Source organism: Ceratotherium simum, chromosome 5 (genome assembly GCF_057802395.1).
Source record: "Ceratotherium simum simum isolate JZ-2026a chromosome 5, ASM5780239v1, whole genome shotgun sequence".
In the NCBI taxonomy this organism is placed as follows: Eukaryota; Metazoa; Chordata; class Mammalia; order Perissodactyla; family Rhinocerotidae; genus Ceratotherium; species Ceratotherium simum.
In genome coordinates, this window is record NC_141904.1 from 14,958,262 (window position 1) to 15,226,505 (window position 268,244).

The 268,244-nt window shown below is 42.2% G+C and overlaps 5 protein-coding genes and 1 long non-coding RNA gene across 20 annotated transcripts; 4 read left to right on the forward strand and 2 right to left on the reverse strand.

Moving 5' to 3' along the window:
* Positions 1–2,758: 2,758 nt before the first annotated feature.
* Positions 2,759–28,663, forward strand: NME9 (NME/NM23 family member 9). 2 transcript variants are annotated; one of them, XM_087430521.1, is made up of 12 exons: positions 2,759–2,808; positions 3,259–3,295; positions 8,703–8,760; positions 13,292–13,395; positions 17,145–17,216; positions 18,951–19,067; positions 20,620–20,695; positions 23,134–23,216; positions 23,517–23,609; positions 24,592–24,746; positions 26,298–26,434; positions 28,363–28,663. In XM_087430521.1, exons 2-12 carry the CDS (start codon positions 3,263–3,265, stop codon positions 28,425–28,427), a joined length of 993 nt encoding a protein of 330 aa, XP_087286647.1. In that variant the 5' UTR covers positions 2,759–2,808; positions 3,259–3,262; the 3' UTR covers positions 28,428–28,663. The 2 variants fall into 2 exon arrangements, with proteins under 2 accessions (XP_087286647.1, XP_087286646.1); XM_087430520.1 differs by lacking the exons at positions 2,759–2,808; positions 8,703–8,760 and having other exon boundaries at positions 3,073–3,295.
* On the reverse strand, positions 20,725–30,831 carry LOC147916975 (uncharacterized). Its single transcript, XR_015552165.1, has 4 exons — positions 29,275–30,831; positions 26,955–27,062; positions 23,237–23,301; positions 20,725–21,346 (listed from the first exon to the last, which is right to left on the reverse strand). It is a non-coding gene; the product is annotated as an uncharacterized LOC147916975 (long non-coding RNA).
* A 1,282-nt stretch (positions 30,832–32,113) lies between these two features.
* ARMC8 (armadillo repeat containing 8) lies at positions 32,114–135,409 on the reverse strand. 13 transcript variants are annotated; one of them, XM_087430508.1, is made up of 24 exons: positions 135,129–135,408; positions 113,076–113,152; positions 96,360–96,431; positions 94,546–94,688; positions 94,344–94,441; positions 90,640–90,732; positions 85,279–85,359; positions 83,231–83,306; positions 83,044–83,134; positions 81,358–81,418; positions 78,632–78,832; positions 75,271–75,366; positions 57,615–57,697; positions 57,224–57,305; positions 53,551–53,637; positions 51,169–51,222; positions 50,970–51,062; positions 50,723–50,839; positions 48,261–48,410; positions 47,170–47,265; positions 42,247–42,342; positions 38,021–38,093; positions 36,503–36,596; positions 32,114–33,865 (listed from the first exon to the last, which is right to left on the reverse strand). In XM_087430508.1, exons 1-24 carry the CDS (start codon positions 135,171–135,173, stop codon positions 33,832–33,834), a joined length of 2,193 nt encoding a protein of 730 aa, XP_087286634.1. In that variant the 5' UTR covers positions 135,174–135,408; the 3' UTR covers positions 32,114–33,831. The 13 variants fall into 13 exon arrangements, with proteins under 13 accessions (XP_087286634.1, XP_087286643.1, XP_087286635.1 ...); XM_087430517.1 differs by lacking the exon at positions 113,076–113,152; XM_087430509.1 differs by lacking the exon at positions 51,169–51,222.
* A 10,615-nt stretch (positions 135,410–146,024) lies between these two features.
* On the forward strand, positions 146,025–156,382 carry DBR1 (debranching RNA lariats 1). Its single transcript, XM_004419329.3, has 8 exons — positions 146,025–146,353; positions 146,981–147,105; positions 149,156–149,236; positions 151,064–151,149; positions 152,704–152,928; positions 154,606–154,686; positions 154,947–155,092; positions 155,497–156,382. The coding sequence occupies exons 1-8, from the start codon at positions 146,157–146,159 to the stop codon at positions 156,188–156,190; spliced, it is 1,635 nt and encodes a 544-aa protein (XP_004419386.2). The 5' UTR covers positions 146,025–146,156; the 3' UTR covers positions 156,191–156,382.
* A 13,033-nt stretch (positions 156,383–169,415) lies between these two features.
* Positions 169,416–179,447, forward strand: A4GNT (alpha-1,4-N-acetylglucosaminyltransferase). Its single transcript, XM_004419331.3, has 2 exons — positions 169,416–169,823; positions 178,833–179,447. Exons 1-2 carry the CDS (start codon positions 169,416–169,418, stop codon positions 179,445–179,447), a joined length of 1,023 nt encoding a protein of 340 aa, XP_004419388.2.
* Positions 179,448–185,738: 6,291 nt separating this feature from the next.
* DZIP1L (DAZ interacting zinc finger protein 1 like) lies at positions 185,739–233,078 on the forward strand. 2 transcript variants are annotated; one of them, XM_087430523.1, is made up of 17 exons: positions 185,739–185,967; positions 188,244–188,386; positions 193,932–194,513; positions 198,038–198,134; positions 201,111–201,232; positions 201,929–202,090; positions 204,902–205,030; positions 211,807–211,869; positions 213,087–213,227; positions 215,534–215,564; positions 216,737–216,790; positions 219,406–219,539; positions 220,723–220,915; positions 228,412–228,628; positions 229,063–229,250; positions 230,354–230,493; positions 232,120–233,078. In XM_087430523.1, exons 3-17 carry the CDS (start codon positions 194,013–194,015, stop codon positions 232,279–232,281), a joined length of 2,334 nt encoding a protein of 777 aa, XP_087286649.1. In that variant the 5' UTR covers positions 185,739–185,967; positions 188,244–188,386; positions 193,932–194,012; the 3' UTR covers positions 232,282–233,078. The 2 variants fall into 2 exon arrangements, with proteins under 2 accessions (XP_087286649.1, XP_087286648.1); XM_087430522.1 differs by having other exon boundaries at positions 188,244–188,321.
* Positions 233,079–268,244: the final 35,166 nt, after the last annotated feature.

Sequence of the window (268,244 nt, forward strand, 5' to 3'; positions counted from 1 at the left end):
ACAGGTGTAAAGTGGGGATATCCCAGGCAAACCGGGGCATGTGTTTCCCCTAAATTTGTTTCTGAGATTCAGCCTGGCCCAGATACGACTACGTTTTTTAGTGGGGATCATGTGGTGAGAAATCTAACCCTTTCAAAAAGAATAGAGTATGGTTCAGTGTGCTGGCAGAAGGAGTTTAGTATCTGATTTGAATTTTATTTTGTGAACAAGTCCTAAGGGAGATTTCAAACAGTTCAAGAGCTTGAGTAACCACCACCCTGCGGCAACAAACATCGCTTGCATCTTGCGGATCCAGCTTGCGATGCTTTGTCTTAGAGACACCACTGTACGGATGCGCCACAGTCTAATCCTTCCTTCACCTATTGAAGGACGTCTTGGCTGCTTCCAGTTTTGGTGAACAAAGCTGCTATAAACATTTACATGCAGGTTTTTGTGCACAGGTAAGTTTTCAAATCAGTTGGGTAAACACGTAGGAGCACGATTGCTGGATTGTATGGTAAGACTATGTTTAGCTTTGTAAAAAACTGCCCGACTGTCTTCCAAAATGGCTGTATCATTTTGCATTCCCACTAGCAATAAATGAGAGTGTCTGTTGCTCTGTATCTTCATCAGCATTTAACATTGTCAGCTTTTTTGGATTTTAGCCATTCTAAAAGGTGTGTAGAAGTATCTCATTGTTTTAATTTGTAATTCCCTAACGGCAAATGAGGTTGAACATCCTTTCATTTGCTTACTTCCCATCTGTAGATCTTCTTTGGTGAGGTACCTGTTCAGATCTTTTGCCCATTTTTTAACTGTGTTGTTTGTTTTCTTACTGTTGAGTTTTGTATATTTTGGATACAAGTCCTTCATCAGATGTGTGTTTTGCCAATAGTTTCTCCCAGTCTGTGGCTTGTCTTTGCATTCTCTTAACAGTCTTTTGCAAAACACAAGTTTTTAATTTTAATAAAGTCCAACTTATAAATTTTTTCTTTCATGGATCATGCTTTTGGTGCTGTGTCTAAAAAGTCATTGCCAAATCCAAGATCACCTAGATTTTCTCCTATGTTTCCTTATAAAAGTTTTATAGTTTCTCATTTTACATTTGTGTTTATGATCCACTTTGAATTAATTTTTGTGAAAGGTGTAAGATCTGCGTTCAGAGTCATTTTTTTCTTTTTTTGCAAATGGATGTCCAATTATTCCAGTATCATTTTTTGAAAAGACGATCCTTTCTCCATTGACTTTCCTTTGCCCTTTTGTCAAAGATCAATTTTGTACATTTGTATAGGTCTATTTCTATTTCTAGACTCTATTCTGTTCCATTGATCTATGTTTCTATTCTTTCACTATGATATCATGCTATTTTGCTTATTGCAGCTTTATAGTAAGTTCTAAAGTCCAATAGTGTCAGTTCTCCAACTTTGTTATTTTTCTTCAAGATTGTATTGGCTATTCTGGGTCTCTTACCTTTTCATATAAACTCTAGAATCAGTTTGTTGATATCCACAAAATAGCATGCTGGGATTTTGATTGGAATTGTGTTTAATCTATAGATCACATTGGGAAGAAATGACATCTTAACAATATTGGTTCTTCCTATCCACAGACATGGAATATCTCTCCATTTATTTAAATCCTTTCAATTTCTCTCATCAGCTGTTATTGATTTCTAGTTTAATTCCATTTTGATCTGAGAACATACTCTATGATTTCTATTCTTTTAAATTTGTTAAGGTGTGTTTTAAGACCTGGAATGTGGTCTATCTTGGTGAATGTTTCATGTGAACTTGAGAAGAATCTGTATTCTGCTGTTGTTGGATGAAGTATTGTATCAATGTCAATTAGATCAAGTTGATTGATGTTGTTCAGTTCAACTATATGCTTGCTCATTATCTGCCTGCTGGATCTGTTCACTACTAAAAAAGTGGTGTTGAAGTCTTCAGGTATAATAGTGGTTTATTTATTTTTCTTGTAGTTCTATCAGTTTTTGCCTCATGTATTTTGATGTTCTTAGGTGCATACAAATTAATATTAATTATTATTATTTTATTTATAATTAATAACATAGTTATTGTTATGTTTTCATGGAGAACTGACCCCTTTAGCACTATGTAATGCCCTCTCTTTATCCCTGATAGATTTCCTTGTTCTGAAGTCTTCTTTGCCTGAATTAATATAGCTACTCCAGCTTTTTTTGGTTAGTGTTAGCATGGCATAGCTTTCTCCACCCCTTTTAATTTATCTATGTCTTTATATTTAAAGTGGATTTCTTGTAGACAACAGATGGTTGGGCCTTATTTTTTTATCCACTGACAATCTCTGTCTTTTAATTGGTGTGGACTACTCATACCATGTTTGTAACTGTTTTCTATTTATTCCACTTCATTTTCATACCTAAATTTTGAATTTGTAATTTTGTATTCTTTGTCTTAAAGGGAACCCTTCAGATCCCTCAAAACCTGGAGCTACTGCTGCTTGGCATGCATTAAGTAACGGTAGAAAAGCTGCACGCTAGCCCTGGCGGGGAAGGAGGGGTGCAGGGACTCGGGGACGCAATTGTACAGTACAAGGATGCACCAGGTCTTTGCTTTGCGGGGCCAAATCCCCCAGACACTGACAAACGCTTCAGCCAATGAGAGCGTTCCTACGGTCCAATTCTGACTCAAGGGGCGGGACTCCCTCCTGCCTATCTGCTGGGCCCAGAGTGGGCGTGGTTTACGTGTACGTTTGTTTATTACCTGGCCAACTTGGCGCAGTCCTGTGTTGCCATGACGACCGTGGCTGGGTCACCGCAGACTCTGCTGGAAACTCTCGCAGCGCGTTGAGGTCCGTGCACCTGTGGAGAGATCGTTTGTGGTGGCTCAGTTTCCCAGGAATACACTGGAACTGTAGGGATAGCAGGGTTCTGTGGCCTTTTTCCGCCCGAATTCCTCGGCGGGCGCTCCGATGCCTGCCGGGCTGCATCGCCTCCCGCCCCCACTCGAGCCTCTGCGCGCCCCCCTTGGCCGGTTCCGGGGCGGGGAAGGGGCTTCGCAAATCCGCAGAAAACCCGCCCCTCGAGCCAGGAGCCCGCGGGCTGCAGGCACTACTTCCCTCAGGGGGTGTTCATTTTGCATCAGTGCGTTTATTTGCTGCCACTTGTAAGCACCTTCAAGGGGCGAGGCGCTTTGTCTGAAGGAGGCTCTTGGCTTGCTGATGCGCGCAGCGGTTTGTCGCGAGGCTGCGGCCGGGGAAGCATCCGAGCCTGCGGTAACAGGGCTTCTGTCTTTTTTGCAGAGCCATGGGCAGCAAGAAGAAAGAAATTGCCCTGCAGGTAAGCCTCTAGGGGCGCTTACTTCCTGCACTTGGTTGGGGTTGGGGGACGAGGAGGATGGTGCGGAACGGGAAGTGCGGTATAAAAGTGATATTCTGTTTGCCAGCAGTATACGACAAACGGTGTTCTCAAACTTGAACGTCGTACCTTCCGTCTTAAAGGAAAAAACTTATCTGGGACCCCTAGTGATGACAAATTTTTTGTGCACTTAAATATAAACAAACTTAAAATTGGGTATAAGCTCTTTATGCTTATAGTGCTTATGCAACCATAAAACCCAAACATGAATTAAATAAAACTACAAAACCAAGAAAATATGAATCAATATAATTCGATGTGACATATTTTTTGTTGAAATGTAATCGCCACTTGTTGCAAGAATCTGATATAGGTTCTTTTGAGTTTGGGCCTGCAGTCTGTAGCTGAGTGCTCTCCAGAGACCCAGTTCTCCCACCACTGCTCTCTTCAATCAGTCGCTTATTCAGAGTAGATTTCGATATTTTGTGTACTGCACATTCTTTATAGAGAGTGCCTTACTTAATTTGTGCCTGGGACAAGTGAATCTGTAAGCCAGTGTCTCTGCTCTTTTTTTTCTAGTCCTGGACAATAAGTAGTGGGTGATTTTAACATAATGGTAAAAACATGCAGGCATGGCTGGAATTGGGAGAGAGGGCTTCATCATAAGGAGATCATCTGATGATCTGTAATATGGGTACATTTTAAAGCAAACCTTAAAATGTCTCAGAGTCAACTTGGGCCATCAGGATAAATGCTCAGGCCACAGGCACCTCCTGGAGAATAGAGCAGCAGCCGTCCTGAGACACCTGATTCCTCTTGCATTGTCCTCGTGGCACCAGCAATTTGTATGTGAATCTCCAAAGCCTTGTGATTTAAAAAAGGGAGAAAGCAATGTCTGTCTAAGGATAGCCTTTACTGGGAGGGGGTGAACGGGGAAGGGATGAGCTTTGGACTAGAAGTCTGAAGACCTGATGTAGTTCTTGACTATTCTCTTGGCCAGCTCTGGGACTTTGTATAAATCATGTAACCTCTCTGGGCTATAGCTTGTCCATCTGTAGAATGAGGAGGTTGGCTGAGTTATCCCTGAGAGCCTGCCAGCATTGATGTTCCAGCACTCCAGAGTTATGAAACGTCATATGTCTATATTCTGTCTGTAAATACATTCTAAGCACCCAGTCCTACCACTTATTGCTGTGTGAACGAGTTCCTCAACCTCTCTGAGCCTCCACACCCTTTATGTAAACAGGAGGGATAACACATAACTTACAGAGGTGTTGTGACGAGACTCTAGACACTTCCAAGATGGTCTGAGTGCTGACTGTGGTGGCTCTAAGATTTTTGCCCCATATGATTATCTTTTCATGTGTCTATGCCCAAATCCCCTTTGGGGGCAATAACATTTTTTAGCAATTTTTTAAAATGTGTAATCGCCAGAGCTCCATGTTCAATGTGGTACTCCAAGTGCGTGCTCCCATTTGCTGAGGGGGATGGAGAGTTGGTGTGCACTGAGGCATCTGTGTAAGCCTTGCCTCTCCACCAGGTCAACTCCTTGACAGCAGTGCTCTAGGGTCTGCCAAGCCAGGAACCCTGTCCTGTCTCTGGGTAAGACTATGTAGGATCTTCTGTGACTGAGACGGAAGTCGCAGGACATCAAGAGACAGACTGGTCAAAAGTGCCACAGATTCCCCATTCATTCCCTACCAAATGTACAGCTTAGTGAAGTCCAGATATTTCCCGTACTGTTCTGCTCCTGCCCTGCTCCTAGGAGTGAGATTCTTCAACTGCCCCACTGCTAATGTGGTTCACTCCACGACAGGGGAGCACCACAGAGAGCTGCCACTGACTGACAGCTGCGCCTCTGAAAGTAACTGTTATGAGAGAGAGGGTGGAGTGGGGCTCTTCTGAACCCTCTGTCACTTTCCTCAGGACTAGACTTGTGGGCCCAGGATGATGTCAGTCCAGCTCTCTTACCTCATTTAAGGCATCAAGAAGACGACTTTTCTGTTTTTTCTTCTTTTTTTCATAGAAACAAAAAAGTATGGAAGCATAATTTCTTTAGAAAGATGAGTTTTTAATAGAGGATTTGCAGATGTTACATGTTTCTAGCCCGTAAAGGGACAAAGACTCTAGCATACCTGTACTAAGAATGAGTGGTAATTGTCATGGTCTTTTAATTTATATAGTTTCAAGGTAGCTCCCCACAAAAACTTATTAATTACAAAGGGAAAGAGAATAATTTCACAGTCCAGAAGCCTGACAGACCACCTTAATCAAGTGATGAAAGTGAACATCATCAGTAATGGGGCAGATCAAAATTGTGTCACCTGAAAGGATCCAGTGAGAGGAACATTCTTCTAATTCTCTGACACTCCAGCCAGTTCCAACCAATCCAGCCAGTTCCAACCCATTCCAGCCAGTTCCAACCAATCCAGCCAGTTCCAACCAATCCAGCCAGTTCCAACCAATCCAACCAGTTCCAACCAATTCCAGCCAGTTCCAACCAATTCCAACCAGTTCCAACCAATCCAACCAATTCCAACCAGTTCAACCAGTTCCAACCAATTCTAACCAGTTCAACCAGTTGCAACCAATTCCAACCAGTTCCAACCAATCCAACCAATTCCAACCAGTTCAACCAGTTCCAACCAATTCCAACCAATCCAACCAGTTCCAACCAATTCCAACCAATCCAACCAGTTCTGACCAATCCAAAGATGCACAGCCTGAATCTAATCAGGAGGAAACATGAAACATACCCAAACTGAGGGACGTTCTACAAAATAACTCTCTTATAGTCTTCAAAAGTGTCAAGGTCATAAAAATCAAAGAAAGACTGAAGAACTGTTCCAGACTAAAGCGACCAAAGAGACTTGACAAATTCAGCACCTGGTTCCAATTAGATCTTTTGCTATTTAGGATGTTACTGGGATAACTGGTGAAACTTGAATGGGGTCTGAGGATGATAGTCATAATACTTAAGTGTTTATTTCCTGATTTTGATAGTTGTATCATGGTTATGTATGATAATGTATTCAGGGATAATGGAATATCAGGTTGGTCATTTACCTTCAAATAATTCAAGAAAAAGTTCTTTGTACTGTACTTGCAAATTTTTGGTAAGTTTGAAACTGTTTCAAAAAACATTATACAAAAATGTACATTATTAATAATGTACTGTGTAGAATATAATATATATTGCTCCTTGAATTTCATTTCTGACGTAAACCAGAATACTTCTTAGATAAGAGAAAAATGTGAAGAGATGACAATAAATTCAACTGTGAATTATTTCTGATATGGATGTTCGGATATATGTAACAAAAGATGTGCAAAACGTATACACTGAAAACTACAAAACATTGCTGAGAAAATTAAGGAAGATTTAATAAATGATGAGAAACTTCATGTTCATGGACTGGAAGACTCAATGTTGTTAAGATTTCAATTTTGTCCCAAATTGATCCATAGATTCAGTGCAATCCCAATTAAAGTCTCTGCAGGAGTTTTTGCAGAAATTGACAAGCCGGTTCTAAAATGTATGTGGAGATGCAAAGGACCTAGAAGAGCCAAAAGAATCTTGAAAAAGAAGAACAAATATGGAAACCTCACACTGCCTGATTCCAAGACTTATTATAAAGCTACGGTAATCAAAATAGCATGGTACTGGCATAAGAACAGACAAATAGGTCAATGAAACGGAATAGAATCCAAAATAAACCCAAACTTATTCCATCAATTGGTTTTCAACAAGGGTGCCAAAGCAATTTAATGGCAAAATAAATCTTTTCAACAAATTTTGCAGAAACAACTGTACCTCTACATGGAAAAAAAAAAATTAACCCCATGGGGCCGGCCTGGTGGCGCAAGCGGTTAAGTGCACGCGCTCTACTGCTGTGGCCCAGGGTTCGCTGGTTGGGATCCCGGGTGTGCACCAATGCACTGGTTGGCAAGCCATGCTGCCATATAAAGTAGAGGAAGATGGGCACGGATGTTAGCCCAGGGCCAGCCTTCCTCAGCAGAAAAAGGAGGAGGATTGGCAGATGTTAGCACAGGGCTGATCTCCTCACAGAAAAAAAAAAAAAAAAATTAACCCTAATCCTTCCTTCACAATATAGACAAAAATTAATTTCAGATGGCTTGCAGACTTAAATTAAATTAAAGCACATTAAATACTGCTCAACACCACTAGTCATCAGGGAAATGAAATTAAAGCCACAGTGAGATACCACTACATTACCATTAGTGTGGCTAGAATTTAAAAGACTGACATCACTAAATGTGGGTGAGAACCTGTGAGCAACCAGAACTCTTATACTTTGCTGATGGAAGTTTAAAATGGTACAACCACTTTAGGAAAAGCACTGGCAGTTTCTTATTAAATTGAACATACATATACCCCCTGTCCCAGCAATTCCACTCCTAGGTATTTACTTACTGAAGACAAATGAAAACATGAATACAAAAAGATTTAATAAGAATATTCATAATCTTTATTTATAGCCCCAAACCGGAAGTAACCCAAATATCTATCAAGCAAATTATGATATCGTCATACAATGGAATATGCTCAGGAATAAAAATGGACAAACTACTGACACACAACTACACAGAGGAATCCCAGAAGTACGCTGAGGGAAAGAAGCCAGCACAAAAGAATACATGCTGTAGTATTTCATTTATAGGAAGTTTTAAAATAGGCAAAATGAATCTATCATGACAGAAAGATCAGTGTTTACCTGGGGTGAGGAGTGGGAAGTGACTGGAAGGAGACATAGGGGAACTTTCTGGGGTGATGGAAATGTTCTGTAGTGTGATAGGGGTGTGTATGCTTTTGTCAAAACTCAATGAACTGTAACACTTTAGTTGTGTGTATTTCACTGGACATAAATTATATCTCAATAAAACATAAAAAGACAAAAAAGAATGAATACCTCTCTGTACATAAATATAGATAAATGTCAAAACTTAATGTTGAGTGAAAACTCAAATTGCAAGAAGATATCTATAGTATGATATTATTTATGTACATTTTATGGACACAAAACAACTGTATATATTGTTTTTGGACAAGTAACAAGTAAAAATTGTTATTTTTTTAAACGATAGATTTTCTTAGGATAGTGGCTATTCCTGGGGATGGAGGCAGGAGGAGAGAGAAGGAGAAAAGACGATTGGGGACAGAGGCCAGCTGGAGCTGTGTTTGTAACTACTTCACTGAGAGAAAGAGCGAGAGAGAGAGAGAGAGCGAGAGCGAGAGCGAGAGCGAGAGAGAGAGAGAGAGAGAGAGAGAGAGAGAGAGAGAGAGAGAGAGAGATCTGGAGCAAACACATCAGCTTGTTTCCCCATTGGTGCCCTCGGTAACACAGCGTTTGTTCCTCTTTGATGTTAGGTCAACATCAGCACCCAGGAGCTTTGGGAGGAAATGCTCAGTTCCAAAGGACTAACTGGTAATATAAGATAATTTTTTAGATTCATCCTTTTCAAAATTGCTAAATGACACATTAAACCATGAAGAGAAAAGCTGCAATGGGCACAATTTCCTATAACCTTGAGTTTCATGAATGAAGAAGCAGGCGATTTCCCTGTGTGTGTGTGTACGTATACATATATCTGGCTTGAACATGTTGGTCAACTCAGTTCAGGCAACCAGTCAGTGCTGTCGGATAACAGGGTTTCCTTGTTTCAGAGCTGGCTGTCTTCCTCAGGCGTTGTTTGGTGTTAAGGAACGGAAACCTCTGCTAATGACCTGAGGCACAAAAGGGGATGGAGTGGAAGGAATACAGGGGTCTCTTGGAAGTCAGGGGCTGGAAGGAGAGCCAGGCAACCCAAGGGCAGGGAAGCAGGGGCTGCACAGCCATGAGGAAACAGCACAGCCACTGGCCCTGGGCCTCCTCCCCTCCTTGTGTCAGTTATCGATTGCTGGGCAACAATTTACCCCGAAACTTAGTGGTTTGAAACGACAAACATTTACTATCCCACAGTTTCTGTGGGTCCGGAATCCAGGTATTGCTTAGCTGGGCGCCTCTGGCTTGGGGTCTCTCACCAGGCTGCAGTTAAGGAGTCAGGGAATGTCAAGGCTCAACCAGAATCAAATTTGCTTCCAAGCTCAGTCATGGGGCTTTGGCAGATCTTAGAAGGTCACTTCCAAGTTGATTCATGTGGCTATTTGTGGGACTCAGGTCTTTGCTGGCTGTTGGCCAGAGACATCAGTTTCCCCATAAGGTTACTTACAACATGGTAACTTTCTTCCCTCAGAGCAGGACGAGAGGGAAGGAGGGAGAGAGAGACAGAGAGAGAGAGAGGAAAGTCGTGGTCTTTTGTAACCTAACCTCAAGAGTGACATCCCATTCGTTACAAGCCAGTCACTAGGTCCAGCCTGCGCTCCAGAGCAGGGGGTCACACAGAGGCATAACTCCCAGGAGGCAGGACTCAGTGGCCCATCTTAGAGACTGTCTGCCACACCCCGCTCCCCTGCTGTTCCTTTCTCTTCTTCATTTACTCTAGATATCTCTGGGCTCTGTTTCTCTCTGTGTGTCTGCTCAAGTCTTCTCCCTATAAATACACCTGCTCCATCAGCTTGTATCTGCTCTTATCTCTCTGCATCACCCCCCCCCAACCCAAGGACTTCAGCTTTCAAACCCCCTCCCCCTTCCCTCCCTCGTGACTCAGTTTGTCTTTCCAGCTCTTCACCCACTGTTCCCTGAGGTGTGTCCTCAGCTCCAAATTGTTTCCTGAACATGCCACAAGTTTTCCTTCTTCACTTTTATCCGTGTTGTTCCTACTACCTGGAATATCATGGCCCCATCATGACCTGTAGAAATCGTCCTCATTCCCAGGCCCACCTCTAAAACAGCCTCCTTGCATGAAGTCTTTCCTGAACCTCTGCGTGGTCACTTCCCCCTGGGAGTCTCTAGGGCATTTGGGGTGGGACTCTGTCTCGACGCCCCCAGCACACGCCCAGCTTGGTGTGGCCCCTGTGTGGGTGAGCACCCACCCTCATGCATTTCCCCCTAAACTCTCAACACAGGGGCATTGTCTTTTTCATCTCCTTCTGTAGCAGACTTGTCCAGGCCTGGGTGCTAATTAAATGTGGTCACATTGACCCAGTAGTGTGGGGGTAAGTCTTGCCCCCCTCTACTACTTGAGGGATTACAAAGCTTTTTTGATGGTGCCAAGTCTTAACTCTTCTGTCTTGTCTGTGCAACGGGAACATGACTTCAGGGCAAAACAACCATGAATTCTATTTCTTTAACAACAGTAAGAAAACTACCCCCTCATCACTTGTGAGAATGTGCCATGTCCGGACACCCGATGTGACCCTGGCTAACATCTGTCGAGTGTGGATCCTGTCAAGCCCTTCTCTAAGCCATGCAAGGGAATCGTGTTGACTGAAGGCTGCAGGGGCTCGTCTGCCCCTTCTCATCAGGCAGTCTCGAGGAAGATATGCTCTTTCTTCTTTCTAGAGCCAGCAGAAATTTGCTTCCCAAGTCAACCACCATCTTGGAAGTCTTGCCTTCTGCTGGCTCATTTCCCTCTGCCTTCAAACAGGCAAAAGTCTATTCAGATTTACACACACATACTACCTGCAGCTTTTGATTTTCTCTGCCATTTCTCTCCTTCCAGACGTCTTTTCTGTTTTGCTTCCTGTCTTTCAGAGTCAAACTCTTCGGAGTCCTCTCCAGTCCCCACCCCTCATAACCTTGTGAAGTGTGCCCTCATCCCCACCACTCCTCGGAGCGCCAGGGAGCGCAAGAGGAGGTGGGAAGCTGATACAAAAGACTGGGCTGAACTATCAATGCAAATCCTGCATAGAGATTGGTAGCTAACTGGGCCCCCAAGTCTTTCCCCCTGGGGCTTGAACCTGCTCTCCTTGGTGGGCCTGGATACAGGGTCCTCTAAGTCTTCAAGGACTTTTTCCTGGCTTGACCCAAATGCCCTTCTCCCTTAACTGTGAAGCTGTTGTCCTTGAAGAAGCCCAGATCTTTATCCTCCACCTGATGCTGTGGCCCAAACCCCTCTCTCCTGGCCCTGCTGGTGTCTGGTTGCCTTTGGGACCACTCGCCTTAGATTCTCTGGTTGGTCTGGAGACCCAGCGTCTAGAGTCTAGTTCACTTTTCTCCCTCCCCAAACGCTCTCTCCCTGCCCCCACCCAGTTCTTTCTCTCTGCCAGGCTCCAAGGTGGAGTCCTTTTCACACCCACACGACTTTCCTCCCCAGTCTCTCCACTTCCTTTTCAAAGTCTCATGGATTCGTCTGTTCCTTCCCTCCCATTGACACTGCCACCCCCGTGTCTGGCTTCCTCATCCCTCCCACACCCAGCTTGGCTCTCACTTTCTCTTTGCAAAACTATGCTGCTTGGCTGAACTAACCAGGACTCCTGCATTTGTGCATCCTGCTTCTTTCCTGGAGGAGTTGAAAGAGCATGGGCTAGGGCTTCAGACAAACCTGGGTTCAAAACTTGGTTCCACTGCTTGAGAATTTTTATTCTTTTACCTTGGGTGGGTTGCTCCACCTCTTTGAACTTCAGCTTCGTCATCTCTATAGTAGGATAATGATCTACCCAAAATACCCATCTCACTGGGTTTTTTGAGAGAAAAGCAAAGAGCAGATGCTCTCTTGCAGCTCAGTCAATATCAGCTCCCTCTCCTCTCTAAAACTTGCTGTGAGTGCTCATGGCCCATTAGATCAGGATGGAACTCCATAAACCCACATTCCACACTCCTCCAGGGATCTCTGCCACCACTGCCCACAGCCCAACCGCAGGCAGGTCTGGGCCAGCATGTGCGGTAGCCCCTAAACCTTACCCCGACCGGTGCCTGGCTGCCCGTGCTTCCACCATGGCCTCCCTCTCTGCCCATCCAAGCCTGGCATTTTCCAAAATGCCCAGTGTAAGTCACCCCTCCACTGGGACACCTTCCTTCCCTGATTAGTACAGTACAGTGTTAATACGGTGCTGCCAGAGTCTACGTTAATTTGAATAATGATAATTTATATCGTTTTATTAATAGTTCTCACATGATGTGAAAATCTTGAAATGTGAATCTTCAAAAAGTGAAATCACAAATTGCATGCTATGAAAATTGGCAGGCCTGATAGTTTATAAACAGTGTCCACACTATCTCCCCATGACCCCGTGACCCTGCCACTCCTGCTGCTGAACAGCAGTGCCCACCTGTGTGGATTAGGCATGAACTTGGTGAGCGCTGAGGTCTTTTTGAAGACATCCTTCCTCTAAAATGTGACCTCCGGGATACCACAGTCTAGCACTTGCTGCGTCTTCGTGATGGGGCTGGCGGGTCCCCCGCGGATCTGGTGCTCTTGTGCTGGCCCAGCTTGCTTACAGGGCTCGAGGTCCAGTGCAGTCTGATGAGAGGGTTCCCTCACGCCTGGCCTGCACACTCCACACACTGGGCCCAGAGAAGAAAAAGGTATCCAAGTTCCCACCTTCGTCTCTATCAGCTTCACTTCCCAGGAGAACAATGTAGAGTTTATAAAGTAAATAAAACTCTCCTTTACCCAAAGCGAGTAGCTTTTAATTCGACAGGGAAAAGGTCAAATCTGTGTTTATTATCAAAGTAGCTAAGAGTTGACTGTACACTGGCGGGTCACCTACAGTGACTTCTTCCTTTTAGAACAGTTTCAGTCCAATTCAAATATTTATCGAGGGCCACTCTGTGCTGGGCCTGATGCTGAATGTGCCTGAAAATTCCCTAAGGCAAAGGATCCATGTTAAGACAATGATTTTTCACCCTACTTACTTCATTGTGTTTAGAATTCAGAACACTGAGTTCATAAGAATGAGGGAGAGCTGGGTTTGCGTGCTTGCTCACACTCCTAGGCGACAATAAATCCCTTTAACCGTTAAGTGCCCCTGCAGACAGACGTCCTCCAGAGGGGGTGAGAATGTGCAGGTGTAAATTCTGCCTGACGTGGGTAGTGCTGGTGCCCACAGAACGGTCCCGCTTCTTGTCCACACAGTGGTCGACGTCTATCAAGGCTGGTGTGGCCCCTGCAAACCCGTGGTGAGCCTCTTCCAGAAGATGAGGATCGAGGCTGGCCCGGACCTTCTGCATTTTGCATTAGTAAGATCCTCTTTCACCAGCATGTCACACAACATTGTAAAAAATTAAAAATTTAAAAATAGGAACAGGAAGTGTGAGCTGCCTTTTCCACATCATTGAAAAGGCATCAGCTGTGGATATTTTGGTTGCTGTCAGTCATGACACTTTATAGTTTCTCAGAGATGAAGATTCCGACCCCAGCCCCACCTCCCTACCAGTCACTCGGCGAGGGCAGTCTCCTGACGCCGTGTTCGGGGAAGGAATCCGTGTCCCTCTAACGCGGATGCTCCTTCGTGGCTCATGAACACTGTGAACTCTGAAGTTTCACTTTCGGAGCCCAGGGTTTCAAGATTTCTATCCTCTGCTCCCTAAAGGGGAACTTTTTTTTTTTTTGTGAGGAAGAATAGCCCTGAGCTAACATCCGTGCCAATCCTTCCTCTTTTTGCTGAGGAAGACTGGCCCTGGGCTAACATCCGTGCCCACCTTCCTCCCCTTTATATGAGACACCGCCACAGCATGGCCTGACAAGTGGTGCCTCGCTGGGCGCCCGGGATCTGAACCCGGGCCGCCAGCAGCAGAGCACACGCACTTAACCTCTACGCCATGGGGCCGGCCCCTAAAGGGGAACTTTTAGCAAACATTTACTTGGACTAATGTATGGAAATGGGAATAAATTCCGGAGAAGTGTGCAAGAGACATTCGAGATGCTGCATGGGTTTGAGGTTCATAGGCAGTGAACACAGGAGAAAATATACCTTATGCTAGTTTCTAGAGAAGTTTGCCTTCAAGCACTGTGCACTTCCTCCCTCGGGAGCCAGTGCTGACGCTTCTGTAGCGTGCGGAGGAAGTGCCCGACGGGGACTCGCTGTGTCCACGGACAGACGGGGTTTACTAGACACTGAAGGCAGAGTGTGAGGCCCTTCCACCTCTGTCATCACCAGTCGTGCAGCGGGAGGGCGCTGGACAGTGGAGCTCCCGTGTCCGGGAGCAGGAGCTGGGTGGGGAGCAGGAGAAACCGTCATTTCCTCCTTATTTTATTCTTTTTTTTAGCAATTTTTTTTTTTTTTTTGTGAGGAGATCAGCCCTGTGCTAACACCTGCCAATCCTCCTTTTTTTTTTTTTTTTTGCTGAGGAAGACTGGCCCTGGGCTAACATCCGTGCCCACCTTCCTCCCCTTTATATGAGACACCGCCACAGCATGGCCTGACAAGTGGTGCCTCGCTGGGCGCCCGGGATCCGAACCCGGGCCGCCAGCAGCAGAGCACACGCACTTAACCTCTACGCCATGGGGCCGGCCCCTAAAGGGGAACTTTTAGCAAACATTTACTTGGACTAATGTATGGAAATGGGAATAAATTCCGGAGAAGTGTGCAAGAGACATTCGAGATGCTGCATGGGTTTGAGGTTCATAGGCAGTGAACACAGGAGAAAATATACCTTATGCTAGTTTCTAGAGAAGTTTGCCTTCAAGCACTGTGCACTTCCTCCCTCGGGAGCCAGTGCTGACGCTTCTGTAGCGTGCGGAGGAAGTGCCCGACGGGGACTCGCTGTGTCCACGGACAGACGGGGTTTACTAGACACTGAAGGCAGAGTGTGAGGCCCTTCCACCTCTGTCATCACCAGTCGTGCAGCGGGAGGGCGCTGGACAGTGGAGCTCCCGTGTCCGGGAGCAGGAGCTGGGTGGGGAGCAGGAGAAACCGTCATTTCCTCCTTATTTTATTCTTTTTTTAGCAATTTTTTTTTTTTTTTTGTGAGGAGATCAGCCCTGTGCTAACACCTGCCAATCCTCCTTTTTTTTTTTTTTTTTGCTGAGGAAGACTGGCCCTGGGCTAACATCCGTGCCCACCTTCCTCCCCTTTATATGAGACACCGCCACAGCATGGCCTGACAAGTGGTGCCTCGCTGGGCGCCCGGGATCCGAACCCGGGCCGCCAGCAGCAGAGCACACGCACTTAACCTCTACGCCATGGGGCCGGCCCCTAAAGGGGAACTTTTAGCAAACATTTACTTGGACTAATGTATGGAAATGGGAATAAATTCCGGAGAAGTGTGCAAGAGACATTCGAGATGCTGCATGGGTTTGAGGTTCATAGGCAGTGAACACAGGAGAAAATATACCTTATGCTAGTTTCTAGAGAAGTTTGCCTTCAAGCACTGTGCACTTCCTCCCTCGGGAGCCAGTGCTGACGCTTCTGTAGCGTGCGGAGGAAGTGCCCGACGGGGACTCGCTGTGTCCACGGACAGACGGGGTTTACTAGACACTGAAGGCAGAGTGTGAGGCCCTTCCACCTCTGTCATCACCAGTCGTGCAGCGGGAGGGCGCTGGACAGTGGAGCTCCCGTGTCCGGGAGCAGGAGCTGGGTGGGGAGCAGGAGAAACCGTCATTTCCTCCTTATTTTATTCTTTTTTTTAGCAATTTTTTTTTTTTTTTTTGTGAGGAGATCAGCCCTGTGCTAACACCTGCCAATCCTCCTTTTTTTTTTTTTTTTTGCTGAGGAAGACTGGCCCTGGGCTAACATCCGTGCCCACCTTCCTCCCCTTTATATGAGACACCGCCACAGCATGGCCTGACAAGTGGTGCCTCGCTGGGCGCCCGGGATCCGAACCCGGCCCGCCAGCAGCAGAGCCCACGCACTTAACCTCTACGCCATGGGGCCGGCCCCTAAAGGGGAACTTTTAGCAAACATTTACTTGGACTAATGTATGGAAATGGGAATAAATTCCGGAGAAGTGTGCAAGAGACATTCGAGATGCTGCATGGGTTTGAGGTTCATAGGCAGTGAACACAGGAGAAAATATACCTTATGCTAGTTTCTAGAGAAGTTTGCCTTCAAGCACTGTGCACTTCCTCCCTCGGGAGCCAGTGCTGACGCTTCTGTAGCGTGCGGAGGAAGTGCCCGACGGGGACTCGCTGTGTCCACGGACAGACGGGGTTTACTAGACACTGAAGGCAGAGTGTGAGGCCCTTCCACCTCTGTCATCACCAGTCGTGCAGCGGGAGGGCGCTGGACAGTGGAGCTCCCGTGTCCGGGAGCAGGAGCTGGGTGGGGAGCAGGAGAAACCGTCATTTCCTCCTTATTTTATTCTTTTTTTTAGCAATTTTTTTTTTTTTTTGTGAGGAGATCAGCCCTGTGCTAACACCTGCCAATCCTCCTTTTTTTTTTTTTTTTGCTGAGGAAGACTGGCCCTGGGCTAACATCTGTGCCCATCTTCCTCCACTTTATATGGGACGCTGCCACAGCATGGCCCACCAAGCATGGTGTGCACCCGGGATCCGAACCGGCGAACCCCGGGCCGCCGCAGCAGAGCGCACGCACTTTACCGCCTGCGCCACCGGGCCGGCCCCCTTATTTTATTCTTAAAAAAGTACACCATCAACAATTTTTATCAATATGTTGCCAGGACAGTTGTTAAGATTCTGATGAAAAGACATTAGAAAGAGCAGCATGAGAGCAAGCTGGGGCCACACCTGGGAGGGGAGTCACTCTGTGTGTTGTGTGGTGTGTGTGTGTGTATGTGTGGTCTGTGTGTGTAGATGTAGTATGTGTATTGTGTGGTGTGTGTATGTGTGTGGGGTGTGTGTGGGGGTGTGTGTGTGTGCATGTGTGTGGATGTAGTATGTGTGTGAGTGATATGTATGTGTGTGGTGTGTATATGTATGTGTGTGGTGTGTGTGTGTGTGTGTGGATTGCCCTGTGTGGTTCTTCCACCGTCATGCCGGCACAGGCCCGCTGTGCCCCAGGGTCCTGCTGACAGCTTGTTTTCTCCAGGCAGAGGCAGACTGTCTTGATGTCCTCGAAAAATACCGAGGGAGGTGTGAGCCGACCTTTCTGTTTTATGCAGTAAGTACAGTTTCAGAACCAGAACTATCCAATGGTTGCAAATCATTCGAGTTCAGATAGATGCGTCTCACTGGTATTAGTCCTCAGCGGGAGTCACCATGAGGCCTCACTGATCCAAACATGATGCTGTTTTCTCCTGGACTATATTTATTATTTTGGCTAAATTTGACAGATTTCCTTAAGTCACGGTGCTGCAGGCCCCTGACTGGGCTGGTGGCCCGAGGGCACGGCTCGCTGGCGGGGCGTGGGGGGTGGAGTGAGGGTGGGGGGGGTGGGGGGGGCGGGGGGTTGGGGAGACACAGCTCCTATGGTCACTCTGGGCTCCAGCAGCCTTCCTGACCGGCTGGAGTCACTCAAATGCTCCTTCTGGCTTACGAGTGCTCTGGACTCTCAGAGCACAGAGTTTCAAGATTTCTATCCTCTGCCCCATAGAGGGGAACTTCCAGCAAACATGAATGCTCCTTTATGGGGTAGACAGGCTCTGCATTCACAGTTACTTATTCATAAAATGTGAAGACATGTTTACAGAAAGTCAGAAATGAGAGGGACTATTGATGAAAGCCAAGTGGTCCAGCGTTTTGAAAAGATAATTTGGATGTCTTTGGGTGTGACATCCACGGGCACGCCCCTGAGGGACCATTATCTCATCCCTGGCTTCCTAGGTTTATCACCTGCCAGGCCCTGAAGGCAATTGATTGATATACAAATCCTGACTGGGTCCAACCCCCTCATCTACAGTCAGGGAAGCTAGGATCTACCCACCCAGGCCAGAGTTGTTTAGTTTGGAAACCTTCTGGCCCCTGCCCTCAGCACTGCAAGTATAATAAATTGGAAGCTTACGGTGAAACTATGTGAGCTTTTGGCTGTTAGCAGGAAGACTGAAGTTAGATGATGAAACGTGGTGGGGGAGGGAGGGAGAAGTAGGAAGGAGCCGAGATGAATGTGCCCCCCCCCCAGCCAAACCGACAGGGGAGCTCAGTTGCAGAAATGGGATCATCACCACAGTGGTTTGCTTGCTTGAGCCCGTAGTGATTAAAGCATACATCATAATCGGCTGTGTGGGAACATGGGCCAAGCCAGCAGGCTCCACCACACTCCTCATCCTTTGGGGCTTCACTGTGGGGCGGGATGGAAATGGAGGAGGACCATGGGAACTTCCATGAGTGATATGTGTTGAGAAAGTTAAAGCAGGAAACTCAGGTCAGCAGGACATGAACACCACCTCCACTTGAAGCCTTCCCTGACCACCCCAGATGGAGTTGATTCTTGCCCCAATTCAAGTATCCCTATTAAAACAATGGTCTTATTCTATTCTAATTGTTTCCTTGACATGACCACCTCTCTCCCCACTCACTCCCCATCCATTGAGGGCACGATTAGGTCTTTTTGTGATTGGTGTTTATATTCTCTGCCTCTGTCTCAGTGCTTGGCCTAAGAAGTGCTCAATAGACGTCTGCTGAATGAGCCCTTTATTGGCCACAATTAGTCCCTCACAAGCTAGCCTGCGCTGTTCCTCCCTTAACTAACTCCCATTGCCCTGAAGGAAGTTTAGACAGGAGGGCATGGGGCAGAAGGTAGAGAAGTGGCTGGAGGCTGTGAGCCTGAGGTGGTGGACCTTGACCTTGGGCACACTCCTAAACAAAGCTCTCGAACACTCTCGCTGTCTCTTGAAAGATTAATATCTGTGAAGAGGGTTTCATGTGGTTTGACCAGTACATTTGTACCGTATTCTAGGGAGGAGAACTGGTGGCTGTGGTTAGAGGAGCAAATGCCCCCCTGCTGCAGAAGACCATCCTAGACCAGCTGGAGGCCGAAAAGGAGGTGCTGGCAGAGGGCAGAGAACGGAAGGTGGTGAGGAGGTCACTTCTACAAGCAGCAAACCCACAAGTGTCCCCTCCCCTTGTCCCACCCATTTTCCTGGCGCTGTCCATGGGAAGCGTCATTAAATGCCCACCCCTGGGCCGGCCCTGTGGCTTGGTGGTTAAGTGCGCGCGCTGCGATGCTGGAGGCCCGGGTTCTGATCCCGGGCGTGCATCGAGGCACCACTTCTCCGTCCATCCTGAGGCCGAGTCCCACATACAGCAACTAGAAGGATGTGCAGCTATGACATACAACTATCTACTGGGGCTTTGGGGGGAAAAAAAAAATGCCCACCCCTTCTTGACAGTCCTGCTGAGGGCTCTGGGGAGGGCACACTGTCGACTATGACATGTATGCATTTTGAAGCCTTCTTTTTAAAAGTCATCCCCTTCATCCAGAGTACGTCAACTTCTTTTACCCATTTCTTTTTCATTCCCCACTTCAACTCTTTTTTTTTTTTTTTTAATTTTTTATTTATTTCCCCCCCCAAAGCCCCAGTAGATAGTTGTATGTCATAGTTGCACATCCTTCTAGTTGCTGCATGTGGGACGTGGCCTCAGCGTGGCCAGGGAAGCGGTGTGTCGGTGCGCGCCCGGGATCCGAACCCGGGCCGCCAGCAGCAGAGCACACGCACATAACCGCTAAGCCACAGGGCCGGCCCCCCACTTCAACTCTTAACAGGGGTTTCTGGAACCCTGACAGTGAATTCTGAAATGGAAAAAAAGGTAGGGAATCGAGTGGTGGGTAGGAGGAGTGAGCCTCAGGATGAAATCCCTCGCGGTGACCCACCCTCACCTCACCTTCCTGAGGTTTTACCTGTGGATCACAGGGGCTTCATTTCTTTAAGCTCTGTCATTACCAGGAGCAATAGGATCAGTATAGCCTGTGATTTTCATAAATTATTTCCATGATAACATAGACTGCAAGTTTTTCATAAATAATTGGCTGCCTTTGAAAACTGACACACCGTAGGTAGAGAGAGGTACTTCCTGGTGCTCTGAGCATCTGCCAGACGAGCCTTAACATTGTTCAAGTTTGAAACGTTCCAAATAGTGAACCCTATTTTTATAGAATGGATTAGACTCAAATCATATTTTTTTCCCAGAAAACTCGCAATTTTCCCCCAAGAAAGAAAATCATAAATGCTCGTGCCTCCTCCAGGGAACATGATCTCTCTCTGTACTACCTCCCTGCCCTGGGTAGCCAATCGCTTAATATTTACTTGCATTTCAATTCCTCCTTTGTCTTCTTGCCAGCTCTCTATTTCGTCTTTCTCTTTCCTTAGTTTTGACTTGATGTTTGTGAAAACAGGTGGAATCTAAACCTCAAGATCAGTGTGGATTTCCTTGTCTTCAAATGCTCTCACCCCACCGTCAGCCAACCACTAAAAAGGATCTCGTAAAGTTTCCAAGACTGATAATCTTGACTTTTTTTTCCCTCTGTATTTTGGACCTTCACCTTTTTGGCTTCTGCAGGTTTTTGAAGGTCTTGTGGTAACTAGAAAGTAGCTAACTACTTTCTGTTCATGACCAATTTGCACTAGATTAAAGACGAGGCTCTTTCTGATGAAGATGAACGTTTTTCTCATGAAAAGGACAACGGTGAAGAAGAGGACGTGGGTGAGTACAGAACCCACAAACAAGGGAAAAAGGCAAAGCAGACTCAGATTTGATGGATTTTTCAAAAAAAATATGAGTAATGAGTTTATTGAACAATCTGAACTCTGAGAAGATTAGTCATAAAACATCGTGTCTCCGATCACCTGACTTCAAACTACTGTGTCAATTCTCCCTTCTGCCCTTTAATGGCATCTTGGGCACCTTCCACAGCTTTCTGATCAGGTTTAGATATCACAAGTGTGGCTTTCATGGCAATTACCAGGCATTAGAGAAAGCTCCCTCTAATAAAATGGAGGGTGGTGGTACTAATAACGGAGAGTAATGATGCTGCTGTTTCCTTAGGTCTTATTTGAGCTGAACAGCTCAAGTTTCTGTTTTCACCTTTTTTCTGAAGTGTCAGAAAGTCAGGTGTACTGAACACCTTCCCTCCCCCAGCCCTGCCTCCTCGTCCCGGGAGTCCCCAAGCATCACTCCCTCTGGGGCATCACAGTTCTTCCTGAACCTTTAATGTGACAACAACTTGATCTGACAGTGCGCAGAGAAGCCAGAAGTTAGAAAGGCTGTTGCTGGGAAGGTGCTTTTTTTTTTGGAAGGTGCTCTTGATGGTGGCTGAGGCAACAGGGGAAACCAGGATGAAGTTCAGGAACCGAGCTGGAAAGAGAAGGAAGATTTTTATTACTGCGTGAAGCAGGAAGCTGTTTAGTGGCGTGTGGATAATGAGGACCGTTAGAGGTGGATTCTAACGAGGAAAGGCTCAGTTCAGGAGAGCAAGGAAACTTCAAGTGTGAAAAGAAGGCAGTGATTTGGCTTCTGCAGGAAGCAATTTTTGCCTCCTTTTTGGGTTCTCTCTTTCTTCCCTCCCCATTATTTCCTCTCAAATCAAGTCTCTCCACACAGAAAACAACGCAAAGCCTGCCTTGCCCTTAGCCTTCCTCTCCTCCACGGCCGAGCTTCCTGAACTTCGTCCACACTCGTGGGGCCACCCCTCACCTTCTGCTCCTGCCCCCACCTGCTGTGTCTGGCCTCTGTGCCTGCTCCTCCCTGAACGGGTGCTCACGGGGGCACCAGAGACCTTCTTGGTGCCAAACCCACCAGGCAGGTTCCAATCATATCCTGTGGCATCCTTCTGTGGACCTGGATGATGTTCATGTCTTCCTTCTCAAAACCCTCTTCTCTTCGGCTTCCGGAGATGTCACAACCTTTCTCGTTTTCCTTCTACGTCTCTGGCCTCTCCTCAGCCTCCTCTTCATCGCCTTCTTTTCTTCTGCTCCCCTTTCAAGCCGGAGTTCTCCCGGCCCCTGCTCTGGCCTCTTCTCTTCTCCCTCTACACCTCTAGGTGATCTCATTAACTGGTCAATTTGTAACGGAATCTACCGTAAGAGTCCCTTAAAGTCTATGTGTACCTAGGACGTTAGAAATAGTACTCACAGAAAAACGAACAGATTTGTTGCTGAAAATGATTCACACCTTTGCAGTACACGTTTTTGAGATTTTTGGAGTAAGAAGCCCTCCTTAAATGCAGACATTGTCGTGTTTCATTGCAACACAACAGATGTAAAAGCTGAGAGCAGGAAATAGGCTATGGGGAATACAGGGTCTGTGCAGAGCGTAGGTAGCTCCCCAAGGCCAAGTTCGTACGAACAGGACTACAACAGGCATGGGCTCCCGGACTGGTCACAGGGCTTCCTGCAGCGTCTGCGGGCCTGAGCAGTGGGCTACGATCACGTGGTGCCTCCCTCATCGCCACTGCTGATTGGACCTGTGGACACTGGCCAATGAGCGGACTGGGCAGTGAGCTGTGACTGGTGCCTTGGCTCCAAACAATGAGCTGGCCAGGCCGGTCTTCTCTCAGGAAAGTCTGGACTGAGACAGGGAAGATGGAAGCTGCACTTTGGTGTACATGTTGGCACTGAAAAGTCACGGAGACTCAGGGCCTGGGGCAGCCATTCGTGGCCACGTGCCAGGAAAGTTAAAAAGAAGCATTGGTGAAGGAGCCAGTACCGTGAGAGATCACAGTAGACTGTGGGGAGAGGCCAAGAATCACAAGAGGGTGACAGGAAGGGACAGGAGTGGCCAGGCCTGCACTGCCTCTGCTCCAGCTCTCCCCCATCCAGGTGACTCTTTCAGCTGCCTCTGGGTTTCTGCTCCTGAGTAGTCTTTGATCTCCTCCTCCATCTCTCTTCTCCTCCCACTCCTTCCCTCCACTCCCTCCCTCCCAGGTTTGTGTCCCTTGCATGTCTCTGTCCTTTGCAGCCAGGTTGAGGTGGAGGTCTGCAGCCAGACCCAGGCATCCACTAGAGTCCAGGTCTGCAGGGGCACAGCTAGGAGGCCAGGAGAGGGAACCCCGGAGGGGAGCCGTGTGCAGAGGCTGTATGGTCCCTGCAGGGGGCTCCTGAGAGCCTCAAGATGTCTGACAGCACCACCCTCACTGATTGCAGTTTCAGCAGAGAAGACCTGCACCTTGGCAATCATTAAACCGGATGCAGTGGTCCACGGAAAGACTGATGAGATTATTATGAAGGTAAGAGAGACAACACTTACCCTTCAGACTGTCCTCATGTCTTCCCTGGTGGAAAGACAGGCGTGGGGCATCATGCAGCAGTGTCCTAGTGGGAAAAGAAGGCTTCTAAGGATTTGTAACCAAAATTCCATGTAAGTAAATTAAAAAATTTAAATCTAATTGGGAAGGATGCCGTGAAGATGAGGGTCTCCACAGCTCTTAATGTTGCCTTTTCCTTTATCTTTTATTTTTCAACTAAGTTAAATGTGAATTTGGGCTTGGTTTACCCTTTCAGAATATGCATATATATGTATCCTACAGATCCAGGAGGCCGGCTTTGACATTTTAACAAACGAAGAGAGAACTGTGACAGAGGCAGAAATGCGCCTTTTCTACCAACACAGAGCTGGAGAGGTCAGCTCGTTTGCTTCCATATGTCCAACACACTCTCATTTCTTTCTCTCTTTCCAACAACCTGTTTATAGATTGACATTAGTTTGGGAGAAAATAGAATATTATGAAGAACAAGAAAATGAACAGGAAGTGGGTCATGAGTTTGCTTTCAGAAAAATGATTATGGGCTGTAGCAGGTAAAAGCTCTTTGGTTGCAAGGAAGAGATTTTGACTCTAACTTAAGTAATGAAATAAGGAATTTATTGGAAGGATACTCCATAACTTCCAGAATTGAAGAAAGAGAGTTGAAGGAGTTGAACAAGAAGGTCTTGGGAGAAGAGGAACGGAGGCAGGTGTAGGGATCTCAGGAGCAAAACCTCGAGGACAGCCACTTTAGGTGCTGCTGTTGGATAAGTCGGATGCAACCACTCGCCATTTGCTTTTGCTTGTGACCCACCTACTTGGGAGGGAGGGTCTGGTTGACCGAGCTTGGGTCAGAGCCCTACCTCTCAGGTGAGGGGTGTGAGTGTCGAGGTTGGGGGGTGATAGGCATCATTGTCAGGCTAGGATCAAGTGAAATGGGGAAGGGCTGCTCCCCAAAGGGAAACCAGAGTGCTGCTATGTGAAGCAGGGGGAAGGGTTGCCAGGCCCTGCAAAAATGAAGTCTCAGCTGCATCCCACCCTGTGGTTATCCAGCATCCACATGACTTCCATACATGGAAGTATGCCCCACCTAACTTATTATAATCTCACATTCAACCCCAAATGGATCACCTCAAAGTCTCATCTTCCCGCCTTTGACTTATATCTGGGTTCTCCGGGTGTGGTTGGGCACCTGCTCCCCCGGGGCCCTCCATGGCATCCCCGAGACCTCCACGGGCATGCTGGCTGGTGGCAAGGCTGCTCACTGACCCCCTCCCATCCTGTGTGGGGATGGGTCCGCTGACCCTCTGCAGGCCCCATGGCCCCTGCCCTGGGTCACTTGTTTCCCTCCCTGTGCTAGGAGGCATTTGAGAAGCTGGTACATCACATGTGCAGTGGACCAAGCCACCTCCTGATCCTCTCCAGGACTGAGGGTGCTGAGGACGTGGTCACTGCCTGGCGAACCCTCATAGGGCCCTGTGACCCTGACGTGGCAAGGAAGGAGCAGCCTGACAGGTGACGTCACCAGCTGTGGGCCTTTCATCCACTTCAAAACCTGCATCCAAAGAAGCTGAGAGCCCTGCTCGATGTTCAGCCCAGAATCATGGGTAACACAGAAGGCTCTCTGACAGCCATGAAGCCCCTCTGTGTTATATATTTGGGGAGACCCTGACCTCTTTGTTATTTATGTGAGGAGCAAGACACAGTGGGTTTGGCATTGGCGGGGCCAGGCTAAATATGCACAGGGCCAAGGCGCAGCCCAGGGCAGCCTAGTGTGGCGTGCAGGACAGGGTGCTCAGACCTCACCCTCTGATCCAGTCCCCAGCCATTTGCTGAGTGCCGCCTGTGATCTGCCTCCTTGCTGCCTCCTCCCCTTCTCTGCCCTCTTCTGAAGGCTGCTGCTGGATCCAGGCCTCACTGTTCTTCTCTCTGCAGCCAGAGGGTACCACAGTGTGGTCCCAGAACCACCTGCACCATGCATCCAGGAAATACAGATTCCAGAGCCCCACCCAGGCCTGCCAAGTCAGAGACTCTGGGAAGGGCACAGGAATCTGCATTGTAGACTTGACCCCCCTCCACTCCTACTCCCCACCCAGGGTGTCCTGAGGCCTGCTAGGGTCTGAGCACCCTGTTCTGCACACCACACTAGGCTGCCCTGGTCTGCTCCTTGGCCCTGTGCATATTTAGCCTGGCCCCGCCAATGCCAAACCCACTGTGTCTTGCCTTTGAAGCTGGCAGAGGCCCAGCCAACAGGAAAGAAATTCACAAGAGACTAAGTCACTGCAGTTGCACCTGTAGTTGTAGGGGGCCGGGAACATGCATACATGAGGCCACCTGGGCCAGTGAAAGGCAGCTCAGGGTTCAGATCTCAGGTCAGCGCATACTGAGGCGAGTCCCTTCTCTGAGCCTCCGTTCTCGTCTGTCAAGTGGGGATACGAGCACCTGTCATGGGAGGCCGTGAGTGCCGTGGCTAAGAGCACAGACTTCAGAATCTCTTTTCTTCCTCTCACTAACTGCGTGGCTTTGGGCCATGCTTTAATCCCTCTGTGTCTCCACATCCTCATCTGAAAAATGGCTACTATAATAGGGCCTGCCTCCGACGTTGATGCGAGGGTCACATAAGTATATATACATGAAGCACTTAGAACAGTGCTTGTCACACTAGCACTGAAGTCCTAGCAACTTTAGTATTATCTCCTGGGGTTCCTGGGGGATTACTGCACAAACCTGTGTCGAGCCGTTCCCCAGGCAGTGATATCACCCAACGGCAGCCCCTGCGTGTCCACCGTGCCTCCTGCATAGTTAAACTGGGGTCATGACAGAGCCTCCCTCACAGGGCTGTGGCGCAAATGAAGCACCCGGAAACGTGCCCAGAACACTGCCCTGACAGACTGGATGTCAGCTACGGTTCTCCTTGCTGTGGTTCTTGGCATTTTCAACAGACAGAGAGCCAGCTCACAGAAAGGCAGGGGGCTGAACGGTAGCTGGTGACCAGGTTGCCAGAGAGCAAAACGTTTCTTTTCAAATGAAACAACTGTTTCTTGTACATTTTGCCAATGTTCCCAGTCTCCGCGCTCAGTATGGCACAGAAATGCCCTTCAATGCGGTCCACGGAAGCCGGGACGGAGACGACGCCAGCCGAGAGCTGGCATTGCTCTTCCCCAGTTTTAAGTTTTCACACGAAGTTCCGGAAGCCCCTCCGGGTAAGTCACCCAGGCAGACTTGGTCTTTATTAAATCTGCAGTGAGCATGTGGGGGGCGGATGATAACTGTGGTGACCAAGTCTTCAGTCTAACAAGGTCCTGTGGGGAACACAGGGGCTATTACATAACTTCAGTTGCAGTCCCGATCTGTTTCCATAGAGTAACAGTGTTGCTTTTAATATCTCATTACATTTTTTGCTCCATTCTTACTTTGGAGCCATATTTTTGTTGCAAAGTTACTTTGCATTTTTCTGTGGAAACCTCTGGGAAATTTAACTAACTTTCTGTAAGCCTACCTCAAAGCCAGCTGGAGGCCAGATGTCACCCCTCACTTCCTCTGTGCTCTGCACGGCCCACGCTAAGCCCTTGGTGAGGTGACTGAGAAGCAGAGGGACACAGAAGGGCCCTCTGCCTGGAGGCTGACTCTCGCATCAGCCCCCACAGTTTGGGAAAAGCATGCTGGGTCATCACCTCCACACCGGGGTGAGAAACCCAAGGGGTCCAGAGTGCACTGACTCACCCCGTTCCACAAGCGGAAGAACTCGGCCTGGCCCGGCTGCTCCTGTCGCCAAGCTGCTGTCTCTGGTTTGAGCCTGAGGTGAGGTGGAGAGGCCAGGGGCTGAATATCCTGGGAAGAGCAAAGGACGTGAGGGTGGGATTCTTGGGAGAAGGCTACGTGCAGATCTGAAATGGTCATAACCTATGTGTGCCTAAATGTTTAGTTTTCAACCAATGTATTCACCTAAATGTTGATACATTCAGGGTCTCCTCAAGATCTGAATGCCGCCAAGTAAGAACAGGTGGTCCGAGGGCGAGGGAAGGGAGGACGGGAGCTGGCCCGTGCTGGCCCTCGTCTAATCCTCGCCGCTGCCCACTGCCAGCTGAGACAAGCTGAGAGCGCAATGAAGTTGAGGGAGTTGAGAACATCAGGGAAGTGTGGCTCTATGTGGATCCAAGGGACCCAAGTTTACGCATCCGAGTGCGTGTTGTGGTTCTTCAAAGCCATCCCCCTGCCGGGAGGAACTCTCACTCTGGTGATGGCGGCACTGCGAGGGCAGCTTTCCTCTGGGGACCTGCCCCCAGAGAGAGCCCACGATGCGTGTCCTTATGTGTCCAGGGCCATGGGACATCTTCATCCTTTTGGGGGTGATTGGAAACAAGGAGGTATGGCTCAGGGCCACGTCTGGGGAAGACAGTGAAGCGGCTGAGGAATCCTCCTTGGGTACTGGGGACAGTGTTGGGAGAGCTGAGCCTGACTTTTTGGCCTCAGGTGATAATGGGCTAAGGAGACAATTCCAGAAGGGTCTGAGTCCAGACCACATCCCGGGAATAAGTGCACAGCCTCCTGCAGGCATGACCTTGAAGCAGCCTCGTTGGGGTGCTGATGTTCTGACCATTTGTTTGATGTGTCGTGTCTTCTCAGTTGTCAGGAGCAGAGCGTGCTTTCAATGTACCCAGCACTTTTTCTGCTAAGGGGCAGGGGTCAGGGCACTGGAGACAGACAATCCTGGCTCAACTCTTTACCAGCCCAGTAGCCTTGGGAAAGTTAAAGTTACTCACCCTTTTTAGGCCTCAGTTTCCTCATCTGTGAAGTGGACATAAGGATAGACCCATGATAGCCCATAATCATCATCTTCCTCATAGGGCTGTTGTGAAGATGAGAGGAGACAAAGGAGGTGTTCCCAGCCTGGTGCCTGACACTTATTAAGTGCTCCATGAATGTCACCCTTTTCTCATTCTTTAATTCCTGGTCCCTCACACACATATTAGGACCTCTCTTTGCTGTCCCTTCCACCCTGACCCTTCACTTCATCATCTGTGAGGCAATTAGATCCCCTTTTCCTGTTTCTTTGTGGATTTTGCATGGGACAGACGACTGGGACAGGGCCGGGTCTCAGCAGTCCTCCAGAACATCTGTCGTCCCACAGGCCACGAGGCTGAAGGAGCGGTGGGCCCTGCTGAGGCGTGCTGCTGCCCTGAGGACGTGGACTGATTGACCAGGCGGGCTGCTCTGCCGGGGCCGGGACTGAGGTGAGGCTACGAGACGGAATGTCAGTGCACTCGTGTCTGCCGAATGTCAGTGCACTCGTGTCTGCCGCACAGGAGGAAACCTCCAGAACCGGAACTTACTCTTTAAGCACCGATACTTTTTTGGCTTAGCTATCTTTCATGAACAATAATAATAACAGTATGTACTTTCCTGCCTTATTAAACAGTATACAGAACATATCCTTTTTTTCTGCTATCTCTGGGATTTTACAAAATAAATAGACATCAGTTATCGCCCTCCGCTGTGATATGGTGCCATCCCAGGGGATACTGAGTTATACAGGACAGTGTTTCCCCAATAATAAATCTACTTAAGGGATTAAACAATCTTAGAGCTGAACTTGGTAACTATGAACTTGAAAAGAGTGCAACAAGACTGGACATGACACTTCCAGGCATATCGACGTGGAGGCAGACATAAGCCGGCTTTATGTCTTCACGCTGCCGACCCCAGCCAGGGGGACAGTCCTGTAACGCTGCCAGCCTTGCCATCTGTTGTTTTCCAAGGATCAGGACACGTTCAAAAAGCAATACTTGGGGTTTCATGTGGACCCAGGGTTCATCTGATTTTCTTGATGCTCCCTTTCCCTGTTTCTTTGGTTTCTGATTCTGGCTAAAGCCTAATTTTAAAACCTGAGAGCTCCTAGGAGCCAAGTTGCCTCCAGCTTTCACTCAATTGCCTGGTTTAGTCGTCCCTCCATCGTTGTGCCCTTGAGAGATACAGGAGGTTTTCAGTAAAAAGTAACTTATTACCCCTATGGATATTAACATGCACAGCCACCCTCTCTTACCAGTTTGCTCTTCACTTTATTTGTAAATTCACTAAGCCCAGGCATACTCTTTCCTGAGGAAAAGGCTGTGTTCTTCTACATCATGAGGCAAGTGTCAGCCATTTCCTTCTTATTTGCTGGTTTTCTCCAGAGGACTTCGCTCCTATGACTTGAAGAAGTTCTTTACAGGGGCAGTTAGCTCCTGGAAGACTGCTCTTGCGGGGCGTGTTCCTCTTTCTGCGAGCCTATAGCATAAGGCACTCTGTGCTGGCCCTGGGGATAGAAGGATGAGTCAGGCTGTGTGAAGGCGGGGACCAAGGCCTGTGACACCGGGTGGGTGCCTGTGTTTCCCATGACTTTGTGGCATCTCTGGATGGAAACACACAGCCCATTGCGCTCGTCAGCATGTGTATAGGCCCCCGTGAGCAACAATGTGCTCAACGGAGCCCTCCCTGACAGGATCTGTCAGAAGTTGAATCCACCGTGGGGCTGTGCTCTTCCCTTTGTGAGTGGGCTCAAGAGCAGGACTCAATTGGTCTGTGCCCACCTCAGCACTGGCAGATGCCTCAGAGGAGCACTAGGGCCCTACGCCTGGTCTTCCATACCACAGGTGCTGTGTGGCTCTGAATGAGCTACTTGGGGGTGCACCCAGCTGACAGATCTCCCCAGAAGCTGGGAAGCCAAGGATCTTCCATCACTGGAGAGATGACAGATGAGTAATGGAGTGACAAGGGCCTCTGAAAGCAGGGGAGAGAGGTGGGGAGTAGGTGAGGGAACTGGGCCTGTGGGGCGAGATGTGTGTTGGTGTCTGTGACGATCTTTAAGTCTTCCCAGGAAGTAGCCAGGAGTGGCAGGGCTGGGAGGTGGGAAGCAGGAGGGGCACTGGGTGACAGGGCTAGAGTGGGAGGGGTGGTGACACAGCCCCTTCTTCCAGTACATGGTAGGGTATTTCTTGTCTCAGAGTCCAGAGGTTCATGACAGAAGGAATGGAGGGGGGTGGGGTGCTGGAAAGAAGGCTCCTGAGAGTGGCTAAAATGTCAGTCTATTCTTTGAGGATAGAACTCCTTGGCAGAGACCCTGGACCTGGCTTCCTACAACAGAAGAAAACCCGGGACTGCAGGATGGGTGCCATTTTGGGCGTTGAAGCCTCTCAGCTCCTGGGTGTGAGTGCCTGACAGCGTGGAGGGCAGGCCAGCCCCATGGAGTGAAGGAGGCTGGCTCCTTCCTAAGGACTGGCTCTGGCCCTCCTCTCAGCAGAGGGCTGACTGCCTGGCAGAGCCAAGGCCAGGAGCCTGGGGCTGCAGAGCTAGAGGGTGGAAAGGCAGCTCAGTAGGTCACGATGTGGCCCTTGAGGGGGCTTCCCTCAGCTTTCTCAGAAGCCAGGTCATGGACCAAAACTTCCCTCACGCTGGGAACTGACACGTGCTTCTCTGCCCAGCAATGAGGAAAAGTCAGTGCAAAGGGGCAAGACTGGGGCAGGCGTTGGTGTTGGGACCTCTCTCTGGCGGCTCTCCATCAGGATCTGGGGTCACTCCCCCTTTCCTCTCCTCCTTTCTCAGGCCTCACTTCCAAGTTTCCCCTATGGCAGCGGAATTCCCTCCCCTGCCAACCACCCCACCATCCTCCCCCCATGCTCTGGGGCAGGTGTCCTTGGCTTCCTCTCTGTTTCTACATTTTCGAGATGGGGAAGGGAAGGCCACACACAGTAAGTAGGAGAAGAGCACCCGTGCATCCTTGCCGAGGGAGGGCAGCTGCTTGTGTGCTGTGAGGCGGGGCTTTAGGCAGTCCTCTCCTCTTCCCCTTACGAAGCCACACCTCCTCTGGGAGCTAACTGGATGGAGGGGGTGGACACAACTCTGGGCGGGGGGTCCTGTGGTTGGGAGTGGCCACTTGTAAGGGGTCTACTAGCCTTCAGGAGGCCAGGAAGAAAGGGGTCCCCATACTGCTGCAGATGCTCCTGGAAGCCGGAGTAAGCCTAGGGCACTTGCCCCCACCTGAAATGCAGAATTGCTTCCCGGTTTCTCATTTACCAAGAATCACAGGTTCCAAAAGGCAGTATACGTTACCTTCTAATGTTTCCTAATGTTCTAGACATTTGGAAAACAGACTCCTTTTTAGAAGTTGCCATGATTTTTCTTGGCTTTTATTAGCACGTGTTAAAATCTTGTTATCCAAACACTACCAGAAGAACATGTATTGTTCTGCATAAAGTGCTTAAGGAAAAAAATGCAACTTATTAAATTGGACATTCTTTTCTAGTTTATAAATTTGGGGTTACAATCAGGGCACACAAAGGAGAAGCAGAACGCAGTATTAGAGCGAGCGAGAAGCTGAGTTCAGAACTTGGGTGGAGACACAAGGCCATGTCCCATCCCCCCACCTCCTGCTGACTGAACACTGCACCTGCCTAAAGCAGCAAACAGCTTTGTTGAATAAATACACTTCCCTTCACTCAAATCACAGAAGTTAATTATAGTAAAGCACTTGTTCTTTACAGCCAAGGCAAGATTTATCCACAAAGTTCAAGGGTGCAAGTGTTACTTCACTGGGCCTTCAGCCTTCTAATGCTACCTGGGTTCAAGATTGTCTCAGCAATTCATTATTGGTTTCTTTATAGTCACCTGGTACTTTTAAATACCAAGTCTATAGTGTTTTATGTTACGAATGCCAACGAAGGATATTGTCTCAGTACTAGAAATGTAAATGAGTGGGCCTGAATAAGGCTTTATTCCCAGTAAACTACATTTCCCTTAAACTGGCTTGCTCACATTAGCACTCTGATAGCTGCACGAAACCCAAGTCCCTGATGTGACAGATTTTTAAGTCGGTGATGTTCTGAAAAAATAACAACTTGGAAATCTCTGCGTTTGAATCTTGGGTGGTCATGTTGAGAACAGGAAAAATTGCATTAAATACATTTTAAAACATTCATTTGCAATCAAACACATGTAAATCTTCCAGGGAAGGTGCAGGTTGGTGACGGGGCGGTTGACGCAAGCAGCCCCATCAGGAGGGGCTGGTGGGCGTGGGACCCTGTCGGTGGCACACACTCACGGCAAGCCTCTGGGCCGCAGATCTCGCTTCCTGGCCACAGTGCCTTTGACCTTTGAGCAAAGGGAACAGGAAGGCTGGTTCTACATTCAGTCAAGAGCAACCTCTGTTGAGTTCACCTTGAAGCTGACCCAGAAGTTGGAGCAGGCACCAAGCTAAGGGCTGCAGAAGGGCCAAGCAGTACTCCTGGGAGAAGTCATCTTCGGTCCTCCTGGGGACAGTGCCTTTCCCTCTCTCAAACGTCAGTGCTTTTGGCTTCACGCAGGAAAAGATCTTAGCCGCATCTCTCGGTTTCATTTTACAAAAGCATGCTGAAGAGCAGTCCTGAATGACTCAGATGGAATTTGCTGCGTATAGCTAAGAGAAAAACAGCTTTCTAAACTATTCTGTTGTTTGCTTCTTTCTACAGACAGGCCTGTAGAACGTTCTTTAGTTTCACAGTGATATACGCTGTTTCAGGAAGCACAAGGTGATCGACTTTGTTTCCAGGAAGTGATGACCGACTTTAGTTGGAACATGAAGTTCCATGACTGGTTCTAAATCCTGCCAGATACTGCTACACCAGTGACAGGATTCAGGGCAGCCGCAGGCTCTCGGTGCTCTGTTCCTGTCAAGGGTAGCCCACCGGAGTCATGGCTGGGCTTTCTCTATCAGTAGTTATATTTCCCTTTGATGTTTCAAAAAACCTATGGTGAATCTGTCGCCTCACTCCACTCCACCCCGTCCATCGGACTTGGAAGCCTGAGAGCTTATTGAATTAGCTGAAAAGAGGCTCTGTACCTGCTGATATTGACGGCAGTAAGATGCTAGCTTACTATTTTGCGCAGCACCATATATCGTGCCTGTTATTCAGGCCAACTATAGCCAACCTTTTCTTTTTCTTTTTTTGTTTTTTTTATAAAGAAAATCTATGTAAGTTGAGGTTCAGAAATGCATATATTTTTTACTTACAAATATTCATCTGACCAAAATTCAACATAACTTTTGTGGAACACTTAACAATTGTTTTGTTTTTAAAATAACATTTCATTCAAACTGTATATAATTCAGTAAAGTTTTTTATACAGCAAGCAATGCTTAAACCCTGGAAAATCTGTAGAAAAGAGATTTTCACACAAAATAAAAGAAAAATTTGAGGTATCCCTCACACACACACACCCCCATTCATTCTGACCCATGTGCACACACACACTTGTGTGTGCACAGACACATTCATTCTCACTCACAAAGTGGCTGCAGCATAGGCAAAAAATTGTAGGTCCAAAGGAAAATGACTGATTGTTCTAATAAAGAGTCCAGGTAGCTCAGAAAAAAATCAAACAAAACACAATAGTCCTTTGAGGAAATTACTACCTCAAAAAAATGTTCTCAAGATGAATTTGAGACCTAAGCCTACCAAATTGCTTTTGCAAAACAGCTCCCTGCAGTCCAAGGTGACTTGTGCAAATAGAAGGAATCAAATGAGGCTAGTTCCTGTACTTCCTTTAACAAGGACGGGGATGCTCGCAGGTGCCCAGGGCGCTCCCGTCACGCCAGGTACTGCTGCAGTGCCTTCTTTGCCCTGAAATCACAAAGTTCCTGTTAGCCATCGTCTCAGTGGGCAGCCGTTACTCGGGAATTTGTCTTCTCTAACCCACTGGATGGCAAGGTTCAGGGAGGCTCGGGCCCTGCTCTGTGCGCTCCAGTCTGGCACAGCCCGTCACTCAAGGACAGTTACCAAGTGCCTCTTCCCTTTAGTGGAGCAGACAAGCAAGCTGCCAGCCATGACCCAGTGTGGTATGTTCTATGGGCGCTTTGGGAGCACAGAAGGGGTCCCCGGCAAAGCCTTGGGAGTAGGGTGCAGAACGGATTAGGCAAGGCTTTTTGGAGGAGGTGACAACCTGATCTGAGTTTTGAAAGATGAATGGCCGTTGTCCAGGCATTCTCTTCTCTTGCTTTCAGGACACCTTATGTGCCTGGGTCTCTGCCTGCCTTGCTGATTGTTCTTTCTGCTCCTTTGCTGGATCTTTCTCATCTTCCCCTAAACATTGGAGGGCCTCAGAGCTTGGTCCTTAGCCCTCCTCTCTTCTCCCCTCTCTCTTCTTCTCCCTACATAACTTCATCCAGCTCCATGGCTTTATATACCATCCAAGTTTACAACCTCAGCCCCACTCTCCCAAGTCCTCTGGATATCTAATAGGCATCTGCAAGTTGGCACACCCAAACAAGGACTCTGATTCTCCCTACCCCAACCCCCTTCTCTTGTATTCCTCACCCTCTTGGTAAATGGCAACCTCCCACCCAGTCACTCCGGTTAAAACTCTAGGCAGTTTCCTTTCCTCTCTTTAACGTCCTACATCGAATCCTTGAGCAAATGCTGTTGGCTCTACCTTTAGATTAAATCCTGAATCCGACCACTTCTCCATATTGTACCACTACCACCCCTCAACTCTTTCCTCCATGGCTGCAATGCCTTTAACTGGCCTCCCTGCTTCCATCCTTGCCCTCCTGCAGACAGTTCTCTACACAGCCACCAGGGTAATCTGTCAAAATTCAAATCAGATGTCTCTTCTGCTCAAAACTCGCCCATGACTTCCTATTAACTTCTAAATAAAATCCAAATTCCTTACTATGGCCTGCAAGGCTTTTCACTTGCTCCCCGCCACCTCCCTGAGGCCACTTCTTATCACTCACCCCCCCCCCCCCGTTTATTTTCCTCCAGCCCCACTGGTCTTCCTGCTGTCTCTTGAAGATGCCAAGCTCAGTCCTGCCTCAGGGCCTTGAATTCACTGTCCCCTCTGCCTGGAATACTCTTCCTCTAAACATCTGCCTAGCAGATTCGCTCACTTCATCCAGGTCTTTGATCAATGTCACATCCTCAGAGAGGCCTTTACTGACTAACCTATAGGAAAAGAAACTTGCTTACTCTCCACTCCCTCACCTTGCTTTATTTTTCTTCAGAGTACCTCTCATTACCTGCTCTCCTATTACACATTCATTTGCTTATTGTCTATCTTCTGTACTAGAATTTAAGTTCCACGAGAGCAATGAGGTCATCAATTTTATTCACCAATATATCGCCAATGCTTAAAACAGTGCTTGATAGAGGTTAGTACTAAAAAATATATCTCTTGGGGGGCTGGCCCAACTGCATAGCAGTTAAGTTCATGTGCTCCGCTTTGGCAGCCTGGGGTTGGCAGGTTCGGGTCCTGGGCATGGACCCACGCACCGCTTGTCAAGCCACGCTGTGGTGGCGTCCCATATAAAATAGAGGAAGATGGGCGCAGATGTTAGCTCAGGGCCAATCTTCCTCAGCAAAAACAGGAGGACTGGGATCGGATGTTAGCTCAGGGCTGATCTTCCTCACCAAAAAAAATATATACACATATATATATCTGTTGAATGAATGGGGACTGAGAGGAGAGGGGCCTAGGATAGCAAATCAGAACAGAATGTGTAAAGGCAAGAAGGTGTGATAAGAGGGCAGATGTGGCTGGAGTTTAGGGTGGGAATGGGGGTGTAAGGGAGCTTGGGGGATGAGACAGGCAGAGCCAAGCCAGAAAGCGCTTCTGAGCCATGAAGCCAGCCACGCTGAAGAGTCTGGAGAATGAAAGAGTTGGTATTCCCTGCTGCTGTTATTGTTATGCACAGAAGTGAGCTGGAAAGGGAAGGCTGTGTTGTAAGGGAGTGTTCATACCTAGGAAAAGCATTTTTGGCTATTTTGAGGTTAGAGGGTTCTCTGATGATGACTCGTGCCTCTCGCAGTAAATAGTGAGCTCTTTGAGGACAGGATTCCTTAGTGGTTACTGCTGTATCCCCAGCAGCGAGGCCAGGCTGGCACAAGACAGGCACCCAGTGAGGTTTTAAGCTAATGAATGTTTTTATTGGCCTTCCTTTCTGCTTTCCAAAAGGCCACATGCATTTCTATTCTAATGATCAAGGTGATATAAGGGAGTGGCCTCTAGATCCTGTCAGATACCCACTAAGATGGACCAGGCTCATGTTCATTCAGAGTAAAATGAGAATCTTTAATAATTTGCTAATTATTAGTTTATCTCTTACTCAAATGTCACATAGTTGGCTCACAGAAAATTAAAAAAGGAATCCAAGAATCTAAAAAAATTTTAGGTTCGGCCATGTGAATTACAAAGCAATTCTAACCCTTTCATAAAAGAATCCAATGTACCCCAGAGCAAGGCCCTTTTACTTTGATACTCACTTCTCAGAAAGGTTTAAATCTGGTGATTGACTCAGTTTGTGTAGAATGTCTACGATGCCCATGTCTCGTAATTTATCCTGGCGTTCTTGTGAACCTAAGAGGTGAAAGCTAATGGTTACTGGGAACACGACCCAGGCAGTTGCTCTCCCTGATGACAATCAACAATCTAGAGCCCCCCACTGTCCTTCCCTCCCCACTCCTTCCATCCCAGCCATCATGCACTCTCCCTGAATGTAGTTGGATCCTGTCATGCTTGGATTCTGCAACAGCATTTAACAGGTCTCTCTGCCTCATGACTCTCCTTCCTGTAGTCCATCCTGGGTTCTGCTCCTGGATTAATTTCTCCGTAGACTATAGGGTCAAGGTCAGATTCTTCAGCCTGGCACAAGGCACTCTGCCGTCAGGCCTCAGCTTCATCACTTCTTTCTGGACATACCAAACCAGGCTCTTCCTACTCCAAATAGGTCTTGTTTTCCCCCTTCTATTCTCTTCCACCCTCCTCTGACCTCCCAGCACCTCCTGCTGCCTCTTGGTTAGCATGTGGCAGTTCCAACTCCATACCCCCCTGTTCTGTCTTCCAAGTAGACTAGGACCTCTGTGAGGTGGCTTTGTTTTCCTGGCATCTGGATGGTCCTTGGTCTCTAGGCCTGTATGTTGAATCCAGTTTCTCCTCCTTCCACTTTGTTCTGAACACAGCTGCTGAGTAGAGTAATCCTCTTGGAGTCTTTCCACCCCACTGAAGAGCTACGGTGACTCACTCATGCACTGACCTCATCTAGACCCAGTGAACCAGAATCTCCAGGGGTGGAGACCAGAAATCTGCATTTTAAAAAGTTCCACAAGTGATTTTTATGTCGCCAACCCAGCATTGAGACCCACTGCTCTCCTGCATCTGTGTGCTACCTTGGCTATACAGTGGAATCACCTGGGAAGTTTTAAAAACTACTTAAGCCTGGAGCCCACCCCCAGAGATTCTGATTTAATTGGTCTGGTGCAAAATTCCCCAGCAGATTCTAATATGCAGCCAAGGTGGAGAATCTCTGATCCATAGAGGCCTCCTGACAGACTGACTGCTTCACCAGTCGCAGTGTATTTCTCATTTTTCACCAATGCATCCTCTTCTTCATTAAGCTTATCTGCCTTTAGTCCTTATATGTGCTTCCTCTGCACACAATGAAAGGCCTATCCTTCCACCTACTCTCACCTCTCGTCTTCTTCAACGGCTTCTCACCATCCTCCTCCTCCGCTCTCTCAAGGGCAAGAACTGTCACTTCTCTAAGGTCTCCTCCACCCTCATCCTTAGTAATCTGGTACCGTGTGGACTCCAAGGTGGAGGCTCAGTGTTAACTGTCCAGCTAACTCAGGCTGGTCCCACTGATTCTCACACCAAGGCGACTCTGCAGGTGCCTGGGGCCCAGTGAGCAGTGCCTTCACCCAGGATCTCAGGTACCTGCTGCCCTCTCTGTGCAAGACTTTCTTCCCATAATTTTCTTCAGAACAAATCTCACCATCTCTTACCTTCCTCTTCATTCCTTATGAGGTTTAATATACAACACGTAGCGGCAAGTTGCAGTTTGACATGTGAATGACCCTATTGTTGCAGAAAAGGAAAAAAAATGGAGGTAATCTCATTTGAAATTATTTTTTGTGACATACCATAGGCTATCCTAATCGCCTAAAAGTTTGAAGCAGGGGCCTCAAACTCAAATGTCTTGAGGGGCCACAAAGTTAATACTAATGGGTGAATGGGTTGGGTTAAAGACAACAAGGGAGGGTGGTTAAGTCTGGCAAACTGGGGACTGAAGCTTTGCCAAAAGACATTTACATTCCAATTTTAGAGACCCTCTGGGGCCATAGGCGTAGTTTGCAATTCATCATTCCACCCATGCACATAGAAACACTGGCATGTGACAATTCTATGCTTCTGACTTGGGCTATGCTTTATCTACACTGGGAAACTTTGAGGTCACTAGCAGCCAATAACTGGATGGATGTGCATTTGGTATTTATCTCTTCAGCTATTGATTATCTGATTCAAATTACTGTTATTTCTATAGAAACATCCCCCAAAACTTGACTGAGTCTCGACTTGATTTATCTTGACTATCTCTACTATTGTTAAGGAGCCTCCTGTTCTTATGAAACACAATTCTTATTTATTTTTTTGTTTAAGTTGGATCATTTATCCCTATAGGGTGCTTTCTCCTAAATGAAAGAAGACCCAGTGGTAAAACAATCTTTACAGATGGTTTTCCTATTGATCAAAACAAACAAACAAACAAAAAGTCCCTAGAATATTTAAATGATTTATGTAAACCTGAGAAAATACCAGTGGTATGATATGCTCAATGGTTTCTTAAAGGCTAGGACAGACTTATCTTGCCACGTAGGACTATATCTCAACTAAGCAGAGGCAAAGAAATGGATGTGGCTTCCTCCATTAGAATTCTATGGTGGGTGATTCTTTTTTCCTTCTACCTGCCAAGACGTTTTAAGAGATGTCCAGTTTGGGCTCTATTAAGACAAAACAAAGCAAAACTTTTCTGCTCCCAGCCTCGGGCCATCAATGAGTATTTGTTGAATAAATGAACTTGTATACAATACAACAATAAGCATCTACTATGCATAAGTTCATTCAATAAATATTTTTTGAGGAAACAACTGCTGTGGTAGAGAAAACTGGAGGGTGGAAACCTAATTTAGGTGGAATGCACAGAAAAGATCTCTTTGAAGGAGGCAACATTTAAGCAGAGACTTAAAGAACAGGAAGGTGCCATTGTGCAAAGAGCTAGGGGCTAGGGGTCCTGAGAGGGAGGAAAAGTTTCTGGAAAGATCTGAGGTAAGAAGAAGCTGTATGGCTCAGTGTATACTGAGAAGGAAAAGTGGAGTAACATTAGTTCAGAGAAGTAGGCATGGCTCAGTAGGCACTGTGGGCCCTTTTAGGCCAAGTAAGGACTTTGGATTTCATACTGAGTTGGTAGGAAGCCCCTGAAGGATTTAAGCAGTGGAGGGACAAGATCTGATTTGCATGTTTAAAAGATCACCCAGGCTGACAGTGCAGGGGTGTCTAGGCAGCTGTTATGGTCAATCAGGCAGGAGATGCCATGGCTTGGATTAGGGTGAGGGCACTGGTGACACAAAGAAGCAAACGGAATTCACATCAGCTTTGGAGGCAGGGCTAACACGACTTGATGATAAACTGGATTAATGAGGTGAAAGAGCTGGAGAAATCAAAACTGACTCCCAGGTTTGAGCAACTGGGTAGATGGCAGAGGCACTATACTGAGACAGGCAAACCCAGGAGAGGAGAAATTTAGGTTTAGGGGAGACATTTAAGAACTCATTTTTAAATATCAACTTCAAGAGGCTTCAGATGGCCACATGGAGATGTTGAGTAGGCAGGAGGACATAGGAGTCCAGAGTTCAGAAGAGAGGTCTAGGTTGGAGGTATACATTTGGAAGTTATCAGCATAGAGATGATAGTAAAAGCCACAGGAGTGGATGAGACTCCCCTAAACCAGTGGTTCTCAACTCTGGCTGTATACATAAGAACCATCCGGGGAACTATAAAAAATCCTGATGCCCAGGCTACCCCCCAGACCTATTAAATCAGAATCTTGGGAGGAAGAGGACAAGGTAACAGCCTTTGAAAGCTCCCTAGGAGACTCACTGTGCAACAAAGCTTGCAAAGCACCGATCTCAGGAAGGCATGTAGGAGAGAACAGAAGAGGGTCCTGGGCTAAGCAGGGAAGTATGGTGTCATGGAAACCAAGGGAAAGGAATGTTTCCAAGAGGAAGAAATGGTCAGCTGTGTTGAAGTCTGCTGTAAGTGAGGTAAGATGAGGAAAGAAAACTATCCTTTGGATTTGGCATCATGGAGGTCACTGGTGGCCTTAACCAGAAGAGTTTCAGTAGAGTGATGGGGTGGAGGCTAGATGAAGTGTGTTAAAGAGTGAATTTAGAGGTGAAGAACAAGATAGCATGTGCAGAAGATGCTTTTAAGAAGTCTGGCTTTGAATAGCAGCAGAGAAATAGGTATACCTTGAAGGATATGTGACGTCAAGAGAAACTTGTAAAAGATTAGACATACTATGTGGATCTGGCACTGGAAAGGTAAGGGGGTTCCTGGTTGAAGCAGCAAGGTTGAAGCAGCAATTCAACAAATATTTATTGAGCACATACTAAGGGCTGGCACTGTACAAGGTGATGGATATATAATTGGATATATTATATTGGATGGATACAAAACTGATATAGTCCTTGTCCTCATGGAGCTTATAGTCGGTAGGCAGACAAAAAAACTATATTTGAGCTAACTGTTCTAATAGGAAGGGAATGCAGTAAGAAAGAATAACCCACACAGATAAGAGCCCATGAGGAAGTGTCAGTTGAGCTGAGATCTGAAAGGTGAGAAGGCACACCATGAAGAGGTGCAGAGAAAGCGTTCCAGGCAGAGGGGCTAGCATGTGTGAAGGTCCCGAGGCAGGAAAGAACATGCACGGCCTTCTCGAGGACCTGAGAGAGGTCAGCGTAGTGAATGAAGGGAAGAGGAAATGAGATGAGCTGGGGACATAGATGACTCGGGTCATGCAAGACTTCACAGGCACTGTAAGGGGGTATGGATTTTATTCAAGGTGTAACAGGGAGCCACTGAAGGATTTTTGCTTCTGTTCTCTTAATAAAACAAAAAGGGAGGTCACCACTAAGCATGATGAGGGAGAAGAGGTGAGGTCTAAAGAAGGAGAAGGTAAGAACCTACACTTGTGGAGAATGGAGGCCCCAGCTCCCTGGAGAAGCAAAGGAGGGTCCCAGGCAGTGCTGAGGGCCCACCTGAGTTCTGTAAATGTGAATTTAATATGAAACCAGTCAGCCTGGTTCTGTGCCTTTCTCTACATTTGTCAACTCTGACGTGCAGGCAAAGAGAAGACAGTTCATATGTGGTTAGGGTTTTGCTAGAAGACATTGACAGAGTGAAAAGAGGAGGGATGTTTGATATCCAGATTTTGGCAATGGGCAGTTTTGGTGATAAGATCCAGGGTATCGTTGTGGCTGAGGTGTTCGGAAGTAGGTGGCAGATTGTGTTTGAAAGCAAATAGGTCAAAGAACAGGTGCCAGAGAACTCAAGGGTTCATCCACATGGAACTGAAGACTTGAGAGGGAAGACAGGGGTTGGGGGGTGCTGAGTGAAGGCCAAGAGCCCAAGTCTTCACTGAACAGGAGGGAGGAAATCAGGAGATGACAAGGGTGGGGAGTGGGGTGGCAGGTGGTAATGCTGCCAAACTGCACAAGCCTCAAGGACTTGGTGTTTCTTTTTCTTCAGAATGGAAGAGAGTTCCTTGAATCTGTTACAGAGTAGTCTCTTCGTTCATTCATTCATTCATTCATTCATTTTTTTTTTGAGGAAGATCAGCCCTGAGCTAAATTCCGATTCCAATCCTCTTCTTTTTTCGCTGAGGAAGATTGGCCCTGGGCTAACATCCGTGCCCATCTTCCTTTACTTTATATGGGACGCCGCCACAGCATGGCCTGACAAGTGGTGCGTCGGTGTGCGCCCGGGATCCGAACCTGCAAACCCCAGGCTGCCGAAGCAGAGCGCGTGCACTTACCCGCTTTGCGCCACCGGGCCAACCCCTAGTCTCTTCTTTTTTTAATCTCTGCACGATTTGTTTTGAACTAACAATGCCACAGTCCTTGCCTTCTAATGTGTGGCTAGTGTAGAGCAGTGAAAGGGGACAAAGGCCTACCATGTAGTACTTGATTTTCTGCAGGATGTCATCATTGGTCATAATGAGTTCTTTTGCCGTTGTCCCATCTGCTATGTTGGCTAGGACACACAGTGTCTGGAAAAGAACAAAGGCCAGCTATCAGGAACGCTCTGAAGTCCCCAGACTCAAGCTCGCTCAAGAACTTGGGCAATTTCCACCTGAAGTGCATGGATTCTCACAGCTTCCACTATGAATGCCTTGATTTTTCACCTCCTGGCCTCATTGCCAACAAAAATACCCATGCTTAAGGAAAGTCTACCTTAGGCAAAAAAGAACCCAAACGTTTTAGTGGTTTCTTTCTGGGCATAAGCCATAGCTGGGCAAGGGCAGCAATGTCTTATAGTTCATGCTATCACATAAATCAAAGGGAAAACATAATTTATTATCATTTTCTTGAAAACTCCATTTCTAAGAGAAGCTCTTGTTACTAACCCACAAGGTTTCTTTAAAGTGGTGGTCTCTTTGGGGGAAGCTTCACAGGTGTTGCAACTCCCCTCCCTCCCCCTCCAAATGCTACTTGCTCCCAAGCTCATGACCTTCTGGGTGAAGGCCTGGACCCTATCCACCAGCTACACTAGCCATGTGCAGTTAGGACCTCTTGACTTTTGTGAACCCTATTAGAGCAACACAAAGGGAAGGAAAATGTGTGAAGGAGCTTAGTTAAGCTTGGCCTAATGTGGGGATTGGAGGCAGCCTGTACCAGCTGGCAGGACAGCACATCTTGCAAACAATCACCACATTGGTACTGAAGGAAGAGACTGTTCTTGTCAGCTGTTACATTCTCAGAGCCAGACCAGCAGGAGGCAAGAATTAAGGTAATGGTGGAAGGACCGTCTAGGGACACTAAGCCAGTGCCAGCCTGAGCAATTCAACAAATGCTTCCTGAGCACCTATAATGTGCATGCACTCCACAGGGCATCAGGGTGAGACAAGGAGTTAAGATACACTCTCTGACTTTGAAGCCGTCACAAAGTCATGTTTCACTGTGGTGTGACTGAGGTAAAAACAGAGAACCGAGAAAGCATGAAGTAAGCTCACCTGTTCCAACCAGCAAGGGTGAGGGAAAGCTTCCTGGAGGAAGTGACACTGAGTCCTGGTGCATCACTCAGAGAAAGTGATGAGAGGTGGGAATGGGGTCTAAATTCAGATAATTTTCTCCAAGTTGAACCTTTCTCTTTGCTAGACTTAAGCTAATTAAGCCTGCAGGTTATAGCTACTTGAGACTGCTTTCTCACTATGGCCCAAACCCTCAGATATCTTAAAGGGTATGTGGTCTTATTTCTCCTAGATTAACAGACTGTGGTAACTAGATTATTAGGGAGTGAGTCCTGAGGTTTGAACCAAAAACAGCTGCCTCTGGGGTATAGGAGAATGGAAAATGCAATTTCTAATCCAAGGCCTGAGCAGGCACTGGGGGACTATTTATTCCATGGCACTTAAATCATGACAAGGAGACCTTGATATGTCCCAGAAGTGGGAAAGAGATGATCTGGGGAAGATGTCAGATTTCAAAGTGATCTGGTCCATGGGGAGCCTGTCAGAAGTCTTGGCAGGTACAATGCCCTTGAATTTCTCAGGACTGAGGGCACAGTAGGGGGGATAAACAGGTTTTGACCCTAATCAAGGATAAGAATTTAAAAGGCTTCATGACTGAGGCATTCCTGGGAAAAGGAGGAAATGACTAACACTGTTAGACTCACCTAGGGAAGAACTACCCCTCTTTTACCCACTAAGACAGAATATAATGGGGGATTTCAGGAAATATTCCTCAGAATAGACTAGGTCAGCAAGACAGGCAAGTGACTCTCATCCTCAGGCTTGTACAGCATGGCAGAGGGAGCTACAGTTCTGCCTGAAAGCCCACACAACCCTACTGTAAATATTCCTATGGAGACAAGAAGCAAAATCTTAAAGAGATCAATTAGTTCTTGGGCCAAGTCAATCTAACATATGAGCTAGGGAGCAGAGATAAAAGCTACACACACACACACACTCTCATGTGAACAACTGGACATCAGTGAGATAGAGTAGGGATTGGCAAATTATGGCCTGTGGGCCAAATCCAACCCACTGCCTGTTTTGGTAAAGTCTTATTGGAAGACAGCCACATCTCCCTCCTTACATATTGTCTATAGCTGCTTTCAGGCTAGATCAGCACAGTTGAGTAGTTGCTACAGAGACTGTAGAGGCTGCAAAACTTAGAACACCTCTCTTGCCCTTTGCAGAAACAGTTTGCCAACCCCTGAAATAGAGAATAGAAAAATAATACGGGGGGGAAAAAAAAAATCAATGAAACCAAAAGCTGCTTCTTTGAGAAAATCAGTAAAATTGATAAACCTCTAGACAGACTGATTGGGAAAAAAGGAATTACCAATATAAAGAACAAAAGAGAGGACGCTGCAAAAAATACTACAGATTTTAAAAAGAGATTATGAACAATTCTATGTTAATAAATACAAAAATGTAGATGAAATGGACAAATTTCTAGAAAGACTAAAATACTAAAGCTCACTCAAGAAGAAATAGATATACATACTGTTATAAACCAATGTTACCACAATAAAAAAAAAAAAGAAGAAATAGATAACCTGAATAGTCCTATTGCTATAAAAGAAATTGAATTTGTAGCTAAATACCTTTCCACAAAAGAAATACCAAGTCCAGACGGCTTCACTGGTACATTCTACCAAAATTGAAGAAAGAAAGAATGCCAATTCTTCACAAATTCTTGCAGAAAATTGAAGAAGAGGGAACACTTCCACCTCATTCCCTGAGGCAAGTATTACCCCAATATCAAAACCACACAAAGACATCACAAGAAAACCATATATCGACCTCTCTCATGAATACAGATGTGAAACATTCCTTACCAAATTTCAGTAAAGTGAATCCAACAACACATGTAGAGGATAATACATAACGACATTTTAATATGGCATATCTCCATTTATTTAGGTCTTGGATTTCTTTCATTATCAGTGTTTTGTAGTTTTCAGCATACAGATCCTACACATGTTTTGTGAGATTTATACGTATTTCATTTTTTCTGAGCCACTGTAAATGGTACTGTTTGTAAAATCTCAATTTCTACTTGTTCATGCTAGTATAGAAAAATACAATTGATTTTTCTATCTTGTGGCCTTGGTTAACTCATTGATTAGTTCTAGCTTTTTTGATGAGTCTATTCTCTACTTAGACATTCATGTTGTCTGGGAATAGTTTTATTTCTCCCTTTCCAATCTGTATGCCTTTTATTTCTTTTTCTTGCCTTACTGCACTTGTTAGCAATTCTAGTACGATGTTGAATAGAAGAGGTAAGAATGGACATACTTGTCTTGTTCCCGATCTAAGGACGGTGATAGATATGTTCCCTAACTTGATCATGGTGATTGTTTCATGGTATAAGCATATGTCAATTTATCATTGTATACTCTAAATATATGCAGCTTATTGTATGTCAACACACATCAATAAAAAAGAAAGAAAAGAAAAAAGAATTTATCAAATGCATTTGAGAAGAACCAAACTTCCAGCTAATAAGCAGACAGTTTAAGCCTCCCTATTGTCACCTACTTCTGGACCATCACCAAAATCTGTATGAGACAGGTACCATTTGTGTCCTGCCAAAACACATTATTGCAGTTGGTCTTTTCTTTTGCCCTCATCCAGATCTTGCTTCACCTTTCTACCTTGCTTCATTTTTCAAGTTCATGGAAATCTACCTAGGTGAGCTGTCTTTATAGACAAAATTCATTCCTATGCTCTCCAGGTAGAATAGTTTATTTTGAACAATATGTCTTCTTCATTGTTGTATCCAGTAATGAATCTCATTCAACCTAATTTCAGTGATGCCTATGAGATTATAGTTTTTTTGTGTTAAATTTTTGTTCATCAAAAAACATAGTTGTTTATTATGAATTTTAAGAGAACTCACCTAAAAAGTCCATCTTAAAACCACTTTGTCAAATCTGTCACCTTTTTTGCTCACAAATTCAATTACAGCTCCTAAGTCCTACCACTCTTACTTCATGACCTGTTCTTCTGAAGCCTGCTGAATTGCTCTAACTCAGGAGCACAGAGGATGAGGAGCATGGGCCCTGTAGTTAGACTCTGGGTCTAACTCTCCACTGATGACCTTGGGCAAGTTTCTTCCATACATATAAGTGTACAACACAATGAATTTTGACATTGAATACACCCATGTAGCCAACATCTATGTCAAAAAGTTGAACATACAATTACCTCAGATCTTGTGTTAAAAATTTAAGTTTGCAGGTGACCTTTCTTTTTATGACAAAATATAATAGACACTATGTTAAAAATCCTATAATAAGCCCCAGGAAATATAGAAAAGTAATTCCCAAACTGTCAATATGATGAATGCATAGCCTCTGTATTTTTCTGCCCACCCTAAACTTGCCCTATCAAAACACAACAGAAGTAGGGTATGGGATAGGAAGAAAGAACAGGAATGCATAAGAGTAAAGAAACAATAAATGTCTCCAGCACAAGAGATTATTTTATTAGGGAGTTGCAGTAATCTGAGTTCAGAGCGTGGTGATAAAGATGGCTAGAAATAGTGAGTCCTGGAGAAAGGTTTCACTCTAGAACGATCAAAGGTGGCTGTCCCTGTAGAGACAGGGGCAGTGTATACAGTGCCTGACACAGAGGGTGAAACTATAGTCTCTGGTCATGTTTTCTTCTATTCTAGGAGGAAGAATTCTTGAAGAGAGTTTAAGGGGTGGTGGAGGATCTTTCTCCTCAGACTTTTCTTGTCTCTATAGCACCTCCCATCTCGGCACCCTGTCTTTTGCAGATGTGAATATTTCAGGAGACTCCTAACCAGGATCTTTCTTGGGACTCACACTCAGAAGATATTCCTCAAAAAAAGGGAACACATACCTGCTCTTTGACCTCAATGTTATGCTCCCCTTCCAGGATAAGGGTGACGGCTTGCATAATTTGCTTTCCATGAGTACTCATTATTTTATCTATATGCTGCAAAACAATGGAAAATCCGCAATTATCATCTGGGGAACAAAGAAAAAGACCACAGGAAAGAACAGAAGGCTTCTAAAAGTTAAACAATATAACACACAACTGCTTCAAAGAGAACACCAGAGCACACAGAACTAGATACCAAAGAACAGTGTTTATTATATTATGAAGCTGCATTTTACCTTAAAAAAATTTTTTTTTTGGATGACTTGAAGATGAAGAGAGCATAGACCCGGCCTGATAGAATACAGAATTGTAATCACTGGGGATCCTCAAGGCCAAAGATATTAAAGAGAAAGGAAGCATAAAAAATGGATGGGGGATGCAGGGAAGCCATAGACATGGAAAATATGGTGCATATTTACTATTTTAGGGCACAAATGTGCAAAGACTCAAAAAACAAGTGAGGCAGAGAGAAGGGGACCACCCATGTTTCTTCATCTACCTGAAGGCCACTAACACTGCTGCTCAGGGAACATTAGCGAACAATGAGAGGGGCCCCACAGCAAGGCTCAGCCTCTCTTGCTCTGACATAAACCCACTGTTCTCCACACTGACATCTTCAGAGGTCAGTCCAGTAATTGTGGGCAGGGAGGTGTCTATGGAAGGGCACTGAGAAGGATTCTCTAAAGGGAAAGAAGCAGAGGCCCCAGAGATAAGGGATTTAGGCAGATGAGAAAACCCAACCTGGCCAGCAAACCAGGTAAGAATAAAGTAACCAATCAAGGCAGGTTCACATCCATCGTGGAGGACACAGAAGGAGACAGGACAGGCAGTGCAGGAGTGGAGGGTCAGGTGGCTACATGGTGAAGCAGCTCCCAGAACACCTACGAAGGTGATAGGTCTAGATATCAACCCCTTGCTTCTTCTATGAAGGAGCAGTGTCGGAATCACACTTGGGGGCAGATGTCGATGAGAGCAGAGAGGGAGTCTTGCATGTTTTGCAATGCATGTGCAGGGGCAGCTAATCTGGAAACCTGCGTGATTTTACTTACAGGCTGAGTAGAGAGGAGATTTCTAAGAAGTCCCAATGTCTTCATCAGCACATTCAAATCTGAATCTGATAATAACCGGAATAGCTGTTCAGTACTCAAGCTTCGTAAAATATCTGCTTTTATTTTTTGTTCAGCCTGAAATGCCATATTCTGAAAGGATTAAAGAAGTTTCAAGAATCATTGGCTTTATTAAATTATATAATAGTAACTCTGATAATTTTCAAAGTACAAACAGAATCTGCAGAATATCCTTAAGTATAAGTCACATTATTTTTCTGATTCCTGTTCATCACTAATAATTCTGTCTGTCAAGAGAAAAATAACTGCCACTCCTATACATACTCCTTTACAAGGAATATGACCACTTCTTGACATGGACATTTGACTGTCTCAAGATTTTTCAAATAAGTACGAAATCCACTATTACTTTTGAGAATGTCCTTGTGATGATTATCAAGTTGCCTTCTGTGCACTGTAATAACAAAATGACTATTAACAACTATATTATGCCATGCATTTTGAGAATGACTTAAAAGTACTCCATTATTATGGATGAAAATAAGTAGCGGGTTTTGTTAACTTTACTGGCATGAAACACCTGTTGTGTTCACAGTACTATGCTAGGGTGTTGATAGGGATGGTCCATATCATACAGGAAGCTCTCCGGGGGGTAGGAGGTGTAGCCAAGCTACTGGCAATCCCAGAAGGCCAGTAGCTATTTTGCTCTTTTTTCTCCTTTCTAGACACTTTATGGATTACCCCACCTTAACCCAAAGTTATAATGACACGTCTGAAGGGAAAAAAAGCACAGCAAATTCCAAATAACTCATAAATCAACTTTTGGTACAAAAATCTCTTATAAACTAGAGACTTAATTATAATATATGGTTATTGCCCTCCAGGCAATTATTAATTAAGGAGCTAAGACATATGAAAGATCAAGTTACCTAATGACGCACGGTGGCACAGAAGAGCTAAGAGTACTGGGCTGGGTGTCAAGAGACCCAGGCCAAAGATGACTCCAAGGTTTTATATTTTGTGGATAGAGAACATAGCAGCTGGTAATACAGAGATTGATGAGAATAAGACAGTTAATATGGATTTGAGGAGTGGGATAAGTTCAATTTTCAACATTAAAACTATACTATTGGGCCGGCCCCATGGCTTAGCGGTTAAGTGCGCGCGCTCCGCTACTGGCAGCCCGGGTTCGGATCCTGGGCGTGCACCGACACACCGCTTCTCCGGCCATGCTGAGGCCGCATCCCACATACAGCAACTAGAAGGATGTGCAGCTATGACATACAACTACCTACTGCGGCTTTGGGGGGAAAAAGGAGGAGGATTGGCAATAGATGTTAGCTCAGAGCCGGTCTTCCTCAGCAAAAAGAGGAGGATTAGCATGGACGTTAGCTCAGGGCTGATTTTCCTCACACACACACAAAAAACCTGTACTATATATTGAGAGCTCAGGGAGCTCTCAAATGAAGTCCCACAGGCTGTTTAAGTGACAGACCTGGGAAACAGGAAAGTTATATCTGGATATGTATTTGAAAGTAACCTCTTCTATAGGGGGAGTTGAAACCATGAGTGTAGATGAAGTCCCCGAAACTGAAGTGCAGAGGGAATTAGAAACCGGGAACCGAAACTTGGGGGAATATTCCCTGAGAATGGGGTGGCAAAGGAGGTTAGGTAGAAACCGAGGTAAAACGAAATCAAGTACTGGGAAAGAGTTTCAAGAAAGAGAGGTGCTAAAAGCTGGTGCAAAGTTAAGGAGAAAAATAACTGTGAAACTACTGGATTCAATGCTTTCTTAGAAGATCATTACTTCTATCCCCAAGTTTGTGTGAAAGAGAGCAGATGCAGCATGGAACAGGGAGAAGAGTATGGGCTTGGGACAGGCTCAGAACCCACTTCCATCGCTTCTTCACTGTGAGGCCTTGGATGGTTCATTTACCCTCCCTGAGTCCCAGTTTCCCAACTGTAAGGTGGGTATACATATCAATATAACTTAAAATAAGAATTAGAGATAACAAATATAAAACATCTAACTTAGCATCTGGTACACAGTAATTAAATTGTAACTACAATAATTATGTTTAAAAAACCAATGTAGGATTACTCTATTTTCATTTTCAATAAATCTTAAGGAAAAATGGTTCTGACTTCACAATTATGAAGTTTTAGAATTTAGATTATTATACATTATTTACTAGAAACTGTTAAAAATTATTAAGCATTTATACACCAATTCTGTTACCTTGGGCAAGTTATTTAATCACTCTGTGCCTTAGTTTACTCATCTGCAAAATACGAATACTCCCTAGCTTATTCCACAAGGTTGTTACAAAGAGCAAAGGAGACACGCAAGTACTCTGTCAAGTACGTAGCTCTATACAGTTACCAGCACATTCATGATGAGTAAAATTTGTTTTCCCAAAATTAGGTAAGTCAAATTTCCATACCTGTCCACTTTTGTTAATAATAAATAGGAGAACTGAGGCACACAATGGCCAAGCAACTTGCTTATGTTCGAATCCGAAAGTTGAACAGAATCTTCTAGGTCCTAGGTCATTAGAAAACTAGGCCAAATAGTAAGAATTTTTAAAAGAAAATTCCAGAAATTTCAAATAATACATTTTCTAATTTTAACTTTGATAATAGCTCTATTTGCTTTGTAAATGATAACATATATAAAAGACTGAAACATACCATTAAAGCCCAAATTCCATTCACTCGTAAAGCGGGATTTTCACTTTGGGTTAATCCACAAAGTAGCTCTACAGCTCCTGATTCTAAAATTGGCTGTCATGGGAAAGGAAAAAAACCCACAGCTTTAATGTCAGGTTTGTAAACTAAATGTGTATATATACCCTGGCACTCTGCCTATGATTTTTTTTCCCACTCTTACCCAATTCCAAGCAACTTTCACAAAGCAGGGAGTGAGGCGGCCATGAAAATCATCCTGAGAAGGGCAAGGACAATTATTCTCTCACAAATCCCAAAAATAAAATAATCCCTATCATTTCCTTTTTCTCTGTAGTCCTGAAAGACTCAGGAGATCTCCTCAGTGTCTGTACATGTCACACAGAGCCTTCTGACCCCATTATCTAGTTCCACGCTCTCATTCTCACCATCCTCTGAGACTCCGACACTCTCTGCTTATGCTGCGACTGTGAAGCAACAGGGCTGGTTTACAATGGAACTTAGGTAACCTAACTATTCTCCTTCCAAATTGTCCATCTTATTCCAAAAATGCTGTAGTTTATTCATCTTTTAGAAATACCTTCAGGACTACTTATCAACCATACAAGCAAAGTAGCCTTGTACTTTTATAGTCCTGCCACATTTTACACCTAAAATAGCATACTTCAGCCTTACCACTTACTTTCTTTATGATACTTGGCTGAAAATGGGTTTTGATAACTTCTAAAAAATTCAAACCTTAGAGGACAGATTTACCATTACCAATGAATGCTGAAAAGGCCATCTGTCAAGTGGATTCAAGAAATGTCTTAAGCAATTCAGATTCACATACCAAGAAAAAAATGGCAGTGCCTTTCAAGACCACATTTTCAAAGAAGGGTACACCTTCTTTTACTTGTACAAATTGTGGTATTTTCTTTTTTTAACTTTTTATTTTGAAATAAGTTCAAACTTACAAAGCAACAAGAATAACACAAGGAACTTCCATATGCTCTTTTCCCAGATTTATCAATTTTTAACATTTTGTCATATTTGTTTTATCATTATCTCTCTCATTCTATATACCCATATCCACATTATTTATCTTTTCTGAACCATTTGAAAGTAGAATGCCCCTTTACCCTTAATACTTCACACCAATGTGCATTTCCTAAGAACAAGGATATTCTCTTAGATAACCACAGAACAGTTACCAAATTCAGAAAAGCTAACATTAAAAATATTTTTAATGACTCTATAGCCCATATTTCCACTTTGTCAACTGGCCCAATAATGCTTTTATAGCATTTCCTTCCCTTCCAGTTCAAGATCCAGTTTATTATTTATTTTTATTGAGATATACTTGACATATAACATTATTTTAGTTTCAGGTGTAAAACATGATTTGATATCTGTATATATTGCAAAATGATCACCAAAATGAGTCAACATCCATCACCACACAAGTTATAATTGTTTTTCTTCCTGTGATGAGAACTTCTAAGATCTACTCTCTTAGCGACTTTCAAATATACAACACAGTATTATTAATTAGTCCAGTTTATTTTTAATACAAAAAATCAATGGTATTAATGATCCTATGCCTGAGCTTATCTACCTTACTTCCTAACTGGACCCTAAATACTCTGAAGGCAGAGCTGAGGCATCACAACAGCTGTTCAGGAGATTAATGGTGTTGCCCTGACTGCACAGATCGTCATGAGACCGAGACCGCATTCCCCCCCAGGGTACAGGAGAACAGAGGAAAGCTCCGGAATCCTATCTCGAATCCTATCTCGCCTTTGTCTTCCTTCAGAATAACTACCAGTCTTTCCCCTTTTGTTCCAAGATTTTTGCTTGTTGAATAACTCTGAATCCCCACCTTGTTATTAACACCTTCCTAATTACCATTCAGAAGCCTGCAGGTGTTACAATGCAGAAAAGAAATTCAACAAAAATGGGACGACCGAATGCACGACAAAGGACGGGGTCTAAACCTCAGTTCATGACTGGGCAGACCAGAGATATTTTAACATGATAAAATTAACTCTCTAAGGCTTCCCCCTCCTTTACTAAAGTTTATTTTAGTTTTCCCTATTATAAAAACAACACATGCTCAAATAATTTATAAGATGCATAAAATAAGGGAAAAAATATCTCCACATTTAACCCTTCTCCAAACAACTACCATTAACACTAAACATTAAAAAGATTATTTTCGGATGCCAACAGTTATCTCCTTGAAATGACTCATAATCCTGGTTTACAAAATTGAGTTTTAATTTATTCTTTAGTAAACAGAGTTTGAAAATAGTCTATTACCTGTGTAATTATTTCTTACATTTGCAGTTGCAGGCAGTTTAGAGTGACTGTAAGCTGTGATCTTTTAAATAATTGGAACATGCCAGGAGAATAAAAGGGATAATAGGAAAAGATAACCATGGTTAAAAATGATTTATTTTGCCGCCCCCATCCCCTACCCTTTCAAACAATTCAGAAGTAGTTTTTAAACCCAATCGTCAAATTTCAGTGTCAACTACTATGAAAATTATTTGGCTGAGCTCTTAGTAGACTAGGCAAAGTCTAGGAAGAGAAAATCAATACTAACCTCTTTGCTTGGAGAAAAATCAAGAAGAAGATTACATAGCATGGAAGATGCTACTACTAGGATTTCATCTGGTGCATTTTGTAAAACCTATGGAATTGAAAACAGGGACACTATTAATGGTTTGGAAACGTGGAGGTGAGATCATAAGAATAAATGAGAAAAAAACAATTTATCTTTCAACCTGATTTCTCCTACTGGAGAGATGGCTAGGAAAGACCACTTGATACTGTGTCAACCTTTACCTAGTGCTATAACTATGACTGACTAAGGCACTCACATCTCTCTTCCTGGAGAAACTATAGCCCTGCTGCCAGGATGGGGGTTGCTGCATGGAAAAGAAGAAAGACACAAGTCAGGGAGGGGGTGCTCTATGTGAAAGTGTGAAGACCATGGGACTGCTTTGGGGCAAGTTAGTTCATTCTACTCCATCAAATCAGGCCAAGTATGAAACCAGAGAATTGCCCTAGGGTGTGAGCCTTTCTGATGTGTCTTTGAAAGACTGTTTGACCAGGAGCATGGATGGATCAAGCTACTGCACAGGCAGGGTAATGTGGTGAACTGGTTCTCAGAACTGGAATCACCCAGCTCTGGTTCCAACCCTCTCTCCTCCATTTCTAGATGTGTGCACTTGAGCACATTTCTTAACCTCTTTGAGCCTTCGAATTGAGGGATTAAGGAAAACAACACTTCCTTGATAGGACTATTCAGGATTAAATGTGATATAATAATAAGGGAAGCAGCATAGCATGGAAGTTAAGAATACAGACTGCCTGAGTGCAAATTTCAGCTCAACCACTAAACAGGTATACGAATTCCTCAGCTGAAAAAATAGGGATAATAATAGTACCTGCTTCATAGGTTATTGTGAGAATATATGAAAAGATTTTAGAATAGTAACCGGCACAAAGTAATGACTATATAAGTGAGGCTTTTAAAAAGGCAATTTATTATGATAATTGCTGTTATCAGGCACATAGTAGGTATACAGTAAACTAACTGCCACGGACTCCCACTGAACTCAGAAGAGGGCATGCTGAGAAATGTTAGTCCCCATTAGCTATTATCAGAACCCGTTCTTTCTAGATTGTAAGAGAGAAAGCTTCACAAACATTACTCCTTATACGCAATAACCACTTTAACTAAATCCTTTGCATTTGGGATCAGATCAGGATCAAGCTTATGATCCCAAAAAGAGTCCTAGGAGCTCTAGTTATGCAAATTAGAAAGGAATAATCACACACAAAAAATTTAGGGAGTTAAATATATTATCTGCTTTTTTCAGCTAAATCAAGTCTGAAGTTCTCAAGTTAAGAATAAATAAGAATTACAAAATAGAAGCAGTTCTCCTAAGACACTATGTTTTAACTCTCCCGTGAGTTATTAGCTAGCTGATAAAGATCAAATCTCATCCATTATGCACGCTGATCTCTCTGTCTGCCACAATCCATCTAAGACCCTCTTCACCCTCCCCTTGCCTTGCCCTTCCTATATCTCTCAGCTGCACCCCCTACCCATGCTTTAAGGCTGTCCCATTCCAGAAGCCTCCTTGGAGCCCTTCCAGTCAGAAGTCTTCTATCCTCCTCTGAGTACCCACAGCCATTGTTTATGACATCTCTTAAGACAGTTATTACTCTCCATACTACTCAAATTCTATGTGCAGCCATGCCAATCTCTTTTTCTCTTAACATATTTAAGCTTCTTGAAGGAATAATCTGTATATTTACGGTCTAATTTATCCTGGCCTGTTTCAACCAAATGGTATTGCACAAAATGGGCTCAATGAATGTTTGTGAAATAAGAGAAATAATCATTTTCCAAAATTATACTACTTTAGAATCACTGGTTGAAATAAGTGAGTACCTAGGAAGGCTTTAAAAAGTTGCTTTGTTTGATATGATTCATTTTTTTAAATATATTTATTGTTTTATAGAGATTAATGTGCTTTTCGTCAAGTTTTATTTTCAAATTAGATGACAAAATGATAAACAAAAACAGAAGAGATTCTATGAAATTCTTAAGCATTTACTCAGTGTAGTGTAAGATATAATGGGAAATTCAGAAGTTGACATCTAACAGTGACCAAATTTCACCAATAAGAACAAAAAATAATCACAAATAAAATTTGTAACTAAAATCAAATGGCTACTCTTCCGTGGTTTGCTAACCAACAGTTAAAAACATGAAAGTTAGAAAACAGAAAAGCAAAAGGGGAAAAATCAATAGATATGCAAACAGTCTTTGAACTAAGAGGAACCTAAAATGATCGGAAAGAAATCATTGGTTGACTTCCAAGCTTTTAAAACTATACTTTAAATATGCAACAAAGTAGTAGCTTCATAGTAATTATACCCACATGTGCCCAAGTGCACAAAATTCTAGACTGCTCACCAAGCCTCTTCCCAGGTAGAACTAGTTAGAAACCACATGTTGCTCCATTTCTGATTCATAAGATAAAGGGGTACTGAGCTGAGCAATCAGAAAAATGGCTCCAGAGGAAATATTTGTAAGTTATTTTGGGAAACGGGAGCACTTTAAAAAAATCTTGAATGGACCGAATCAATAAATCAAGATTAAGATGCTATGAAAAAGGTACAATCTAAGAGCAAGAAAGACTGACAACAGTAAAATCTCTTGACTGAAGAGAGCACTGGTCCAACTCTTCCACCCGGCTCTCCTACCCCATCCCTCACTACAGTCTTGAAGGCATCTCACGCTTCCCACACATACATGTTTCTGTCCATGCTGTTCTTTTTTATTTATTTTATTGCGGTAACATTGGTTTATAACATTGTATTAATTTCAGGTGTACATCATACTTCTATTTCTGCATAGATTACATCATGTTCACCACCCAAAGACTAATTACAATCCATCACCACACATATGTGCCTAATCATCCCTTTCGCCCTCTTCCCTTCCCCCTTTGCCCATGCTGTTCTTATCTCTGCAAAATCCTCCTGCCTTCCTTTTGCCTTCAAAGCCTACTCCATATTCTTCCTGTCTGAAGCCTCCCCTTCTACCACATTAATGGCTCTACTGTAACCTGAAGCTTCAAGCTGAGGGCAACAGCGCCATAGTAAAAATTTTTGGTAGACTTATTGTGCCTGGAGGCTTTCATAGTAGGTACTAAAAAACCAAAAACATAAACAAAAAATTCTGCTGATTAAATGCAAGGTATACGGTCACTTAAAAAAAAAAAAAAGATGGACCAGAGGCCAAGTTGACCTGTGGTTCTGTAATATATTAGGGATAATATTATTAGCAGCAACCTGATGCATATTCTAAGTCTCGATTCAGATTTGTTTGACCTGAACCACTTTTTTTTTTGGCCCTCAAGGAAAGACCTAAGACCAAAGAAGTTATTTTGGAGTAGAGAAGCAGGAGGTAACAGTTGTGTTAAAAATATCCAGGGATTGCCAAAAGACTAAGAACAGGGTATATCTGTAAGTGGCTGATTCCTTTCCTTCTTATAACTAAAAATTACCAAGATGACTCTGGATGTAAGTCTAAAGTGTAATACTAAACACATAGGAAGATCAGATTTGAGGAGATAACTGTTCAAAACGCTCTACACAGAAATCAGACATACTCCTAGATCAGAGAGTGCTGTCAGCTACCTCAGCTCACTAAACACTCCGTGGGAAGGAGTTACTCGCTGACCCTTTCTTCTTACCTTCATTAAAGGTTTCCATACAGCGTGATCCTGGAAACTGGTTCGAAGCTGCTGCACAGATCTAGATAAACTGTGCAAACATCTACAAAGAATAATCAAAATTAGCTTCACAAGAAGCTGAAACTTTTACTTTTCAAATACATTGCTTGGTATTTCACAGTTACTAATATACAATTCAAGTATATCTACAGACATTGCTACTTCAACTACTTAAGAACACTTCACAGGCTTTTCAGGCTAGCGTCTCTGTTAAATAATGTTATACACTGAATTCACCTGAGCATACTTTGGAGTAACATTTGGATTCTGTGCTTACTCGGTGAAGGTCCGGAAAGGAAAGAGGTTAAACACACGGCAAAGGATTTTTATTCAGACCATTTAAAGCTCATACCTGACGGCAGCTAACCGCACCTTGACACTAGACTCAGACAAGCCAGTCACAATTCGGTCCATCATATTTTCAGTCTCAATGATCTGGAGAAAAAGGTTAATGCTGCATAAATAACAACATGAAGATGAAAAACTTCACTGCTTGTAAATGCAAGTATGCGAACGTCCATCAAAAAGTTTAATGTTGTTTTTAGCAAGAGTTTTTTTACCTCTGGAACAATCATTTTGCAGAGGGGACAGGCAGCTCATCAGAAAGGTAAGGCTACCCCACTAAGGATCTGCCAGGCTGAATGTCAGGCCTAAGGGGCAGATTATGTTTCTTTATTTTTAAAAACACTTAAAACAATAATTACATGACATAAATATTGCAGAGGTGTTGCCTAAGGAGTCTTGAGAAAAAGATATAACTGAACTACCATTGGGCAGGTTCCTGCCAGGTTGAGATTCTACAAAAACCATGGTCCACACTCAGCCCTTATGAATGAACTCTGTGGGTTTCTGACAGAGCCACCCTGTGGCTACTTGATTACCAAGCAAGTTGAAACTAAGTTAAATACTTAGAAAAGTAACCCTTGCCATCTTTCACTGCAGCACCAAGTCCTGCTATATGTAATCACTACAATCATGAAGCATTTTTTTTAAATTTAAAAACAAGATAGCCTATAATTTTCCTTCAGTAAGCAATGTATAGATATAAAATAAACAGTGTGTGGAAGAAATTAAGTTATAAGTGTTCCTATGGAAAAACAGCATATTAGAAAAAATGCTAATGCAACTACAACACAAATATTAACAAAAACAATTCGTGTTGAGTATGTCTATGTGCCAGGCATTGTGCTAATAAGCACATTACATTACCTAATTTAACCCTTTTGTAGGCATTATTACGATTATTCCCATCGGCATATTAGGAAACTGAGGATTCTAGATAATACAGAGCTTGCCTGGGATCACAGAGCTGAGACTGGAACCAAAGCCTCTGACTCCAGAGCCCTTATGCTGAGCCATGCTTGTATTATGGCCCTGGTCAGAGAAGTACTCTGTGCTCATCAGGTAGTTCCCACTATGGGTAATGCATTAATGAGAGTCATTATTCCCCCAGCAAGATCACTTGGGGAGCTTTAAAAAAATCGCAGGCCAATTAAACCAGATTCTCTGGTGTGGGGCCCAGGCATCTGTGTTTTCTTTAAAAGCTCCTCAGGTAGAGTCCAGTGTGCAGCCAAGTTTGAAGATCACTGACCTAGACTAAAATGAAAGGTATTAGAAGGCTGACCTCAGAACAGGAGGGAGTGGGAAATCTCAGGATATTCAATCCAAATGGGAAGAGAAGAAAATAGAGTTGAAATTAACAGTGATGGGGAGAAGAATATCAACTACTAAGAACAGAGACCCACACTTTAGCTGTAGGGTAGGAATGGTAACTATACTGATCTGCAGGTTCCAAAGTGGCAAAGAAAACTTACATGTTGATCTACTCCTCATTCCAGCCAAACCTAATCCCACCCTTATCTTCATGCACACCTACCCTCTCTCCTCACTGTCACTTCCAGTCTCGAAACTCCTCCCTTTCTCGCTGTCTGCCTACTCCTCTCGACATTCATATACCTTTCTCCCTGATCTGGATGCCCTGCTCAGATACTCCACTTAGTAGACAGATTCTCTTTTTTCACTGTCCTCCCACAACGCATTCCTGCTTCAGATCCCAAACTGCTGCAATTACAGTAGAACACCACCACACCCGGCTGCCTCATCTCTCAGTGTATGCTGCCGCACCTCAGGAAGACCCTCACTGCTGCTCCACCAGCCCTGCACTCACCTGCAGGAGATGCCCATATTCCCTGGGATGTTTACTTCCTACTTCAAATTCTTCTACTTCCCTCATGCCCTCAGTCTCGCTATGCCCACCTCATTTTTTACAGAAACATGGCTTTCTTTCTGGGATACAAGTTGCCTCAACTTCCCTCTTCTTACTAAAATGTCTCCATGTTTTTCTTTTTTCTTCACTCTTGGTACGCTGAAGTTGAGTACTTCAAAGCTCAAAGCCACCTTGATCCAGAAACTACCTCCCACGCCTCTTTCTTCCATCTTTATTCTGCTCCATCCCACTGGCTCCTTTTCCTCGGCCTGCCCCACCTCCCACTTCCACCCCTATTTAAAAGCCATAAATGTCCCAACTTTAACCTCTCTAAACTATAGTTATAGTCCTCTCACCTCTTCCCTTCCTTAAATGGACGTGTCCCAAGGCTCTGTTAATCTCTCACTCTACATATATGACAATGTGTGACGTCAAATCAGCTTGATATGGGTAGTTCCCTAATCTAAAATTCTGTCCTAGAGTTCTTTCCTGACATCTAGCTCCAGATTTCCAACTGCCTGCTAAACACAATCCGGATGCTTGGTAGAACTTCTAACTCATATGTCCCATACTGAGTTTAGCTTCTCTCCCTAAACCTGTTCTTTCCCTATGTCTGTTTCTCTTTCTCTGCTAATGGTGTTATCATCCTCCCAGTCACCCAGGCACTAAATCTGTGTTAACTTTGACTCCATCTCTTCCTGAATACCCAATCAAGTGACTGCACTACACCTTATATTCATTCCATCACCATTCTCACCCCAATAAACTAGTTAGGACCTTATTACTATTTCCTCGGGATAACAGTAATGTGTTTTCCAAGCTATTTATCTTCTGTGCTACAGCCACTGTCAAAAACTAGCTGGCTGACAGCTCACTTCAATCAAGCACTAGTCAATGTTCTTGAAACAGACAAGGCCAAATCAGTACCTTCAGCATGGGAAGGAAACTAAAACCTGGGGCAAAAGTCTCAGGCACTGGATGGCTAAATGCTGAAGCCTAAAAGCTCCTCACTAGTGGCTCGGGAAATTATTTTTACTTAGGAATGAGAAGCGATAACTTGGGAGAAACAGCTGTCTGTATTGAGTATAATTACATTATCACAGAATAAAGTGGTAGTGGCAGGGATGGGGACATATAATTACTCTCCAAGAACTAAGAAATATTATTAGCACTGGCTCCAGGTGCTTAGGAAACCTGGGCAAGGCAAGCCTTGAAAGAGGCTTCTGGATAACGTTTACTGGCCACATTCAACCAAAGATATAAATGTGCCAAGGGACAAGGCAGGCGCAGCAATCATGTAGGCATACAGATTTGCTCAAGCAATTTACTTGACCTTTCTGGGCCTTCAGTAAAATGGGGGAATACTGCAATGATTATTTTATCTCTAGTCCTTTGCAATCAGCAGGTAAATAAAAATCGTGTTAGTCTGTCTGGGCAAAACTATCATGTTGTTCAAAAGCAACATGGGAAGAAAGGTAGGTTAGAAGAGACTGGAAACAGCGCAGACTGGAGACAGCGCAGACTGGAGACAGCGCAGGTCTAGTTAGATAGAGGGCCAAAATCAGGGAGAAGGCAAGGAAGGGCAAATAGGGCACAGCTCCTATTTACATGCCCACATTTATTTATTCAGCAAATATCTGAGTGCCCACTGAGTGCTAGGCATGGTTTTAAAACCTGAATATACAATCGTTGGGGAGGGAGCCCTTGCTCCCACCAGACTTACAGTTTTGAATAAGCAAGTACAATTAACTGTTTAATGAGTGCTATGGCACTTGATTCTATGTCAGCAAGAGCACTTTAGGAATGACAGGGGCCATGGGGCTTAAGGGAGAGACTGACAAAGTATCTACAAAGGGTAAGTAGGAAAAACATCCATTCTCAAGCATGGGAGTTTTACTACCGGTTGGAAAGCGGCCATTAATGGCCTTAAAAAAGAATATTCAGGCTTGTGCTGGAGGACAGTGGAGAACTACATTAGCAGCCAATCACTGTAACGTTAGAGGGTAGCTTCCTGTTTTCTTTTAAGTTTTCGGGGGTGTGGTGGCTGATACTTTGGGGATAGAGTGTAGCTATAAGGTGGCTGGCAAACCTTTCCCCTGAGTTCGGACAGAAAACAGTAGGACTCCCTGGAGGTATCTTCCCTTCAAGCACAAGCTGACCCTTCTTAGGTCACAGTCTATCAAAATCTCTGCAGTAGGAGGCCTGGAATTTTAATTGAACTAGTTATGGAGGGACTTCAGTAACCCTGCTAGGGTTCCAGAAAGCACACTACAGTTATGCACACATAAAGATGTTCTGGTCAACGATGAACCAGCATACACGACAGTGGCCCCATAAGATTAGTACCATATAGCCTGAGTGTGTATTACCACCTAGGTTTGTGTAAGTACACTCTATGATGTTCGCACAACGACGAATAGCCTAACGACACATTTCTCAGAACATGCCCGTCGTTAAGCGATACATGACTGTACTTGAGTGTCTCATCCCCCTTCTCCACCAAAATATCAGTCTGGGAGCAAGAGAGTGAATACAATGGAAAATCAGAATATGAATTTAGGATTTCAATCCAAAAGGGTATCCTGAGAGGCCAGGTGAATGAGCAACATGACCTAACCGGGGTTTTGTAGCCTTGAGGGCAATGAGACCACCTGAGGAGGGATAAAAGGAGCATTATAGTGAATACACTGACCAAAACAAGGATAAAAACGTGATTACAAGACAGGGAAAGGTTTGGAATTGAATCCAGAGAAAAAATTTTCAGGTCAGCAGGGAAGGAAGTGGCAGTGGCTGCTGCCACAGCCCTTTGACTCACATAAAGGTCTAACAGAGCACCAGATAGCTTTTCAGATTTGGGATTGGAAAGCCAAAAGCAATAAAACATGTTCTCCATGGTGCCTTTCAATGACCCCAGTACTGTGCTATAAAGCCTTGATAATGATGGAGAGTGCCATGTCCTACCCCCTGCAAAGGATCTTAGGTCCTTCCAGAACGTAAGAGCAATGCCAAATGGAGCTGGAAGTTGTTCTGCCTCATGGTTCTGGTTGGAGATTCCTCAGCCATAGCTCAGCAAATATGCCCTGTGGTACAACTTGTTGGATGGGCTAGAAAAAAAAAGGAGAGCGAGACAGTGCCCTCTGTTACACAGACACTGTGCCAGCCAGGAGTGTTAGTGGTGGACTGAACCCGCAGAGTGGAGGAGACCGCTCTCTTTCTCTGCTTTTCTAGCGATGTGGGCTGTAAATTTAACTACAGAATTAAATCACACAAAAAATGCTGCATCCCAAACCGACCAAGTTTTAGGTCATTGGACCAAATATCGTGCACCTCTCTGCTGGTGTCTTTAGTCTTCATGACTACATGCTTTTGCTAAGCTTTTTGTCTCTGTCATTGCAGCTCTTGCAGGGGTAGATGAGGATCTACTTGAGCAGGATCTGAGGCCCCTGTCATTGGGCTAGGAGACGGCCTGTGGGAGAAGACGGCAGTCAGCTAGAGGGTCATGGAGAAAATGCAAAACCCAGATAATCCTAAGGCAGAGGTTCATTATACACATGGGAATGTTAACAAGACGACGGCCTTGGCTTATAAGAGAATTCCCTAGCCCTCCATGAGTTCTAGTGGACCAATAACTTAGTTGTGGTCAAGTCATGCATCATCTTTTCCTCAGAGCATAGGAAGAACTGGAAGAGATATGGGCTTCAAAAAAACAAGACCCAACTATTCTTCCAGCACGACCCAGGATGGAGCATTTTTCAGGTACTAGAAACTTCAGCTTGGACTTTGAACTGTCATCAAAACCAGGTCAAGAAACTAGGCAGATTCTTAGTGGTGTCAGCAAATGTCTCAGACAATTCAAAGTGGGTGGGCACAGAGTCAAGGGAGTTGAATGGCAAAACGGGCATTCTGTTAACATAAATTACGTATGCTAATGAACACAATGGTCAGGCAAATACAATCTAATTCCAAATGGGCTTTTGTGAAAGGTTCCCAGAAGGAGTTCTAACAGAGGATAACAAGACAAAACTGGCCAGAAGGAGTGAAGACTTGGAATCAGAAGTCAGAAGAGGCAGCCATCTAAGATCTAAGTGGATCAAGTATCAAATCCAGAAAGCCTAGTTAAAGCAGCACGGACTAAACAGCCAAGCAGGGTGCAGCACAAGGAGGTCAGAACAGAAAGAGTAGGTCTGGCAAGGAAAAAGGATCTACAATCGAGACTGAACCTATGGCATATGGGTGGCAATGCTTTAGTCTCATAAGTGTCAATGTAGATGAGTCCCAGGGCACACACTTGAGTCTACTCTACCAGGCGACCATTATTGAAGGTCTAGCCCCTCATCTAACTTATCTTCTTTTTAAGGAGATGAGCCCTATGAATACCAAGTCTGATGTCAGCACAGTCAAGAGACTGGTTTTAGAAATGGGGTAGAGGCTGAAAGGAAGGAGAGTGGCTATGAGTTAACACAGTAGACACTAGAGTGAGATAAGCAAGTAACACCAGCTTATCTGGTGGACTGAGTAGAATCAGTAGGGGCCTGGTGAGGGATCATTCCTAAAAATGGAAAACCCAACTTTTCCTAGGTCTTAAGAAGTGACCATACTGATTTTGCCACAGAATACTTAACTAAAGGACATGATACCATGCACATCATGGAAATGCTTGAGCACCTAACATTTATAATTCCTGAGTACATCCTTATGCCATTTCCCTTTTACTAAAACAAAGCAAAACAAACAAAAAAATCCTCAACAGCACATGGCCTTCCATGAATCAAGTAAGGTCAGCTGCAGGGCTTGCTCCTAAATAGGTTCAACTGAGAAACCAATTCTCTTATTGTATTCTTCTGCATGTCATTAATGGTGGCAGACATAACTATCTGAAAGAACTAAACATATTTATGACTGTTAATTTGGTTGAATAATGTTAAAATCTGAAGGGGTCTTAGAAATAAACTCATGCAACTTCTTCAGTTGATCAATGAGGTCTCTGAAGTTCAGAGAGAGTAAGTCACTGGTCCAGGTTCTCTAGGCAAACCGGGGCAGAGCTGGGGTTCCACTGCTTATAATGTCTGCTTCCAAAGGGAGATCCTTTCCACTCACTGTGCTGTAAGGATGAGATTTTTGCTTAGCCTTAATAACTAAATTGAGATCTGACTTTGGAAACTGGGAAAGAAAAGAACTTTAAAAAGCTAGCAGTGCTGTGGGAACTACAGACTATATACTGACATCCTAGACCAATAAAGATTAGTATACTGTAAGAGGAAAGAGAGGTGATCATTAATAAACTGAACTGACAAGGAAAAAAAAAAAGATACAATTCACAGGGCCTGCAAGAGAGAAAATGACAAATCAATGATTCAGCTTGGGTTGGAGGTACAAATGCCAAAGGTCAGAGGGGATGCAAGCCAATGAGGACAAGACAAGCCAAGAAAAAACTGTGAAGAAACTGTAAGCAAGTTCTGCTGACTTTTCAGTTCAATTCCCTGATGAATGATCGGATCTTCATTCTAGAATCAGGGTCTAGCTTCAGCAGATACTAACCAAATGGAACTAACATTCTACTGTTCTCAGGTCATAAGTTCCATCTGTTCTAAATGAGAACTGCAGACTTTCCCAACCACAGACTATTCTATGTAATATCTTGCTCACTGCTCCAATGTAAGATTTTCTGACATTTTCCTTATTTATTTTTTAAATAAAGGGTAGTTTTTACCAAAGCCTCTTTTTTCTAAAAGATACACAGTTTCTCTTAGAATCACTGATCAACATATTATATTCTGGAGTCTCAGTAAACACTTAAAGTATTTCTTCCCTTCTCTCACTCTTCTATTGCTATCCACTTCCACATTTATACCAAAGTCCTCTAACTCCACCATCTCGAGAGGCAGAGGGTAGGAGAAAACAGGGCATCATCTCCTCTCAACCAGAGAACTGAAAGGCAAAACCTCGTAAGGGTTGAGGCCTCCTTTTGGTCCTTTCACTTGAAGGCATTGAACTAAATTAACATCTAGCCTCTCCTGGGCCTGACTGTGCGTGGGAGCATATCACTTCACTTTAGGAGTGGAGGACAAAGAGGAGGGGGCTCTTATGGTGGGCCTATTCTTACACTTCTATATTTCATTCTTGCTTTTAAGCCTCTTTATTTTGTAATTTCTACCTCAGGACCTTTTTATCTTCTTAATAGCTTGGAAACTTTCACTTACATTAAATGTTTAGAAGAAATATTCAAAGTTTTAAACTTTTCTACACTTTGGAAAAAAGTGGCAGCTCTCTCTTGGCCCAACTTCTCCTTCCCCTAAAACCAAAAATATAAACACACTCTGTCAGAAATACTTACAATGTCTAAAAATAGATCAACACTTTCTCTATAAAAAATATTTCTCTATATGTTAAGAGTTCAATTTTTAAAATTCAATCATTAGCTTAATGGCAGAACCTAAACAGCCACTGAATTATACTCTTTTATTTTAACACATAAAAAAAACCATTATAAAGTACCATTCAAACAACAGAACTAGAAACTTCCCCTCCATCTCTTACTGTTTTCCATCCCAGGGATCTGAACGACGCACCTCCCTAGCATTTGTGCAACACAACGGCCCTGATCAGCCCCTGCTCCTCTATACACACAGCGGTGCATGCAACAGTCTTAATTATGCTACAGGTTGGCTGGCTGAATTTTAATGTCCAGACACAGTTTACTCAATAAATACAGGCAAAGCATCTACTATATGCCAAGTACTGCTTTTATGGATTACATTCTAGTTACAAACATTATAGTCTGACAAGGGAATAACTATTAAAAGAAGACCCAAGGATTTCAAAATGTTGCCTCAAGTTTAAATCTATTTCATAAGGAAGCTGTCTACAAAATAAAATGCTGAAATAGTATCTCTATGACATCATTAACTCTGGATGCTTTCTTTCTAGAACACTAATTTACAATGTAATCACACATAGACGTGCCCTTAGGAAAACATTTTTTCAACTGAGGTAAAAGGAACACAGATACGGAGATCCCTTATTCTGTGGGTCAAAACTCCTGAAACAACGGGTTTTAATATTTTGGAAGAAGGTGAGAATTCTTCCGACCAAACTTCTTTATAGGAGATGGACTTTTCCAGACTCATTCATAATAGGTTATTTCAATTACAATCACATCTCAATCATATCTGGGTTTATCTATCATGGAAAAACTGGATGTCAACATAGACAAGACTTTTTGTACACACATGAGGCCCTAGAATTACTACCTAGCAATTTAGTGTCTCATCTCCTTAACTACTTTAAACGGTAAGCTCCCACAAGGTACACGCCAGTTTTCTGCTTCATTCCTAGGCACACAGGAGGTATATCATAAATGCCAGAGGAATAAATTGATGTAATTAAAGCATCTCATTACCCACTTTGTACCAAAAACTATGTGAGAGAAAAGACACATTTTCTGAAACTGATGCTTTGCCACCAGCTAATATACTATTAAGTTCTCCCAATTCATAGTTTTCTTTTTCAATCATTTCAGACTATCACACATTATCCTGTGAAATTTCTGGCCATTCCATGTCATAATTTGGCTCTAATAATGGTATTTAACTTTACATGAGTAAAGCAACGTAATGGTTAACAGCATATGCTCTGGAGTCAGAGAGATTGGGATATGATGTAGGTGCTATCACTTACTAGCTGGGTGGCTGGTCAAACTGCTTGTTTCCTGACCCGCAACAGCTATCTCACAGGGTTGTATGAGGTTTAAGAGAGAGAATGTGCTAACGCTTAGCACAGTGCCCAGCACACAGTAAGTGCTCAATAAATGCTAGTAGTTATGTTAAATTCGGTTTCCCAAACAGATTATCTCTTGATGTAAGTGCCTGAATTATACGATTTTTGCATGCCCCCATACCACCTAATACAATGTTTTGTATGTAGCAAAGGCTGAATAAATATTTGCTTAATAAGTGAACTGGATCTTAATTTTTTCTCTGTGGCATGGTGAAAAACCTTATTCAGGCAACTTGGCTAACCAATACACAGAATGTAATAACATTTCCTACCATAACCAAAAGCCATAGTTATTATCCAATTTGTCTGGGGTCCATCACATGCCAAAATCATTCAAACAAGGGACTCAGCATGTAGGAAAGTATCCAGTGACAATGACAATGTCACTTGATAATGCCTCTCTTTCAGAAAGTCAGACAACTGACCTCTCCCTGCCCTGGCTTTGATAGGGCCCCATTTCCTTCTACAGTCCAGTACAAAGAGGCAAATGAGAAGTGTAGTTTTTCACTAAACTGGTTTATGATTGTTTCCATTAAGCTATGCAGTATTAGCACAAAGCAGGCAAACTTTTCTGTAAAGGGCCAGACAGTAAACAGTTTAGGCTTTGTGGGCCATATGATTCTGTTGCCAACTACTCAAGCTACCGTTATTGTGCAGAACAACCACAGGCAACACATAAACAAATGAACATGGTTGTATTCCAATAAAACTTGATGGGCATTTTGTCTATTATACCTCGATCAAGCTGAAAAAATAAAGGAAAAAAACCTTCACGGACACAAATTTGCATTTACTTTTTACATGTCGAAATATTTTTCTACTTTTGTTTTTTTTTTCCCATTTAAAAGTGCAAAAACCTTTCTTAGCTCATAGGCTACAGAATTATTACATAGGTAATAAGCACCCACAGGGTGTAGTTTGCCAACTCCTGTGCTAGCACTTTAATCATAGAAGAGTGTAGCAATGGTCCTGGTTCTTCATCACAAACTCAATTTTCTCAAGGTCAACTACTCCACAAATATTATATCATTCCAAATATTTCAATCATTCCCAGTTAGAACATTCTTGAAAATCCAACTAAGTCACTAGCTCTGCAAATCTAAATAAAGATCATATTTTAGCCCATTTCAAGACATCTGTAATAATTAGATTACAAACTAACAAAATAACCAATCTGTACCTCATAGTTTAAAAAAAAAGAATAAGAATTGTAATGCAATGGTTTATATAACTACAACACCACAAATAATAGTATAACACTCAATTTCATGTCTCCATTTAATGACACTCTGAAATAAAAATTCATCACTTCATTTTATAAATACCTCTATTATGTCTACGGCATTAGCCCTCCCAGGTTTGCTTCTTTCAGTATGCTGAAGCCAAGGGTCTCAATACCGTGGGCAAGTGGCAAAACCTGGTCCTGCCATGGTTAACTCTTTAAAATACTTACCATCAAGAATGAATGTTGCAGAGTTCATTTAAAATTCTTTGGTAGATTAGCTTTAAGAAGATAACTAACACTTTAACCACATATTAAGTGAAGGGATTCTGAATTCTGCATGAATTTGTTGTTATTCAGTAGCAGAGCCAAGTCCTGAAGGGTGCTACTTCTGTGGTACCGTCGAAAACCTTCACAATGTTCAAGACGTTTGTTTCAAGATGTAGACTAAGGCTCAGAAATAATTCCTTGCATCTGCCTCATTTCACGACAGAGACAAATACAGAATTTTGACACTATGCCTTTTAAATGACCATTTAGAATTATTGAACTTTGCAAAATATTTAAAAACATAAATTCATGGTATAATTATACTGTTACCCAGAAGACCAACTAGTAATAAAATCAAGCTATGACAAATGATAAAAATGTTCAAAGTGAAATGTTTACCAAGTTTTTGAGACAGCAGAAAGATATTTTTAAAAACTGACCTCAATTTACAAATGTACTTTAAAATCTTCTAACTTTAAAAATATAGAAGAATTTACATTTGTCCAAAATCTGAACATATATTTAGGATATGGTTTCATATGAATGATGTCCCTTTGGAGAAATGACATCTACGGCAACCAAGGACAGTAATACTTAGATAACGAAAGTTAGATAGAATTTGGCCTCCTTACTTTTCTCAAAACATCTATTACCTATTATTTTAACCAATTATTAATTTATATTCTATTTAACTCTAAGAAAAACAAAATTTGATGCTTCAGAGGGCATGTTATAGCAACAAAAAGTTTTGAAAACTTTTTTTTTTTTTGCTGAGGAAGATTGGCCCTGGGCTAACATCTGTGCCCATCTTCCTCTACTTTATACGTGGGATGCCTGCCACAGCATGGCTTGATAAACGGTGTGTAGGTCCACACCCGGGATCTGAACCTGCAAACCCCAGGCCGCCAAAGCAGAGTGTGTGAACTTAACCACTATACCACCGGGCCAGCCCCTTGAAAACCAGTATTTTACATATATTTTAAAAACAATTATAAGAGTTCTAAGAAGACATCTTGTCATTAATAAGAAAACTAAAGAAAGAGTATATGCTTCTGAAGAATAAATTTACTTTTACTAGAATGAATAACTAACAGTTTTGGAAATTTACAGTGTAAAATCACTTCACTGCAAACCTTTATTATTTACACCTCAACATTGTTCAGCTTTTCTCCTAATATACTTTTTTTTTTTTTTTTTTAAAGATTTTATTTATTCATTTTTTCCCCCCAAAGCCCCAGTAGATAGTTGCATGTCATAGGTTCACATCCTTCTAGTTGCTGTACGTGGGACTCGGCCTCGGGTTGGACGGAGAAGTGGTGCCTCGGGGCGCGCCCGGGATCCGAACCCGGGCCACCAGCATCAGAGCGCGCGCACTTAACCACCAAGCCACGGAGCCGGCCCTCTCCTAATATACTTAAAATATATATTTATTTTTAATCTTCCAATGAAGTCATTTAAGATATTCTAATAAATGCTTCCCTTTATTGAGCACCTACAGGTACCATGCTAAATATTTTAAATACATTCTATCTCATCCTCACAATGACCCTGCAGTTATAAATCCCTTTGCTAGGAAAAAGAGGGTAGAAGACAAATTCTCATTCTTCTTTGTTTTCCTTTTCTTTTTCTGTGCCTATACTTCTCAAAAAAATTGTTCAATTTAAAAAGAAAAAACATCCCACTCTTGGCTACCTTCTTCATATACGTCATGTAAAACCACTGTGACTGGATGTTTTCCACCCACCCAACCCCACCCCGCCAGGGACAAAAATTTAAGATTTCATGTTTTCATTTCTTGGAAATATAAAAGACATTTAGGAAACAGTAAAAATGACAAGAAATATTAAACTATTAATTTCCAAACTGATTCAAGGATAGCTCCATTAATACCACCTTGTCCATTTTAATTGGTTCCAAATAATTCTTTGAATCCCTGGCAAATTCTTCCTGGCCATTCCTTACTTTTCTCTGCTTACTGAGGTTTTATTATAAATGCTGAGTTTTAAGGCTGTGTCTTAGTGCTCCTTACCTCCCCTCACTGCCTTCCCTCCTCCGTCCACCCATCGGGCAACGTTTACACAATGTAGGTAGTTCAATCAATCTACGTAGAACTGAATGAAATGACCGACCTTAAAAATCTGACATTCATTAATTCGGAAGATAATATTTTATAAGGTGTATATCACTACACAGAATAGGTTGATTTCTGAGAGTTAGGCTAATATCTATAAACCAAATCATACTTTCATCCCTACAAAAAAATAATTGGTCCAGATTCACACTTGTGAATGCTATACATTTTTTTAAATCATACATTTAGAAAGGAAAAAAACTTAAGAAATAACGGTAAAAATTAATTCAAAATTAAACAAGTACCATACCATAAAACATGTTCTCTTTGACCTATACCAAAGTGAGCAGAAGACACGCCCTTGGGATTGTCTGCCTCTTGAAAACTGGGAATTTCCTGCATTTTCTCTGTGTTAAATATAGTGAAACCCCTTGTCTTTTTGATCAGAGGTAAATTTTCCCTATTTTAAATCTTTCACATACCATACACCTGCTAGCAAAGTTATGAAAGCTCTTAATATAGAGAGGCCCATATGTAACTCAATTAAGGGTGCTTAATAACGCAGTTGTGCAATATGGTTCATTCATCCATTTGTTTGTCCATTCATTCATTCATTCTTCAAATATTTATTAAGTGCCAACTATGGCACCTGGTAGTACTGAAGATGTTGGGAATACAGTGATGAACAAAACATAAAAAATTCCTGCCCTCATGGAGCTTACATTCTAGTTCCTGAAAAAGGGATCTCCAGCTAAAATACAAGCACTCAAAATCCAAGAGGAAAGCTTTCTGAAAGGCTCCAGTAGTCACATACCTCAAAGGAGCGAAGGCTACAATAAGTACTACATTTAACATTTGCAATGTGTTTTATTTTTATCAAAAATAAAAACATCCTGTTAAGTTTATTAATTTCCTTGAATTTTAATTTATATTGACTACTTCTAATTTTCCTCAATTTACAGTTTCTAAGTATTTCTGATGAGAGTAAAAGAGAGACAGCCCTTTTAAATTTCCAACCTCATTGATAATCAATATGTACCAATCAAGTGATGGTCTTCATAAAAGCAATTCTTTGTTATAAAAGAATTGGCTTCACAATCCCAGGATTGTTTGCCACTGCTGCCTCTGCACGACTTAACCACTGACTGGGGTTTTGATTGGGGATGCCAGTACTTGAAATTATTTGTTAGCTATCTTCTTTATTTTTTACTGTCTCATTAACTGAACTTACGCTTCTTAGGCAGCATTAATATGTGGTAAAGGCTATCATCAGAAACTGGACCTTCCCCACGGCAGAGTATGGCTAATTTTTACCTGGCATTGCTGTCAGTGCAGTTACTACTCATGTGCTCTGGACCCTTCTTCCACTGAGCTCTCAATTCCTGCCCCTGCCTTTGCTTTCCCTAACTAAAATCCTTGAATTATTCTAAGTTTAATATGGCCAGACCACATCTGTTGTCAAGCTCAGTGGTCCTTCCTCTTTTCTTGGGCTTCTTCTCCCTCTTCATGTCACAGCCAATGTTAATATTTTCCACTCTCACCTGCAGAACTCTTTTCACCTTCCTTCACTCTCTCACAGGACCCAACAGGAAACCTATAAGTATGCCACAGAGTGATAAAGGATGCAAAGCAAGGAATTAGGATACCACCTTTGCTCTGCACAAAAGGAAACAGAAAGATCCAGGCATATTAAAGGAAATGTCACTCTGTGTATGATTTCTGCATTTTCATTTCTCTGTTTTTCAATAAATATTTATTGAGTGCTTATTAGGTTCCAGAGACTGTTATATAGTTGGTTTCTTTTAATGGGAATACATCAACACTGCCCCAAAGCAGGAGTGGTAAATCTCTGACCTACAGGTCATATTCAGTCTTCAGCTTAATTTTGTCTGGCCCAGAGAGAACGTATCAAGACATGAAATCACAGCAGGCCTTCAGAAGGCTTTAGAAGCAATGAGAGAGAGACATAATTCCATGAGGAGAGAAGGCCTGTATCTTTCTCTTTACTGCTGTGTGTACCTCTCATTGTGTTGACGTCTTTGCTCTAGTGTTCTCTTCTTCATTCTGCGTTTTGTTAACTGGCCATAATAGGGTAATGGGATATATGTTATTTCCTGTATTTATTGAATTACATTCCCATTTTCAATTTAAAAGGCAGACCAACTGAACATTTCACACTTTTATCCTGAAACAAACAAAAAGCCTTTTTGTTGCCTTTGTTTTGGTGGGAGGGGGAGATAGGTCTATAGTCCTTGAAATTTCTTTCAGAGATTCTCCACTCATTAACTTAGTAACCTGAAATTCCATCTTGGCAAGCATAAATATTGCATTAAAAAAAACAATAATAAACATTGTACTTCAAGAATCTACACAAAAAAAGGAATACAATAAAAGTTCATAAGGCATAAGTGTAAAAGGTAAATAAATATTTCATGGAGAAAGTAAATAAAAATCTATCCAAATATTATTTCAACAAAAAATGGAATAGAAATAAATGCATTCAAAAAAAGAGTTATCATTTATCATTTTTTATACACTGAAAATAACGATTCTCCACTCCTAAGAACCATTTTCATGCAGATTTCATCACAAAATTACTTTATGTTTTCGATTTTACAATTTCTCTCTTCAGTAGTTGCTATGAACTATAAATTCTTCAAACACTTAATTTCCCAGAAATTAAATATCTTCCTAAAAAAGCTATATAATCCCCATTACATAGGAATGTCACAGTATCTTTTCTTCACCACACAAAAAAACTATAATAATTATAACTTATTCTTTATTTGTCATCTTTCTACATAAATTATCAGGATTAAGCCTTACCAGTAAATTATACACATTACGAATACAAGTTTTAATAGACTACTGATCAAACTGTTATGTTGCAAGTATTTCTAGAACATGATATCACAAATTAAGTCATTAATTCCAAAACAATAGTTTATTAACAAAAAAGTACAAATAAGTACAAATGGACATCCTATTTCCCCCCATTATGGTCCATCTATCTATCTCCCTTTCAGTCCATGGCATGGCCTTCTTAAGCTAAAAAAATGGGTAAAATACTTCTCCTCTTTCCAATGGGCCCTAATAACCAGCCAAAAACAAATTGTTATGTATTTAAGTTACACAGTCCATGTCAATTTTTTAAAAATGTTTTATCTATATAAGTTGCCGTAAAAGCCTCCTCCCTTGCAATACACCATGTACCTAAACTGAATGAAACACATCCGTAAAACATGTTTAGACATAGTGAATGTCATATCACTATAGTATGTCTGCCTTGAAGTAACAGTTTACAAATGAAAGCTTAGAGGTGTCAAAAAGGATTTTAATAGATATTTACTAAAAACACTTCAAGTCAAAAACCTCTTGTTAACTGAACTAAATTGAAGTACATGGAAAACATTCAGCTTAGTTGTGTTTTTTGCCCTGATTTTAAATCAAAGCTACTCACATAACTAATCTTACTGCTATTATTTCAATTTTCTTTAAGAATGGTTCGTTTTCAATTTATTTCAATAAACCTATGGTTATTCCATAATTCTCTCTCTAAAAGCCCAAAGTACTTCTTTGAATCATGGTAAATTCCCATGTGATATCTCTTATCTTCCTTAAAATACCAATATAGATGGGGAGATTTAGTAAATCGCCATATTCAGTAAATAATGCCCAATTTGCTCTTTCTTCTATGGCTCGTCGAGATAGACCGTGTGGACTAATTTACTGATGTTCCTAGAAGCCTTGTGTAAAATTTATTAGATTATATATTTTTTGAGCGGTAAGCTCCAGCCTTTTGGTTTGTAGAAGGAGCCAGGTCAGAGCTTACCTAATTTACTCCCTGCTTAGAACTACTCTCATAAAGAACATGAGTTCAGTGTTGGACTAGGCTGTAGTAACATAAGGTGCTATACCAGTGACACATTTTTTGGGAGCTGGAAAATTCAGATGACCACTCACTAAACATAAAATCATTATTCCACAAAGATTTTATTCACATCAAACTTGCACAGTAGCAAAAAAAATCAAAACATAACTAGCCACATATCAAAGAACAATATACAATAGAGATTTGAATTTCTCAATGGCATTGGAAAGTATTTCCATAAATAACATTTACAATTCTAGTGTTAGGTCTTTCAAGGTGTCTGAAGCTTCACAGTGCTAGAATTTTTATCAGAACACATGCAAAAATGTGCAACATAATAATCCATATTAATGACACAAAAAAGCACGCCAGTTATTTGTCATTCCAGCACGGCCATGCCACTCTATGTTCTAAAACAAACAAACAACTCCCCAAATCCGGGTCCCATTCATTCTTCAATTATGCCTTTAGTCACTCTGCTTTATTATATTCAAACAGTCACTGTTAGTGCTCTTCACCACGACTTTCAGGTTGACGTCACTCCCTGCCTGCTGGCTGTCAGGACTGGGGGACGCCCCTCTCCCAGACTCACCTTCTTCCGGATGTCTTCATCATTTGCTCCGAGAGAGGCATAGAGCTTGAATGCAGCCTGGCGAAGTTCGTGAGCGTGTTTTAAGTCATGATCAAGCTATGGAAGGGGAAAAAAGATATGTTCCAACTTAAACCACAAATTAAATTTTCAATAAAACTGAGTAGAGTTGAAGAAAAAAATTTTAACAACTATTAACATATTAGTGCTTTCACTGAATTCCTGATTATTTTTGGGTTCTGTCCACTTATGGCTGAGACCTTGCTGTGTTTGTGTCAGCATGACCTGAAATGCATGCAGTCTGCTTCTCTCCAAAAGTGAACACCACAACATTTCACTGGTATATGAAAAATCTTTGACCCCTAAAAATTCAGTGTTCCTAGATGGTAGCTTTAGTGTTACTGAGGCTTGCTTGCACCAGCTCTTTGAAATGCTCTCCTCAAAAACAGGGCACACTCAGGCCTTTCTAGCCCCAGCATACAGCTGATAACTTGAGTGCTGCTGTAACAATGTCTCTAGGAGGTTTTCCCAAACATTAAGAAACCTTTGTGAAAATCCTTATCAAACAATATACCATGGTAATCGTTACTATCTATCTATTACAGTTATCTGAGATTTATGTTCAGGGGGCTTTTTTGATGAATTTATTTAAATTACTTATCGGTATGAAACAATTAATGCTATCTTTCCATGTGCATAACTGGCTTTCTAAGTTATCAGTTCTTCTATATACCTGATTTATCACCAAACTACTATAAAAATTAAACAGAAGCATGTTCTCAGGACACTTTCAATGACTGACTATGAACTAGTGAATAAAAAAGGCATATCAATCATGTAAATCATTTCATGTAAATCATGAATAAGAGATATCTTATTCATCCAAATGACTGCTACTTTCTCCAAATGAGTTGCCTTAGAAAGGTTCCCCCTTACACAATAATGTAAATGTTGTTCATTACATTCTTTACCCTCTTTTGAAACTTCCTAAAGAGCTAAGGGGTACATTAGCTAGAAAACCTTGATAATGATATATCGTCAGGAACTAGGAGAGTCTTAAGTTAACTGTCACAGATTGTGGTATGTGAAGATGGGGAAATCCAGCTGGGTAACATCATTTAGAGTAAGAAAAACAACAATAACAACAAAAACACCATAGTAAAAAACTGAAACTCATTTGGGGTGGTTCTCAAGGCAATTCTTAAGAGTAGTTCCAAAATATTTTGATCAAAGCAGGCACTGATGGATTACGGGAGGAACTTCCCAATATTCAACACTCATTTTGATGTGTAAGTTCTAAAATATCTATTCTTGAGGCCGGCCAGGTGACGCAAGCGGTCAAGTGCGCGCACTCCACCACGGTGGCCTGGGGTTTGCTGGTTCGGATCCTGGGCATGCACCAACACACTGCTTGTCGAGCCATGCTGTGGCAGCGTCCCATATAAAGTAGAGGAAGATGGGCTTGGATGTTAGCTCAGGGCCAATCTTCCTCAGGAAAAAAAAAAAAAAGAGGAGGATTGGCATCAGATGTTAGCTCAGGGCTGATCTTCCTCACAAAAAAAATATACATATATCTATTCTTAAAGTCTTAACTACTTTCTAGTCATAATATATATTAGAACACTGATTTGGAGTAATATACCATGAAAATCACACATTCATTAATATGTAAGAATTTCTCTCTATGGGTCTAGTATCTATACTCTTATGGTCAGAAATCATTGGATAATCCATCATCAGAAATAAAGATGACAAAACAAACTAATTTCAAGTTTGACATTAGGAGATAATTTTTTTTCTTTTTGGAAGATTAGCCCTGAGCTAACATCTGTTGCCAATCCTCCTCTTTTTGCTGAGGAAGACTGACCCTGGACTACATCCCTGCCCATCTTCCTCTATTTTATATGGGATGCCGCCACAGCATGGCTTGACCGTGGTGTGTTGGTCTTCGTCCAAGACCTGAACCTGTGAACCCCAGACTGCTGAAGTGAATTGCATGAACTTAACCACTACGCCACCAGGCCGGTCCCGGAGATAATATTTTAAAATGATTATTATTCTAGTTGTACTGTAATGGAAATAAAATGGAAAAACCCAAACAGAAAGTATACTCTTCTACATACTAGCTAAATGATCTGCACATGCATAGGCTAGAAGTTCTTATAACTATGTTTCCTCACTCTCACGTCCATCACAGTGTTCTACTTGCCTTGCTGAGATGGTCAACTAAGGGTGTTCATGAGGCCACAGTTAGGACTTGCTCATGTATCTTTGTACCAATGAGATACTGTGTCAGTGTGAGCAAGCAGACAGAGGGAAAATAGACAAGGCATCTGGTTCAAAATAACCCATCGCCTCTACCGGAAAAACAATACTACTGAAGAAAGAGCAGGCACATAACTTTAATACATAAAGGGCAGTATACATTAATACAAATATCGGTGAAGGTTATTTTAGGCCCTTCCTGAGGCAAAGAAAAGATATAGCCTTAATAGTGTGTTTTAAGTTCAATGTTAAATGCCAAATGAACAGTTGCCTGAGAGATGAAGTTTTTTAGAACTCAGGGGCATGGGAGAGGTCAAGGGAACAGCTTAAAAAAATTTACCATTGGGACCATTGGCATCAAAAATAAAGTCACATTCGCGGAACAGTAGTGGTTACTAATTAGGAGGCAATGCTCTCTCTATCATGACCTCCTTAAATAAACTTGCTCAAATAGAGTATTTATCTCTTAGGCTTAGAGAAATGGATATGACAGACAGGCTGCAAAGAACAAAGTCAAAAGGAATATCTACCTATTCTAAGGAACTTCTATTTTGAGAAAAAGTTAGCACAATTTGGTCCTTGGTCTCAAACTAGAGGTTAAATAGTGCTTTAGCAGTCCCAAAGCACAGTTTGAAACAGCAAAAAGGAAGGAGAAGAAGACGGTAGAAGCTGGAAGAAAAGGTAGCAGAAGAGAAAGACTGTGGAGGGTAAAACAGGCACTCAAGATTACCCTTGACCTAAAGAAGCAGAATACAGCAACAGAGGTGATTCTGGGCCTTGAATAGGATTGGATGACTTTGATATAATATCAATAACCAGCTTAGAGACCCCAGTATTTTTAAGTTTTAGTTGGGAATTAAAGATGCAATTTTCTTCTTTCCTGATTATCTCCTTAGTAAAAAATTTCTGACAATAAACATGAAACAAATTAGATTCAAAAATTCATAAAGCAACATCATCTATGTTACCAGAGGTAGAAAATTCCTTTATTTAAAAGGCCTTTGAACTGTAATTATCAATTGGTTCAAAGTTTTGATCAGTAAGAAAAACTTTTAAAAAATCCCTCTTTTGAGCTGCCAAAAAGGAAAAGAGAACATACCCTTTTAATATCAGTGATGGCACTCACTGAGCTGGGATACTTGAAATAATCAGCAAGCATGGCAATGAGGTGATCAGTAATGCTAGCGATTCTCTGCAGCTCAACATCCGGTTCAATCAGATAGGCCAGGGTCTCAGCTCCTTCAACTCTCTCCTCTAGTAATCTCTCCTTACTGCACATTCGAACCAAACAAGGCAACGTCTGGAAGGTAGTGAAATTAATTATTTGCTTTTTCGTAAAGCCAAAAGCTTCATGAAGAGCATATAATGACTGAATCAACTCAATGGTTTTTATTGAGTCATGTTTGTGATCAAATGTTTCAATCAAGACTTTCAGAGAACAACAGGTTTTTTTGAAATGTAAAAATAAACAAAATTCAGTACATCTTAATCATTTATGCTGGCACACTAAATTCTAATCATACAATCAAAGCAAATTAATATAAACTCTAATTAGACTTTTGTGATCAATAAGATTGAAGCTTTGTTGTACAACCCTATAAAAGACATTTAAGATTCTCTAATAAATCATGTCTGATGCTTCTGCCCCATCTACGTATTTATTTACCTAGAAGACATCCAGCAGTTTAAACAGGAATGATTCCGCCTTAGAAAAAGTAGGCTAACTTTTCCTTAGTGAGTAATGGCTGGGATGACTTTTATTTTTTGTTTAGGGATCAATATTTACAGCTGCAAAAACAAAATACAGCTTTAAAACTTCAGTGATCTTACCATTACTCAGATTCCACCAATTTTTATAATGAAATGCATCACTCATGGTTCCTAGGTTTTCCAAAGAACTCCCTGGAATAAGTGTGATACCTACTAGTCCAATTTTACTTCTGAGGTCCTTCAAAAATCTTGGTACTGGTCTTGGTAATTTATCTACATGAGGTTCTCAATAAAAATATCCCACGTATTTACTATTTCTAAGGCTGATGAATCCATTTTAAAGGATAATGTGGAAGTAGAAATTGAAATGTTACAATTATAGGAAGCCTTCCTCAACTACTGCAGTCACCTGTGCTTTGCTCTTTTCCAAATTATTACATCTTTACCACAGAGTTTAGCACTTTATTGTTCACTATTGATTTCCTATCAGGCTCATTCAGCTTTACAATACAACCCTGGGCTTCCAAGAGGAAAGCCTTATTTTCCTTTGAACAGTTACTAACATTTACAATACCATAAATTCAAGGATTATTGAATTTAATGCTCACAACTACCACACAAAGAAGTTACTATTAACCTGGATTACCAAAAGAGCAGTTGTGTAAATAAACCAAGGTCACTTGCATGGAAGCCCTTATCACCCTATGTAGTGTTGTTTACTTACGGTGTCCTCGGATCTCATTAAATTAATTGACTTGCTTCACCAAAGACTAAAGCAAACAGTAGTCTTGTTAATGCTCTTTTATCCTTGGGTTCATTTTGAACACTGATAATGAGAGCTCTCACATTCATAAAATGACACACGATCAATTTATTTATCCTTTTTTTTTAAATAGCTAATAAGATGTTATGGGGCCAGCCCAGTGGCACAGGCAGTTAAGTGCGCTAGCTCTGCTGCGGCGGCCCAGGGTTCACCAGTTCGGATCCCGGGCGTGCACCAATGCACCGCTTTGTCAAGCCATGCTGTGATGGCATCCCATATAAAGTAAAGGAAGATGGGCATGGATGTTAGCCTAGGGCCAGTCTTCCTCAGGAAAAAGAGGAGGACTGGCAGATGTTAGCTCAGGGCCGATCTACCTCACAAAAAAAAAAAAAGATGTTAAATATATTTAATATATTGTTATCCTCACAATAACCCTGTGGAATAGATGAGCAGGAATTATTGCCTCCCTTTTCATAATTAGGAGTCTCAGGCACCAAAAGAATAAGGGATGTGCTCAAGGTTACCAAGCCAGTCAGTGGTGGGAGTGCTAAAACCAGAATCCAGGTCTTAGGACTTTTAAGGCTCGTCTCTTATCTGGGTTTTTCTGAGTTCTAATTGCATTTGACATATCACAATGACAATGATTGTTTTCATGTGTTATTTACTTATTCTTTCTCATTATGCCTTTTGATTATCTACCATGAGGGTGAGATAAAGTCTTTATCTGCAAAGCTAGTGAACTGCTTGCCTACAAAACTGTGTTGCAAACTTAATGAAAATCAAGGATTAAAATATATTTGCTATTTCATTTGAACTTTACATATTTTGACAATTTCTGCATCCTCCTAATTACCATAAAAATGAAAAAGGTATGACAAGGAAAGAATTATTTCACTTTGACTTTCAAAACACATCTAAAACCAATTTTTTAAAAGTATATGGCGTCGCACTGAAAAGCATGGAGTTTTAATATTATTTTATCCTATGCACACGTACCATAGTGATAAATGTGTAAAAAGAAAAAGGGAGGGCCGGCTGGTGGCGCAAGTGGTTAAGCGCGTGCGCTCTGCTGCAGGTGCCTGGGATTCACCGGTTCGGATCCAGGGCACGCACCGACGCATGCTTGGCAAGCCATGCTGTGGCTGCGTCCCATATAAAGTGGAGGAAGATGGGCATGGATGCTAGCCCACGGCCAGTCTTCCTCAGCAAAAAGAGGAAGATTGGCAGATGTTAGCTCAGGGCCGATGTGCCTCACAAAAAAAAAAAAAGAAAAAGGGATACCAACACTTACATCCAACACTTATATGACTAGGTAACTTTCACATGTCTTTAGAGAGAATTAATTAGCTCACCTTTAACACAATACAGTTGTCATCTGTCCGAATTGCTCCAGCTCTACACATGTAAGTTAAACTGGAATAAGATGGCAAAAAGTAAATTTGTGCTTGTGTTTTAAAGCTTCAAAAGAAAAATTATTTGTCTTTAAGATTTCATGGGGATTTTACTTATTTTGAGGGAGAAGGTGCTGACATTCCCTTATCTGAGGTTCTGTTAATTTAATAGTCAAAGACAACTAACTGATATATATATAGACAGCAAGCCAGATATTTAAAAAAACTACCTAAAAAGTTGTCTTAAAAATAAATGGCCTAATGAGTGGATAAATTTTGAAGGTAGGTGCCAGGCACATTGGAGTTCTTCACACTTTTCTCTATACTTTTTTGTGTATGAAATTTTCCGTAATAAAAAGGGAAAAAAACCTATCAAAAATAAAATATTAAGTTAAAGTATCTAAGTTTAAATGAAGTTAAGTTGGGATATTACAACTCCAATAGCAGAAGTATCACAGAAGAAGCATTTAACTTGTAACACTTATAGCTATCCATAAGAAATTACTTAACTATTCAGAGGTTACCAGTAGTGGTTTTGAGAATTAGTCTATAATTTGGTTCTACTGAAAAACAATTTAGCTTCACAATTATATCTGGCTTTGAATAAGAATAAAATTACTGTGTACACCCTAAGCAGATACTGAATATTAAGCACTTCAGAAACTTTAATTAATAAATTTCCTTTTTGATTAAGATTCCTTTAGTAAGCTGGGGGAAAAAACTAAAAGACCTCATGTTCTGGCTTCTAGAGAAAGCTATAAACAAATCAGTAAAATTCTTTACTTATATTGCAGAGGGTTGAATTCTTTATAGCTATTATCATTATCTTAAGGCTTGTTATCACATTGTTTTTTGAAACCAATTCCATGAGAGCATTACCTTACTAACAATGAGGCAAACGCTCAGTTTTGAAGACAAAAAGCAAACAAAAAATACAAATAATATAAACAAAAAAAAATAATTCATGGTGTGTAATTCACTGAAAATTCCTCATTCTCGCCAAAATGTTAGAGAACCACAGCTTCCTAAATACTGAAACTAAACAATTCATTTAGCACAGAACCCTATGCAAGAGGTGTATCTGCTATCAACCTATCCGATAATGTACTGATAATTAGACAATTAACATGTTTTGAATGCTTATATGAGCCAGGAACTGTTCTAATAAGGACTTTACATAACTATTTTATAAACTCTGACATCTCTGTGGGGATTCTTTATTTTGTTTTTCTAAAAGATGAGGACGCCAAATTCTCTGAAATCATGGTTTGGTTATCAACTTTAATTCTCACTCTGTGTTTCTATATCTTTATATTTTCTTGGCTTAATACTTAGCATAATATGTGTTGGCTAAATCTGATCTAATTCTGTATTATTTCAACTGAAATACAAGAAGAAGGGAATGTAACAAAGTAATTTTCTGTAGACAGTCTTAGATGTTACATGCGAGTTTCTGTTCTGCATGCTACTAGTAGTAAACTGAGCAAAAAACTCATCCATTTAAGAAAATGTGAGTCAATCATGACTTGCAAATTTCAAAATCCCAAAACAAGATGGGGTTTGGAAGTAAGCTAATTAGGCTGTCCAAAAATACTCTAAGATATTGATTAAGCACTGTCTTTCTTCCCACATTGTCTTGACTTTTACCATTTTGCTGATGTGAGCTGCATCTCAATAGGTTTATCTCTCTGCAACATCTTCACAAAAATTTGTGGTAACAATTCTCCATCAACCAAAACTAGAAATAAAACAAATAACAAGAATTAAGGAATTCTTTAAATCTACAAAGTTCATAAATTAAATCATGTAGGTGCCACTGAAAGTTCCAGCCTACCATTTACCAGGGTCATTGATACCTGGGGGTTTTCAAAAGCTAAAACTGAGAAGCATTTCAGTGCTTGCATTCGAACCTGTAAAAATAAATGAACAAATAAACAAAGCATTTATTTTAACTTTGCAAATACAAATTATAATATCTCAGAATCTAAACTCTTCTGAAGAAGTAACTATTTAAATCTGTTTAAAGTACTAACGGAAGGACTCAAGGGAATAAAAATAAGACCTGTATATTTTAAGAGTACAGTAAGTTAAAATTATAAAAAGTTAAAATTAATTTTGAAGTAACAGAAACGAAAAAACAGTGAACAAGTAGCAACTAAAATTGAACTAGAAAAAGCTCTAATCAAATTTTAAAGAACACTGTACCAAATACAATGTTGGTAAGGCAAACGGAACTTAATAACAATTAATTACCAACTGCCTTTCAAGTGGGACATTTCTTCTTCCCAAACTACAAACCAGAGAACTGAAGGGAAGACAGAAAAAAAAAGAGCACTCTTGTAGTTGTGTATGGTATGGGGATGTGGGGCAAAGAGAACAGAAGGAAAGGAAACAAAGTTACAATAAAAGTTTGAAAAGGACTAAACTAATTTAACTTTTAAAACACCTGTGAATTGTGATATTAGTCCTCAAAACTAGGTGACTGGTCTGGGATGATACCCAGGGCCCAAACTCCTGACCACACACAACATATTTTACAGTTTGCAGGAGCTCCTATGAGAGCTGTGATTCTTCATTCTTTCTGTTCAGTTTTCACTTCCAAGCCTGAGTCTATAGACGATGGTCTTATATGGAACCTGAGACTGGCCCAAGAGATAGCTGAGAGGTGAAGCAGCCCTGTCCCTCACCTGGGCAATGGTCCACAGCACTAGCATGTGCCCACAGGCAGAACCTAGAACACATCAATGACACTCTGACAAAGGAGCAAACCTTGGGCAAGAGTAATGTTACCAAAAACTTTTTCCTTTCACAATCTGTAATTTGTTATAGTAGATAAGGAAGTCTAGTGCTGGAAAGAAAAGAAAGAAATGGTGGAAGAGCAGAGGGAATTAATACAGCAAGAGGGTGGAGAAGAGGGACAGCCATCCCAGCAACTGTTTCTTGACGTGCAAGTACCGGCTGGTTTCAGCTTTTGCGTGACACAGGGCACAGGAAGTAGCTCTCAGTATGTATTTCCTTCCTCTGCCTCTGGCTAGTTTCAAGCTGGCTCCATTCCCCATTCCTACCCTTGTGAGCTCTTCACCAAGACTCAACTTTGGACATATGAGGTAGGGAAAACATAAGTGTTAGCAGGCCCTACCTGCAATCAAGCTAAGGACCAAAAGAGCACACTAGGATCAGTGCAAGTAGATAGAAGAAAAAAAGGCCGCTTCTCTGCTCTACAGGAAACTTCTCATACCCAGCTCTAATGTGACACAATAAGGACAATCCCCAAATTTGCTGCAATTTGCGAGTTGAACAATAATGAAATGACCCAAGTTTTAACTAAATGCCTGAAAATATATCATGATGCTACTTACCTATACATAAAAGACAGTAAAAAAAGTTTAATTAACAAGCCTGAAAACCCTTGACCTTTAAACTCAAAATACAAAACAGAACACATTTTAAGTGTTGATGTATATGTGGGTATATGCTGTAAGTTTGAGTCACTGGAGCTAAAATAAAGGTCTCAAATATGAAATTCAAAGTCTTTCCTGATATAGCAAGCCATTGTTCCTTCATACTTCAAGGCATCACCTCACCTGTAGCTTTGGCCCTGACAGCTAACCAGAAGACACTATTAACGATTACAGGTGAAAATCAATAGCAACTCATGCCACAACCATATCATGAAAAAATGGAAAGGCAAGGGTAGCTTTTTTATTTTCAAAAGAGCATTCTATAGGTAAAATAATGTCATAAGATTTTACTGATAAAATACTACTCTTGATCATAATATCTATCAAAGAAGCAATAAAATATGTGGGCCTCTTTCTAGAGCAAGATTCTGGAAACCAAAAACAAAGTATAAAAATCTGGCCATAATTTTTAACATCTTACTTTGTAAGATACTGAGGTTAGTAGGTGAGCAATATTCTGAACTGCACCATGGTTAAATAAAATTGTTTGATGATCTGGACCCTGTAAGAAAAGAGAATATAATAATACATTAAGAAGAGTAATGATTCATTCCAATAAAACATTTACTTAAATGTAGAAAACCATATTCACTACAATGTAGAATTCTCAGTTACCCTTCTCTTGTATAAACCCATCCCAAAAAAGCAGGGTAGACACTGTTTTCAGTCCTGCAAGGGGCTACCATATCTTACCTCTCCCCAGTTCTCTAGAACTGCTGCCTCTTTACCTCCCCAAAATAAGAACGGGGGCACAGAAGCTATCCTGGCACAAGCCCTTTGCAATTCTTAAATAGCACACCATCACAGCAACAGAACCGCTATGAATTCTGCATTTCATGTGTACACCCTTACCCTGTGCCCACAGGAAAGAGTGGTAGTTATTCTTACAACTTAAGACCAATGAGCTAGTCAGAACTCTAAAACTAATTAACTGTGAGAGGAACTGGACCAGAGCCTAAGCTATCTCAACTCATCAGGGAAGCCTGAGTAATGCATGGTGGGAAACACAACACTCCGTAACTGAGAAGTGAACAACGTGTTTTGTTTCTGTTTCTCTTTCATCTTTCCTCTTAAAATTATCACTTCTTAGAGTAGGAAGATAAAGAAATAGGAAAAGTCAGGTATTTTATTTTTCATCAGCTGTTTTCTACTAATCAATTTACTGAAGATCTTCAAAGTAGCAGAAGGTTAATGCAAGGCTTTGAATTTGTCACAGTTCTTATTCATTCATTTTATGTCCCACCCATCCACTTAAATAATGAAAAGTCAATTACACCCAGGACAAGGATGGTATCTCATGCTTATCATTATCCAGAAGAGAAAAATGTAGCACCAAAAGGTAGGCTACCTGTCTAGGTTCACAAGAGAAAACCGGTTACCAGTCTAAAAAAGAGCTCTCAAACCAATTTCTCCAACCCACTATTTAGCCAAGTAACAACTATCTTGCAGATGCACATTCTTTCTTTGACCAAAAAGTCATTTGAAGTGGGGAGATTAGCATTCATACTTCTGAATAATAAAACAGCCATATTCTATTTTATAGGTAACAATCCCCTAAATATTTTATAAACTATTAAAAAGATCCTTAAAAAAAACTTCAGCAATTTCTCTCTTAATTTCTACACTTTTCTAACTTCTAATTTACTTTTAATCCCTATATAATATTCCACAATCAACTGAGGCAAACCCCCACTACATAGTTTAGGTTGTTTCTAATGTCTCACTATTATAAACACTGTTCTTCCCCCCAACCCCCAAGGAAGATGCACCCTGAACTAACATCTGTTGCCAATCTTCCTCTTTTTTTTTTTTTTTGCTTGAGGAAGATTCATCCTGAGTAACATCTGTGCCAATCTTCCTCTACTTTTTATGTGGGTCACTGCCACAGCACGGCCGCCGATGAGTGGTGTAGGTCCGCGCCCTGGAACCGAACCCAGGCTGCCAAAGCAGAGTGCACTGAACTTAACCACTGGGCCATGGGGCCAGCCCATCAATGTTTTGTTGAACATTACTAAAGCTGCATCTTGGTGCAGACCCCTAGGGTATAAGGAGAAGTTCCCAGAGTATAGTTATACTATACTTGATATATTTGATATATTGATATGTTTATCACTACATATACATCCAAAATAGTACAAACTTGCTCTTATAATAACTGAAAATACTGACATTCTCGCGGCACAGGCTTAAATGTGCTGTCTACCTACCTCAACCTTATCCATGCACCTGCAATTATAATTATAGGTACTACTTACTGGGTACTAGCTATGTGCTGAGCACTGCTGTAAATGCTTTACTTGAATCGTCTCATTTGAAACATAAGAGTCTCTGGCTTATTCATTATAAAGATAGTGGTAGAGACTGTAACGGGGGAGCCAAGGAAAAGAAGGATCTCCTAAGAATCTGACCCATTTTTTTCTTACCTAGTAACAAGTAGGTAACTACAATAAAGTGTAATGATAAGCCTAAATTAGCCTCAGCTGACATGTCAGCATACTAAGGTTTTTTTTGCCCTTCTTATAAATTTTAACATCCCAATTTAAATACTGGCAGTGCACAGCAGAACAGCTAAGTAGGCAGGGTGCTGCCCCTACTCCTTGCACCTCATTGTTCTTCCATCTCTGCATTCAACCAATCTGCTCCCTTGCTTTGAGGTAACCTAATACGAGTAGATTATTTTACATTCTTCAAAATATTTTATACATACACAAATACATAAGTATTTTCTTTCCCCTATTTTAACACAAATGATAGAATACTATATACACACACACACAAAAGGTTTACATATAATACTATATACATATAAAATACTATACATAAATACTACATACACTATAAATATATTTCTATGCATATATATGAGTGTGTGTGTGTGTATATATATATACATATTGCTCTAAAACTTTTATTTCCTTTATAATATATCTCAGAGATCATTCATATCAGTACATAAAGAGCTTTCTCATTTCTTTTTTGGTCTTATTCCATTATATGAATGTCCCATACTTTAACCAGTACCCAATAGTTAGACATTTAGATTGTTTTCAGTCTTTTACTATTACAAACATCACTTCAATGAACATCCATGTGCATACATCTTTTTCTTCCTAAGAGCTGGATCACTTATGGAATGTCTTTACTGATGTTGTAAAGACCAGTATATAAATGATGGTGAAAAGATCGAACACTATTCTCTTAACTTAACTATTCTCCACTGCTTACAAGATATTGTACTTTTTAATCCCTCAAATTCTTTGCCCTAAAGGTCACAGTAAATATTTGTTACAAAAGCTCTTCCTCCTCTCTGCGGCCGAACACAGGATTGTGTAAAACAACTGCAAGGAAGGAATTAGAGGCTGAACCAACTAGAGAGGAGGAGCTATCGTACAATTCTTATCACGTCTCTCTTTAGCCTCTCCAAATCGACCTGCATGAACCTGGGGTTAGTGAGGTGGGGAGCACATAAGCCCTCATGATCTTAAACTCCAAAATATAGGTCTCAGAAATTTGAGTAACTGCTGAAGAAGTGGCAACAATTTAGAAGTTAGAATTCCAATTAATATTATTACTAGACTTTTTTTACTCCTTAATAAATCAGGGAGAGAATTTCAAAGATATAATCATCATTAGCTTATAACACAAATACTTTTGTGTTATAATACAAATAATCTCTCCTCTTTTGTCCCCCCCCAAAGTATGTAAATTTATTTACTATTGATAGCAGTATATGCAAATTTGTGAATGAGTCTTAAAATTCTATTATGAATCTTATTTTGGGCCTATATGTAAAGTGAACAACACGAAAAAAAAAGGTTTTATAATTAATGACAATACAGAGATCATCAGATCAGTCGTTTTCAAAGATACATCAAGTCAGTGTATCAGTAGAGAAATTAATATTGTATTTTAGGTTATTACTATTGTCATTGGGTTTACAAATGCTATAATGTTTCCTGAAGTCTAGTTATATCTCAGAACACTTAAATTTGGTCATTTAATTACAGCGGTAAATGCTAATTATGAGGCTAAAAGAAAGAAAGCTGAGTTAAGGTGATTTTCTCTGATAAGATCTCCAGTTCTGTTAGTGGCATGAGGGTGCCTACAAGTTCTTGCTCAGCATAAGTTTCTCTCCAGTAAAAGAACTAGTGATTTAACAGTATTCCTGTATCTATGATTTCAGCTAAAATAGCACTGAGAAGTTTCAAATGAGCAAGCCTAAAAGTGTTGAGAAGTTTCTATGAGTAATTCTAAAAGCTATTTAGGCAACTTCAGGAATGCGATAATTCAAACTCCTCATAATTTAACATAATAATTTGACATATATTAGTTGTACCTGCAGGTCCAATTTTCAGTGCCTTTTTGGGATTACGATGGTTATGATTAGTAGATGCTGTGCTCTGAAACACTCAGGTATAGATGCTAACAGATTTTTAATGAGGCATAGAGTTCTGGAGTATCCTCTACCTATTTGCCAGGGCTGGCTATAAGACATCATTTCATTGTTGGAAAATTCTAGATCCTGTTCAGCTCATTTTTAGCAAACGCATTGCAACAAAACTGTCATTTTCTCAAAGCTTTCTCTGCCCATTTCAAAAGATTATGGGATTGTTTGACATCCCTGGTCCTTTGAGTTGGCTTACACGTTGTCAAAGCAATCAAGGAAGAGAAACTTCAAAGATTTTTGAGAAAAATCTTAAATTCTAAATGTCTTAAATAGAATTGAATAGGCTGTGATAATTGGCTAGGATGAGAGGGGTTTAAACTTTTAAATTATAATCTATAGATACTTTTTCTGGAACCAAGTGATTTAATTTTCATTTATTTGGGAAACTGTTCTAATAGCATAGATCTGTGATCTTCCTAGTGTAGCACGTAGTTGTTCACTTCTCTTTCCCTTCTGTCCCGTAGTTCCCCAAACTGCTCACTTTGTATCTGTATTATACATGATAGGTAGGTGAGTAATGCTGTCCTGAAAAACTTACAGAATCATCAGAAGATAAACAATTATTTGGCTAGAAGTTAACAATTGTGTAGAAATTATGAAAGATCTCAAGTAAATAATCACCCATGGTTATCAGAAGAGTACACTTAATATGTAAACTATGAAGCAAAATAAATAGCACTTCATAGCCCTCTTCAGTTTAGATTCAGACCCTTTTAATAACAGAAATTTCTCTCAAAGAGCAAAGAAGACTCTCTCATTTCTCTTTATATGAGATCACTTAAAACAATTTCCAGCAATGCGGAAACTGAGGGTATAGGGAAACAGTCATAATCACACACTGCTGGTAGGAGGATAAAATGGTACAACCTCTATACAAGACAATATGTGGTCACATTACAAATGCACACACTCTGACTCAGCAATTCCATTTCTTATGAAATGTCTTATATACAAGGTATTTGTTGCAGCATTGTTTTGTAATAATATAAGACTGGAAACAAGCTAAATGTCCAACAATATTATTTATTTAATAAATTATTATACATCTATACAGTAAAATACTATAAGGCTGTTTAAAAAAAAAAGGCATGACGGAGCTCTTATGTTCTGATATGGAATAGCCTTCAAGATATGTTAAGCAAAAAAATGCAAGATGTGTACGCGTGGTATGTATGGTGAGTTACCATTTGTGTCAAAAAAAAAAAGGGAAGGGGCAATATACACAGGACTGCTTATATATGTCTAGATAATCTCTGCGAGGATACATAAAGAAGGCACATCTCCAGAGGGCATGCAAGATTTTACATTATAGAGAGCATTCACTCTGGTTCTTACTTTACAGCAGTGTGAGAAGATCTGACAGATGTACTCCTGGGTGTAGCGGGACCTGCTAAGCAGCGCCATGAGGTGTGGTATGACCGTGGCATCCTGGAGTCGAAGGGAAGGAGAACACAGCAACAAGGAACTTAGGCACAGTGAGTACATCTAACAAATTATTTCCATAAGTAGGTACATACACAAGCCTCTTATCTTAATGACAGTAAATCAAGTCTCTTTAAGGAAATCAGCAAAACAAAAGCAACATGGCCTTCAAAACTGTCTAGGTGAAGGACAAGGAGAGGGGCTTCAATATTCATCCTCAAAAAAACAAAAGAACAGAAAATTCTCAATGTCTCTCCCATAAACAGCCTATATCCCCTAAATAAAACAAAATCATTCAATAAAATTTGACAGGAATCTGTTCTGAAACCAAAATGTGAAGTAACTAATAAGCTATACAATAATAAATATAGTCATGCTTCACTTAATGACGGGGACACATTCTGAGAAATGCGTCATTAAGTGATTTCATTGTTGTGCAAACATCATAGAACATACTTACACAAATCTAGATGGTATAGCCTACTACACGCCTAGGCTATATGGTACTAATCTTATGGGACTACCGTCGTATATGCAATCCATCGTTGACCAAAATGTTATATGGCGTGTGACTGTAGCTTATAAGGAGGAATTATTGTATAAAAATAAAATTTGACAATTCTGATCTCTGAGATGTTAGAGACACAAGACAATTTATATAATAACAACTTCTCACTTATAGCATGCTGCCTATTGCTGACAGTTAGCAACATACATCATGATACAGGAGAAGAGAGAAGAATCCACCCCACCTGCTGCAGGGCTCTCCAAGAATCTCCTTTTTCTTAGAGTGCAAAAGGAATTAAAAGTTGAAAGAAGACTTGTCCTGAACCACAGATGGAAGAGGAGACTTAGCTCAAGCCTCCTAGTCTAATGCTGTCGTGAGTCCTAGAGCTATGCTGCTCAAGTATGAATGTGCACGCAAATTCCCAGGGGATACTCTTTATGTATACATTCTGATTCTGTAGGTTTAGAGTAGGACCTAAGACTCTGCATTCTAAGTAGCTCCCAAATGAGGCTGATGCTGCTGGTCCATAGACCACAATTTGACAAAAGACAACAGAGAGCAAGAAAGGAAACTTAAAAGAATACTACTGTTGGGATGAACAAGATTTGAGGTTTCCCTTAGAAAGAAAAGAATGCCCAAGATATATAAAAGCTAAGTAGGAAAAGAGAAGGCTGTTGATGCCCTACAAATAGAATCTTTTCACCTTGCTTGTTAATATAACCCTCTGTGTTGTCACAAGCAGTTTAAAAACAAAATGAAAAATTTAGAAAACCTCAAAGAAAGGTACTATACGCATAGAAAGAAAAGGAAGAGAGAAGATGAGAATGTCAAGTACGTGTGTATTTTATGGGGTGGGGGGGACAGTGGTTCCACTGGCAGAAGACAGGGAAGCAGGTAGCAGCTCAGAGAGACCAGGCAATCAAGAGGACGATAAATAAGCCTATTAGGCTCCTAAAACTACTACTACCTCCTTCCTTTCCTCATTGCTCTCTCACCCCTCAGTTTTCCTGTCACAACAGCCCCTATCCCTTTCTTCATACCCACCCCCTGTCTGCCAACTGTGTTATATATCTGCAGTTTACAGTTGATTAAACAAGGCAAAGAACAGTTACATAATTTGCCCAAAGCCACCCATCGGATAAACAGGATTTCAACTAGACATCCCGCCCTCTTCCAACTTGACTGCCCTGTCTTCGGTTTAGTGCCTGAGCTGCTGTGGCAGCCGGCTTCTACACAATCCAACTCACAGACATCAGGTAACTACACTGAAACACTACTCTCTGTCATTATCCCATCCAATGCCTTTTATGGATTTTCCACTGTCTCTGAGATGTTTCGTAATTTAGACATTCTCACTGTGAAAGTCACTTAATGTTGCTGGGTCTTAATTTTTCTCATGTAAAAAAGTTAAGTTGGCGTAGACCAGAGTTTTCCAGATTACACACCATGACCCATTAGTGGGTCATGAAATCAGTTTAGAGTGAGGAAGAAGGAGTTAGAAGAGCTGGCCAAGATCACCTTCTCCCCCATTACTGGGCTACGGGTTGGGGAGAAACTTCCAGGGTAAAGAAGACAGGTGACTGGCTTAATCTCTTTTAAACACAATAGGACCTTCAGGAAAACAGACTGATATTTACTAGGAGGTGAGTCCTTCTCTGTGGAATGCTTTGAGGAGGATGTTCCCAATTTAGGACTGTTTACAGTAAACCGGTGGTTCTCAAAGAGTGGCCCATGGACCAGCAGCATGTGAGTTATCTGGAAACTTGTTAGAAATGCAAATTCTCAGGCCCCATTCTAGACTTACTGCATCAGAAACTCTAGAGGTAGGGTCCAGCAATCTGTGTTTAACAAATCTTCCAGGTATTTTTGGTGCATGCTCAAGTTTGAGAACCAATGTAGTAAAAAATCTACAGATGTATGAGGCTTAGCTCCCTGAAAATGTCACTAAGATATAAAGAATGTCTGAGGTATAAAATTGAGATCTTTCATAATTTAGAGCCTCCCTGCTGTGTGAGGTGACCCACAGACCTCACTTACAGACCTTATGTATCATTACAGGCCAGAGGAGCACGTGTCTGATTTGGGAAGGACGGACTATGGAGCCACGTGACGTATCCCCTCTCCCTGCTTGCCCTGCCTATGCCTCTTGATTGCTTATATTCTCGAAATATTTGTAAAGCATGATTCTGGACAAGATCTCTGATTCATGTGTGTCCAATTTGACATTCTGATTCTTTGTGTTAACTCAGAGAATCACAACCAGAATTTTTTTTTTAATGGAAAAGGACAGAATAGAAACCAGAAGGCATCACATTTATGGAATTGTTTTGTGAAGACTGTCTCAGGATTCTCTCTCTCTCTCACACACATACATACACAAATTCACACATATGCATGGTGTGGCAATGGAAAATATATTTCTTACTGTGGATTGTGCATAAGTGTGCTTGAAAATATTGGCCTGGATAATTTTCATTAAGAAAGTCCCATGTAATAATCCCTGAGGTTTTTGAAAACCACTGAATGACTCCGAAGATCTCTGGATTCTCTCACACTTACTCTCTGATTGTAGCCTGGCAAGTAAGCCTCTTGCAAATTGGTTCTCATTCACCTCCCCAGTTGAAACTAAACTGATGCCCTTCCTGCATTAGACAACTCTGCCCACCGTCCTGCATACTCTTTCTTACACAGATCTTTCCTAGACTGGCCTCTTTTCTCTCCACTTCTCTAAATCTTATCCATTATTCAAGACCCAGGTCAAATTCTAGCTTCTCTATAAAGCCTTCTCTGCTGGATTTAACCTAGAGTGAACGGAACTCCCTATCACTCATTTGGCATTAAATATACTGCCTTAATTTATATATATTAAGAGATCAAAATGGGTCTTTTTTTTTAAAAAACAGCTTATAAATTCCTCAAGCTCTGAGACTATATTTCACTTCTTTACAAAGCCTAGAACATTTGATATTTGCACATTAGCAAGACCTCAAATACTTTTGAGACTTTTCTATAACATAACACAGTTATGATGAGATTTGAGATGCTAAGTAAATTAGAAGTATGCTGTTAATGAAATCTAACTGATGATTCAAAAATATCTAAAACTCACTGTATACAGTAGCTCCTCTGGAGTGACGGGACTGGTGAAGATGGTGCGCAGGCATCGGAGGCAAGCTTCAATGAACTTCAGGTCTGGGGACAGTAGTCCTATTAACAGAAAATAGATTTGAGACTCATCCTTTCAACTCCTATTTAAAACACTACAAACTGATTCTAATCTTTACTTGTACAAAAATGACTTCCCTACATACCTTGCAGTAAGGCAGGGATTATATGGCAATCTAGTAGAGACTTGACATTGTTTTCAGTACCCATAGCGAGACTTCCCAATACCACTGCACATTCAGTTTTCAGCTCTGTGCTTGAGGTCTCTTGCTGAAGCAAGTACAATAATCTAAAAAGAAGGAACTTGATAAACAGAAGAGACTAAAAAACTTAACCAAAGTAAATTAGCTAAAGTAATGTGATAGAAGCACCTACCAATACATCCCACATACTGAAAATATGGTTGGTGAGTTTACAGACTGCTAGAAAATAGTCATTTGTTTATATCAGCAGCTAATTTAATTTTAAAAATCTGGAAAAAAATCTAGAAGAGATTTTCTTCATTTTAAGCAAAAGAACTATCATATAATCTCAGAGTTTATCAGAACCGTAAATCTGAAAGTTGTCCACAAGTGGTCTCTGTAGAAACAGCAGCACCACAGTCCATGTGATCTGCCACTTCAGGATATGAAGACTCCCAGTGCCAAGTGCTGCCAGATCTTAAATTCAGACGAGAAATGGACCTTGAATATCCAGAGCTATAGTTTAGAGATCACAAAGGTCTAGCCTAGAGGGAATATTCAGAGTACTGTGCAGCTCTTCAAGCAACGGAAGCTCTCTTTTTTCTCCAGTTCTCCCATTTGGGGAATCAGGAGATCCTCCCATTTCCACTCCAGCCCAGACTGCCAAACAACTACTCCCCAAACTCTAATCACCCACCACTAATGACCATCTCCCTTATATTCCAAGGTAGAACTCTCATGCTCCCTAAAGAATATTTATACATATTGAACACTAATCTCCTAAGAGAGGTAGCTGAGAGCTTTATGGTTACGAAAGTATGTATTTGAGGTCAGTTATGATAAAAACTATAAAATCAATAATCCTGTATCAAAAGAAAAGAAGAAAGAGAAGAGAAAAAACCAAAACATTAAAAAACTCTAAGTGAAAAACTTATAGCAAATGCACATAAAACTTAGCTGAGTAGCAAAGGCAGAGAGGAAGTTATACAACTGCCACTGTCTTCTGAAAGGAAGCTTATAAGGTCATCAGAAGAAATCTAACTTTCTATGTTAACTTAAAAATCAGCAAATTCTAAAAATTAGAAATTAAAAAAAAGAAAAGCAGGATTAAAAACCAAGCAGGTTTTTTTTTTTAATTCAAAAAGGTTTTAAGAGGGGCCGGCCTGGTGGCGTAGCAGTTAAGTTCGCACACTCTGCTTCGGCGGCCCAGGGTTCGCAGGTTCGGATCCTGGGCGTGGATCAAAGCACCGCTTGTCGAGCCATGCTGTGGCGGCATCCCATATAAAGTAGAGGAAGATGGGCGTGGATGTTAGCCCAGGGTCAATCTTCCTCAGCAAAAAGAGGAGGATTGGCAATGGCTGTTAGCTCAGGGCTCATCTTCCTCACACACACAAAAAAAGGTTTTAAGAATCCTAAGAAATTATTATCCAATCATACAAACACTGCCAGGGCTCTGAGGAGATAGGGAAGAAAGAACCAGGCTGGTGTACACTGCCTATTATCTACCCAACACATTCTTTTATTGCAGGGTCAATGATCTTCCCGAATTAATAAAATGTATTAATGCATTCACTTCGTATTCCTTCCTCTGGTACTTTAGTGTTTTTTTTTTTTTAAGAAATGCATCATATAATGTCAAAGCATTTACTTAAAAAATTAAGAGGCTTTTCAAAAACAGGATAGACAATACAGAAAAAAGATGACTCTCATGGTTGAGAATGAGAAATACATTAGAAACTTAGTATGATTAGCAGAAAAGGGCATGATAGCAAACATACCTTGGAACAGCTCCTAAAACAATGAGGTTGGCTTTCTGCTTGTTGTTTCCAATTACAGCATTTTTCATGTCTCTGAATTCAGGAGAAGAGAAAAGGGTAAGGTATGTTGAGACATCACAGAAAAATCAAAGATCAATTCATTCCACTTCGTCTTTATTATGCAACATCTTGTATTGGCAAGTATAGAAATTAGTGACTAAGTCAAAGCACTGACCCATCCTCACCCAGAGTGCCAAAGAAAAGGGATGGCAATGGGTGCTGAGTGAGCCCAGGGGCTGTAAAACAGGAGAGTACTGGAATGGGCAAAGTGGGAGATATCCTGGGCACTGGGAAAAGTCTTCTGATACAAAGAAAGTCGAGTTCTTCAAAAACGGCCACTAATCCTTTGAATATAAAGAAACATAGGCCACCTTCTCGCTCACAGCTCTGGGATTGGGGAGCGAAAGCAACCAGCCCACAGAACGTATCCGACTTTGTTTACTTTTTTCCTCTTTTTCTCACTTCTTTTGGACTGGATATTTCTTACGATTCCATTTTATCTCCTTTACTGTCTTATTAGCTGTACTTTGGGTTTTGTTTTGTTGTTTTTTTCCTGGTTGCTTTACAAATCTACAATATGCATCTTTTACCTTATCATAGTCAATCTTCAGGGGATATTCTCCCATTTCAAGTGTATTGTAAGTGCCTTGCAAGTATAAGCTTCCATTTCTCCATCCATTCTTGGTGCTGCTACTGTCATACATTTTATTTTTAAATTAGTTAGAAACAACATAATATATCGTCACTATTTTTGCTTAAGCAGCCAATTATCTTTTAAGAAGATTAAAAAATAAGAAAAAAACTTTTATATTTCTCACATATTTACCAGTATTTTTTTATTCTAGCTACACTCAGATCTTTGCTTCATCAGGAATAAAACTCTACTCCACAGTAAGAGTACCTCTATCAACGACCAAGTGGTTCACAAACACATGGTTGGTCCCAAAGGGCAAGTGGAGAAACTAAATAGCTCAAAATAAACCTAGTGCTACTAATAAAATGTTTAACAAAAAATACTTACCCAAATTGGTCAGTATTGCTATCTTAATAGAGAACACTAGAACACTATGTGATTCTACACAGCAGTGGTTCTCAAAGTGGAGAAGAGGGCATTATAGCCCCCTAGGGGCATTTCAGAAGTTTATGAGAGTGTCTGGAAATTCCCGGCCCTAGTTTTACAAATAGACAGCATTTTTTGCATAGTTTTAAAGAAAACTGTATTTTTAAGTACTGTACCTGGCCTGTAACTAAAAGGGAGATTACACTTTTTATTAAAAGTTATTTCATTTTGGAAAATCAGATCACCAGTACAGTGGCACTCATGGCATTTGAGTCATCAATATCAGACACCTATACCAGCCCACATTTGCAGTTCCTGCATTCACACTACTTCATTAAGTTTTCTAACATAGTCATGCCTAAGCATTTACATATTATAAATTATCTTCTTTTTAAAAATTTCTCCTTTATATTATAAGCAGGGAAGGCATTATATTATTTTTGGAGTTATGTATGTGAGTAGGTCATATTATTATGGAATTTCAGCAGAGTACAGGTGGCATCTCAAAATATTTATAAGGGGAAGTCAGGTCTGATAGCATTAAGACCATTGCTATAGAGCCTCCAAGTTCTTAGCTCACCCATTTCTTTCATATCCCAAAGTAAGTTCCCCTAGATATTCATCCAGCAACTCTTTTGACTTCCCCTCTTTTAGGCAGCAGAGCTCTACAATATATAGGAATTTTTTGCAAACCTTAAAAGTTACAATCCTAAAAAAGTTCTGTAGTTGGCAAACCACAATCTTGTAGAAAAGCGGAGTAGAAAACAGAGGGGGAAGAAGTTACTTAAAAAAATCAACAACTAAATGTTATAGTCAGCATGTATTTCCAATACCAATCAAATTGACTGGCACTAAAACCCTTGGCAACAATTATAATATCCTTCTCCTCAATTGCCTTCTTCGATTATTTACTGCAGGAAAATACTGCTATGATGTAGCGATCTGCTGAAAGCTGATTCTCCCCACAAGTTTTTGAACAGCATTTTCACAAGTCTTGAGCCAAACACTGTACTTGCCTCGTCTTCTTCCATTAGCTCAGTGCCTGCGGGCAGGTCTATTCTTCAGGGCCTGATCTCTCTCTGTAATCTATCCCACAGATCTCCCACATGGTGTACAGGGGTAAGTAGGACTATTTTTTGTTTATGGGGACTAAACTGAATGAAGCTTACTAAGGTTTTTACCAAGTTCTGATACATGATTATAAAATTATGTGATAACAAAGTCTCATTTAGCAAAGCACAGTTGGTGAGAGACTGTACATCTAGGCTCCTGCCTTCTTATGGATGCCTGCTGTTTTCTTAAGAGACTCACTTCCCAGTCATCAGCTTATAGACCCTAAGCTAGCAGTACGCCATTTACTTTCATCTTCTTCCCTTCTCTTACTGTGTTCTGCCTATACTAACGTGTACATTCATTTGTCCAGCAGCTATCTATTGAGGGTCTATTTTGTGCCAAGTGCCATTCTGGATACTCTCTCTATTCTGGAACTCCCGACCCTAACATTTTCCCAGATTTCTCCCCATCCTCCCTAAACTAAGCAGAAATGAGATGCCCCCACGTTACCTTATAAACACATTCCAAATATCTGAAACCATGCCAAATTAAATGTTTTTATAGACAAAAGCAAACAAAAACCCCTTCAAAACCAACTGTCCAGTTCTCTTAATAATCTGTGAAAAGGACATGAAGGAGGCAGCCAGTAGTTATAGAGCAGATGCAGACTAAAGAGAACACAATTAATAAAATGAACCAATGTGTAAAGAAAACAATTCTTGCACTACCTCTAATAAGTAAAATATATCTATGCTAGATAAGGAAGAAGAGATATTAATGACCAGCAAATAAATTCTATTCAGTTGTTACTATAAAGGGACACTGTAAGATCATTTCTATGAAAGAGTTAAAACCTAAAGAGACAATAATCATATACACTTATCTTTAGTAGATTTAAGTACAGTGTAGGATTCAGTTTCAGAGTCAGCCAGATGAAGCTTCTTTCAGTTCCCAGAGTGGAGCTATTCTCTCATCTCCTTACTCCCTTCCTCATAACTTTCCCTGGCTAACTTTACTCATCTTTCAGTTCTGAGCTTAGACGCCAATGTCAATTCTTCCGGGAAGCACATCCTGACAACTCCCAGGTCTAGGTAGGTGTCCCTCCTAGGTGCCCTCTATCATAGCACACTCATTACTTTGTTAGCACAGAAGTCTGTCTCCTCTTGAGAAGCAAGAAAGCCAGTCTGAGCTGGAACTTTCAGAGAAGTTACTATCAATGGATCACAAAACGTATCATATAGAAATCCATATTTTTGTAAAATGTAAACTCACAATTATCATTCAATATGGGAGTACAATAAAACTATGCAAGATTTATATATTGCTTTAAAGTTTACAAAACATTCCATATCCATTATTTTACTTAATTATCATTACAATCTTGAGTAATATTAACCCCATTTCACAGAAGAGGAAGCTAAGACTCAGGTCTGAGGCTTTTCTCAGAGGCCCACATTAAATGACTCAGTCTCAACCCATGTCTTTTATGCCAAGTGTTTTTTCCATTACTTCCAGCATATCAGGCATTCAGAACAATGTGATCAAAAAGACAAAAGAATTCAGGAAATGTATTTCCTTTTTTCCTGTGTTTCAATTTTACATTTTTATACAAAATAAAAGTATTTCTAACTTTTAGTCAAAGATTTCCTTTTCCCAGTAGATCAAAGGAATATAATCTCATATCTACTACCTTTTAATACTGGGGGGAAAATGCCCTATTTATATACTACCGAAATTCAGCAATTAGTTTTTGAGATCAGTATTAGGCTCTACGAAGGATGCAAAGGCATCACATAACGGGATGCCTGACCTGAAGAGTTTACAATCTCCTTAGCGAGACAAAAATAGCACTAACAATACACGGCAGTCCTATATTATAAATTGAGTGCTTACAGGGCTGAGAAAAGTAGATAAGACAAGCTTTAACAGGTTTTGAGACAATGGCAGGAACTAAGATGAACCTTAGAAAATGGGCAGGATTTGGATAAGTGGATGAGGGCAAAAAGAAAAGCCATTCGTAGAAGACCATATTGGAAATGAATATGGCATGTTTCTGAGGCAGTACCAGGAGCCTGGATTGAAAAGAAGGTTCCCTTTAAGGTGGCATAGAACATAAAGTTAGAAAAGTGATAGGGAGAAGAGACAAACTAAAGGAGGATGCATTAAGAAGCAATCACATTTTTGACCAGAAAAAGGACATGAAGGAAGCAGTGACTAAGGAAAATAAGCTGAGGGTGGAATGGACTGGAATGCAAAAATAATACTAAGGGCAAGAGACGCAACTAAATGGCTGATGCCCTTCCTTTGTGGTCCCAAGACCCCCTGTGCTTATCATTAGCAAAGCATCCACTAACCAAACTGTAGTGGGCTCTCTTCAGTTATCTGTCTCCTCCATTAGACTTTTGGATCCTCCAGAGCAGTGACTACATTATTTACCCTTCTTTACTTCCACACTAGAACAATGCCTAGCACCTGGTAGGCACTCAATAAATGTTTGTTGAAGGAATTAATCATTCCATTCAGGTATCTGGTTATGTGAGACTGATTAGGGCAGCAGCCATAGGAATCATTAATACAAGGGACATTTTGAGGAAGCAATTAACAAGATGATTTGATAGGTACAGGAAATGTGATGTGACATATCTTGAGTGACTGCTTCAAGTCTGGGTGTCTGGGTGCACAGAACACTAAGAAGCTTACAGAATAAAACCCCTTAGCAAGACAAGGATCTATCTTAATTTTAGACACACTGAATTATCTTTGAGGTAACAACATCCAGAGAGAAGACCTAAAAAGTAAGCCTAGGGGATATCCCACTCTTTGAGGATAGGAGAAGAGTAGCCAATATTAAGACGTTACAAACATGCATTTGTCAGGGAAGATTCTCAGCTAAAATCTAGCCAGAATCTTAAATTTGCCCACTAATAAATGGACTCAAGAGGCACCTACTTTTACATGGAGGCTAACCTTTCTACTTCCTTTCTTTGCTCTGAAGGAGATTAATTTTTAGTGTGGTAGAGAAAAAGGGCTCAGATATTAAAACAATAAGTACAGTGCCCACCACAGCATATGTCTAAATTAGAGTATTATGATGGTGATCAAAACCAACAGAGAAAGTAAACACTTTACTTTACCATTAAAACAGTAGGAAAAGTAAAAGAATTGGGATCTAGATCTGCTGGACAAACAAAGTTTCAGTCCATCAGGTATGAGCATATTTATTCCTAAACAGTCACAATAGCATAAGTTTTGACTGAAAACCTAATATCATCTAAAAACAGAAAATTATCTTTAAAATTATTGAAGGTGGGAGCCTCAAGCTAAAGATCAATTATGTCATTTTCATTTTGAACCAGTATTACTTTTCACTTACCTGAAGAAGCTCTTGTTTGAAACTTGGTCTAATTGGTGTGAAGTAGCCAAAAAGTATACAGGATATTGAAAACTATAATCTGAGTATAAAGTTTGACCTACTTATGAAAACTCACTCTTCATTAGACATCCGCAAAATAAGGAGAAAATACATATTTGTGGGTAGCTAGAATAAGGCAACATGGTAAACAACTTACAAAATTATTTGGACTTGGAAAATTACAAACATACTCACTGCTCTGTCCTGTAATTACAATTATGATGTTCTTTTTGGAGAATGTGGCATCCAAACACTGAAGCACAATAAGCTTTCTATTATCCAGCATGGATGGGGAATGAGATATACTCATATTCCACTTAGAGTTACCATTGCCATATGGGAATTGCCTTTAAGAGAACTGGATAATGATAATCTATTATTCAAACTAAAGTTATTTTTAACATCAACCTTTGATTCAGAAGGCACTTGAGAAATTTACAGGGAGCTTCATTCCAAGTCAACTTAGGCATTTATTGTGCACCTTCTGTATGTATAAATTGAACAGAACTGAGAATTGGCAGCAATTTAGTTCATTCTTATAAACAAATTACCCCATGGTGTAGATTTTTGGAATGTATGTAGTGTCAGATACAATTCCAATTTCTATAAATACTGGCTCAGAAATTAGGAGTTATCTTATTTAACTCTTTGTTTTACCAATATATGATTATAAATCACCTTACATTCTCCAAAAATGAAGAGTGCAATTTAATAATTGCATTAATAATGCCAAAATATTTTTATATCATATTAATAAATATTTTTTATATATGTAATCATTCTAAAGAACATCAAAAAATGTGTTAGAACATTATGGAATAATATGGCAGCATATTGTTAAGTGGTTTATAAATATGAAAAGATATATACACATACGCATACAAATATATAGCTATTCTTGATGTTCAGAGTTAATAACACATACAAAGAGCTTATCTATCTAATTTGTAAAGACCATGTCAATTTGCTCTAATAATTTCTGGAGAATCTTGCCACCCTTTTAACCATAATTCTCTGACTGAATTGTCTCAGAATACCTAGTTTTAAACAAGTGAGACTCAGAATCACTCCATTTCATTTGGTATGAAGGTCATCTTTGTTTATGTTTACCTAGAAACACTTTTAAAAGTAACTGATTAAAAAGTATTAAAAGGAGAAATAAAAAAATATATATTTCTTTTTTAGGATATTTCTTTTGAATTATCCTAAAATTTATCCTTTAGTTTAAAATTTCTCAAAAACCAAAGGCTTCATTTTATGGGAGATTATATCTTTAGTTCATGCAGGAAAATGGAACCTGTCTATACACTACTGAAACCAGAGGTACATAATTTCCTGGAACCAGAAAATGGAGAAGTCATTACCAGAATCAACTTACTTCATCAGTACATTAAAATACTTCAGAAGACACTTTTTAGAAATGGATACTTGGTGAAAAGCACACAACAATTCTCCAGTATTCACAACTACCTGCCTGAGTTTACCAGAGAGATCTAGTCTAGTTTTCTGGTTCTATTCAACCTTGAAACAACAAAACCAGCCACATTTGCTTATAACATCCTTTGTGTTTCAAACATAGGACCACATGGGGATACCTGCTGATCTTTTCACAGAGAATCACTAATGTAAAAACCAGATCAGGTGCTCTAATTTAGATATGTTAAAAAACCAGTGTTTAAGCAGCTTTGACTCACGTTCTACAAAAACATTTGGACAGTTAACCTTCTTCAACTATGAGATTTAACATGGTTGAGCTAATACCATAGTTAACTTCACTAAAAAATATCCTATAATTGTTTTTTTTAAAGTCATATGCAGATCTCCACACTAGAGAGAGCTCAGAATGTGCAATACAGTATAGTTTACGCGATATACCTACTCTCCGTTGTAGTTGCAAAGGCTACTGACCTCCCTGTTCTCTCTGCTCATATCTTACTCTAAATCTAATGATCTTCTATTCAGTTACCCATCTGAAACTTTGCTCTTTCAGGACTTGATTCCATCTACAACCCTTTGATATAACAGGATCATTCAAATTTATGCTAAATATTGTACTACTAACAAAAAAGTTATCTCTAGATAACTTTTCATTCTTCAACAATTGAAATTAAGCAGTTCTGATGCTTAATAGTATTTTTCAACAAGAGTATGCTCATTGACTAGGTAAAACGGTCTTTTATGACATGCATTATCGACAAAGAAGTTCCCTATATTTATGGGTAGGGCTATGTCTCTAACTCAGCTGAGTAGATTTATTTATATAGACCACGATAAAAACTCATTATTCACCTTAGTTTCTTCAATTTTGTTTTTCCTATTGAGAAAAATCAAGCTTAATATAGCTAGAAAAATGATAAAACTCTGGCCATCTTGTAGTTAAAGCTAGTTGTCAATTCTTTTATGTCTTTCCAATTGGATATTTTGGATTCAAAACTTATTATTTCAGCCTCTGTCTTTTCCTTCCCTAAAATTAGTAGGCTACCTTTAGTTGTTTACACTCTGTGGCCACCTCCCTTCTACCTATTTTGGTCTAGTAATGGTCTCTGTGTGACTCAGCGATGGCTGTATAATGTGTATAAGAAGGAAAGAATTGGTCAGCTCTCTCTTCCTAGGCATAATTTTGGTTCCCCTCTTTCCTCTATCAATACTGTATTATTCCAGTATTAGACAAGGTTACTTAAAAAATCAATGAAAAAATATAATTCACTTTTCATTCTCTTGACTATGTACAATTAATTTGTAGACAGTTACCAAGCTCAGGAAAGAATTAAGTCAGAAAGAATAAATATTTCTGAGGAAAAGGAAACTTTATTAAATCGCACTACACATACCCCAATAAGGCTAGCTCTACTCTGACACAAAGTGAAAAGATTTTGGGTGATCTGTCCCTTTCAAACCACAAACAGATTTTAGTATTATAAGTAGCAATCACATTTACTGGACTGTGTTATCACTCGCATTCTCTTGTCTGAATCAAGAATTCTAGCCCCTCTCCCCTTCTCCTTCAGTTTGAATTGTTTTATCCGTTTGATATTTCTTAATTGAGTTTTCCTTTCTCTTCTTTGAAAAGAATCATCCTGTTTTTGAAGTTGTTTTAAATTAGGGCCAATAATGACTAACCACCTAAGTGCCAATTTTTGGGTATCCACAACATACCAGGTACTGAATTTTACATTTCTGACTTAATTCTTACAAGTTGGCAAGACGGGCCATGTTACTCTCTCTTTACAGATGATAAAGTTGAGGCTCAAGGAAATTAAGTAACTTGCCCAAGCGCACCCCTAGGAAAGGACTTCACCAGGAAACATCAGAACTAGGAATTCAACCTACTGTTGTCCAACTCCAAAGCCCAGACTCTTTCCCCTCCACCCCCTCCTTCACAGAAACTTTTCTTATCTGTCTTAGCTGACAGCTAAGTGTCTGAGACTTGATAATTTTTTAACAGGCACTAAGGCTATTAAACTACACTTTAGCTGCTTTTATGATACATTCTTCCCAAATTTTTTATGCCTTATTTGATATTTTATCAACTTTCAAGAAGCTACAGTGTTCTTTGGTAAACGAAAAATTTCAAAAGTGACAAGTAACACTCGAATTAGCTACTCCTATGTTATACGACTCAACATACAAGTTTTTCACACAGAATCCTTGATTGATAAATTTAGCTTTTCTCCTAAACAACTATAGTACCAGTAATAATAAAAATAATACCACCATCTTCTACTATCATTCAATGAATACTTAATGAGTCTGACATTTTCACCTAAAGTATTTATTGAGGAATCTTACATGATTTTTAATCTAGGTGATTAGATTAAATCACCTAATGATTTCTGAGATTATCAATATACAAAGCTGTCTGGCTGTGTGCAGGGACTGTCTGCCTGTCTAAGGAGCAGTGTTAAATTAAACCTATCCCCTCAACTAATTTGTGTGCGTAGGTACAACCCAAGCTGATGTATTTCACAGCTGTATTTAATACCACCTTGCCTGGTAATAATCAAACTAGCCTAAAAGGGGGGCTGATTAAATCATTATAAAGTCTCCTGGGGAAGGGGACAAAAACAAAGTTAGCATAACGAGAAAACAAGAACTATCATCACCTCTGGTTTCTATAAACTGAGATGTGAGGATAAGGTGTCAAGTATCCCAGGTGGGTCTCCACCCAGCTCTTCACCTTCCCTTCCAGCTCAATTTGAAAAGTCAAGCTGCCTTACTCACTTTTATCTTGCCTCCACTTCACAAATCCACATCCCCAAGACATCCTTTCTACAATGCCTTTTATTTTGGGGTGGGGGGTGGGGAGGTTAGATAAGGGTGGTTGGGGTTTGAATAAGAATTGCAGTCAGTAGAAACTTCTATAAACAAAGCATCCTAGCCTTGTCATGGTTGAGCAAGAGTTAAACTAAAGGTACTACTGGGCTGATAGTACTAACAGGGTAAGAGAAGAAGAAAGGGACTCATTCGTGCTTCACTGCTATCCCAAATGTATCTCATCCTGACCCTTTTTGTGCCCTCCTTCCCCTGGAGACAGTTCAGGCCTGTGGGCCCTACATGTTTCCCAACCTTCTGAGGAGTCTTAGGCTAGAAGTTATTCCTTAGAACTAATGTGTTAAAAGCATGATAATCTGCTCTTTGAAGAATTCACCTTTCAGTCACTTGCAATCTTATCACACTTGTCCCACTAAATTTATTTAAAGCATAATCACCTCGGGTATGTTGCTTAAAAATGTTTCCTCTTGCTAAACACGAGGGAATTTTGGAGAAAAGAAAGGCATTTAGGTTATCAAGAGTTTATTTAAATTTTCTAATGACTGCTTTCTAAGTTCTGATATTTAAAACATCACTCAGATACTCAAACCTTAAAGACAGACGATGAGTTAACCCAAAACAAAACAAAAAAACCCTGTGACCTATTCTTCCACCCCTTTCCAATTATAAGAGATCATCAATTTTATTGTCTTGCTTTTGCTGGATATTAAAGTCGCAAAAGCATTCTCCAAAGGAAACATTCTTTAAAATGTAAAATAAGCAATCTATAAAAAATGAAGCTAACCACGTCAGTAAACAAGCACCGAACAGACAATTCTTTACAGTACAATATTAAAGTCATGAATGTTGAATGGGAGAAAGACTGTCCTCTACCCACTCTGGGTCTTTTCTGGCTGGGCTACAAATTAAATTGACATGAGACCAAACAGCAGGAGAAAATCAAACAAAGCTTTATAACATGTATACATGGGAGAAACCAGGGAAACTGAGTTTCTCGACAAATGGCAGAGGTTTTCACCTTAAATAGCATATTCCGGTAGACAAAGGAGGATGTTGGGGGTGGGGGAGTCAGTCATGGGAGACCACCAGAAAGCACAGCCATCAAGAGTATGCAGATTTGGGTCGGCCCCGTGGCTTAGTGGTTACGTGCGCACGCTCCGCTGCTGGCAGCCCGGGTTTGGATCCCGGGCGTGCACCGACGCACTGCTTCTCTGGCCACGCTGAGGCCGTGTCCCACATACAGCAACTAGAAGGATGTGCAATTATGACATACAACTATCTACTGGGGCTTTGGGGAGAAAAAAGGAGGAGGATTGGCAATAGATGTTAGCTCAGAGCTGGTCTTCCTCAGCAAAAAAGAAGAGGATTAGCATGGATGTTAGCTCAGGGCTGATCTTCCTTACACAAAAAAATAAATAAATAAAAATAAAAAACTTAAAAAAGAGTATGCAGATTTAAGTCCTTGCTTTCTGCACTGATAAGACTTTCTAGAGATAAGGTCATCCCCCCTTCTTCCTGGTACAGAGAGGGAGATACCTTTACAAATGCAGATTTCCCTTACAAACGTAAATGTTTGGTCTTAGCAAGGACCCTCCCAGTCTATCAATAAAATAACCAAGGTAAAAAAGACATATTTTGAGGCGGCCAATTTTGATCTCCCACAGTCCCGACTTTCAAACCAGGAAGTTTCACAGTCCCTTTGAAACTTAAAGAAGTTTCATAGTCCAGAAGCTGAGTTGGTAGATTATTCCATCTCACTGAACACATTTCTTAGTCCTGATAATAAATCAGTCCAGTTAAGTTCATTTTAGAAGGCAGTGATGCAGGTGGGCTACCAAAGTTAGGCCTATATTGTGAAAGCAAGCAATCAGGTATTTAATAAGAAGTATTTCTATGGAAACAAAAGAAAAACAAGGTTAAAGGTTGGAGCAAATTATAAACCAGTTTCTGAGTTCAGAGGACAGCCAGTTAAGAAGATTTCTAGATGTCAGCATCAAAGAAGCATCTTTTGCAGCTTAAAAGGTCTCTGATGATGTCATCGAGTGTTCAGGTATCCTTCTGAGTGGCTTACAGAGCAACAGGCATGCTATCGTGGTGAGCTCTCGCTGAAGTTTATATCAAGTTGTCCTACTTCAGCTTGCAGGGCTTCAGGAAAAAGTGTAGGTTCAGTTCTCAATGATTCCAAATGAAAATGACAGAAAAAATCAAAAACATTAGTTTGGAAATTTGTAGCCAGATATTTCAGGAGACTAGAAGAATTCAGGCTCCAGTCCAGTCAACAGATATAAAACAAAAACCTCAAAGACAATTAATAAAACTAGGATCTAATATCCACAAATATGTACTATGGTTTCCACTGAAATAATTTTTCTCTCTAAAATCACCCTCATTTATATCAAAGATAGCCAAATTAAGACTAAGTGGTTTACAAAATAAGTCTAGTTTCAATAAATTTGGCCCCATTATTTATATAAGTACAGCAAGAATAGCAATTGATCATATAGGCTCTTTTAAATCTGCTTTGCTGGAACTTTTTATAAGGAATCTCAGATTGAATTTCGAAGGCCTCTCGAGGCCAGGAAAGCCAAGCCAAGGATTTTGTCATCAGACTTTGCCTGCAGTACCGACAGATTTGGGTAGATTCCTCTGTTTTTTGAGGTTCCCCAACATACGGAAGTTCCAGGCACCTGCCAGATAAGTGACCTTCCTTACTTATCCGTAAGGTTGCTGTTTGGGAATGCTGTAAACAAGGTACCAGGCCAATATTTCCAAGTGGCTTTATTCCATAAAGTCCAATCTTCATTCCTCAAAAGGTATCTGGTCATATCTGAGTCTGTTTTTTTTTTTCAAATATAACATTTCAATCAAAGCTTTGGTAATATAACCAATGCTTCCAATTGTGTCCTGTTATAATGAGAACAGATTCTTATTGAACTTATGCAAATAACTATATTGCCATGAAATAAGAACATTCACTTACTAAGAGTTTTCAAATTCTGGAGGGATCAGGTAGAGAGAAAAAGATACATATTTCAATTCTGCTTACCAAGGTGTAATTTACCAAATTGCCGTAAGTCATAGATAGCTCAGGAAAAAAGAGAAAAAGTTTCCCTTAAATCTGAAAAAACAAAACATTAAAAAATATCAGCAATATTTCAAACAAAAGTCATAAAAATTATAATCATCTTCATCAGTTCATTCAGATTCTTGATCTTAATCTTGTTAGCAGTTTCACAAAGTCATCAGTTTCTCAGAATTCTGTAATTTCTTACCCAGTTCAGTTTTATGATCTGAAAGTTTATCAGAAACCTGTATTCTAGAGTAAGTGCCAGAGTCCTTTCCATGAACTTCTCTGAAGATGAAACATATTTTGCAAAAGCATCAGAGTAAAACAATAACTATCTGTAAACAACAAAAGACTTAAAAATGACAATTGACAAAGAAACTTGGTTATTTCTGTGACATACACCACTTTAAGATAATGACTAGAATTATGACTGATAAACAGGACAGATCAGAATGCTAGGAATGTTATATAATTTTTAAAACACTTAGATCAATAACATCCCACACAATATCATAGGTCCCTATGAAACGTTTAGTTATCCATTTAACCAAGGTGACAGTTAAAAATTTTCAGGCAAATGCAGAAAATTAGACAGCTGTACGAAAAACCTTAGCACCCGTGATTAAAGACCTGCTAAAAACAATACAGGAGATTTATTTTCATCTTATTTTCCTTGAATACAAACATATTTTCCTTATTAATTTCTAGTGGCTTTAACCACATATTAGAATTTTAAACCCTTAGAAATCTTAATTTTTAAGTAAAAACTAAGAAGTAAGCAATTATAAACTTTCTTTTATATTAGCATTCTGTGGCTTGGAAAATTTATAAACACTTTTCATAATTTCTAGAAACAAGTTACTTTATAGTATAACCTTTTAATAAAACACAAGACACATTTACCAACAGACCCAAAACACCTTTTAATTTCTCTATAATAAGAAGACAAAAGTAGATAAGCTGATATTTAGTAATTAATATCTAATATCTTATCTTATTTGAAAATGATGTAAATACTCAATGATTTTTTTATCATTTAATTTAAACTAGCAAAACTCCAAAGTTTTAAGTTACCAAAGAGATTGTGGAAGTTAATTTAAGTACACATGTCACAAACTATAAACCAGCTTTCATTTACCAGAGATTATTTCGTATCACGTTAACCTGAAAGACATGTAAGCGCTTACTTTAAGTCAATTAAACAGAGCTCTTAATTTTGGCCAGCCGGAGGTAAAATATCACACACATATAACATACATATAGACACACACATAAACAACAGACAGATGCAACAGAAATTTTGTAGCCTCTTTTTAAAAAATTTTAGCAGTTTGTATCTGCAAAAGCTTCTTTTCCCATTTTTTTTCTTTCCGTCTTAGGCCCCTTTTGTTAAGCATTTGTGCAAATCTCAGCACGATGACAACCGGAGTTGACAACCGGAGTTCGGAGGGGGAGGCTGCCCAGCCAGGAACTGGTCGGGCTTTTTAGAAGCTCAACTTTCCGCTTTTCTTTTAGTTTTGTTTTGCTATAAAGTCTGAATAATCTCTAGGGACTGTGTAGTGGGTAAGAAGTGCCCTGCTTGTGAGTGTTACTCCCTAAAGAAAGGTCGTAATCACTCTCTTACATGCCTCAGTTTTTCCCGCTGGCAGTCTAAGACTGCCGTCGGGGCTCAGATCGCGTGGGTGACCAACCCTGATAAGCGCTTCCCCGGACAAGCCTTTAATTAATTAATGTGAATGATAGTGAAGCTCCCTATGGGACTGCTACACGTCATGAGGATCACCTCTGACACTCCTGCCGGGGTTCTCAGTCACCTGAGTATGCCTTTCGGTTAGGAGGAGCAATGTCCCTTTTCTTTGGAGTTGAACACATTCAGTCTCTCATTTCTCTATCAAGCAGTTTGTTCAGACTTTATAAACACAATTCTTTCCAATTTCAAACCAAATTAAAAAGGTCAGCCTGCCCCATTCACTCCAAAAGCTCCCCCTAGGCTCAACCAGTTCCCTTTTCCCAGTGAGACACAATGTCTATTCCCATAATACAATCAGGCAAAAAGAGATACAATCACTTCACATAAAAGCCCATAAATATATCAGTTTTTCTAAAAAATTTCATCTGAATTCCATCACCTCTTAAACCTCTAATGATAGTTTTCATTAGGACTTTATCAATAGGCCTTGGTCTTATAATTTTGGACAAGGGAAGCATTCCCAGTCAGACATTTTAAAACATACTCAGGCAAAGTTGATACAACTTCTTTATATAAAATCAGCTCAAACACTCCAACATTTATAATCTAATCAACACTTACACTTTTACATTTTTTTAATTTAATTGTAAGCTGAGTCAGGGTCTTAAGGCCAGTCATTTTGTTTTTTCCTTTTTTTAATTTGTCCTTTTTATGGGTACTAATTAAACAATTATGATGAGAATTCTCACAATTTTTTCTCCCCTATTTAGAAGTTTTCCTAATTTAAATGATCCATCAGCTGACCAGATTGATGAGTAAGATCTTAATCTTAACAGCGACTCATACCAAAGCTTAACCACGGACACAACAGGCGTCCCCATAAGAGATCCGGAGAATTCATTCCCAAAAACAAGAAAGCACAACAAGCAATGAAGGTTGAGATGACAAAGACCCCTTATAAAAGCAAATGGGACCCCTTATGACAAACTTTCCTGAGAGCAGGTACAGCTAGACAAAGAGAGTGTCCCAGAACCCCAGTCTACTCGACTGGCCGCCAAGATGCATGCTCGTACATATATTCTCCGGATGGTGGAGACCAGAAAGGTCACAAAGCCAAACTCTCAAGACACAGAATAAGACAAAAGCCCAGACAACAGGCTTATAGAGATGCCTGTGTCTCATGACAAATGACAAAAAAAGACAGAGACAAGGACTATTTCTGGGAGGAAAAGGATCACTTAACCAATGAGTACTCAACCAGATCCTAGAGTTGCTGAGTCCAAGAAGCTAGCTTCACCAATATTTTCTCCTGCTAATCTAAATTTAGAAAAGGAAAAAAACTCACCACTCTCGCTTCCACTGGACCCTGCAGGCAGAGATCCGGGAGACTGACATGGTAAGAACTCTCACCTCCTGCTGGCTCTTGTCAGGGGTCCGGGACCTCTCAGCTGCAGTAGTCCAGGAGCAAAGAGCGTCCAGCCAGTGAAATTTTTATCCCATCCAAGTCGCCAAACTGAAGGGGAAGAAGACTGTCCTCTACCCACTCTGGGTCTTTTCTGGCTGGGCTACAAATTAAATTGACATGAGACCAAACAGCAGGAGAAAATCAAACAAAGCTTTATAACATGTATACATGGGAGAAACCAGGGAAACTGAGTTTCTCGACAAAGGCGGAGGTTTCACCTTAAACAGCATATTCAGGTAGACAAAGGAGGATGTTGAGGGTGGGGGAGTCAGCCATGGGAGACCACCAGAAAGCACAACCATCAAGAGTATGCAAATTTAAGTCCTCACCTTCTGCACTGATAAGAGTTTCTAGAGATAAGGTCATCCCCCCTTCTTCCTGGTACAGAAAGGGAGATACCTTTACAAATGGAGATTTCCCTTATACATGTAAATGTTTGGTCTTAGCAAGTACCCTCCCAGTCTATTGATAAAATAATCAAGGTAAAAAAAGACATATTTTGAGGTGGCCAATTTTGATCTCCCACAATGTCAAGGAGTCTTTCCAAAAGAAAAGAAAAAAGTTATAAACCTGCATTTTCAGAATTATAATATTTGGCAGATTCAAACACGAAAACAAACAAGATTTTTTGATAGACTCTTAAATACATACTACTTACATGACACCTTGTAGAACTTTCTGGGGATCAGGGTCAAATAGCCTGTCAACATAGTGGCGACTGCTAGCTGTTACTTCCTAGAAAGTGGGGGAAAAATTATGACATCTGAAGCCATGCAAATCACAAATTCACAGCATCACCCACAACATCAAATAGCTATATAATCTAATTTAAGGTAGATGCATTAGAATTTCTATAAAATACTTACTATATTAAATCATTCTGAGAAAAGCTTATGACAAGATAAATAATAAGATGGAGAAGAAAGAAGATATCTGGTTCTCACTAAAAACATAACTAGACAGTGGGACCTTTGTGGTGAGCCCTGCAAGCTTTACCAACAACTGGGCCATAAGTGTTAAGAAGCAAGCTAAGTTTCTTAATTAACTGTTAGATATCACCTACATATGAATAATAGACAGGAATGTTGTTCCTCTTCAGCAGCCACTAAAGGGAGAGAAAATCTGGTTCTCAGCAAGCAAAAAGGACAAGGACTTCATGGACAGTATACGAGGGGCAGTCTAGGTGCAAGAGGAAGATCCTCGGATTGATGCAGAGGATCTACACTCTAGGAGGCAGACATATGTAAAATATAAAAACCAAAATAAAGCAGCTGTCACACTTTCTGTGAGGGAAAAACAATTAAGAATTAGAGTGATTTATCAGGTCCAACAGGATTATCTAGTCTGAACTGGCTAGGGCTGGGCAGAAAGGGGAGAGAGCTGGAGCATAAAGAGCAAGGGCAGACACTTACCTCCTTGTATTCATGTTGTGGGGCTTGCTCCATTTATGTTATTTCTTGTAATACTTATTTTGGGGGGGTAATGCTTATTTTTTATATTTAATTTTCAATACTTAACATTATTTAAAACAAAGAACATACGTTTAAGAACCAGAGAAAAAGTACTGATGCCTGCTGTAATATGCTCATGTACTGCCACCATTAGCAATAAATTATTATACAGAGGAGGAAATACTTTACCAATCTATTCAGAACTCCTGATTAGAAAAGAGTTAATTGCCAAGACACAGTGCCAGCTTAAGCTTCTGAGTCATCAAAAACAACTCTGGAGAAAAACTGCATAAACTCTAATTTCTTGACAATATAGTCAATCCAAAATCAAAGCATATTTTCATATTACAAGCTTGCTACCAATATATCCTCATAGGCAACTCAAATACCCACAGTTAATGTGTACTCCATTTATAAAGAATAAACAATGGCAGCAAACAAGAAAAATTGATGAAAATTCTTATGCTCACAAGGGTACCATTAAAGTACCTAACAGGTACCAACAGGGTCTGGTTTCCTCAAAATAACAGAGTCACAGAGTTAGAAGGACTCGATAATTATCTGTCTCAATCCCTTGATTAACAAATGAGGGATGATCTTTACCCAGATTGTCAAATGTTAAGCAGGGATGCAAACCACTGTACAAATATTTCAAGAAATAACAGATGAAGAGCAAAACGCAGCGTAAAACTGAAAACAACACTCTTGTAATACAAGCAGATGAGTTTTGTCACTCCATTTGAGCACATGACTTTCCTGTCCTTCCAATATGGTAAATTCTTCTGAGCACCTCAGACCCTTAGCCTCTCTCTATCTAGGGACTGATCTTTGATTTCACTCTCTCTCTCCACACGCTCTTCCACAGGTCTACATCTCGTGCCTCTCAATGTGGTTTTAAAAAGGTACTTGGGTTTAAGACATGTATCTTAAACAATATAAATTTCGCCTATTAATAGCAACTTTCTTTACTGTTCTGTTCCTAGTTCATTCAATTTAACAAGCACTGAATACCTATTATACGCAAGGCACTGAGGAAGGCATTAAAGACCAAAAAAAAAATTCACTAAGTCACAGTGCCTGCCCACAGGAATTCATCTTCTATTGTAATTGTGTTTACATATTTATATTCCCTACTAGAATACAAAATAGAAGTTTACATTCATAAAGGCAGCACTGATGAGGGAGTTAATAAACTGAGAGAATCAGTGAAAGCTTCTTAGAGGAGCTGGTTTTGGAAAATGAATAAGAGTGCACAAGAATGGACAAGGAGGGGCCGGCCCAGTGGCACAAGCGGTTAAGTGCGTGCACTCCGCTGTAGCGGCCCGGGGTTCGCCGGTTCGGATCCCAGGCACGCACTGGCGCACCACTTGCTGGGCCATGCTGTGGCGGTGTCCCATATAAAGTAGAGGAAGATGGGCATGGATGTTAGCCCAGGGCCAGTCTTTCTCAGCAAAAAAAGGGAGGATTGGCAGATGTTAGCTCAGGGCCGATATTCCTCAAAAAAAAAAAAAAAAAAAGAATGGACAAGGAAACAATCAGTGTCATAATCATAGCCATAGGGCATGTGAAGCCAACACACACATACCACCAGCAAGTATACCAGTTGCTGGCCTGGAAAAGAAGGGAAGATAGAGAGGCGACCACAGAATGTAAAACACAAAAGGCTAACCAATAGGTGGCCCATGATTGGAGAGTTCAGACTGCCTCTTGGTCAAAGTTCTATGCCAGGTGCCAAAGAAGGTACAAGAGGATGTTAAGATAGAGCTTTGCATTTAAGGAGCTTACAATCTATAAGGAGGTCAGTCATGTACACAGAAAAATGATCCTCTGAGCTGCCTAGGTAGTAGCAAGCTGATACAGTCACTTATTCAATCTTATTTTACTCTGTGCTTTTGCCTAACATATTCATTTATGTTTCTGTCTGTAGGGGACAATTCTCATCATTTCACTGCTTTCCTTTGTAGATCAGGTCACTTCTCCCCTCTTAGCTCTCTTCTCTCTTCTTTCAAAAGGCAGCCTGGAAATCTAAGAACTTCAGAGAGAAGGCAATTGGTACAGATATTAAATAGGTTGGTCAGAGTAAGCTTCTCCAAGAAGGTGACACTTGAACAAAGACCTGAAGAAGGTGAAGGAGTAAGTCATGCAGCTATCTGGGGACAAAGCTTTTTAGGCAAAGAGAACTGCAAATGCAAAGGCTCTGAAATGGGAAGTGTCTGCTGTGATCCAACAACAGGAGGCCATTATAGCTGGAGCAGAATGAGCAAAGGAGAAAGCAGTAGGTGATGAGGTCAGAAGAGAGGGGCCAGATGGTAAACAGCCTTGTTGTCCAATACAATAGCCACTAGCCTTAGATGGCAATTGAGCATTTGAAATGTGGCTAGGAATTAAATTCAAAATTTTTAAACTTTAATTAAAATTTAAATTTAAAAACCAATACTGGATTCAGTTATTAGAAAACTTTTAAGAATGTTTAGAACCACTTGGGTATATAAATCTACTTTTTCAACTGTAAATTTTATAAAACCTAGATACCAATCAAGTATCTCCAGTCAAAATTTGGCATCCAAATTGTGCAAAATACACACCAGATTTTGAAGACTTGATATAAAAAAGTAAAATAATTTCATTGATAATTCCTTATATTGATTACATGTTGAAATAATATTTTGATATATTGGTTTAAATAAAATATATTAAAATTAATTTAATCTATTTTCTTTTTCATTTTACAGCATGGCTGCTAGAAAATTTAAAATTACATATGTGGCTTGCATTATTTTTCCACTGGACACTGCTGGAATAGAGCCTTCTGATCATTGTGAGGATTTTTATCTTTATGGCCTGAGTTGGAAAGCCATTAGAGTTTTGGAAAAACAGAGACATGACCTGACTTGTTTTAAAAGGATCACTCTGGTTGCAATTTTAGGAAGATACAAACGTGTGGAGGGGGCTAGAGGACAAAAGCAGGAGACTATGTAGGAGGCCATTTCAATAATCTGAAATGCTGTTATTTCAGACAGATGATAGTAGCCTGGACAAGAGCACGAGTTTTGGAGGTAGTACGACTTATTCAGATTCCAGATAAATGCAGAAATTGAAATGACTGTCAAATTGGATATGCTGTCAGACTAGATGTGGGGTGTGAAAGAAGGGAGGAGCCAAGTAAGGTTTTTGCCTGAGCACCTAGAAAGATTGAGTTGCCATTTAGTGAGATGAGGAAGATGGTGGGAGATGGAGGTTTGAGTGAGATCAAAAGTTCAGTTTGGGACATGTTAGGATTGAGAATTCTGTAGACATCCAAGTGAGAATGTCAAGTCGGCAGTTGGATATACAAGTCTAGAGTGTAGGAGAGAGTCGTGGGCTGAAGATGAAAATCAGGGAGTTGTCAGCATACAAACGGGATAAGTTCACTAAGGGAGTGACCACAGATAAAGCAGGGCCTGAAGACTAAACTCTGGAGCACTTGAACAAGCAGCCAGTGTGGTGGGAACTAATCCAAAAAGCCGAATGAGAGAATGTTTCAAGGAGAGAGTAATCAAACATGCCAAATACTACTGATGTGTACATAAGACGATGACTAAGACCTGACCGTTGGATTTAGGAATGTGGAGGCCATCAGTGATCTTGACCACAGCAGTACGGGCAGAGTGGTGGGGTCAAAGCCTGCTTGGAGAGGGTTTAAGAGAGAATAGGAAAAGAGGAATTAGAGAAAGGAAGCATAGACAACTCTTTCAAGGAGTTTCATTGTAAAGGGGAATGAGGAAATGGAGTAGTAGCTAGAGGGAGAAGTGGAGTCAGGAGAGCTTTTTTTCCTTTAAGATAGAATAAATTAGAGCATGCTTATTCATTGATGGAAATTTTTTTAAAAGAGAAGAAAAACATGCTGCATTGGGGCAAGGGGAGAAGTTCTGGAACAATGTTCATGAATAATTGAGGAGGAATGGGATTAACTGACGAAGTCGAACATGTAAAGAACAATAACCAGAGGGAATTAATTAGGTGGATATGTTAGTGAGAGCTTGTGGACATTCTCTCTGATTACGTCTATTTTTTGACAGTAAAAATGGCAGGGAGTGAGAGGGAGAGGTTGGTGGTTTGAAGAAAGAGGAGAAGGAATAAGACACTGAATCGGCCAGAAAAATGTACCAGCGCTGCCAGGCAGCACTAACTCTCTTGAGGTTCATGATTACGAATTTAAAGTGAGACCAGTCAGCATGGCTGTGTTTTTCTCCAGCTGCATTAAAATTTACAGAAGTATGCATGAATAAGATAGTTGGATTTAACCAGGGTTGGATTTCACCAGATAAGGATGACAAAGCTAGAGGAAGGGTCAGTTGAGTTGAGGGTATATGCAAGGTTGTGACTATAATGATGGACCTACTGAAGGCCAGTGGAAAAGTGGTAGGATTAACAGACTGTAGGTAACAGATGACTGAAGGATTGCTGGCAGTGGGGTAGTAGAAGGCGTGCCTTGGGAGGACAGAACGTGGTGACCAGGATGTTTGAAATTGAGATTATGGAGGGATTTCAGTTACTGGTAAAGCCTAAGTCTAGGAAATGACCATGGGAACAAGTACCTCAAGGTAGGACAGAGGCTATGATCACTGGGGAAGTCTGGAGTTTTCGAAAAATTGTCTATATAGATGATAAAATTTCCATAAGTTATCACTGAAGTAGTGCTATAAAAAGTGACCATGGGCTGGGAGCTAAAACCTTAAATAAATGAGGGGGAATGATCCAGGAAGTCTACAGATGACTGCAACAAGGTAGAGTCTGATGAGATTCAGAGCTGGAGTGTTTAGAGAAGAGAGAGAGAGGAGTCAGAAAAGAGCCCTGAGGAACAAGCTTCTATCTCCACCTCTCGGCCCAGTTATTTGAGGGATATGAGAGGGAAAAGAGCCATCAGCTGAGAAGACCGTAGGAGAAAGTTGGGAAAAGAGGGTCATCAGATGAAAAGCTCAGTTAGAGTCTAAACAAAAAGATGAAGGAAATGTTGAGAGAAGAGGCTGAGGATAAGAAAAGCTGAGTTAAAGGACTTTCAGAAAGTCCAGGAGAAAGGCAAGGGACCTGGATAGAAGAGTAAACGAACAGAGCTATATTTGGCTTGAGAAATGACCTGAGTCCTGGGCCCCTTGTGATAGCTAATGTAAGCAGAGATAAAGAGCTTAATCCCGATGACCTCAAGGGAAAGAGCAGGAGTGAGGTTGTGGCAATGCGGGAGGCAGAGGTGGAAAGAACTTGGGGGCTCTTCTTCATTCTTGCCGACAGTGTGGACACTGGGGAGGGACAGTTTGATCTGGGCACTTCTTATCTACTCCATAAATATGAGAAGCACTGGGGTTCCTCCTTCTCTCCTGCCCATAGAGGTAAGAAGGTTAGGAGGGTTTCCGTGGCCTCGCTCTCTCTTTAAAAGACCAATGCCCTTTTAAATTACTTTCTGTAGCTTCCAGTAGCTGAAAGGGATTGTACACACGGTGATTCCTCCGTCCTCTCAACTGAGAGAGTGAACGTGCCAAGCAGCCAGCTAAAGCTCAAGGTACAGTCTGTGCCCATGAAGGGGAGGAAAGCTAGCCAGGGTCAGACTACGATCTCCGCTTTTTGGCACAAGGCTTCAAACATATGACCTAGCAAGCCCTCAAAACCCAGCTCTGAACTCATTTTACAAATTCAAAGCTGCAATAAAGCCACCACAAATGTATACATTAAAAACCTGCTACAGTTTATGCTTAATAGCACCCCCCAAAAAAATTATGTGAAAAATGTACATAAATCCCTTCAGCAGAAAGTCTGTAGACCCCAAATTTGTGAATTAGAGAAGAGTTGAATCTACTGTGTGTACAAATGGGTACTGATTATTAAAAAAGGAAGAGAAGCTTGAAGCAAACTTCATCTTGCAGGAAAACAAAGACAGAAACAGGTAATGAGTTACATTCTGTTGTGAAGTATTATGTGGAAGCAATTTCCCTTTTATTAGGGTGACCATCTATGATAGGCAGCTTCTAAGATGGCCCCCAAAGATGCCCACCTCCTAGCATTCAAGCCCCATGCAACGTCTCCCTTGAGTGAAGACTGGACTTAGTGACTTGATTCTAGCAAACAGAATGCAGCAGAGGTGAAGGGATGTCATTTCAGAGTTCTCTCTCTCTCTCTCTCACTCTCTCTCTCTCTCTGTCAAAAGCCAGCTGCCATGCTGTGAGTTGCCCTATGAAGAGGCCCACCTGGCATGGAACTGAGGGATGCTGCTGGCCATGAGTCAGCAAGGAACTGAGGCCCTCAGTCCAAGAGCCCACATAGAACTAAATCCTGCCAATAACCATGTGAGTGAGCCTGGAAACTGATTATCCCCCAACTGTGTCTTCAGGTGAGACGTGTCTCCTGCTGACATCCTGACTGCAACCTCACAAGAGACATTGGGGCAGAGGCACCAGCTAAGCCACACCTGAATTTCTGATCTACAGAAACTGCGAGATAGTAAACACTGTTTTAAGCAGCTAAGTTTTAGGGTAATTGGTTATATAACAATATAATAGATAACTAATTAGATCTTCAAATTTATCATTCAAACCAGGATAATTTTAAGATTGAAAGAAGACACTATTAATAACTGTCACAGAATAATACACATAAACCAAGTACCGAATTCCATACATACTATGTTTTTTCCCTATACATACATACCTATGATAAAGTTTACTTTATAAATTAGGCACAATAATAGATTAACAAAAATAATAATAAAATAGAGCAATTAGAACAATATGTTGTTATAAAAGTTACTTTAGATCTTATCAACCTCAGCATATGATTATTTTTCTTTCCTTATTAAGTTGAGAACTTTCACCTTTTCACTTAAAGGAAGCACTTTATGGCTTCTCCTTGGCATATCCAAATTGCCAGCATCACTACTCTTGAGCTTTGGGGCCATCATTAAGTCAAATCAGAGTTACTTGAACACAAGCACAGTGATACTGTGACTGTCGTCTGATAACTGAGATGGCTACTAAGTGACTAAGGGGCGGGTAGTGTATACAGCATGGATATGCTGGACAAAGGGATGATTCACCTCCCAGGTGAGAGGGAGTGGGACAGCGTGGGATTTCATCACGCTACTCAGAATGGCGGGCAATTTAAAACTTATAAATTGTTTACTTCTGGAACTTTCCATTTAATATTTTTGGACCACAGCTGACCCCAGGTAACTGAAACCACAGAAAGCAAAACTGTGGATAAGGGTGGGACTACCATATACATAGGGTTCGGTACTACCCGCAGTTTCAGGTCCACTGGTGGTCATGGAATGTATCCCCCGAGGACAAGGGGAGACTACTATACAAAAGAAAAGAGGAAAAACTTAAGAGAAAGCTCAGAAAACTGGTCAGACATCCTGAAAGGGCAAACTAGAACAGTCTCTAACTGCCCTTCTGAACAAACTACCCATGACTGGGGTGAATTAAAACCCCTCCTTTTGGGCTGGCCCGGTGGCACAAGTGGTTAAGTGCGTGGGCTCCGCTGCGGTGGCCCGGGGTTCGCCGGTTCGGATCCCGGGCACGCACTGACACACTGCTTGTCGAGCCATGCTGTGACGGTGTCCCACATAAAGTGGAGGAAGATGGGGACGGATGTTAGCTCAGGGCCAGTCTTCCTCAGCAAAAAAAGAGGAGGAATGGCAGATGTTAGCACAGGGCTGATCTCCTCACAAACAAAACAAAACAAAAAAAAAAAACCACCTTTTGGGGAAAAAAAAATTCTTCAGGAAGGATTCTGAACACCGAATTACTAAGTGCTAGACTTGCCAAGAATGAGATTTAACTCAAAAATTAGGAGAACTAAATGTGTTCAATTGAAGTTTTGCAGTGAAACGATGAGTTTATTAGACAACAAAGAAGGACAGTTTAAGGGTTAGTAAGAAAAGGGCAAACTATTTCACTTATTTCATTAAAGTCATGCTCTATGTATATTTCATTAAAACAGAATGTTCTTTATTTCTAACACACTCAGGCATTGTGTTAGAAAGAAGAAATCATTTGCATTGGAAGACTTGGGTTTGAGTCCCAGTTCTGCCACTTACTAGCTTTGTGACTTTGGGCAAAAATAAAAATTTGACTCTCTCTTCAATTATAAAATGGTGATATTACCACATAGCTCAGCATGTGGATCAAATGAGATAACATACAGAAAAACCCTTGTAAACTGTAAAAGTACTGTACAAATACTGATTTCAGGGAAATTCTATTTTTGTACAAAAAAGATAATTGCTTTAACAAGTGTACTAATGTTCCTCTTCGTTATTCATATTCATGGTTAAAACCTAATTATTCAAAGATACTTTCCCTCACCTAATAGCAGCTTTCTCTCAGAGCAAGCTAAGTACTTAGCAAGAAATAAATATGCATTTGAGGGATGAACTTAAAAATCTAACTTTCATTACTAGAGATTTTTAAAGCTGCTACAAGATGTATAAAGTAATAATTTGTGCAGTTTTTATCACTAATTTCAGATGTTATCAGGGACTCACAGAATATAAGATCACGGTTTACAATACCAATGTATAGTTCAAGGAATAATCAATTGATAGTGTTCTCTCTCCCATACAACCAACCCAGAAAGGAAAGGCAGAAAGATAATATTTTTATGATACCTGACACTTGTTTAGTATGTTACAGTTTACAAAGCATTTTCATATCTATTTTCTCATTTAAATTCATGTGCTCTTTAGAAATTAAAATATTACAGTTCTCAATGGGGAATTCTGACCCCTAAGAAATGAATGTTTAAACTCGTATTGCCAATCAAAATTTAATATGTCGATTATTCCACAAACTACTAGGAACTTCAAGATAAAATTGCTCACAACGTTCATCATTCAGCATTGTCAGGGAAAATCTTGGTTTTGGGGAGAGAGGAAAGAAGCACAACCAAAAAAATTGGATGTTTGAACTTTATAAAGATTTAGTTTAAAACCTATTTCAGGCTGAAATTCAACAGATGAATATCTTTAATTTACCAGGTATTATTCTAGGTGCTGGTAACAGAGAGATAAGATAGAGTCCCTTACCCTCTAGGCGTTCACAGCACAGAAAGGAAACAGATATGGAAGTAAGTTACAAGTATAACTTGTAACACATGATAAGTGTAACTATGAAAGTGGATACAAGATAAAAAGAAAGTTGGAGATACCATTAACTGAAGTACCGAAGTTAGGAGTGGAATGAGCCACGATGTCTAAACAGTGAGGATGATTAATTTGGAAGACTAGTATTAATTTGCAGGGGGAAAAAGGGAGAAAAAAAAAGACAAGGATTCTAGGTGGAGAGCACAGCAAACGTAAAAGAAAGTTTTGAAGCAATGTGGTGTGTTTGAGAAATGCAATTTAGTATTATAACGATACAGTATACACTTGTGAATACAAAACAAGCTGAAGTTGTACTCAATTCAGTCAGTCAACAAATAATTTAAACAGCTATGCAGGCACAGTTCTAGGCAATGAACAAAGACCCCCTTTCTTCAAAAAGAAATAAAAGCTTATCTTAGCAAAGCTTACATTTCAGCAAGGGGAGAAAGATAAAAAGCAATAAACATAATATATAAGTGATACAGAATATTGGGGGGCTATACATGCTATGGAGGGAAATGTTAAACAGCACATTTTATTTCCATGTCCTTATACTATATTCTATCACAAGCTAGGGGTACAGAGAAGTACAGAAGAGCAATGGGGAGGTACACTAGGATACACACACCATTCAGAAAATCTCGTGCTCTCAGCATCTCAGCAGTTCTAAATAGGGACAGCACTACTCCCTAAGATACGTTTTATAAATCCATGGAAGAATTATCTTCCATGGGCAAGGACTAAGGATGCTAGATGTTCTGCAATGCATGGAACGACAGGCTCACATCCCAAAAGACTTTCCACTATGCAGTCACATGGGCAAGAAATCCATTTTTAATTATCTGAGTCTAGAATCTAACTCCATTTTACATATAAACAGAAACTATGTTTTGAATCATTTTACTACACAATTTTCCGAGAATGTAACTTTCACATGAATAAAGAAAAGGTTGTACTTTGTCTTATTAGGATCTTTACCAAAAGTTGTTCATTTCAAAAAGTCACATATACCACTTATTGTATTTAAGTAACCATTCCATCATACCTATATCAGTCTGTAGTGAAGCAGTCACATTCATAGCCAAACTATGGACATTTGCAAATATCTCGCTACTTTACTTTATCTTTCTAGTACAGTAGTATCTGAGTATGTATTCCTTAAATGATATACATTAGTTTCCTGCTCTGTCTTCCTTAATACAGCTGGGACATTATGCCAACTCTTAAAGTTACATTTGAGGATAGTTAACTTACCTATGATTTTCACTTCAGGATAGCCAAGGAGGCGCTACAAAATATGTTTTAAGATGAGAGTGTTAAGTCTAGTAGACTTGGGAACCACTAACTGAAACAGCTACCGCTCAGCCAGCTGGGAGCCCCAGAATCTCTTCCTCATTCCCAAAACTATTTGAAATCAAAATTTGGTTTTCTGATGCCTCCAAAACTTTCAGTCCAAAAAAAAAAGATACTGTTTTGTCACTCTGACAATTTTCTGAAATGCCAAATGCCAAATAAGTGTACTGCTTAATCAGTCACAAATTCCCATTCTTCATTTTAAAGCTCAGGGACACTTGATGTGTTTGCACTTGTCCCTAGGGAGATTAGGGCTGCCACAATCCAGAACATCAGAAACCAATACTTTGAAATCAGCATTTTACTAAATTGTGCCTTAATTTTAAGTGATATGTTTCTCCCTTTGTTCTGGCTGTGTTATGGTGAGATAAACTCACAGAATCCTAAATACTGCCTCACTGCTGCTTGAAGAGTTCCGGTGATACACAGTATTTCTCTGCCAGAGAGTTTATTTCACTTAGATTAAACAAACTGCTAGACAATTCTTTCTTAATTTTGAGGGAAAAAAAATCTGCCTCCCTCTGGAACAATACAAAAAGGATAATATCATCAACAAAGACTAACCTTTTCCTTACAGACAGCTATCATGAGCTTCCTACGTAGTATTCCAAAATTCCCACTTGCCTCCAAAAGGAAGAAAAATTAAAATAAAAAGCCCAAATACTACTTAAAACCCAAGATTTTGGGGGATTTTTTTCTTTTACTTTTTGTATTCTGGTAAACTTCTGGCTCCATTAGAACTCAATCAGATTCTCATTCAATTCTTTCAAACCCTTTATACCTTAACATAGTATTTTTGCTACTACTTTTATCCTTAAATTTTTTTTATCATGGGATTCATTCTTTGGCGTTTGTAGAGGTTCACAGCATCCTCCCTCCCCAGATTAATCAAAGGCCTGCTTTTCTGCAGCCTCTAGCAACTTTAGAAAGTTTATAAAATGGCACTTCACAGTTTGGCTGAAGCCCATCAGTGCAGAATGTAACATGACAACTGAGATTGTCATATAATAGGATATAATACGCTTTAGGATATAATATGCTTTAATTTCACAAACACAATCATGAAATACTTCAATATATAATTTTTTTTTAAATTTTTTGTTTATTGCAGTAACTGGTTTATAACATTGTAAAAATTTCAGGTGTACATCATTGTACTTCTATTTCTGCATAGATTACATCACGTTCACCACCAAAATACTAATTACAACCCATCACCACACATATGTACCCAATTATCCCTTTCACCCTCCTCCCTCCCCCCTTCCCCTCTGGTAACCACCAATCCAATCTCTGTCCCTATGTGTTTTTTTAACTTGATCTACTTGGATAAGAGGCAATTCTGACCTCTCAATAAAGACTGAAAATCAGACTTTACATGTTAAGAGAACATATTTTAAAATAAACAGTAAATAAATCAGTGCTTATAAAGTTTGAAAATAAAATTCTAAAATGTAAGACTGTGCACACATTTTTTAAAATTTAGGTGTTTGGAAATCTGACTCTGACATTTTATATAACAGCATATAACAGTGGGCAAGTCAGCCTCTTTGGTTCTCAATTTTCCCCAATAAAAAAATGACAAGGATGAACTAAAGCTTATCTGCAAGTTTTTTCCAGGCAAAGATTTCACAATTTTACACAAAGGGGGATTTTTTTTCATGATAGAAAAACCAGGGCACAGTTAAAGGGAATATGAAGAGTAATCTTCACTTTTTCTGTGGTGAGTTTGTTTTTTGGGGTTTTTTTTTTGCTCAGGAAGATTCGTCCTGAGCTAACATCCATTGCCAATCTTCCTCTTTTTTTGCTTGAGGAAGATTAGCCCTGAGCTAACATCTCTGCCAATCTTCCTCTATTTTGTATGTGGGTTGCCGCCACAGCATGGCTCATGAGTGGAGTAGGTCTGTGCCCGGGGTCTGAACCTGTGAACTTGAGCCGCCAAAGCGGAGCACATGGAAATTTAACCACTCGGCCCCGGGGTTGGCCCCTGTAGTGAGTTTTTAATGTAATAACATATTATTATAGCCCTTGTATAATGTCAACAATTGCTATTAACATGCTTTGGTAGTCACAAGAACTGGAAGTAATTTAGCATGCATGCTTCTTTCTAATCAAGTACTGCAATGTTTATCCTTTTAAAGTATGGTACAAATCACAAAGAGCTATTTGGGTCTAAATGATCTTTAAGGTTCCTTCTCACTATTAAATTCTATTTGTTTTCTCTTCAATGTGGACGGGAATATCTGAGGACTGAGGGCCAAGAAGAGATCCCTCCAGAAAGAATAAATGAACTAAGTAAGGACCTGTGGTACAAAACAGCATATTCTGGAAGTCCAAGGGAGCAAGAACCATCTCTAGGGCATAGGAGCGACAACGGTTGTGAGGAGTTTAGGAAAGACTGAGATATTGTCTGGGTTGGCGAGGTTCATTTAGATGCCTCCCAAGATGACAAGACAGCCCAGGAAATCCACTAGGATGCATTCAAATGCCTACTTCCCAATCCTGACATAACAGAGTGAGGCTATTCAGACACAGGTATGGTGTTGTCCTGGGCCATAAGAATAGTTTAAATTATTATTCACAACTGCAATCATGAATTGTAAGATTGTAATGACTTAGAGATCCTGGGTACCATCTTTCATGGTACACCTCATAAGTGGTATTGTCCAGACAGGCTAGCTGCCTCCTCATTAAAAAAGGCCTTATTTGCTTCAGATTCTTAGAGGCAGTCAACACCCTTGCCTCGGAGCTATCCATGGTGCTTGACTCAGACTCAGCCCATCCCCAGCAATTGGTGCATTAGCCAGCTTTCCTATTACAGCACCACTCAGGGTCTGTCTGACCCATCATCCACGTTGTGGCCTGCGACAAGCATGCCACTATCATGCGCCACGTGTGATCTCTGTCTATTCCACTTTGTCTGTGCCCAGACCCACAAGTGCCTTACTCTGTCCTAGCTTGGATCTCTACCTAACCTAGGTCTGCCTCCCAGGCCTGCTACACCATCTGCTACACAAAGGTCCTTCTGTAGATATGGTACACCTTATGGAAGATCACTGGCATACTCTGGGCAAAAGACTATGATTCTTCAGAGCCAAGTCCCCCACATGACATCTTACATGAGTTTTAAAATCTTATTGGTATAATTTTTACCATTTCAAAATGATTTTAAATGACTTTTAAATTTTGCTATACATATTTTTGTGACTTTGGGATGAGTAAAGAATAGCAATTGTTAACTCAAGATTAATGTGTTGGTTTTGGGGAATCCATGAACCCCCTGAAATTATGTGATTCTTTAGGCAGATGCATATTTTTCTGGGGAAGAGGGTGTTGAGACTCTTCTCCTTAAAAGCTTAAAAATCACTGATCAATATGCTGATGACTCCCAAATAATGATCATCACCCAGGGTTAAGCACTAGACCTTTTTATGTATGGTGTAATAAATATATTTGGTCTTTGTCCCAGTTCCTGGCACAGTGCTCCTAAAACCCTTGGCATTTCCTGAGTGATATGAGTGTCTTTGGTTATTCATAAGGAGCCCCTTCTGAGCACACTGGAGTTTACGCTAATGAATGATTAGGCTGGGGGGAGGGGGCCTAAAAATTCTAGCCTCAGGATGGGACTGGTTACCAGAAAGACCAAGTGATTAGAGCGTTGGAACTTTCAGGCCCACTCACCAACCTCTGGGAAGTGGGTAGAGCCGGGGGTTGGAGACTAAAGCTCTATAATAATTCTTAAATAAAATTTGAGGAGCTTCCAGGTTGGTGAATGCATCCATGTGCCAGGAGGGTGGCACACCCCAGTTCTGCAGGGACATAAGTTTCTGCACTTGGGACCCTTCCAGATCTTGCCCTATGTTCCTCTTCATCTGGCTGTTCACCTGTGTCCTTTACGTCCCAAGTGGGGGCAGTCTTGTTAGGACTGAGCCCTTAATCTGTGAGATCTTACACTATCTCCAGGTAGATTGTGTCGAATTGAGTTAAATTGTAAGACACCCAGCTGGTGTCCACAGAGAACTGGAGACTTGCTTGCTGGTGTAGAAAACACTCCAGAATATCCAACTGCCTATTGGACACCTGTATATGGAGGTCCAGAAAACACTTCAAACTCAACATGTCCAAAATGAAACCCATTTTTCCTCCTCACTCCCCTAACATGTTCCTCTCCTAATCTTCACCATCTCAGTAGATGATACCACCTAGTTGTAAAGGTAAAAATCTTATGAATCATGCTTAATCATGATCATGACTTTCCCTTTCCTCATTCCCCTTATCCAATCAGTCACCACTTACAACTTTCTGAAAGCCTAATAAGTTCTTAAAACACTCCTGAAGCAAAAGAATCATATGTTCTACAATTATTTTCCAGGTGGTAAAGACCTCCAAATATTAATAGATCCTAGAGGCTGGAAACTCTTCCCACCGGACCACAACTTTTCATTTTTAATAGAAAGCATAACACTGTCTCATCATTCCCCCTGCCCCAATAACTGTATTATAAATTTACTAGAGAATGTAGCTAACTCTTTATTCTTCTGATTTTATGGAATGAGGTCAAAACAGTTTTCCTTTATCAAAATGACAAGTGGGGGCTGCTTCTGCAAAACAGCTCTTATTTGGAATACTTTTCATTTCTATCTAAACAGTCCCAGGGATCACAGCACCACCGCTCAGTGAAGGCAGCTGTTCTCCAATCTCCAGAAAATGACAGGAATTTTCCTTTGTCAATAATTCCATATCTTTACCCAGAAGCCAACATGACAGATGGCACTGAAAAACAACTGCCAAATCAGAAATCAAAAAGATACAAGTCAAAATCACTGAAACTCCTGGCCCCTAGCACTATTTTAAAATGCATAATGAGAACCGGAGGAGATAGGAAGGTTAGATCTCCAAGTGAAATCAGAAGACCCCATAGGAAGGTGTTTCTAATTCTTGGTAAGCTTAAAAGACTTCTTGAGCACTTATTGTCTGAATTCAGATGGCAATCTTTCCTTAAAGAGACAGCAAGATGTCCGGAAACATGCAATGAGCATCTCCCATTCTTCACACATTGCCAGTGAAGATTAGGAAGTTCGAACTGATTAATTTTTTTTAGGACCACCTCCTGACACACCGTGTGCTTATTGCTCTTTTGTAGAGTAAACTAATGGCAAACTTTAAAATAGGCCGACCAGATTTTACTTTGCATTTATTACTAAAAACCGAGAGAAACCAAATTCATGCTTATAGGATTAGTTGGGCTTAACTTCACAGAAAATTTTTTTCTAACTATTGTCAGTTGTCCATGTAAAAGAACAAATCAATACGCAGCTTACAGCCAACAAAATGCTTATAACCATCAAGGACAGAACAAAATCAAGAAATATCCAGATTTCAAATACCCTACACAGTTCTAATAGCCACTTGTCAAAAAGGCATAATGGCACTGAGAAAAGATTGCAAAGAAGGCAATTAAAATTAACAAGTGCCTTAGCTGTCTATATCAGCCTACAATGTGATTCAAAAACATTTTATTACCTTGTCTCTCTCAAATCATTACAAAGTGACCAAAGTAAAATGCAATCATCCTCTTAACAGGGTTTTCACAACACACAAATTTTCATTTTGATTAAGCACAATTATCAATTTTTAAAAAATAGGTCATGCTTTTGATGTTATGTCTAAGAATTCTTCACCAAGCCCAAGGTTCTGCAGATTTTCTCTTGTTTTTTCTAAAGGTTTTACTTTTTTTACAATTTAATCTATGATCTATTTTGAATTAATTTTTGTATAAGATGTGAAGTTGAGATCAAAGTTCATTTTTTTTTTTTTTGATGAGGAAGATTGGCCCTGAGCTAACATCCCTTGCCAATCCTCCTCTTTTTGTGAGGAAGATTAGCCCTCAGCTAACATCCATACCCATCTTCCTCTATTTTGTATATGGGACACCACCATAGCATGGCTTGATAAGCGGTGCATAGGTCAGCGTGCAGAATTCAAACCTGCAAACCCCGGCTGGCCGAAGCGGAGTGTGCGCACTTAACCCCCATGCCACCGGCCAGCCCCTAAAGTGCATTTTTTAACCTATGGTTAAGAGGATGACAAGATAAGCTACAGGCTGGGAGAAAATATTTGCAAAGCACCTAGCTGACAAAAGACTCATATCTAGAATATATAAAGAGCTTTCAAAACTCAACAGTTAAAAAACAACAGTCCAACTAGAAAGTGGGCAAAAGGACATGAAATATTTCACTAAAATATTTCATTCATATTTCAATAAAATATGGATGGTAAATAAGTAATGAAAATATTTTTGACATTACTAACCCTTATGGAAATGCAAATTAATACCACAATGAGATATCACTACACATCTATTAGAATGGCTAAAATAAAAAATAATGATAATATTAAATGCTGGTGAGGGTAAAGAGAAACTGGATCTTTCATATATTACTGGTGGGAATGTAAAATGGTATGGCCACTTCAGAAAAGTTTGTCAGTTTCTTTAAGAACAAATCATACATTTACCATAAACCTAGCAATTACACTCCTGGGTATTCGTCTCAGAGATAAGAAAAGTTATGTCCACAAAAAAAACTATACATGATCATTCATAACAGGCTGTAATACGCGAAAAACTGTAAACAACCAAAATGTCTAATAGGTGAATAGTTAAACAGTGGTACCTCCATACCATGGAATACTACTTAGCAATAAAAAGGAACCAAATATTGATACAGCAACTTGGATGGCTCTCAAGGGCATTATATTGAGTGACAAATGCCAATCTCAAAAGGTCACATACTGTATGACTCCATTTACATAACATTATAGAAAATGACAAAATTATAGAGATGTAGAAGAGATTAGTGGTCGCCAGGGGTTAGAGACAGTACTGGAGGGGGAGTAGGTAGGTGTGATTATAAAGAGGTGGCATGAAGGTGATCTTTGTGGTAACAGACTAGTTCTGTATCTTGACTGTGGTGCTGGTTACACAAATACCTACAGAGATAAAATGATACAGAACCATACCCATACTTATACCAATCAATTTCCTGGTTTTGATATTGTACTATAGTTATATAAAATGTAACCAATGGGGGGATCTGGGTGAACTGTACACTGGGATCTCTCTGTACTATCTTTGCAACTTCCCGTGAATCTATAATTATTCCAAAATAAAAAGTTTTAAAAAATGCAATCACTGTAAAATCATTCAAAAGTTTGGGAAACATGGGAAAATTTATAAAGTTGTTGAAAGGGTGACATAACACTAAGTGCAAACCAAAGAGGGATGGGGTGATCATCGTGGAGCCTAGAAAGACAGGAGAGATTGTCCAACTCCCCAAAATAGATAGTTCAAGCATTTGTACACTGTGACTAAGACACAGTGCTATAAATATTAGTGAGATTAAGAAGAAGAGAAGGGCAAGCACTTACCTCTGAATTAATTTACTCTCTAAAAAAATAAGACAGAATAATTATTAAAGGCCTCAGGACCTCTGCAAATGCAGTTCCCTTTGCCTGCAATGCTCTTCTGTTTTTCTAGTTCGTTCTTACTCTCATCCATGAATTCTCAGATCATTGTCACTTCTTCAGGGAAATCCTCACTAGCTCTCCTCATCACTCCATATTACATCACATTCCCATTACGTGCTCGTACAGTACCCTACATTTTTCATTCATAACACTAATCACCATTCAGAAACAAAGAACTGTGTGAAGATTTAATACCTATTTCCCCCACTAGACTAAAATCTCCAAAAGGGCAGAGACAGGTCTGTGTAGTTCACCACTGTATTTCCAAACCCAATGCTAGTCCTGGCAAATGACAGAAGCTCAAAATAATCCATACAAAGCTAAAATTTATATGTACAAACGAGCTGGCAGACAGTAAGAGTTACTGGGGTTTGGAAGAACCCAAGAGCACTTCAACTTGAGAAAGCCAGTTTATATGGGATAGAAGGTTCAGGCAAAGGATAAAGAATCTTACATCAAAAGCCAAATATGAATGTCAGTCTTCTGGTAATGGGAACCCACTAAAAAAGGAAGCTGTGTGTCCAATGTGTTCTACAGAAAAATTAATGTGGAGAATGGACTTGAATTGAGAGGGTAAGACACCAGATGCAGTAAAAACAATTGCAAGGACACTCTAGTACTGCAGGCACAAAATGATAAGGTCCTGAATGAGAGGGTGGCTATGGGAACAGACAGATGTGAGAAACGTTAAGAATGAAGAGCCAACAGAACTTCAAGACTGATTAGATATAGGGTCATGAAAGGGGCAAGAGTCAAAGATGATTCAAGAGGTTTAACAGTGAGTGATCAGTGAAAGTCAGTACCTTTAACAAAATGGGAAGTCATGAGTAAGTCTTTCCTTTAAGAGAAGGAATGTGCTTTGTTGGAAGAGATGGGTAACATTCACACAATTGAAGATGTGAGATTAGATGGAGAAAAGCCAAGGCTGGCAAGGTACATGTGTGAGTTGATCATAGTTAAGGTTATAAGAGTGAATGAGATCTCTGAGGGGGGAGAAGGTATAAAGAGCCTCGAAGGGAAATCCTTTAAAACCATTTGATTTGTCCCTTGCTTGAATTATGTTTATCAAGCTGTGATAAACATTCAGACTGTGAGCTCCCTGAGGACATATCTGATCTTATACTTGCATTCCCTAAAGTATACGTTACAAGGTGTTGTACACAACTGGTGCAAACTAAGTAACCTATTAAAGGAATCGATTACTTTCAAAATAATTTCTGATTAATATTTCCTGTTCCACCTGCACTTTGTATTTCAAAAAGTGGTGCTGTGGGTAGTACTTTGACAGGTACAGGCTTCACTTTAAATTAGTATAATCAATGAATTTAAACAGTTTGAATCATTTATCCAAAGCTCTGATTTCCCAAGGCTCTAGGACTGAAGAACTGACAGAGCAGACGTGGGCACTGTGAAAATTTAAAAAAAAAAAGGGCTGGCCCAGTGGCTTAGCGGTTAAGTGTGCACGCTCCGCTGCTGGCGGCTCGGGTTCGGATCCCGGGCGCGCGCCGACGCACCGCTTCTCTGGCCATGCTGAGGCCACGTCCCACATACAGCAACTAGAGGGATGTGCAACTATGACACACAACTATCTACTGGGGCTTTGGGGGAAAAAATAAACAAATAAAATTATAAAAAAAAAAAAAAAGCCCCCAAGGAGACTAAAGCTAAAACAAATCCCCACTAAAAGTAAGAAATACTTTAGTTTTTGAATGAAACTAAACAGGAAATACTATTTACTGAGGGAGTATAACAAATGAAAATTTTAATTGTATGCACTGGTTGACTGTACAGAAAGTAAAGAAGCTTCAGGTGAAATGAAGGATAAACGAGATAATTAAAGGGAGCCAAGAACAGTCGAGGCATAGTTTTAAAAAAAATAAACATAATGAGGGAAAAGTCATTGGCCTGCTCTCCCACAAAACTTGCCTGGGTATTACAGTCAGCTGTGGGGTAATGGGCTAATCTGATTCAACACTTAGGTGAACAGTATTTCCCCATTTGCAGTTTAGAATAAGAAAAAGAACTGCTAAAATGGATCAGGGGACAAGTTTGTTGACAGCCTCCCAAAATTAAATTATCAAAGTTGCAGTATGCCACAATGCTCTAACCCCGAATCATAAGAAAACGTCCTACATGCTTCCAGATAGTTGTGTTCGTGGAAGAAGTCAGGGAAGAGAAAAGAAACCAAGGGGAGTCACATTCTAGGAACCTGACAAGCTATCTATAATCCAACTGCCCTCTCAATATCAGACTGACTTCCACAGCAAGTCTAAAAGATGGTCAACCAGTCTTTGCCTGCTTGTTTCCAACAACAGCAAATAGATCATTGGTAAACTGACCATTCTCGGAGTTGGACAGCTCTAATTTGTTGCAAAACCCTTGGAAGTTATCTCCCAGTAACTTTCACCCCGGTCCTGGTTCTCTAAAGAGCAACATAGTGAAAGGTGGAAGTCGTTTTTATTTTCTTTAATTTAAAAACAAAACACAAACAATAACAAAAAAACCTAGATATTACTTCCCGGCATGTCAATACGTTCCCTTCTTTCAATAATAGGAAAATCTGATCTTTTTTCCCAACGTTTGACGCTCCTTTAAAGAAAAAAAGAATGCCAGGCACAAGTTCCTTTAGACTCAGAGCTGCGACCTCCAGAGCAGACAGGAGAAAAGGGGCTTAAATAACTACATACACCCGGAGACGTTGCAGCTGATATGAAATCCCCGTTGCCAAGAAGCTAGCAGCTCCTGCCAAGTCCAGCCCGTACCCGGGTGCTGGGACGCGACAGAAGCCGCACAGACCTGGCCTGGCAGCGGCGAGGCTGTGGGGGCTAAGGAACCCGCACCTCTTCTTGCCAAAGCCGCGGGGGGCCAAGTGGGCGCTCCCTCCCGGGCCAGCGGCCAGCCCGGCGCCTCACAGGGCACAGCGCTCGGCCCCGAAAAAGAGGCAGCGCTAAGACGAAGGCTCAGTGAAGCGCCTGGCAGGGCTCAAGCCGCGCCGCCGGGCCAGCTGCCCGGACGCCAACCACCCCGCCCGCCGGATGCCGTCCTGAGAACCGGCACCAGTGGGAGCTCCCGGAGTTGGAGACGTCTCTGGCTCGGCCGGGATCCCGTCCGTCCCGCCCGCCCGCCCACCCTCTCTCCCTCCCCGGCCCAAAGCTGAGCCGGAAGCCACCCCGAGGGGTGGTGCCCAGGAGGTACGCCGCGTTTGGGTGAATGCTGCGGGCCGGGCCGGAGCTCCCGGGCGGGCAGGCGGCTGCGGCGGGTCACTCACCGAGAGGACGCTCATGCGGATTGGGGTCTCCAACAGGCACGCCATCTTGAGCCTTCCCACCGGCTGCAGCCGGCGCCGGCGCGGGGGCCGGCACTTTCGACAGCGAACTGCTGGGCCAACGACAGACACCTCTGCAGAAAGTCAGGCGGGTAGACGAGAAGAGACCACCTCTAGACACCGGTGAAGTACGGGCAGGGCCCGCAGAAAGGAGCAAAGGGAAACCGCACCAGGGGCCGCCTTACGAAACGTCCTCTCAGAAACAGCAGCTACTCTCAGCCCGGGTTAGAGGTGGGAGCGGGCAGAGTTTCCGCATGCGCAAAGAAGATCTGCCGGCCCCACCTGCCGCTCGCGGTGGGCGGAGCCTCGGGGGCGGAGTCTCGCTCCGACGCTACGAGTTCCACAGATTGATTCATTGCAATTTATGTTAGTGTATTCATGTTCCGAAAAACTAGTATGTGGAGTAACATACATAATTTGAAGTTCACTCTCACATTCAGTACCTCACTCCTTTGCATCGAAAACCTAGCATCGTTATTATCTCCATTTTAGAGATGGAGAAACTGGGATCTCAGAACCAGATCTTCTGCCGCCAATAAGAGGGTTTCACGATCCAACGCTGAAGTGTGACCTGCTTCAGCATTATCTGCCCGACTCATTTATTGTGGTGTAGTGTTAAGAATAGACACTCAAGAGCCAGAACGCTTGGTTTAATCCTTGCTACTTCACTTATCAGCTGCATTACCTCCAGCAAGTTCTTGAACCTCCTTACGCTTCAGTTTTCTCTTCTGTAAAATAAGGGTTATGAGGGTGGAGAACGTAAAGCTCTTAGAACATGCCTGGAACGTAGAAGGCGTTATATATGTGGTAGCATTTCTCCAGCCTCTGAGTCAAGCAGAAAAAAATGGGGGCAAATATCTGAATAATCCACACTAAAACGCCCTGATAAATGAAGCCATATAAAATATGCTTCTAATTATATTTTCTGATTGATTAATTCAGTTATCCCACTCCATTTTTGTGTGTGTATGTGGACAAAACTGCCCTGGACGTGGCTGGACAGGGTTCACTTTCGTGCTGCTCTCAACCAGGAAGGATTTTCACAGGATTGTCGCAATGAGCCTATTACATGTCTTCCTTCCGTTTCTATAGCCACTCCCTAATTCAGGCTATTACCTCTCCCCTGGACTAGAGCAATAGCCTTCCAACTCTAGCGTCTTTTCACTTTGCTTCCTCACTGCTCTCTTATCTTCCCTCTGTACTTGGTTTCTAAATTTATTGTAGCACTAATCATCCTTGCTTATGGGGCTGTGTTCCTGAAAAAACCGTTGAGTTTCTGGAAAGCAGGAATTTCATTTTAGATTTTCCTGCTGCTACAACACTATTTCCCAAACTTCAGTAATCAGCATGCCACCCACACAATCTTTGCCAATCTGCACCTAGGTATTGTTATTTAGTCAATATTTTTCTTTAAAGTCAATTTCAACTCATTAAGTAATATTAGCCTCATCCTAAAACCAAAACACTCTGTAAAATTAAGTTTATTGTGCTTCTTTTTATTCTAGTGCACATTAACATAATAACTACAAAAACGTTTAAATGTCCATCCGTGTATCACCTAAGAGCATGTCATGTACTGCATACCACAACAGAGCAGAGTATAGCCCTTACACAGAGCATACAGAGGTATCAATTGAATTTTCAGTTGACATTTGTATGATATAGTTATTATAGCTGTATTTGGTCCACACTTCATCCATTAGCTCAAGCAATACATCCTCCAGGAAGCCCCTCCCCCAAGTATAGGTTAGGTGCCCCTCCCCCATGTCTTCATGCATCAATCTGTTCTTGCCACTAACATAGCATCTCCAACAATATATTGTAAAATTTTGCAATTGTTTAGTTGTTTGTATCGCCATTATACACTTCAGGGCAGGCACTAGGAATTTTATCTTCTAGGTCTTTTATCTCATTGCCTAGCATAGAATAGTCATTTAGTAAATGTTTGTTGAACAAATTTTTGGCTTAGTTTGGGCACCCCAAAGGCACATCCTGGGACAATGATTTGGGTGCAGGTAGTTTATTTGGAAAGTGTCTCCAAGGAACAGAATTGATGGGCCAGGGAGAATGAGAAAAGAAAGAAGAAAAAGTCAATATAAGGGTCCATTATTGAAGTCACTGCTTATTCTTTGAGGACCTCTGAGAAACAAGCAGAATGCCCCACTGGATACCCATCTTGAGGTTGGAGCATTTATCCACCATTCCCATCTACCACTCCCATCCTGTACTGATTGAGGGTTTCCCGGGCACTGTTAACTCCCTACCCTCCTGGATTGTACTTGTGCACAGAACAGAGAGGGCTGGCTTAACCTGATGTAGAAAAGCAGAATCTGTAGGCTCACTTTTGGGCTGGGATACAGGAATACAGGCAGCAGGAATCGGAGCTTGCAGCAGAACCATCATTACAGCTATGGCTGAAATTAGAATGGGGAGGGGCTCTGGAACATGACTCAAGGCATCCAACACCTCTGCTACCCAGGCTTTCCTGTTTTATTTCCAGAAGATTGACATGGCCATTTTACAGGAAGGAAGCATTGATCAGCAAACCCCTAAGCTTGAGGATCAAGGATCTCATTTCTAGTTCAAATTTTGCTGCAAAATAACCTTAGGCACACTCCCAAACCTAAGTAATGAGTAGAAATTGAGGGGTAATAAGAAATTTTGATTCAGCCTCCATGTAACAGCAACAACAAAACAGTTAACTTTGGTACTGTGGTCGGGAGAGGGAACTATCCACTGACTCCCTGAAAACAGGAAAGAAATCTCTCCTCATCCTCCATCAACTCTTATCTCAGAGCAATATTAATTTCTAAAAAAATAATGACAACAAAGTGTGATTTTATAAAAGAAAAAGTAGAAATGCATAACAAGAAGGAAGTAGCCAGAGAGAAATTTGAAAAGTATTTATAAATATCTAAGTGGAACTGCTAAGATAGAGAAGCAAAGCCATATTTTTGAAAGTTGAAACATACCTATGTAAAAAGAGGAAAGCTTAAAGTGTAGAAAGATGTAAAACAAGAAATGAATGGCCCCAAAAGGAATTTAGAAGAAACTTTAAAAAGATTTGAAAACAAATAAGATTCTTTAAATAAAACAGAAAGAGAAAATGGATTAATAGTGGTGCAGAAGAGAGAGAGTTCAGTTTAACAGACACTAAGTGTGGATTTACTTGGGCACACATTGTACTGGGGATTCAAAGTAGAATAAAGATGTGGCTCCTGCCTTCAAGTAGACAGGAATAAAAGTGAGACTCTGAGAGGTTCAGTAATTTGCTTAAGTTTGCTCAGGGAGTAAGTGGCTAAAACAATTTGGGCACAGGCTTCTCTGTTTCAAAGTCCTTCCCAGAGCTCTCACAGTCCTCTGGGACCTGACAAACTCTCCCACACGGGACTCCTGAGCACTCACCTAAGCAATCAGCCAATTAAGGAAAGTCTACAAGGGCTTTGCAATGGGAAGTAATGCATCATTAATTCATCAGGTGTTTGGAGGGTGTAAAATAGGTATATGCATAAAACAGAAGTAGTAAGATGTTGAAAAATTCTTTTATTAGAAATTACAGTAAAAAAAAGAAAATGTTCCTTTTATAACTCAATTACTGTTATGGTAGAATCCCAACTTACAAATGTAGAAGAAATGATGGAATTTGAAAACCAACAATTGACAACCATGTGAATTATAATAGTTTGAGGCAAGAATCATCAATGGATGTTAAAACTAGTTGGTGACGATATGATGAGAAAGAGGATATTTATGCAGTCTTAAAGTATCTCCCCACAAGTTACTAATGATAGTAGAAACCTAGTAGACATCGCTTTATTCAAGTGATTATAATTAATATCACCACTAATGAGATAAATAGACATAACGATATGATGTACTGAGAAGCACACATCACTTCTGTAGTATTCCTGCCAAAAATACATGAGTATAATCATGACGAAACATCAGAGAAGCCCTAACTGAGGGATATTATACAAAATAACATACCTAGGTCTTTCAAAATTGTCATGAAAGACAAAGAAAAGCTGAGGAATTGCCCCAGATTAAAGGAAAGTAAAGTAACATGACAACTAAATGCAGTTTGTCATCTAGGATTGAATCTTGGACAAAGAAAAAAAAATTTTCTCCCTCTTGCTACAAAGGACATCAGTGAGAAAGGTGGCAAAATTTGAACCAAATCTGTTGATGAAGTATCATTGTTAATGTCCTGATTTTGATAATTGTACTGTTGTTATGAAGAGAGTACCTTTGTTCTTAGGAAATACACAATGAAGAATTTAAGTGTAAAAAATTGAGTCGCTTGGGCCGGCCCCATGGCTTGGCGGTTGGGTGCGCGTGCTCCGCTGCTGGCAGCCCGGGTTCGGATCCCGGGCGTGCACCAACACACCGCTTCTCTGGCCATGCTGAGGCTGTGTCCCACATAAAGCAACTAAAAGGATGTGCAGCTATGACATACAACTATCTACTGGGGCTTTGGGGAATAAAATAAATAAGTAAAATTATATAAAAAAAATTGAGTCGCTGTGGATTAAGCAATTGTTTTTTCTTTAATAGTGAAAAAGGAACTCGTTTAGAGAATAATAATAAAAAAGAGGACCAAGAATTCTGAAAATCTATTCATTCAACAATATATATATACTAAGTACCTACTATGTGCCAGGCACTGTGCCCAGGAGTGGTAATACAATTATGAGCCAGGTAGATACATTCTGTGATCTCACAGAGCTTTTGGGCAAAAGGTGAAGAGGGACAAGAGACCAAGTCGTTAGAATGTAGGATGATAAGTGAAAGGGTATGGGGCCAAGGGAGCATCTAGGAGGGAAACCTCACCAGGACTGAAGTCATAGGAAGTCCTTCTGGTGGAGGTGGCACCCAAGCTCTGACCTGAAGTGTCAACAGGAACAGACCAGGCAAAGCCCTGTGTGCTACTCCACACAGAGCCTGGCTTGTCCGTAAACATTTCCTAATTGAACAATTAAGACATCACTTGTCTCTATTTAGATGTGGAAACACTGGCAGATCCTCCAAAATCAATGCTACGACAAGAGCTCCAATTATTTATAGGAACAGAGAAGCAAGAAAATCAGCAGGTCTTCAGATGGCTATACCGTCTTCTGGATTGCCTGGGTAATAAAAAGACTCTTCCCCCTGCCCCCATCCCCCCACCCCCCATCCCCCCACCCCCAGCAAGCAGTAGTGACCACCTTAGGCAGATGGGTTTGAAAAAGGAGAAGTGAAGGTAACAAGTTAGGCAAAGTAAATCCAAACTTTTCACCATTTACAATACAGGAATGGAATCTGGAAGTCATCAAATCTATAAACAAGAGATGTTCCTTTTCTTTCCCCTGATGAAATCAGAAAGTCCAATGATATGTCTGACAAGTTTAAGATTCAGAGGCTAGAGACACCACAGAACTGTTTTATCTCTCCGAGATGTTTGCCTCTTTTCAACTTAGTTTTACCTCAGCCTGCTCTCTCAAATAGTTTCCCTGTAGTTGAGAGTGCTGCCATCAGGTGGTGGTAGGCGCCATAATCACCTAGTTCAATTATAAAATACAGATCACAAGGATAGATGTATTTCCTGATGTTTGTAACATTTTATTTATAAACTGACTTGAAAACTCATTGCCCAGATATCTCCATAGCTCACTCCCTTATTTCCTGATGGTTTCTGCTCAATATGTCACCCTATCAACATGGTCTTCCAGAACCACCGTATATGTATTAAGTACCCTCCTCCACCATAGCCTTTCCTATCTCCTTACTCTGCTCTCTTTTTAACCAACCATCTTTTAAACACAGTTCTTCTTTCCTGTGTCCTTTATTTTTATTCCACTCTTATTTGGCTGGATTTATTATCAAGTCTTTTTTTTTTAAAGAAGGGCCCATGGGTATTGTCTCTCAGGAGTTCTTTTAGGGTTGAAAACATCTGCTTGTTGCCTTTTACTTGAGCGACGCCTTGGCTGGTACACCATACTGGAAAACAGAACCCATTCTAGGTATTGTAAGCAAAAAGATTACAAAATTGTTGGAAGGACTAAAGATGCAAACAGGGAGGGAGTATTTTCCTTGAGATCAGGAACCGCAGGAGGTTCACCACCACTGAAGGAGAAGGGGGTGCTGAGCTGCCACCACCTTTGCCAGAGCCAGAAGAGAAGAGAAACAGCTCTTACCTTTCTTCCTCCTTCTAGTCTCACACAGTGTTTCTCACTTGCAAAACCTTATCCAGACCTCAGCTGGCAAGGGAGTCTAAGAAATGTAGTTTCTTAGCTTCTAGCCCCTGCAATACGTGGATGGGCAGAGAATAAAGATATATATATATATATTTTTTTGAGAATAATTTACAGAAATGTTGCTGCTTTACCTCTAAATATTTCAGTGTGTGTTTCCTAAAAACAAAGAATTCCCTTATAACCATAGTAGAATTATCAAAATCAGGAAATTAACACTGATACAATGCTATCTAATTTACAGAACTTATTCAGATTTTGCCAATTGCCCTAATAATGTTTTTTATAGCACCATGTTGCGTTCAGTTATCATGAATCTTCAGTCTCCTTTAATTTTTAATAATTCTCAGTCTGTTCTTGTATTTCCTGACCATCATATTTTTTAAAAAGACAGGCCAATTATTTTTCAAAATCTTTCTCAATTTCAATTTGTCTGCTGTTTTTCAAGATTAGATTCAGGTTATTCATTTTTGGCAGGAAGACCACAAAAGTAACCTATGTCATATCAGGAAGCACATGATGGGGATTTCTCCGTTCCTAGTGAGATTAACTTTGATCACTCTGTTAAACTGGTGTCTGCCAGGTTTCTCTAGGGTAAAGTCCCTATTTTTCTCTTTGTTATAGTAAGTATCTTTTGGAAAGATACTTTGAGAGTATATAAGTAGTCTCAAATAATAAATATGTTGAGACTATGTATCTTATTACTCTTCAACGTTTTACCCAGTAGTTTTAGGATTTATTGAAGAGTCTTGCTTGAAACAATGCTGAGTATGGTGGTGGTGGTGGTAAAACGGTAATTTCTAACTCCAACTTTCCTTCTATATTTATCAATCATCATTCTTGTGTAAATAAGAGCTCTCTCTTTTCTCTATTATTTCTTTATTTATATCAGTATGGAATAATAGATTCCTACTTTATTCAATGGGCTATAATCTGTTACTATGATTATGCTTTTATTTTATTTTCTTTGCTGAGGAGGATTCACCCTGAGCTAGCATTTGTTGTTAATCTTCCTCTTTTTCTATGTGAGCCTCTGCCACAGCATGGCCACTGACAGATGAGCGGTGTAGGTCTGCACCAGGGAACTGAACCCAGGTCACCAAAGCTGAGCACACTGAACTTAACCACTAGGCCACCCGGGCTGGCCCTGATTATGCATTTTGATGCTGAAATTGTTTCAGATTCGGCCAGTGGAAAAACCCTCAATCGGCATTCCTTTGATGTCCCAGATTCTTTGAGCACTTCCTTGCTTTCTGGCACAAGATGATCCAGGCTCGTTTTGTACTTTCTCTGCCCTGGAATTAACCACTTGATTTGTTTTAGAGGAGAATGGTATTTAGAAACCAGAGTCTCGTTGTACCTAAGAAGTTTTATTAACGCCTGCTCAGCGTCACCACAGATTATGCTCTTTTCAGCATGTTTCCATAGTCAACATGTGGTTTCTTTTTTCATCTTGCTTGTTGTTGAGTGCCTCTATCTAGATACTGTCTTTGCTCTGAGAGAATCAGGGAATTTCTTTCCCACCAGATCTGAGACCTGTTTGTTTTCCCCATGGGACCACACACACAGTTCAAGCATCTACCTGTTCAGTGAGTGGCCCTTCACATTTGCAAAAAGAATGACCTTCATTGTTCCACAATCCATTTGCCTCCAACAACCTTCCCATTTCTCCTCATTCAGAATGGGAGACGGTGAGGCCTTCTATTTAGTTTGATTCTCTCTGGATTTGAGAAAGTCAGTGAGAATTCTTAAGTTTGCTGACTCACCAGTATGGCCTCTGGAAATGGGGTGTGGGATGGGAATAGAGTTAGGAGCTGAGCCATGATGCACTTCTTCATCACTATTCATAATCTTCCATTTCCTTCTTTGACCATTAGTTTTCGAATGTAATCTCATTAAGTTATTGTTTCCCATTGGCCACAAAAGAAGAAAATTCAAATTGACCGATATATTAAAATTTTGTTGTAAAATCTACATGGAAATCACGAGAAGATGGCATTGCACACCTAACAAAATGGGTAAATTTTAACAGACAGATAACACCAAGTGGTGTTGAGCATATGGAATAATTGGAATGCTCTTATATTACTTAGGAAAGTGTAAATTACCACAACCACTTGTAAACTGACACTATCTATTAAAGCTAAGCATATACCTACTCTATTACTGAGAGATTCCACTCCTGGACATAATCCAAGGGAAATAGGTGCTATGTCCACCAAAAGATTTTACAAGAATGTACATGGTGGCTTTATTCATAATAGCCCCAAATTAGAAACAATTCAAATGTTCTTCAAAAGAAAAATAGATAAATGAACTGTGGGATGTTCACACAGTAGAATACTACACAGCAATATGAAGCATCATGGATGAATCACACAGACATTAAGTGAAAGAAGCCAGACACAAAAGAGTACACAATATATACTAACATTTATATGAATTTTAAAAACAAGCAAAGCTGATCTATGGTGATAGAGGTTAGAATAGTGCTTTTTCTGGGGCAGCCCTGGTTGCCTAGTGGTTAAGTTTGGCATGCTCAGGTTCGGAGGCTCAGGTTCGGTTCCTGGGTGCTGACCTACACCGCTCATCAGCAGCCATGCTGTGGCCCCACCCCACATACAAAATAGAAGAAGATTGGCAACAGATGTTAGCTCAGGGCAAATCTTCCTGAAGCAAAAAAAAAAAAAAAAAAAAACAATAGTGCTTTTCCTTTGGGGCAAGGGGCTAGGCAGGAAGCACGAAGGAGTCTTTCAGAATGCTGGAAATACTTTATATCTTGAGATGGGTGGTAGTTATATGGGTGATTACATATGTAAAAACGCATCAAAATATGCACTTAAGATTTGATTTGTTCACGTTACTTTAAATTAGACCTCAATTAAAATTTTTTACATGGAGGAAAAAAAGGATCCAGAAAAAGACAATTCCTGTAGATTAAAAATCAAGTGGAAGGGCTGGCCCTGTGGCTTAGCGGTTAAGTGCGCATGCTCCACTGCTGGCGGCCCGGGTTCGGATCCCGGGCGTGCACCCACACACCGCTTCTCTGGCCATGCTGAGGCCGCATCCCACATACAGCAACTAGAAGGATGTGCAGCTATGACATACAACTATCTACTGGGGCTTTGGGGGGAAAAATAAATAAATAAAATCTTTAAAAAAAAAATCAAGTGGAAAAAGTTAAATTTAGCAATGTTGTAAAAAGCATCTGTTTTTATATATTTCAAAAATGCAATGCAGAAGGAAAATAAAATATTAAAAAATAATTGAAAATAGATTTCCATATTTTTCTACTCTTTTGATCAATTTAAATATTATGAAAATGATATCTTCCTTGTAAATTTGAAAGAAACTGCCCATAAATCACTCTGGGTACAACGACTTTCAATGGATTTACGTCTTTGACAACTTTTCCAGTGACTTCTTATTGTCATTGTTCTGTTTACATTTTCTGTTTCATTTTGAATTAATTTTGGTGTCTTTGCTCCTAGAATGTTGTTTATTTTATCTAGTTTTTAAAAAGATGAGCAGAGGGCCGGCCCCATGGCTTAGTGGTGAAGTGCACACGCTCCACTACTGGCTGCCCGGGTTCAGATCCAGGGCGCGAACGGACTCACTGCTTCTCCCGCCATGCTGAGGCCGCATCCCACATACAGCAACTAGAAGGACGTGCAGCTATGACATACAACTATCACCGGGGCTTTGGGGGAAAAAAAAATAAAATTATAAAAAGATGAGCAGAGATGGATTTATTATTCTCTGCATTATCTTGACTAGATTACTTTTCTTTTTTTTTTTTTTTTTTGCTGAGAAAGATTGGCCCTGGGCTAACATCTGTGCCCATCTTCCTCTACTTTATATGTGGCATGCCTGCCACAGCATGGCTTGATGAGTGGGGTGTAAGTCCGTGCCCAGTCTGAACCTGTGAACCCTGGGCCACCCAAGCGGAGTGTGCGAAATTAACCACTATGCCACCAGGCCGGCCTGTAGATTACTTTTCTTGATTAAATTATCCAGAGGTGTTTTATTTACTGGCTTGTTTCCTGTCTTAGCCACTCCTTCTTCAACTGTCAGTTTGGTCTTTTTCCCTCCTGGACGTTTTCGAGACATTCATCTGCTTTCATTGAGCCTGCAATCTAGTTATGCAAACAACTATTTGGTAGGAAAATGAGGAGTCCCCGGCCCCTTTAAAAAAAAAAAAAACTTGATAGTTTTAGAAACTCTTCGGGGAGATAGTTTTAAAATCCTCAGTGAGTTTTTAAGTTTTATTTTTAAATTACTTTTATTTTGGGGTGCCTTTTGAAAAATCTTTCATTTCTAATTCACTTTCAGGCAATTTGCCGTGAGAGGTTCGTCCTAGAAAATTAGCCAATCGCACCTGCTCACTTGTTTAGATTGGATTAATTTCACCAAACTAACTTCCTATTTCTGGGGATTTTATTTATTATTCTGGTTTTGTTTTTTATCATCTGTCAGACTGCTAGGACTCAAAGACCGGCGAAGACAGGCAAAGCCCAAGAGTCCATTGGAGAGCTCCCTGGGATCTTAGTGAATCCTTGCCCTTCCTGATCCCTCTCTCGCGAGACTTGGAAACCGGAAGTGAATTATATTGCGGGAGTCTCAACGTGGTGGCGGCTCAGTTAGTTAGTGTTGGCGGGAGCTGACCGATCTTCTGTGTCCGGCCTGGGCTAACTCTGGTCTAGGGGCTTGTGGGCAGCTCTCCCGACCTCGGGCGGGCAGGATGCGGGTGGCCGTGGCCGGCTGCTGCCACGGCGAGCTGGACAAGATCTACGAGACGCTGGCCCTGGCGGAGCGGCGCGGCCCGGGGCAGATAGACCTTCTGCTGTGCTGCGGCGACTTCCAGGCGGTGCGCAACGAGGCCGACCTGCGCTGCATGGCCGTGCCGCCCAAGTACCGCCACATGCAGACCTTCTACAGGTGAGGGGCGCGGCCGGGCCCTGGACCGGGCGGTGCGGGGGCCAGCGGCGGGGAGAGAACCGGGACTGCGATCGAATCCCCTCTGCCACTGACTAGCTGTCTCGCTTAGTTCCTGTCTTTGTTCAGGCTGTCTCTCTAGGAACTGGCCCTTAGTAAATGTCACTTTCCTTCTTTCCGTTCACGTGTCTTATGTGTTTCAGAAGAGATACAGATAACCTGTCAGCCTCTTCCTCCAGAGAAACCCGGGAGGGAGAAGCTGACAGGTTAATCTACCGTGTGCTTGATAGGACTCTGGGACTGGTTCATTGCAGGATCTGGAGTTTTCATTGGACGCCTGCTATTTGCTAGTCTCGGTTCTAGAAGCTGAGGCTATAGCGGTGAACCCGACCTGGTGAAACGTACACTCGCTTGAAACCCGAGGCGGCAGCTCTTCGTTCTTAAGGACAGGGATGGGTCCTGGGCAATTCGTTTAGAAAGAGCTTTTTAACTTTTTAGGATGAGCTCGGATTTTGCCTTCGGACCTTATTTTGCTTTTCTGCTATGCCTAGTTTTGTAGGCATGCCTAATTGCTTTTTTCTATGCCTGATTTCTGCTATGCCAACTGACAACTTTAGCCTTATGTTCTAGGTATTACTCTGGAGAGAAAAAGGCCCCAGTTCTCACAATCTTCATTGGAGGAAACCATGAAGCCTCAAATCATTTGCAAGAGTTACCCTATGGTGGCTGGGTGGCACCACACATTTATTATTTAGGTATGTGTTCCTGGATAACTTCTTGGTTTGATGGGATGGAAGAGCCTGTCAGGATTTGAATACTAGTTGGGCAGCATCTTGAAATGTATGGTGTTTGGGGAATGTCTCTTAATTTAAATAGTTAATTGTGGGGCTGGCCCGGTGGCGTAGTGATTAAGTTTGCATGCTCAGCTTTCACGGCCCAGGGTTCTCGGGGTTCGGGAGTGGACATACACACTGCTCATTAAGCCATACTGTGGTGGCGTCCCATATACAAAATAGAGGAAGATTGACAACAGATATTAGCTCAGGGCCAGTCTTCCTCACTAAGGAAAAAAAAAAAGTTAATCATGAAAATTTAATTAAAATAGTTAATTTAAGTAGTTACTCATAAAAATATGTCCATGCTTCATCTAGTGTTTTCAGCAAAAGTTAGTATAACTGCAAAGACCTTACACACTATTTGCAATCCTTTTATTTTTTCCTACTCTTTTTATTAAATTAAAAAAAACTTAAACTTTTAATAGTAGAAATTGTCAACCATACAGAAAAGTAGAGAACAGTATGATGAATCTTTGGACCTATTAACCGTCTTCAACAACCATTATTATTCTGCCATCCTTATTTCAACTCACACCCCCCTACACTTTTTTGTGGAAGAAGGTGAGGAGTATTTTAAAGCAATCCCAGTCATCAGATTATTTTGCCTGTAAATACTTAAGTACCTATTTTTAAGTGATTAGGAATTTTAAAAATACCACAACTGCAGTGCCATCATTATACCTAACTAAAGTAACATAATTCCTTATTATCTCTTGCCTAGTTTGTGTTCAGATTTCCTGATTATCACAAAGATATCTGCTTTACAGTTGATTTGTTCAAATGGGGTACAGACAAGTCTACACATTTCATTTGATTGTCATGATTCTGAAGTTTCTTAGACTATCACCATCCCCTTTCTGTCTCTCTCTTTGCCCCTATTGTGTTTATTTGTTGAAGAAAATGCGAAAATTTGTCTTGTAGAATTTCCTGCATTCTGGATGTAGCTCATTGGAATTTCTTATGTTATTTATTTATTGTGAGGAAGATCAGCCCTGAGCTAACATCCATGCCAATCCTTCCCTTTTTTTTTTGCTGAGGAAGACGGGCCCCAAGCCAATATCCACCGCCAATCCTCCTCCTTTTTTTCTTTTTTCCCTTTCTCTCCCCAAAGCCCCAGCAGACAGCTGCATGTCATAGCTGCACATCCTTCCAGCTGCTGCATGTGGGACGCTGCCCCAGCATGGCCAGACAAGTGGCGCGTCGGTGCGCGCCTGGGATCCGAACCAGGGCCGCCAGTAGCAGAGCATGTGCACCCAACCGCTAAGCCACCAGGCTGGCCCCTCTTATGTTATTTAACATGTTCCTTTTGTCCTCTGCATTTCCTATAATCTACATTTAGATTTATTAGATTAGAATGATTAGATTCAGGTTCAGTTTTAGTCCCTCTAAATTATACAGTCCTTTCGTCTCTTTATTTCAGTGTATATTTTTTCCAGAACTTTTTACAAGTTTTTCTAATGATGAAATCTAACTTCAGAAATTTAATTTCTTTACTTCATTACTGTTGGATCATCTTTTGACAACTGCAATATTGTGAAAAGATGAAATGGTCTGAAAATGATCAATCAGAAATGAAATATAGAAACTACAGGTTGTTTATACCTTGTACCTCTTGACTTTCAGATTTATAACACATAAATCCATCATAGGACATTTTCCCCTATTTTCTCCCACCCTTCCCCCATATTCCATTAGGTACCAGATTATGTCTATTTCCCTCTTAATATACTCTGTCTTATTTGTTCCTTCCTTTCTGCTTAGTCTCTTGGCTGATCTGCTCTAGGCCTCTCTTCCCTAGTCTACCTTATATATAGATGTATTACTGTGTAAAAGAGTAACCTCATCGTGATACTTAATTTTCAAATAATTTTAGGACTGCATGGAATTCCAGTCCTCTAAACTGTTCATTCAGTTAGTAAAGAGATTGCTTTTGCCTGTAGTAATTTTATTTAACTGTGTAATTTTTCAGGTTTGGCTGGTGTAGTAAAATACCGAGGCGTAAGAATTGGTGGAATCTCTGGTATTTTTAAATCTCATGACTATCGAAAAGGTATTGTTGTTCTGAGAATTGTTTTTACACTTTGGAACTTGCCTGCCCCACAGTCACTTAAGCATAGTATAAAGTTTGACTTTTTCATTGGATTTCTTCTATGAACTATTTTATTCTTAATTTTTTATTATAAAACATTTTATACATATGAAAATATAGAGAACACTAGAGCATGTTATTTGTGTATCCACCATCTAGTTTTATCAAGTCTTAGTATTTTGCCATTTTTAGTTTTGATTTTTAAGAAATAAAACAGTGTAGATATAGATCTAGTTGAAGTTTGTTGTTTATCTGTCCTCAATCCCAGTCCTCCCCTTATCCCTCCCTTTCCTCACTAGGCAGTCACTATTCTGAATTTGGTGTTATCATTCACTTAATTATTTTATATCATTACCGTATATGTAAGAGCTTTAAACAATGTATTATTTAGCATGTCTTAGACTTCATATACATTTATCATTTTGCCTGTATCTTTCTGCAACTTGCTTCTTTGTTTAATATGTTTTTGAAATCCATGTTGATACTTGTAACTCGAATCTATTGATTTTAATTTGTGAATAGTATTCTATTGTGTAAATATACCACACTGTACTCATTCATCCCACTATATCTGAATGAATTATACCTTGATTTTAAAGTTAAAGTAATAGCTGGGATTCACATTGATTTCAAAATTTCATAAATTAAGTTGGCAGCTAAAACTTACATGCTCAATATAATTGTTAAATCACAGTTCTGTTCCTTGCCGCCCCACTCCCCGTGGTTCTAAACTGTTGGCGTGGGCATACAAAAATAGGTTGTCTCCTACGTAGCAGGTGTGGGTACAAATTGAAACCACTCTTTGGAGGACAGTTGGTAATATCTGTGGATACTGTAAAAGTATTCTGACCCAGGAGTTCTACTTCCAGGAATTTATCTACAGATATATTCCACAAGTGCAAAATGGTATATGCAAATTTATTTATTTCAGCCTTGTTTGTAATAGCAAAAAGTAGAAACTAGTTAAATATATCATGATATAACTATACAATGTAGTGCTATGAAGCCATTAAAAAAAAAAAAGAAAAAAGAAGCTCTATGTGTAACTAATATGAAAAGAACTCCATAATAAGTTAAGTGGGGAAAAAAAAGGCACAGAACATGTATGAAGTATACTGCCATTTGTGTAAAAAAAGAAAAGATAAAGAAATACGTGCATTATGCGCATAGATGATATCCCTGGAATCAAATACTAAAACCTGATTAACAGTGGTTGCCTCTAGGTAGGGTTACTGATGGCTGGGAGACCAGAATAGGAGGACTCCCTTCCTTTTTTCTAGCAGTTTTACTGAGATTAAATTTATATACCGTTGTAAGTATACAATTCAGTGATTTTACTAAATTTATAGAGTTATGCACCCTTTACCACCATTCAAATTTGGCACATTTCTATCACCCCTGAAAGTTCTGTGCCTACCTGCAGTTAATCCCTGCTCCACCCCAGCCCTGGGCATCCACTGGTCTACTCTCCAGGAGGAATACTTTTTACTCTATACCTTTCTGATGGTATCTTTTAAGTTTTAAACCAAGTGATTAAATAATGTATTCCAAATTAAATATAATTTCATTTTAAAAATGATAAGCCCCCCCCCCAATTATTTGGATTTATAATTTGTGATCACTTATTAGTAGAAAATAGCAGCATATTAAGAGCAGTGTTTTTTATAAAATTTTTAAGAACCAAAAGCATTGATGACAAACAGCAGTTTTGGAGAAGTGTGTGTGTGTATTTGTATTTGCAGTATTTAAGGGAGTTGAATATAGCCTCTCTCTCTTCTTCAATTTAAGGTCATTTTGAGTGCCCCCCTTATGATGCAGCTACAATAAGGAGTGTATATCATGTGAGAAATATTGAAGTCTATAAGTTAAAACAGGTATGTCAAAAGTGCATTACAGCAGACTTGAAAAAAATTTTAAGTAATTCTGTACCAAAATGATCAAAATACAAGAAGAGCTTCATTCAGTGTTTCTGAAATTTGGATCTCAAGTTGGTTTTAGGAGGTTTGCAGATGAACATTTTTTAATTTTAATGGTCATAAATTTATTTCAGTGAGTAATAATAAAATAAAACATTTAATCCATGATTTCAAATATTATTTCTTAGGGTAAGGTTAAAGAATATATATTGGAATAAAGTGATACTTTAAAGAAAATACTAAAATATTTTATTTTAAATAATAGTAATTAAATAATGGTATTAAATGGAAAATAAATATAGTAAAGATGATGGAGGATATGGGAACATTGTAAAGGTGATATCAAAACACTGGCTTAATTGGAGAGTAGGTGAAATTAGGTTTTTGTTTGAGAACCTACTCATGCTCGACACTTGGCTAAGCAGTTTTCACACATGATAATTCATATAATCGCCACTCAGATTCTGTGAGATGGGTGTTGCTCTAACTTCGTCACGTTAAAGGTGAGAGGCCAAGGCTCAGATAGCTAAGGAACCTGCCCAGGATTTCCCAAGTACTGGAGTGGTAGAGCCTGCCTGCCTGCACCCGGGCCCTTCCCACTGTACCGCACAGCCTCTAGAGGAGCATCAGGATGCTCGCGGGCATTTCTTTTGTGCCCTGTTCATAATAGTTCCTTACCTGGAAGGCTTTTTCCTTTCATCCATCAAAATCCTACTCAGCTTAGATAGCAGCTTCCTCTCCTGAAGACCCAGTGTAGAATCTACTTCCCAACCAGTGTTCTAGTTTAGAGTCATCACCCTTCTCTGAATTTTCATTGCACTTATTGCCCATACCAGTTATTCAGTGGTTAGTCATATCTATCTTCTATTTTGTATTGTTTTAAACAGTTATTTTATTTTACTGTGGTTTCCAAGTATTTTTGTTTCAGATTACTTAAAGGTGCTGGAGATGAATGAAGTAAGGAGTATATTTTGTGTCCTCTCCATGAAGACACCAGCCTCTTTAAATACCTCTAATGTAATTTCTATAGTTAACAGAGGGTTTTTTGGTGTATACTATATGAGTCCATTAGAAAAAAAAATGGAATCTATCTTTAAGTTTACTGTATTAATCACATTAAAGTTCTCATGAAATCTGGTGTCTCTGGATCTTGAAACAGTAGTTTCTTTACTAAAAGGGAAAAGAACAATGGTTATTATATATTTTAGAAACTCAGTGCTAAAGACCATAGCTGATTGGCAGTCTAATCAGAGTGTGTCTCTGTAGACCTGCCTTGCCGTGGAAGATGAGGATGGTTTGTGAGGCAGAGAGAAAGTGGTTTCTCTTTGCCTAGAAGAGTGAGTAGCTTAGTATTTCTGTGACTTCATTAAATAGAGTGCGCTTAGAGTGAATTACACAGAAATCTAGAGATCTCAGTGGGTAAGTGGTTGTGTGGTGGTGGAGAGAAGGGAGGGGATTGCCTTTGGTTAATCTGTTTTTGAGAGGTTTCTTTCTTTTCTTTTTCCGTTCAAGCTGAAGCAGCCTATGGACATATTCTTATCTCACGATTGGCCCAGAAGTATATATCATTATGGAAATAAGAAGCAACTTCTTAAGACTAAATCTTTTTTCCGACAAGAGGTGGAAAATAACACGTTAGGAAGTCCTGCTGCCTCAGAGCTTTTAGAGCACTTAAAACCTGCTTATTGGTTTTCTGCACACCTTCATGTGAAATTTGCAGCCTTGATGCAGCATCAGGTAGAAAATAAAGTATTTATTCTTTCACTTAACAAACACTTTTTGAACATCTATGGGCTAGGCAATATTGGCACAGTTGTAAAATTAGAGAAAAAAAATCAAAGATAACTTTCCTTTTGTGAATAGCTCAATATCCAGTGGGGGGAAGAGGCAAGCAAGTAGTTATAAAATAGTGTAATAGGTTTGTGATAAAAAGCTAGGATACCATGGCAGTACCTAAGGCACACTGTGGTGAGATGGGGATGTGGATAGGGAGAAGAAGCGTTAGAGAGGGCTTTCCTAAGGAATCGATGGTGCCAGGAAGAAGTAGATTGTAAGGGTAATCTAGGTAGAGGGACCAACATGTGCAAAGGCTAGAGGTCCGGGAGTGTGGTGCATTTGGGGAACTGCAGCTAGTCCTATGGCTGAGGCGTAGGGAGAGATGAAGCTGGGAGAAGATCATAACTGCCTTCTGGGCCATGCTCTGGAGTTTGGGTTTTAACCAGAAGGTGATGGGGAAAGTTGGAGAGTGATGAAATCGGATTTTCATTTTAGAAAGATGAGTGTGGCAGCAGTTTTGCTGTGGGTTAGAGTCATGTACAATGGGAGGTGGAGGAGGCTATTTAAGCAAAAGATAGGGTGTAACTTAAGGCAAGGAGGGAACACAGAGTGAGGCAGGTTCTAGAGGGATCTGGGGGGAAGAATCATCAGGATTTGGGGACAGAGGGAGAAGAGTTTGGATGACTCCCAGAGTTTTCCTTGTAACTGCATGGATGACGGTGCTTGATGGAAGGTAGAGAATAAATATGTGCTTATGATTAGGCTTTTATGGAAATGTGCGGTTCTTCCTTTCATCTCCAATTCTGACTGAACTCTGACTTTCCTATAAAGTATTCCAAAGGGAGAACGTTTAGAAAATGCTGGGTTAACGAAGTTAGAGATTTCTTCCCTGAGGCTTCTGTAAAATTTCTGAGAGTTTTTAATGTGCTAATGGGCATTTCCTTCCTCCAGGAGTGGGATGTGGTGTGCAGATCCTTTGTCTGTTTGTTGTCAACCCTTGTTCCCACCCTCAACCCCAGGCAACCACTAATCTACTTTGTGTCTTGATGGATTTGCCTTTTCTGAACATTTCGTATAAATGTAATCATAAAATATATAGTCTTTGGCATCTGGTTTCTTTCATTTTCTTGTTTTTGAGTTTCATTCATGTTGTAGCATGTATGAGCATTTCTTTCATTTTTATTGTTGAATAGTATTTCATTCTATATTGTATCTACTTTTGGTGTTGTATCTAAGAAATTTTTGCCTAACCCAAGGTTATGAAGATTTTCTTCTATGATTTCTTCTAAAAGTTGTATAATTTTAGCTCTGCCAGTTTACTTTTAAGCTCTTCTGTTATCTTGAATCCTTGTGTTACATGCTTTGATTCATGTGTGGTGTATGCTTTGATTTAACATTATCATCATCATTAGTTTCTGCCTTGACTTTTGTAAGGAAATTGAAGCCCAGAGAGTTTAAGTGCCTTGCCCATCATCGCACGGTGGATGTAGAACTAACTTGTTTTGGAAAAGTAACAGTTGTTCCTTTGACACACAATTTAGGAGTATGTGTAACAAAGATCACTTCCATCCTATTCAATGTATGAATTACCTGTGATGTTTTAACATTCTTTCTTAAATCATGGTTCATGTTGTCTAGGCCAAGGATAAAGGACAGACTGGCAAAAAAACCAAATTTTTAGCCTTGGACAAATGCTTACCACATAGAGACTTTCTTCAGGTAAAAAGAAAATGAAGTAACTTTGCAATATAGTTTTACTCTTCCAATGATTAAAAAAAATATTAATTTTCCTTTCCTAAATTATTAATTTATGCTTTTTGTAATTGATGTATTCTGAGAATTCTTTGAGAATATTTAAGTTACAGTAATGTTTTTAGGCTACTAAATTAAATTCCTTTTAAATTTTATTGTTATATTGAAATTCTTAGAATATTAAAAAGAGATATGTATTTCTTAAAATTACCAATTTCTTCCTGTAGGTAATAGAAATAGAACATGACCCCAGTGCTCCTGATTACTTGGAGTATGATATTGAATGGCTCACTGTTCTCAGGGCTACTAACGATCTTATTAATGTGACTGGGCGCCTGTGGAATATGCCTGAAAATAATGGCCTGCATACAAGGTAAGTCTAATCTTATTCAGGACTTGCTCTCTCCATTGCATGAAATTTTTCTCCCCCCCACTTTTTTTTTTGTATCAAAGGAATTACTGTTAAATGAGTGTAAGAACAATTCAAGGTCTACAAGAAAATGGACTGTTGAGCACCAACCCAAATTAAGTATACGTGGAGATTTGGTTCACACATTAAAGTAATTTATACTTGTTTGGGTGTGACTTAGGGACAGCTTTTTCTAAGAATTGTTTTTATTTCAAAATGGTCCTTTGCTAAATTAACTATTTTTACTAAATGGAATTCAGATATGTGGTTTATTTTTTATCCTTGCCCCTGAAGTCCATAGTTAGATTTCATCATTTACTGTCTGAGGCTGATAAAATATAAAAAGCTGTTGGTTTGGACTTTTATAGGTGGGATTATAGTGCAACAGAAGAAGCTATGAATGAAGTATTGGAAAAACTGAATCATGACCTCAAAGTTCTATGTAACTTTAGCGTGACAGCTGCTTGTTACGACCCAAGCAAGCCACAGACACAAATGCAGTTGGCTCATAGGATCAATCCTCAGACTACTGAATTTTGTGCCCAACTTGGCATCACCGACATTAATGTCAGACTTCAGAAGGCCAAGGAAGAACAGCAATTGTGTGGTGAATATGAAGAGCAGGATGACGTGGAGAGTAATAACTCTGGAGAAGACCCCAGTGATTACAACACAGATACGTCTGCCCTGTCCTCTGTTAATCCTGATGAGATAATGTTAGACGAAGAAGAGGAAGATGAAGATAGTCTTGTAAGTGCACATAGTGACATGAATACACAATCGGTAGAACCTTCTTCTGATCCAGCTTCTGACTTTTCTGGAAGTTTCTCTGATGTCAGGATCTTGCCAGGTTCCATGGTTGTATCTTCTGACGATACATTGGGTTCCCCAGTTGGCAGAGAGAGGAAGACTGGTGAGGCTGTGGAGTCAGGAGATGGAAAGGACTTAACTGAGGTGCCACTGAAGAGACTAAGTGATGAACATGAACCTGAACCAAGAAAGAAAATTAAGAGGAGGAATCAAGCCATCTATGCTGCAGTGGATGATGATGATGCAGCCTGAGACAATTTCCTTGTCTTCATGTTATGTGTAGATATGTGATCTTTGAGACCATATTTTTAGAGTTGGATTTTTGACTCAAGACTTAACTTTTAATAATGAAATTATGTAAGAGAATTTTAATTAGGTATGGACTTTGTCTTTAGGCCTTTTTGTATGTTTCAGATGCAAACATATTAAAATTTTGTATATTTACCTGATTGAGTACCTTTTTTGGAAGACATATATCACTCACTTTCATTTTTTCAGCAAACACTTATTAAACACCTACTCGTGCCAGGCCTTTTTCTATAAGATGGCACCATAAAGATGAGTAAGACAGGGATTTTTGCCTTCAGGGAGTTACTACTACTGTAAATATTTTGGTGAATAAAATATAGTATATTTATATTTGTTTTAAAAAATTAAGTCATTATTGTATATATAGTTATGTATGCTTTCTTTACATTTATTATAAATATTTTCCATGGTCAGCTCTTAATGTCTGTCGAATATAATTGGAATTGAAGGTGGTACATAAGATTTCAGGAAGTAAATTACTTTAAAAACTAAGATTGGTAAACATAAAATTATATACTTAATTGCTGAGATTAATATAACGCTGTTGACTTTGGCATATTATATTTTAGCTTTAGCTTTAATTTTAATGTGACTGTAGTAACTGTGTACAGGTCATTTTTGGCATAGTTCCGCTCAGTATTAATTACTCGCTTAGATTGTGTTGCACAAATGCTGCCCCTCATGCTGCATAATGGGTTGCTAGTATTAAAGTATGTTTAAACATCAGTGTGGAAAAATTACACCTCTGTTCTGTCTCTGGTTAAAATGCCTGGGCCACCCGAGGAGATGGTTGCTCTGCAGTTTGGATCAGGAGTCATGGAATCCAAGGACTGTTCCAGGATCTCATCATCCCATAGCAGGCCAGATCCTGGAGCCAACCTAGGATGATGTAGCAGTTGGCTTCCATCTTGTCAGCATGTGACTTGAAAAAGGTCTAGGACTTCGGGTTTTTATCTTTATTGCCTTCCATTTTTTGCTTGCTTTCTTTTTTGGGTTGAATATTTAATTCACTTATTTTAATTCTCATTATTTACATAAAGTATTTAAAAGCTATGGATTTCCCTTATTACTGATTTAATTGAATCTCATGAATTCTGATATTTAGTGTTTTTTTCCTAGAAATTCTTTTTTTTTTTTTGTGAGGAAGATCACCCCTGAGCTAACATCTGCCAATCCTCCTCTTTTTGCTGAGGAAGACTGGCCCTGGGCTAACATCCATGCCCATCTTCCTCTACCTTATATGGGACGCCGCCACAGCATGGCTTGACAAGTGGTGTGTCAGTGCGTGCCCAGGATCTGAACCGGCGAAACCTGGGCCGCTGCAGTGGAGCGCGTGCACTTAACCATTTGTGCCACCAGGCCGGCCCCTAGAAATTCTTTTTTTTTTTTTTTTTTAAGGATTTTTTAAATTTATTTTTTCCCCCAAATCCCCAGTAGATAGTTGTATGTCATAGCTGCACAACCTTCTAGTTGCTGTATGTGGGACGTGGCCTCAGCATGGCCGGAGAAGCAGTGCGTTGGTGCGTGCCCGGGATCCGAACCCGGGCCGCCAGCAGCGGAGCGCACGCACTTAACCGCTAAGCCACGGGGCCAGCCCATAGAAATTCTTAATAAAAGCAGAAAGTAATTAAATGTAAAATAAATTATAATAGAGTTAATAAATGGTGGTTCCCAAAAAGGAAGACAATCCTCTAGCTTACCCAATCAAGAAAGAAAGTAAACACAAATACCAAAAAATAAATAAAAGAGAGAAATAGTCTGAAACAGGATGTTCAAACAAACAAACATAAGATTACTCTGCATAACTTGGTACAAATAAATTTGATAAACATTAATTTCCTTGGAAAATAGAATTTACTGAAATTCATCCTCATCATACTTTGTAGAGATGCAAAGTGAAAAAAATTTCCATAGAAGGAATAGAGAAAGTTATCAAAGGATTATTCCCACAAAAAAGCATTTGGCCTAGGTGGTTTCAGGAGGAAACTACCAAATTTTTAAAGGCCAAATAATCCCTAATATTATTTAAACTGTTTCAAAATATAGAAAATAAAGGAAAGTTTACAACTTCTTTTTTATGAGGCAAGTATAACACTGATACCTAAATCTGATAAAGATTGCAAAACACCCACCACAAACCAATCACATATTTGAATATTGATGTAAAAGTTCTAAATAAAATATTAGCAAACAATCTAGCACATTTTGAGATGACATAGCGTGACTGCTTCAAAGATAGTTCAATATTAGGAAGTCTGTTCAGATGATTCACATTTTAATAGATCTAAGGACAAACATGATTTTCTCCATGGATGGTAAAAAGACCTTTGACAAAATTCAATGCCCATTTCTCACTTAAAAAATAAAATCAAGCACCTTGTTTTATAGGGAAACACTATAAGCATTTCCATCAAAGTTAGGGAACAAGAAGAGGACACCCACTACTTCCACTACGTTTTAATATATTGGTGGAAAGAGCAAGACAATCAGAGAAAAGAAAACAATGAGGGGAGTCAGAACTGCAAAGGAAGAAGCATCTATCTACAGATGACCCAAAAGTTTAGGTGGAAAAAAGGAAATCAAAACTAAAACTAATATGGTAAAATAAGTACATAAAGTAATGTATTAGATAACAAGATATAAAATTAACATACAAACCAATAGTTTTCACATACACAATTACTAGTGAGTGACATGATATAAACAACAACAAAATGAAATATCTAGCAAGAAATGTGCAAAACCTATAATGAGGAAAATCTTAAAATACACTTAAAGATACAAATGTAGACTTGAACTAATGGAAAAACATCTCTTATTCTTGGATAGATAGACTCAACATTTTAAAGATGCCAATTCTCCCCAAGTTATTATGTAACTTCATGATCCTAATCAAAATATCAATATATATTTTATTTTGTTTGTTTTTCTGGAGCTAAATTGATTTTAAAGTTCATGTGGAGAAATAAGTTAGAACAGACAGGAAAATCCCAAAAAAGAGCAATGAAGGCATGCTGGCCATATCAACTATCACAACATACTATAAAGCCTCTATAATTAAAACAATGTAGGTCTGGTGTATGAACGGACAGACCAATAGAACAGAAAGACCAGAAATAGGCCCAAACATATATGAAATTTTGGTATATGATTTAAATGGCGTCTCAAATCACTGAGGAAAAAGATGACATTTTAAATAAATAGGGTTGGATCTCTGGATATCCATAAGGAAAGAAAGAAACTTGGCTTAATACATATATACCAAAATTAACTCCAAATAGATCAGAAATCTAAATGTGAAGAATGAAACCATATAAATACCAGATGAAAACATGGGTAAATTTCCTCATAACTGGAACTGAGCAAAGCCTTTGTAACTATCTCAAAATCAATATAGTAAAAGACTGATACATTTTGACTATATCCAAAAATTAGATAACTTTTGCATGGCAGAACAAAACACATCATAAACAATGTTAAGAGATAAACAATAAACTGGAAGAATACATTGCAACTCATGTCACAATCAATGAGCTCATTCTTTGCAAAATATGAAGCACTCTTTATATAGACCCAGTAATTAGACTTCTAGGAATAGATCCTAAGACACATCACGAATAAAAGGAGGCAGAAGCACAAGAGTATTCGTCGTAGCGTTATTTGTAATAGAAAAGTTAGAAACAATCTCAATGTTCACCAGCAGAGAATTAGTTGACGAACACTCAATGGAGTAATATGCAGCGTTAAAAAAGAATGTGGGACACAAAAACTTCTACATGAATGTTTATAGCAGCATTATTCATGATAGCCAAAAAGTAGAAATAACCCAAACGTCCATCAACTAATGAATGGATAGATAAGATATATATTCACATAATGGAATATTATTCAGCAATAAAAAGAAATGAAGTACTGACACATGCTACAACATGGATCAACCTTGAAAACATCATGCTAAGAGAAAGAAGCCAGACGCAGAAAACCACATGTTGTATGATTCCCATTTAAACAAAATGTCCAAAATAGACCAATAAATAGAGACAGAAAGTAGAAAATTGGTTGCCTAGGGCTGGGAGAAGGGAGTGGGGCATAATGAGGATAATGACCGGTCATGGATACAGAGTTTCTTTTTGGGCTGATAAAAATGTTCCAAAAGTAGATTATGGTGATGGTTACACCACTCTGTGAATGAACTAAAAACCACTGAGTTCTACACTTAAGAATAGGAGATCCCCATGAACTGATATGGAGTGAGTTTCAGGTTACTGAGTTACTTTTCATACTAAGTAAAAAAAGCAAGGTGTAGAGCGGTGTATATTTTATGTTCACTTCCTTGTCTTGCTTTTTTTCTTTTAATTTTGAATGTATAAAATATTTACATGTTTCAAAAGTCAAAACTATATAAAAAGGTATTCTCAGAGATGTCTTGCTCCCATTTGAACAACCCTTCACCCTGTTATTCCCTCCTGAAATCTTTTCCTTAGTTTCTAGTTTATCCTGGTGTCCTAAATGGTGATATTGCAGGTGAACCTTTAAAATGGTGGAAACCCAAAACTTATAAGTTGTAGAGGTGATTGATTTTCGGTCTGCAAGCATCCATTCCTTTTTCCGGGAGTAGATTCTTTGGGGATCACATCCGCTGCACTGGTGTCCTGCCCTCACCTGTCCAAGGGCGGTCATATGACTCAGGTTATACCAGTTGGATGCTCCTTCCTTGGAATATGAATCCTGGTCAGAGAGATAAAAAGAGGAAAATGGTTGGTGCTCATTAGTTGCAGCGGCAGTACCCTGACAAAACTGGTGAGGACTTTCTACTATCTATTGTTCAGCCCCAGAATTGCTCTTTTCTTAGCCTAGTGTTTCAGCCTTCCTTTCATCTTCTAATCCCAAATTCCCCATCTCCTTATCTCCCTTGTTTAGCCAGCGTGAGTTTTGGTGCTGGAAACCAAAATACCCTGAGTGATACACATGTCCCTGAGTGTTAACAAGCTTGTAGTTAGAATAGGAGAGGAAAAAGCAAGGCAAGAAAAGCAGAGTCCTCATCTATGATGATTTTCTTTAATTCTTCTTCATCACATCAGCATCCCCTCTAGCAAGCAGAGATAACGCCTTGGCCACTCATTGAGATGAATAGGTCTCAGGCCCTATTCCAGGGATACAATGGTAAGAAAAACCAAGTATAATTCCAGCTTTCATGGAGCTTATAGTACAGTGGGGGAAATTAATATTAATAAAATAATATCAATAACTATAAAATTCCAATGATAGTGATGTGACAAATAAGAGGAACCCCATAGTAATAAGAGAGAAAAATCAAAGGGACATTTGATTCAGAGATATTGTTTAATATAATGCTTACTGGAGGTCTTGGTTAAAGCTATAAAATAAGAAAAGAAAATAAGAGGTATAAGGGTTGGAAAGGAAACATCGTTATTTGCAGATCATTTATATGTAGATCATTTATATAGAAAGGGAAAAAGCAAAACAAAAAGATTCATACAAATAAATAAGATCAACAAAAGTTTACCAGCTACAAAAAGAACTTGAAAAATCAGTAGCATTTTTTCTAAAACAATAATAACCAGTGAGGAAAAAATGATAGAGAACAACAACATAGCAATAACAAAAATGATAACATTTTGGGAAATTAACTTATCAAAAAATGCACAAGACTTTGATAGAGAAAATTTAAAACTCTATTAAAGGAAATAATTTAATATTTAAGTAAATGAGGAACTAGTCCATGATTCTGGATGTGATAGATTAACATGTAAAGGTGTTAATTCTTGCCAAATCAACAACTACCAATTACTCCAAACCTTCTGGGAGAAAGCGTTGACTCCATCCTGGTAATTTAATAAATCTGGAAAGTTAAATTTTAATATAAATTACAGTAGTGAAATTACAAAGAAGATTCAAAATCAATTTTTAAAGGTATTATACAAAAGTATGGTAACAAGAAAGAACATTGTGAAATGATGTCACCACTACCTTTATTTATTTATTTATTTAGAAGATCTAATTGGCTTTTTATTCAATGATTCATGAATCAGGCAGCATCCCATCTAGCGAGTAGAGACAACGCCTACCACTATCTTCATTATTTATTTGTTTTTTTATTTTTTGGTGAGGAAGATTAGCCCTGAGCTAACATCTGTCGCCAATCCTCCTCTTTTTGCTGAGGAAGATGGGCCCTGGGCTAACATCTGTGCCCATCTTCCTCTATTTTATACGTGGGACGCCTGCCACGGCCTGGCTTGATAAGTGGAGTGTAGGTCTGCACCCAGGATCCGAACCTGTGAACCCCGGGCCACCGAAGTGGAGCTCGCAGACTTAACCACTACGCCACTGGACTGGCTCCATACTATCTTTATTTTTAACACGTAGAATGTGGAGAAAGAAGAACATCACAGGATTCCGAAGCATTTCTGTTGCTTTTCTCTGTCCATTTTGGGCTTCCCTAGGTACTGACTTATTGAACACAAAGAGGGAAGTTCCTGGTGATTTCTTGAATTCTTCATTAGTAATTTATCAAAATTCTGAACTCTTATCATAAGTCTGTGTTCATCAGCCATTGTGGGGATACCCAACTGTTTTTCTTTAAATTTTATTTTTTTGAACTGCTTATATATTCACATAGTGAAGAATTCCAATAGTACAAGGTACACACAGTGAAAATCTCTCTCCCATCTCTGTCTCCCGGTTACTCAGTTCCTATCCCTAGAGTCAACCAACGTTATCAGTAGAATTTCTCTTTTTCTCTTCTCTTTTGAGAAAGAGAGTGGCAAACCACACATTCTCTTTTTTACTGTGCTTTTTTTCACTTAAAATATATATCTTGGAGATGATTCCATGTCCATATATAAAAGTCTTGTTTTTTTATGGGTGCACATTATTCCATTGTATGGGTGTATCTTAACCCATTACACCAGTCCCTTCTGATGGACATTAGGTTGTTTCTAACCGTTTGAAATAAAAACAGTGAAAATGAAAATACATGTCATGTCGCTCACGTGCAACTAGATTTCTAGGATAAATTCCTGGTAATAGAATTGTTAGACACAGGATATATTGGGTTATAATTTTGATAAGTGTAGCTGCTGAGGTTGTACAAATTTATGTTCCCAGCAATGTGTAACAGCGATTGTTTCTCCACACCTTTTCCAACACCTTATATTATTAAACTTTACAGGCATTTGCTCACCTGAAAGATGAAAAATAGTATCTCAGGGCAACTTTATCTTATGTGTAAGGTTGAGTGTCTTCCTATATTTAAATCTATTTGTATTTCTTTTACTGTGGACTGCCTGGTCATAGCTTTTGCCTAAGTTTTTACTAGATTGAAGTTTAGTTTCTTACTGATTTATAGGAGTTTTTATGTAACAGAGAATTTATACCTTTGCTTTTTGAGTAAGTCTCTGACTTAAACATTTAGGAGACTGTAATCACTGGATCTTTATGTTTTTCTATAAAATAAAATAAAACACAGAATCATTTACCCACAAGGTAAATGTATAGTTACTGCATTATTGTAAGGTGAACACCCCTGTAGCTACCACCCAGATCACCAGGTGGCTAGAACTTTGCCATTCACTCAAGAAGTCCCTCCATGTGCACCATCATGATCTCAACACCCTCCCTTCCTCCTAGGGAAGTTCCACGTGGGCAAGTGCTCCTTCTTATAGCCACTCAGTCTTTATAAAGGTCCTGAGCCATGGGGACACCTGGCATAGATGGCTCCAAGATGTTCCCAATTCCTTACAGGAAGAAGAAACTAAATCCTGACTTATTATAGAGCTTAATGCAAAGCCCCCTCACACAGTCATCCATGCTCAGGCTGGTTTCACTGTTTTCTGTGGGCTTCTGGCAGACCCTGTTCTCCAGCCCGAAAGAGTGGTGTCTGGGGCACAATTGCTTCATTGAGAACAATTATTTTCACTTATCTCCCTGCCCTTATCCCCTATTCCCTCTTTTATCTGCAAGTAAATTTAAAAAGAGGGGAAATTACATGTGTGAACGTAGTAATTTCCAGAACAAACCCAGGAACACATTCTTGATAGCTACATAAGGTTTTGTAAACGGAAGTGTGTTTAACGGGTATGGTTGAGTGGAGAACAAAAAGCACTATCACCGGAAACGCAAGGCTGGAACCATTGTCTTAGAAATGCAGAACAGTTTAATATTGCCACGGGACAAGGGGATTTTACTCTGGCACAAACTCACTGATTTTTAGTAAAAAAATTTTTTTCAAGACTTAACGTTGATAATGTCACTTCTCCATGTGCTTCAATGATTCTCCCGTGGGTTCCCAAGTGTTAGGCTCTGGTTATTTCTCACTCTGCAGTGAACTGCCTCTGTCCAGCTATTTCTCGCTATTCATGTAAACCCAACACTCCAGTCTTCGTTCCAGCTTCAGAACAGTGGTGAAAGGCATCGGCAATGTGGATAAGATATTGCTCTGAGTTTTGGTTTTGCCCTATTAATAGCTGCATGCTTTAACACGTTTATCAGTCCCACTCGCTTAATAAATACGTTAAAAACCGGAACTGTGGTTCCAAAGGCTCCAAAGCAAATAAGACAAGTATTGTTGGCTTGACTATTTCCTTCTTGCCTTTTTGAACTCTGAAATCAGAGTTCAAAGAAGCTACAGAAATCGGAGGTGTACTTTTCACGTGTAATTCAATTCAACAAACATTTACTGTTAAAAATTCCTCTAACTTTTCCTTCTTGGTGCAGCAAATCCTTTGTAGCAGAGGGAGTCTAGGCCCAAACACTGCACTGTTTGCAGTTGAGGTTATTAGAGGTTATCCATAGGGCTGGAGAGCTGGGGAAATCTCTGCTCCATGGTTCCATGGTTTTCCTCCTTATACTGCCTTTCCTTTGCAGTAGCTCCAAACATCCAAGGAACAGCATTGTAAAATAGAACACTGGATTCAGAGTTTTTTCCCATCCTGTTCATTTATTTGGGGCAACAACTAATCCACATTTCCTAAGGTCTCATCACTCAGCAACATTTACCCAGGCTCCACAGTCCATTGGGTTGACCAAGTCTGGCCTACATTGTAATGGAGGAAGAAAGAACGCTCTCACAGGAGGCAGAAACTCCTAGGAAAGTAGACAATATCTGGATGCATATATGACTGTCACCAGTGTATTCAGACCTACGTGTTGCTCAAAGATAAATCACTTTTTGTACATCTCTACTCAGGTATCTACACAGGGGTTCCTAGGGGTTGCTTGGCTGGTTGGAGAAGGCCTGAGATTGTATGGTGAAGACATTTGGAGGAATTTTGAACAGAGTTAATGTCATGGGGGGTCAAAGAGCAGGGACATTCCTTAGGTGATATGTAGGAGAAGCTGTGGATAAGGGGCATCCAGAGTGAAGGTACTGATGCAAGCTGTGGCCCATCCTTGGAGCCCCTGAGGATCTGTGGAGTCCAGGTTAGGAGCTGCTGCTGTGGGATCCATCCACACAGAGAGAAAGTTAGTGTGGTACTGCCCAAACAAGGCAGAAAGGGGAGTAGAAGGAAGGAAAGGCAGTTCTGCCGGTCACACCAGAGGGAAGGCCCAAGAGATGGATCTGGGCATCCTGGGAAGTTCCTGGCAGAGTGACTTAGATGACAGGAGTCCTCCTCAGAAAGATTCGGGAAGAACTGTGGTCCTAAAAAGGCCCCAGGTACCAGTGACTGACTGCCGGCTTCTGTGCACACCTCATCAACTCGCACACAGGGCTGAGGATTCACTTCTTCAAGGTTCACTGGGAAACAGATTTCAATCATCTGAAAACAACAGCAACAACAACAACTTAATGTTTGTCATCAGGGAGTCCAAATACCATCTGCAGTAATAATGTTCCATTTTTCTCCTCTTTTCCGTGGTGGAAAGTGAGAATTGCTTCTTTGGTTTACAGGGCCCTTTCATCCTCACCATGAGCCTGAGGTCAGTTATTTCTGCACAGTACAAGGGAACTGAGGCTCCAGGCAGTTTAGGGACTTGTCCTGGTGCCCTCAGCCTGGATGAGTAGATGCGTGACTCCAAGCCCAGTGCTCTTTCCATCATACCCTCTACTTGGTTCTTGGTCAGATAGGTCCTACTTCTTGTGCTTGGGATTTCATTGCATCCTGAATGCTCCCTTTCACCCCTGTGACAAAGACCACCAACTGTTTCACTGCTCTCTGCCTTGACCACTTGTTCAGTGGTCTTGGCCATTGTGCGAGCAGTTAGAAGGCACTAGAATATGTGACCCATCTGAGACAGAGGCACTCAGAAGGTATCACTCCCACAAATGGAGCTCTCTGTTTACCCCAGAGTGAGGGCAGGAGCACTGCCTCCCCTCTCCTCTGTAAGGAAAGAACAACTGATCCATCCAATGCCAGGGAACTTTGCAATGATGCCAAGGTACCGGAGCCGAAAATTGATGAGGTCCAGAGAAGAAATTCGGCTCCAAAAGGAAGAGGTGTGTGTGAGACCCAAAAAGCTATTCCTGGGGAGCCTCAGGCACATAGAAAAGAAGAAGCCATCTGTTGCTTCCCAACCTCCCCGGGAGCTTCCCAGGTGTAATCTGCCCCTGAATGTGAAAGGTAGGGAGAGACTGAAGAAAGAGGCAGACCACTCCAGATTGGTAGGTGAAAGGTTTAATAAGCAAGGGAACTTACTTATGAGGTATGTCTTGGCTGGCCGCAAGACGATTTACTCACCTACCTGCCAAATCTTAAAAGTTTATATAGAGGCCTTAACTGGGATCAGTCACATATACCATCCGGATTGTCTCAACACCACATTTCTATCTCAAGGCTGTATCCTTGGGGCAGCTTCTGGGAATGGGGAAGGCAAGTCGAACACACATTCCAAGGACAGGGGAGGGGATAGGGAGCCTCTAATTGCCTGGGTCCAGCCCAAGGGTCAACTGCTGGTCATGTCTTCTCAATGACCTCTCCCAATACCATCAATGAGTGGGACAGCTTTAATTCCGTTGATGTAGGACTTGCTGTGTCAGGATCCAAAGTCCGCTCAGGAGGGGACCTCCCTGTTCACACCAGAGCATCCAGAGGGAACTGTGGATACCTGTCCATGGCCAAAAGAAGGCTCCAGAGTGAAGATGGGTGGTTCCCTGAGCAGAGGATAGCTCCGAAGAGGATTACTAAGTGCTCACGTCAGGAGCAATGGGGAGGAGACCACAAGAGAACACTATCTTGGGAGATGTAGAGACTGCCACATCAGTGGAGGGCAATGAAGCTGACCTCGTGAGACTGGGAGGAAACTCATACCCCACAAGGGGGAACTCAGGGCAAAAGGACCCTTCCTGAAGTCACTGTAACAGACACTGGGGAATCTATTCTTGTTCCAGATCACCAGGACCTTGGTTTGTCCATTGCTTATTCGTGGTGATGGATTTTTTCTTTTAATCATACTTTGTGTTTGCAACCTTTGGACCAACTTACAGGGTTGTCTGGTGAAGAAACTTTCCCAAGTCTTTGCCCATGGTTTAGCTTGAAGCTAAACCGCTCAGGTGCATAATCTGTTGGCTCCAGGGTTATGCTATGATACGGTTTTCTCCAGGTGAAATCATTGCCTTATAACCCTCCTGATAGACCCACGAACAGGCAGGATGAGTGTGTGGGTCACCCGAAAAATCATGTGAACTCCTTATTGTCCCCAGTCCCTGTGTTTGGGGGAACTTAGTAAAGGGAGGAGCTTCCTGGGAACGTCTTAAGTTTCACATTAACCTTCTGCCAATGATTTCCTCCCGCAGTGTTTTGGAACTGGGAGATTAGGAGGTGATTTATCAGAGAGTATAGCAGGAAAAACTTGTCACTGCTAAGACCTCAGATATTGACTAACTGCAGGTTTCTGGCTAGAAGGTAAGCTCTGATTCATTGGTTTTGTGTTTTCTAAAAGAGTTACATGGAGTGCAGAAAACAGACCACCGAAGAACTGAGATCTCTGCTCTCCCAGAGTTATGGAGAGGGAGGTACTGCAGGTGAAGGCTCTGAGCCTGGCTGTGGTGGCAGGTGACCCACGTTAGAGTCGCGGCTCTGCTCTTTGCTACCTGTGTGATCTTGGCAAGTTGTTTAACTCCAACCTTCAGTTTGCTTCCTTGGTTAATTTTCTTCTTAGTTCTATTAGTTTTTCAGTAAATTATCTTGGATTTTCTAGGTAGGTAATCCTATTTTCTACACCTTGTGATATTTTTGCCTCTTCCTTTCTAATATTCACAGTAGAAATACCTCTCTCTTGTTTCACTGCATTGGTTAGACTTATCAGAACGATGTTGAATAGTAACAGTGACAATGGATTTCCACATCATATTCCTGGTCTTGATGGGGATGTTTCAAATGTTTCACATTAAGTATGATGATTGCTGTGTGCTCTGGGAGACATCGTTTGTCAGCTTAAGAAAGTTTCCTGGTGCTTTTTAAAAGTCATGCATGGATGTCAGATTTTATCCTGTTCTTGGCTTCTATTGAGGCAAAATGATCATATGGCTTTTCTTCTTTAATCTATTAAAATACTGCACTTCATTAATAGTTTACCTATTAACTAATTAATTATTTTTGTATTTTGAATCGTCCTTAAATTCCTCAGATAAACCCTAATTAATGCATTTTTCTTTTCAATGTTCAAGGACTTGATTTGATCGTATTTTATTTTGTTGTTGTTCATGCTGTTGAGTTGATTCCCATTCTAGTGACTCTGTGCCCAGCAGAGCAGAACCCTGTCTGGTCTTTCTGCACCATCCTCTCACCTTCTGGTGCTCTTTCAGACAATGCTCCACTGCTCTTCACAGGGTCTTCACGGCCCTTTTATTCGAAAGTGGGTGGATATGTCGTTCTTCTTAGTCTGTCTTAGGCTGGAGGCTCCACTAAAACCTGTCCACCGTGGGTGACCCTGCGGGTATTTGAAATACCTAGAGCATAGGTTTCACCATCACAGCAACACACAGCTGCCACAGTAGGACAACCGACAGACGGGCGGTGTGGTTCCCCAACTAGGAAACGAACCCCGGGCTGCAGCAGTGAGAGCGCAGAATCCACCACATATTTTAAAAATCTAAGCTTGTAAGTGATATTTATGCATCATCTTCTTGTGCGCTGTCTTCATCAGGTTTTGTGAATGTCATTTTTAATGAATTGTGTTGATTTAAAGGAGCAGGCCGAGAAAGAAGGACATGCTGAAGGAGCTCCAGCTCTCCCTGTGGGTGGCCCTGCTGCTTGTCTGTGGCTTCCTCTACCAGCTCACCGTGAAGTCCAGCTGCTTCTTCTGCCTGCCGCCCTCCAAGTCCCCGCAGGGGCTGGAAGCCCTCCTGGGCCAGGGACGCAGCATTGTGTTTCTAGAGACCTCAGAGAGAATGGAGCCACCCCCGCTGGTCTCCTGTGCTGTGGAGTCTGCTGCCAGGATTTATCCTGAGCATCCTGTGGTGTTCTTGATGAAGGGTCTCAGCAATTTCACACAGCTGCCCCCAAACCCCACTTACTCGGCCTTTTCCCTCCTCTCAGCAATAGACAATGTTTTCCTCTTCCCTCTGGATATGAAAAGGCTATTTGAAGACACACCGTTGTTTTCCTGGTACACTCAAGTAAGTGTTCAGAGAATCTTAGAATGTCAATGTTGGGAGAGACCACAGAAAATGAGTCTACCTACTCCTTTTATAGATGGGTAAACAGAGTAAGGACTCAGTGTCAGAGATGGTACTAGAACCCAGATCCTTTGACTCGTGTGTGGCCTTTTTTCTACTGTGTTGAGTCCTGATTCAAGTAAACAGGAGAGACTTACATTAGAATTATCTGTAGCCTGATGTCTTTTGCTTCCAGCCTTATTTCTTAGGATCTAGGTTATTTTTGAGACTATTCTTAACCGAATGAGTTTCTATATCTTTTCTAGGTGTATAGACCATTTATTTCGTCAGTTTAAGCTGACAGTTTTAAACCCATCTATGCTAAACTTTTTTGCACCTGAGGGAGAAACTAGGTAATATTTAACTTGAAAATGATGTAAATAGAAAATTCATGAAGGATCAGGTGGAGGGCTGCTATATGAGATTGGGTTATATTAAGATATGATCAAGAAACTCCTGGAGCTCTTAGGAATTTTGTAATCTTCATCTTAGTACATAGCATAATAAGGAAATAATATTTCAGTTACATATTTCTCTCACAGAGGACCCACAATCGGGTAATGCTTAAGGAAATTATAGTACAACCACTCAGTGATTCCATCATGCAGGCTTTAACTATGACTTCTTATGAAGACTACGACACAATATGGAATTAAATACTCTTACATTATAATGTAATTATAATTATTTTAGCTATGCAACTCCCCTACATCTATATGGAAAAAAAAGACTTGAAGAAAATACACAACACACAGTAATAGTAGATTTTTAGTATGATTGGATTAGGAGTGAATTTAGTGTTGAGACTATGTCAATTTTATAAACAAAATTACTTAAAAAAATAAAAAGTAATTTAAAAATTGACATCAAAATAATACCATTTGCTTGGCATATAAAGTCTTAAGTTCTAATTGTAGGCTAGACCAAATGTCAGCAAACTCTTCCTCTGTAACAGGCCAGATAGTCAATATTTTAGGCTTTGCAGGCCAAGAGGCAAAATTGAGGCCATTATGAAGGCACTTATATTAGTTTCCTATGGCTGCTGTAACAAATTACCACAAACTTGGTGACCTAAAACCACAGAAATTTGTTCTCTCACAGTTACGGAGGCCAGAAGACCCAAATCAGTCCCAGGGGGCGGATATCAAGGGGCTGGCGGGGCCCCATTCCCCAGGGAGGCTTTGGGAAAGAATTGTTCCCGTGAGCCCGTCACTCCAGTCTCCGCCTCCACCTGCACATCCCCCTTCCTCTGTGTGTGTGTGTGTGTGTGTGTGTGTGTGAGCTCTCCTTCTGCCTCTCTCTTTGGAGGACCCTCGTGATAGCATTTAGGGTCCATTGGGATAGTCTCCCAATCGCAACAGCCTTCATTTAATCACATCTGCAAAGACTCTTTTCCCAAATGAGGCAACATTTACAGGTTCCAGGACTTAGGACCTGATATCTTTGAGTGGGCACTATTCAGTCTACTACAGTATTTATGTATAAAAAAGGGAGACTGCGGCCCCATTCCGCCTCATTCACCTGGGGACTGGGTGGGCCTCCTGAGTGGAGGACACACCTGAGCCTAGTAGCTGTCAGCTGGAGACATTTTCTGGGCTAAGCGACAGCCTGAGTGTGTGTGGGGGGCAGTGGTCAGTTTGACTCTTGGCCATATTTGACTTCTAGTTCCCAGTGTGCCCATCTCTCCTCCTGAAGAGCCTGAAAGTCTCAAATTGGGACCCTTCAGGAGGAGGTGGAGTGACTCACCGGCTGGAGCTTTTCCCTGCAGTTGTCAGCAGAGGGTTCCCAGCAAATAGGTGGTGACCAGCGTGGCCCCGGGCAGCAGCAGGGTAGGCGCTGGCAGTGGAGAGGGCCCAAGTGGAGGGGACATGGCGGCTCCGTCCCTGCGGCTCTCAGTGCTAGCCTGCTAGAGGTGCTCCAGGACTGGACAGAACAGGCAGTGTGCTGGCGCCAGGCCTAGTTTCCCACACCTGGGCTAGATTAACTTTACCTGAACTGGGTTTTGCTCCTGGGAAAAAGAAATTTCCGCTCAAAATGGTTTGGGAGATGGTGCATACTACATCCTTTTCTCACAGAGCAATAGTGCATGTGAGGAGATTAAAGGCTCTGTGTAGTTCTGAACTAAAGAAATTTTAATTTGCTTCAACTCAGTATTTTCTAAACCTATTTGAGTGTGGAACCCTCTTTCAGTATGACAGAAATATTTTCTTGGAGCTAGTGTTCCATGGAGCACAGTTTGGGTTGCTCTGAGCTGCACCTCATTTTACTATGTTGGGTTTTAGGAACAAGGCGGGCCCTGGGACGCAGAGCCCTTGAGTGTCTGCCCCATCTGAGCCTGCAGGGTACTACACCAGGCTGTGCATCTACAGCCATCACACCAGCATACCCTTGGGGGGCTGGGCTGTGGCATGTCCTGCCTGAATTAGGCCACCTCAGGGTAGCTGGGGGCTAGCTGTTAGGGATGACCAAATGTGCCATCATCTGCTGGTGACCACTGGGTTTGCTGATTAGTTTGACTTGGCAACTGTAGCCCTTGAAGATGCCCAGGGGTGAGTACTGTGGGGTGGGGAGGGGATGAGCAGCCAGAACCCTAATCCCCTTTCTGGTGCTCACCCTGTGGGAGCTCTTGTGTCTTGGGTTGATGGTGGTCCAGTGCTCACATCAAGGCAGGCTTCCTCCTCCTCAGTTCTGTGTGGCTGTGTCCCTTCATCTCTGAGTCTGTTCACTAACAATCACCAATTTACCAGATAATCTACTTCACTGGTTTTTACCAAAACCTTGTTTCTTTTGAATGATTGGATCTTTGGGGCCAGACTGCCTGGGTTCAAATCCAACCTCTGCCTCTCTTACCTCGGACAAATTGCTGAACTTCTTGGTCCTTTTAGTTTTTCACTTGAAAAATGAGAATAATCATAACACCAATCTTTGAAGATTTGTGTAGATTATAAAGAGCTTGGTATAGTTTTTGATAAATTTTAGCTATTATTATTTATGAGGTTTTCAGCAATTGTATACAATATGATGACGTTAACAACTCATATGAAGATTTCTGCAAAGTATTAGTTCACCTGCTCTCATTTGGCTTCATAGCAGAATTTTAAAGAATGTTTATTTTGTCAAAAGCCAAGGGTGGTTGTTTAATCTTTTAATCAACCTATTTTAATTCAGAAAAATCTATTTTGCTTTCTGTATTCAAAATTTTAGCATTCCATTTGGGAACATTGCCTTTTTTTTTTTTCTTTGAGGTATTCAGAATCAACTTTATTGAGTTATAATTTAAATACAATAAAATGTACCCATTTTAAGTATCTACCTCATTGAGTTTTCACAGATTTGTACACCCATGTAACCACCCACACTCAGGATCTAGAAGATTCCATCATCCCAAAATGTCACCTTGTGCCTCTTCCCAGTCAGTCTCCCCTCACCCTAGCCTCAGGCAACCTCTCATCTGTTTTCTGTCACTACAGATTAAACTCATCTTTTCTAGAATTTCATGGAAATGGAATCATATTGAAGTTAATTTTAATATGTATTCCCTTAAATGGATATGGTGATTGATGTCTTACCTACAATTATTTTAAAAGGGGACCCTCAGAATGTTGTTATTACAGTTAAAACATTATTAAATGTTTTTAGTAAAATTATTGATGCTTGATATTGTAAATCTTTACCACCAAATTGTTCAAAAACAAATGTCTTTTTAAATTGATGTCATAATAGTTTATAACATCATGAAATTTTAGTTGTACATTATTGTTTGTCAGTCGCCATATAAATGCATCCTTTCACCCCTTGTGCCCACCCCCCCAACCCTCTTTCCCCTGGTAACCACCCAACTGCTCTCTCTGTCCATGAGTTAGTTTATCTTCCACATATGAGTCAAATCATATGGTGTTTGTCTTTCTCTGTCTGGCTTATTTCGCTTAACATAATACCCTCCTGGTCCATCCATGTTGTTGCAAATGGGACAATTTTGTCTCTTTTTATGGCAGAGTAGTATTCCATTGTATATATATACCACATCTTCTTTATCCAATCATTGGTCGAGGGACACTTTGGTTGCTTCCACTTCTTGGCTATAGTGAATAATGCTGCAATGAACATAGGGGTGCATAAGCCTCTTTGGATTGTTGATTACAGGTTTGTTGGGTAGATACCCAGTAGTGGGATAGCTGGATCATAAGGTATTTCTATTTTTAATTTTTTGAGGACTCTCCATACTGTTTTCCATAGAGGCTGCACCAGTTTGCATTCCCACCAGCAGTGAATGAGTGTTCCTGTTTCTCCACAACCTCTCCAAAATTTGTTATTTTTTGTCTTGGTGATTACAGCCATTCTAACGGGTGTAAGGTGATATCTTAGTGTTGTTTTGATTTGCATTTCCCTGATGATTAGTCATGTTGAACATCTTCTCATGTGCCTATTGGCCATCTGTATATCTTCCTTGGAAAAATGTCTGTTCGTATCCTCTGCCCATTTTTTGATCAGGTTGTTTGTTTTTTTTTGTCAGTTGTATGAGTTCTTTATATATTATGGAGATTAACCCCTTGTTGGATATATGATTTGCAAATATTTTCTCCCAGCTGGTGGGTTGTCTTTTTGTTTTGATCCTGGTTTCATTTCCTTGCAGAAGCTCTTTAGTCTGATGAAGTCCCACTTGTTTATTTTTTCTTTTGTTTCCCTTGTCCAAGTAGACATGGAATTTGAAAAGATCCCTCTGTGACCAATGTCAAAGAGTATACTGCCTATATTTTCTTCTAGATGTTTTATAGTTTCAGGTCTTACCTTCAAGTCTTTGATCCATTTTGAATTAATTTTTGTGTATGGCAAAAGAAAATGGTCTACTTTCATTCTTTTGCATGTGGCTGTCCAGTTTTCCCAGCACCATTTATTTATTTATTTATTTTTTTTTGTGAGGAAGATCGGCCCTGAGCTAACATCCATGCCAATCCTCCTCTTTTTGCTGAGGAAGACTGGCCCTGAGCTAACATCCGTGCCCATCTTCCTCCACTTTATGTGGAACGCCGCTGCATCGTCGTGGCCTGGCAAGCGGTGCGTCGGTGCACTCCTGGGATCCGAACTCGGGGCCACGAGCAGCAGAGTGGGCGCACTTAACAGCTACACCACGGGGCCGGCTCCCCAGCACCATTTATTGAGGAGACTTTCCTTTCTTCATTGTATGTTCTTAGCTCCTTTGTCGAAGATTAGCTGTCCGTAGATGTGTGGTTTTATTTCTGGGCTTTCAGTTCTGTTCCACTGATCTGTGTGTCTGTTTTTGTACCAGTACCAGGCTGTTTTAATTATTATAGCTTTCTAGTATATTTTGAAATCAGGGATTGTGATACCTCCAGCTTTGTTCTTTTTTCTCAGGATTGCTTTAGCTATTTGGGGTCTTTTGTTGCTCCATATGAATTTTAGCAGGCTTTGTTCTATTTCCATGAAGAATGTCATTGGGATTCTGATTGGGATTGCATTGAATCTGTAGATTGATTTAGGTAGTATGGACATTTTAACTATGTCTATTCTTCCAATCCATGTGCATTTCCATTTCTCTATGTCCTCACTGATTTCTTTCAATAATGTCTTATAGTTTTCATTGTATAGGTCTTTCACTTCCTTGGTTAAATTTATTCCTAGATATTTTATTCTTTTTGTTGCAATTGTGAATGAGATTGTCTTCTTGAGTTCTCTGTTAGTTCGTTATTAGTGTATAGAAATACAACTGATTTTTGTTACACTGATTTTGTACCTGCAACTTTGCTGTAGTTGTTGATTACTGCTAATAGTTTTCCAATGGATTCTTTAGGGTTTTCCATATATAAAATCATCTTGTTTGCAAACAGCGAGAGTTTCACTTCTTCATTGCCTTTTTGGATTCCTTTTTTCCTTTTTCTTGGCTAATTGCTCCAGCCAAAACCTCCAGTACTATGTTGAATAAGAGTGGTAAGAGTGGGCACCCTTGTCTTGTTCCTGTTCTTGAAGAATGGCTTTCAGCTTTTCCCTGTTGAGTATGATGTTGGCTGTGGGTTTGTGATATATGGCCTTTATTTTGCTGAGGTACTTTCCTTCTATACCCATTTTGTTGAGAGTTTTTTTTTTTTATCATAAATGGATGTTGGATCTTGTCAAATGCTTTCTCTGCATCTATTGAGGAGATCATGTGGTTTTTCTTCCTCATTTTGTTACTGTGGTGTATCATGTTGATTGATTTGTAGATGTTGAACCATCCCTGTGCCCCTGATATAAATCCCACTTGATCATGGTATATGATCTTTTTAATGTATTGCTGTATTGGGTTTGCCAATATTTTGTTGAGGATTTTTGCATCTATGTTCATCAGAGATATTGGCCTGTAATTTTCCTTCTGTGTATTGTCCTTTTCTGGCTTTGGTATCAGGGTGATGTTGGCCTCATAGAATGTGTTAGGAAGTGTTCCATCTTCCTCTATTTTTTGGAATAGTCTTAGAAGGATAGGTATTAAATCTTCTTTGAATGTTTGGTAAAATTCTCCAGAGAAGCCATCTGGTCCTGGACTTTCATTTTTTGGGAGGTTTTTATTACTGTTTGAATCTCTTTACTTGTGATTGGTCTATTCAGATTCTCTATTTCGTCTTGATTCAGTTTTGGGAGGTTGTATGAGTCTAAGAATTTATCCCTTTCTTCTAGATTGTTCAATTTGTTGGGATGTAGTTTTTCATAGTATTCTCTTATAAACCTTTGTATTTCTGCGGTATCCATTGTAATTTCTCCTCTTTCGTTTCTAATTTTATTTGTTTTTGCCTTCTCTCTTTTTTTCTTAGTGAGTCTGGCTAAAGGTTTGTCAATTTTGTTTATCTTCTCAAAGAACCAGCTCTTTGTTTCATTGATCTTTTCTACTGTTTTTTAAAATCTCAGTTTCATTTGTTTCTGCTCTAATTTTTATTATTTCCCTCCTTCTGCTGACTTTGGGCTTTGTTTATTGTTTTTCTAATCCTGTTAGGTGTAGTTTAGGATTGCTTATTTGAGATTTTCTTGTTTGTTGAGGTGGGCCTGTATTGCTATGAGTTTCCCTATCAGGACTGCTTTTGCTGCATCCCATATGACTTGGTATGGTTTTCATTTTCATTTGTCTCCACATATTCTTTGATTTCTCCTTTAATTTCTTCAATGATCCATTGGTTGTTCAGGAGCATGTTGTTTAGTCTCCACATCTTTGTCACTTTCTGAGTTTTTTTCTTGTAGTTGATTTCTAGTTTCATAGGATTATGATCAAAAAAGATGCTTGATGTGATTTGATTCTTCTTAAATTTATAGAGGCTTGCCTTGTTTCCCAGCATATGGTCTATCCTTGAGAATGTTCCATGTGCGCTTGAGAAGAATGCATAGTCTGCTGTGTTTGGATGGAGTGCTCTCTCTATATTTATTCAGTCTGTCTCATCTAGTTTTTCATTTAAGTCCACTATTTCCTTATTGACTTTCTGTCTGGATGATCTATCCATTGACGTAAGTGGGGAGTTAAGATCCCCTACTATTATTGTGTTGTTAATATCTCCTTTTAGGTTTGTTAATAGTTGCTTTATGTACTTTGGTGCTTCTGTGTTGGGCATATATATCTGTAAATGATATGTCTTCTTGGTGGAACATTGTCATTTTTTTAAATGATTTATTTTTATTCTTTTAAAAGTCATTTTCTGTTTTGCTCAAATTTTAACATCTGCAGTCATCCTTGACTCCTCTCTCCAACTCCATGTCCAATCCATCAAAATCTGGACCTGCTTTATCTTTCCCTTGTACCCAGGATCTGACCACTGCTCTCACCTCCTCTATCATTTTCCTCCTCCACCATCATCTCTTGCCTGGATTATTTCCTGCAAGCCTCCTATCTTGCCTCTTTGCTTCTACCCCGGCTGCCTCCCAACCCCACCTCTGTTTGTTTTCTACACAGCAGCCAGTGTGACCCTTTTAAGACCAGTTCAGATCACATCACTCCCTTCTTCCAATCCTTCCAAACCATTTCAGTCTTTACCCCAGCCTACGTAATCCACCCTCCCTCCCCACTCGACCCCTCTCTGATCTCATCTCTCATCCCTCTCCCGTCACCACTCTACTTCAGCCACGCTGCCTCCTTCCTGTTCATAGTGAGTACCCTTCTGCCTCAGGGCCCTTACACTGGCTGTTCCCTCTTCCTAGAACCCTCTTCTCCGAGATGTTGGCATTGGGTTCACTTACCCACTTCATTCAAGTTTCTACTGGAACCCAAGATAAGATAGTGCTCCACCTGCCCCCTTCATAGCCCCTTCACTCACTTTTTTTCCTTCATATTCCCTATGAACACACAGTATATAATATATTTATTTGTTTATTGACTATAACCTCCCAAATAGGATTTTTGTCTGTGTTCACTGCTGTGTCTAGCAGCTATAACAGAGCTTGGCACATAGTAAGCAGGCCCTCAATGAACTTTATTAAAGGAACTAATTAGTGAATGAAGGCATGCATGCATTTTAAGTTTCTTTTACCAACTTCTCAAAGAGCATATGTATTGGTCTATTCTATAGTTTCATAGTTTATTTTTTCTTTATCAGTTTTTAGCAGTTTTGGGATTTTAAAAGAATTCTTTCTTCAGAGTTTCATATTTGTGGTTAAGGTATACGTCGCTGAAAATGACTCACAGTTCACTGTGAAATCTCTTCTGGGGTTCTTTCCCTTTCTATTGCTTTAATTCCCCCCCCCCACAATTTCGTAAAATCTTTATAAGCTGCTAAAGTCTTCCCATCGATACTGATGGCTGTAAACTTTTTATTTAAAGGCAACTTTTTTGGGGTGGAGGTAAGTTTGGTAAATTTGCAAAATTGGGCTTTTGGCAAATAGATTTTCGAGACTCGGGCTTGCAGTCTCCTCCCCAGCTACCCAGGGGCCTGGCCTCCGGCTGTGACGCCCCACCCTCTTCCCCTGCTGCCGGGGGCTGATTTGCGCTTGCTCCTGCAGGTCAACGCCAGTACAGAGAGGAATTGGCTTTACGTCAGCTCCGATGCGTCCCGCCTGGCCGCCATCTGGAAGTACGGCGGCATCTACATGGACACCGACGTCATCTCCATCAGGCCCATCCCAGAGGAGAACTTTTTGGCTGCACAGGCTTCTAAGTTCTCTAGTAACGGGGTGTTTGGATTCCTCGCCCACCACCCCTTCCTGTGGGGGTGCATGGAAAACTTTGTTGAACACTACAATTCAGACATTTGGGGCCACCAGGGTCCCGATTTGATGACGAGGATGTTGAGAGTATGGTGCAAACTCGGAGACTTCCAGGAGGTGAGCGACCTCAGGTGTTTGAACGTGTCCTTCCTGCACCCCCAAAGGTTTTACCCCATCCCCTTTTCAGAGTGGAGGCGCTACTATGAAGTCTGGGAGACAGACCCGAGCTTCAACGACTCTTACGCCCTGCATCTGTGGAACTACATGAACCGGGAAGGGAGGGCCGTGGTTCGAGGAAGCAACACGCTGGTGGAGAATCTTTACCGGAAGCACTGTCCCAGGACGTACAGGGACCTGATTCAAGGCCCAGAAGGGTCGGTGACTGGGGAGTTGGGTCCACCTAACGAATAGAGGCAAGGCTGGGTTGTTGCTGCCACATTGTGGAGCTGGGCGCTTCTGGAGTGCCACGCTTCCACTTGATCTCCACTTCCCCAGGGACGTGGGGGCTTACTCACATATCAGTTAGGATTAGCTTTCTTGTCTATAATAGAAAAATGCCAAAGACTGTTGGTGTATAAAATATAGAAGTTTATTTCTCTCTCATGTGAAAGAAGTCGAAGGCAATTCAGGGCCGGCATGGTCACTACAGGGATCAGGGACCTAGGCTGCTTGCACCTTTCTTTTTGTCATCCTTAGTGTCCACAGCCCGTGGTCCATATGGCTGCTTGATCTCCAGCCCCTCATCTCTGCATTTCAGGCAGCAGGATGAAAGAAGGAGAAAAGGTACACCTCCTTTATTTTATGAAGACTTCCTGTAAGTACCATATGACACTTCCTCTTACATCTCACTGGCCAGAATGTAGCTGCAAGAGAGGCTGGGAAGTTTCAGGAGGAAGAGAAAATGGGTGTTGGGATAGGCAGCTACATGTTACATTTACTTCTGTAAGATTAATTGCAGCACCTGTTAGAGAATTGACTGGGGGAAAAAGAGACTTTATTTCTAGTCCTGATGTTGATATTCATTTAATGCATTCAGCCAATAAATATTAATTGAGCCCCTTCTGTGTGCCAAGCACTAATTTAGGTGCTGAAGATACAGCTGGATCAAGCAGACAAGGTCCTGTCTTAGTCAGTTTGGGCTGCGATAACAAAGTACCATAGACTGGGTGGCTTATAAACAACAGAAATTTATTTCTCACAGTTCTGGAGGCTGAAAGTCCAAGACCAGGGTGCCAACATGGTCTTGTTCTAGTGAGGATCCTCTTCCAGGTGACAGACAGCACACTTCTTGTTGAGTCCTCATATGGTGGAAAGGGGCAAGGGAGCTCTCTAGGGTCCCTCTTATAGGGGAACTAATCCCATTCATAAGGTTTCCATCCTTATAACCTAATTACCTCCCCAAAGGCCCTACCTCCTAATATCATCACACTGGGGGTTAGGATTTCAACATATGAATTTTGGGAGGACACAAAAATTCAGTCCATCACAGGTCTCTAGTACTTACATCCTAATGATTGTCCACATCCCCCTGGGATAGTTTCCTCTCCTCCTCAGGGTGTCAGCTCTTCCCTACCCTACCCCAATTGGCTCATATAAGCAAATTACAAATTCAGAATTTTAAAACTGCTTCCCCTTTTACAGTCACATAAAAATTTACCTCCTCTTTCCAGGAGGTATGAGAATCAATATTTCTTTTACAAATACTCATCAGCCAAGATTTTCTAGAACTTTCCTTTTGGTAATTTGCTTTATGGGAAAAAACAGTTTATATTTTTTTCCAAATATAATATTATAATGCTTTTTCAAGCTACATCCACCCATCCCCTTTCATTCTGATATTTCTCCCTTTGAGAATCACTGACAGTCTTCTTAAAAAATACTCACAAGTCATGTCTCCTGCCCCAGCTTTATTTATTCCCAGCTACTTGCTCTGGATTCTTTTTTTTTTTTTTTTTTTGGTGAGGAAGATTGGCCCTGAGCTAACATCTGTGCCAATCCTCCTCTATTCTGTATGTGAGCTGCTGCCAGAGCATGGCTTGATGAGTGGTGTAGGTCCACGCCCAGGATCCGATCCCGTGAACCCAAGCCTCCCAAGTGGAGCATACCGGACTTAAACACTGTGCCACTGGGCCAGCCTCATGTTCTGGATTCTTACATATCTGACACCATAGTTAGGCTTTGAGACCAGCTGCTACTCCCCATGGCTGCCCTCTGAGTTGTGTCCCCAGAAGCCCTGCTGGTTTTCAGCTCTCCCATTGTCTCCATAGGTGAGGATTCCTAGGGCTAGCCCTCTCTGGGAGGGGTAGGGTCCCACACATTGGATCTCATTTCCACATCTGGAGAATACATGACGAAGTGTTCTCCAACTCACAGTCTCAACTGCTAGGGTTCTGAACGGCTTGATTAGAAATATTTCAATATTTCAAAAATATATGAATTGTTTCATGATGGGACCAAATAGGTCAACCTGAATGTCACATTTCTTTTTTTTTTTTGGTGAGGAAAATCATCCCTGAACTAACATCCATGCTAATCCTCCTCTTTTTGCTGAGGAAGACTGGCTCTGAGCCAACATCTATTGCCAATCCTCCTCCTTTTTTTCCCCCCCCAAAGCCCCAGTAGATAGTTGTATGTCATAGTTGCACATCCTTCTAGTTGCTGTATGTGGGACGTGGCCTCAGCATGGCTGGCAGAGCGGTGCGTCAGTGCGCGCCCAGGATCCGAACCCGGGCCGCCAGTAGCGGAGCATGCGCACTTAACCGCTAAGCCACGGGGCCAGCCCTGAATGTCACATTTCTTTCTGCTGGGCTGTGATTATATGAATTCAGTATTGATAATTTGATATTTATAGAAAGGTTTAACTGTCACTAAAATGTTTTTGGTTAATAAAATGTAGGAAATAAATTAATAATGTATTACTTAATAAATGTAGTTTGTTTAGTAGAAAAGAATATTTCAAAACATGGTGATGAGGGGTATTGGGTAAAGTAAGGAGTAGGGAGTGGTAGAAGTGTGAGCCTGGATTCCTTCTGGCCTTCTATGAGTCCATGCCGCATATTGATGTCATGATACATTTTGAAAATAAACCATGCTGGTGTTTTCCCCATATTAATTTTTTTTCCAAATCCCACACTCATTCTTAGAGTTTCAAACGAGATTGTATGGAGCAAAAAAATGGTGTAGGGTGCTTCATTGTAGGATATATCATAAGCTATTTAATCAATACCCAATTGGTGGACATTTAAGTTGGTTCTAGTTTTAATAGTGCATGTAATTCTGTAGCAAAAGTCTCTATGACCACATTTTTGAGGACTTTAGATTTTGATATGTGTTGCCAAATTGTTTTCAAAAAAGCCTGTTTGAAATTGTGCATTTCCTATATTTCACCAATGCCAAAAATCTATTTAATTTTGACCAATATAATAGTTTTAAAAATGTATCTCATTGTCATGTTAATTTTGCTGAAGTTGAGTGATTCACATGTTTATTTGGTAATATATATTTTCTTATTCTGTGAATTGCCTAATATCTTTTGTCCACTTTTCTATTGGGTTGTTTTTCTGTATCTTATTGATATGTAGCCACTCTTTGTGTATCAAAGACACAAACATTTTATTATTTTGTTGCAATTTTTCAGTCTGTCCTAGCCCACCAGGCCTTGAGTTTGTTCCCAGACTCAGAGAGCAGGTCCTGGTTAGGCTGACTCTGCATTTTCATTTTGCAGGGAAGGAGAGCTTTTTCCTGAGAAAGGTCTCTTCTGTAAGTGCACAGAGTTCCTTCAAAGTGATTTTTCTCAAGGACTGGGCTAGAGTGTAGGCTCTGCCTAGGGAAAAGGTTCCCCCTCAGCTCCAGCCCATTTTTGACATGTGAGACCACAGGCTTTCTGTTGCCAGAGGCTCAGGTTTTTCAAAATAAACCAGCAAACCAGATTTTTATGTAAAACCCCCCTCTGACTATATGCCTGTCTGTCTATCTATATATCAATGCTGTGAAAACCCAACAATACACCTTTGACCTAAAATCACCTCAAGGACCATTAGCAGCCAACATCCCAGCGTTGGGGACCTGCCCCATACACCTCAGGTGCCCTTCAGGAAAGTGGGATCTGGAGCTGGTTTCCAAGGTGTGATGCCAGCAGTTGACAGCAGAGGGCACTCCTATTGTGGGCTGCCTAGAATCTAAGTCCACCATCAATCAGCACACTGGTCTCACTGTTTTCCTGACATATCCCTAAGTGTAGGAAGGAGACCAGCTGTGACGGTGTCTGTGCTGGGTCAGAGAGCAGGTGTCTGGCAGTGGCCTGAGGAAGGGGTGAGGGGCTACAGGGCAAGATGGAAACTGCGGATATTGGGAACCCATCCTCCTGCCCTCCCATCCAAAAGATATGGCCCAGCTGTTCTGGGTGAAAGGAATGTCCCCTAGACTAGCCATCTAGGGCCAGTCTGCTTTGGCCTGTTGCTGTGTCATGGACTATACACCTGTCCCCACTGGTGCCAAATCTCTGTTGTGGCAGAAGTGGCACAGCAGAGGGTGACAGCTTCCCATTGCTGAGTGATTTAGTCCTCCATAAACTCTTGGTATCCTCAGGCCCTAGAACAGAGCCCGGCACACAGTAGGCCCTCAGTAACCCTTGGCTGTGTTGAATGTTGAACTGTGGCCCAAAAACGGAAGGGTGTGAGGGCTCCATGCATGGGAGGTCTTGGTTGGCCAAAGATGGAGTCTTTAGCTTTTGGTGTTATCGACAAGGTGGACCTGGGTGCATGTCAAGTCCACTTTCTCACATCCACCCTGGAAAGAGGGTACCCCATTTACATATGGGGAAATTGAGGCGAGTGGAAATGACACAGACAAAAGCACACAGGTACCCTCAGAGCTACTTTCTGCACACTTAAGGACACAGTGGGAAGAGAGCTGAGAAGTATGTGCTCCAAGCCCCCACAGATTTCACACTTGACTGAACTTGGGAGGACGCACTGCTGACCGCTAAGCCCTGGGATGAGCCTGCAGATGCTTGAACTCATTTGGTTCTCATAATGACCCTGCTAGCTAGAGTTGATTTTTTCCATTTTATGGAGAAGTTAAGTGACTTTCCCAGAGTTATGTAGCTTGGGAGTGTGGAATGTAAGTACGTCTTTGAGTCCAGAGCCTGGACTCTTCTCTCCCCTCTAGTGGGCAGCAGGAACCCCTACACTGAAGAGGGTGCCCTGACCAGGAGAGGTGAGGAGGAGCAAGATTCCCCATCAGAGTAGATGGCTCACCAATATCCCTACTTCGTTCTGGTCCCTGCCCAAGCCACTTTTATTTTAAATTTAAAAAATTATGGTAAAATATACATATCATAAAATTTACCATTTCAACTGTTTTCAAGTGTACAATCCAGTGGCATTAAATACATTTGCACTGTTGTACAACCAACACCACTATCCATCTCTAGAATTTTTTCACCATCCCAAACTGAAGCTCTGTGCCCATTAAACAACTCTCTATTCCCTAACAGTCCTGTCCTGTCCTGTCCCCCTGCTCCCTCCTGCCCCCAGTAACCACTATTCTACTTTCTGGAATATCTCTATGAATTTGACTATTCTAGGTGCCTCGTGTAAGAGGAAACATACAATATTTGTCCTTTTGCATCTGGCTTACTTCACTTAGCATAATATTTTCAAGGTTCATTCATGTTGTAGCAAGTATCAGAATTTCATTCCTTTTTTAAGGCTCAATAATATTTCATTGTATGTATGTACCACATTTTGTTTATCCATTCCTATGTTGGTGGACACTTAGGTTGGATTGTTTCCACCTTTTGGCTATTGTGAATAATGCTGTTATGAACATGTGTGTACAAATATCTGAGTCCCTGCTTTCAATTCTTTTGAGTATATATCCAGAAATGGAATTGCTGGATCATATGGTAATTCTATGTTTAAATTTTTGAGGAACAGCCTTTCTCTTTTCCATAGCAGCTGTACCATTTGTATTCCCACCAGCAATGTACATGGGTTCCAATTTCTCCACATCTTTACCAACACTTGTTCCCATCCACTTTCGCTTTGGCTGCCCCAAGATACAGAGTTTGGCAGATTGAGGCTGGGGTTGGAGAAAGACTTAAAAAAATTCTCAGAAATCTGAGTCTAACTAAAGCAACGACTGGCTGTAGGAAGGGATCAGGGACTGATTATCAGGAAAGAATTCTTTGGTCCTGGGTTTCACAGCTGGATCCACAGGGCAAGCCCGAAGGTTGGGGGCTAGGGGGCTGGTTACCATCTGACCAGGCCTGGGACTCACTCAAAGGACTAGCGTCTGGCAGGATCAGAAACCCAAGAAGGTCCCTTTAGTTTAAGGCGGGTGGGCTGGGCTGTCTGTCCGGAAGGCTGCAGCTTCCCCCAGCTTTCAGCAGGCCAGCGGTTGAACCGGGGGCAGTGTGTGTGTGGTGTGTGTGTGTGTGTGTGTGTAGACAGAACCCCGTCCAGCCTCCCTGGGCTCCACGCGGCCCGGCCTCTCAGCAAGGCCTAGGAGCCATTCACTTGGATCCGGGATTTTCCTAACGGATTAAACGTGGCATTCCCTCCTCCTCCCTCAATAACAGGCCTAAAAATAGCTCCTCCCAGGGGGCTGGGGAGAGGCTCCACCCTCCCTGGGGTGGGGTGGGGCTGCTGTCGTGGGAGCGGGAGGCGTCGGAGACCCCAGGCCCGGAGCTGCGGGCATCTCTCGCCCCGGCCCCCAGGTCGGCAGCGCCGGGGGGACGGGCCGGCTGGGTCCCCCGCCCCCCACAGCGCCGGGGCCGCTCGAGGCTGAGGGCGCATCCCGGCCCGCGTGGCGGCGAGGATTCCGGGAAGGGCCGGGGCGCGGGAGCGAGCCGGCAGGCTGGGCCGGGCGAGAAGGGGAGCCGGCGCCTCGGGACCTCTGCCCGCTGCCCGGGCTCCGGGACCCCCAGGTGAGCCGGGCCGCTGGGAAAACTATGTCAAGAATTCGGGCCGGGAGGGGCGCGGGTGGGGCGCGTCCGTGCAGTCCGAGGGACCCGTTGATCCGTGCCAGGGGCCGCGGGCGGTTAAACATTAGCGGCTCCAGCCCGGGAGCTGCGGGCGCTGCGCCCCGGCTCGGCCCGCCACCCCCAGCTCCCTCGGCCTGCGCTGGACCGCGGTACCCCGGGAGGGGAGCAGCAATGACTGAACCCCCAGGACTGGGCCTCGCTGGCAAGACGGCCTTGGATTTCTACTTTTTGGAAAAAGTAAAATGATCTGGGGCGCTTGATGCTCTGATTCTGCAGGTAAAGGGGATCTTTTAGTAATGAGATGATTTAAAAACACACACATCGTTATCCCTAGTTCCTTCTTGCACTCCTGGGCTGGAGTTTAGCAGGAGGCGGCGATGGTGTTTGCGTTTTGCGGTGGCTGCAGGTAGACGTCACGAGAGACCTGCTTCGTACAGGCCAGGAGGGGGTCTGGAGGGCCTGGGCAGGGGCTGCCGCTCACCCAGCACTCCTTGGGGCCGAGGCCTGTCTGCTGGGTGGGTGGTCATCCTCCTCAGTCTCAGTCCCTAACGCCTCCTCCTGGAGCTGAGGACTGGCCAGTGAGAACAACCCCACCTAGAGAAGGTGGGTCCTCCAGTCAAGTGGTTGATAAGTGGTCATTCATCTGTCTTGTCAGCACCAAGGGTCTGGAGACATCTCCCTCGTGTGGAAATATTTTTGGATACCGTCCAACATGATAAAATGGTCCCAGGATGTTATACGCTTCAGGTTGGAAACAGAAACCTGAATTCACTTGTGCAACATAACTGGGTTCTGCCACAGAGGTGGGATTGGGTGAAAAGGCTTGTTGCTCAACTGAAACTGACAGGAGCAGAGAAGGACAGCTTGGTGGGCTGTTCTGGACCTCCTCGTGGGCCCCTTGCAGGAGAGCTGGTCCTGGTTGGCAGGGTTAACCACCTGCAGTGCCACCTGTCATGAGGCCTTGCACCTGTAGGGAGGGTTTTTGTGGGGGTCTGATGGCCCAGGCACTGCAGAGGGAGAAACTCTACCAAGAAGCAGTGACTCCTCCGTAGGAAAGAAAACAGCAGTATATTCTAAGCTGGTTTTCTTTCAGATGTGAAAAGCAGTGTTGGTTTTTGACCATTTTCACCTGGGAAGATAGGTCATGTCAGTATGTAGTCTTCTCTAAAATACTTCTGAGCAATGTCAGTCAAATCCCCACTCCCAATTTTTTATTTTGAAGAAAATCCTTTTGCGGCAATAACTTAAAATAGGCTCCTGACAAAACCGTGAATGATTTCTTTTAAAAATATCTCCTTCAAGGTGCTGGGAATGGAGGCCAGCTGTAGGGGAGAGCTGTGTGCCTGGTGGCATGGATCTCTCTCTCACTCCTTGATGGTTCTGGGAGTGGGTGCAGCCTGCATGGAACGCAAGAGTGGAAAGGGGGACTCCTTTCTTTGGAAAACAACAGAATCAGAGCAGAAACCTAAGGCGTGTAACGGTAGGGCTCCAGGAGAGGGCCAGGGTCACTCATCTCCGTTGGGGTCTCTAGTGTTCCCTTGCCTACTGAGTGTGCACAGCCTGTTTGCAAACTATGTGAAGGTCTCCTTGGCAGCCACCACAATTAGCACTAATGACACGCCTGAGCTCCCTGGGCAGGCCCGGCTGCAGTTAGCTCAGAGCCAGGGCGGGCTGGTAAATGATTGCCTGGCAGCCACCTTGGAAGCTTGGCTCCTCCAAGTGCTCCTCTTGGCTGCATTCTTGAGGAAGCAGAAGAGACAGTAAGGTGGCAGCAGTGGTGGTGTAGTCTAGCTGTCAAGTTATATTAAATCAGTCAGAGTTTATTAAAAAAATCAGCTGTTGGGTTGATTTCGTGGAAGTTATCTGACAGATTATAGGTGGGCAGCTTTCAGAAGAACCATAAAGTCTCCAGGAATTGTCTCACAGTGGATGGCTGCCTTGCGGGGTGGTGAACACCCCATCACTGGGAGTGTGCAAAGCACGGGTGGTAGACGGGCTTTCTTTCTTGGCTGTGATTGCCCAGGGAGAAACCATCTCTTCAACAATGAAGTGAGTTTGGAATGCTAGCATAAATATCATTCTTTTGGTTCCCACTAATTTGTGACATTGCTCGAGGATTGGGAAGTTTCTGAGGACTCCATCAAAACATCTAGAGATGGTTAACACAGCTCCAGATTTCCTGACAGTGAGTCGTGTCTGCCTTGTGTTTCTATTCCCAGATGTGGGAAAAGCAGTCTGCTGATAATTCGGTCTGGAGAAGCGCGGTGTTCCTGCCCCCTGGGGCGTGTGGTTTCCAGGTAATCTGCAGCACTTGCATTTGGCTTGTCTTCTGCCCATCCCAGCCGGGACCCACGCCGTGGAGGTGAGTGGTGTTTGGCTAAGCTCTGCTGAGATACAGGGGGAGTTAGGGACTCCAGCGCTGACCCTGTTGTGATTTGCTGAAAACTCTTTCAGTCCTTGAAGTTTGGTCAAGAAATCTCAGGTACTGTAATTTCCATAATGGGAAATAATTTACGTATCGTCATTGTCATCATTAGGAGGTGGTTTGGCATGATTCAAAAGCTTTGGAGTCTGACAGAAGTTGATTGAATCTTGGCTTCGTTACTTAGTAGCTGAGTGACTTGGGGCAGGTCCCTTAGCTTTTCTGAGCCTCAGTTTCTACACTTGTCAGATGAGACAAATCATAGCTACATACAAGACTAGGAACAGCACTTTCAAAGGCTGGCACAGTGCCTCGCACACAGATACTTAGCAAATGATGGCTGCTATCATCATCGTCATCTTCAAATTCCCCCAGTTCTGCTCACCTTTTGATGTCAGAGCCCTGGGGCTTCTGAGAATTGGACTCTTGGGGTTCTAGTGGAAGACAGGAATGATACTTTCAGGGTTCAGTGAGTCCTCGTGAACTCAGGCCCCTAATTCATAATTCCGTATAACTGGGAGTGGGGCTGCCATCCTCAGTGCTTACAGTGTGCTCAGAGTGCAAATGCGAGGGTTTAAGGGCTGCTTAGGAAGCGAGCTTGACACTGCAGCCACATCCTGACAGTTGGCGTGGGCGCTGGGGCTCCTCACTGGTGGGCCTGAGCCCACCTACAAGGGCTCCCGCACTCCAGGCTTTCGTTAGTGGGCAATGGGATTAAGCTGTGGACACAGATGGTCAACAAATCAAGCGTTTTACTAAGTCTGACTGGCATTTCTCTCCAATGAGTCCAAATTAAGGACTCCTAACTCCATCTTTACTCTTTATCCTAATTCTTGCTGGTCCATAGCCTCATTTCTCCAAGACCACAAGAATATAGAATTTTGAGGCAGATACTCTAAGATTTTGACAATCCTGGTCAGTTCAGTAGCAATCTGGGCTGCAGGTAATAGGCTAGGGGTGGAAATACAACAGATAAGAATAAGCCGTGGTCTCAGCCCTTGTGGAGCTCATAGCTGGGAGAGTCGGGGGGAGAAAGGAGACAGAAATGTCCTGGTGCAGCCCCTCTTTGGTGCTCCCACAGCACCCTGTCCTAGCTCCTACCCTGCACTTACCACTCTGTAGGGTCATTTCTGTCTTTCTGGAGAACAGACTCTGGAGCCAGACACCATCACGTACTAGTTGTGTGACTTTCCCCTCTTCATTTACCTTGAAGTTTCTTTGTCTGCGTACTGGGCTGTTGTGAGAATGAAATGGAATGATACATGTAAAGCCTCGTAACCGTGTGTGGAGCACACAGTGCCAGACTGTTAACTATTTTTATTAACAATGGCAGGGACTGTTGCCTGGGTCACCGTCAATCCTCAGTGCCAGTCACAATGCCTGGCACTTGGTAGGGGCTCAGGAATCATTCGTTGATGGGATGGATGAGTGAATGATCCCATCCCGTGATGCACGGCCACCCCAACCCAGACCAGCCTGTGGGGAGGGCGACCAGAGGAGTGTGTGCCTGTGCTCTGGGAGCCCAGGGGAGGGGCAGGGAATTCTGACTGTGGGCCTGGGGGGGATTTATGGTGGCAATCATGTATCAGCAAGGCCTTGAAGCATACATTCCCCTTCAGGAGGAGCAGGATGAAGTGGTGGAGGGCCATCTATACCAAGAGGCAGCGTGCTACAGTGGCTAAGAGCTCAGACTCTGTAACCAGGCTGCGTGGGTTTGAATACTGCCTCCTGCACCTGGGGCAAACTTCTTCCCTTCTTTGTGGCTTAGATAATAATACTGTCTCCTCAAGGGATATTCTGAGTATTACATGAGTTATTCTTTATAAAGTACTTAAAAACAGTACTTATAAATAAATAGCTCAGAGATATGAAAGTGTGGACAGCAAGGAATATGGTGAGTGGGAGATGCAGCTAGAAAGGTCGTTAGGAAACCGTTCTTAGAGGTCTTTGACTATCTTCTTAATGAATTTGGAACTAGCCCATAAGGAACACGTACAATCCATTCCCGTATGGCTGAAGCTGTGAAGGTGGCTACCCCTTTTACACAGGGCGTGCGCTCCCATTTTGCCGCAATCCCCAGCACTCCCTGTCCCCACACTCCCTCCTGCAGTGGTTCTGAATCAGTAAGTCTGGAGATCTGCATTTCCCAGTGGATGCTGCTGCTGCTGGTCCAGGCACCACACTGCCTGATTGTGTCTTGGACACTAAGATGGGGAATCAGTTGCCATTTGTCATCAATTTGTACTGTGGTTTCTCTTATACCTGGCATGTTTCCTGTGTTTAGCACACCTTCCTGGCCCTGGTAGGATTTGAATTTGCAATTTCTGGCATAATCCGTGTTGGAAGGCTGGGTCTAAAGGTCCCAGGAGACAGGTGGGCCAGTGAAAAAGAGATTTGGGGGTGGCTGAGGCTCGGCCTAAAGCAGGCCTATGGTAGGTAAAGCCATGGGTACGTGCAAGCTTGTCCCCAGGGAGAGTGTGCAAGGAGAGCGTGCAGGGAGAGTGTGCAGGGAGAGATGGGTTGCGGGTGAACGGCAGAATGTCAGGGGGGCAGTGGCACACCCTGCCTTATAGGAAGGGTGAAAGGATAGTAGCTGTTCAAGGAAGAGGGTGGAGGGATCGAAGGTGTGGGAGGAGAGCCGAGAGAGCTGCTGGTGGAGCATTCTTGGCCTTATTATTAGAGACAGGACTGTGGGCAAACGCCTGAGGCCAAGGCTTTAATAGTTAAACAGTGAGTTCTCAGGTGAGCTCCGGTCTGTGGGAGGACAGAAGGCAGGTGTCCTGTTACCCCTGCCCGCAGCACACCTGGTAACCCGCTGTTGCTCCAAGGCACGGCTTGTTGTAGCGATTGTCTCTGAGGCTCCGGTGACATGGTTGCAGCTTGGAGCTGAGCATGGTGAGTATTGTGTCGCCCGCCTCCTTTTTTATAACATGATACGTTAAGTAGAAGCGTGCCGGTCTTCTCTTGATGGCCATGGTGGGGGTGCTCGTGGTTGGATGGTTTTGTTTTTGGAGTATGTATTGGGGAAGAGTCTGAGGAAGGGAAGCATGGGAGCTGAAACTGAAAAGGTGGGTCAGTGGTCTCAAAGACTCCATGGGCAGTCTTTGAGACCAGGCTAAGGGGTTTGGACTTGGTACTGTGACAAGGAGCCACGCTGAGCTCCTGGGTGAGGGGCAGATGTGTGGTTAATACACGTCGGTAAACCCAGTGCCTGACACTGGGCCTGGCCCCAGTAGGCATCCTGTAATGTGGGAGGAGGGAATGAATGAATGAGTTTGAGGGATAAGCGGTGATGATCTGGTCAAAGCAGAGTTTTAGGACAAAGGCTAAAACTTTTAGCCTTTGCATCAAGCCTCAAGCATCATGTTGGGTGGTTCACAGTCCACAAGCCTCAAGCATCATGTTGGGTGGTTCACAGTCCACAAGCTTTGGAGCCAGACGCAGCTCCAGTGTTCCTTCAGCTCTGACCTCCCCGTCTGGGCAAGCCGCTTCCCCTCTCCAGACGTCAGTCTCCTTGTTGCTGAAATGGGAGGAGTGATGCCTGTTTGAAGGTTTGTGTTTAGAGTTGTTAGCGGGCGCAGAGGCTGGCACTCCCTGCGCTGTGGCTGGTATTGCTGAGGGCTTCCCCTCCATCTGCCCCACTTCTCACGGCAGCCTGGGGGTGGGCGGGCAGGCCTATCACCGCCATCACTGCCTTTCACAGATGAGAGGCTCAGCGGGGCCGGGGCCTTTCCTGGAGGCCCTTCCCCTCTGCAAACCCAGCCCCACTGTTTCCTCAAGGCCTTTCTCTTCCTGAGGTCAATGACCTTTCTCTTCTCTCACTTTTTATTGCACTTAAAAGTCTGAATCACGTGATCTAGAAAGAACCTGATTAAATATGGTCACAGGCACTTCTTGTTGCCTCAGTCGGATTCTAAGTTCCTCAAGGGCATAAATTGTATTTTTTTCTTTAAAAAATTATAAAAGTTATAGATAATGATGCGAAGAACTTTGAGTAGTATAGAGAGGTGGAAAGTGGAAAATAGAAGTCCTCAAACCTCTGTTCCCACTTCCCAGAGGTAAACGTAAACACTAACAGCTTGTTTATTTTTCTAGAAATAGTTTATGCTTATTAAATAGTATAGATAATGAATCATATATGGGAATCTAAATTAGTATATTTTATTTAATTGTGATTATATATGAATAACAAATACAAATCATTCATGTATGTGTATATATATGTATATATATTGTGCATATATGTATCATTATCATCATTGGTAAGTGTAAGGCCTGTCTATCTGTCTGTCTATCTATCCATCTCCTACCGACGTACTATCCATCTATTCATTTATTTTTCCCCATTTCACATTCCCATTTCCCTCCTCCCTTATAGGCAACTATTCTAATGTGAGATATATATCTATATATATGAGATATACATATCTCCTTTATTTTTGAAAATTATTATTAAATGTGATTATATTAATATATTATTTAAACAGAAATGGAAGTATGTGTGTGTGTGTGTATATATATATATATACACTACTGTACTTTGCTTTCTTGGACTTTGCTGTTACAAACAATGCTACAATGACAGTTTTTGCACAAGCACCTTTGCATACTTGTGTGGGTTTATCTGTAGGATAAATTGTAATTCTTAGTAGTGGAATGTTCATTTTAAATTCCTGTTCCTATTGACAAATTACTCTCTAAAGAGAGAGAACAATTTCTCTGTCTACCAAGAGAGTGGAGAGTAGAAGCTGAGTCTTTTGACGACAAACAGGAGCTCTTTTCTAAACCATTAGCTTTGAAGAAAAAGACTGTGCACCATCTGTGTGGACTCATGGCCGCTCTCCTAAGCACGCCTGGCAGTGACGGACGTCATTTCACTCCCATCCCACAGGGGGAACATGGTCAGATGACCACACCTTACAGCTGGGGAAACTGGGAAACGTAGCCCACCTCTGTGTCCCCCTGACCTTGTGATTACGAGAGGAGAGGATGGGGTGTGGTGTGGGAGACATTAGGTAGCACTGCCACCCAAGGCAAGTTGTTGGGCTTCATCCTGAGGTCAATGTAGGGTTGCAGAAGGACCCACGTACACATTTGACAGCTCCCCCTGACAGAGCCCTCTGGCAGGCACTCTTGCAGTGGACTGGGGCATGGGGGTGTTCACTGAGGATCTACTATGTGTCAAGCTCTAGGCTGGGTGCTTCACCTGCCTCATTCCTAACCATGAGCCTGCAAAACAGGCCCCATGATCCCCAGTGTGCACAGGAGGCTTACAGATATGAAGGGTCTTGCCCAAGCTGAGGCTCTGAATCCGCGTCTGTGTGATTGTACAGCCCACACCCTTGCTTTCCAGAGCTCTGCCATGTCGGTGCAGCCCAGCCTGCTGCAGCTGTCGTTCAGATCCCTTAGGCTCTTGCTGGCCTCGTGTACGGTACATGCAGCCACATGCATCTTGCCTAACTTGGACTTGCTTCTCATTTTCCAGGCCCTCTCTCAGCTCCTTTGTCTGCTGCCGTGGCCTTGGGGGCATCCTCCCTCGGTGGTCAGCCCAGGGCTTCCCCTGCCCATGCAGTCCCCTGCTACCACTGCTGAGGGCCTCAGTGGCCCCCTCTTTGGGGCCTACACACTCCCTACCTTCAAGTTCCAGCCTCGCCGTGAGAGCGTGGACTGGAGGCGCATTAGTGCCCTGGATGTGGACCGCGTGGCCCGGGAGCTGGACGTGGCCACCCTGCAGGAGAACATTGCTGGTGTCACCTTCTGCAATTTGGACCGGGAGGCGTGCAGCCGCTGTGGGCAGCCTGTGGACCCGGCACTGCTCAAGGTGCTGCGCTTGGCCCAGCTCATCATCGAGTACCTGCTGCACTGCCAGGACTGCCTGAGTGCCAGCGTGGCCCAGCTGGAGGCGCGGCTGCAGGCCAGCCTGGGCCAGCAGGAGCGTGGCCAGCAGGAGCTGGGCCGCCAGGCTGACGAGCTCAAGGGGGTGCGGGAGGAGAGCCGCCGCCGACGCAAGATGATCAGCACCTTGCAGCAGCTGCTCATGCAGACAGGCGCCCACAGCTACCACACGGTGAGGAGTCTCTGCAGGGTGGGGGGAGTGGGAGGGCTGTGCGCCCAGCCACCGGGCCACCTGGGCAGCACCACCGCCCCGGACCCCAAGGCCCTGTGGGCCATTTCACTGGTTAGGAGCAGGTTTTAGAGACGCTGCTCATGGCCAGAGAGCCCGAGGGTGTCTGATCAGGTTCTAAAGTGTGTATGTATGTATGGAATTTTACATATGTGGCAGGTGCGTGTATGAAGGATGTGTGTGCATAGAGTGTGTATGTGTTTATGGAGAGGGTGCATGTCTAGCGTGTGCATGTGTGAATGTATGGAGGGTGTGTGTGTGTGTGTTTGTGGATGGTGTGAATATGTGTGTCTAATGTGTGCATGTGAATGTTTGGAGGGTACATCTGTGTATGGTATGAGTGTGTATGTAGACTGTGTGGTGTGTAGTGTGTGCTTGTGTATCTTTAGAAGTGTGTATATAAAGGTATATTTATGGTAGGTGTGGCATGGTGTGAGCGCGTGAAGGGTGTATAGGTGTCTAACGGTTATGGAGAGCATGGCTGTGTATGTATGAAGGGTTTATATGTGCATGTATGTGGTGTGTAAGGTGTGTGTAACAAGGGTGTATGTATGTGTGGAATCAACGTGTGGCAAGAGACTGGTGGAGCCAGGCCCATTCTGGAAAAGTGACTCCATTATTCAACTAAGTGACAGTTCATTCCCCAGAGTGGCATTTGAGTATTTGTGTGTATTTCTATAGAATGTGGATTGGAGACAGTCGCTCTTTAATAGATTGTCATGGTGGCCAGGCCCTGTGCCAGGTTCTGAGGATGAAGGCACAAGTCATGCTGGTTCAGGTTTTCAAGAAATTCATAGTTTGGGGGTGAGTGGAACAGAAGGAATCATTATGATACAATGTTAATGGATAGAATGTTAATTTATATAATTTATATAATATTAATTACGATAAAAAGAGTCAGGATCCTTTCAGTAGTAAGTGACAAAACAGCAATCTTACTTGGTTTAGGCCAATAGGGAATTTATTGGTTGATTTAACTGAAAAATCCAGGGTTATGGTGGGATTCAGGTGTGGCTTGCCCCAGGAATCAGACGATGGCACCAGAATGTAGTTTCTTTCTCTGCAGCTCTTGGCAATTCTTCCTCAGAGTGGGATCCATTCTCAGAAAGATTCTGTCCATGTGGCAGTAAGTTGGGCCACTGTAATGCCAGTTTCTCATTTTCTCAGATTCAAGGCTGGCATGATAGAGGGCCTTCTTTGGTCTCACCAGCCCAGCTAGTATTTCACTGTGTGTCCTGTGTTTGGCTGTGTATGGGTCTCCTACCCATCTCTGACCGAGTCATGGGTCCCAAGGACGCAGGGTTCAGATTGGCTTTGGTCTGGATCACGTGTTCATCCATGGACCTGGCAGTGGACTGAAGCCCATGGATTGAGAGTAAGAAAGAAGGTAATTCCCAGCAGAAAGCTGGGGGACCATTATCAGAGGAAGAGGGAGTGACTACTGTACTGCTGAAAATGAACTCGTGTCCTTTACAGGTGGAGAAAGTGTTAAGTATGATAAAGATATGGCTGAGGAGCTGTGGGAGCATAGAGGAGGCAGAGGGAGAGTCTTCCGGAGGTGGTGTTTAAACTGAGCCTTGAATGTTGAGCACAGTTTTGTAAAGGAGTGTTATAGGCAGAGGCAGCCAAGGTGAGAAGGGCGTGCAGCGTGATGGCTTTGGAGTGGCCTGAGGTGGGGTTTGGGTGGGGGCTGTGGTGAGAGATGTGGCAGGAGAGGTTAGCAGAGCCAGGTCATGGTGGCCTTGAGTGCCACGGTACAGAGTGTGGCCTTTAGTCTGAAGGCAGCAGTGGCCGTGCAGCTTCAGGTGCCTGGTTTGTGAATGTGCTGCGAGTGGGGAATGGGGGGCAGGGAAGGGTGGGCAGAGGGAAAGGCTTACGATTTGGAATAAGATGCCTCATAAGATATTCCCCACCCCACCCAACTCATATTCCTTCTGACAACTGGAAATTCATTTGTGTCACTTTAGAGCTCCAGAGTGGGCCAAGTCTGTCAATCCAGGTTGTATCCCTTTGGATTAGTTTTGACCGTAGGTGACAGAAAGCCTCAACTCATAACTGTTTGATAGAAGTTTCTTTCTTTCTTTCCTGAACAGAATCTAGAGGTAAGCAATCCATGGGTGGTATGGAATGCCACAACCATTGTGGACCCAGTTCTTTATGTGTTGGTCTGCCAGCCTTGTCATGTGCCTTCTGCCTCATGGTCCAACATGGCTGCCTGAGTTCCACCTATTCAGCAGGAGGAGGGAGGGTGAGGAATGTCATGACTCTTTCTTTAATGACACCTGCCAGAAGTTGTGTATACCACTTCTGCTTACATGTCATTGGCCAGAATTTAGTCACATGGCCACATCTGGTTGCAAGGGAGGCTGGGACGTAGAGTGTTTATTCTCATTAGCCTCATAGCCAGCTAAAAATCAGAATTTCTTTGCTAAGGAAAAAGGGAAAATGGGTATTGGGGGCCAATTTCTGTCACATTTGCCCTTGTGTAAAGATAGCACATAATCTTCCCTCTTACTCTGAGTGACTAGTACTAGCAGCCAGCGAAGCCGTGTTGGAAGGATTTTGAAGTTTTACAGTGAAAAGATGATAGGATAGATTGGCAGTGTCTGAAATGCTTGAGGAGAGTGAAGTGAAATTACAGATGCTGTTATTTGCTATCCTCTGCTCTGATGGTTCTCAGCCCTGGGGTGGGACCTGGACATTCACATTTTTTAAAAAACTTTTTATTCTGGAAAAATTTCAAACACATACAAAAGCAGAGAGAGTAATATAATGAACCTTCATCTGCACACTGCCTGGGCCAATAGTTATCAGCTCATGGCCAATATTGCTGCATTTTTTCCCCTCGCCACTTTTCCCCACCTCTGGGTTATTATTTTTTTAATAATTTTATTTATTTATTTTTTTCCCCCCCAAAGCCCCAGTAGATAGTTGTATGTCATAGTTGCACATCCTTCTAGTTGCTGTATGTGGGACGCGGCCTCAGCATGGCCGGAGAAGCAGTATGTCGGTGTGCGCCCGGGATCTGAACCGGGGCCGCCAGCATTGGAGCGCGCGCACTTAACCGCTAAGCCACGGGGCCGGCCCTGGGTTATTTTGAAGTGTATTAGTCATACAATTATATCTGTAAATATTTCTGTATGTATCTCTAAAAGGCAAGGACTCCCACTTTTAAACATAAGCACGATACCATCATCACGCCCTGAAAAACCGACAAAAAATCCTTAGTATCATCAAATACCTAGTCAGTATTCGCAGTTCCCCAGGGTGCTGGCAGTGTTTTAAAGCTCAGGATATATATATATTTTTTGAGGGGCGTTGGTGTCACTGCTTACTCAGTAAACCAAATTCTTCATTTCTGAAGCAGCCCAGAGGTCCCAGGGAAATGGGAGTTTTGATGTCTGGAGAATCCCAGGCTGACTCAGGTGATCTGATTCTGCACTTCCCGCTACTTCCTCTCTGTGTAGTGCCACCTGTGTGACAAGACGTTCATGAATGCCACCTTCCTCCGGGGCCACATCCAGCGCAGGCATGCAGGCATGGCGGAGCGCATGGCGGAAGGCGGTGAGTCCAGGTGGCAGCCCGGGGCCCTCCTGGGACTGTGGAAGGGCCTGGACTGGTGTTTGGGGGGCTGCGGGGGGCACATACACCACCAAAGCTGCCCTCAGAGCCTCATCATCCAGTCAAGGATGGCTCTTCGCACCGTCCACCGTGGGGGGTCCCGCATGGGGCTGGGGGCGTTTCTGACCACATGTGTAGAGAAGAAGGGCTGGGAGTCAGACAGGCAGGTTCCAGTCTTAGCTTTCTGTCCCTTTCTGCTATGTGACCAAGGTCAGTGCTTCCCCTCTGAGTCTCACTGGCCTTCACTGTGAGGGGCAGTCAGAGGGAGTGACTTTGAAAGGCCCTTACCTCCCGGCCTTCGGTGAACCTGCTCCTCTCTGATGCCAGCTAGGAAGAAGCCTCAATGAGGGAAGGAGCAGTCAGGCCAGTTCTTTGACTTTTTATGTACATGAGCTCATTATGACTTAATCACTTTAATTTTACTGTTTCACATTCTAAAACAAGTAGCAAGGTTGTATGTTTGCCCCATAAAGAGATTTGCATACTTTATATCCATTTTTTGAGGTCCAATAAGAAATAGCTGTTAAAACATAAAATAAATATGGATATGAAAATATAAATAATATAAATAAAAATATAAAAATCCCGTTAAGTAAGACTTTTTCCTTATTTTTCTTCATTTTAATTTCCTTTTCAAAGAACAGACTTAGAGTTTTAAAATAGCACCATTTACCTAGTTACTAGGCATTTATCATATATCTAATTCTTCTTGGTTCTGCATGGGAGGCTGCTAAAGAAACACAGATTTTCTATTTCTTAAATAATTTTTTTGTGTTAAAAATCTATGTCTCTGAAGAGATTTTTATATACCCATGTTCACAGTAGCATTTATTCACAGTAGCTAAGATATGGAAGCAACCCAGATGTTCATTGATGGATGAATAGATAAGCAAAATGTGATATATACATGCAAGGGAATATTATTCAGCCTTAAAAAGAAAGGAGATTCTGCAATATGCTACAACATGGATGAAACTTGAGGACATTATGCTAGGTGAAATAAGTCAATCACAGAAGGACAAATACTGTGTGATTTCGCTGATGTGAGGTATCTAGAGCAGTCAAATTCATAGAAATAGAAAGTAGAATGGTGGTTGCCAGGGTCTGGGAGTACGGGGATTGGGGAGTCATTGTTGAATGGGTATGGAGTTTCTGTCTTACAAGATGAAAAGAGTTGTGGAGATGGATGGTGGTGATGGTTGCACAACATTATGAATATATTTAATACCACTGAACTCTACCTTTAAAAATGATTAAAGTTGGGGCTGGCCTGGTGGCACAAGCGGTTGGGTGAGCACGCTCTGCTGCAGTGGCCTGGGGTTTGCCGGTTCGGATCCCGGGGGCACACCGATGCACTGCTTGGCAAGCCATGTTGTGCATATAAAGTGGAGGAAGATGGGCACGGATGTTGGCCCAGGGCCAGTCTTCCTCAGCAAAAAAAAAGAGGAGGATTGGCAGATGTTAGCTCAGGGCTGATCTCCTCACCAAAAAAAAAAAAAGATTAAAATGGAAAATTTTATGTTATGTGTATTTTGTTACAATAAAAAAATACGCCTTTAATATAGAAAATCTAAATACAGGAAGGTAGAAAACAGAAAATGAAAACCATGGACAATATCACCTGCAGTTAATATTTTGGTCTATTCTCTGTGATTGTTTTTCCATGTACATATATAATCATATAGCATGCAGTTTTGACTATTGCTTATTTTGAATTAAGAATATATCACTTTTTCCAATGTCATTAAATCATCTTTGAAAACATGATTTTTAATGGCTGAATAGTGTCCCATCATGTGGCTATCACAATTTATTTCACAATTGAATTATTTCATAATTTATATGAGTTGCTCAAAAATTTCCCTATTATAAATCACATGATGATCCCCATTCTTGTTTGTGAATCCTTGTGCATATTCCTTATCATTTCCTTAATGTAAAGTGCTGTAAGGAGAGGGGGAATATGTTCTTAAGGAAACTTTTGCTACATTATTGTTTGTGACTTTTTTATTCTCAGGCAACTGGCTTCTCGGATACCCCAGCTCTCCTGTCCCATACCCACCTCAAATCACTTCGTTAACCCAAATTAATTTCTATTGCATCTAAAAATTGCTTGTTTCCAAAAAGTCCTGTCTGAAAAAAGCCATATCTCTTTTCAAAGAAAGGCTTCGTAGACTAACAGTATCATCTATCTAATAATCACTAAATGTACTTTAAAAAGTAACAAATGTTCAAGTACAGTTGGTGTCTTTTTCATTAACCCTTTACTCGGTTTATCAGTATGTGGGTTGGTTAGAACGTTCTTTTGTAATTCATTCTTTTTTTTAATCTTAAAAATTTAAAGTATACATTTAAACACCTTGGCTAAAAAGGTTCCTTCATAATGCATACTGCCTTTTTTTCATTTGAAATTTAAAACTATGCATTTAACTATACTATGTTACTGAAAAGAGTGAACAATTATTTTCATTACTTTAAACTCCTCCCTGATTGCGGTCGCGATACAGAGATATGTTCTTCGTGTTGCTGATCAGCGTGTGCAGGCTATTTGGTATTCTGCTTCTGTTACTCTACTAATTTTGCATCCACATTTCCATGTGTCAGTACTGTCAGAACAGTTATTTTAAATGACAATAATAGTAAACATTTATTGAACTGTCATGCCAGGCACAATGCTGAGCACTTTGCTTTATCACATTTCGTCCTCACAACAACCCTCTGAGTTAGGTGCTGTTATGATGTCCATTTTCCAGTTTGGGGAACACAGGGTGAGGGAGGCTATGTCATTTGCCCAAGGACAATGTCCAATGGAAGCGGCAAAGCTGGTCTCAGACTGGGATGTGACTGATTGCGTAGGTGAGGAACCACACTGACTTTTGGCCTTAAACTGGTCGCCCTCTTTTTGCATGGACTCCACAGGGAAACAGAAGAAGCAGGAACAGCCAGTGGAGGAGGTCTTGGAAGAGCTGCGGGCCACGCTCAAGTGGACCCAAGGGGAGCTGGAAGCCCAGAGGGAGGCTGAGAGGCAGCGGCAGCTCCAGGTGGGCCTGGAGATGAAAGGTCAGGGAGGCTCGCTCATGGACAACCCAGGAGACCCACGATGCCCCTGTATCCACAGGGCCAGAATGCCGGCTGCTTTCCCAGGGCTGGGAGTCAGAGCTGGGATTGCGTCTTCCAGGATGTGGCAAATGATTTTAGGTAGTCTGGCAAGGAAAATTCAGTTATTTTGCCAGACCTGTGTGGCCAAAAGTAGAGCAGAGAGTTGCAGTTTCCTGCATTATTCAGCACTCTCTGAGGGCATGTGAACCTGAATTTTCATTTCTTACACTGTACTGTTAGTTAGCTTTTTGAGGACAAAGACTGGATAGGCTCCAGAATCCAGCCCAGAGGAGGTGCTTAGGAAATATTTGTAGAATGAAAATACATACACTTGGCTTTACTCATTCCTTCACTTATTCATTCATCATTCATTCCCTCGGCATGCATTTATTGAGCACCAACTATGCCAGGCATTGTGAGGAACATAAAGAGAGAAAAGACATGATCCCTATCCTCAAGGGACTTTACAGTTCAGATAAGCCTTGTCCCACTCCAAGTCTAAACAATGGGGACTATGGGATGAATGTTCTTTGGGTCTCCATAGTGATTTGCATGGACAAGTGGCCCTAGCAGTTTCTCAGTAAATATTTGCCATAATGTGGAATTAATGATTCTGTTGTTTTTGCTTTTCTTTGTAGGAAGCAGAGATCACTCATCAGAGGGAAATAGAAGCTAAGAAAGAATTTGATGAATGGAAAGAAAAAGAGCGGGCCAAGCTATATGGGGAAATAGACAAGCTAAAAAAATTATTTTGGGACGAGTTTAAAAGTGTTGCCAACCATAACTCTACGCTAGAAGAGGTGCCCAACATAAAAGGCTTTTCAAAATTCTTTTGTTGAAAATCTGCTTATTTGTTCTCAAAATTCAGTTCTTAGTTTGTACAAGTTTTGTTTCATCTACCACTGGGGACTAATACACTGTGAAGCCAGACACTAGAGGCCTGGGCCTGGGACTGAATCCCTGCTCTATCACATACTGGCTGTGTGACCTTGGGCGAGTTACTTAACCTTCCTGTGCCTCAGCTGCTTTTCTGTAAGATAGATTGCTGAAACGGTTAAATTAGCACATAGACAGCACTTAACATTAGCTGGCATATGGTAAGAACTCCCTAGATATCATCCGTATTTTTGCAAAGGGCTTTCATCAGTGCACGAGAAATGAGGCAAAATTTAAATGAATGTATTTTTCTTCCAACAAATATTTGCTGTGCATTGGCCACCTACCAGGCACTCTGTTGGGGTCTGCGGAGGTCACACATGGTAGCTAACATTCTTTGCCTGTATTTACTGTTCTCTAGCCCTGGTGCAGAGCACTTTACATACACTAATTTCCAGTCCTCATAACAACTAAACAACCATAACATTCTCAAAGTAGGTACATCATTAGTTTATTAATTTCTTTTTTAAAGTTCTTTTTTTTTTTTTAAAACTATTATCATTCCTCCTTTACACGTGAAGACGTTGAGGCCACATAACTTGCCCAAATCCCACACAGCTGGGATTTGGACCCAGCTCTTTGAACTTCAAAGCCCCTGCTCTTCTACTGAATATACTATCAGTTTATTCAGGAAAACCTTATCAAAGCTATCCCTGGACTGCATCTTCTCATATAAACCTGGATGACTAAAACTGTATCAGGGAAAGAGTTTTGAGGAGACATATTTTCAGGATGTATTTAGCTCTGATTGGTCCTCAACATCAAGGAGAATCTTTCTTGTTTTTGAAAATTAACTGTCAAAGAGTGTTTCTCACAGTCAATCCACATTTTGCCTGAAGAAACACCTAGACAGCTTTTCCAGAAGGGGACTGTTATAGGATATGCTTGGAGTCCTGAGTGATCCATCATCTCAGTCTGAGATGGAAAGCCAAGGATGGAAGGCGGTGGGTTGAAACGAGAGGCTTGAGTGTGTGTGTGTGGTTTTCTATAGTGACCTGAGCCCTCCTATCCTAAATGCACCCCCAGTGTGGTCAGGGATGATTTGTGGAAGATGCTGCGCCACCATATGGAACTCATGCTGCTAACCCCAGCTCCATAGCCATCATTCCTGAGCTCGTCTGCACCTCTCCTCACGCCCACACTTCCCTGACACGGTGCTAGCTGACTAGACATTCGATAAATAGGCATTGATTTGAACTTGGAGTTGTTCCGAAACCACTTCATCAAGGGTCAAGGGGTTACTTTTGGTTAGAAATTCTCTGTTTTGGTAAATGAAGACATAATTCTTACCATCCATAGTTTCCTTCTAACTTGGATCACATTCTCTTAAACTGGAACATCAATTTTTTTTTTTTTTTTTGTCTTTCCCCTATAGGATTGCTTATGTTGTGTTTTTGTGGTTGTGTGTCTCCCCCATCTCCTCTCACCTGATATTTTATTATTTTATTTTTATTAAAGTGTAGGAGCCAAACTGGATACAAAATTCTCAGTGTAGTTGGATAATTATTTTATTTTTTAAAATTCTGGGGTGACGAACATAAGATTCCATTTAGAGTGATTGTGAAACACTGTAAGACAGTCCATTTTCAAAACATGGGGGAGGATTCTCCTTGATGTTAGGAGGACCAATGAGAGCTAAATACATTTTGAAAGTATTTCTCCTCAAAACTTCCCCCTGATACAGAAGTCTGAGAACTTCCTTTGGCTCTGTTACCCGACTGAAGAGAGAACTTTAGATTAGATGTAGGGTAAATCCGGCTGCCGAAGGAGTCCCTAGTCGGAGGGAAAATACCACGACAGTTTGTAATGCCAACACAGCCAGCTATCTGGTGTGTCATGAGCAGCAACGTGTAGACAGGAGTGACACACCAGAAGCTGAAAGTTGTGCTTACATCTGATAAAGCATTCGACTGTGAAAATATTCAAGGGGTTCAGAAATGGTTAACATATGGACCTCATATTGCTTTGGCAGTAATTGAGAAGAGTTAAATATTAGCAAGAATGATGCCACGTTAAACTCAGGGACCTGCAGTTCGTTAAGGCTTTGATAGGGCTTCTGAGTTTTATACGGAAATAGAGAGGGAGTGATTTGCTTTGTTACTGCAGTAGTGATATATTTAAAAGTATAACCATTGGTGGGTGGAAGGCACCTTCTCTTTGGTCCACTTTTCCTTCAGATCACACACCGCTAGCCCAGGAATCACTAGGCATTGGTGACATGGCTCCAAGCTGTGCAAGCCAGGCCTTCTTGGTGACAGCCAGCATATTTTTGTGGCAGGAGGGGCATGAGTCCCCAGGGAATGGTCTGGGTGCCTGAGACCCTCCCAAAGGCTCTGAGTCTGCTTCTCTTCAGCCTGTTGGAGACTGAGGAAGAAATGGGGCAGCTGTCAAGTGAGCCCTGGGTTTTGAGTACAGCAGAATTGCAGTGCGATGGAAATTCTGCTCTTGAATTCTGTTCTTCCGTGGAACTTGCTTCTCCTGTGCAAGGACTGAGCTCTCAGGAGAACCCTAACGAAGGGAAGGCGGACTTGTGTGAATATTAGCACGTGTGCAGATATCTAGTGAGGACGAGTTGGGGGTTTGGGGTTGGGATAAGGTGTGCCCTTCTGACACTGTTCAAGGGACAAAAGATAACACCGTGATCATTCATCCAAATAAAACTCTGCCCTGGCCAGAAACTGCAGGCGCTGCAGTCCCACAGTGTGATGGAGTCCCATCTCGGGTCGCTGCGGGATGAGGAGTCCGAGGAGCGGCTCAGGCAGGCGCAGGAACTCCGGGCCCTGAAGGAGAAGATGGAAATTCAGGTGAGCAGATGCCCCATGCCTTTCTTCCCAGAGCCAGCCAAGAACCATGCAGTCTTCCAACAAAGTTTCTTGGTTTTGCTCTGCGGTTTTAGGGAAGTTGAAAGACATCCGAGTTCTATGTTTTCAGACCCCCTGCCAGTACATGACTGCAGAGAATAGGGTTCTTATGCTTCTCAGGTGAGCTGATGATGTACACGTGTGCAATATCAGAATATGTACAGCTGTGTCTCTTATTTGGCAGCTTTGCCCTCATTTTGATTCCAACCCAGTTGAAAACAACTCTTAGAAAGTGTGACATCTCCTGGATTTGAAAATATTTGGGATAGATCTAGTGGTGTGATGGTAAATAACAACTGGCTCTCTGGAGCTAAAAAAGCTTTGATTTGTAGCATTTGCTGTTTCCCGTGATATAAATATTCCCATCATGGCTGATTTCATGTTACCAACGTGAGGTCACTGAATATGGAATTGGGAAGATGTGCACAATCCGCTCTCACGAGCCAGTAGGCGGTGGCTCTGGCCACCACTGGGTGAATCTTACAACGGTCCAGTTGTACATGGTCCAGTTATACGTGGTCTGTATCATGAGAATTCCATGGCAAGGAAGGACAATCGGCACAGTCATTAAATCATGTTGTGCTTCTGTTTCTGTCTTCCAAGATCGTTAAGAAAGAGCTTAACGTCTAACAGTCAGCAGTAAAGTGTTTCCACTGGGTGATGTTTCACAAGTTTCACATTAAAAAAAGTCGTTCTTTTTCTGTGAGCTCTGTTCTCCTCCTTTGCTTATTTTTCTATCGATTGCCTTCTCAATTTGTGAATTTGTATAATGTACAGAAATTAACCCTACCCTTTGTTGTTCTTGTAGCTATTTTCCCCAGTTTTCTGTTGGTCCTTCAACTTTGTTTATTGTGGCTTTGGCCATACAAAATTAATAAGGTTTATGTGGCCAAAATTATCAACCTTTTGTTATGGCCACAATGAGATTTAAAAAGAAAATTGTCCTGTGTTTTCTTTTAGTACTTTCATGGTCTCATTCATTCATTCATTCATTCATGCATACATACCACTTTATTGAGGTATGAGTGACATGTAAAAGGCTGTACATATTTAATGCAGACGACTCAGTGAGTTTGGGGATAAGTATACACCCTTGAAACCATCACCACCATCAGGGCAGAGACATATCCATCACCTCCCAAAGTGTGCTCCCACTCTTTTTATTCTTGTTATTATTAGTAGTATTGTTTGTGTGTGGTAATAACACTGACCATGAGATCTACCTTCTTAGCAAATTCTAAGTATACGATACAGTATATATATATCTTGCATAACAAACTTTGTACCTTTTGACCATAACTTCCTCATTTTCTCCTCCTCTTACCATCTGGCAATCACATTCTACTTTCTGTTTCTATGAGTTTTACTATTTTATATTCCAAATATAAGTGAGATCATGTAGTATTTGTCTTTCTGTGTCTGGTGTATTTCACTTAGCATAATGTCCTCTAGGTCCATCCATGTTGATGCAAATGGCAAGATTTCCTTCTTTTTTAAGGCTGAATATTATTATAGTGTATGTATATACCACATTTTCTTTATCCATTAATTCGTTGGTGGATTATTAGGTTTCCATATTTTGGCTGTTGTGAATAATGCTGCAATGAACATGGAAGTGTGGGTATCTCTTTGAGATCCTGGTTTCAATTCCTTTGGATCAATACCAAGAAGTGGAATTTCTGGATAATATGGTAGTTATATTTTTAATTTGTTTTAACAAGAGAAAAACAAACAGAGGTTTATTAACATGTATACCTCATATATACATGGGAGATACCTAGGGAAAATGAGTAACTCTTTTTAATTTTTTGAGGAGCCTCCATACTGTTTTCCATAATGGCTGTACCAATTTACATTCCCACCAACAGTGCACGAGGGTTCCCTTTTCTTTACATCCTCACCAACGCTTATCTTTTGTTTGTTTTTTAATAATAGCTATCTCAGCAGGTGTGAGGTGATATCTCATTGTGGTTTGATTTGCATTTCTCTGCTGATTAATGATGTTGAGCACCTTTTCACATACCTGCTGGCCATTTGTAGGTCTTTGTAGAAATGTCTATTCGGGTCCTTTGACCATTTTTTTTTTTCCTTTGACCATTTTTTAATTAGGTTATTTGTTTTTTTGCTATTGAGTTGTATGAGTTCCTTATATTTTGGATATTAACCCCTTATCAAATATATGGTTTGCAGATATTTTCTCTCATTCAGTAGGTTGCTTTTTCATTTTGTTGATTGTTTCGTTTGCTGTGCAGAAGCTTTAAGTTTGATGTAGTCCCACTTGTTTACTTTTGCTTTTGTTGCCCGTGCTTTTGAAGTCACATCCAAAAAAAATTACTGCCGGGGCTGGCCCTGTGGCGTAGCGGTTAAGCGCGCACGCTTCCCTGCTGGCGGCCTGAGTTTGGATCCTGGGCGGGCACCGATGCACCGCTTGTCAAGCCATGCTGTGGCAGCCTCCCATATAAAGTGGAGGAAGATGGGCACAGATGTTAGCCCAGGGCCAGTCTTCCTCAGCAAAAACAGGAGGATTGGCGTGGATGTTAGCTCAGGGCTGATCTTCCTCACAAAAAAAAAAACGTTCCAAGACCAGTGGCAAGGAGCTTTTCCTTTATGTTTTCTTCTAGTAGTTTTATGGTTTCAGGTCTTACATTTAAATCTTTAATCCATTTTGAGTTATTTTTGTGTATGATGTAAGATATTTGTCCAATTTCGTTCTTTTGCATGTGGGTATCCATTTTTCCCAGCACCACTTATTGAAGAGACTATCTTTTCCCTATTTTGTATTCTGGGTGTCCTTGTGGAAGATTAGTTGACTGTATATGTGTGAGTTTATTTCTGGGTTCTATATTTTGTTCCATTGGTCTATGTGTCTGTTTTTATGCCAATGTTTTGATGACTATAGCTTTGTAATATAATTTGAAATCTGGAAGTGATGCCTCTAGTTTTGTCTTTTTGCTCAAGCTTGCTTTGGCTATTTGGGGTCTTTCAAGGTTCCAATTGAATTTTAGGATTTGTTTTTCTATTTCTATGAAAACTGCTGTCAGAATTTTGATAGGAATTGCATTGAATCTGTAAATTGTTTTGGGTAGTATGGACATTTTAACAATATTCTTCCAGTCCATGAGCATGGAATATCTTTCCATTTATTTATGTCTTCTACAGTTTCTTTCATTGGTCTTTTATAGTTTTCAGTGTATAGATCTATACCTCCTTGGTTAAATTTGTTCTTAAGTATTTTATTGTTTCTGATGCTATTGTAAATGGGATTGTTTTCTTAATTTCTTTTTTGGATAGTTTGTTGTTAGTATATAGAAATGCAACTGATTTTTGCATGCTGATTTTTATCCTGCAACTTTACTGAATTTATGTATTCTAATAGCTTTTTTTGGTGGAGTCTTTAGGGTTTTCTATATATAAGATGATGTCATCTGCAAATAGAGATAATTTTACTTCTTCTTTTCCTATTTGAATGCCTTTTATTTCTTTTTCTTGCCTGATTGCTCTTTCTAGGGCTTCCAGTACTATCTTGAATAGAAGTGGTGAGAGTGGGCATCCTTGTCTTCTTGTTCTTGATCTTAGAGGAAAAGTGTTCAGCTTTTCACTGTTGTGTATGCTGTTACCTGTGGGCTTGTCATATATGGCCTTTATTATGTTGAGATGCATTCCTTCTATACCTAATTTGTTGAGCGTTTTTGTCCTGAAAGCATATTGAATTTTGTCAAATTCTTTTTCCACATCTATTGAGATGATCATATGATTTTATCTTTCATTCTTTTAATGTGGTGTATTACATTTATTGATTTGTGTATGTTGAACCATACTTGCATCCTGGAATAATCCCACTTAATAAAGGTGTATGTCCTTTTAATGTGCTGTTGAATTTTCATTTGCTTGTATTTTTGTTGAGGATTTTTGCATCTATGTTCATCAGAAATATTGGCCTGTAATTTTTTTTCCTGTAGTGTCTTTGACTGACTTGATAAGAGTAATGCTGGCCTCGTAAAATGAGTTTGAAAGTGTTTCTTCTTCAATTTTTTAGAAAAATTTCAGAAGAATTTGCATTAATTCTTTAGCTGTTTGATAGAATTCACCAGTGAGGCCATCTGGTTCTGGGCTTTTCCTTATTGGGAGATTTTTGATTACTGATTCAATCTCCTTATTCTTTATTGATTTGTTCAGATTTTTTATTTCTTTCTGACTCAGTCTTGGTAGTTTCTAGGAATTTGTCCATTTCTTCTAGAGTATCCAATTTACTGGTGTATAATTGTTCATAGTAGTCTCTTGTGATCTTTTGCATTTTTGTGGTATCAGTTGTAAGTCTCCTCTTTCATTTCTGATTTTATTTATTTGAGACTTCTCTTTTTCTTTGTCTAGCTAAGAATTTGTCAATTTTATATTTTCAGAAAGTCAACTCTTAGTTTTGTTGATCTTTTCTGTTGTTTTTCTATTCTCTATTTCATTTATATCTGCTCTAATCTTTATTTTCTTCGGTTTGCTAACTGTGGGCTTAGTTTTTTCTTCTTTTTCTAGTTCCTTGAGGTGTAAAGTTAGGTGGTTTATTTGACATCTTTCTATTTTCTCAATGTAGAAGTTTATCACTACAAACTTCCTTCTTAGAACTGCTTTTGCTGCATCCCATAAGTTTTGGTATGTTGTGTTTCCATTTTTGTCACAAGATATTTTTGGGTTTCCCCTTTGACCTATTGGTTGTTCAGGAGTGTGTAGTTTAATTTCCATGTATTTGTGAATTTTCCTGTTTCCTTGCTGTTATTGATTTCTAGTTTCAAGAATTGTGGTTGGAAAAGATTAACTTGATTTCAAGCTTAAATTGGTAAGACTTGTTTTGTGGGCTAACATATGGTCTATCCTTGGACACTTGAGAAGAATGTGTATTCTGCTACTTTTGGATGGAATGTTCTGTATATGTCTGTTCCATCCATTTGGTCTATACTGCTGTTCACATCCACTGTTTCCTTATTGATTTTCTGTCTGGATGGTCTATCCATTGTTGAAAGTGGAGTATTGAAGTCCCCTACTATTATTGTATTGCTGTCTATTTCTCCCTTTAGTTCTGTTAATATTTGCTTCATATGTTTAGGTGCTCTGATGTTGGGTGCATGTATATTTACAACTGTTATATCCTCTTGATGAATTGACCCCTTTATCATTATATAGTGATTTTCTTTGTCTCTTGTAACAGTTTTTGACTTAAAGTCTATTTTGTCTGATATAAGTAGAGCTACCCCTGTTTTCTTTTGGTTACCATTTGCATGAAATATCTTTTTCTATCCCTTCAGTTTTAGCCTATGTGTGTACTTAAAGCTAAAGTGAGTGTCTTGTAGGCAGCATATAGTTGGATCGTGTTTTTTTTTTTTTTCCCATTCAGCCACTCTTCATCTTTTGATTGGAGAATTTAATCTATTAAATTTAAAGTAATTATTGATAAGTAAGGACTTACAATTGCCATTTTGTTAATCCTTTTCAGACTGTTTTGTAGTTACTTTGTTCCTTTCTTCCTCTCTTGCTGTCTTCCTTTGTGATTTGATGATTTTTTTTTTTTGATGAGGAAGAATGGCCCTGAGCTAACATCTGTTGCCAATCTTCCTCTTTTTGCTTGAGGAAGATTCGCCCTGAGCTAACGTCTGTGCCAATCTTCCTCTACTTTGTACATGGGACACCACCACAGCATGGCTTGATAAGCGGTGTGTAGGTCTGCACCTGGGATCCAAACCCGCGAACCCCAGGCTGCTGAAGTGGAGCACGTGAAGTTAACCACTGTGCCACTGGGCCAGCCCTGATAATTTTTTTGTAGTGGTATACTTTGATTTCTTTCTCTTTGTCTTTTACATATCTGCTACACGTTTTGTTCTTTGTGATTACATGAGGCTTACATAAACATCTTATAGTTACAGCAGTCTATTTTCAGCTGATAACAACTTAACTTTGATTGTATTCAAATACTCTACACTTTTACTTCTCCTCCTCCCACACCTCCTGGTGTCCACAAGCCAGCCACCAGGATCTGTGGCTGGTTGTTGAGATCCAAGTGCTGGCACCACAAGCCAGTCCAGCTGTGCCGACTCCTTGAATTCTGGGTGGGGTGAGACAGAAGGGGGCCTCCGGGGCAGTGTTCCTTAGGCTGGGGCAGTTGGGTACTCACTCTCTCTCACTTTCCCCCATGGGAGAAATCGCAGGCTGAGGGCATCTCTCTTGGCACTGAGCTGTGCTGCCTTGGGGGACGGCTGATGCAGGGAAAGTGAAACTGTTCTTCTCACCTCTTCAATGCATCTATTCTTGGATTTTTTGCTCCGCTGAGGTGCTGGACACTCTCAGCTGGATTCCGGGCCTCCCAAAAAGGTATTCTCATCTGCGGGTGGTTTGAGAGCTGGAACCTCCTATTCCACCATCTTGCTGACATCACTTCTGTTTTTTAAGTTTAAATCTTTGACCACCTAGAATTTATTTTGGGTAAGAGATGAAATAAGGATCCAAGTTCATATTTTTTTTTTCCAGGCAGTTAGCTATTTGTTTGAACATCATTTGTCAGTAACCCATTTTCCCCCAGACTAAGATTCCATTTTCCCCCCATCTTTGTCTGGGCTTTCTATCCTCTTCACTGCTCTGTCTGCCTAATCATGAGCCGGTACTTTTTCCTTCCTGTAGCTTTATACTATATTCTAATATCTAGAGAGGCCCATTTGATAAACCTTTAATCTTTTCAGAAAACAGAGTGGAAGAGGAAAATGAAGGAACTGCAGGAACAGCACGCAGCTCAGAAGAAAGAGGTAGCTCTCGTTGGCGTCGGGGGAGCTTGATTTCCCGTGACCTTCTCTCATCCTTCAGCACCCCCACCCTTCACCCCCTATCTTGAACTGGTGGGCAGATATTTTATTGTTGATATTGGTCCTGGCTGTTGACCCCCATCAATACATAGAGGGGGTCAGCTGCCCAGACAGCAGCTTCCCTGGCCAGGAGCAGGGGCCTCCAGACCTTCTCTCTGAATCTAACACATCCTTTACTCTGTGGCCCCCCCTCCAGCGACCCCTTCAGACCCTCCAAGAAGGGTTGTGCTGTAAACTCAGATGAATTGCCTGGTCTTTGGTGTTGTGTGGCCTTCTTTGAAATCCCACCCAGGAGAGAACCAGGTGGCTGTGGCCTTCAGGGATAGTTCAGGAGGAGCCCAAATGGAAGTGCTCGGCTACCGAGACCAGTGAACAGAGAGCGGCAGGCCCCAGGGCAGAGAAGACAGCTTCTGTCAAAATGCCCCTGAGGAGGCGGCAAGACCAGGAGGAAGCTGATTAACAAGAGCCCAGGTTCTGCCTGCAGAAAGCTCACCAGATAAAAGTGCTTAGATCAGAGGCTGGTACGTGGTGGACAACCCCGGGCCAGTAATCCCCACCTGATGGGTTTATTTTATTTGAAATATTTTAAAGTGGGAAATATATTCATATTTGTTTCAAAAGCAGAAGAAATATGTTAAGGCACACTGAGTAAAGTCTGACTTCCACCCCATCTCCAACTACCTGTCCCTAACACGCACCCCACAGCTGACCACTTTTGTTGCCTTCTTCCGTATTCTTCTGGAGGTTCTTTATGGAAATGGAAATAAATAGTCTCATTTTCTCTGCCCTTACACCAGAGGTAGCATGTTACCACATTTTCTTCACCTTTTGTTTTCACCTAGAATCATCCATTTGATGATTTTTAAATGGCCTCCACTTACTGAGTGTCCTTCAGTGGGTGGCCACACCTGACAGAGAGCCTTTTTGCCTTGGTTTTAGGGGCTTGCATTCAATTCTCACTTCTCCTCAAGCACAGCTTGAAAACGTCCCCTGGAAGGTGGTCAGTCTTGTTAGAAAGCCACCCGCCCGGGTCTGGAAGCCTGTACCCTGCTTCGGGTGGAATCCCGACCACCGTTTGCCCACAGGTGCCAGTGTGGCTGACATTGGGCTCTCAGAGTCCCTGCAGACGTCTGACTGACTGAGCATCCTGTGTCCACCAGCTGCAGGGGCAGAACGAGAGGCTCCAGGCCTCCCTGTCTCAGGACCAGAGGAAAGCAGCGGCCCAGGCCCAGCGCCAGATCAACGCCCTCCACGCCCAGCTCCAGGAACAAGCGAGGCTCATCGCCTCCCAGGAGGAGATGGTAGGTCTGTTCCTCCTCCCAGCCAGGCCCCGGTGCCCCTGGGTCTCTTCCCTGCAGGATCTCCTTAGATTCTCCTGGACTCGTCGGCACTAGTCCCATTAGTCAGGCTCTTTCAAGAGGGAGAAGAGTCTCAGGCTTGAGGGGCACGAAGTGGTGAGGACCAGCCTGCCTCCCTCCAGGCTGAAGGTGTGCTGTTGTCCTGAGGGCTGTGTAGTGGGTTCACACTAACGCCAGAGACCGTAGAAGTGCCAGCACCTGGTCGATACTTTGCTTATTACTTTATTTAAGCCTCACTCCTGCCCTTCAAGGCAGATGTTACCTTCTCCCCATCTTCATTTGACAGATGATGAAACAGGCTGGAGAAGTCAAGGGCTCACTCAAGTCCACACAGGTCTTGAGATTCACACCTACCCCGGCAGGTGGAACGCAAGGCTTGTGCTCCCTTCACTGTGTTCTCAGACACAATTTCTCAACCAACACCTTTTTCATAAGTTGACAGCCTCTGAGGAGGTTGTCAGATAGACTGGTGGATGAAAAGGTACTTACTCACTAAGCACCCTCTCCTGGAAGTAACCCCTGCGACTCTTCACCTGTTGCTGATGATTCTCTGCCCAGCCCGGGCTCAGCTCCCCCTTCTGCACCCCAGGTCGGTGGAGAAGTGTGTCTCTCCCCAGCTGGGCACCTCCTGTGGCCTCAGGTCCTTGTCATGGTTCTGACCCCCCCCCCCAGCTATGCTGGGCTGAGCACCTGCTGTCCCCATCTAGTCCAGTCTTCCTGTTCCTGCACCCCAGCCACACTTCACCCAGTCAATGTATCTAACCCACTCCCTTGCTGCTTTTCTTTTTACTGTTCCCCCCAAAACACTTAGCTCTTCACTGCTGGGGCCACTTCAGGTCCAGTCTGGAGGTTTCCTCCTTATGTTACCCAGGACTCTTGTTTGCAAATGTTTCAGTTAGGAAACCATTGGCTAAACATAACAGAATAGGTTAATAGGGGTTTATTTTTATTGTAACACCAAAAGAGGTGACAATTGTTGGCCTTGGTTTAACAGCAGAATTATGCCATTGGAAATCCAGACTCTGGGGGCTTTTTTTTTTTCTTTTGTACCATCTTTAGCATGTTACTTTTTGTTTGCATGCTTGACTCTCATAGTTGCAAGATGGCTGCCATAGACCCAACCATCACAAACATATTCAATGGAAGAAGCTGATGAAAAGGCCCCTTCCCAAGACTTGTGCTTGTATTTTATCAGTTAAAGCTGTGTTTCCTGGGCAACTATGGCTGCAATGAAGGTTAGAAAATAAATAATTAGTTTTACAGTCTCTAGAATAGAGGTGGGCACAGGAGGAAACAGTTGGAAATGGACGTTGGATGAGTCATTCATCAGCAGGTAATAAAAACAACTCAAGCTTAAGCAGAAGAAGGAATTTGTCATAAGGGTAGATGGGGTGTCTCACAGAGCTCAAGCAGGGGGGCAGCTGAGTCTGGGAATAAACTGGGACCGGAGACATGAATGTGGTCAGGCCCTTTCCTCCACTGTGTGTCTCTGTTCCTTTCTCTATTTCTGCTTCAATTTTTTCTTTTACTCTGAAGATCAGCTTCCACTCCATATGTGTCCCATGTGGCAAAACAAACAAGCAAACAAATAAACAAACAAAGAGAACAAAAACCCAAACCAGATGGCTGCCAATAGCTCTTGACTCCACATGTTACCCGTCCAGAACTCTCTGCCCAAACCTGGACAGTCAGCTATGGTGCCGTCTGGAGTCACGTTGTCACGAGTGGCTGCCCCGTCTGCAACTATGTGGAAGGAGGAAGAAGAAGCGCTTCCTGGAAGAGGGGGGTTGAGCAGACAGTTCAGTGACTGTCCACATCACGCCTCCTTCGTCCCGGGGACACTCAGCTCAGATGCCCACATCGCGGGAGGGGGGCCTACCTTGCCCTGGCTGTTTTCCTCCAATTGTACCAATAATACTGACTGTGTGCATATCCCCCTCTGCTTGCCTGGGGCTCCTACCCTTCACACCAGAGTCCCTCTCTGAAGAGGGGGCGTTCTTGCCTCCCCACCATAGGAAAATGGAGCATGGTGCCATCCTGGTTGCTGTCATTCAACCTTGGTGCCATCCCCTCTCACATATGGATGGCAGGAGATGCTCTCGGGACTTGGGGCCGTGTACTCCGAGCTCCTTCCAGTTCCCAGTGGCTTGGAAACAGCAGATGTCCCTTCTTCACAGTGTTAGGCAGACTCACTGCTCAGAGCAGCGTTCCTAGTTGGCTCTAACCTGTTCTGTTCCACATCTTTGCAGATCCAGACCATGTCTCTCAGGAAGGTGGACGGTAAGTCTGCACGGGATGGTTTGCAACAATCTTGGCTGTTGTCTTTGTCTCTTCTCTCTTCTGTCCCCGACCAGTCGATTTATAGGCTGAGGATGGGTGACAGCTGCCCGTGGACTTGTGGTGTCAGGCTCTCTGGCTGGGTGATGGGGCTTGAGAAGACAACTGCTTCTGGGATGGACAGGGGTCCAGCCCGGCGTTTGTGCTGAAGGCATTCCACGTGGCTGGCAGGGTTCCTTGCCTGGCCTGCTCTTCTCTGTTGGGTGGTGGAGACCTGGGGAGGGGGTGGGGAATTTGGGGGCGGTGATTGGTGGAGCCGGGTTCATGAACAGCTCTTTCTAATTCACATGCCTGTGGTTCAGGCCATTGACCTTTGCCTTGTTCCCAGCGTGTAGCAGGTTGACCCCAAATCTATGTGAATGTGGCCTGTTTGGGGTATACGCTCTCCTCCTCTTGGGTGATCTGGAGTGCTGGTGTGTGCGCACGTGTGAGTCTGTGAGTGTGTGATGGAGTGCAGGTGCTGGCGTCTAAAGGGAGATGGCAACCTACAGGGGACTGCTCCTGACCCTTGACCCTCCTGACCCTTGACCAGCCCCTGATGAAGCCTGGCCCATCCTACTCCACCCACCTCCCCTGTCCTATCCCTTTAGCTACCCTTCTGCTTTTTCTTGCAAACCCACACGTCTCTTCCCATCCTCTGCCTCGAGGCTAGCCGTTTCTTTCCCAGTCTTGCAATCAATTCAGAGAGGCACTGTTCCTGTGGCCCCGAGCTTCCTGGCTGCTGGGGCTGCTGTGTGTGCCGTTAATAACAGCCTTGTGCCATGCACTTCACCAGGCACTTCAGATTTCCTGTCTCATTACCTTGTCCCCACGATTTCCTGTGGGGTGGGTATTATTATCCTCATTTTCTGGATGAGGAGACTGAGGCTTAGAGGGGCTCAAGGACTTGCCATGTTGTGCACAGCTAGTGAGGGGCAGAGTGGGAACGTGAACGCTGATCTTTCTGCTTTGGTGTCTGTGGTTGTGACCACTGCTCCACCCTGTCTCTCTCTGGTAAAGAAATGGCTGGAGGGCTTGCTCCTTCTGGCCGCCACTCACATGGTGTCCCACACTCTTCTCTGAGTCAGGGGTGGGGTCCATGTATTGGAGCCACTAACTGTTCCTCCTCTCCCCAGGGATCTGCGAGGGCCCGAAGGCTGTGGGCACCGAAGAGGACTCTTCCGAGGAAGGTGGGGCCTCATTTTCTCCCCTGCTGTCCACTGCAGAGAGCAGATTCACTGCCTCTCATTGTGTAGTTCAGCTTTGCTTAACTGTATCTGGCCACCTGAACAGCGTGCAGGGAACTAGGGACATGAAATAAGTATTTCTTAAGCACCTTGTGTGTGTCAGGTGTGCTACACACAGGTACTAACATGCAGTCTGCTGGTTCACTGATGGGGAAATCCAGGCTCAGAGAGGGTCAGTGCCTTGCCCAGAGTCACAGAGCGAGCAGGTGGTGGAGCCAGGATTTGGGGCAGCATCTGATGCATGGCCTGTCCCTCGTGCCTGCCCCACTGCCTCTCACCCAATACTGTCCAGAGCAGTGGATGAGGCATTGCTGGTTGGCTGAAAATGGCCTTTGCTGTTTTGTTCTGTGTCGTGAGTGTGCTGCAGACAGATCTCGCAGGCCTAACTGATGTGCAGGAGTCCGGCCCCCTCTTAAGAGCACCGAGTACCTGCTGTTTTAATTCACTCCATTCAGTGACTGGCTCTGATTTGCAGATTTCTCAACCAGATGTTTTGAGGGGATGCAAAGGAGAAGTGAAAAAAGCAGAAATGCTCCCTGACTGCAGGGAGCTCCCGGGATAGTCAGGGAGAAGGAGCTTGCAGGAAAGATGAGAGAGTGCACACAGCCAACCTGCTGGGGTATGGCAGTTCTAGAGTGACCAACACGTGACCCAGGACAGGGTTTTATTTGTGTCACCAAAGAGTTCATCACGGGTATTTTATTTTGTTTTTTAATACAATATTTTCCTTTACTTTTGAGACAGTAATTTATGCTGTTGGCAAAAAAAAAAAAAAAAAAAAAAGAAAGAAAGACCGTGAAAGGATGTACAGTGAGAAGAAGGTGTCCCTCCTGCCGGGTCCAGTTTCTACCTGGAGAGTCCACTGTTAATGTTTCTCATGTGTCTTTCCAGAGATACTGGTGCAAATACAAGCACGCGTGTGTACGCATTCCTTTCCTTTTTCCCAAATGGGAGCCCACTATATATGTTGTTCTGTAGTTATTTATTTTCTTAACAGCTTATTTGGGAAATCACTTTATGTAGAGCTGCTTCATGAATTTTTCGGGGCTTTGCAGTATTCCGCTGGGTGGAGGAAACAAAATGTATTTAACCAGTTCTGTACTACCCCCACCCCCACCCCATGCACTTAACTTCGGGATGTGGTAGGAAAAATTAGAGTTACCAGGAGGTGCCAATGCTGTGGCTCACACTGTGAGAATCATTGCTCTAGACTAGTTGGTTCTCAGGCTGGGCTGTTTGTTTGAAGATCTGGGGAGTTTTAAAAATAACAATTAAGGCCAGGGCCCACCTTCCGAGATTCTGCTGTAATGTCTGGGGCCCGGGGCATTCGGGTCTGCGGCCAGGGCTGCGATCACCACCCTCGACGGTGAGCTCCTTGAGGGGAGAGAGAGGGTTTTCCTCTGTGTCCCCAGCAGCCCGCGCTGGCCTGTTCACACTCCTTTTTTTTTTTTTGTGAGGAGATCAGCCCTGTGCTAACATCTGCTAATCCTCCTCTTTTTTTGCTGAGGAAGACTGGCCCTGGGCTAACATCCATGCCCATCTCCCTCCACTTTATATGGGACGCTGCCACAGCATGGCTTGCCAAGCAGTGCGTTGGTGCACGCCCGGGATCCGAACCGGCGAACCCCGGGCCGCTGCAGCGGAGCACGCGCACTTAACTGCTTGCGCCACCGGGCCGGCCCCTGTTCACACTCCTTTTACTTGCCACTAAATGTCTATCAAGTGAATCAAAGGGCTGGTCCAGCTCTGACGGCAGGGGCCCCCCAATGGACGTAAAGAGCGCTTCTGGGAGGCCTCCCTGTCTCACCCTGGACGGCCCCTCTGCAGCAGTTACCGCATTTTATTGTCATTGCTCATTTTGTTGCCCTCTGGGTCGGGATTTCTTAAGGTGTGGTCTGTGGCTCACCTCCATCAGAAACATCTGGGCAAGTTAAAATGCAGGTTCCAGGGCCCTTCCCCAGACCTGTGGAAGCTGACTCTCTGGAGGGTGGGGCCAGGGAATGTGCTGTTTGAACCCATGTGATTCTGATGTTTGCTACAACTGGAGGGAGAACCCCTGATCTAGACAGCAGACTTGAAGGCAGCAGGGACCCATCTAACCTGTCCACTGTTATATCCTCTGGACGGGAACAGAAGTGGCACAGCAATGGGATTAGGGCATCGGGTGGGGCCAGGACTAAGCTGGAGCTGGCAGCAGGCAGGGCCTGGAACCTGGATTTAGAATGGAGCCCAGGGAACAAGCTGCGGTCAGGACCCAAGTGAAGTCAAAAGCCCGGATGTCCCGAGTTATCCTGGGCAGGATTGAGCCCAGATCTTGCACGTCCAGACTGGCAGGGCATGAGAATCCTGAAGCAGGGCGGGGGGGTGGCTCTGAGGCAGTGGTACCCAGGCCCAGCTTCTAACCCGGGAATGGACACTCTCGGGCGGGGTCAGTGGCCCTGGGCTCACAGGCTGGAGACCAGGCTCACTGGCTGAGTGAGGGCCAGGCGGGTGCAGTGGGCTTCGGGAATGGAGGCTGCAGGTGCCCAGGCTGACCTTGGTGACTGTCTGTGCTGCAGAGCTGGAGGCCTCCCAAGATGGACAGCAGAAGGTGCTGGCAGCTCTGAGGCGAAACCCCACCTTGCTGAAGCAGTTCAGACCAGTCCTGGAGGACACCCTGGAGGAGAAACTGGAAAGCATGGGGATAAAGAGGGTAAGCCCCAGGGCCGCTGTTGTAAGGGCCGGTACCCACTGTGTAGGCACAAGATGTTCTTAAACTGACACACGATCGATTGCTCTTTACACCGTAAGTCTATTCCTCTTATTTGTTCCGATTGGGGCACCTTTGGTGTCCATAATGTGAACCCACCCAGCTTCTCCCCTCACCTCACAGAGGCAGTGTGGTCCCTACTCTGTCTCCAATGGCTTCTTGAGATCAGCCCTACCTGGCCAACGACGCCACCCTGCACCCTGACTCTCCGTGCTCTCCCCTCATTGGTTACTTTCTTCTGTGTTTCTAATTAAATTTTCTGACAGAGGGAATTTAATTGGTTCAATCTGACCTCTGGATGGGTCCCTTCGATGGAGTGTCCATCATCAGTGGCACACGTGGCCACGCCCACTCAGCAGGTGGGACAGGCTCTGAAAGCTGTGTCTGGTGCAAATTAGTATTTTATACCAATTGTTCCCTCGTGCTTGTGCTTAACTAGAACATGAATAATACCGTGAAAGGCATTAATGAAATCAGTTATTAAATAAAAACACACCTCGTTACTAAAGTAGCCAGACGCGTGTAGCCGAACGATCATGTCATTGAAAATACTATTTGTGTAGAGTATGATTAGAAAGAAAAATGGACACCTAGGTTTAACTTTGTAAGGACGCTCACTAACTTTGGCCCTACGTTCAGACTCTGGGTGGATATCAGAGCCCAAGCAACTTCTAACAGGTCTTAGAAGGGTACCTGGCTTTTGTTTTTTGCAGTTGATTTTTTCAAACATTGTTAGCCATGGGGGGACAATGTGTCTGGCATAACGATAGTGCCTGGGCTACAAAAAGGAGCAAGCCATGGTCGCCCATCCCAGGATTCAGTCAGGTGGAGGAAAAGCATGTCCCACCTAAGCCCCATGTGCTGTGATGTCAGTGGAAAAGCGAGCAGTCCTGTGCATCATCCTGCTGCACGCATTTTGATGGGGCTCCCAGACCCTAAACCACCACCCTTTCAGCAGCGCGTGAAGCCGCTGCCCACCCTGCTCTGAAGCTCATCTCATCCTCTCCCAGGAAGCACCGGTGCTGATGATAGTGACTTCCAGGCCAGCAGCAGCAGGTTTACAGGCTTAGGGGAAGGAGAGGAAGGGGTGCCCTTATCTCCAGAGGGGAACTGCTGTCTCTTCTAGGACGCAAAGGGAATCCCTGTTCAGACTCTCAGACACTTGGAGTCCCTCCTGAGAGTCCAGCGGGAGCAGAAGGCAGGGAGGTTTTCTGAATTTTTGAGTCTGAGGGAAAAGCTCGTCAAGGAAGCCACCAGCAGAGTGAAGGAGAGACAGAGGAATGAGGCGGCAGTGTCCCAGCCAGACGGCCAGGCTCCAGGTAAGCTGGTGGGAGGGCTTGCTCAGGGGCTGTGACCTGGGAGGGTCTAGTTCTCACCAAGGCTCGTTTGCACACGAGCAGGGTGTAATCCCTGCCCCCATCGGGACATTGCTCTGAAGGACGAGATGGTAGGGTCCTTACAGGGGACTGAGTCCAAAAGTCCTCTGTTGGGGACACAAGAGGCCAAGGTGGGGTGTGGTGGGCCCCGGGTCCCTCAGAGAAGCAGAGGAGAGCCAGAGCTAGAGCTTGTGGCCAGCCCTGAACTTCCCTGCTCAGATGTACTGCCTCACTCAGCAGCCCAGTTACTACTTTACTTGCTTTGACACAAGTTGAACTTTGCTCCAGCAGAGTTTCTGGTATTTCTCTATAAACCAGGCATGTCAGCACTGGGAGACAGGCCCCAGGACTGGGAGTGCTGGGGCTGCAGGTGGAGGCAAATATCCATCAGATGAAATGCTCTGGGGCAGTGGGATGGCGTGGGGCCTCTGCTGGTTCTGTATGCGGACAAATCCTCCGAGCTCAGACTTGTTCCCTGGGCCGAGTCATGGCTGCTGCTCAGCCCCTGGGGGCCATGACAAGGGAAAGCCTGTGGTTCCTGTGGAGGATGAAATTACGTTGGTGACAGCCCTCCAGTCACTGTCCTCAGGGAACTTAGGGAGCAAGGGAACTTATGTTCCTAGGTTCGAGAGCCCCCCATTTCTAGAGGATTCCCAGATGCACGGGGCTGCTGTAACTGGAGGCTCTGGGGAGGGCTTCAGTGGGTCTGGGCTGCTCAGGCAGGGGGATGCCCCAGCTCTTTTCACTTGTCTCCTCGGTCACAGACATATGCAGCCAGAGGGAGGTCACTTCCGTTATCTCCTCGCATCTAAGCAGACCCAACGTGAGCTCTTCAAGCAGGGGAATTTTCGAGAGTGTAGTCCACATATCTCTGGGGATATGAGAGATGATTTTAGTTGCTCCATGGACAAATAATTTTAAAATTTAATCTTTATTTTTCTTCATGTGAATTAGAAAAACTGTTACTAACATACCAATCCGGTGAGATCATGGAATTATTACTCGGACAAATATAAAGCAGGTATTTGTGTGTTTTAAAGTAGTATCATTTAATATAAAAACGTCAAATAGATAATAGGACAGTTGGCATGAGAATATGGTGGAAATCATGTAGCTGATCTGGGAAACTGTCCTGTTTAGTTTATTTTTTTTATTTATTTTTTTTTACTATAATAAATAGTCTTTAATGATACTGAAAGATACAGTAGGGCTGTAATACTTTTCCCAGTGTTCCTGAAAGTGCCAACCAGAATAGTGAGCACATATTTGGTGTTAAACAAATTACTTTTTTGTTTGTTTGTTTATTGCAGTAACATTGGTTTATAACATTGTATAAATTTCAGGTGTACATCATTATACTTCTATTTCTGCATAGATTACATCATGTTCACCACCCAAATACTAATTACAACCCATCACCACACACATGTGCCGAATTATCCCTTTCGCCCTTCTCCCTCCCCCCTTCCCCTCTGGTAACCACCAATCCAATCTCTGTCTCTATGTGTTTGTTTATTGTTGTTATTATCTACTACTTAATGAAGGAAATCATATGGTATTTGACCTTCTCCCTCTGACTTATTTCACTTTGCATAATACCCTCAATGTCCATCCATGTTGTCACAAATGGCTGGATTTCATCGTTTCTTATGGCTGAGTAGTATTCCATTGAGTATATATACCACAGCTTCTTTATCCATTCGTCCCTTGATGGGCGCTTAGGTTGCTTCCAAGTCTTGGCTATTGTGAATGACGCTGCAATGAACACAGGGGTGCATGTATCTTTAGGCATTGGTGTTTTCAAGTTCTTTGGATAAATACCCAGCAGTGGAATAGCTGGATCATATGGTAGTTCTATCCTTGATTTTTTGAGGAATCTCCATACTGTTTTCCATAGTGGCTGCACCAGTTTGCACTCCCACCAGCAGTGTATGAGAGTTCCCTTCTCTCCACATCCTCTCCAACACATGTTGTTTCCTGTCTTGTTAATTATAGCCATTCTGAGGGGCGTGAGGTGATATCTCATTGTAGTTTTGATTTGCATTTCCCTGATAGTTAATGATTTTGAACATCTTTTCATGTGTCTGTTGGCCATCTGTATATCTTCTTTGGAGAAATGCCTGTTCAGGTCTTTTGCCCATTTTTTAATTGGGTTGTTAGTTTTTTTGTTGTTGAGATGCATGAGTTCTTTATATATTTTGGAGATTAAGCCCTTATCAGATGTATGGTTTGCAAATATCTTCTCCCAATTTCTAGGTTGTCTTTTTGTTTTGTTGATGGTTTCCTTTGCTGTGCAGAAGCTTTTTAGTTTGATGTCGTCCCATTTGTTTATTTTTTCTATTGTTTCTCTTGCCTGGTCAGACATGGTGCTTGAAAATATGTTGCTAAGACCGATGTCGAAGAGAGTACTGCCTATGTTTTCTTCTAGAAGTTTTATAGTTTCAGGTCTTACATTCAAGTCTTTAATCCATTTGGAGTTAATTTTTGTGTATGTTGTAAGGTAAGGGTCTACTTTCATTTTTTTGCATGTGGCTATCCAGTTTTCCCAACACCATTTGTTGAAGAGACTTTCTTTTCTCCATTGTATGTTCTTGGCTCCTTTGTCAGAGATTAGCTGTCCATAGATGTGTGGGTTTATTTCTGGGCTTTCGATTCTATTCCATTGATCTGTGTGTCTGTTTTTGTGCCAGTACCATGCTGTTTTGGTGACTATAGCTTTGCAGTATATTTTGAAATCAGGGAGTGTGATACCTCCAGCTTTGTTCTTTTTTCTCAGGATTCCTTTAGCTATTCGGGGTCTTTTGTTGTTCCATATAAATTTTAGGATTCTTTGTTCTATTTCTGTGAAAAATGTTGTTGGAACTTTGATAGGGATTGCATTGAATCTATAGATGGCTTTAGGAAGTATGGACATCTTAACTATGTTAATTCTTCCAATCCAAGAGCACAGAATATCTTTCCATTTCTTTGTGTCTTCTGCAATTTCTTTCAGCAATGTTTTATAGTTTTCTGTGTACAGCTCTTTCACCTCTTTGGTTAAGTTTATTCCTAGGTATTTTATTCTTTTTGTTGCAATTGTAAATGGGATGGTATTCTTAACTTCTCTTTCTGCTACTTTGTTGTTAGTGTATAGAAATGCAACTGATTTTTGTCTGTTGATTTTGTATCCTGCAACTTTACCATACTCGTTTATTACTTCTAAAAGTTTTCTGGTGGATTCTTTAGGGTTTTCTATATATAAGATCATGTCATCTGCAAATAGTGACAGTTTCACTTCTTCCTTTCCAATTTGGATCCCTTTTATTTCTTTCACTTGCCTGATTGCTCTGGCTAGGACTTCCAGTACTATGTTAAATAGGAGTGGTGACAGTGGGCATCCTTGTCTGGTTCCTGTTCTTAGAGGGATAGGTTTCAGTTTTTCACCATTGAGGATGATATTAGCTGTGGGTTTCTCATATATGGCCTTTATTATGTTGAGGTACTTTCCTTCTATCCCCATTTTATTCAGAGTTTTTATCATAAATGGATGCTGTATCTTGTCAAATGCTTTCTCTGCATCTCTTGAGATGATCATGTGATTTTTATTCTTCATTTTATTAATGTGGTGTATTACGTTGATTGATTTGCAAATGTTGAACCATCCCTGTATACCTGGAATAAATCCCACTTGATGATGGTGTATAATCTTTTTAATGTATTGTTGTATGCGATTTGCTAGTATTTTGCTGAGGATTTTTGCATTGATGTTCATCAGTGATATTGGCCTGTAATTTCTTTTTTTGTGTTGTCCTTGTCTGGTTTTGGTATCAGGGTAATGTCGGCTTTGTAGAATGAGTTAGGGAGCTTCCTCCCTCCTCAATTTTTTGGAAGAGTTTGAGAAGGATAGGTATTAAGTCTTCTTTAAATGTTTGGTAGAATTCACCAGGGAAGCCGTCTGGTCCTGGACTTTTATTTTTCGGGAGGTTTTTGATTACTGTTTCGATCTCCTTACTGGTGATTGGTCTATTCAAATTCTCTATTTCTTCTTGATCCAGTTTTGGAAGGTTGTATGATTCTAAGAATTTATCCATTTCTTCCAGATTGTTGAATTGGTTGGCATATAGCTTTTCATAGTATTCTCTTATAATCTTTTGTATCTCTGAGGTGTCTGTTGTAATTTCTCCTCTTTCATTTCTGATTTTACTTATTTGTGCCTTCTCTCGTTTTTCCTTGGTGAGTCTAGCTAAAGGTTTGTCAATTTTGTTGATCTTTTCAAAGAACCAGCTCTTGGTTTCATTAATTTTTTCTATTGTTTTTTTGGTCTCTATTTCATTTATTTCTGCTCTGATTTTTATTATTTCCCTTCTTCTACTGATTTTGGGCTTTGTTTGTTCTTCTTTTTCCAGTTCCTTTAGGTGCATTGTTAGATTGTTTATTTTAGATTTTTCTTGTTTGTTGAGATAGGCCTGTATTGCTATAAACTTCCCTCTTAGAACCGCTTTTGCTGTATCCCATAAATTCTGGCATGTCATATTTTCATTTTCATTTGTCTCCACGTATTTTTTGATTTCTTCTTTGATTTCTTCGTTGACCCAGTCGTTGTTCAGTAGCATTTTGTTTAATCTCCACGTATTTGTGGCTTTTCTGATTTTCTTCCTATAGTTGATTTCTAGTTTCATACCGTTGTGGTCAGAAATGATGCTTGGTATTATTTCAGTCTTCTTAAACTTATGGAGACTTGTTTTGTGGCCTAATATGTGATCAATCCTGGAGAATATTCCATGTGCATTTGAAAAGAACGTGTATTCTTCGGTTTTTGGATGGAATGCTCTGTATATATCTACTAGGTCCATCTGTTCTAGTGTGTCATTTAAGGCCAATGTTTCCTTATTGATCTTCCGTTTGGATGATCTATCCGTTGGTGTAAGTGAAGCGTTAAAGTCCCCTACTATTATTGTGTTACTGTCTATTTCTCGTTTTATGTCTGTTAATAATTGCTTTATATATTTAGGTGCACCTACATTGGGTGCGTAGATATTTACAAGTTTTATATCCTCTTGTTGGATTGTTCCCTTGATCATTATGTAATGCCCCTCTTTGTCTCTTTTTATAGTTTTTGTTTTAAAGTCTATTTTGTCTGATATGAGTACTGCTACCCCAGCTTTCTTTTCATTGCCATTTGCGTGGAGTATCTTTTTCCATCCCTTCACTTTCAGTTTATGAGTGTCTTTAGGTCTGAAGTGTGTCTCTTGTATGCAGCGTATATATGGGTCTTGTTTTTTTATCCAGTCAGCCACCCTATGCCTTTTAATTGGAGCATTTAGTCCATTGACGTTTAAAGTAGCTATTGATAAGTATGTACTTACTGCCATTTTTTAACTTTTTTTTTTCTCAGTGTTTTAGTAGTCCTTCTCTGTTCCTTTCTTCTTCTATACAGAATTGATGGTCTCTTTAGTTTGACATCTGTCTGAAAGCTCTACTCTTTAACTCCCCTCCTCCCTCCTTTTATGTTTTTGATATCACATCTAACCTCTTTTTTGTGCATTTGTATCCATTACGTTCTTATCATGGAACTAGATAATTTTTCCTATTTGTGGTCTTTTCTTTTCCCCTTAAATCAGTCCCTTTAACATTTCTTGTAGCACTGGTTTCTTGTTGACAAACTCCTTTAATTTTTGCTTGTCTGGGAAATTTTTGATCTCTCCTTCCATTTGGAATGATAACCTTGATGGGTAGAGTATTCTTGGCTGTAAGTTTTTTCCTTTTAGCATTTTAAATATATCGTGCCACTCTCTTCTAGCCTGTAAGGTTTCTGCTGAGAAGTCAGCTGATAGCCTTATGGGGTTTCCTTTGTATGTTACTTTGTCCTGTTTAGTTTAAATGTCTAGTCTTAGAAGCTCTGAGGAAAGGATGGTTCTTAGTCTTGCACAGAAATCTCAGAAGTGTGTCTGTTCTGTTTGCTAACCTGCCTTTCACACTTCAGTTTAGCTCATAGCCCCCCTGCTCACTTGCTCCAATGTTCATGTTGTCATGCATTCATCTAGTACAGGATTTACTGAGGTTCCCCCGTGCTGGGGCCTGCCACCTCAGCTGGAAGGTTGGCCAGGACGGGTGATGTGATGGAGGCAAGCCCTTGGCGGTGGGGGCTCTGAGGAGAGGGGATAGGCAATCAGGGAAGAGGAGGGGAAGCGCCCCTGAGTCCCAGCTTCCAAGGAGAGGGAAGGCATCTTGCTTCTCCAGGTGCCACCCTCCCCTCTAGCCCTTGCTCCTGCAGTCAGGAAGCCCCCCTTGTCTTCTCTCCCCTTCCCCGGTCTTGGGGTCCTGTCTTCTCCAAGGCATGTCACGTGTGAGGTGAGCACTGTGTGACCTCTCTTTCCAGGTCCCTTGAGTGCCGTCCGTGTGCTCACCTCCTGTCCCACTCAGACAGGGCCTCTTTTGTTTTGGGGCAAAGCTGTGGGGTGTAGAAAGGCAGTGGCAAGAGCCCTAGACTTGGGGCAACCGATGCTCTGGATTTGCATCTACCACTTACTTCTGTGGAATGGTGGGTCTTCATCGAGTCTCTTAGTCTCTGGAAGCCTCTGTCGAGTACGGAAAATGATACTCTCCGAGGGAGTCTGGGGCTAAATGGAGGTCGTGTGTAAAGTGCTGATTAGCCTGGCATTGGTACACGGCAACTGTAGCTATTGTTGTTATTTTCCCTCAGCAAGTTTGTTGGCCTTCCCCTTCTCTTCAGTTTACGCTTTCCTGGAAGGTCCACTTCTGAGTAAATGCATTCTCTGAGAGCAGTGTATTTCAAATGTTTTTGACCTTGAACTACAGTAGGAAACCCATCTTACACTGTGACTCGGTCCACATGTGTAAGACTCCCTGTGATGCACTTTCTCTCCTCTTGTCTTTCTATAAAACAATTGCTGATCCTGGATTCCCTCTTCCCCTCAATGGGTCTTGCACTTTGGAAGGTGGTGGGCTGTGTTGATTACCTGCAACAGGCCAGTTGTGGGAGGAGGTTGTGAGGATCTTGATGGCCCATGTGGTCCTGTGGTGACCTCTGGTGGCAACATGGCCATCCTGCAAGGCTGCCCACACGCCACTGGCTGCAGCATGGGTGGGTAGAGAGGGTAGGTGGCATTAGGGAGGTCAGCCTCTAGGACTGTTTCGGGGGTGAGCTATGGACATGCTGGGCCCCTCTCAGACCTGCTGCCTCCTGCGGGTCTCCTGGAAGATGGCACAACCCTGGAAGACCAGTTGCTCTCCTGGTCTCTGATGAAACCGTGGGTCGCAGCCCCAAGTCTGGCCAGCAATGGGACACCTGGGGTGGGGGAAGTTATTAAATCTGCTGTGGTTACACTGCAGCAGAGTGACTTGTCCAGTCCAGTGTGTTGGAGCCTCTTTCTGCATCCTCTCAGGCTCGAGGGCCCAGATGGGTGTGCCCTGAAACTCATTCTTGTCTGTGTTTCTAGTCAAAAGCCAGCAGAGCCCACTGGTCACCAAAGAGGTCCAGCCAAAGGCCAGGATCCTACATGTGGCGTTGCCATCCAAGCTGGCAGAGCCGTCCATGACAACTCTTCAGAACCGCAGCAGCCATGGCCCTGGCCCGGCTCAGGCACCCACCCCAACTCCACGCCCCAGAGCACATGGATCCTCTGACACCCCTGCTTCCCCAGAGCCTGGGCTGAGGTGAGCCCCAGACTCTGCACTCTCCCTGGGTCTGTGGTGTGGCTCCTGGCCCCAGGCAGCCCTGTTCTGGGCTCCCCACGCACTGCTGCAGACAGGTGAGGGGCAGAGACAGAAGTGGACAGGAGGGGTCTCAGGTGGGGTCCAACCTGACCTCCCAGGAACAGACTGGGGCCCTTTGCTCCCAGCCAGGACAAACCTCCCCTCCCCTCCCCAGCTCTTCCCAGGCCGCAGCCGCCACACTGGAAGAGCTGGGTCCTCATCTTCTAAGGGAGGAGCTGGTGTGGCTGCTGCGATCCAGGATGACTCCTGGCTGTCCAGGGAGGGAGCAGGGCTGGCTCTGGGCAAACCAAACACACTCGCAAGTGGTGAAGTGTGGCTCTTCAAGTCTCCTTTTGGTGGCCTGTGCATCCCTCATTTCTTCTCCTCCATGGCAGTACACCCCCGTTCAGTTCTGAAGAGGACTCGGAGAGGGACTCTGTGCAGCGTGCATCTCTCCAGCCCCCAAGTGTTCCTTCGAGGATGGGGCCCCGGCCGGAGGATGACTGGGACTGGTCCGACACTGAGACCTCGGAGGGGAACACCCAGCCCCCTGGCAAGGGCTCAGGTGGGCTGGCTACCTCAGGTGAGGAAGGTTTTCTTTAAAACAGTGAGGCCTGTGGCTTCTGGCTTCAGTTGCATTTTCTGGCGAGGATTAGTTAAAGAACATGGAACTTAGAGTTCTGTCTTTCTGAAGTTGGTAAGTGGAAGCACTGGGGTGGAAGCCCAGGTCTGTACTATCTGCAAAGTCCACAGTCTTGATGGATTCTGCTGTATTTCGTCTTGTCCACAGCATAGCCCAAGCCTGCCAGTCCATCAGAATCCACCAGAACCAGATCTTTGGAGAAGTACTGACAACCTGCCAGGCGGGGCGATAGGGTGGAAAGATCTTGGACCCGGGAGTCAGGAGTCCTCAGAGGCAGTTCAGGCTCTGTCACTTGTTCCCTGCTTGTGCTCGTGTGAGGGGTTTCGGTTCCTTTGTTGTAACATGAGGTACCTGGACAAGATGATTAATGACGGTGAGGAACACAGTGCCTGGTACATAGTCAGCCCTTAGCAAACATTACTTGAATCAATCAATGAGCCAAGGGCTGTTGTAGCTCCAGATGTCTGCTCAGGCCCTGAGACGTTCGAACCCAGAAGGCCACGGTTAGCTCCCGGCTTCTTGGTGGTTCCCGAGGTCCGGACATACGCCTTGCCTTACCACGTCACCAGGAGTCCATCGATAATGTAGGTCACTGCTTCGCTCCCTTCCTGCACAGCTTGCAGAAAGACTGGCCGCAGCCCTCCTGTGCTAATTTATATTTGTGATATTTCTTCTTGTGTCTGTGAAGATGTTGAAGGAGGATGTTCCGCATATTAGTCTTGTAGGTCGTGTACCAACTGAGCAGAGGTTCTGCCTCAGCCTCCTGTTAAGAAGGAAGAACTGCTTCTTAAGCCTCCGTCCCAGCCCTGTCGTTAAGTCTGTACTGTTCCATTTCGGGATCCTCAAAGCCTTTTGTCACCGGCACACGCTGGCCTGGGCCTTCTCTCTCTCCTTGCCCCTCTCCTTGCGGTTGTTCTTCCTGCTGCCTCCTGACCCTTGTCCACACTCCCTCTGTCCACACCAGAGCCTGGACATGACCCACAAGGATGAGGCATTCGTTTTCTGGGCTTTTCTCTCTGACACAACCTCTCGTTGTCTTCCAGAGACACTGGTGCAGTCGATGGTCAAAAATCTTGAGAAGCAGCTGGAGGCTCCGGCGAAGAAGCCTGCTGGAGGGGTCAAGCTGTTCTTAGTGCCCAACGCCGGGCCGCAGAGGGCTGCTGCACCAGGACGGCAGCCTCAGGTAGGGTGTAGGACGCCTGGAGATTGCCCGGCAATTGCCTCAGCTCCGAGTTTTGGAGGCCTGGGGTGGGGGCTGGGGGAGGGTCCAGCAAGTGTCAGCCTTGGCCCTAGCAGGACATTGCAGGTGACCTCACTGTCTCCTCTGCCCCTGCGCGGGTGGAAAGAGGGCCACTCTCCAATGCTTGTTGTTTGTGTCCATGTTAATGTTAAAAAGCCTTTTGGTTCATTACATAAGCAACTACTCGGTGGGTTGTTTCTCATGGCCGCTCACGCTCCATTTCCTACCTCTGACAGATCCTGGCCGTGGCTCTGGGTCTGCCTTCCTGCAGCAGCTGCTCTCTTCCAGCTCTGGCTCATCCCACAGTGGACCCCTCCCCATTCCTTCACTCCTCCGAGGACCACAACACAAGGCTGTGCGCAGGGCAGGCTTCTTCCCAAGGGTGGGCATTGGAGTGTCATCACACAGTGCATCAGAGCAGGCGACAACATACACAGGGAATGTTCAGATACCTTTGTGCTCATCACTGAGTGTCTCGATGGCCTTGCTCTCTCAGGCTCTAGTTGCCATCAGATTTAGAGCTCAGATGCTCAGTCTCTCTGACCATTACCATTACCATGACCAGAACCGCACTGCCCCCTGTCAGGGAACAACTCCCACATGGCTGTTTCATAGGCAGAAACATTTGATGTTCTTGTTACTTCATAATCCATTCTCACCTTTCTCATTCCAAAAGGTGCACCCTGGGATGACCGATGCTGTTGCTAAAATCCAGTAGTAGCGGGCAATCACTTCTTGGTTCTCGATAGCATACTCCCCCTCTCCTTCACTATGTAATGTGTTTGGTCTATCACACGGCTCATGTCTGTTTGTGAGTAATGAGTCCAAGTGATTAAGACAAATATTTGTTCCTTTTCCCATATTGCGAAAGAGCACCAAGCAAGCAGGGCTCAGAGCACGCTGCTGCCCTGGGCCCTGGGTGGTTTCCGATTGGGTGGCCTTACATTCCAGGAGAAAATGCATAGGATGCTTATATCAAAGCCCAGGTGGCCGGGCCTCATGCCAACAGGGGCACTGAGGTCTCTGGAGGAGTGACTGTGGTCTGGGGGTAGCCTAGGCCCTTGGCTGACTCTGGGCTCTCCTATTGGCTGCAGCCCAGGCCCTTTCCAGGCTGCAGGATTCCTGGCACTTAGGAACTCCCCTTGTGCTCCTTCGGTCAGTCGGAGTGTTTACCTACACGGCCTGGGAGAAGCAGTCTGGGAGGAGGTGGAATGGCTACTCTAGCCCCTGGTGCATTCAGCTCAGGAATTCAGAAAAGTCAAAGCTCTGGGCTTCCAGCTCTGAAAATGTGGGGAGTTAAAAAATCTGGACAAAGTTTAGATTACAAGAGCAACCTGATCTGCACAGGCCTTTCTGAGGAGCTGCCTCAGTTCCGCTAGAGGAATTTCAGGAGGCCTTGAATTCACTCTGACCCTGGGTCTCCGATGCAGGGGAGACAGGGAGACTTGACACAGCAGGAGTGGTGGTGTCTCCCTACTGCCTTCTTCTGGATTTGCATTTTGTCCCCAGATCTGCATTTCCATCCTCCCTGATTGGAATGCATTTTCTTCTCCGCCTTACCTCCTGCAGCCTTCTGATGATGAAAGCGACTTGGAGGTCTCTTCTTTGGAAGATCTCCCCCAGGATCTGGACCAGAGAGAGAAACCTAAGCCCTTGTCTCGCTCGAAGCTCCTGCAGAAGTCTGGCGCCAGCTCTTGGAGGCCCAGCCCACCCAGGGTCCCTGACTGGTGATCTTGCTCAGGAGTCTGGCGGCCAGAGGACCAGCCGTGTTGCCTGGCTGGGTCCCGCCCCACAGAAGAGGCTGCTGGGCCTCTTGTCTTCACCACTAATTGGGAGGTCTTCTCCCTTGGAGAGAAGCAGAGCAGAAGACGGATATAATTTCTGCCCTCCTGCCTGTGAGGGGCCCTGCCCCAGAGCCCCAGGGGGCCTGGCTGGGTGCCCCTGGGTCCTCCCACGGCTTGAGAAAGGATTATAACAGGACCTCCAGCAATTTCCCTCCTCCACCTCCATGTTGACACAGACTGAAAGGAGCCACTTGGTCTCTATTCCTGAGTGTTTGTAAACCTGTAGGAGCACTGTAGAGATGAGTCCTATATGGGGTCCTCTTGGAGACAAGTGCCTCTGTCAGTCATTCAATGACTGATCCAAAGTCATTTACTAAGTGCCTGCTCTGTGCTAGGTCCTCCAGCATCTCACTGCAGAATTGATGCAGGCAGAGGTGGGCAGGGCAGAAAGTATGGGGTAGTAATCTAGTGACAGATTAGGGTGTTAGGGGAGCATGGAAGGGGCCACCCAGTGCAGTCTGGGGATGATCTTGGAGAGCTTCCCAGAGTTGTGGTGTCTGGCATGGCCTGCTCAGGGGTGGGAGGGAAGGAGGGTCACTTGGCTGGGGCCGCATATCCCCAAAGGACCACAAATTTGATTTTTGATATTATTACCAAAATGAGGTTATATGTATAGCCACTGTATTTTTTTAATGTGAAAAGCATTAATTTATTATATGTGGACATTTAAATATAGCACAATGTTTATAACTCTGGTATTTCTTCATTATTTTTGGAGCTTCAGTGGGGGCAGGCGGTGGGGTGAAGCAACCTGCACACCAATTATGTCCCTGTAGGTCTTTCAGATGCAGTTGCCAAGATGGACTTAGGAGTGAGTGTGCGAGTTTGTTGAGGAGCCACACCTGTGAAAGGTGAAGGTGGGGGAAGCAGGACTGGGTGGGGAAAGGCCTCAGAGTGCAACGCAGGTCTGACCACTGTGGGAGGAGAGAGAGGAGGAAGAAGGAACAGGCAGGAGGAGCCCCAGACCACCAGGCAGGGCTGATGTTGCCAGCCCAGTGGGAGCTCCAGGGCGGGAACTGCCCACTGGGGAGTCCCCACTAGGCAGAAAAGGCCAGGCCCTAGTGCCCCCACCCTGCTCGGCCATTGACTGGGGTGGCCCAGGAAGAGTGAGACCTGAGTTGAAAGCTCAGATGAGCCCTGTCAGCCAACTTCATTCACTGTAGTTGAACCGCAACTTTTTTCCCGAAGGGAGTCCCAGCTGTGCATCTCCACACCTCACAAGTAGAGGGAATAGTATGCTAAGTCCAAGTCCCCAACGCCCAGCTTTAACCGTCATCAACTCAACTCATGGCCAGTCTGGCTTCATCCATCTCTTCCCCCACTTCCGGTCTCTCCTCCTCCCCAGCCCTCCGTCCAGGCTTCTTTTGACCTCTGGGTGGTCCTGACACCTGGGCTGGTCCCTGACGTCCTAGTAGGAGGAAATGGGAAGTGAGGGAGGGAAGGCATTGCCCAGAACAAAGGGGACCTGTGGGTGGGGAGGCTTGGGGGCATCGTGGGGCTGTTCAGTGATGCCGGAGCACAGCTTATGAAGGGCCTTATGGGGGACTCGGGGCCAGCACAGCCCTGGCTGGTTGAGGGGGCAAATTCCTTTGTGTATCTCACACCTTTGAACAGCTGAGAATGTGTGGGATGGACGATCCCAGTGCTGTATGAGGGGGGACGGTGAGTGAGGAGTGGGGGGCTCATCTTTCTCTCAGAATTCTGCCAAAAAAGTCATGTTTTCTTATTCACTGGGTTTGGGAAGAGAGGGTAAAAGATGCCTTGGTGCCCTTTGCCGCATCCTGGTTTCCCTTCCTACGCCAGCCGCCGCATCACGCATGCGCCCTTAGGTCTCTGCTTTTGGCCCCAGAGAGGCAGCGCGGTGGGCTTGCAGGTGATGCCGGAGGTGTAGGAGAGCTGCCGCTACCAGGGCAGCCGGCAGCCAAGGCGGGATGGAGTCGGTGAGGAATTGCGCCCGCCTGCCCTGCTTCGGTGGGACAGTTCTGAGGTTTATACCGCAGTTTCTCAGGGAGTCCCCGGGGGAGTGAGCCCCAGGTGCCGGTAGCAGTTGCTACTTAGTGATGCACCTTTTCAGGCCTTCCTCCCTCCTGCTTCGTTTCTCTCACCCTCTCACTTCTACTTCTTGAGAGCACCTCTGAAATAAAGTACCTGTCCCGCGGACCCGTGTCACGTGCACACACACGCTGCAGAAAATTGCCAATGAGAATGACTCTTGTTCTTGAGTGTTCGTTATTAAGTTATATGTTTCTAAACTTATTTTTCTATCTACTGTGGAGACTAACATATGAGTTTTGCATTTCTATGTTGTTTACCCCTCCCCACTTTCACACACATTTTAAAATTCTTTGGCAAGATTTATAAGAACTTTGGAACACGTGTATTGGTCAGGGTTCTCCAGAGAAACAGAAGCAATAGGATACATATGGATATAATAAGAGGGGATTTATTATAGGAATTGGCTCACTTGGTTACGGAGGAGAAGTGCCATGATCTGCACTTGTCAGGCTGGAGAGAACTAGGAAAGCCCCTGTGTCAGTCCTGGAGACTGAAGGCCAGAGAACCAAGAACTCTGATTCAAACGCTAATCTCTTTTGGAAATACTCTGGCAGACACACCCAGAAATACTGTTTACCCAGCTCTCCGGGCATTCCTTAGCCCAGTCAAGTTGATGCGTAAAATTAATCATCACAGTATGTAACATATTACATTATTTAAAAATGATGCAAACAGTAAGATTGATCTAGAAAAATTAGAAAATACAGATAATCAAAAAGGAAAATAAATTTGAATAACCCCTAAATCCAGAGTCTACTGCCATTAACATCTAGGTACACATGTACTGATTAAAAAAATACATACGTCTCCTTCCTAGGATTCAACTATATTTATTCTTCTCTAGCTTGATTTTCCTTCTTGAAAAAAGATTATAAATGTCCTTACATCAATACCTGTGTGTCAACATAATGGCCACATAGTATTACAAAGTAAAGATTACAAAAATTTATTTAACTAGACACTTCCACTTTGGGCCTTTTATAAACCATGACATGATAAACAAATGTGCATATACATCTTTGTGCATTTAATTAAGATTTCCTTAGGATAAATACTCAGACGTGAGATTGCTGGACCAACATAATAATGGGAGCCAGCACCTGTGGCCCAAGTTCCCTAGGAATATTCTCTGATTTCAGCTCACAGCAGCCCTTTGAGGGGCTGCCACTATTATAGTCATTTTATGGACTTGGAACCGAGACACTGAGCAGTTAAGAAACTTGCCTTGAGTCCTGTCGCCAGTAAGTGGGACCACTGGGATCTGACCTGGGCGTGCCGGCCCTGGAGCCTTGGCTCATGATCACCTCCTTTTGGGGATTTTTGTTACATGTTGCCAAATACTCTCCAGAAAACCTGAGTGAATTTAGGCTAACGTTTGCGATTCTCATTTTCACATTCTCTTGCCGCCAGGGGGTATTGTTCATCTTTAAATGTTTGGACAATGTGACAAGTGAGAAATGAAACTTCACCTTTTAAAAAATTTACAATTTTTGGGTTTTCTTCTAATGTAGGATTCTTTTTCATTTTCATATTGATTATTTCTATTTCTTCTTTTACAAATTGCCTGATCATATTCTTAGTCCTTTTTTTCTCTAGTTGAAGTAATTAACTTTTCCTTGTTGCTGTTTTATCTTTTTATTATGGAAAATTTCAAGCATATATAAAACTAGAGAGAATGTGTGATGGCCTTAATGTCCTCATCACTCAGCTTTAACAATTGTTAACACGTGGCGACTCTTGTTTCTTCTAAACCTCTCTCCAACCTCTTCCTGAATAATCATATCATTATGTCTACAAATATTTCCACATTTGTCTCTAAAAGATACTTCCTTTTCAAAAGAACCATTATACCACCACCATCACACTAAAACAAAAATCAATAAGATCTTCGAAATATCACCCAACATCTATTCATTGTTCATGTTTCCTCTATCTCCCCATACATGTTTAAGTCTCTTTTAGTCTATAGATTCCTCTCCCACTTTCCCCTCCCTTCCTTTCCTCCCTCCCTCCTTTTCTCCCTCACAATCTTTATTATTTTTGTTGTTGCTGAAGAAATTGGGTTGTTTGCCTTGTAGAATTCCCCTGGTTGTAGACTTGGCTGATTGCGTTGCTGTGGTGGTGTGTAATGTATTCCTTTTTCCCCTGAACTAACTATACATTTGTAGTTGGATCTAAATAGTTGATCAGGTTCAGCTTTTTTGATTTTTGATTCTTTTTGGATAAGACAATTCTTAGGTGGTGTTGTGCACTTCCATCAGGAGGCACATAACGTCTGGTTCCCTCTTTTCATGGTGTTGGTGGTGACATTGATGATATATTGAGGATCATTGTCTAGATCCATCTATTGATTAGGGATTTCTAAAATTGTGGTATTCTAAATCTATCATTTCTTTGGCATTTACTAGCTGGAAAAATTCCGTAGGGAGAAATTCCCCATATCAAACTGTCTGGTTGCCTTGAGGTACCGTTTATATAGGCAGGGAATCTAATGGTTTGCTTCTTCTTTCAAAATAATGAGTTGGTTTCCTAGTATCCTCAATAGGTACTATATGAACTCGTATATTTAAATGTATTTGATTTGTTGAAATTGATTGTAGCTGTTATCCTAATTGATGCTGAGATTGTCCTGTCTTTGGCCAATGGGTACCTCTTCAAGTGGGTTCCTGGGTCCTTTTCAATGACCTCAGTAGTCTGGTAGCTTCCTTGCTTCTGGTATGAAAGATGATCCAGGCTAGTAGTGTATATTTCCTGCCTCAGACCTGAAATTAGTATCTCCAGGGACTCCTGGTTTCTTTTAGAGGAAAATGGTATTTATAGACACAATCTGGGTGCTGGGGCTGCGTGTTGCTACTGTCTTGTCATTATTTCTAAGCCCTTTCAGTGGACAGAGATAGGAAATACAATTAAGAAAATATATTACGAGTTCATACTTATATTTTCCATTCAAATTCAGGACTACAGGATTTTCACTTTCCCTCATTGATTCAACATCTATCTGTATCACTTTTCTTCCACACCAAAAGTCCTGGCTTAACGTCACAATCACAGCCTCGAAATAGCAATACCAACTCTGTTGCCCACAATATGAATATTGGAAACAGTTTAAGATTTATTATTGTTATTTTTGGAGTTCTTTTCATCCTTAGACTATATTCCTCTAGGGAATAATAAATTCCCTCTAGGGAATTTAACACAGTTAAATTACTGTGTTTTAAAATCGCTTCAAATAGTTTCTCGCTGTTGTTATGCTACCGAATGGATACATAATTAGGTTCACTTCTTCATCTTTTGATTTTTGGAGATTTCATTTTTATTATTATTTTATTATTTAATTTGCTTCATGTTGCTTATGAGTTATTTACATATAATGAAAATATTAATCCATTGTCATATATGCTACTTTTTCTCCTTCTTAGTTGGTCATTTGTCTTTTAATTTTGTATACGGGTTCCTTCCTATAGAGAGGTTTGAAGGTTTTATGTGTCTAACTAATCAATGTTTTACTTTATAATTTCTGCCTTTGGTGTCAGAATTAGGAAGGCTTTCTTCATTCCAGTATTCATATGTGTTCATCTATATTTTCTTTTACTTCTATTGAAAGTTTTAAAATTTGAATACTTAATATATCTGGACTTTTGTGAGGGGTGCTAGCTGTGACTTAGGGACCTATTTTATTTTTTTCCAAACAGTTAGTCAGTTGTCTCAACATCATTAGTTGGCAATTCATTTTTTCTTCACTTTTAAAAATATCCCTGTCGGGGGCTGCCCACGCGGCCCAGTGGTGCAGTGGTTAAGTTCCTGTGCTCCGCTTGGGCGGCCCCGGGTTCGCAGGTTCAGATCCCGGGTGCAGTCCATCGCACCGCTTATCAAGCCGTGCTGTGGCAGCATCCCATATAAAGTAGAGGAAGATGGGCATGGATGTTAGCCCAGGGCCAATCTTCCTCAGCAAAAAGAGGAGGATTGGCAACGGATGTTACCTCAGGGCTAATCTTCCCCAGACACACATACACAAAAAATCCCCATTATCAAATATAAATTATTATATGTGCTTGGGTCTGTTTCTGGACTTTCTATTTATTCCATTAATCTGACTATTGTGGCACTGTTTTTAGTCATTGAAATTTTATCATCTTGCAAGACACAACTACCTACTCTGATTATTTTTATCTTTCAGAATTTTATATTTTTCAAAGTTGAAATTATATCATATTCTTATGAAGGCATCCCAATCCCCATGTATGGATGAACAGATAAACACAGATGGCTCTGACATGTGCCTTCCTGAATGCTGATTAGAGCTCTTATTTGAAGTTGGGTCTTGGCAAAGCTCTATCTTGGACCTTAGCTGGGTGACTTTTGAATACTTCTAAGCAGAATGTCCCATTCCTCACAATTCTTCCTGTTCTGGATTCTCATCAGACTAGTTCTTTGTAAAGTGGGAGTGTAAATCCCTGGCAGAGTGGGGTGGCAGTGTGCTGTAGGCTCAGATAACAAAAAGCTTTGCAGGTGATCCAAGGTTACCAACTTTTATTTCGCCAACTAGGAACATAAGAGAAAGGAAGTATGCGATAGTCACCACCTACTAGCACTATTATTTAATAAAAGACATTTTAATACCAGAAGAGTGCGATTGAGTTAATCTTAGAATAAAACACAGAACTTCCCAAGAATAGATCCTCACAATGACACATACCCCTCCTTTTCCTCATTTCACCTCAGACAGGTGAAAGCTTGGTCATGGACCATCTCTGGCCCACAGCCTGGCAGTGGGGAGCCATGGCACTCGTTTGTATGTGTGGACCATTCCAGCTCTTACATTCCGTGATCGCATGATTCAATATGAAAAGAGAAAATTTAACTGTTGTATCTTCTGAGGTAACTTCAATAATGAGCCTAATTTATACACATACGGATGACGTTGATTGGAAGTTTGTAATAGGTTTATGGTTACAACCTGAAAAAGGTTTTTACCCCCTAAAAATCGGAACCCACGATTTAGGAAGGAGACGATGCTTTGGTCTTATGGCTGGAAACTGGCAGTGGCGTGAAACGGAGATAAAGATTAAGACCATTTTCAGCTTTGAAAAATCTAAAGTGAACTGACATAATAGCTTGGTTATACAGTATCATTGAACTCTGAGTTTATAGGGAATCTAAGTAAAGCAACTTTTAAAGTCAACAGAACCTCATGTGTGATTCTACACTTTTTGCTCTTCTCTGTGTCCCCCTGTCAGTTTCCGAGGGGAGCTACAAAGCTCCATCACATCTTCTCTAGACTTAGGAGGAAAGGAAGGAATTGTCCTGCACGGCCACGGCCTGCTCGTCTTTTTTCATGCCTGTGGCTGTTACAAATGGTTACAAGCCTGTCTCCCCCCTGGAGGTGATGGTGCAGGCTCAATGTTCAGAATAATAGACAGAAAATGGAGTTGCCAGGCACTAACATTTGCTAAGTTCTGTAGGGAGGAGGGTGTGACTTTTGTATCTGCTGTGTCTGCAGAGGGCAGACACTCGCCATCTGATAAGCTGAACCGGGCCAATCAGACTCCTGGGCCAGGAGTGTCTTCATACGTTATTCCAACTAATGACAAGACAGGAGAGAAGAACTAACATAAGCAAGGGGCCAGAGAGAAAAATATTTCCATGGGATAGAGAGGACTCAAAATAAAGGTCAGAGGGTGGTGAATGGAAGGACTGATCCCAGGCAAGATAGTGATTTGAATTGTTCTGCCACTGGCAATGGCTGGTTGTTGTTAGGCTCTTGTGGAAGACGAGGCTGCATTTCATACTCAACAGAGCCCATCAGCGGAATGGATCAAACGGGTGGTCTGAAGGGGCAGAGAGCTGCCCACTGCTCCTTGATTTCATAATTCTGACCAGTCAGGGATCTTACAGAGGAGATGGGTGAGAACTCGGGCCTGATAGCTGATCACTAAGGGTCCCTTGCACCCTAAGATTCCACACCCTTTTCTTTGCATAGGTTCAGCACAATAGCCGTACAGAGAAAGTGCTTTGGGTTCCCCGACCAGAGGTGATATGTTGGCTTAAAGGCTGTTATGGCTTCAGTTATATTTTATGCAGGATCAGCCAACTGGTGCCTACCACATGGTGGCGCTGTGGGCCACAAAGTGCTTGGCTACACAAGGAATTTTTAGAGTCGCGGACTTCTCTGCAAGAGATAAGGAATCTTCCAGCCTGCACCACTACTCCAGGACAGGTGGGCAGGACTTGGCAAATTGTCTTATACAGCCAGGCAACTCCCCTATGATTAAAAAAACAAAAACCAAAACCTTTAAGATAGATTCTAGAGCAGGGACTTGTCTTGCTTTCCTGCTTACCCTTGTGTTGCCGTCCATGGAAGAGGCAATCAACAAATATGGATGAGTTTCCACAGCCTGTGCTCTCAAGGAGCCTCACTGTTAGGAGGTGTGCCCCAACCTGGAGATATCCAACATGCATGGCAATCCCACACTGAAAAATCCTCATGACTTGGTTGCTTCCTCAGGTGCTGTACTATTTCTCTCATTTTGTGTATAGATACATCTAATTAATTTGTTTATACCTGCTGCAGCCAGCCCTCGTGGTCTAGTGGTTAGACTAGGCAGACTAGACAGACTAGACTAGGAAGAAGGACCTGGCCACTCACTTCTGAAAAACTCGGCCATGAAAACCCTATGAATGGCAGCCGAGCATTGTCTGACGTAGCGCCAGAAGATGAGCGGATGGCGCAAAATGACCGGACAGGGTTCTGCTCTGCTGTACACGGGGTTGCTAGGAGTCGAATCAACTTGAGGGCACTAAGAGCACGCTGCGTCCCTTTCCTTATTCCATCAGTTTCTTGGATACACCCAGACATAATTGAATCTCAGCTTTGGCTGACGTGCCCTTGAGTTGCCCTTGAACCATCCCCTACTCCTCAACTTTCCAGCACAGATACATACCAGCTCCTCCATCGCCACCACCTCTACCTCCACCACCACCATCACCACCTCACAGATTTATCCGTGTAATTCTGGGGAGCGTTGCCCACTTGTGAAAGTAGCTTCTATGGTAGAGGGAGTGGAAGGGACCTGAAGAAGAGAGTCAGGAGCCCGATTCGAATCCTGACAGCTGCAAACCTGGTTTGTGACCTTGGGAAAGTTGTGTAACCTTTTGTTTTCTCACCTGCGATATGAGGAGGTTGGCAGAGACGATCGCCCAGACTTACAGTATTCTAGAATCCCATGAATGCCTTAGGCTTTAGAAATTCACTTTTACCTTTAAAAAGGTTAGTCAATTTACTAATTATAACCTGAAAGTCCTTTTGATATTTAAAAAATCCTCTTGCTTTCTCTTTGTTCTTTGAAAATTTAGAGCTGCCCCATTTCGTAATGCCTAAAGCCTATATTTATAATCAGCATCTATTTCATGGTTCTGAGCCGTTTTTCACATAATTGTCTTTTTATTTTTTTTTGGCTTTAGAATTAGTTCTTTTGTGGTTAATGTATAGGAGAAACAAGATGACTTTTGAAAAAGCCCTTTAGGAATTATGGGGTTCACAGCTGTATCACTAGGGGCACAAACAGCTCTGTGAGAGAACTGGGTCTCAGAAGGGAAAGGCAGCCCCCTTCCGGGAAGGGAGAGAAAGGAGCAACTGGGGTGCGGCAGATCTGCAGTGGTGTAGACAGGAGTTTGAGGGTGGCCTGGAAGAAGGCAGAAAACGGTGGTCTGGACTCCAGAGGGGAGGGATAAGGTGCATCTGTGAGACAGGCAGAGGGCAGCAGGTCACAGGGAGCATGAGAGCTGAGGGTGGGCGCAGGGGGAGGTTCTATTTATGTGTGGGGCGCTCTGGGCTCTCCAGGGAGGAACACTACCTTACCCATGACCCACAGATGGGTAGAGCTAGTGACATAAAGATTTCAGGTAAATTCTGAGAGATCTGAAAAGTTTGGGAAGGTATCAAAGCAAAGAATGGGACATCCTATTAGTCAAGAATGTAGGGGCAAGAAGCATCAATATTTGGAGTGTGGCTGTATATAAATGATGACATAATTTCTACCCTTTAGCTGCTGAAAGCTAGGTGGTGAATATACTTGGGTTTAATACTCCATAAACTTGTGTATTTTCCTTATTCTAGAGTGTGGATTCAGGCATCCTCAATACATTCTTTAGTCACGTGAGTGGTTGCCAGGCTCCATATAGAAGGGGTGTAGGGGTGACAATCTGATTGGGGGGCGAGGGACTGCAGGACCTATCTTGAAGTTGCATGAGCTTAGGATCACTCTGTGCTTTTACTTGGATTGTATGCCGTTAGGGTAAGTGAAAGTAGAAAATGAAAAGATTTTGCTTTCATCCTTAAATGATAGAATATTTAGGTATAGAATACTAGGATGAGAATTGCTTTCCATCATTACGTTAAAGGTATGATTCCAGGGGCCGGCCCCCTGGCTTAGCGGTTAAGTGCGCATGCTCCACTACTGGCGGCCCGGGTTCAGATCCCGGGCGCACACCGACGCACGGCTTGTCCGGCCGTGCTGAGGGGGCATCCCACATACAGCAACTAGAAGGATGTGCAGCTATGACATACAACTATCTACTGGGGCTTTGGGGAGGAAAAAAAGGGGAAAAAAAGGAGGAGGACTGGCAATAGATGTTAGCTCAGGGCTGGTCTTCCTAAGCAAAAAGAGGAGGATTGGCATGGATGTTAGCTGAGGGCTGATCTTCCTCACCAAAAAAAAAAAAAAAAAAAAGGAGAAAAAAAAAAAGATATGATTCCACTGTGTTTTGGAAAAGTCTGTTATCACTCCCAATGCAGTCGCTTTGCAGTCAATTTGTCCTTTTTCTTGATTTAAGTTTAAGATATTCTCTTTATCTCTGCAATTCTACAGTTTCACCACAGTGTTTCTAAGCGTGGAATGATTTGTTTCTGTCTATCCTTACTGGGATACAGTGTGATTCTAAATCAGAAGATTCATATCTTTTTTTAAAAACTTAAAAAAATTAAAGTATACTAAATATAAAGATAAATAGAGTAATTAACTGGATTTTATAGAAGCAGTTTTAGGATTTTTTTCCTGCATATGGTTGGCCAGTTCCTTCCACAAAACAAATAATAGCAGCTTACACTGATTGAGCACTTATTGTGCAGTAAGTGCCTTGGTGAGAGGTACTATTATTCCCCCATTGTACAACATAGACTACTGAGGCTCAGATAGGTTCAAGGTCCCTTGACTATAAATGCTGGAGGTGGGGTTTGAACCCAGGGCAATTGGCTTTAGCAGCTACTGTCCTTAACTACCTTGCTATACTGCCTCTTGACATTAGCCTAAAGCTTCCAAACCTTTAGTCTGCTCATTTTTCTCTTTTTTGCTTGAGGAAGATTCACCCTGATCTAACATCTGTGCCAATCTTCCTCTATTTTGTATGTGGCCACTGACAGACAAGTGGTGTAGCTCCGCGCCTGGGAACTGAACCTGGGCCACTGACGTGGAGTGCAGTGAACTTAACCATTAGGCCATGGGGCTGACCCCTCATTTTTCTTTCTTTTTTTTTTTTTAATAATTTTATTTATTTATTTTTCCCCCAAAGCCCCAGTAGATAGTTGTATGTCATAGCTGCGCATCCTTCTAGTTGCCGTATGTGGGACGCGGCCTCAGCATGGCCAGAGAAGCGGTGCGTCGGTGCGCGCCCGGGATCCGAACCCGGGCCGCCGGTAGTGGAGCGCGCGCACTTAACCGCTAAGCCACGGGGCCGACCCTCATTTTTCTTTTTTAAAACTTATTTTTATTATATTTGGAGAGGTTCTTTGGGGCTAATGAAGATTATTTGAAGGGGACAAAAGCCTCCACTCATAACCAGGTTCTCTTGTCCTCAAGTTTGAATGCACTTCCCCAAGCATGCGTCTGCCCATTAACCCCGTTCCTCTGCCTCAGAAAGACACACTCCCGCCCAAGGAAACTCTAGGGTGTGTGGGGCCCTGGGGCAAATATTTTTCATGGGACTGTCTATATAAACAATTTGATTAAAACCAAGAATTATAGAATTCATGGGCTTGTGTGTGATTTATTGATGGCAATGTAGAAAAACAGATGGAGAAGACGTACTTATGGATTTGTTTATTGTCCAATCAGTGCATGTGAAGACACTTTGTAGTGTCCTGGCACCATCTCTTCCTGTTCAGGTCCAAGAAGCATCTCTTCTTGTTCTTTATTGTCAAATGCACCATTCCTGGCTAATTTCATACCCCTCATCATGAGGAAAAGGTGGCAATGCTGTTATTACTCCCAATGCTGTGGCTGTTTGTATTGAAACAATATGGATCTGCTTGTCTCTGCAATTCCCTGATACCTATTATTTAATGCTGGTTACGTTGTTACTTATGATGCTTCTTCTGCCTCGTGCCCCATGTGAGTAGCAGCTTCCAATGATTTTCTCGAATGTTGTTGCAGTGCTTGGTTGTTGATGAGCACAAACGCTGATCTTACCCAGAGTACACAGGAAAATGAGAATGATAATTTCTTGGCTAGTTAAATTTACCATTTGGAATTTTATGACGTAACTGTAGAACACATCTGACTATGTCTTCTCTTAAATTTTTTAGGCTTTAATCACTGCATTCCTAGAATGTGGTCTTTTTCAGTGTTGACACACGATTGCCTCTGGGGAGGATAGGCGAGGGGCCTGCGGGTGGAGTGAGAAGAGCAAGGCATGTCCATATGCTGGTCTCTGCTGTGGCTCAAGACTGACCCAGGAGAGCACGATGTTATCACATCGATTGGAGGCAAGAGGGGACATCAATTGGAAGGGCCCATGTGTGTTGCAGAGCAACAGTCTCAGAAGCTCTCAGAGGATACAGGTGAGACCACCCCCAGAAGATTGCTGGACGCAGGGCATGGAGCCTGGGAGGGCTGGGGAGACTTCCCTGGGTGCCAGCAGTGGGAGACACATAGGATAAATGACCCCTGCTGCTATCCGATGTTGTAGACCTGAAGGGCACTGAGGATAGAATATGGAAGGGTGAGAGCTGATGCTTGGGCCAGCACATGTGGTGATGGACTTTTTGTAGCCCAGAGCCCTGAACATATTCTGTGAAAAATGTGAGTGTCACCCCAAATCAGCATGTTAACACCATTTTAGGGACTCAATCTTGCCTGATCCCACAGAGAGATACTGCACCAACTAGGAGGGGTAATCTGCTTGCCTGGTTGCTGTCCTGGAACTGGGGGCACATAGGCACAAGTCCCAGAGATCCTTTGGGCATCTGATCAACCCCACATTCAGGGTACAGAGTCAAAGACCACTGAGAAGTGGGGAAACAGGGACTGAGTTCTCTGTCCTGGTCTGGGCTTGAGGAGCCCTCTCAGACGGTACGGCTGGCCCCAGCCAGTTCCAGGCCCTGGAGGGGGACTTAGAAAACTTCAAGGAAGTCATTGAAAAGAGCGGAGCCCCATGAGGCCTGGGGATCCTTGCCTACCCAGTTGGGTGATATATTGCTCCCAACCTTCTCCTCGTTAAGATGACCACATCTACATCTGCAGTTGTGGAGTCAGTCTTCAGCCTCTGCACACCAGGCGCAGGAAGAGAAGTGAGGCTGCGCTGAGTTCCAGTTTGACGGATGAGGATGGATACAGATCCTTCCAGTTAAGTCCCTTATTTGATGTAATCACCTCTTTTACCATAGATCTGTTAAAGTAAGTACTGTCCTGAAGACAACATTCATGTTGTTCTTGACTGCACGGCCTGAACCCACAATGCGGGAGGGACGTCGCTTCCATCTGCAGAGGTCTGTCCTAACCTGGGCCTTCCCAGGTCTCCATTCCTGGGGGGAGGGGTTTTCTTTCTTGCTTCATCTGGAAACCTTCCATTAAGTGTGTGCTCTTTGCTTACCTCGGAGAGGTCTTTGGATAAGTTCTTTCAACTCTGGAGATACCCTCTGGTGATTGTGAATGTCTGTATACGTGGTTTGGGGGCTGTTGTGGTTGTTATTGTTTTGTCTTTTGTCAATTATTCCTGTGACACAAAGCATATTTGTTTATTTGGGTGTGTTTCATGGCACAATAGGTGCTGGATTCTTGATTTAGCAGAGGAGGAAATGGATGCTCTCTGAGTGACCTGTCCAGACCAGGGTCCCACAGCAAGGATCCACACCCTGGAATCCCACTCTGACGGTAGGATCACATCTGGGATCACACCTGGGATCACACCCTGGGATCATACCCTGACCCTGGGATCACACTCTGAGATCACACTCTGGGATCTGCACCCTGGAATCACACCCTGAGATCACACCTTGACCCAGGGATCCACAGCCTGGGATCACACCCTGACCATGGGATAGACACCCTGGGATCACACCTAGGATTGTACCCTGGGATCCACACCCTGGGATCACACCCTGGGATTACAGCCTGGGATCCACACCCTGACCATGGGATAGACACCCTGGGATCACACCTAGGATTGTATCCTGGGATCCACACCCTGGGATCATGCCGTGGGATTACAGCCTGGAATCCACACCCTGGGATCACACCCTGACCATGGGATCGACACCCTGGGATCACACCTAGGATTGTACCCTGGGATCACATCCTGGGATTACACCCTGGGATCCGCAACCTGGGATCACACCCTGCTAAGCCTGGCTCTCCTCTCATGCTTCTCAAACTCACAAGCAAGTGGTGTTGCCACAAGGTTCTCAAAACCCCCAGGAAACTAAGGTACGTCCGCCTGGGGTATCAATTTTATTTGAATATCTGAGGGGATAAAAGTTAAGCATTTTAACTGATAAATGATTTTAACTGTTAAAAATTACAACACATACAGATGTTATGGAGCAGAATGCAACGTGCATGAGTCCCCACCTAGAGCTGTCTACTTGAGTCTGGGCCTGCTGGGCCTCCCAGGACAAGTTTCCCGAGGCTGAGTTTCCCTTTTTTTAAAAAAAAATTTTGTTTATTATTGTCGAGATTTAATTCATTTAACAAACTTCACCACTTTAAAATGTACAATTCAATAATTTTTAGTATATTCACAACGTCCTGCCACCATCCCCACTATTACCTGTTTTTAAGGGTTTTTTTCATGAAGAAGTTGGAGATGTGCTGCCTGCCCAAGCCACTCTGCCTCCAGAGTCGACTTTGCAGCAGCAGTGACAGAAGGTAGGGAAAATTTTTATTTGTGGGGGCGGCTTTGGGTGTCATGGGGGTGCGTTTTCAGTTCCTACGAGTCCTTCCACTTAGAGCACGATTCTCTCTCTATTCGGGAGGCAGCCAGTTCCTTGAGTATTCACGCAGCACTGTGGATGGATTATCACTAGAAGAAACAAGGACAGAGTCTTCCTGCCATAGAAATTACTGAATCACAAAGGACTAAACAGCTTAGAAACAGTGAAGACTCCTGAGAGAATAGAAGGGGCTGGACTTGCTTTTAATCAGGTTTCAATGCAGAGACAGGTGTCCTGTCAGTTCCCGCGTTCAGGGACACATTTGTGGTGGCATTAACAAACAAAGTCAGCATTCTCCGGAGACCACAAAAGCCTGATCCAATGTGAGTTTGTGCCTTTCTGTAAAGATTTGCAGTGGGATTCCAGGCAGGTTAGATGACGGCCTTCCTCTCACTGTAGATGCGGTGGCTACTCCAGGGGGCCAGACCCATGGTTGTGTTGTTTATCTATTTTCATGCAAATTCACAAGCAGACTCCAACAATGGGGAGTCCTTTTGGCATTTCTGAATGCTCATGTCTCCACTGAATGAGGCCTCGGGGATCGGAAAGCAAGTCTTGGAACTTGCCTCTGATTTGGAATTTTCTCTTCTTACAGACCTTCCCAAGACTCTTGAGACAACCATATACCTTCTCAAAACCATATAGAAAAATCTTATTAATTTAGAGCCTAGATTTCATATTTCATATCCATGGCAAATTCTGAGAATTTTGTGTGTAGGAAAATGGCCCCTGCCTCTTTAAGAAATGGTGATTTACATAGCTGTGAATAACAATAGCTATTCTTTATAGACTACTTGCCCTGTGCTAAGTGCTTTACACATATTATCTTTAATCCTCACAACAACCTTGCAAGGTAGGTGTCAGCCCATGTTGACAGGGCTGCTGAGGCTAAGAGAGGTTAGTAACTGGCCTACTTTCACACAGCTCACTAGGAAATGTTCTGACTCCCAATTTCCCAGGAACACTCCTCCCCTTTTCCTGTGAGCCATTCTTCTCATTTGGTCCCATGTCATGGAGCACTGAAACACCATGGGCTTTGAGTCAGACAGACATGATTCAAATCCCAGCTCCACTAATCACTAGATGAGTGACTGGGCAAGTCATGTAACCTCCCTGAGCCTCACTTTCCTCGGCTGTAATTGTGATAAGATGCTTTGGTAGGTTGTTATGGGAATGAAATGAGCTGAAACACTTCAAAGTTCCCAGCATGGGATTGGCACATTGCACAGCACAGCAGAATCTCAACAAATGATACTTTCTCTTTCTTCTTTATTCATCTTGGTACTTGCCGTGGCACCTGGTACAAAGTAGGTACTCAAGAAATATTTGTGAAAGTAAATTCAAAGGATTCTCCATGGCCTTGTTTCATAGGGACATTGTGAAGTTGGGCCTTCTCCAAAAGCTCCCTGAAAGAACAAAAGAAGTTTTGAAGCATGTCAAAGCTACTCATGGTTAAAATCTTTAGGATGAAGCATGAAGACAAGAATAATCCTAAAAATAACAATAGTACTAAAATTCTGAAGTGAAATTCAGTAGGTGGAGTGCTGTTGCTCTTCAAGAAATAGCAATAGTTGAGGGTTGTCAAGTACCTTGAAGCATAAGGGACAATAAATGTGATGAGAATGGCTCTTGGGTTTGGTGGACTGTTCAACAATGACTGGATTGGTTGGAGACAATGCAGTTCAGTAAGTGTATCTTTGCTTAAGAGTAGATAAAAAAATAAAAGATAAGATTTTTGAATGTGTAACATGGGGTGTTGGAGGGAATGCATCCTCAGTGTGATGCAGGGAGTGGTTGGCTCAGGTCTCAGAAGGGATTCAGGAGGGCGAGTGTGTGGCATGTGTGCTGCCAGTCCTCAGCCAGATCCATGACAGATATTGCTCATTGATCATGGCATTCTCTCATGCCTGAGTCCTTCTAACCACAGTCCATTGGAATCAATCTGGGTTGGCATTTAAGATCCAACCATTTGTTGTCCCTGGCTCCAAACAGGGAGACTTTTGTGCACATTTAGTACCCAGGATTCAAAGACCCCTTCTCCCTCCCAGGAAGCTTCAGTCTATTCTCCTCACACAGCCAGGTCATGGCACCAAAGCTACCAGCACATCTCAGTATACCATGGAGATTTTAGTTAAAAATTTTCAGTTCTTTCTGCAGTGCATTTGCCCTAGAACTGAGATACAAGTCTATGCATACTAGATTAGAAGAAAATAAAATGACAACCATTACACTGCATCCAGAATCATCCCTACTCATCTTTTTTTTTTTTAACAGTTTTATTTATTTATTTATTTATTTTTTTGTGAGGAAGATCAGCCCTGAGCTAACATCCATGCTAATCCTCCTCTTTTTGCTGAGGAAGACCGGCTCTGAGCTAACATCTGTTGCCAATCCTCCTCCTTTCTTTTCCCCAAAGCCCCAGTAGATAGGTGTATGTCATAGTTGCACATCCTTCTAGTTGCTGTATGTGGGATGCGGCCGGAGAAGCAGTGCATTGGTGTGCACCCGGGATCCGAACTCGGGCTGCCAGTAGTGGAGCGTGGGCACTTAACCACTAAGCCACGGGGCCGGCCCCATCATCTTGAAGTAAACTTGTTCTTTCTCACTTTTCTTCCCTTAACATAGGATTTCCTAGGACATTCTTCAGTCCTCATGCTCCCCAAGTCTACCAAACCCAAGTGGCTGAGTGGATATTTCTGTGGGAACAGTACCCACCCGTGATCTCTGATGAAAACCTGGCCTGGGTGTCCATGTTTGTTTTGATTAGGATGCATTGGCTTTAAGTAATAGTAAATCCCAGCTGAAATTGGGTTAAGCAATAAAGAAGTTAATTATCTTACATTACAAAAACTTCAGAGATGGGATGTCTGCAGGTGAGGAACATAAATCAGAACTCTGACTCCACTTCCCTAGGCTTCTCTTGTTCTATCCTCCTCCATGTGTTGCCTTCATTTTCAGGCTGGTAGCAACTTGGCTTCAATACTTCCAATCATCACATCTAGTCACGATTATGCTTAGATAGAGGAAGAAGGTGTGTGTGTGTGTATATGTGTGTGTGTGTATATTGGGAGATGGGGCTGTCTGTTTTGCTGTCTTCTTATTAGGAGTGAAGGAATATTTCTTGGAATCCTCCAAGACTTGCCTTTATGAATCACTGGTCAAAACTGGGTCATATGCTCCATCCCCTAAACCAATCAGTAGGAAGGGGAATGAGTCACTATGATTGACTTATGCCAAAGAACATATATCCCTTGAGCAGGGCATACGGCCATAGGAGGGAGGGGTGGATACACTTCTTTAACAAGAAAAAGTGATGGTAGTAGAATGGATGTTGAGTTGGCAAAACAACAGTTCCTGCTACACAAGGACATAACTGATAGGATCAGAGGTAGACCCTTCACAGAGAGGCGACATTTTTCATTGGCTAGTGGTCAATCAGATTTTCTCTCTTGAGAATTTAAACTAAGAGAAACATAGCTTCAGCTTAGGTGGTAGTAAATACTTAACTAAAAATTCATGCAGAGTTAGGTCTGGGTGGGGAAACCATATTTAGTTGATGAATAAGCATATGGTAGAGAGAGCCACAATCATGGACTGGGTTTTCTGCTTCTGGCATACAAAAAGACTTGACGATGATGTTCATATATGTTTGCATTTCAGGGTAAGGACAATGTAGGTTTAGGCTGGGCCCTCTGCCTACCTAGTGTGTGTGTATTTTTGCAGTTCTCAAACTAACGAAGAAATTCCAGATGGGTAAAGATCACTAAAGCTAAAATTATGTTTGCTCTTCAAGGCCCACCTGTTCTTGACTGTCTGGATAAAATCCTCAGTGGTATTTTCCTGAGAGTCCCCACTTACTAGTGTCAACTGGATGTCCAGTCCCTCAGACCTGACCCTTTTCCACTGGAGGAATCCTGGGTGGCTCACATAGTCTCCTGAGCACAATGAGAGCTGGAACTGCCAGTATGTTCTATGCTGGTCCCTTGAAAGCCTTGATCACAGTTGCTGTTGCTACTTTTCATCTTGCCCTTAATTTGGAATGATAGTTTAGCTGGATGTAAAATTCTAGCTTGACAGTTGTTTTCCCTCTGAACTTTGAAGCTCTGATTACAAAGTCTCCTGGCATTTGTTGGTGTTGATGTCAGTCTCATTGCTATGGAGTTGTAATAAATAATTTTTTTCTTTGCTTATTTTAAGATGTTCTTTTTATTGCTGATATTCTGCATTTTCATCACAATGTAGCTAAACACAGCTTAATTCTGTTCAGGAGACAGTGTGTTTTCAACACTAGAACATATATCTTTCTTCAACTCGAGATATTTCCTCTCCCCCATTCTTACTGGTGTTCTTTCTTGGAATCGAATTAAGTGCATATTAAAGGTCCTCATCCTGTGTGTCATGTTGCTAAAATCTTTTTCAGTCATTATATCTCTCTCTCTCCTTATGTTGGGTCATTTCCTTTACTTGCTCTTCTACATCACTATTGCTGTGTCTATCCACTATTTATCTTAACTATGATTCTTATATCAATGACTGTGTTTTAAATTTCCATCATTTTTATTTGGTTCATTTAAAAAAATATTGCCTGTGCTTTTTTCCCCAATTATTTTTAAGGTAACATTTAAAGTATACTTATTTTATAGTCTTTTATATTTTTCTCTTAGTTGTAGATCCTGAGATGTGATTTCTCTTGGTTGTCTCATTTGGTGATTTTTCTCATCATGATTTGTTTCCTCACATGCTGTATAATTTTTGATAGTGAACTTATCTTTAGTGAAAGAAATTTTTTTATGGGAAGCTTGTATATGCCCTGGGATGTGGATGTGTCCATATGGAGTATCTGCTCTGGGACCCTACAGTTTCATTTATTTCAGACTATTTTTTTTTCTTTCTTTGATGACTTTTAAAAAATGTTGCACTATATGGTTCATAAATATTATATTTTAATAGCAAATTTTCTGGGGCTTGCCCGGTGGCGCAAGCGGTTAAGTGCGTGCGCTCCGCTGCGGCAGCCCGGGGTTCACCAGTTTGGATCCTGGGCGCGCACCGACACACTGCTTGTCAAGCCATGCTGTGGCGGCGTCCCATATAAAGTGGAGGAAGATGGGCACAGATGTTAGCCCAAGGCCAACCTTCCTCAGCAAAAAAAAAAAGAGGAGGATTGGCAGATGTTAGCACAGGGCTGATCTCCTCATAAAAAAAAATAGCAAATTTTCTCTATCTTGATGTAAAAGTGACGTTTGATACATGTTTGTTCAATAAATGAATACAAGTGACTCTTGAAAGCACGAAACCCAGTTTGGAGAACAGTAAGTTGAGTAAAATCTTGTGTTCGCAGAAAGGAGAGCTAGCTTCCATGCAGGAAAGAGAATGTTAAAGGGTTGTGCGTAGGTGGAGGAGCCCCATGTTCAGCTTCTTTTTGGAGTTTCCCTTCCATCGAAACATGAATCAGGGCAGAGCAGGGGAAGTAGAGGGCAGCCAGCTGTGGAGTTTCACAATAGAATCTTTACACTCCTTGTCTGCCCCCTCCTGCTCTGCGAACCACAGTCTCCAGCAGCTGCTCTGAGGTTAAACTGTCCACTCCAGGGGCCACAATAATTCCCTTGGGAGAGTCTGGCCTAAGGTCTACTGCTTTAGAAAGGCGTTTTCTTCCACATCCAGGAGGGAAATATGCCTAAAAGGAGGGAAGAGTTGAACTATTTGCCATCAATGATGATGACTAATTGACTCTTTGTAATCCTTTTGTAAAACAGTTTCTAGGTGATTAAAAGCAAAATGAATTTAGTTTCATTTCTTTTAAAATCTTATCTCCCTACAACTTTTATATATACACAAAATTCTCCCACCGTCACCCTAGTATGGAGAAATTATTTTAGCAGATATTTTCAATCAATCAACTCAATGTGCTAGGCATAAAATTACATGTTTTTGCTGTTATTCTTCCAAGAGTCCAGAAGTCTCCCATTCCTTAGCACATTCTGGTTGAGAAGCAAAGACTATGGAATTGACTTTGTTCTTATTGATACCTGCTTCATCCACAAACACAGAACAAAGAAACCCATGTCACACAAAATATTCAGTGTTAACACACAAAAAAGGGGAGATCAAAATATAAGAAAAGATGTCTAACAAACTGATAGCTTGGTGAGGAATATGAAATGAAAATAGACTTTTTTTAAGCTGACGCTACCTTTTCATATGAGACAGGACATGCAGAGAATGACCATCGATCAGTTCTTTGTCGTCCGTACTGGCTTAGCTTATCATCTAGAGACCTGTTAAGAGATGCACTTGAGATATGGGGATTGAGAGGAAATTCTCATCCTGGAAGCTTCCACCTCTATAGCAAATGTGTGCAAAATGACATTTTCAAAAATATTCTTTCAATTCAGTTTTCAAAGTTAATTTCCTGTGTTAGTATTGGGTTTAGAGACTGCCAAGATTTGCCTATTATTATTACTTGTTTAATGCTATTTTGTTTCTTCTTTGTACATAAGCAGATATATGCTTCTTAATGTGGCTTGATTGATACTCCTAGTTATGTGGGGAGGGTGTGGGAACACTGAGAGCTGAGTAGAACTTCTGTGATGGTGGAAGGCCAGATGCAGTGCATTGACTGCCTCAAGTTCTCAGGCTTTGAGCCTTGCATTATATCTAGTGACATACAGTGTCCTACTTAATAAGGTCTGTTTCTGATGCTCTTTATTTCTTCCTGAAGATCCTAGTTGCCATCTGGTATCATTTCCCTTCAGTCTGAAGAACTTCCTTTAGCATTTTTTTAGTGAAGTTCTGCTGGTAATGAATTCTCAGAGTTTCCTTTTCTCTGAAAACTGTATTTTGCCTGCATTCTTGAAGGATATTTGAGCTGAATATAGAATTTTATGTTGACAGATTTTTCTTTCAGCATCTTGAAGATATCATACCATCCATTGTTTCTGGCCTCCATTGTTTCTTTTTGATATTGTCCTACAAGTCCCTGAGGTTTTTTTTTTTTTATTGTGAAATTTTTGTTGTACATTATTGTTTATCAGTCACCATATAAGTGCATCCCTCCACCCCTTATGCCCACTGCCCAGCCCCCCAGCCCCTGGTAACCACCAAACAGTTCTATCTGTCCATGTGTTGGTTTATCTTCCACATATGAGTGAAATCATGCACTGTTTGTCTTTCTCTTTCTGGCTTATTTCTCTTAACATAATACCTCCAGGTCCATCCATGTTGTTGCAAATGGGATGATTTTGTCTTTTTTTATGACTGAGTAGTATTCCATGGTATATATATACCACATCTTCTTTATCCAGTCATCAGTCCAGGGACACTTGCGTTGCTTCCATGTCTTGGCTATAGTGAATAATACTGCGATGAACATAGGGGTACATAAGCCTCTTTGGATTGTTGATTTCAGGTTCATTGGGTAGATACCCAGTCGTGGGATAGCTGGATCATAAGGTATTTCTATTTTTAATTTTTCGAGGAATCTCCATACTGTTTTCCACAGAGGCTGCACCAGTTTGCATTCCCACCAGCAGTGGATTAGGGTTCCCATTTCTCCACAGCCTCTCCAGCATTTGCTGCTTTTTGTCTTGGTGATTATAGCCATTCTAACGAGTGTAAGATGATATCTTAGTGTGGTTTTGATTTGCATTTCCCTGATGACTAGTGATGTTGAGCTTCTTTTCATGTGCCTATTGGCCATCTGTATATCTTCTTTGGAGAAGTGTCTGTTCATTTCCTCTGCCCATTTTTTGATTGGGTTGTTTGATTTTTGTTATTCAGTTGTGTGAGTTCTTTATGTATTATGGAGATTAATCCCTTGTTAGATATATGGTTTGCAAATATTTTTTCCCAGCTGGTGGGTTCCCTATTCATTTTGATCCTGGTTTCATTTGCCTGGTAGAAGCTCTTTAATCTGATGAAGTCCCACTTGTTTATTTTTTCTTTTGTTTCCCTTGTCTGAGTAGACATGGAATTCAAAAAGATCCCTTTATGGCTGATAATGAGTAGTGTACTACCTATAATTTCCTCCAGGAGTTTTATAGTCTCAGGTCTTTGATCCATTTTGAGTTAATTTTTGTGTATGGTGAAAGAATATGGTCTACTTTCATTCTTTTTCAAGTGGCTGTCCAGTTTTCCCAGCACCATTTATTGAAGAGACTTTCCTTTCTCCACTGTATGTCCTTAGCTCCTTTGTCAAAGATTAGCTGCCCATAGATATGAGGTTTTATTTCTGGACTTTCAATTCTGTTCCATTGATCTGTGTGTCTGTTTTTGCACCAGTACCATGCTGTTTTAATTACTATCACTTTGTAGTATGTTTTGAAGTCAGGGATTGTGATGCCTCCAGCCTTGTTCTTCTTTTTCAGGATTGCTTTAGCTATATGGCATCTTTTGTTGCCCCATAGGAATGTTAGTATTCTTTGTTCTATTTCTGTGAAGAATGTCCCTGGGATTCTGATTGGGATTGCATTGAATCATTAGATTGCTTTAGGTAGTATGGACATTTTAACAATGTTTATTCTTCCAATCCAAGTGCATGTAATATTTTTCCATTTCTTTATGTCATCATTGATTTCACTCAGTAATGTCTTATAGTTTTCATTGTATAGGTCTTTCACTTCCTTGGTTAAATTTACTCCTAGATATTTTATTTTTTTTGTTGCAATTGTAAATGGGATTGTCTTCTTGAGTTCTCTTTCTGCTAGTTCGTTGTTGGTATATAGAAATGCAACTGATTTCGTACCCTGCCACTTGGCTGTAGTTGTTGATTATTTCTAATAGTTTTCCAATGGATTCTTTAGGGTTTTCTATATATAAGATCATGTCATCTGCAAACAGCAAGAGTTTCTCTTCTTCATTGCCTATTTGGATTCCTTTTATTCCTTTTTCTTGCCTAATTGCTCTGGCCAGAACCTCCAGTACTGAGTTGAATAAGAGTGGCGAGAGTGGGCACCCTTGTCTTGTCCCTGTTTTCAGAGGGATGGCTTTCAGTTTTTCCCCATTGAGTATGATGTTGGCCATGGGTTTGTCATATATGGCCTTTATTATGTTAAGGTACTTTCCTTCTATACCCGTTTTGTTGAGAGTTTTTATCAAAAATGATGTAGGATCTTATCAAAAGCCTTCTCTGCATCTATTGAGATGATCATATGGTTTTTATTCCTCGTTTCGTTAATGTGGTGTATCCCATTCATTGATTTGTAGATGTTGAACCATCCCTGTGTCCCTGGTATAAATCCCACTTGATCATGGTGTATGATCTTTTTTTTTTTTTTGTGAGGAGATTAGCCCTGTGCTAACATCTGCCAATCCTCCTCTTTTTTTTGCTGAGGAAGACCGGCCCTGGGCTAGCATCTGTGCCCATCTTCCTCCACTTTATGTGGGACGCTGCCACAGCATGGTCTGCCAAGCAGTGCATCGGTGCGCGCCTGGGATCCGAACTGGCAAACCCTGGGCTGCCACAGTGGAGCATGCGCACTTAACCTCTTGCACCACCGGGCCGGCCCCTGTATGATCTTTTTAATGTATTGCTGTATGCGGTTTGCCAATATTTTGTTGAGGATTTTTGCATCTATGTTCATCAGGGATATTGGTCTGTAGTTTTCCTTCTTAGTATTATCTTTGCCTGGCTTTGGTGTCAGGGTGATGTTGGCCTCGTAGAATGTGTGGGGAAGTGTTCCATCTTCCTCTACTTTTTGGAATAGTTTGAGAAGGATAGGTATTAAGTATTCTTTGAAAGTTTGGTAAAATTCTCCAGAGAAGCCATCTGATCCTGGACTTTTATTTTTTGGGAGGTTTTTGATTACTATTTGAATCTCTTTACTTGTGGTTGGTCTATTCAGGTTCTCTGTTTCTTCTTGATTCAGTTTTGGGAGGTTGTATGAGTCTAGGAATTTATCCATTTCTTCTAGATTGTCCAATATGTTGGCATATAGTTTTTCATAGTATCTCATATAATCTTTTGTATTTCTGTGGTATCTGTTGTAATTTCTCTTTTTTCATTTCTAATTTTATTTATTTGAGCCTTCTCTCTTTTTTTCCTGGTGAGTCTGGCTAAGGGTTTGTCAATTTTGTTTATTTTCTCAAAGAACCAGCTCTTGTTTCATTGATCCTTTCTACTGTTTTTTAACTTCAATTTCGTTTATCTCTGCTCTGATTTTTATTATTTCCCTCCTTCTGCTGACTTTAGGGTTTGTTTGTTCTTCTTTTTCTAATTGTGTTAGGCATAGTTTAAAGTTGCTTATTTGGGCTTTTCTTGTTTGTTAAGGTGGGCCTGTATTGCTATGAGTTTCCCTCTCAGGACTGCTTTTGCTGCATCACAGATGAGTTGGTATGGTGTATTTTCATTTTCATTTGTCTCCAGATATGCTTTGATTTCTCCTTTAATTTCATCAGTGATCCATTGGTTGTTTAGTAGCATGTTGTTGAGTCTCCACAGCTTTGTCACTTTCCCGGTTTTTTCCTTGTAGTTGATTTCTAACTTCATGGCATTATGGTCTGAAAAGATGCTTGTTATGATTTCAATCTTCTTAAATTTATATAAGCATGCCTTGTTTCCCAACTTATGGTCTATTCTTGAGAATGTTCCATGTGCGCTTGAGAAGAATGTGTAATCTGCTGTGTTTGGATGGAGTGGTCTGTATATGTCTATTAAGTCCATCTCATCTAGTTTTTCATTTAGGTCCATTATTTCCTTATTTATTTTCTGTCTGGATGATCTGTCCGTTGATGAGAGTGGGGTGTTAAGATCCCTTACTATTATTGTGTTGTTGTTAACATCTCCTTTTAGGTTTGTTAATAGTTGCTTTATGTACCTTGGTGCTCTTGTATTGGGTGCATGTATATTTAAAAGTGATATGTCTTCTTGGTGGAGTGTCCCTTTTATCATTATATATTGCCCTTCTTTGTCTCTCATTACCTGTTTTATCTTGAAGTCAACTTTGTCTGATATAAGTATGGCAACACCTGCTTTCTTTTGTTTGCCATTAGCTTGGAGTATTGTGTTCCATCCTTTCACTCTGAGCCTGTGTTTGTCCTTAGAGCTGTGTTTCCTGGAGGCAGCATATTGTTGGGTCTTGTTTTTTAATCCATCCCACCACTCTGTGTCTTTTGATTGGAGAGTTCATTCCATTTACATTTAGGGTAATTATTGATATATGGGGGCTTGTTGTTTATTTTATCGCTCTTTTTATGGTTTTTTTGCATTTCTTTTGTTTCTCTTCCTGTGTGTTTCAGACTACCAATTTAGTTTGGTAGTTCTGTATGGGGGGGGGTCTCTTAGTTTTCTCTTTCTTTATCGTGTGTGATTCTGTTCTGATTATTTGGTTAGCGGTTACCGTGTGGTTTGTATAAAAAATCTCATGGATGTGATAGTCCATTTTTTGATGGCCTCTTATTCCGTTAGACTAAATCAATTCCATCCTTTTCCTGTTCCCCTTCTAAGTTATTGTTGTCACATCTTATTCCTTCTTGTGTTGTGAGTTCGTGTTTAACATGATTTATGCTTGGTGCTTACCTTCCCTTGATCTTTGGTTTTATATTTAAGTGTTGGTAATCTATTTTGATAGAGGACTGCAATTTTACTGGTTTTGTCGACCTGTTTTCCTCCTTGGTCAAAACTTTGAATCCCCTTTCTCTTTTTTTCCTCAAGGATGAGGGCCTTCTTGAGCAATTCTTGTAGTGGGGGTCTTGTGGCAATGAACTCTCTTAGTTTTTGTTTATCTGGGATAGTTATTATTTCTCCATCATATCTGAAGGATATTTTTGCTGGATAGAGTATTCTTGGCTGAAAGTTTTTGTCCTTCAGAATTTTGACTATATCGTTCCACTATCTCCTAGCCTGTAAAATTTCTGTTGAGAAATTTGCTGAGAGCCTGATAGGAAATCCTTTGCATGTTATTATTATTTTTTTTTGTCTAGCTGCCCTTAATACTTTTTCTTTGTCATTGACTTTTGCCAGCTTTATTACTATATGCCTTGGAGAGGGTCTTTTCGTGTTGATATATTTAGGAGATGTATTTATTTCATTCACTGGTATTTCCAGCTCCTTCCCCAGGTTTGGGAAGTTCTCAGATATTTCTTTGAAGAAGTTCTCTGCTCCTTTCTCCCTCTGGAATACCTATAATCCTTATGTTGGATTTCCTAATTGAGTCGGATATTTCTCGGAGAATTTCTTCATTTCTTTTTAGTCTTAGTTCTCTTTCCTCTTCCATCTGGAGCATTTCTGCATTGCTGTCCTCAATATTGCTAATTCTTTCCTCCATATTGTCAGCTCTGATGCTTAAGGCTTCCAGATTTGTCTTTATCTCCTCTATTGTGTTTTTCATCTCTAAGATTTCTGATTTTTTTTTTTATAGTTTCAATCTCTTTTGTGAAGAAACTCCTGATTTCATTGAATTGTCTGTCTGTGTTTTCTTGTAATTCATTAAGCTTTTTTATGATGGCTATTTTGAATTCTCTGTCATTAAGGTTATACATTTCTGTGCTTTCTGGATTGACTTCTTGGTGCTTGTCACTTTCATTTTGGTCTGGAGATTTAATATATTTTTGCATGGTGCCTGTCAGTGTTGGCTTACTTTTCCTCATAGTGAAAATATACGGTTGCAGTTTCCTCTTGCTGCCGCTGGGTGGGGGTCAAGGGCTGTGTATTCTGGCCCGCCTCAATCTGTGGGCACTCTCGTCAGCCCCCGGCTGATCTGAGGCATGGCTGAGTGAAGGCTGCTGGGGGGGGAAGTGTGGGAACAGCTGGAGCTGGAGTGTGGGAACAGCTGAGACTGGAGCACAGCTAGGCCGAAGCAGCTGGGGCTCGGGTGTGGGTGGGTTGAAGCAGCTGCAGCTGAAGTGCCACTGGGCCAAAGAAGCAGGGGCTGGAGCACCACTGGGCAGAAGAAGCTGGAACTGGAGTGTGCTGAGCTGAAGAAGGAGGAGCTGGAGTGCAGCTGGGCCAAGGAAGCTGGAACTGGAGTGTGCTGGGCCGAAGAAGGAAGAGCTGGAGTGCCGCTGGGCCAAAGAAGCTGGAACTGGAGTGCGCTGGGCTGAAGTTGCTGGTGCCAAGTCAGCTGCCTGAGCATAGGCCCAGCCGAAGCAGCTGGAGCTGGGGGAGGGGGCAGTCAAGCCAAAGGAGCTGGGGGCAGGGCACAGTCCAGTCGAAGGAGCTGGGGCCATGGCATGGGGAAGCTGGAGAAGCTGGGGCCATGGCTTGGTCCAGCTGGAGCAGCTGGGGCTGTGGCGTGGTGGGGCCTGAGCTGCCACTGCCTCTGGTGCGGGGGCACAGGCTCGCCCCACTGCTGGTCAGGCCCGGGCACCTGGGGGCTGCTGCCTCTGGGGATGGGGCTGAGCTGAAGCGCCGCTGTGCTGAAGCACCAGTTGGGCTGCCTGGGTGGGGGAGGGCTTACTTTCGCCTCCCCAATATCGGAGATTTCTTGCCTTGTTGTCACTCTCTGCTCTCCTGAAGGGCTAGCTTGTTGAAACTACCCTTGCAACAGTTCCACTCCCTCTGTAGGGGGATCCCCTCGGGCTGTGAGGGGTCTTGGAGAGCACCGTTTTTCATGCGGAGAGCTGCCCCTCTGCCTACTCGGAGAGCTGCGTGGTCTCAATCTCTGGGTCACAGTCCTTGGGGAAGGAAGGGAGCAGCTTTTACCTCCTTTCACTTACTCTGGGGATTCCAGCACCTCAGTCCTCGGGTGTACAGCTGCCTGGGTGCCTCATACGCCCCCTGTGTTGTGTGAATAGCTTCTATTAGAATATGAATGTCCTTTTTGTTGTGTCTTAGAGGGGGAGAGTTCAATGGGGGAAGCTCACTCTGCCATGATGCTGACGTCACCTCCCTGAGGTTTTGTTCTTGTTAAAACTTTTTTATCTCTGTTCTTGGATAATTTCTATTGATCTATCTTCAAGTTAACCGATAATTTCCTTTCATCTCCATTTTGCTTATAAGTTCATACAATACATTTTTTATTTCAGATATTGTATTTTCAGTTCTAGAATTTCTGTTTTAAAAAATAGTTTTTATTTCTTTGATGAAATTTCATTATGAGTACATTTTCTTTTCATTCTTTCATATCTTTTCATTCATTATGAGTATATTTTCTTTTGTGTATTTGACCATAGTTACAATTGCTGCTTTAAAATCCTTGTCTGCTAAATCCAACATCTGCGTTATCTTGAAGTCAGTCTCTATCGATTACTTTTTCTATTAAGAATGGGTCATGTCATATGCATATCAAATAATTTGAATTCTATCTTGGATGTTGTGAATGTTATGGTCTAGAGACTCTGGATTCTATTCTATTCTTCTGAAGAGTGTTGATTTTTTTTGTTTGTTTGAGTAGACAATTAACTTGCTTGTGTTGATACTGCAAACTCTGTTTCTTGGGGGCATCTCAAATCTCCATTCAGTTCTTTTCCCTAAGCCAGCTGTTTGCAGTCAGCCCTGCCCTTGTGTAGTTCAGGGTTTAGTCAGAGACTTTGGGAAAAGTTTACGTACAAAATTTGGACCTTACCCCTCTGGGTGTCTTTTTTCCAAGAGTCTCTCCCCACTTTATGGTTGCTATGGTTGCCCTGAACTCTGGTCTCTGATTCTTCAGGCCATAAAGACTGCAGGTTTTCTAGTGGAGTGTTAGCTGCTCTATGTTGCCTGACTTTGGCCTTCCCTTGGGCCGGAAGCCACCAAAATGGGAAACTCATCTTTGCCTTTCCTTCCTTCCAAGTGTCAACTAACTCTCCAGAATATGCCTGTCTTTGTTCACTCTCTAGTGGCTTCAGGTGGTTGTTTTTTGTACTTTTTACAGAGTTTGTGTTTGTTATCTGTGGGAGGGTCAGTCTGGGAGGAGCTTTCTAAGCCATACTGGAAGCTGAGCTCCTCTGGACTAATTTTGGTCATAATTTCTGTGCCATGCAAAAATTCCAACCCAGGAAAAACTTAGAGAAGCACAGATTGTAGACCATGAAGTCTTATATACAGAGTGGAACGTGGGTTCACTTTTCTCATAGTGATTCCTTTTCCATCTTTGGTCCATGATCAGTGGCACATTTCTGTTCAGTATTTGTGGGCCAGTGAGGGCGGTATTTCTATTCCCCTTTATGCAGTGAGCTCAGTTCAATGTGTGGGGTCTGAGGCTTCCCAAAGGAGGCTAAAATACAAACACCATGATGCATATCTAGTGGAAACCCCCTGTGGGCCATTTGGCATCAACTCTTACGCATCACTCTGGCTTTGAGTCTTTCTCCGTTTCCAGCACTTGTGGTTGCCCTGCTCCAGTTTGGTTAAGATTAATGAATTTCTTTGTTCAGTACTATCCAGCATTCCTATGTGTTTGAACTGGCAGTGAGATGTGAGCGTCTTGTGTCTGTTCAACTTGCCACTTTTACTGAGAGGCAACTGCTGCAACTCTTGCTGATACAGCTATCAGTTTGCTTAGCTGCCTCTGTCTGGGGTGGGGGAGGTGCTCATCCGAGAGGAACTTCATCCCCTGGTTACAGACTTCTCTGCCTCAATTCTTGGTGTAAGCTCCCAGGGGCTGAGACAAGGGGTAGTTGAGTGATGCTGCCCTGTGTCTGATGTAAAAACGTTCTATACCAGATATGGTGACCCAGTGCTCCAGGACCACACTGGGGTGTCTTGCCTCTCTCCTGCTTCAGAATGACTTTCTTCTCTCCAAGGCTAGCCTCTCTCTTTTTAATTTTGGAGACAGACTTTGTCTTCTCTTGTTGCTAAAGCTTTACTCTTGTGTGCCAGGATCCAAGTGTCAGCCTGCAATCTTTCTCCAGATCCACCTGCAAATAGATCTCCCTCATGGTGGCATGTTCTGTCATGTGAGAATTCCCCAGGGGGTATATAGGCTCCACCCAGCTCCACTTTGCCCTCCTCTTCCCCTTCCCTATCCCTTCATTTCCCTCAAGGCCCTATTTTCTTCTATATACAAACAAAAAGTAGTGATAAATTTTTTTAGATGCCATTTTTGTGGGCACAGCTTTGGCAGTAAAGAGAACCCAGTTGGTACAAAGAACTTTCACAAATTCTGTGAGTGGAGAACTCTTTCCTTATGGATTGACTTTTGCTTTTTTAGAAGTTAAAGCTTTATTTTTGTTAAGCTTCCTTCTCCTACTTTCTGTGGTATTCCTTGCACATAGAAAGACATGTATCTGGAATGATAATGGTACCAAGTTTCTTTACACGTTTTCTGCACACTGTCCTTCCGCTGAAGGTTCCTGTAGCTGCAGAACCATAGCTTTTTCTAGAGTCAGGATGATTTCCTTTGCACAGATTCCCAGGAATGGAACTACTGGGTCACAGAGAGTGAACCATGTAGAGTCTTGGAGTATGTTGCCAAAGAGGCTGTGAGGGTCGTTGGATTCTCTCTTTGCAGATGGATGAGACTGGTCTGTCTGCACGAAAGCTCCTAGTGGGAGGGTCCACCAGCCGTCAAGAGAAGACGCAGTCACATACACTCACTGTTGACTTTCAAAATACCTCCACCCACGTTCTGACTGTCCACCCCCACCCCTCAACATGTTTGTTTGCATTTGGACATTTTCGTTTCTCTCACTCTCTCTTAATTATGACTTAACTCCTAAGACTTGGGCAAACACTTCCAGTATCATAAGGTGCTGGCTGGCAGGACAGCCTGTGCCCCATTATGGTATTTTATTCACCTTTCAGCCAGATGCCATCCTCCTTACCAGAGCCATTGCCATGGCAACCGTCCTCCCTTGGGCAATAAGTGTGGGCGGCAAAGTCCTACATGCCTAATATGTTTGATATTTTACCTTTCAAAAAATTCTTTGGGGAGATTCAAGTTGGCTCGTTGAACAAAATAAATAGGCTTTTTATTGTCAACAAGGGCTAAGGGCGGCAGCTTTGATAACAGGGAAGGCCTGGACTGGTCAAAAACCTGAACCCAGAGTGAGCTGGTCACATCCGGCTCCACTTGAGACAAGAAAAGAATGGGAAAACTCTCCATGGCAGTGGAAGCTGACTCAGACCCCAGACAGCGTTGGGGAGCTCCACCCTGAGATTAGTGCTGAGATGAAATGAGCCTCAGCCCAAACCCAATCTCAGAGATCTTTGGGGGGCTTTGGCTGCCACAACTGGAGGGATCAGGAATTTCACCTGCAGGTGGTGCTCTCTGGGGGCCCTGGCCCTTTCTCTGCCCTTCTGGGTGGCATCATACTGCACTCCTCTTTAGCCTGGAAGCCCTTAAAAGTGCACACACGTCGCACAGCACCCTGAGAGCTTTCCAGAGGCTGAGTGTGGCGGCTCAGACAGGGATCAGCTAGCCTGATGTCCTCCCCCAACCCCGCCATCTGTCTGTCCACCATTTACAACAGATTTGCTCATTTGACTTTTTTTTTTAACTTGAGACTTAAAGATTGAAGTTTTACAGTATATTCTTTTGAGTATTATGCTTCTTGGCTTCATACTTTAAGTAGATTTCCTTCCCTCCTTCCTTCCTTCCTTCCTTCCTTCCTTCCTTCCTTCCTTCCTTCCTTCCTCCCTCCCTCCCTTCCTCCCTTCCTCCCTCCCTCTCTCCCTGCCTCCCTGCCTCCCTCCCTGCCTCCCTCCCTGCCTCACTCCCTCCTTCCTTCCTCTTTCCCTCCTTCCCTCCCTCCTTCCTTCCTTTGTATGTATGTATGCATGCATGTATGTATTCTGCCTGTTTACTAGGATTCATTCTGGTGTAGTGGAAAGAGTGAGATGCGGAGCCAGCTAAACCCTGAGTGGAATCCAGGCTTTTCTCTCAGCTACGTAGCCTTGGCTTAGAGCAACCAGCTGTCTTAGTGTGCTGGGGGCTGAGGGGTTTCCTGGAATGCAGGACCTTCAGCGCTAAACCCAGGACAGTCCTGGACAAACTGGGACAGTTGATTACCTTACTTGGGCAAGACATTTAGCCTCTCTGAGCCTTGGTTTCTTCATCTGTGAAACGGGGATAATAGTACTTGTCTCATGGGTTATTTTGATGATTGGAGCTAGTGCACAAAAAGGGCCTGAAACTACATCTCAGATCTACTAGGTGATTTTGATATTAATATTAAAACTTTGCTTTGCCCTATTAAAAAAAAAGCTACTGAATTTTGCTCAATTCTTAACATCTCTGAGTAGGGTCTAAGGGTAACACACCAACTGAGACTGAGATTATCTTAGAAACCTTGAGAACTCACTGAGGCCCCTAATGTCTTCCTCTTTATTTATTTATTTATTTTTGCTGAGGAAGATTAGCTCTAAGCTAACATCTGTGCCAATCTGCCTCTATTTTATATGTGGGTCGCCGTCACAGCATGGCTGATGAGTGGTGTAGGTCTATGCCTGGGATCCAAACCCGTGAACCTGGGCTGCCGAAGTGGAGTGTGCAGAATTTAACCACTGTGCCATGGGGTAGGCCCCAAAGTCTTCCTCTTTAGATACAAGACACACAGCTCTTACCAGCCCCTTCTTTCCAGATGCAGGTCTGATGTGTTCTGGGTATTGAATGTTTGGGACCTGAGGGTCTGCTCTGGATCTTTCCCTACACAGGAGTGGAGGCCCAGACCATCTGCCAACATTAGATCACCCACCCCAGAGCAAGCCCATCCTCGCTCTTTTGGGTTAGCCCTTCAGTCCAGACAAAGGAGTTGGGAACCGGGGAGGCCACTGAGGTGGGAGTGAGGAGATGAGTCTGGGTGGCTTTGGGGAGGGAGTGAGAGGTTAAACCTGGGTGTGGACTCCAGTCCTTGTTCTGGCTCCCCTGCGTGCCTGAGCAAGGCCCCGAGCACGACCTGACTCCTTTCTGGTCCTTGTCCACACCAGGGGTGTGGGCCTCTGCTCTCCCATCTTCAGAGGTGAGTGGGGGTGGTGAAATGGAGAAATGAATGTCCAAGGGTCACCAAAGGGGAAGAAAAATGAAAACAACACAGTGTGAGGTAGTTTCTGGGCTCACAAACATTCGATTTTTATCTGACTTTTTAATCTGAAGTTCGAAGTAGAACTTCAGAGAGTTCTACTCAGCCAGGACTTATCAGCTTCCTTCTTCTAAGCTGCCTGAGATGGTCAGGTCTCTATGTAACAGGCTGCACCTGCCCTGTGGACTTCCTGTCTGGATGTTATTATTATTTTTTAATTGTCGTAAAAAACACATAACATAAAATTTACTATATTAACTGCTTTTAATTGCACAGTTAAGTTGTCTTAAGTAGATTCATATTGTTGGGCCATGTCTGGATGTTATTTTCTATTTTTTGATTCTCTCTCAGTTTTTAGTTTTATTTTTTTCCTCCGGATATAAAATAAGATATTCTCACTGAAGAAAATTTAGAAAGTACTGAAAAGTATAAGTAAAGAAAAAGTATCATTGTATCCCCAACCAGAAGCAACCACTTTAAAAATATTTTGGAATATATTTCTTTCCAGGGCATTTTTCAATGTACTATTTAAAAGAATTAATATCTAAAAATATCTTAATAATTTAATGGCTGTATATTAGTTTACTTATGTATAAACTATTATTTATTTAAGTCTTCCTTTACCTGTAGTTGGGTTTTTGGTTAATCCAGTTTCACTATTCTAAACAATCGAGATATATCTGACAGGAGATCTTCATGTATTGAGGTATATGGGGTAGCGATTCTAGTTTAAAACTGATTCGGCTTGAACTAAAGAAGCCTGACTTACGGCCTATCAAGACGTACATTATACATCTGCTTTAACCATTAAAGTAAAAGAATGCACCCTTTGGAGATAAGAATGCATACTTTCCCTCCTACAACGCCAGTATCGGTAATGCCTGCCAGTATCGGTAACACCCATATCAGTACTCCTGAAGATAAATTCCCTTTCCCAGACATCAGGGTCGTGTTGACCTGCTAATTTGCAACTGAATATATGCTTGAAACTTTGATGAATATCTATCCTGGGTGTGTTTGATGTATGTTCTTTGTTCTAAAAAGGTATAAAACGGTACTGAAAAGCATGCTTCTCCAGAATGCTTTCTTCCTTTGTGGAGACTGCCTGCCCGGGTTATAATCCTCAGCTTGTAAAGTAAAACTCAAGTAAAACTCACCTTATCTCTCCTATCTATAGAATGGTTATTGGTAATTTGCATCAACATTTCTATGGGCATAAATATTTATGATTATTTCCTTAGGGGAAATTCAAAAAAGGGGAATTGCTGGATGAAAGGGCAAATATTTTTAGCCCTCTCTCATATTAGATATAGCATTATCTTTACATTCCCCCCAAAATCTAAGTTAAAGATAGGATGAAATATGATGTTTTCTGTGGAAGGGACTTGTATGTTCCTTGCCTCCAGGCAGGCCCCACCTCTCCCTGGAAGGTTCTCTGAGGAAGAAGTCTCTGATTTCCTTTAGCAACTCTCTATAGAGGGGGTGGCTGAGAGATTTCATCTTATTTGGTCATTAGGTAGTAGCCGTGTTTAGTCTTAAGTATTGTGGTGGTATGCATACTAAAAACCACCACTGTTAGACTCTTTATTTGGTATTTGAATTAAATACTTTTGCTCCAGAATGGAATTTGCATATACCTGAAGCATTTTAGTGACATTGTGTCTCCACAATATGGTATCTTGCACTTAATATTAAACCAAAAGGAAACTTTGTTTATC

Bases quoted from the DNA above. Each gene is read 5' to 3' on its own strand.
- NME9 (XM_087430520.1), top strand. From the start codon at position 3,178: ATGCGCGCAGCGGTTTGTCGCGAGGCTGCGGCCGGGGAAGCATCCGAG. The intron at 17,217-18,950 runs GTAAGTACAGTT...ACCGTATTCTAG, and splicing joins CGACCTTTCTGTTTTATGCA to GGAGGAGAACTGGTGGCTGT. The intron at 20,696-23,133 runs GTGAGTACAGAA...CACTGATTGCAG, and splicing joins CGGTGAAGAAGAGGACGTGG to TTTCAGCAGAGAAGACCTGC.
- DBR1 (XM_004419329.3), top strand. From the start codon at position 146,157: ATGCGGGTGGCCGTGGCCGGCTGCTGCCACGGCGAGCTGGACAAGATC. The intron at 149,237-151,063 runs GTATTGTTGTTC...CTTCAATTTAAG, and splicing joins ATCTCATGACTATCGAAAAG to GTCATTTTGAGTGCCCCCCT. The intron at 151,150-152,703 runs GTATGTCAAAAG...TTTCCGTTCAAG, and splicing joins AAGTCTATAAGTTAAAACAG to CTGAAGCAGCCTATGGACAT.
- A4GNT (XM_004419331.3), top strand. From the start codon at position 169,416: ATGCTGAAGGAGCTCCAGCTCTCCCTGTGGGTGGCCCTGCTGCTTGTC. The intron at 169,824-178,832 runs GTAAGTGTTCAG...TTGCTCCTGCAG, and splicing joins TGTTTTCCTGGTACACTCAA to GTCAACGCCAGTACAGAGAG.
- DZIP1L (XM_087430522.1), top strand. From the start codon at position 188,244: ATGTGGGAAAAGCAGTCTGCTGATAATTCGGTCTGGAGAAGCGCGGTG. The intron at 211,870-213,086 runs GTAGCTCTCGTT...TGTGTCCACCAG, and splicing joins ACGCAGCTCAGAAGAAAGAG to CTGCAGGGGCAGAACGAGAG. The intron at 229,251-230,353 runs GTGAGGAAGGTT...GTTGTCTTCCAG, and splicing joins AGGTGGGCTGGCTACCTCAG to AGACACTGGTGCAGTCGATG.
- ARMC8 (XM_087430508.1), bottom strand. From the start codon at position 135,173: ATGGCGTGCCTGTTGGAGACCCCAATCCGCATGAGCGTCCTCTCG. The intron at 113,153-135,128 runs GTGAGTGACCCG...CCCACTTTCTAG, and splicing joins TCCGCATGAGCGTCCTCTCG to GAAGTAACAGCTAGCAGTCG. The intron at 81,419-83,043 runs GTAAAAGTCAAG...ATCTTATTCCAG, and splicing joins CAGCTCACATCAGCAAAATG to TTTAACTTACATGTGTAGAG.